General features: G+C 40.1%; 2 protein-coding genes across 8 annotated transcripts; both read right to left on the bottom strand.

Annotated features, from left to right (window-relative positions):
- Positions 1-10,458: 10,458 nt before the first annotated feature.
- Positions 10,459-55,620, bottom strand: PRRC1 (proline rich coiled-coil 1). 6 transcript variants are annotated; one of them, XR_006281398.1, is made up of 10 exons: positions 49,512-49,923; positions 38,098-38,235; positions 36,311-36,709; positions 35,571-35,734; positions 26,833-26,935; positions 23,283-23,446; positions 22,328-22,431; positions 21,107-21,209; positions 13,596-15,671; positions 10,459-13,279 (listed from the first exon to the last, which is right to left on the bottom strand). XR_006281398.1 is itself a non-coding variant. In XM_038402688.2 (9 exons), the coding sequence occupies exons 2-9, from the start codon at positions 38,213-38,215 to the stop codon at positions 15,462-15,464; spliced, it is 1,365 nt and encodes a 454-aa protein (XP_038258616.1). In that variant the 5' UTR covers positions 38,216-38,235; positions 55,510-55,620; the 3' UTR covers positions 10,459-15,461. The 6 variants fall into 6 exon arrangements, 5 of the variants coding, with proteins under 5 accessions (XP_038258616.1, XP_038258614.1, XP_043370584.1 ...); XM_038402688.2 differs by lacking the exon at positions 49,512-49,923 and adding an exon at positions 55,510-55,620 and having other exon boundaries at positions 10,459-15,671; XM_038402686.2 differs by lacking the exon at positions 49,512-49,923 and adding an exon at positions 50,063-50,218 and having other exon boundaries at positions 10,459-15,671.
- A 7,659-nt stretch (positions 55,621-63,279) lies between these two features.
- On the bottom strand, positions 63,280-232,833 carry MEGF10 (multiple EGF like domains 10). 2 transcript variants are annotated; one of them, XM_043515023.1, is made up of 26 exons: positions 232,506-232,833; positions 231,809-231,913; positions 177,938-178,070; positions 173,229-173,330; positions 171,584-171,684; positions 161,190-161,282; positions 133,330-133,576; positions 131,929-132,049; positions 130,412-130,548; positions 121,991-122,203; positions 112,029-112,203; positions 110,985-111,105; positions 107,759-107,922; positions 101,978-102,080; positions 89,786-89,932; positions 85,136-85,270; positions 84,578-84,706; positions 80,948-81,076; positions 79,094-79,222; positions 76,391-76,519; positions 75,579-75,815; positions 74,006-74,133; positions 73,653-73,776; positions 72,997-73,041; positions 70,270-70,476; positions 63,280-68,036 (listed from the first exon to the last, which is right to left on the bottom strand). In XM_043515023.1, the coding sequence occupies exons 2-26, from the start codon at positions 231,825-231,827 to the stop codon at positions 67,876-67,878; spliced, it is 3,429 nt and encodes a 1,142-aa protein (XP_043370958.1). In that variant the 5' UTR covers positions 231,828-231,913; positions 232,506-232,833; the 3' UTR covers positions 63,280-67,875. The 2 variants fall into 2 exon arrangements, with proteins under 2 accessions (XP_043370958.1, XP_038259690.1); XM_038403762.2 differs by lacking the exons at positions 231,809-231,913; positions 232,506-232,833 and adding an exon at positions 219,528-219,867.
- Positions 232,834-262,815: the final 29,982 nt, after the last annotated feature.

Below are 262,815 nucleotides of genomic sequence, written 5' to 3'. Positions count from 1 at the left end.
AGTCAATGAGATACACATAAGTAAAATTACTTGCAGGGGTTTGCAGAAAGGGGGCAATTCATAAGCAATAATACATAAAAATAATAATCCAGAAAACCACATTGTGGGCAATATATGCAAGCTATTAACGCTATGTCAATCTTCATTTTGCATTTGCTTTCTTATTTTGTTTCCTTATAATTGCACATAGTTCCACCTGCACCCCAGTTTTTTGAGGGGGGAACAGAGGAAAAATGCTATCGCACTAAAGAATGAATAAACTGTGCCTTTTGCAGAGATCTGAAACTACCTTACTTATGATATAGAAATGCAATTTGTAGCACTAAGTGTGATGCTGGCAGACCAGGTACCAGCTCTTGACAACACTTTAGGCCTCAGCCAAGCACTGACAAATTCATTGCTGGAAACCAGTCCAGCTCACCCATGTGTTAGGATGGTTAAGGTGGTTATTGGACTTATAACAATGCCTTTAGTGTTCAGACTATGTATGACTTCTTTCCCAAAATAGGATTTATACATTTTCATTATAATGCTGCACTGGAAATGTGTACATCTCTTCCAAAAAGTTGACAGGCAGGGTCCTGGCTTGAAAGCAAACACAGTACATCATACATTAATATTCTTTTCTATCTCTAATTCACATTTTATTTTAAAAGCATCTGAACACCAACTTTTATTTCAGCAGTATTTTCAATTTTAACCTCTCATGACCATTATCTGATCATCCTCTTGCCTTTTATAATATACAGCATACTTAATTTTATTTTCTATGATGTTTCTGTTTGTTTTGTATATTAAATGGTGGATGCCTAATAGACAAAAGTATTATTTTTGAAGGCTACATACACTTCATGTGGATCTGAGAAGGGTTACAGTCTTGTTTAATCACTGTTATAATTTAATCTAATCAATGTGAGATACAGTAAAAGTTCTGAAACTCTGTTACAAAGCTGCTTTATATATAAATTTACTTTGAAGTACTCTGAACTTCACAACAAACAGCCTCCATAGTAGAACATGAAAACTTCACGGAATTCCTTAAAGAGAAGCTGAACGATACTTATCTTGAACTACTGTGTCTGACATGCTTTAAAGGATTGCTGCAAGGATCTCCATCAAAATGGCATGTCTTTTTACTGGGATTTTCAAAGCAATCTAAGGAAATGAAGTGCTCAGCTCCCATTGACTTTCAAGGAATGGGTCTACATGCAGCTCATGAAGTTAAGCATGTGCATCAGTCTTTGTAGAATTGGGAACTTGAAGGTTTATAGCTAGAAAATGTTAAATGTTTAGAGTTTAACAGCCATAAAACTCTGCCTTTCTCCATCCCCAGAACCCCTCCTCCAATCCCCTACCCCTCGTCTCCATCCTTTCCCTGGATGTTTGCACTCCATGTCATGACCTCCAGTGTCTTGCCACCCTTCCTTGATCTTTTTTGCATGTTCTCCATTCCTGTGCATCCCCATTCAGTCACCATGCTTGACTCTCTAGCCTTCTGCTACCATTCCATGTATCCCTCTTTTCTATCTCCCCCAGAGAACATGGACTCCAAACCCTACTTTGATGTCATCTCCTTCCCAGTATTGCCAATCCCAAGAATGCAAAAATTATGAGTCAGATGCAAAAATATGAGATTTTTTAAAAGTAATAGATTTTGGGTACTCTTCAGCTGGACTACATCTCCCATAGAGCACCACAGATATGGACTTCCCAAGATGCACCACAGCAGCTCACCAATAAATGAGACCATGGTGCATCTTGGGAGGCCTGGCCCGTGGGCCTGGCCCATACAGGAGAATGGTGGCATGAAGCACCTGATCTACAATTACTATGAGACACCACAATTGCATTTCCCAATCAAAATTTTTGGTTTTCAAACACAAATTTCCAGGTTTTGATTTTTTTGCCAAAATGGCAACATTTTCCATGGAAAATTTTGATGAAAACAATTTTTTTAATTTTCAGAGACATTTTGCTTGGAGGACAAACCTATTTTTTGATCAGCTCTGGATGGGAGAGAGATATGGGGGGATCTGACATAGAAAAGTGTTAATGATGAAGCTATTGCCAGAGCTGCTAAACAAGCAGTTAGAGGAAAAGATTTAAGAGCACAAAGTTCCAAAAATCCAAGGATAAGAGAGATTAATGAGAGAACAAATCAACTGTCTTGGCTACGCTGGAGAAATGCATTGTGTTAAGAAACATGTCAACTAATACCAAGTTAAACATGATTTTGTCCTTTTAGTGAGCAAGGAAAGTCATGTTTAAAAAGGTCCTAGCTGAACATAGTTAACTCTAAGGTGGAGTTAACCATGAGAGGCTGACATTTTAAAATCAGCTTGTCTCATCTATAATAGGTGCAAAACTATGTTTAACATCATATTGGTTAAAAAATGTTAGTGAACATGATTATAATAAGTATCCTCTGAAATGCCATTCACCATACTATCTAGGAACTTTACACATAGTCAAACTGTTTATATTGAAACACAATAAGGATCTGAATTTTTCAGTGACTTGTAAGTGTGCAAGTTGAAATTCATCTTATACTAAAATTTCTCCTGTGAAAAAGGTAAATTCACTAAAAAGTAAAGAAAGGTAAGAAGTATCTACTCCTTTATAAGTTTGAATTAATGTCAGTACAGCCTCGAAGAAACCACAAAACTATACAAAAGAGTGAGAATTTAAACTCTGTGAACTAATACAAGGAGGATATCACAATTTCTTTGTCAGGGATTTATAAAATGATAAATGATTGTTTCTCCTACCTCTTTGTCTTGTGTTTTCTTCACTGGTACTGGATTCTTTGAGCTTCGTTGGTTAGTATCAATTGAAATTACCTTTAAAAATCACATGTGGATAAAATGTTATTTGATTCTTGAATTTATTTAACTGAAATATTTTGCTAAGTTTCGCAAGACAAAATACCAGTTTCCAAACGATAAGCTGAATGTATTGTTGCATTTATGGCTTATAGTTGCAATTTCTAAAGAGTGCTGTGTTTTTTAAAATGAGACTGCATTTTGGAATATGTGATTGTTCCTCTTTACATTCTCCCATTAACAAATGTTTCATTTCAGGATTGATTGTTTGTTTCCTGTCAAAATGTTTTAAACCAAAATTTTTATAATGTTGTTCCCATGATTAAGGTTTATCTTATCCAGTTTAATATTAAGCCACCAATATTTTATTTCTAATGATAAAATTGTGGAGAAACATCCACAGGGAATATGATTGTAACCCTCATGCAATCATTTTCATGGTTTTAAAGAGAGAATTAAATTCTCTTTGACAGTTTATGTCCAAACTTCTGATGTGGGACAGATTCTTAATCAATCTGTCTCATCTGGATAGCAGTGTGGGCATGATGCAGAAATTCAGTAAAGCCACCAATGTAGCAACTGATGAAATAAAAAGTTATCCCAGGACATGTGCACTTCATTGCCTTCACTGAAAAAAATAGGCTTTAAATTACCATTTTATTTTTCTGCCACTGAATTTTGTATGCTTTAGAGAGTGCTTCCTCTGTAAAAGCAGTTCTTAAGCATCTGACCATTTTGCAGTTTTCATTTAAAATAGATGTTAGTAAATGGTGTTTCCTCACTAACTACTCCTAGATCACACCACCCGGGAATTGACAAGACCCACATGTTTCCTCACCAGGCATGTTTGGATCCAGATGTTTCCTCTCTAACACTGCCATCACTAACTGTATCTTGATTGTTTATTAATTGTACCTGGTGTTTCCATGGAACCGGCAGGACGGGGAGTATTTGTCAGTGATAGTGGCTGAAGTGGTCAGTTTTGCTTTGCTTCCTGAAAGCTCTGTTCAATGTTGAAGTAAACAGAAATTGTAATAACTGAATTTCAGATTTAACAGCCTGTAGAAACTCTAGAGCTTGTGGACTGGATCATTGACTAGTTTAAATCAGTATGGTGCAACTAAAATCAGTTGGAGTTAATGCTGATTTCCACCAGCTGAGGATTTAGCTCTTTGTTTCAGCTCATCTGTAGAAAATATTACCACAAATCCACTAGAAAGAGCCAAAATCTTGGTGTCAGAGGTCACTTTCCATCTTCAGTCCCTGTTTTTTCAGTGATGTGCACATGTCCTGGGCTAACCTTTTATTTCACCAATTGCTACATTGGTGGCTTTACTGGGAGTAGTTACACTGACATAGCTGCACTGGTGCAAACACATAGTGTAGACATACTGCATCCATAGAGAATAGGAAATATTACAAAAAGGATAGAAAATACCACAATGCTATTATATAAATCCATACCTAGAATACTGCATGCAGTTATGGGTGACCCATCTCCAAAAAGATACATTAGAATTGGAAAAAAGTACAGAAAGAGGCAACAAAAATGATTAGGGGTATGGAACAGATTCCCAAGCAAGGAGAGATTAAAAAGACAGGGACTGTTCAGGTTAGAAAAGAGATGACTAAGTGTGGATATGATAGAGGGCTATAAAATCCATGAATGGTGTGGAGAAGGTGAATAAGGAAGTGTTTACCCCTTTACTTAATATACAAACCAGGGGTCACCCAATTAAATTAATAGGCATCAGGTTTAAAACAAACTTAAGGAAATTCTTCACATAGTCAACCTGTAGAACTCATTGCCAGGGGATCTTGCGAAGGCAAAAAGTATACCTGGATTTAAAAAAGAATTAGGTAAATTCATGGAGAATAAGCTCAACAATAGCTATTAGTCAAAATGCTCAGGGTGTCCATGCTCTGGGTGTCCCTAAACAGCTGACTGCTAGAAGCTGGGACTGGATGATGGGGTGGGTCACTTGAAAAAGTGTCCTGTTCTGTTCATTCCCTCTGAAGCACCTAGTGTTGGTCACTGTCAGAAGACAGGATACTGGGCTAGATGAACCATTAATCTGACCCAGTATGCCTGTTCTTATGTTATTATCTGTGTAAACCAGGGGTTCTCAAACTGGGGGTTAAGACCCCTCAGGGGATTGTGAGGTTATTACATGGGGGATTGTGAGATGTCAGCCCCATCCCAACCCCCCGATTTGCCTCCAGCATTTATAATGGTGTTAAATATATTAAAAAAGTGTTTTTAATTTATAAGGAGGTCCACTCAGAGGCTTGCTACGTGAAAGGGGTCACCAGTACAAAAGTTTGAGAACTACTGGTATAAACTGTGGCTTGGATGGTTTGCATCCATGCCTTTTATCCTGGTTTGAAACCAGTCTGCAAGGTTAAAAAAAACAAAAATTTACTGTGCTCTCTGGTGTTGCCCAGCCACCACTATTTCAATGACTTTCCCCAAGAAATGGAAGCTTGAGATTAGTCTGTTCATTTGTTGAGATGCAGGGACAGCTCTGTGGAGCCAAAGCAAGTTGCAGTTCATTCTTTGTCAAGCTGTAACAAAATGAAATTAATAAAGCATTGGTCAGTTTCACTGCTCTTATCTGGAATTTGGCTGCAGGAAACTGTGAATAATCATTTCAATTTCATTGTTGTGTTGCTCCTTGAGAAATCTCTAAGCAGCAGCAGATCTCTGTTTCCTTCCATCTGTTTTGTCTGTTTAGGCACTGGTATTACTCAGAGGAAGCAGCTACAAAGACTGAGGCTGGGAGAGGAGTAGAGCATAGGAAACCTTCTCCTCACATAGCAGGCATGTGGCAAAGGGAGAGAGAGAGTAGCAAAGTCGCTTTCTCTTTGCAGAAGCCAGAATGATACAAGCTTCACCTCTTTCAAGGGAGATAACATGGAGTTATCTCTTCCTTATATAGTATTTACTGCCTTTAACAGACTTTGGGTAAAATCCTGACCCCATTGGGAAGCAGTGTAGCCTAATGGATAGACCTAAGTTCTAGTCCCAGCTCTGCCACTGCCTCTAATGGGTGATCTTGGGCAAGTCACTTCAGCATCCTGTGCCTCAGTTACCCCATCTGCAAAATATGAATGAAAAAAGCCTATATAAGAACTAGGTATTATTTTGTAGTCAATGGGAGTTTTGTCATTGACTTAAATAGGGCCAGGATTTCACCTCTAACTTCAGATAAATTATTTGATGCTGACGCTATAAAAGAAAGAAGAGATGAAAAATGAATAAATAATACTTAAGACATTGCTACCAAATTCTTGTTGTAAATTGTTTGGTTAGCAAATTCTCCACACCTAGAAAACACACTGGGACATGTTCGTGAACGGGCTAGAAAGATAGGGGATTCCATTACCGATTACCAAACACCAAAGAGATAGTGAAGTGGACGAACTATATTTCCTGGCCCGTTTTACTGCAGAGTAAACTGTTTCGGTTTGGCTGTGCAAGGCATTTCCCAAGAGAAGTCAAAAGCAGTTCTATGGCCCATGGTATGCAAGAGGTCAAATTAAAGGATTACAATGGTCCATTCTGGCCCCTGAATCTATGAACCTTCAAACAAGCAAGTAATTAGTCTTTCTAAAACTTGATTCAAAATAGCTTTCCTTCTCAGAATGCATCACTGAGCACATGTATCTCTATTTAAGCTGATGGCCTGTGGTTTGCATGCTTACTAGAGGTCCAGTAGCTGAGTGCTGTACTCAAGAAGTGCCTGAACACAAGTATCAGAAGTGCCATCAGATGCCATTCTGGCTCCTCAAGAAAGTTCTGGAACGGCATCATAGAACTTTCCAGCAGGACTCAAGCACTGTATAGCTCAAACATTCAACCTGAAGATCTGAACGGAAGGGAATGAATGTTTATGCTTCATCAAATATCTTAAACAAAAGTCTGAAGACCCAAAAAGAAGCCAAAATTTGCCACATATGAAACACCTTTTGGGGAAAGATTTGTCTCAATAAAATAGTGGAGCAATGAATGTAAGCATCTTTATCAAATAGAGAAACAATATTTTGGATCATGAAATTCATCATATCATATTAATTGTCTAATTTTATGGTATATTCTACTGTGTTTCATTAGGTGGACACACCACCAACCAGAATATTTATGGGAGTAGCAAAGGGGTAGTTTTGTATTTGTCCTCTCACTATATTGTTCCTGGAGAGGACACCTCCTCATCTATTATTGGGAGTGGACTACATCCACCCTGATCGAATTGGCCCTGTCAACACTGGTTCTCCACTTGTAAGGTAACTCCCTTTTCTTCATGTGCCTGTATATTTATGTCTGCATCTGTAATTTTCACTCCAGGCATCTGAAGAAGTGGGGTTTTTACCCACAAAAGCTTATGCTCAAATAAATCTGTTAGTCTTTAAGGTGCCACCGGACTCCTTATTGTTTTTATGTATACAGACTAACACAGCTACCCCCTGATACTTTACAATAAGAGTATTTCATAAATTAAACTCTTTAATCTGAGTGGCTCCAGAGACTGAGTCTATAGCCTCGTTATAGCACTCACCTGGGATGCAGGAGACTGGGGTTCAAGTGCCTACTCACAATCAGGCAGAGCAGCAACTTGAAGCTGAGTCTCCCACTTCAAAAGGGCCTTGTTTGTCCCAGTATGGAATGGGAAAATCTTGACAATCTTTGAAGGCAAGTCTACCTACCAAGCTAGAGAAATGTTCTGTGAAGACTACTCTAGCCATTAGTCATCAGGATGGCGACGAAGATTAATTGGCTCTGAAATGCCTACTAGAAATATTTGCAAATATATTTTGGAGTCCAGCTATGCCAATACATACATTTCACCATTCAAACATCTGAGATTTTTGTGCTAGGCAAAATAGGTAGTTTCCTTTTATAAAAAAGATGAGCTGTGTAATAACACCCCCTGGGGTGCTGCACAGATAGCCCAAATGCTTCTACAGTGCAGATGAGCTGTCAGGCACAGCATGCCAATCACGGTAATCAGGTAGTGTATGTCCTCCTACACCAGGCCTTTGATAACTAATGCATATTCAACAGTTCTGTTTAAATACATACACAGCTCCTCTTCGAAACGTCATTCTGTCAGAAATTCCCCATATGAAAATGATCTAATCAGCAGTGAAATGATATCCATTCAGTTAGCATGTTGATTGGACAGGTACTCCCCTAATATTACCATCCCACTGATGAATCATCCTAGCCAACCCTGCTGTTATAAGTGGATAGACACCATTCAGGAAAACATAAAAGCTCACCTGTTATAGGGACTTCACCAATGTGTCAGATGCTGGCTCTTTGAGGCAATCAACAATTAAGGAAATTAGTTAGGAAAGTGGATTGGACTGAAGAATTTATGGATCTAAAGGTAGAGGATGCCTGGGATTACTTTAAATCAAAGCTGCAGAAGCTATCGGAAGCCTGTATCCCAAGAAAGGGGAAAAAATTCATAGGCAGGAGTTGTAGACCAAGCTGGATGAGCAAGCATCTTAGAGAGACGATTAAGGAGAAGCAGAAAGCAAACAGGGAGCGGAAGATGGGAGGGATCAGCAAGGAAAGCTACCTTATTGAGGTCAGAACATGTAGGGATAAAGTGAGACAGGCTAAAAGTCGAGTAGAGTTGACCTTGCAAAGGGAATTAAAATCAATAGTAAAAGTTTCTATAGCCATATAAATAAGAAGAAAACCAAGAAAGAAGAAGTGGGGCCGCTAAACACTGAGGATGGAGTGGAGGTTAAGGATAATCTAGGCATGGCCCAATATCTAAACAAATACTTTGCCTCAGTCTGTAACAAGGCTAAAGAGGATCTTCGGGATAATGGTAGCATGAGTAATGGGAATGAGGATATGGAGGTAGATATTACCATATCTGAGGTAGAAGTGAAACTCAAACAGCTTAATGGGACTAAATCGGGGGGCTCAGATAATCTTCATCCAAGAATATTAAAGGAATTGGCACCCGAAATTGCAAGCCCATTAGCAAGAATTTTTAATGAATCTGTAAACTCAGGAGTTGTACCGTATGATTGAAGAATTGCTAATATAGTTCCTATTTTTAAGAAAGGAAAAAAAAGTGATCTAGGTAACTACAGGCCTGTTAATTTGACATCTGTAGTATGCAAGGTCTTGGAAAAAATTTTGAAGGAGAAAATAGTTAAGGACATTGAAATCAATGGTAAATGGGATAAAATACAACATGGTTTTACAAAAGGTAGATCGTGCCAAACCAACCTGATCTCGTTTTTTGAGAAAGTAACAGAGTTTTTAGACAAAGGAAACGCAGTGGATCTAATTTACCTAGATTTCAGTAAGGCGTTTGATACTGTGCCACATGAGGAATTATTAGTTAAATTGGAAAAGATGGGGATCAATATGAACATCAAAAGGTGGATAAGGAATTGGAGAAAAGGAGATTTCAGCGGGTCCTACTGAAAGGTGAACTGTCAGGCTGGAGGGAGGTTATTAGTGGAGTTCCTCAGTGATCAGTTTTGGGACCAATCTTATTTAATCTTTTTATTACTGACCTTGGCACAAAAAGTGGGAGTGTGCTAATAAAGTTTGTAGATGATACAAAGCTGGGAGGTATTGCCAATTCAGAGAAGGATCGGGATATTATACAGGGGGATCTGGATGACCTTGTAAACTGGAGTAATAGTAATAGGATGAAATTTAATAGTGAGAAGTGTAAGGTTATGCATTTAGGGATTAATAACACAAATTTTAGTTATAAGCTGGGGACGCATCAATTAGAAGTACCAGAAGAGGAGAAGGACCTTGGAGTATTGGTTGATCATAGGATGACTATGAGCTGCCAATGTGATATGGCTGTGAAAAAAGCTAATGTGGTTTTGGAATGCATCAGGCGAGGTATTTTCAGTAGAGATAAGGAGGTTTTAGTACCATTATACAAGGCACTAGTGAGACCTTACCCGGAATTCTGTGTGCAGTTCTGGTCTCCCATGTTTAAAAGGGAGGAATTCAAACTGGAGCAGGTAGAGAGAAGGGCTACTAGGATGATCTGAGGAATGGAAAACTTGTCTTATGAAAGGAGACTCAAGGAGCTTGGCTTGTTTAGCCTAACTAAAAGATAATTACAAAGTTATGGCTGCCTGCTTATGCCTACAGTGACTAATAAAAAATACAAAATTATTTGTGATTAAAAAAATCTGCATGATAATGCACACATGGGGACCCTGGAAATCCCAAGACTGTCCATCAGTTTTTGTGTATGGTAGTTCACATGACAGCTTTAGAAGCCAGCAGCCAATCACCAGCAGTAAAGTGCTGCACATCAGGCACAATTGAAAAATGAGATTTCACAGGAACAAAGAATTTTCTAAACGAGCGTCTCATTCTATTCAGTTAAAACTGTAATGAGCTGGTTAGTATGTATGTATATTGCCACCTTCTGGATATAATTAGAAATGCTTAATGAGGGCCATAGATCCTTTATTGTTATTATGTATATTATTGCAGTGTCTCAAAACAGCTGAAGATTTCCCCATCGTTTATGTGGTATGGGCCTGTGCTTTTTAGAGCATGAATTCCAGCTTCTCTGGCACTGCAAAGTGCTAAACAACCAAAAAGTCTGTAGTATTAGTGACAACCATAAAGTTCTAGTTAGCCATGGCTTTATTACACTTAAACAATACAAATGAGTTTTAATACATGTAAGCGAGACAATCTGATGAGATTAAATTATTAAAAATTGCCTTTAAAAAAAAAGATGTTCGTTAGAAACAGAGAGTGCATCCTTTCGTCTATGTCCTTAATTCACTGAAAACTTCACAAATGGAAAATATCCAGACAGCAGTCCCTTCTATGGTAAAATTACACCATAAATACTCCTTTGAATTATGGCTCCAAATGTTTGGGAGCATTACATAAGAGTAGGTAGAATTCAGTACGAGTGTCAGTGGTTCCTTTCTGCCCTTGAATACCTTTTCAAATACATAATAAAAAGAATCAGACAGAGGGGAAAAAAACCACACCAGGCAAGATGGGAAACATTTAACATCTTGCTTTGAATGCTATATCAACATACATTGATGTTAAATGCTGAATGCAAAAACAGAGGGGGAGGGGCAACTTGCATTCTCAGTTGATACACAGAGCTCCTGCTTCAAAGAGTAAGTGGAATGACTGGGTGCACGTCAAGGGTAGGAGGAAGTGATGGAATCAGAAGGTTCAGAATGGCAGCCTGAGAGAGCATGAAAGGTCCGAGGAAGATATAGTGACAGCAGCAGGACTTCCGTTGAATGGAGAGTGGTTTGATCAGTTATATGAAGAAAAGTTTAAAGAACAACAAAATAGAAGTAGTAACTCTTTGGGAGGAGATGGGGAGAAAAAAAAATATAGACAAAAACAGAATGACGGAAGCACTGGAAACTGAAAAAGGAAAGTTAAAAACAGAGCAAATCAGATGTCATGAGAACGGAGGTAATGACTTTAATCTCATATTGTGCTGCTTGCTAAAGAAGTTTGAAGAAAATTAGGGTCAAAGCAGAGGAATCCAACTGTAGTACAGAGAAAATCCCTACAAAGAATCTTAGCGATAACAGGAACAGTTCTATTTTGAGACAGTGTAACTAGTATAAGAGAGCTGGGAGTTTCAAAGTGATGGTCACATTTTCACAAGTACCACACATTTTGCTTTTGTCTTTGTTTTAAAGTTTTCATTATCAATTAATTGTACCAGCAGGATAATGGCAGCATACTAGAAGTGACAGATAGCAGTTTCCTAAAGTGTGGTTAGAAGACATTATTGAACTAAGTATCTTTGGGGTCCATGGTATTAAATGAATGGTTTATGTATTACTGTGAACCAGTATTGTATACAACCTCTCAAGGGAGGATATTAGGACAGTTGAGACACTGGGGGAGAGGTTCAAAGAACTCTGTTGAACAATGTGACAAACACAAATGGACTTTTGGAACAAAACATGTTTTCTCCAAGGGAACATCTGAAGGGAAGTGAATGCAGGCTTTTGAAACTATCCCTGCAGAGGGGATCAGTCTGTGGATCACCCATTACACAAGGCAAGGATCAAAGGCCCAAGCTGTATAAAGTTAAGACTGGACTATTCATGGTTGAGCCGGTTCTGAACCTAAGACAATTATGAACTTGTAACCACAAGGAAAAACCAGTTGGAGGTTTTTAAGGACTGACACCTACTAGAACCCCAAGGTTGAATTAGGGTGACCTCAAGTAAGCTTTTTAGCATCTGTGTAGGTTCTTTTCTTGTTTTTAATGTTTTCTCTGAAATGCTTTTATCTTATAAGCAACCACATTTATTCTTAAAGAACTGTGTTAATTTATAATTGTGGGCCATCATATTGTTCACTGAGAGCCCAACTCACTTCCCCCACGATACAGTCCCAGTTACCATCAGTGGAAGAGCTTGATGTAACAGGGAAAGTGGGGCAGCTAGCAAGGGCTCAGACTCTGCAATGGGCTCCCACACTGGTCCAATATAGCCCAATTTGTCAGGTTTCAGAGCAAAGTGCAGGGAGCTTGTGTTTGGCCTGGCCTTTACGAAGGAGTTAGGAGAGGCTGAGGTAGTGACTCATGTATGGGGACATTTCTATTTGTATGAAGAGCTGCTGCTTGATAGAAGTGAACTGATTGAACATTAATAAAATCAAACATTTCAATGTATTTGTACAGTGCTCAGCTCTCATTTAAATTAAAATTTTAAAAAAAAATAAGCCTTACATGGAACACCTTTCCCAACTTCACCTGGAAGTCTGCTGCATGCAAGTCTTCCACTGGCCCACTTCCTCCATACCGCCTACGAGAAACTCTCTCACTTATACTGAGAAGTGTTAGGAGTAATTGGGAACAATTTATATTAGGAAAACAGAGTTGGTTTTACCTTGTAATATTAGGATGTGAAGTGAAATTCAAGCCGTACCTGCTTGCCTTACAGACAAGCAGTTTCAGTGCTTCCTTTTTCTAAAGGCAATCAAGAATGTGTTGGATCTCACTGTGAAACTACTTACATTCCATAGAGTAGATATGCTCCTGCCTCATACACGCCAACTGTTCAGAGTTTAATACCCCATTTGAGAAGAAACTGAGTGGTTTGACTTTTTGTCCAGAACTCTAGTTGTAAAGAACTCCAAGTCTGAATGAGTGGCATCCTTTTAAAAAATTACCATCTACCCAAAATTTTTGGGCAACTGACACTGGGGATTCAGAGACCGCATCGGCATAGCAGATTCTTGACTGTTTTGTATGGTGATGAACTCTGAGGTAAAGAGTTATAACAGTGCTGTACACTACACAACTAACCTGGGTCAGGCAGTTGGGCAACTTCAATCCTACCTAGTATCATCACAGGAAGTGCATGTCACGGCCACCCATTCTTGAGCAGCTGTCACTGTGAGCAAGGTGCTGAAAAATTAGCAGTGGTTCACTTCATCATGGTGACAACTTTCAGGAGAGAGGACAAAGAAGTCCAGGAGGAAAACAAGATAGGCTATTTCAATTTTAATAGGGGGTCTGATTCATGCCTGGACATGTAAACCCATTGAGTATTAGAAATCTTTTACCTACACCTTGGGGAAAAAGAGCAACTAACATTTTTCACAACACGTATTGAAGAAAAAAAATAAATCCATGAGTTGAAAGGACAAAGATGCCCTTACTGAAGGCTGACAGACAAGAGGTTTCTATACCATCTTTTTGGATTATGATGAAAAATGCCAGGCTGCTCTTACAGATAGGATTAGACATAGCCGCAGCTTACCATCTTTACTGAAAATATTTTCCAGGTAGCGTGCTGCCTGCCACACAGTAGTGGTACGAATAAAATTGACTGGAGATGCACTCATTCTGTAAGAGATTGTGTAAGACATAAAATACTGTTTCTGAAGTGATTTTCATTTGCTTGGTTTTCTTCTCCTGACACTATCTCAGATTCTTGATTTACTTAATTTTCAAAAGATTCATGAGGAGGGAAGAGAACTCTGACTCCATATGAAAAGTCTTGCTCTGTGGTCTGCATCACTATATTATCCAAGCCCCACTTTTAAGCTATTTTCTTGGGGAAGGAGATCAAATATTCTAAATTTGAGAAAGAAAAGAAGGCATGAGATCGAATGGTTTAGAGACTCAGAGCAGTGAAGAAAATAAAGAGCTTGTTTGGGCCCACTTCTCTTATTTTGAGCTCTTGGTCCAAAAATATTGAAGTAGTAGCTTTCTATTTTCAAATAACAAAGCTATGCTGTATCAATTCTACATATCAGTTATACTAATGGCCTGTGTAAGATACAGTAAAAGTTACACTTATTCAGGCAAACTATTTAAAAAAAATCTTAAATGAAAAAGGTTTAATTCTGTAGGAAAAATGTTTATTTAATATTAATTTACACAGCCAATTATGGCAAAATATATTACTTGGAAAAAGGACAGGTCTTCACTGGGTACAAATATAAGTTGGCTAGACAGTATATGGCATATAAAAATGTTCTTTGAAAGCATCTACAAAAGATAAAGGCAGAGAAGTTCAAGCTGAATATCTAGTGTTTTAAGGCAAAACAAAGAATTCTTTGTTTTTAAAACAAACCTATTATCAAAATATTCTTTTACAATAACTTCTGTATTTCTGAATAGAGATTTAGGATTATCTTTGAGCATAGATATGGGGTATCTTCAGCTATGAAGGACAGATATCAAAGATGTATAGGAGAAGTAGTGAATCAATGACACTTATCACACCATGCAGGATTCTATTCCTGCTTTGGAAAATACCGAATGGCAGAGCAAACAGTATGAATATCACAGTTTGCTATATTAACTTGTGGTAGATGAAAACTGATATGCAAGCTCTTATGCAATATTCTTTCTGTAGCCTGGATGACTGTATGTAGATAAATGCTGGAATAAGTGAACTGTGTTATACTGAGTTGACGACATTTTTATATGTATGAAGTGCCTAATTCATTGGATTCCAGGGGAGTTGGGTTGGACCATACTTCAGAAAAAGTATTTAAAAAAAGGTATGGAAGATGAAAATTCAAAGTTATTTTAGCCCACAACTTGGATATATTTGAGCATGGACCTATGCCCTTCCTTGGTTATTCACTTTTAAGATGTTTTAGAGCTACTCAGCAACAGTTCTGAGATCATGCACACATAGGGGCCAACCCTATGAAGTGCTAAATACTTCCAAAACGTAGGCATCTAGAAAATACAGGGTAGTGCCTTGACTGAAATGCAAAAGATAACTTAATATTTTACTCAAATATAATATTTGTACCCTCGCCCCCTTTAAAAAAAGTTAAGTGTCTCAGCAAATACCTATTAAGTGTCTAAAATGAAAATGCATTCCACCTTACAAATTTTAATGCTATTTGGTCCTGCTATAAATGCATCTGTTTGCATCTAATTCTCTTCTCATTAATTATACTGGATTATTAAAAATTGGAGTTCATTTCCATTATTGGAACAGTACCTTCATTTTTTTTTTAAAGAAAAAAATTACAGTTTACAGGTAGATTACAAAATTGCGCTGTATTCACTGAGGACTTGAATATTGGGAGAAGCTGCAATCTTTTCCTTCATATCAAGCTGAACAGAAAAACAGCACTCTGTGTGATGAGTCAAGCTTCTTTCAAATGGTCCTGGGTGGTAAATGTTGTTTGTACATTCCTGCTATAGCCTTGGCTGCACTGTAGATCATTTGTCGACGGGACATACCAGTGAATGCCATATGCCAATCAGTCCTGTTGATATTCAGTAAATTCTTCTCCAGCACTTCACCAACTGTCACCAAAAGACCTGACCATCTTAGATTGTAGTCCTGGGGAGTGAGACTCTGAGCCTGTGTAATAATTTGAGGAGATGTTATTAAATGAATGAGATAAAGGGCCAGGTTCTAATACCCATATTCCCCTGGATTAGTACTTTATTTGGTCAGTCTCAATTTTAATAGAACTTCCTGAATAATAATATACAAAGGAGAAAAAATTAGAATCTGACCCTAAAAGTTTGTCTCACAATAACTGGTTACATCTCTACCCACCCAACAGGTTTTCAGAGCTCTACATATTACATTCTTAGACAACCATTAGACATTCCCAGAGCTGGTATACAGCATGACTATTAAAATAAAGTTATCTTGTCATTACCAGAAAGTTATATTAAAAAGCTGCCAAATAGATGTGATCAATAAAGTTACTTGTATATTTAGTGATTTTCATCTTTCAATGGGCTTTAAAATTATTATAATCCTTACAACAACCCTGTGAAATAAGTATCCCATCTCGATGTGGAAAGTCAGGCAGAGACACCAAGCGATTTGCCCAAAATTAGAGGGAGTCCATACCAGAACTGGGTGTCAACTCCTTAGACCACCATACCATACTAATTTCATTAAAATTACAATGGGCCACATTCTTCGCTCCTTGCTGTGGCAACATTCTCACCGACTCAATCAGTTCCAGTGAGTGCACTATCTACCTAAGCTAAACCTACCATATTGTGTGCACAACCTCACTAGATCCTACTGTCCTGTAGAAGCAATATACCATTAGATGACAATAAATGCCGTACATTTGCTAGAATATAGCCAAATTCTGCCCTACCATTGTCATGAATGTTGTCATTGACAAAAGTATACAACAGGTAGTCTGTTTTGATGCAAGACCAAAAAGTTTCCTCTCCAGAGAATTAAATTAGCAGCAAAAGAATTGTTTAATAAGGGGATAGATAATTGTGACAGATGGTAATATGTGAGAAGCAGATCCCAATGGCTGAGGAGGAGGAGCCACCTGCGCCTAAAGCTAGGATGCTTACAACCACCCCCCCCCCACCTCAAAAAGGCAGTGCGGAACGTTGGTGGCTGGGGACTCCCTTCTGAGGGGAATGGAGGAATCCATCTGCCAACCTGACATATTTTGGGAGATGTTCTGCTAGCCTGGAGCCCACACCTGAGATGTTACAGAAAAGTTGCTGAGGCTCCTCTGTCCCTCCAACCACTACTTCATGCTGATGATCCACATGGTCATGAATGACACTCCAGATATGAGCCTGAACAGCTCAGCAATTGAGTACAGGGCTCTGGGAGTGAGGGTGAAGGAGTCAAGGGCGCAGGTTGTATTCTTTACCTTCAGCCGAGTGAATGGACAAGTCCTGGGGGTGGGGGTGGGGTAGGAGGAGAGAAGAAAGCTAATAATGGATGATCAAGAAGCCTGAGGTATTTCATGTCTATTTTGCTTCAGTCTTCAGCAAAATGGTTGATGGGTGACCAGATGCTAACACTATTAGTATTAACAAGGGAGAAGGAACACAAGCTAAAACAGGGAAAAAATAGGTTAAAGAACATTTAAATAAAATTAGATGTATTCAAGTCAGTAGGGCCTAAGGAAATTCATCCTAGGGTACTTAAGGAACGAGTTTCAGCAATCTTAAAACCATTAGCAGTTATCTTTGAGAACTCAGGGAGGATGGATAAGGTCCAAGATAACTGGAGAAGGGTAAAGGTAGTACTTATCTTTAAAAACCAAGAACAAAGAGAACCCCTGAAATTATGCAACAGTCAGCCTAATTTCGATACCTGGCACATTACTGGTACAAATGATTAAACAATAAATTTGTAAGCACCTAATGGATAACAGGGTTATAAGGAATAGCCAGCTTGGATTTGTCAAGAACAAATCATACCAAACAAATCTAATTTCCTTCTTTTACAGGATTTCTGGCTACTGACTAGGATGGAAGCAGTAGATGTGATACATCTTTGTTTTAGTAAAATTTTTATACATTCTGACATTCTCATAAGCTAACTAGGGAAACATGGTCTAGATAAAATTACTACAAGGTGGGTGCACAACTGGTTGAAAGATTGTACTCAAAGAGTAGTTATCTATAGCTTGCTGTCAAACTGGGAGGGCTTATCTAGTTGGCTCCCACAGGGATCACTCCTGGGCCTGGTACTATTCAACATTTGCATTCATGACTTAGGTAATGGAGTGGAGTGTATGCTGTGACACACAGGCCCATTGGTGGTTCACTACTCTGAGTCGGCAACTCTTATCAGGCCTGACATGCTCACTACACCTGACACACCATCATGATACATACCCAAAAGATGGCACGTAATATATCACTGGAAAGCAATGCATAAGGCCAGTCTGCCCTAAACAAAGAAATATGTATTTGCAGGTCAGGCAGACAACGAAGGCACAGTTATATGGAAAGGTAAACAAAGACATCAACCCAGCGAGTGGGAGAGATAGCCTCTGGAGGGGATCTGAAGTTCAAACAAGAAGTAATGGAATCAACTGATTGTATATAATTACTTTTTTTTTATAAATGGTTTATTGAGTAAGGTCTTTTATGAACGTTAGGAAGACACTGTTGATTAATATCATTATGAAATGTATGTATTAACACTATATGAAGAAATTTGGATACTCAATGATATTATGCTTTAAAGTCTGTGACCAAAACAGAGAGAAACAAGTTTTTCCCTCAGACAGGAGGGAAGGGAGCACTATTGAATCAAAACAAAAGAAGTCCTTTTACATCAGCAGGGGGATAGAAAGCCCCCAGAAAGGGAAGAATAGCCAGAGGTCCATCCCGAGTCTGGGGACAAAACAGTGAGTCTGAGGATATGAGAGGAAGCCATCTTGGCGTCCATCACTGGACAGACACAAGGGACCAGAGTTCTTGCAAGCTGAGAAAGATGGGTAATTCAACTAAGGGGGCTGAAGTCTCTGGGACTTGAAGTAAAAAACCTGCTTAGGCAAAGATCTGACAGAAAGTCAGCCATGGATGGAAAGAAAAAGATTGGTAAGAAATCTACCTTGAACAAAGGTTGTGGCTTGTTGAGTCAAGTCTTAGACACCACAAATTGTATTTTTTACTTTTGTATGCAACCTGTTCCACCTTCAATCACTTCTACTTGGTACCTTTTAACCTACGTCCTTTTGTTAATAAAAGTATCTTTTTTCACTATAATCCAACTCAGTGCTGTGTTTGAATTGAAAAGATTGTTAACTCCAGTTAAAATAATAAACTGTGCTTTTGTCTTTTTAAACGAGCAAAAAACCTTATCAATTCTCTGAGTGTTCCAGAAGAGGGCTGGACACTTCACAGCAGATGGTTTGGAGAAAATACGGAACTGGGAGTGTATTCGGGTCACCCTGTACATAGTAACCAAGGCTGGTGGAAATCACTGGGGTGCTGTTGTGTTGTAGGCAGGCTGCTGGTGTCAGAGTACTGAACCAGGGTTGCATAGTACACAGGTACTTTGGGAACTGCATATTTGTCTGCTGGTGTCTGGGCTGTGAGCCACAGTACCAGAGCACTTAAGGCATCCAGAGTTAAAGGGTGGGTGGTGACTTGTCACTAGTCCGGTTGCACCCCAAAACATGACAGTTTATAACACTAACACCTATTGGAAGGGTTTTCGAGGACTTTGAAGGACAGGATTAAAATTCAAAACAACCTCGACAATTAAAGAATTGGACTGAAATCAACACTATGCAATTCAGTAAAGACAAATGCCAAGTAATACACTTAGGAAGGAAAAAAAATCAAATGCACAACTACAAAATGGAGAATAACTGATTAGGTGATAGTACTGCTGAAAAATGATCTCTGGGTTATAGTGGATCACAAATTGAATACGAGTCAACAATGTGATGCAGTTGCAAAAAGGCTCATGAGACTGACAAAGTTACATTTTTCCTTTTGGCACCATCCCCAAAGTTGGACAAAGTTCTGAAAAATTAAAATGAAAAAAGATCCAGTCAGTCTTCCATTGGATTCAGTAGCAAAACAGATAAACACCCACATCTGGGTGTTTTAGGTTTTCAAAAACTGAATCTGAAGTTTATATTCAGAACAAAAACTGTTTTGTTTAGCAATTTTTCATGGGAAAGTTCCTACAGAAAAATGTTGGGAAACAATAGGAAAAAATTCTTATTGGTTATGTTTTGCAAAAGCTAGATAATGTTAGGTTATATTTGATTTATACCCTTTAAAGTGGATGAAATAAAGGAATATTGTATGAAGTGTAGTTGTAGCCAGGTAGACCACAGGATACTGGAGAGACAAAGTGGGTGAGGTATTTCCTTCATAGTGGTTGTTATTGAATCTTGGGATTGTCTGTTTGCTGCTAATTGCTGGCAGTTTAAATAATATTTGTGAACTAAATTTTTTAAAGTCATTAAAGTTTGCCTCAAGTCTGATGCGATAGCTACATATTTTATAAATGAAGATCTAAATAGAGTCTAAGTCATTGTTAAAATGCTAACATTTATGTATACAAACAAAATTTGCACTCACACAGCTCATCTCAGCCAAACCTCTCAAACAGTTTTACTGTTAATTGAAACTCAATACGTCTGTGGAGATGGCAAGTAAAGAAGGGCAAACCAAGGAACAGGGTGGTTAAGGCCCTTAGAAAAGGTGATACTGAGTCAGCGGCAATGCTGGGAATTGAGTCCAGGAATGGTGAATTCCAAGTCCCCTAGACCAAGGCTACACTTCACTTAAAGTGATGAGACAAGGATCAGTTTTATTATTTTAAGTTATATACAAAATAACCTAAAACCAAAATTAAATATGCTAAACAGAAGGTCTTAACCCAGCAAAAACACCATACACGGGAAGACCCTTGCACTTGCATATAGGTTCACTGAAGGCAATAGAACTCCATGCTGGCTCAGCATTTTGGCCCTCTAATGTATTGTGAGATTGGGCAATATAGTTTGTCATGTCATTAAGTCACAATACAAATGCAAGCATTAGGGTTCAGAAACTGCCATCCTTCTCAATGATGGACAAATATATTGATTCAGCAGTAACTTGCACAGCATCTTTTAATAATTCATTATTTTCACACATTCCATTATTCTGTATTGAAACCATTTTAAAATTTAAATTTCTTTCTTGGGCACAATCTAGAGCTTTATGACATGCCTTTTGCCAACTGTCATCTTGGATTTAAATGACTACCTATAAAAAAAAAAAATCATGTTTGCAAACTGAAATGTGTGCCTACAGGTTGTTTTGGATTTTTTTAATTTAAAAAAGCAATGAGACTTGTACAGTGTTTTTCTGCAAAAAGCTGTTACACATATTGACTAACTTTCACAACAGCTTTCAGGTAGACCTTAGCCTCATTTTATAAATGGAGAGGTAACTTCCCAGAGAGTCAGTGTTGGTGGTGAGATTAGAACTCATGAGTTTAACTCCTAATGCTCAGGCCATAAGTCTACCCCTGATAAAAGATACAAAACACCTCACCTGTTGAATGTATTCCAGAGGCACTGGTGTTGCTTGGGTAAAAGTTTCTAGATGAATCCCATGGACTGGATCTTCAACAATCAGACATCCAATGTCAAACCACCTGCAATGGCACACAAAGTTACTCAAAGCTTTAAACAGTAAAGAACACCAACCAACTGAAGAATGACATTCTGGCAACGATGCAACTCTGGCAGGATTAAAATCCAAGCTCCATCTTCTACCTAAGCTATTAAGGTAGTTTTGAAAAGTGTAATTGAATGGAACAGAGTAGGTTTAAAAAAAAAAAACCCACAACAAATCAAAGCTCAGGACATTACAAAAAAAAAAAATATCCCTTCACATCCTTGCCAAAGAAGTATTTTCTGAAGAAATCATACAAGACAAAGAAATGGGCCCTAATACTTCTCAAATTGTATTATGAAACTAATTACCTCAACAATTATTTGTCAGTTCCATCTTTTCTTAGGAAAAGAGTTTTGTTTTGGAATTCACATTAACTTGTTTTCTAAACAGAGACTGTCACAACTGCTGAGAGCAGTGCTGGGAAGTACATTGTGTGTGAACAGTAAAGGAAAGCTGACCAGGCTTGAGATAAAGTCTCAAGTTATTAGATAAAGGTACTACCTAAGCATAACATTACTAGTGTGTCAGTACTTACCTAAGCAGCAAAGTGACACCTTACAGACTAACAGACATATCGGAGCATAAGCTTTCGTGGGTGAATACCCACTTCGCCAGATGCATGCCAAAGTGGGTATTCACCCACAAAAGCTTATGCTCCAATACGTCTATTAGTTTATAAGGTGCCACAAGGCTCTTTGCTGCTTTTACAGATCCAGACTAACAGATACCCCTCTGATGCTTAGTACCTACCGAGTATACTCTCCAAATCAGTTGTCATTTCAGAACAAACCTAGTAACCAATTCCAGCTTTTACTTTACTAAAAGTCTCTCACTTCTGTAGATTTAAGTGCAACTGTGGCATGTTTTTCAACTTTGAGTCTCAAAGTTGACAGAATTTACCTATTCAGGTCTCAACATTTTTTGAGCAAGAAGCTGAACAATTTCATCAAAGCAAAGCCTGCCAAGACAATACCATACAATGACAGAGTCTCTCCTTTCAGCTCCCAAGTACAATACTGCTAACAACTCTTTATGGGGCACCTGGACCCAATACAGAATGATTTTTCTCCCAGAGAATACATTTAAGCCTCTCACTTGTCAGGAAGCAATTCTGCGATGAAATTTTCTACAGATACAGCAGGCTGTTTCTCATGTATCACTCCAGTCCGACGCAAGCTGTCTATCCTTTCCTGAGCGCCCTATATGACAATGTAATAAGTTGTTAGAAAATATTCTCTTTAGGTCACAACATAGCATAAAACTGATGGATGAATGTAACTTTTATCATTAACGTACACCACAGATATTGTTTAAAAAGCCTTTGGTGTTACATAATCAACATTTTGAAGTAAAAAAATGCTTCCTTTAGAATCCCAAAAGTTACAAGAACTGTGATAAAACTTTGGCAATTTCAATTATGTTTTAGTTCATTACAAATCAAATTACTGGCTTCATGTGAAAACCAACTAGCTTTCTATTGAAAAATTTAAGACACCTTTACTTGTAATGGTGCTGAGTTTCACCATGGTTAAAGACTGTAAATGTTTCTATTACTCTCACATACATTCTCTAGCATTATGTTCTGGCTATTTAATCACCTAATTGTGTTAAAACTTTATCAAGTTAGTAACATCATAGGAGAATCTCTCCTTTAAAACTTGTGTAATTTATTGTAAATGATACTGTCAAGTAGACAGAGGACCAAGAATTGATACACCGTGAAGCTCTTATGATCTGACACAACATGCTAGGTACATTTGCGGTCAGTGACCGTGTAGAAAATTGACAATATATTTATGCTCTTTAGCTGTCTTTGCAACAGGACACATGCCTGAGAGCACATTCTAATGACTGACATGGCATAGATGACATCTATACACAAAGACAGTAATGAACAAGAAAGCTTCCCCATTTAAATTTTCTGGGGAGACAAAAGGTATTTCTCAGAGGATGGGATTGTTCTAGGTAAACTGCTGCACTCATGGTCACTGATATTTGTGATATTCTCTGCACAAAAAAAAATCTTGCTATATTGCCATTAACCTCTTACTTTTAATCCAGCTGCATAGCCCACAGGTTGTGGTGCAATGTTAGACAGTCCAGCTTCTCCTGTAACTGTGGCCATTCCAAAGACTTCTTGGAAAGCATCTCGAATGGCAGCAACTTTTACTTCTTTATTGGAGGTAACCACTATGTCCAGTTCTCCCCCTGATTCTACAAAGACAAAATATTTTAATAGAAGCTAGTTCAAAATACACTAGCATTGCACATACAAATGCACCTCAGAGTAGGCTCCAATAAAAATCAGTAGTCTCTTTCCCTATCATCCTCATGTACACGTCAAGCTGAGTTTCTTGTAATGGGTACTGGAAACGGGAGTGTTGGTTAGAAGGAAATGGTTCCCACCAGCCATCTCTTATGAAGTAACCTCTACTTAGGAAATCTTTTAGGTGAAGAGTTAAGATTAAGCTTTTTTTAAAGTAAATTTTGCATTTAGGGAAGTCAATGGGAGCTGATGGGTGCTCAGCCCTTTATAAAAATCAGACAATTTATGGAAGCCAGAATATGGATTTAGAGGCCTAGCACATGCATTTATTTTAAATCCTGGCATAGGTATAAATTCTGATATGTTTTGGTGATGTGGAAACTTGCCCACAAGCAAATGAACTGACACCTCATACTTGTTAACACTAATAAGACTGTAAAAGCCCAAAAGAAAGTAAGTTTTTTCCAAGTATATTCTTGAACCATGAGCTTCAACGTAGATTGTTTAACTGTGTCTGCTTGTTTGCAGCTCTAATGGTTCCTCATCTTTGTAGTTTGTTTTCCTTCCAACAGCTAACATCTATGAAATGTGGGTTGTATTTTTAATCAAGAAAATAATTTTTAAGGAAAGAATTTTAAAACCCCCCCACAAACTTTATAGAAAAAAAATCATATTTTTGGAAGAAGCCTAAAAATGACATTTTCAGCTCCTCCATCCACCACCACACAATTGTTTTTTTTTTAAACTGCTTCTAAGAATATTTTATAGATATTACATTCCTCTTATTTTCACTAGCCAATCTTGGATAAGCTTGAATCCATCACAGCACCTTCCAAAATCCTTGCTGCAACATGCTTCACTTCTTAAGAACAGCTTAAAAACCCCATCAATATAACATGTTGGTATTTTCAAGCAAACAATGCTGAACTTCAAGTAGGTTAGTTGATGTTCATTTTCCCCTGCAAAGTATCAAATATGAATACTTTGTACAGACACAGAAGACTGGAAAGTTGTTAGTCTGTTAAGCTGCCATTTCTGAGAATCCGCCGACAGCAGGAACAAGCAAAAATTAAAGCATCCTCTTAAAAAAAAAAAAAAAAAAAAAAAAAAGGCCAACACAATGTAATGCTTTTGGAAATCCCCCCTCCCCAAAAAAAACAGATGCTACAGACATCAAATAGTGCACCTAGAAAACCTGCTGATGAAGGTTTCGAAGTTCTGCAAAAATCGGGGAAATCACCCTGATACCAGAGATTACCCTTTTGCTATTTTCATGACAACAGGAAGGTTACGAATTTATGTCCTGATCCTGAGACATACAGGGTTCCTCAAAAAACAAAAACTTACCCCAATATGTCAATAGTATTTACCACAATCAACATGAGGCTTAAAAATATTGGAAAGAATAGTTTTCACCTTGGCCCATACTGATTTGTCAATCCTCAATTACAGGGAACAGTTTCTCTTTATTAGAAGCGGCAAAGAATCCTATGGCACCTTATAGACTAACAGACATATTGGAGCATAAGCTTTCGTAGGTGAATACCCACTTCTTTATTCACCCATGAAAGCTTATGCTCCAATACATCTGTTAGTCTATCAGGTGCCACAGACTCTACTGCTTTTACAGATTCAGACCAACACAGCTACCCCTCTGATCTTTATTAGAGGTCACTGAAGGTTTGCCGGAATGGTGAGAACAGGACATTCTACCCAAACCTTTTATGTTTAAAGCAAGCAATTCAAAAAGTAACTATTGCTCAATGGAATTTTATGTATACATCACTGAACATTAACAATTTTATTAAACCGTAAGGTACAGTAGGACAAAAAACTTCTGAGAAGATCTTGATATGAATAAGGAATCAGGCACTATAGTTTAATAGGCGTTTGAAGATTCAACTAGAACTTATGCTGCAGTAAACCCTAGTGGAATGCCCTGACAGCATAAAAATCTTCCAGGAGGTTGGTGCTAATGCTAATCCGTTATATGTCCAATAAACTATTCTATATGTGGTATACTCTTTATTGTAGCAAGCACTACATGAGCTAGATAGTGCAGCTTGTCAAACCAAAGCTATCAGGATTCAAGGACACACACTCACAAATGTAATTATTTGGAAAGGAAAGCGATTCATTCCCAACATTACACTCACTAAATTCAGCAGCAGTTTTGCCATTAACTATTAAGAGCAGGACTCAGCCCTGAGTTTATGATCATTATTTTTCTGTAACATGTGTGTGAGAGCACATGTTCACTCATCTTATATGCTATATAATGTAGCTCTTTAGTGAAGGGCTTGTCTCTTACTGTGCATTTATGCCACACCTAGCACAATGGGGCACCAATCTCAGGTAGGACTTCTAGGCACTAGTGTAATACAAAGACAGTCCCTACACTGAAGAGCTTACAGTCTAATGAGAGGGACAAAGGGATAGAACATACAAGCAGAAAATTAAAGCACAGAGAGATTAAGGCGACATCCACACTGAGTTAGGGGTGTGATTCTCCTGCTTGTGTAAACATGCTCACCCCAGCTTTTATGGAGCGATCCCAAGCATAAATAGCAGTGCAGATGTGGTAACACAGGTAGTGGCAGCAGATGCGTGGTTGAGCGCAAACCCACCTGAAATCAGTGGGTATGTACTCGGCATAGCTCAGCCGTGTATCCAGTGCCACCACCTATGCTCCCACAGCTACACTGCTACTTATGCTCACACTATCTTGACAAGAGCTAGCATAAGTATGTGTACACAAGAAGGGGAAATCACACCCTTGGCTTACAGTGTAGAGTAGCTGTGCAACTAGCTCAAGATAACAAAGTCTGTAGCAAAGATGAGACTAGAACCCAGGCCCCCTGAGTCTCAGTCCAGTGCTTTACCACAAGACCATCCTGACAAAACATCCAATTAAGGTGGCGGAATGGGTTTTTAATACAACTTTCCAAAAACTGCCTGTTTTTGGAAATTATGGCATACTTGCTGAGCCGAATCAGAGACATTTCAACCCCAAGTTTAACTGGGGAAGTTAAAAATTGATTCAAAGTGGGGCATAGAAAGATAGCAGCATTCCAAATGTAATGATTCCATCACTACTATACCACTAAAAGTCGGTGTTGTGTAACTTGAATCATGGCCCAACATTTAAAAACAAAACAAAAGCCTGTCTTACGTACATCACACTCCAGTACTGCTTTTAAATGATCAGTTTTATTATAAACCTGTACAGTACCTAAAAATTCATCTAAAAAAAAAAAAGAGTACAAGATCTAAGTTTACGAGTTCTGTATGATTCACACTTACTATTCTATGGAAGTTTGCCTCAAGTACTTACTGATATATGGAGCCATGCCAGGATCCAGCGTGGTGATCATGGACTCTACTGAGTGTTTTGTTTTATCAAGCACTGACTTTACCATAGGATTTCCAGCTACACCCTACAAAAAATAAATAAAAATAAATAAATAAAGTACATCAAGTTTATTCTCAAACCTTCAGGCCTTTTCTTAAGCCTTGAAATATTACACTTGAAACAAAACCTGGGACAACAAGTTGCTTCAGATTTTCCATTCAAATAAAAAGTTAAGACACTCAGTAGGCATCTAGGGAAGATGAATCCACCCTTTTTGACATTATGCATCTCAGGGCAGAAACCAGACAGAAGTGATTTAAAATCAGTTTGAGGCTTTGTAAAACTGATGTAAAAATTTGTGCCATTGCAATTTTAGATTAAAATTTACACAGAACTAATGCTTTTTTGAAATGCCATTATCGGTGGTGTATCTTAGTTGAATTATACACAAATGCTCTATGCAAAAAACTAAATATTGAATATTAAGGTCCTGATCCCCAAAAAAATTCTTGAATTCAGTGGGACCAGCCCTGTGCTTGCTAAACATGTACATAATTGCTTCCAGAATTAAAGGCCAACATTTTTATTAAAAATCTTAGTGGTATGAAATGGTTGCTTCAAAATGAAAGTTAGCTCAGTTTTAACAATTGAAAGTTTAAACAACGTTTAATTGAAGTTACTGTGAACTTAAAAACAACCAACCAACCACACAAAGCAAAAGTTCAGAAATAGAAGCCTTAACTTAGATTTCTAGGTCTGAATTTAGGGTCTTAATGTTGGCATTTTCAAAAGCACCTTTGTGATTTAGGCACACAGGTCCCACTGACTTCAAACTGCAAATCCAGATGAAAGAGGACAATATGATCAAAGCATTTCAAGCTTTCTTGAAACATAGAAGTTCAATATATTGAAAAGTAATGTTGGTTACAAAAACAGCTCAAGCTCTTTTGCTTATCAATTTTGTGTTGGAGTTTGTGTGGTTGTGCATTAAGGATATTAATGAGGCCCTGGATTTGTTGCAGCACAGATGAGCAATTTAAGTGAAATTTTTCCTACTGAATTTCAGATCTCAGTTGGTGGGGAGAGGAGATTTAACAATTAAATTAAGAAACAAGTACTACACCTCTACCCTGATATAACGCAACCTGATATAAACACAAATTTGGATATAACGTGGTAAAGCAGTGCTCTAGGGGGTGGGACTGTGCACTCCATTGGATCAGCGCGTCAGGCTCCAACATGCTGCTCTGGGCGGCATGTTAGTGGGCTGGGGCCGAGGGGTTGGATAAGGGGCAGAGGGTCTCGGGAAGTGGCTATTAACGGAAATGCTTGAGGCCAAAGCAAGTTCGATATAATGCAGTTTCACCTATAGCGTGATAAGATTTTTTGGCTCCTGAAAAATTTTCACGTTATATCTGGGTAGAGGTGTACTATAACAAATTTAAGACGATAAAATAAAAAGTAAAAAGAATCACATGTAAATATAGGATTTAAGTTATTTTAAATCATGATTTTTATCCACTGAAGAGAGATGGAGTTTTACCTTTTTTCTTGCCCAAGAGGCACGCACGCACGAACAGAAAGAGTGAGAACGCATATGTATGCATGCGTGTAAACACATCAATGAACTTTCCTCTTCCACCACAAGAATTTTGGCGTCTCACTACCATAGTACGACTCTTTTCAACTAGGGTATACTTTTCTGACCTTGCCACTAATGCTACTCCATAAATTCATTACCGAAAGGCTTTATTGAGATGTACGTTAAACAACCCCTCTCTCTCAGTGACCAAGAGCATTACCTACTGTAGCTTGTCTAGTACCACTACCCTGAGACCAGAAGTCCTAGGGTTGTATTTATCCATAGGTCCCCAGTATTGACTGTAGATGCTTTCACACCATGTAATTGGACTGAAACAATTTTAAATGAACATTAAGAGGGAGGGTTTCTTTTTTTACCTTCTTGAAAAGCCAATGTGATCTATTTTTGTATAGTTCACCATATAGATTCCAGACAATACTGGCAACGTGCCTAATGTTCCTCTGCCAAATAATCATAGGTGGAACTGTTTCTACTGCATTCAAATTGTATTTGATTCTTATTCAATATGAATGCAAATACTGCCCCAAATCACAGTGAATGCCAGCGTCACTCCAGAGCAGTTTAACCAGACTTGTTTAGTTTAGCGAAGGCACCAATGAAGAGTCAGCTCAGTAACACTGTTCAACAAAAGCATTTCACAAGCACAAAAACTAGCAAAAATACACAGAAGTATAAAACCAGACTTAAAAGCCATTCTTCACATTTATATACCTACATTTTTGCTATAGTGAAAGGCATCTTATAGCCCCAGCACATTTTCTTAGTGTGAAGCACTTGTTGTTTATGTTGTTCAGTATATTTATAATATTTTGAGGAAACGTGGAATACTTTTAAGCACTTTCCACAAAATACTTATTTTTCCATTTCTTGGTTGCAGGTGCAGCACATAAGTAAATCCACATAATTTATAAACAATAGCAATGGCTGCTTCATGTTAAAAACGGTCAATTCTCATTTTATTAGGTCACAAGATAGAATCTGTCTCTCTACCACCCTGTGCAGCACTGCAGAAGTAACCATGTGCATTAATTTGGGGATCAGGGAGGTGGGTGAGGAAAGACATCTTTCACTTTATGATATGTCACACTGGTCATTGCTAGAGACAGGTATAAGGCTTGGCGAGCTGTCCGGTTAGTTACTTACCCTCCAGTAACTGTGGCTCTTTGAGCTATTATAGTCAGTGTCGTTTCCACTGCAGGTGTGCATGAGAGGAAAGTTTTTTTTAATATAGTTATGTCAGTCAGGAATGCACATGTTCCCCACATTACCTTGTGCTCCCAAAGGAGTGCATAAAGGGTAGGGTCGCCATGACCTTCTGTCAGTTCCTTGTAATTCAAAGTTTGTATTGTTGAGGACTCCAAGAAGAGGGACAGAGGGCAAGACATGGGATCCACAATGACTACAACAAGTCAAAGAACCAGTGACTACAAGTTAAGTAACTGTGCTCTCTTCTTTGAGTATGTGTCAGTGTAGATCCTGCTGCAGGTTACTGGCAAGCAGTATCCTCCCTGGATGGTAGGACTAAGGAGTTTTGGCTGAAATCAGTCAGACAGCGAAGTGTTGCTCTCCCAAAATCTGACATCTGGCTTTGCTGCCATGTCAAGTGCATGTTTGTGTGACACAGTCAACTGTTACTGGCTGCAAAAACAAGAAATCCAAGTCCCTGGAGAAGCAGCTGCATGTTGTAGACTACCCCAGGAAGTCAGAACAAGAGTTGTGGTTGAGCCTATGCTAATCCATCACTAATCTTCACAGAAACTGCTAGGAGCAGAAGGGAGCCCAGCTGGAACACGACAGACCTTTGGAAAGGAAAAGTATCAAATCAGGAACAGCAGGCATGGGCTGGACCTGCTTCCTTTAAAGACTTCCCAAAAAGCGGGGGGAAGGGGGAGGGGAAAGCGGAGGGGAAGGAGGGAAGTTTCATTGCTCTTGAAACAGAGCAGAAACTTAAAAAATTTACTTTTAATCCAAATTCTGTAACAAATACCAGTATACCTCTGAAGTACTGCTAGAGCCTTCGGCTTCTTCCCCACTATTTGTGGTAGTCAGGTCATCCTAGCTCACCAGGAAATAATCTGATGGCAGTTTAACACAAAATTAGTGAGTTACTCCATATAGCCACCTTGTAAATCTCTGAGAGGCACGTTCCTGAAGCAGGCAGAAGATGCTGTTTGTGCCCTGATGGTACATGTCTTGGCATTCGGAGGGAGAGACTCCCCAGCCATTTGATAGCATCTGGAAATACAGTGTGATCCACTTAGAAATTCTCTGCTGCGTTCTAGCTTGGCCTTTTGTTGCACCAAATCGGACTATAGAGAGGTGACAACAGCCTGAGGTAACAGAGCAAAGCTCTGGAGACATCCAGAGTAGGCAGTTCTTCTCCCAACATTGAGCAAAGCTTCAGGAAGAAGACAGGTAAACAGATTTGTTTAGGTGGAATCTGAGACCACTTTAGGGATGAACTTGGGGTGTGGTTTCAGCACCAGCCTGTCCCTATGGAATCATATACAAGGCAGTCTGGCCATAACAGCTTGGAGTTCACAGACACTCCATGCTGAGGTAAAGGCCAAGAGAAAGACAGTCTTGCTGGTAAGGGGGTGTTCTGAGCACTGACAGTGCTCCATAAAAGCTGTAGGAAGATGACACAGATCCCAAGTGTGAATCAGGTCTCTGACTGGAGGCAAAGTATGAAGGAAGCCCTTGAAAAATACTGATGTCATAGGGTGTTAGAAGACAGTATGACTGCCAGAGTCCGACATGCAAATACCATAGCAATGTGAACCTTAAGGGCGTCCTTGTGTATTTTGGGAGCAGCATATAGTCCAGGATCTTTTCAGTATTAGGGCCGCCACTAAGTCAACATTATTCTGAGTTGCCCATATAGAGAATCTTTTTTTCATTTCAAGGATAAGTTTTCCTAGTGGAAGATTGTGTTCTATATAAAATTTCTTGAACTTGCTGGGGGCAATGTCAGTGCTCAACCAGCCAACTTCAAAGCAGTCAGATGCAACAACTGCAGGGTTTGAGTGAATTGTCTGACCTCGGTTCTGAAGTTATGTCCAGGCACAGTGGCAGGCGTATGGGACGTTCAAGAGCCAAAAAAGTCTTGACCAGTACGGGGTTATTACGATAATCCCAGCCTTGTCCTGTCTGATCTTGGATATTATCCCGGGAATCAGAAAAAAGTTATGGGAAAGTGTATAGGAGTCCTTGAGACCATCACCTCTTCTGAAGCAGAAATGCAGACATTTACTTTTGTCCTCTGTGACAAACGAGTCTGACAGGAGTCCCCCACTCCCACTGACTGAACATTGTGTCTAGGATGATTTCTCCAGTGGCCACTCAAGTCTGGTCACTATATGTCTGACCAAGTAGTCTACTAGGCTGCTGACCCATCGAAAGTGTTGAGCCACTGGGATTACCATGGTGACAACACCACCATATCCAGAACCTGATGGCTTCATAGCAAAGAGGGGATGACAGCATACGTCTTTGCTTGTTTAGAATACATTGCAGATGTGTTATCAGGATTTACACCACGGAGTTCCACAGAACAGGCAGGAACACTGTGTTGGCCTACCTGATAGCCTTCAGTTCCAGGATGTTCACGTATAGTTCCCAAGACCTTGTGTCTTGTATTTGCATAGATTCCAGGTAGGCACCTCCAATGAGTCTGTGATAAGAGTAGTCAGGGAGGGGACAGAAGGGCATCCCTTTTCTCACATTTATTGGATCTAGCCATGAAGCAAGCTGCCATAGGACTTGAGGCAGGAATATGAACCCTTTGTGCGTGTGATGTCTGGACCGGAGGTATATGGACCTCAGCCACAATTGCAAGGTCTGTAAATTAAATATGGCAAGTGGAGTCATATGTTCACACTAACATGTGATGTTGTAGCCTCAGACACATATGCACTATGATCATCCTCAGACTAGGCTGTAGATCATACACCTCTGGCTGAAGTGACTGAAACTTGTCCTCTCTGGTGCCTGGTACTAGAAGTGGATCTAGAGTCTATTAAAGCTCTTATGAAATCTATAGTCTGCAATGGTGCGAGGCATGATTTCTAGTAGTTTACACAGACCTACTTGAGACAATAGGGAAACACCACATAAGGTGGTTGTATTATCCTGTTGGAAACTGCCCAGATCAGTCAGTTATTCAGGTATGAGCAGACATGAATTCTCTGTCATTTTAAGTGTACTACTCATACTACCAAGCATTTTGTGAATATTCTCGGGGCAATAGGAGTCCAACGGCTACAACCCTGTATTGATAATGAATGGGCCCCACTGTTATCTTAGATACTTCCTGCAGGTTGGATGGATGGCTAAGTGGAAGTATGCATCCTACATGCTATGAATCATTCCTATGCTTGAAAAGATAGAATGATGGAGGTAAGCGTTATCATCCTGAACCTGAGGAGAAATATGTATTTGTTGAGTCTCCTCAGGTTTTGGATAGAACAAAGATCTCCTATCCTCTTCAGAATGAGGAAACACTGGGAGTAGAAGCCTTTTCCCCCAAACTCTATGGTTCCTAGACCAAAATAAAAAAAAGGGCCACTTCTATTTTGAGACTTTTCTCACAAGACCATGCTACAGAGAGTCAGGGAAGGGGTAGCCAAGGACCAGTTGATGTCATGACAGACAATACGCAGTAGAAAGAGGCAGTGCAATTCTAAAGATCGTACTCCCTAGTCTAGGTCTAATGTGGCTCTCAACAGCTTTGTCAAATCTGCTAATACATCACAGGAGTGGGGTGCATTGCTTAGGAAGAGGAGGCTATCACACCATATTGTGTCATGATATTCCATCTGTGTGGGATAGTAGGATGGCATGCACTGTGAATAGTCCATCTTGTGACATGGAGCAGAGGTGTAAGCCCCCAGAGAGTGCAGGGTAGCTTTCAAGTCCTTCAGTCAGTGCATAGGACTGCCTGTCTGCATGCTGAACAGCCCTGAGCCCTTAAAGGGTAAGTCCTCAATCATGGCATGCACTTTCCTCAGGATGCCCAATGCCTAGAACCACAGTGCTCTATGCATGGCCACTACAGTGGCCATAGACCGATCTGCAATGTCTAAAGCACCCAGTGCTGCCTGCAACACAGTCTTGGACACCATTGGTGCTGGTGTTTCTAAATATGTCCTGAAGACCCTCCCTCTGCTGTCATAAGGGAATTTCACATTGAACAGGATGACACCCTTTCTTGTAAGTATCAATTTGGCAGAAAGGGCTGGCTGTTCACTCCAGCTGTGTGAGGCTAAGCTGAACAGCATGACTTCCTCTCAAATAAATTGAGTCATTTAGGGCCTTCATCCTTAGATGAGCTTTAATTCAGTTTCTACCTCTCTTGTTCAAGTCACGTAATTAAGGAGCCCAGCTTAGGGAGAGTGCAAAGGTCCTCAAATCCTGTGGGGGGCACCTGGTACTTCTTCTCAGCTGGTTTTGCCATTGGTGTTACTGTGGATGGAGTCTGACACAGAGCTTTAGCGAGGTCAAACAGTCCCTCATTAATGAGGAGGGTGATCATGACAAGACCAAAAGCTGACATGTTTTCAAACAGCTTGTGAGATTTCTCTGATCTGAGGACTGCTCAGACTAGAACACCCTGAAGTCATCTGGTGCCAGTACTGATATCAAGGACACAGTTTCATCTTGCAACAAAGAGAAGAGATTCTTTAGTGATAAGTTTGGGTATTGATGTTGCTCTGACCCTAAATCTGGTTATTTCTGGTATTCAGGCATTTGTGGTCTGGCCATACATACTGCTAGCAAGAACGAACTCTTTTCTTTGGTTATGGAAAATGGTTTCTAATTGCCTGTGATACCAAGCTGTATAGCATAGGAGTACAGCTGACTTTGTTGGATGCTGGTCAGTCTAATGGCAGTCTTGATGGGCCAGTGGTGTTTGAGATCGATCAGAGAAGCCCACAGGTTTCCCAATAGCACTGATCGCAGACCACAGGGGAGAGTTCTCTACTCAATGATGGAAAAACATATGCCCCAGTGCCAGTGAAAAGCAGTAAGCCTCTTCTGGGGAAGAACCAACATGTAAGGTGCTCGCAGTACCAGTGTCTCAGCACCAGTGCCAGTGTCTCAGCACCAGTGATGGATCTAGTTCTGCCCTAGTCTCATCCCCCAAGGCCAGGGTTAACAATGAGGGATGTGTTATTGGAGCCAGGACTAAGGCCAGTAGAATCTGCTGTATAGTAGCCTGCCCTTTCTCAGTTCTCGAGTCTGTACAGGATTTGGACTTCTCTGTGAATGCTTTGCGGCAGTCCGTCCTTGTGGGAGGACAGCGAGTTTCTTCTTGAGTGTCTTCCTCTGTATTTGGAGCAATCCTTCTCAGTACTTGACTTCAACACCTGAGGTTTTGGTGCTAGCTTCAAAATTTATGTTGAAGGCAGCTTCAGTGCCAGGAATGCCTGTACCAGATCTTTCCATGGAGCAGTCTTCTCGGCACTTGTCTCAGGTGTCACCTGTCTGGCTTGACAGAGCCAATGTAGGATGTGGACTTGTTCACCAGTGGGATTCTGGAGCTTGTTTCCTTGAGATCTGATGAGATCTTTATGGACTGTTTCAGAAGATGGAATTTCAGGCCTTGCAACTTGTGCATTATAACAGAGAAGGACAAGCAAACCAAGTATCTGCTCAGAATATGCCATTCCCCAAGCAGAAGACAAATACAAAATTAGTCCATCGCAGGATAGACAGTGCTTTAAGCCTGCAGGTTTCAAATCTGTCATGTTAAGAAGCTCTCTACAGTGGTGTCTGACTAGTAAAGTTCAGCCTATATTGGTTAGATTACTTCATGGTTGTTGAACATAAAAGATAAGTCGTTGTGCTGAAGACTTTGTAAGTTTTTGAAGTTTAGCCTGAGAGTTATCAACTAGTGGGTCAGACAAATGCCAGGCTCTATCTTGTTGCCACAGCCAGTAAGAGGGAACTGAGGAAGAGATGCAGCCTTTCTGCCCTTAATGCCTTCTGGTCTCATATGCATGAAGCTCATGTGCACCTACAATGGGATCCACACTAACTCATACTTGAAGAACTTACGGTACATTTTAGTCTGTTAAAAGACAATCCACAAAAGGTAAAAGAATAAAACAATTACTTTTATAAATCCCCAGAGGCCTCCGGCGGATGCTTCATTCTGTATGCCAGCAACTCTGGAGTCTTCATGCTCCTCTGGGAAAGTTATTGCAGAGCCACTTCCAGTTCCAGGCACCAGAGAGGATGGAAAAGTTGTTTGTTGAGTAACAGGATTTGTCAAGACACCTGATAAGCAAAAACAAGCCACACACAAACATTCATGTATCTTACCACAATTAATCTGCTAAAGCAATATAGAGGCTGGAAATAAGAAAGCAGAAGCCAGCACCACATGACCAGCCAGTTCTCTATATATTACCAGCAGGTTTAGGAACTACTGCATTAGAGTATAATTTATGGATTCAAAATGTTATACTATAGTATCATTGTACAGCAAGTGAAGTTTCTACGCTGTTCTGAACAGAGCCCGCTTATGTACAGTGGAGTTTGGCTACACAGGTTAGCCTGAGTAACTTTTTGTTTTAGGTTACTTTTTTCCCCTAAACTTTTCTGTTCCTAGGGTTTCCCTGAAGTGACACTTCTGTCCTAGATCATGACTACTTCTCCCCAAAGAGCCACTCCCACCTCTTTATACTCAGAAAGAGTTAGATGCACCTGGCATAATACAGAAGTCAGCCAGCATTTCTCCACAGGGACACAGGTTGAAGAGAAAAATGCTGACACCCTACTACTCCTTATGTTACACATAAGGCCACTAATGGAGAACTTGCCCCCATCTTACAAGACGGAACAAAATACTACCTGTGACCGAAGGTGCAGAAAACGATGGCATCAGCGGGGTCTGTGGTGCTCGCCCAGCATGACCTCTGGTAATGTCATAGGATGAAGCAATGGAAAATCCTGAAATGGGGGGTGCCGTGGGAGGTGCAGAAAGGTTAGGGCCAGGAATACAGCTTAGAGGAGGAGGTGTTGAGAAATGGGACATGGCGCCGCTAAAAGCTGAAGCAGTTGGAGAGGTAATAGGAGGTGGGGCAGGACTTAAAGGGGGTGCAATAGTTGAAACTGTTGTGGAAGGCACAAATGGCAAAGGCGCTGACGACCTCATAGGAGGAAGTGAAGATACTGGGGGTGGTAGAGGTGTGGAGAATGATTGAGGAGGGAAAGGGGATATGTCTGGAGCAGTGAGAGAACTGGACAAAGCTAGGAGGGAAAAAACGGAAAAAAGAAAAAAGGCACTTTAATAAGAAATTATAATAGCGTTAAAATTCTTTACAAAAATATCTGAATCAGATACCTAAAGCTTTTCCCCCAAAAATAAGTTGTATGTAGTAATTCCAGTTACAAGTAAACTGTCACCAAAAAAGTAATGCCCCATCTTCTACTGTGACCCAATCAGATGTCAAGCTAGACAGCAGCAGGATGGGTCAGTATTTGAATGAAGACTTCAGAAAGTGGCCTCACGTGCTACCAGTTCAATAGGTGACAATCTTCTTTTGGAGTCACTACTCAGTTAACACTCCAACATGGTATTAGGAGGAATTGTGCTACTGGAAAAAGTATTAGAGATTCTGTAAGACTTTAGCTAGATTCCACCTTGAGTTATTAAATGCCAACTACCTTAATTTCACCCAAGTTTTAATTAGACAAGTATGATGATTTCTGCTATGTGCTAAACTCTTGGGTAGTATTGCTATACACTATTAACAGCTTCCACACTTCACCTCAGTAATGGCTACCTTTCAGTACTGTGAAATGACTGCTGTGTGTGATGGCAGTATAAAGTGTAGAGAGTACTTTGAGTTTAAGATGCATAATGCAAATTAACAAGAAAATAATATTTTAATGATATAAGATGGCTGGGGGGGAGAGAAGAGTTAGGAAATGCTTAAATTAAGGTTCTCAGGTCAACATTATTGCACACCCTACAGCACAATCTGCTATTATGAGAAGAGTGCCTATGTAAAAATGATACTATCTTTCTCAACAGTTCTGATCGCTGGTGCATCTTCAAAATCGTAACAAAAATAACTCATTACATTTTATGCCTTTTAGTAATTCAGATGCAATACAACTACTGGAAAGTAAACTAGATTCCAAGTATCGACTGGAGGGTCAGATGCTACGCTGAGGTTGCACAATTGTAACTGCATATTCACCAACAAGGGGGAAATATAGTCTACAGAAAATGGTGCACACACTAGAATATCAGGCCAAGTGAGCAGGTAATTTCCCTACATGATCCTGCAAAAATCTTCAGATTATCTACAGTACTAGCCAACTCTATTATTATTCCCTACACAGCAGTCAAAGCCTCTGTTTTCCACGCCCACTTGTCCATAAAACCCTAGACATACACGCACATAATTTCTTATAGAAGTGTAAATTTAAAAAAAGCCATATTCTTAAAAGATGCAGCAAATCATTTAAGGAGCACACTATTGGGATTAAGGAAGAAATTACGTTCTTCAATTTAGTCTGGAGAAGTGCACTGCAATTATACGGATTATAATATTGCTTTCACTTGGACTAATTGCTTTGCTTCAAAAACACGAACAGGCAAAACCTAGATGTTTGGAAGCTTCTTATACCTAATGAGACAGGTGTAGTGATGGTAGCCGCAATGGTGATCCCATCAGCTATTGCCCCTGATGTGCTTCGCGGGGGAGTGCCAGGTGGGGTTGTCTCTATTCCACTCTCTTCCATCATTTTTCTTCAGCTACAACAAACTGCAGAGAAACAAAATCTGTATTGAGAAACAACACAAAACTATTTCAAACTGAATTACAAAGAAAGGAGTATGGTATAGTGGACTAGATGCTGGTTTGGGAGCCCAGAATAGTTCAAATACCAGCTCCAAAACAAATATTTTGAGGAGCCCTGGGCATACCATTTACTCAGTGTCCCGCACATCTGTACAATAAATATTCTTTCCACACCTTATACTAGAGAGATAACGTTTCAAATTCAAAACTTCTCTGAAATCCTTACTTCTATAACACCTTTCATTTAAGGATATGAAATTTTTTACAAAACTCTAAACCTCACAAAATTCACACAAAGCAGGTAAGTACATATTCCCATTTTACAGACAAATAAGCTAAAGCACTCAGACGGAGCACCTGTTTTCAACAGGGTGCTGAGCACCTGAACTTATTTCTAAAGAAGTTGAGGTAGCAACTCTGTAAATTCAAGTGACTTGCCAAAGGTCACAAAGGAAACCACTGGCACGTCTGGGAACAAAACCCAGGAAATCGAGTCCTTTTCCTCTGCTTTAACTATGACCTTGTTTATATTAGAAAACTTGTGCGGATGTAAAATTTATGTTTTTATACCAGTGCAAGTCCCTAACACTGACACAGTGGAAAACTCTTAAATTGCACTTAAAGTGACTTATTGCATTAAGCTTAAGCACAATTTAAAGCAGATTCAGTGTCTACCCCTGGTATAACCAGATGGACTTTTATAATGATTTAGCTGCAGCAGTTGATGTTTACCAAACAGACAAGCCCTATGAGGCCACACTAGCTCTCTCCTGACTAATCTAATGAGAACATCAAAGATTAAGGCTGAATGATAAACTGGTTTTCTTTCAATCAGTAGAGGATAGGAGTGTCTTTCATCATGCTAAAACACTGGAAAATCCATTTTACCCCAAGAAACATGAAACCACACCCTTGCTTAAAAAAAATATTTTATTAAAAAGGTAGCACAAAACGTGTGGGAAGCAGGAGAGAGAGAGAGAGAGAGAGGGGAGAAAAACCATGAAAATGAATTCTCAACTTTCCTTTTCTCCTATTTCTGATTTGTGTTCTACAGTACAAGGGTACACCAGGACCCTTGCTAGAACGTGGGATTTGGGATCCATACCAAGTACCGCGTTATAGCGGGGACCGTGTTAAAATGAAATTACTGTATACGGTAAATGTCACATCCATAAGGTATAGAAAACCTTAAAAAATAAACTCCTTGAAGGAGACAAGAAAAAAAAAAAAAAGTGTTGCTTTACTAGAGATTTAAACAGGTTTCAGAGTAGCAGCCATGTAAGTCTGTATTCGCAAAAAGAAAAAGGAGTACTTGTGGCACCTTAGAGACTAACAAATTTATTTGAGCATAAAGCTTTCATGAGCTACAGCTCACTTCATCGGATGCAACTCATCCATCTAATGAAGTGAGCTGTAGCTCACGAAAGCTTATGCTCAAATAAATTTGTTAGTCTCTAAGGTGCCACAAGTACTTTTCTTTTTTTTTTTTTTTTTTAAGAGATTTAAAGTAGACAGTACAATAAAATTAGTATAGTTTTTCTTTAAAAAGTCTCTGAATTAATTTTGCTTTTTGCTGCTTCCGCTTAGCAAACTGAAGAAGACTACATAGCTGCATAATTTTTATAGGCTCAACGTCTTGTGTCTCAGACCATCTCAAAGCAGTATCTAAGCTGGCTACAGTAAGTTGACGTTGGAATGACGTCCACTTCCTCCTCTTTTTCCGACAGCGAAGGCCAATTCTTCATCTTCTGGAATGTTGTTTGGTCATACTGCCTGAAGAATTGGGTCATTTGTTAGACTTTCAGCAAGGGGACAAAATTCTTCTGCTTCATCGTCACCTCTTATCCAGGACTCGATATTTAGTGGTAGAACAGTTAGCTCGAGCCCGGACGGGTTGTGGCACAGCTCCTGCATCCACTCCATGTCTGTTCTTCCAACCACCTCCTCTGTAAATCCCTCAAATTCCTCGTCAGACTGATCTGCTTTCTTTGCTCTCTTCCAGGAGCAGGTAGCCAAACAACTCTCTCAGTCCCACCATCCAACAGCAGTTTATTGCTTCAGAACGTAATAAATTCCAGGAATTGCCACCAATGTAGTCTTTTATAGTCAACTTCTTCAGAAAAATCAGCGACGGACAACTCACTTTCTGTCATTTGTCGTACCAAGTTCCATTGATCGTGCTGCTTAAAAATGGCGATAACATCTTGATCAAGCAGCTGGATTTTGGAAGTCGTGTTTTTAGGTAAGTATTCAACCCCTGTTGTACTGTCACAGGTTCTGAGTCTTTTGGCTGGAGGATGCGCTGGACAGTTGTCTCGCAAAAGAATGGCCTTTTCTTCTAAGCGTTTTGCCCACAAATGCTTTCGCACAGAAGGGACAAATTCGGTGAAGAACCATTGTTCAAAAATCTCGTCATCCAGGAATTTTTGGAGTTCTTGTACGAAAACTGAAGGCAATTCACATCTATGTGATGAAAGCACCGAGGCATGCAAGTTAATTTATGCTTGCCTGTTGCATTCACACAAAACAATAAAGTAAGGCGATCTTTTGCCTGTTTATATCCTTCTTTCTTACGTTCATCTGTTCTGACAGCCAGGGTTTTATCGGGCAACATTTTATAATAAATTCCTGTTTCTTCTGCATTGTAAGCTTGTTCCTCCGAGTAACCCTCCACCTGTAAATTTCCCTCAGCTTTGCAGGGTACGATTGTGCATTGTCATCAGCAGAGCTTTTTTCTCCCGAAACTGCAGTCAGAGATTCTGTGTCTTTTCTGAAATCACCATAGATAACCCGAACTCGCCTTAAAATTGCTGAATTTGCCATTAAGTTCCCGGTCGAATTTTTCTGCTTGTATGGCTATAAGCGGACCAGAGATCAGAATGCCTTTCTGCTGTTCTTGCACAAACCCCCTATGTACACTGCAGAATCAAGATCGGCATCATTTGCTAAACAGGCTCGTTTTCTTTGAAGGCCATGCTCTTCATCCAGATTATGAATATAAGTTCCGAGCTTGTCAGCATTCTTTAGCCATCCACGAAGGTGGACTCGTTCATGCCAATATTGCAGCTAATCTTTGCCTGGGTTTTGCCATTTAAGTTGTTCAATAGCGTCCAATTTCTCCAGCCCAGAGTAAGCCTGCCTTTTGCCTGACATTTTTGACATCTTTCTAAAGATAAATACATGTAAATTTTTATTACATGACATTTGTATGGCGTTCTAGGCCTACAGCAATCATCCTAGGGCTTGTCTACACTACCGTGTGGTAGATCTAAGATCACATAGCTGATGTGCACGAATAGCTGACGTTCTCCCGTCGACTGCGCTTGTGCTCCTCATTCTGGTGGCATACTAGAGTCGATAGGAGAGCGCTCAGCAGTTGATTTATTGGGTCTATACTCAAAAAAAAATTGTATTGTACTTAAATTTGGGATCCATAGCTGCGACCACATTATATCCGAATTTGCATTATATAGACGCGTGTTCTAGCGAGGGTCTGGTGTAACTAAACAACAACAACAAATAATGTCTTGTTTCTCACAAGTCTGGTGAACAAGGCAGTTATTTGTTTCTTGGAAGAACGTTTCCTAAGGTAGCTATAATGAAATACAAATCCCATGTGAACTCATATGTATAACAAATAGACTGAGTCTTGATAAGAATTGTCTACAATATCCATTACGCCAGGAGCTATCAAGCTCTGCCAGCATATTCCTTTAGCAAGGCACAGTGGGAAGGTCTTAGAAAATGTGCTAAAAATGCAACACAACAAACACACAGATTTCCACTTGGAAAATTACAGGAGTTCCCCCCCCCTTACTAAAAAGTCATATTCCATGTAAAAAAATTTATAGTCAGCTACTGATTTAACACTAAAAAGGTTCACATTCTTGTTACCAAGCTGAGGAAGGTAAAATATATACCTACATATACATAAAAAAGAAGATATAGCAACAGTCAAGTCTGACATATGCTCACATATGTAAAGCGAGAATAAATGAAAGTTTAAATTATACAAGGAACAGTTCTGTCGCCTCTGGAAAACACAAACAGAAGGCTTTGCACAAAAGGTTCAGGTGACAAGGAGGGAGATTGAATACTTGAGCCAAGTTACAGAGAGGCAACAGATCCATTCCACGTCCACTGGCTGACGTCCCCCAACATGGGGGAATTCCCCATATGCCATTAGATCTACTGCCTACAAGCCAGCCCCTTTCCTCTCTAATTCAAAACCTCCAATTCAGAACTGCATTGGGTAGAGCCTTCCATTAAATTTACCTGGGCTGAAGTATTTGTTTTTAATAGAAAGTTTTAAAAAGGCTAATAGCACAAGTTTATGTTTCACAACAAAAACATTCCTAAAGCTCTTTCTCCTTCAATTACCTGCCAAAAATCCAACGTTGTTTTTATGGCTGTGAAGAAATTAGCTATTCTTGAGCAAACAAGACAGTCTCAATTCATGTCCTAGCAGACAAGTTTACTCCTGATGGAATTCTGCACCCCAAAAAAATTAAAAAAGTCTGAGCACATTTTAAAATTCTGCATATGTTATTTATCAAAATACAGTATACCAGTTTCAATTATTTTTGTAATTTATTTCAAAATATCTGTCAGCAAGTATGTCTGTAACAATACAGATAACAAAAAAGATTTATCCAGGAGTAGAGAATTAAAGAAACCCCTAAGACAACCCAGTTCCTGTTTCTCTGTTATGCTTTTGTTGGGTGCCTCAGCCTGTGTATGTCACATGTGCAACTCTACCCTTCCAGTCTTTTAGTTTATTCCCATTTTTTCACTCTACTCCCAGAGGGTTTCCATATTTCCAGTTTCCAAATAGAGGACACCGCCTGGGTGAAGGGAGAGTTGGACGGGACGGTACAATTGCAGGGTGCTGGAGGGGTGCGTGTACTGGGAGGGGGGGGATTTGAAGGGTGCTGTAGGCGGTACCTGGGGCTTCAATCTTGAGATGGAGGGCAGTGTCGCCCTGTCACAGTGGCATGGAGGCTGGTGCAGACCCAGAACATAGTGCAAGCCTGTCAGTCAGCGCCTCCCTGCAGGGATCTCCCCCTGCCCAGGGCTGGGAGCCAGAGCATGGGTGGGCAGGATCTGGCAGCTGTGAGGGACCAGTCAAATGTAGATGCACGGGAGGGACCAATCGCAAAGCAGACCAATCAGGGAGCTTTCTGAGCTGCAACATCTGCTCTGCAAGAAGCCTGGACATTGTCTCTTATTAGAAAAATCTGCCCGGACAGAGGATCAAAAAAGAGGCAATGTCTGGGAAAACCTGAACCTAGTAACCCTAGTCACCTCCCCCTGCAAGACCCTCCCCTTTTACTCTCAGTCACCCCTCCCAGAAAGCAGTAGCCCCTCCATGCAACTCCCAGCTGTTGCTCCTGCCTCTCCCTGTGGGGTGCAGTTTGACAGCTCTGGCAACTGCTGCACAGGGAGGGGGCCCAACCACACCGTGTGACCAAGTGGGGCCGGCAAACCTGGGAACCGCAGTCCACATGTGCCTCCAGTGCAGGTGCACTGCAAGCTAGGCACTGCCGGGGCAACCAGCAGCACCAATTCTGCAGGGGAAAAAAAATAAAAAAATAAAAATGAAATTCTGCAGAGAACATTAATTCTGTGCAAATTCTGCATTGTGTAGTGGCACAGAATTCCCCCATGAGTAAGACAAGTAAAATCGTCATTGGTCAAAAAAAGACAAAACACATAGGCTATTTGATCAACTCTGCATAACACGTTCATTAAACAGCAATATTTCAGATAATGCTGTTCACAGGTTTGTTTGTTTTTTTAAAATATATTTACATACACACACACACCCCCCATGTGGAATGACTGAACAGGTTCCAAGTGGAACTTTCTCAGTGGTTTACTACATATATTTTCCACAATGATTATAGGCTTAAGAGCTAAGGAACAAACAACCTAATCTAAAAAATAAGGTGTAAACAGGATACTTAAATAGAAATCTATCATCCTGATTCTCTGCTACCATGCATTCTATATAGTTATTTACATTTGTGTGGAATGAGTTATAAGTGAGCAACAGCCTTGCCTACCCCAAGTGTTCACACACACATATGTAAGCCCCTAAAAATCATGACTTTAAAATATATTTTGTTTGTGATTTTAAGTTTGTCTTCTAGTTCTTGATTCGCTGAGGGGAAGCTGCCTGCCTCAAAGTGTGTAAGAGCATTTTAAGTTCAAAATTCAAACTGAAATATACATGCAAAAAACAAAAAACGCGCACGTGCGTGCGTACACACACACACACACACACACACACACACACACACACACACACCCCCCCCACCAAGGGCAGTTCAGAGGGGAACTTCTCCTTACCCCTTCTTAACCCCTAGTTAAAGGGAGCTGACATTCTAGCCTTCTCCATTCCCCAACCCCCACTAACCTGTATCCTTCCCCACTCCATCCCGCTCGCCTCCTAATCCACACAATCTTCCCTTCACCCTTCCATACTCACCTACAGTCTCCAAACCTTAAATTCACCTACCTCCACATCTTCTCCCCTTATTCCTTTACAGTATCCTACTCCATGTTTTTCCTCTGCCAAACTCTATTCCCTGCACCTCCCTCAGTCTACCTCTTACACGCACATACCACCCTCAAGCCATTGTGAATAAGATAAATCTCATGAGTTTTGAAGCCAGGAAATGTGAGATCATGGGAAACTTAGAAGCACCCAAATATCACAAAGCTCATGGAAAAAACCCCACAAGAATTGGTAACGCTGCAAATATAACACGCTTCCAAATTAAAATTATCCACTCTCAGTTTGCACAGGTGTAAGCGATTACAAATAAGCAAGACAGTGGAGAATCAGGCCCATAGATATAATTCTAGAACAGGGATCTCAAACTCAAATCACCACAAGGGCCATATGAGGATTAGTACATTGGCCCGAGGGCCACATCACTGAAACCTTAGATATGTTATAATAGTCCTACAGAATAGAAATGCTGGGGCAGATCCTCAGCTGGTGTAAACTGCCATAGCTCCACTGACTTCCACTGAACTCTGACAATTTACACCAGCCAATGATGTGCCCAGCGGTTTGCAGTGTTCCTGTTTAGTGCTTGCACATGCTCTCCTTCTCCCTCTCTCATTGAAAATGGCCCTGAGAATCAGACCACAGGATTTGAAAAGAAAGTGACTGGAAGAGTAAAAAGAAAGCAATGGAGAGAATGGGAAGAGAGAATGAGGGAACCTCACTGACATGGGGGAAGAAAAGAATCGAGTCATACATGAAGAAAGCAGCTCCTTTCCTGTTCCACAGAACAGGCAGATTTAAAGTAACTAACATCATTCACAACAATGAGTCAATTTACTTCCTTCATACTGCTGCCCCAAGAATCTCCTCCCACAATGGAGTAGCTCAAAGACATCAGTGCAAATTATATTCTTTACGTCCCCCACTAAATTACTGCTGGAGAAATGCAAAATGTAGCTATGCTGCAAGGATCCATTAATTCATATTTTACCTCTCTGCCCCTTCCCCGCCCCCATTTCAACCCCTTCCCGGCCCCACCTGTTCTTTACCTCCTCCCCTGAGTGCACCACATCCCTGCTCCTCCCCCCTGGAAAGTCCTAAGCACCACCAAACAGCTGTTTGGCAGTAGGAAGCACTGGGAGGTAGGCATAGGAGCAGGGACATGGCACACGGGGGGGGGGGAGGGAGGGAGAAAGAGCAGGGTGAGGGGCTGAGTGGAGCTTGGCTGCCAGTGGGTTTTTCCCCCATGGGTGCTCCAGCCCGGAGCACCCACTGAGTCAGTGCCTATGGCGGGCCACAGGAAATAATGCATGTTTGAGATCCCTGCTCTAGAGAATTAAAAGAGAGCAGGTATGGAAGAGTAAGAAAAAACAGAAGAGGGCAAATAAGGTTTGAAGACTAGTCACCACACAACAAAACTGCTGAAAAAGTCCTGAAGAAAACTGCAGGGGCAAAGTGCCTATCAGGATCAGGCCCCAAATCCTTAGTCTCTACCAGCTTTGGAAGTGGCCTTTGTCTTTACTATTACTCCCAACTTTTTAATATAAAGTTATTTAGCTACAGAAAAACCTCTCTTCTCGCTGCTCCAATCCACAAACCAATAATTCTCAGCAAGTAATCCTCAAAGGTTAAACTCCACTTCCAAGCAAAGATTTAGTTTTACATATTTATAGAACAGTACAGTGAAGTCTCTCTTCCTAAGACTTCACTGTTTCTACACAACATACTACATTATAACCAACTACCAAAAATAAAATGTTTGTCCAAATATATTAGCAACATGCATTGTGATATTTTAATCTTTATTTACCACAAGAACATTCAATCAGCAGTGGATTACCAGTCATTAATGCAAGTTAGTAAAGTCTATTTTAGGGTATGTCTACATTGCAATTAATCACTTGCGGCTGGCCCATACCAGTTGACTTCACCTGACAGATCTCAGGCTAAGGGGCTGTTTCACTGCCATATAGACTTCCAGGCTTGGGCTTGAGTGCAGGCCTGGCAGTCTACACTACAACTAAACAGCCCTGCAGCCCAAGCCTGGGGAGCCAGAGTCAGCTGGTATGGGCTAGCCGGGGGGTGGGGAAAAGGGATGGTTATTTGCAGCGTAGGAATGTTTTAGGGTATGTCACTTCCTCTACACACCTTCTGCTGCGTTTTCTCAGATTATTAAAAAAAAAAAAAAGAGTCTGAACATAACCCACAAAACCGATACTTCCTATGTCACATTTATGGTCCTGAAGTTAACATAATAAAAAGCAAACAAAGCCCCACAAACCAGTCCAAAAATATAAAACCCAGGAGACGAAGAATTAGAAGCAGAGTCAAGCACATGTATAATTAGCCCAAAAAAAATTATGCTCCTGCCATCTAGTGGTTTGTGACTAAGAGTTCATTTCATGAGTCTTGGCCATGTCAAGACCGAATTTTGAAAAGCCTTCCAGACTTGAGTGCTTTCTGTACGATTACATTAAATTGTGTTTAATAACTAAATTAATAACAAAAGTAGCATATTCCTAACAGGTCCTCACTCTGTGGCTTTGTTTAAAAAAAAAAAGTGTGTAATTTGCCACTAAAGAGTTCCATCAATATAGATCCAATTTTCAGAAGGGTTTATTTTAATATAAAACTCAGCAAGGTTAGGTTACTGACAAGGATAAAGTCAATTTCTAGAACTGAATCACAGTATGCAGTGGTGCTATGTTTAATTGTTAACCCTTAACAAGCAGATTTCCACAGTTGAGTAGACATCCATGTTATCAAAGCAGAGTAGAATTATTTTGAGAGGCTCAGGCTTAAGCTTAACCCAAGAAGTGAATAAGCTCAGTAATCAATTAAAATATCAGACTCAAATGTTACTTAATGCAATTTTTAAAATATGTAACAGGCAATGTTTCTATAACTAGGTGTGAAAAGGTAAGATTGGGTTAACACCTAAAGCACTGGTTAGGCTCATTAAGCAGAATGTTTGTTAATACTCTCCTGATTAAGCAGCAGGTGTCTCTATCCCTTATTAGGCCAATTAACTGCTAGGAGGCATCTCCAAGTGAACAGCCATCCTGAATACACACATCCTAATTAAGGGATGTATAAGCACAGAAATAAATAATACTCATTTATGAACTGTAGCTCTTTTCATCTTCTAAGGCTATGGCTAAACTAGAGAGCTTACAGCAGTTGCGCTATATCGATGGGAGAAGCTCTCCCATCAGCACAGTGCTGTCCACACCAGTGCTTAGGTCAGTATAACTTATGTCACTCTGGGCTGGCTTTATACGTAAGTGGTACTGTAGATATAGCCTAAGCCTTTTACAGATATTAAACCATTATTTCCCAGGCTAAATGAGCACCAGGTTAGTTTGGGGGTGGGAGTGTATGGGTAGAGGAAAGGATCAGTGTGGCTAGGGAAAGCTTAAGGACATCAGATTCATAACACCCTATACAGACTGGAAACGTATGGTTTCATCTGCTTATAAAGTGGGGAGCTGGCTCACTAAAATCCATCCTATTTACCTCAGACAGCCAACCTCATTAAAGGCCACAGAACAGAAAACAGGTTTCAGAGTAGCAGCCGTGTTAGTCTGTATTTGCAAAAAGAAAAAAGGAGTAAATGTGGCACCTTTGAGTCTAACAAATTTATTTGAGCATAAGCTTTTGTGAGCAGCTCACAAAAGCTTATGCTCAAATAAATTTGTTAGACTCAAAGGTGCCACAACTACTCCTTTTCTTAGGACAGAAACAGCTCACAGGTACTGGGGTAAAGACTTAAGCTCTGCCACCCTGTCTCTCTCTTTTGTACCCTGTGGCACTCAGCTCATTCTTGGGAAAAGCAAAAAAAGATGAGAGACAGCAACTATCAGAACATGCTGTGATGCCCATTTATCACTCAATGGGGTGGTTTCTTCAACAAAAGGTCAAATATTATAACTGAGTAATTAAGCTTGACAAGCCTCCTGAAGAAACTAAGCACATGAGGTTAGTTCCATTTGACAGAAGAGGATCCCACACATTTTTTTAAAATGCAGATAGGCAGGGCCCTCGGGTGACAGAGAATTGCTGATGTAAATGAAGTGCCACGTGGGCACAGGGAAGACCACGCACAGCAAGAATGGATGCTCGCTGACATGCTCAAAGCCGGAGGAAGACTTAAGCCAAAATCAGAACTTCTTGACTTTTTCTACACCAGTCCCTTTCTTACTTTTCTAGCATGATCAGACTACCCGTTTTCGAAACATTTGCTTGCCAAGCTATGAGCGTTTAACATTTAATCATCATCATCATCATCATCACTACTGTACCAACAAGATTTCAGATACCAAACGGCTAGGCAGTAAATATCAGACAGAAGAGCTGGCCTCTGTCCCTAGGAGTTTGCAGTCTAGATCAGAGACTCTATAGCACAAATGACTAATGAACTACAGGGCCAAACTTCATAGGATGTATAAATCCCGCAATTTTTAAATTAAAAAAAAAAAAGCCACCCAACTTGAGGGTGTAGAATACCAGGTTATTCTCTACGACAGAGAGTTACACCGGCAGCAAAAACAAGGCTGCAAACGTCCATGTGCAGAACTCGCAGTGAATCCCACGCCCTGCTAGAAAAGCCCCCTTCAGACGCCCCGCTTGCGTTGGTTTGTTTTGCAAAGTTATTCCTACCCCCCCCCCCCCCGTAAGCAGGAAAGGAGCAACGCCTGCCAAGGTAACCCGAGTGCAAACCCACCTGGGGCGGCCTTCCTGAGCCGGCCACCACAGCTCCCAGAGGCGGGACGATCTCTCCGGGCCTTGCCCACACTCTTTAAACAGCCGCCTCGACTGTTTCCCTGCTGTTCGTGTCGCAGAAGCGCCCCCCGACCCCAGGCTGCGCCCCCGCTGCCAGACTCCCCAGCGCGGCCTAAGCGCAGCTCCGCCCGCCGCCGGCAAGGACCCTGTAAAACAAGCCCCCGCTTACGGCAGCACCAGGCCCGCGGCGCTGCGTGACCCCGCAGCCGGCTCTGACGCGGCCGCCGGGGAGGAGAAGCACCGCCCCCAACCCCCGCGCGGGCAGCCTCACAGAGCAGGGGGCAGAGCGCGAGCAACGGGGCGCCGACTCCGCGCAGGGCCTACAGCTCCCATGAGCCTTGGGGCGCACATGCGCAATGCCCGCCGCCGGTCTGGGTTGCCACGTCTCTCTGCCGCCGGCGGCTCTGCTCACACGCCTCGGGGCGGAGCCAGGCCGGGCCGCTCCCGCGCGCGCTGTCCGGCCTGGCGGCGGCATCTCCCGCCCGTCCTCACCTAGCTGCGGGCTCCTCCTTGGCCCGGCCTCGAGGGGCCACTTCCTTCCCTGGCGCTGGCTGCCCCGCGCCGCCGCTCGCTTCCCGCATCCAAAATGGCCGCGCCTGGGAGCGGGACGCCACCGCCTGCTGCCACGTTCGCCTGCGGCGGGTGGGGCCGCGCGGAGCCGTCTGCGGCGCGTGACCTGGGGTGGGGCGGGGCAGAGCCCGGCCACGTACCAGCGGGTTCTTGGTGCCCAGCATGGGGCCCCGCAGCGGGCATGGCGGGGTCTCTTCCTCTCAGTCTGCTCAGACACCTCCCTAGCGGAGCCCCGCCATGCCCCCACAGGGGTGGGGGGGGGCATATTCGCAGAGCAGGGCACAGACCTTTGTACCCTCCCCAGCTCCTCCAAGTACCGCAGCAGAGGCTGGTTGTGAACACGGGCAGAGGGTGGTACAAGTGGGTGTAATAGGATGAAGTTGGGGAAAAAGAAGAGGCTGTGATGTGCTGGCAGTCTGGGTGCCAGCTCATGCCAAGGCTGCTGGGCAACTAGGTTTTCCAGTCAGCTGGTTTTCAACCAGAACACCAGGTCGAAAAGGGAGCCTGGAGGATCTGGTCAGCATTGCTGAGGCAGGCCACTAGAAGTCTAGTCAGACTCCGTGCCTGCCCAGGCTCCCAGCCTGCCCTGGCTCTGTGTGGCAGCCAGCATGTCGGGCTCCTAGGCGCAGGGGCAGCCACCACAAGCAGCAGCACTGGCTCCGCAGCTCCCCTTGGCCAGGATCTACAGCCAATGGGAGCTGCAGAGGCTGTGCCAGTGGGTAGAGCTCAGAGGCCCTGTATCTAGGGGTTGCAGAACATGCCAGCTGCTTTTGGCAGCAGCTTGAGGTAAGCGCTGCCCAGCCACAGCCCAAACTCCCTCCTGCGCCCCAGCCCTGAGCCCACTCCCAAACCTTAACTCCCTCCCACAACCCGTACCCTTCATTCTCTCACAACCCTCTCCTGCATTCCAACTCCATGCCCCAGATCAGAACTTCGTCCCAGAGCCTGCACTCCACACCCCCTCCCACATTCCTGCCCCAGCCCTGAGCCTCCTCCTGCAACCAAGCTCCCTCCCAGAGCCTTCACCCTCTCCTGCACTCCAACCCCCAGATCAGAACCCCCTCCCAAACTCTAACTCCCTCCCAGAGCCTGCACCCCACACCTCAGCCCTGAGCCCCCTCCTGCACCCAAGCGCCTTCCCAGAGCCCACATCTCTTGCACCAATCCTGGGCCCCAGTCCTGAGCCCCTTCCCGTACCTAAACTCACTCCCGGAGCCCAAACCCCCTCCCACACCCCAAACCCATGCCTCAGTCCTGAGCTCCCTCCTTTACTCCAAAACCTTTATCCCTGGCCCCACCCCAGCCTCCATATCCCCAGCTGGAGCCTGCACCCCAACCCCAGGCCTGAGCCCCCTCTTGCACTCCAAATCCCTTGGCCCCAGTCTGGAGCCCCCTCCTGCACCCCAAACCCCTCAGAGCTTGCACCCCCTCCCTCCTGTACCCCTGCCCTATCCCAGAGCCCCCTCCTATACCCCGAATCCCTCATTTCTGGTACCGTTCCAGAGCCTCTAGCTGGAGCCATCACTCCTGCCCCCCCAAACATCTGCCCCAGCCTGGTGAAAGTGAGTGAGGTAGGGAAGAGCAAGCAATTGGGGGGGGGGAGTGGAGTGGGCAGGGCAGGGGTGTTCAGTTTTGTGCGATTAGAAAGTTGGCAGGAAGCTAATGGAGCCTGCAGCTGACTGAACCCGACAAACTGCTATGTTTCTCTCACTTGAAAGCTGTTTTCATCTCAGATATATCTTGCAGTGATTAGTTTCATACACAAAGTTATCTTATGGCATTTTTTCATTAGTCAGGACTACCAAAAAAGCTACACACGTTTGGCTGTTCTGGATATCAAATGTTTAAAAAAAAAGTCAATTTGTAGTCTGCTAGTTAAGCCAGAAAATGTATTACGAATTATAGGCAGTGGAGGTAACAATGCCTATAGTGAAGATTGCCTAATGCTTCTTGTCACAGGGTGACCGACTCCTTTAAGGATTTGGGTCTGGAGGACTACTTGCACACTATGAGCATGTGAAAGACTCCAGCCACTCCAGCTCTTCTACCAGCTCAGAAGAGGATAGGGTAGGGTTTTAAGGAGTTCAGGATGGGCTATGGGGAGAGACTTAGCAGAACCTGGAAAAGTCTAACAAGCTGTTCCCAGCCTGTGATGGGGGCAGAAGAGATTTTATTCTTTGTTAATAAACCAGCCCCTAAGAAGAGATGTTATTGGACTATGATAGGTATACCAATCCTACACTGGACTTGAAGGGTTAATGATTGCCTATGGGGCAATCAGCCTTGCTCTACTACACTTGCAGTATCAAACCTGGAGGGAGAAGTTAAAAAGGGCTGAACCTGGTTCAGTTAGGGCCTGACTAAGAAGGAAAGCCCACCTATAGAACTCAAGCAGTAAGAGAAGCCTGGCTGGAATCAGGAAGACCAGTGGGGTAGCTAGAAACTTGGAAGGTTTGAACTTATTGTGGGTAATGAGAATAGGGTGGGCCTAAGCCACCCATAACTAAAGTCCCTCCCTCTTAGCTGACATGGAGGTGCACCGAACCCGGGCCACAACTGAATACTAGGGTCAACAAATGGAAAAAACAGATGTGAGTGATGGTTATAGGGTGAAAATCAGGTAGCTGGAAGGGGACACAAAGCAGAGAGCCCCAGATAGTGCCCACAGCTCCTCAAAGGTTTCTAAGAAGTCAGTGGACACTGCCGCAAAAAACTGTGCTTGGAGGTATGACTGAACAAGGCAACAGAAATAGGCCCTGCAGTCTCAGAGTACCTCACCCCAATCGAACTCTTCTGCTGGAGTGATGGCTGGTCATCTTGGCCAGTGCCAGGAGGAAGCTGACTAGAAGATTTCTTTTTGGGGCCACTGATGAGGTGACCAGGATTGGAAGGTCTGCAATGAATGAGACAGGGAACTGCAGGAAGAGAAAGGACAGTCTCATAGCGGTTGAATTATAAAAACATAGGGCTAGAAGGGACCTCAAAAGGTCATCTAGTCCATCTCCCTGCAGCAAGGCAGGATTAAGTATACTTATACGAACACTTGTCAGGGATGGTCTAACCCAGTGGTAGGCAACCTGTGGCCCAGCAGGGTAATCCACTGGTGGGCCACGAGACAGTTTGTTTACATTGACTGTCCGCAGGCATGGCCACCCATAGCTCCTAGGCTGCCATGACACCACAGTATATATGTACGTACACATACACACACACGCTTGTATTCCCCCTTTGAAAACATCACATGTAGTTGACAAGCTAGAAGCCAAAAGGTATCTTTGAAAGTAGATCAGTAAGTGATAAAGGGAAGGAGGAAAGCTTTTAAAAGTAGGAAACTTCTCTTTTGTGTGTCAGGTGACAGTAACTTTAAAACAGGTCATAAGAGGCACAGGTGAAAGGAAAAGCAAGGAAAAAATATTGATCAATCAGTACACAAGTGCATAAAGCACATAAAACAGTACAGTGAGGTGATTAATGAGGTCTCATCAGACCAGAGAGGCTGATGAGAAATGGATTCAAATTGCTTCATTTTACTATTATAAAGAAGGTCAGTAGATTTGTTTCCTCATCTCGTTTGGTTAAGGAAAACTTTAGGCGTTGAATGCACAACGTGTCACCCAATTAGCAGAAACAATAGTCGGGGCAGATATTTTAGGGAAAATACACTAATTCCTTTTACGTGTAAGGTGTCAACTTCTGTTCCAAGTTACACCAGAGTATATCCAGAATAACTCCACTTGCTCTCCTGGTCTCTAGAACCTGTGCTTATCCTACTGACTGTTTCTCAAATCCCCTGATATAGGGTATGCCAGATTTATTATGATAAGAGCTTTTAATTTAATTTAAAATTAATTAATTTAATGTAATGTAATAAGGATGAGACTTGAGTAAATTCATTTGCTTAAGAACTCTGGCCAAATCCTGCTCCGAGTTACATTTGGGTAAATCCAGAGCAACACTACTGAAGTCAATGGAATGACTTGGTAAAAATTTTAGTGGTGTTACAATTGTGTGTCAGATTCTGTGTATTTTAAGTAATTATTCCCCATTACCAAAGGGAAATCAGTGGTCAAATGGCAAGTCATCAGTTAATCAGTAGAAATGATCTGTGTTTTATGAACATGCAAGGCATTTCATTTTAGAGCAATTTGTTTTTCTCACATTGTGGTTAGGGAAATAGATATAGGTACAGTATTTCTTTCCATTTTCCTACATGAAGAGGATGTCTCTAAATTATGCATGTGCCTGTGAGGGAAAAATTGCACACTGCTGTGGGGATAAGTAAACAGTTTTAAAATTGAGCTGTTACTTTGCTGCTGTAAATAGTGCTTGTCTTTGTAGTTTTATAAAAGCTTACTGGGATGATCACTTGGGGGAAGCAAAAGTGTTTAAATGTACCCTTACAGAGTAAAGTACAAAGGTTTCCAATCTTCTAAACTCTTTCCCCCCCAAGCACACAAAGTATGATATTGCCAAGTCTCATCACCTAAGGGGCTATAGCTCTCAACTTCCACCTAAAACATCAGAGACAAATGTGGGGGGGGGGGAAAATCAGAGGAGGCCTCTAGAAAGTGAAATAAAGCTTTAGAGAGCTTATATTAAAGTGACATTGAAGAAAAAAAGAAACCACTATTCTAGGCAATCACAGCTGGTAATACCTTGCACTCCAGAATTTATTCTGCTCCTGGTTCCAATCTTTTTAATCAATTACTCCAGATGCAGCTTTATGGGCCAGTTGCATACAAACCAGATCCTCTCCTCCCTTTGCACTACTGCTACACCAGCCTAACCCCTACCCTGTTGTAGGAAGTTGTCAAGATTCCTTCCCCACTCTGAACTTTAGCGTACAGATGTGGGGACCTGCATGAAAACCTCCTAAGCTTACTTTTACCAGCTGAGGTTAAAACTTCCCCAAGGTACAAGCTATTTTACCTTTTACCCTTCGACTTTATCGCTGCCACCACCAAATGTCTAACAGATATACAACTTGGACCATTTGGAAACGTCTTTCTCCCCAAAAACCTCCCAAACCTTACACCCCCCCCCCCTTCTTGGGGAAGGCTTGATAAAAATCCTCACCAGTTTGCATAGGTGAGCACAGACCCAAACCCTTGGATCTTAAGAACAATGAAAAAGCATCCCAAGTCTTAAAAGAAGACTTTTAATAGAAGTAAAAAGAATCACTTCTGGTTACCCTCTAAGGTATTTACCATCCTGATTTTACAGATTCAAAACATAGAGAATCCCTCTAGGCAAAACCTTATGTTACAAAAAGACACAAAAACAGGAATCTACATTCCATTCAGCACAGCTTATTTTCTCAGCCATTTAAAGGAATCAGAATCTAACACATATCTAACTAGGTTACTTACTAAGTTCTAAGACTCCATTCCTGTTCTGTCCCCAGCAAAAGCATCACACAGACAGAGAAAGCCTTTGTTTCTCCCCCCCTCCAGCTTTTGAAAGTATCTTGTCTCCTCATTGGTCATTTTGGTCAGATGCCAGCAAGGTTATCCTAACTTCTTAACCTTTTACAGGTGAAAGGGTTTTTCCTCTGGCCAGGAGGGATTTTAAAGGTATTTACCCTTCCCTTTATATTTATGACAGGGGTGTATTGGGAAAGGAGGCAGCATGTCACAGATGGAGCGCAGCTGTACTCTGCTAGTTCTCAGCTGGTAGATGGTCCCTTGACCTTTGGAGTCCATAGTCAACATGCAGATTGGCCCACAGAATCAATGAGTCATAACCAGTTCCCTGATGATCCCCTCCCATTCACCTCTGCTGAGCACAAGAGAGAATCTGACCCCAAGATAGCAATTTCCTCACACATTCAAAGGACATTGTGGACAGCCAAAGGGGTGGAGCTAAAAGAAATAAGGAGACCGCTAACAAGATGTTGATTCATAAAAATAGACAAGAAAATTTTCCAAACAGATAACTGTGCAAGTTGGCCCTATTTAGGAAAGGTCTGCGTTCTTATCATACAAGACCCTGAAAACTGGAGTAATAGAAATGGGATGAAATTTAACCGTACAAAGTACAAGGTCATGCACTTAATGACTAACAACAAAAATTTCTGTTATAAACTGGGGACTTATCAGAGGAGGAGAGAAACTTGGGTGTACTAGTGGATCACAGGATGACCATGGGCTACCAGTGTGATGCAGCTGTGAAAAAGGCTAATACAATCCTAGGATGCATCAGGCAAGGTATATCCAGTAGAGATAGGGAAGTGTTATTACCATTATATAAGGCAGTGGTGAGACTTATGTGCAATTCTGGTCTCCCATGTTTAAGAAAAATGCATTCAAACTGGAACAGGTGCAAAGAAGGACTACTAGGATGATCAGAGGAATGGAGAACCTACCTTATGAGAGGAGAGTTAAGGAGTTAGCTTGCTTAGCCTAATGAACGCTGAGGGGAGATGTGATTGCTTTCTATAAATACTTCAGTGGGATAAATACCAGGGCGGGAGAGGAGTTATTTACATTAAGTGCCAATGTTGCCACAAGAACAAATGGGTATAAACTGGCTATCAACAGGCTTAGGCTTGAAATTAGATGACGGTTTCTAACTATCGGAGAAGTGAAGTTCTGGAACAGCCTTCCAAGGGGGGCAGTGGATGCAAAAATCATAACTGGTTTCAAGACTGAGCCTGACAATTTTATGGAGCAAGTTTGTGCCAATACAGAGGAGGAGGAGAACTGAAATATCATACAAGAAGATCTGGATGACCTTGTAAATGGGAGTAATAGAAATCAGATGAAATTTAATAGTGCAAAGTGCAAGGTCATGTATTTAGGGACTAAGAACAAGAATTTTTGCTATAAACTGGAGACTTATCAGTTTGATGTGATAGAGGAGGAGAAAGACTTATCAGTTCGATATGATAGAGGTGTATTGGGTGATCACAGGATGACTATGAGCTGTCAATATGATGCAGCCATGAAATAGGCTAATGCAGTCCTATGATGCATCAGGCAAGGTATTTCCAATAGAGACAGGGAAGTGTTAGTACCATTACGCAAGGCAGTTGTGAGAACTCATCTGGAATACTATATGCAATTCTGGTCTCCCATGTTTAAGAAAGATTAATTCAAACTAGAACACGTGCAGAGAAGGGCTATTAGAATGATCTGAGGAAAGAAAAACCTACCTTATGAAAGGAGACTCAAAGAGCTTGCCTTATTGAGCCTAACCAAAAGAAGGCTGAGGGGAGATATACTCAAGGTCTAATTGATTGCCATATTTGGGGTTTTTAGGAATATAAGGAATTAAGGAAAATAAGGAATTTTCCCCCCAGGTCAGATTGGCAGAAACCTGGAGGTTTTTCGCCTTTCTCTGCGGCATGGGGCACGGGTCACTTGCAGGTTTAAACTAGTGTAAATGGTGAATTCTCTGTAACTTGAAGTTTTTAAACCATAATTTGAGGACTTCAGTAACTCAGCCAGAGATTAAGGGTCTATTTCAGGAGTGGGTGAGTGAGATCCTGTGGACTTCAATATGCAGGAGGTCAGAATAGATTATCATTATGGTCACTTCTAACCTTAATGTCTATGAGGTGGTATGATGAGACTGCCTACAATGGCATGTAGCTGATCTATGACTGGTAGTAGCAAATATTCCCAATGGCCGGAGATGGGACACTATGGGGAAGGCTCTGTGTCACTACAGTAAATTATTTCCCAAATGTCTGGCTGGTGGATCTTGCCAACATGCTCAGCGTCTAACTGATCACCATATTTGGGGTCAGGAATGAATTTTCCCCAGGTCACATTGGTAGAGACCCTGAGGGGGTTTCTTGTTCCTTTGCAGCATGAAGCACAGGTCACTTGCTGGTTTAAAAAATGATGGATTCTCTATAACTTGAAGTCTTTAAATCATGATTTGAGGTCTTCATTAACTCAGTCAGAGGTTAGGGGTCTTTACAGTGGGTGGGTGAGGTTCTGTGCTTTACAATGGGCAGGAGGTCAGACTAGATGATCATGATGATTCCTTCTGGCCTTAAAGTCTATCCTGGGAATTTATGCAGGAATTTACCTAACCTCCTCAAATACAATACTCCTGGGGGAATACTGCGCATGCACAGCATTCATGTTTCCTGCAGATTTCTTTGCTTCCCCGCAGAAAAGTGACTTCTGACAGAGAAGCAAAGGGAGGTTGCAAAAGTATTCACACACTTCTCCCCTCCAGTGCAGATGTGTCCTTTTGGGCACCTAGAGCAGCCAGTGGAGAGGAAAATCACCATGGGGTCCCCCTTGTACCTGAACCTTCCTGATAAGCCCCCCCGTACCTAGACCCCACCCCATTGAGCCCCAACCAGTTGCACCCAGACCCCAACCCCACCAAGCCCCACTTCCCCAGTGCCCGGATCCCCTGATGAGTTCCACACACCCAGACCTCCCCATGCTGAGCCCCAACCACCTTCACTGGACCGCCCCCCCCCCCAGCCCCGCAGAATCCCATTGCCCCTGCACTTGGAACTCCTCAACAAGCCCTGTGCATCTAGATTCCACCACTCACTCAGAACCCCCACTGAGCTGCCTGGACCCAGATTGCCCCACATAGAACCCCACACAGCCTCTCCACACTTGGATCCTGCCAGCCTACTCCTGGACTGGGGGCCAGGGCTGGGTGTGAGTGAGAAATTCTGTCCCTCTTGCTTGCTATCTTAGTGGGCCTGGCTGGAACAATTTGTATGGGGGGGGTGCTGAGAGCCATTGAACCAAACTCTAAACCATGTATATGATGGAAACCACTTAAAGCCAGGCGGTGCAACAGAACCCCCAGCACCCCTAGTTCCAGAACCTATGCCTGGCATGGAGGGGCAGGGTCGCAGGGTGTTTCTGGGGAGGCCCGGCCCTGTTGCCATGTTAGAATTGGGTGTAGCCTCATTGCGAAGTCCATGTCTTGGGGGGAGGCCTGCAGGGTGATCTCCCACCTCTGTGTAGCCAGTGGCCTGTGCTCCCCACTGCCATACTGGAGCCTCCACATTTATTGATCTAAAATTCTGCAAATTTTATTTAAATATTGTGCATAGAACTTTTATTTTTTTGACACAGGCTTTTTGGAGTAATACAAGAATAATTATAGAAGGACACAACAATCATCCATTTATCCTGGTATCTGATCTGTGAGACTGGCCAACAATGAGTACTTAAGAAGGAGATGTAATACATACTTAATGCACTCTCCTTAATGACCTGGAAAGAATTTCTTCCTGACCCCAGGGGGTGATCAGCTTGCACACTGAAGCATGGCTTTATAGTGTATAATGTAACTACACAAGTGGTATTTTTATTCTTATAACCCATTTTAAAAATTACTAACTTATTGGTCTAAATAATATCCTGTCAGTGAGTTCTGTAAACATGAATATTTACAAAGCAGCTACAGATATTATTTGTGCATGTACTTTGACATACTTAACAAGGTTACAGTCAGAGCCGTAACTAAGTAAAACTGGTAACTTTTTATGCAATAATTCTGCTCCCTGTGTGTATTTAAAGGAATAGCAAATTCCTCTGTGATAAAAATCTGTTAAGTCCTGTTAACCCTGGAGAACCAACATTCATGGAATTCTAAACTCAACTGTTGTCTTACACTTGACAAAATGGAAAAGAATAATTATATAAATCTTGCCACAATCCAGGGCCTGTGCAAAGACTGATGACTGAGCTAAATGCTGCTTCCATTTTGAATAATCCTATGAAAGAGACAGTCTTCACTAGTGTACAGTGCACATGAATTGTTGTTGTTATTCAAAAAAAGGTGGTAAAGCTTCATCAGTGCCATCCATTGAGGCTGATGGTTTTTGATACTTGTGTCAGTGCCTCTGAGAGATGGAACATTCTTGATCTTCACATAGAATCATAGAATTGTAGGCCTGGAAGGGCTCTCAAACAGTCTTCTAGTCCAGTCCCCTGCACTCAAGGCATGAGTAAGTATTATTTTGACCATCCCTGACACGTGTTTGTCCAACCTGCTCTTAAACTTTTTCAATGATTCTGCAGCATCCCTAGGCAATTTATTCCAGTGCTTAACTATCCTGGCAGGAAGTTTTTCCTAATGGCCAACCTAACTAGTCCTTGCTGCAACTTAAGCTCCTTGCTTCTTGTCCTATCATCAGAGGTTAAGGAAAACAATTTTTCTCCCTCCTCCTTGTAACAACCTTTTATTTACTTGAAAACGGTTATCATTTTCCCTCTCTGTCTTCTCTTCTCCAGACTAAACAAATTCATTTTTTTCAATCTTCCCTCATAGGGCATGTTTTCTAAACCTTTAATAATTTTTGTTGCTCTTCTCTGGACTTTCTCCAATTTGTCCACATCTTTCCTGAAATGTGGTGCCCAGAACTGGACGCAATACTGCAGCTGAGGCTTCTCGTGTCTTGCTTACAACACTCCTGCTAATACATCCCAGAATGATGTTTGCTTTTTTTGCAACAGTGTTACATTATTGACTCATGTTTATTGACTTATGAGCCACTATGATCCCCAGATCCCTTTCTGCAGTACTCCTTTCTAGGCAGTCATTTCCCATTTTGTATGTGTGCAACTGATCGTTCCTTCATAAGTGAAGTACTTTGCATTTGTCCTGTATTGAATTTCATCCTGTTTACTTCAGATCATTTCTCCAATTTGTCCAGATAATTTTGAATTTTAATCCTATCCTCCAAAGCACTTTCAATCCCCGCCCCCCACATCTTGGTATCATCCGCAAATTTGATAAGTGTACTCTCTATATCATTATCTAAATCATTGATGAAGCTATTGAACAGAACCAGATCCAGAATTGATACCTGCAGGAACCCACTTGATATGCCCTTCCATCTTGACTGTGAACCACTGATAACTACTCTCTGGGAACAAGAGTAGTTATCCAACCAGTTATGCGCCCATCTTATAGTAGCTCCATCTAGATTGTATTTCCCTAGTTTGTTTATGAGGTCATGCAAGACAGTACCAAAAGCCTTACTAAAGTTAAGCTATACCACATCTACGGCTTCATCCCTATCCTCAAGGCTTGTTACCCTGTCAAAGAAAGCTATTAGGTTGGTTTGACATAATATGTTCTTGACAAATCCATTCTGACGGTTACTTATCACCTCATTATCTTCTAGGTGTCTGCAAATTGATTGCTTAATTATTTGCTCCATTATCTTTCCGGGTACAGAAGTTAAGCTGACTGGTCTGTACTTCCCTGGGTTGTCCTTATTTCCCTTTTTATAGATTGGCACTATATTTGCCCTTTTTCAGTGCTTTGGCATCTCACCCGTCTTCCATGACTTCACAAAGATAATTACTAATGGCTCAGATATCTCCTCAGTTAGCTTCTTGAGTATTCTAGGATTATTTAATAAGGCCCTGGTGACTGGAAGACATCTAACTTGTCTAAGTAATTTTTTAACTTGTTCTTTCCCTGTTTTAGCTTATTCTTTCCCTCATGCATTATGTCATGATGAGTATAATCAACCAATATCTCTGTAACCACAAAAATAGAATTACTTCTAGAAAAGTTATAAACACGATCAGCTGCTTCATTGCACTAGAGTCTTCAAATAAAATCTTTCTCTTTTTCCATGTCAAAAGGACATGTATGTAGAGCAAGATCCTGCACACCATTATCATAATCATGTTAGCCATAGAGGTATACAGGAACTGTAACATGAATGGAAAGTAGAATTTTCCTTGAAGTTTCTGATAATTATCGTAGATGGGAAGAAAAGAGCCAAAGGCTCCTTAATAGGACAGTTGTTAAAGTGCAGTTGATCTGTTTAAAAAATTATCCTTGAAATGCTGCTGAGATCAGACATGCTGATCTGCAGCATAAATGCTGATCACACAAATTAAAGATGCTAATGAGGCAATTTAAGTCACTCAAATATTACAAGGATCATGACATTTTTGGGAAGTATATGTTTTTATGTTTGAGGCATTTCCTTTTCTTCTGTTCTTTGAATTTCAGACTATCAATTACAATTTTAAAAAAATTATACGAGAGGAAGGACTTCAGGATTTGGCTCTATATTTGGAATTGTTTGTTTAATCTGTTAAAGAAGAAAACTTGAGTGAACTATCTTAAAGAATCTCAGTTAATTCCAGGGAGTCAGATGCAAACACCAAAAAACTTATTTTCTCTCTATATATAATAGAACTCTTAAAAATAACCTCCGGTGTCAACCACATAATGAGTCACACAGCTAGGGCCTGATCTCCAGGTTGGATGGGAGACTAACTAGCTACTATATCCCTCCTTAAAGCACACTGTAGCCGAACCAATCCTGAAGAAAATGTTGTGAGATGAAACAGAACTTTCCAATTAACACTCAGTGCCAGATCTCATGTTCCTGTGCAATCTAACTGAGGGGACAGTAAAAAGTCATCTCCAAGCACATTTGTCCACAACCAGTGTTCTTCAGCCAGCTTAGAGGCTTCATGCCAGGATATGGAACAGAAACAAGAATGCAGGTGCTGCTGGATGATCTCTTCATTTCTATGTACGTATAGTTTTAGGCTTCATATTGGTATTTTACATGGTTGATAAGAGAATGTTGTTATCCTGCCAAATAGATGTGTTGAGTCAAGAGAAATGCCTTGACATTATTTAAATCTTTTCTTGATGGTCTCAATGCTGCTCAAAATTAGACTGGCTGTCACAGATCCAAAGGGACCACTCTGATAGGTAGGCATCAACAGAGTACAGCAGGACTCCAGCTATGGCCCTTGTCTCCAGCCATGCCACTAGAGGCTCAAAAGAGGGGTGGTGTAGAGTTGGCTCTATTCCACCTAGACATTTCCCTACACAAGTGGAATGCCCAGGGAGCCAATTAAGCCAACTTTATTTCTGCTTAGTGCTACTGGAGCAGTGCAAAGCATCCTTAGTGGGGGCAAGGAACAGACCCAAATACAGTAGAAATGGCTGAGCTTTGATGTAATACTCTGTGGTTTAAATCCTGGCCCCACTGAAGTCAATGACAAAACTCCCATTGACTTCAATGGGGCCTGGATTTCACCCTATGACTGTTATTGAACTGATCATGTACACGTAAAGCCTTCCACACACAGACCACTATGTGTATCTCTTGTGGTACTTCATGGTGCCCCTAGAGAGAGGACAAACAGGACTGAAAAATCAAGCACGACATTTCATGTCTTTTATTAGAAAGTTATTACATTAACCTACAAGCATGTTCGGTGATATAAATGGTAGTGAAGGGTAATATGATGAGTGTCAGTCATCTTTGGAAAATAGAAAACATTTCAACATTGCAACAGTTGTTTGTTTTTTTTTGTTACAATCAAGATACAAGCCAGACACTGTAGGTTTTCTTTAAAAATATATATTATAATTCAATCATATCAAAGTGGAAAGTGGCTGGGGTAAAACACTGAAAATATAATAGGCCCGGTGCTATGGCGCTAGTGTTAATTGTACCAAAAAGGGCAAGGTTTTCTGTACAATAGTTAAACAAGCACCCATCAGTTTTAAGTCATTTAAACTGCTATATACACAGTCTTTAATATAAAGCATTTTTATCAACTTTAGCTCTTCAGTATGGATCTTAAAGATGCATTGTCCTATTCACGTGGCTCAATGTAAGGATCATTACTTGGAAACATAACCCTACTCAACAGTCCAGTTTTAGTCATAATATTTTGAAAATCAAATATATTGTTAATAATGTTCTCACCAATATTTATGCTTTTATTAACCTTTATTTCATTAGTTTGATTTTGCAGATTGTGATAGAAAGGATAGTCACAATGAAGTCTGTTCACCGCTCAATCTGTATGCACAGCTCCAATTAAAATTAATGGGAGTTCTCTGTAAATGAAGATGAGGGCAAAGTTTAAGTGCAGCAGTATGTAGGGAGTAAAAGTCTCTGATGCAAAAAGTCTTTCTGAGGTTCAGTGTTTTTCTAAATGGCTAAGAGATAATTTGCCTAAATCATTTAAAATTTCAGGGATTATACCAAATACCACATTTTAAAACCAGATATTAACTTTGGGCTAAATTCTTCACTTTATTGCACTAGTAAAGAAGCTGGTATGGACATTTATCCTAGGGTTTCATATCACTTTCCCCTTTATGGGGTTCTGAACATATAAAGACACAGACGCCTTTTTCCATTTGTGCAAGTGGCAAGGCAGGATCTCTCTCCGTAGTTCTCAAGAAGAAATCTGGAAAGATAACCAGATAATGCACCAGCATATACATCATGTCCCTAAGGTGGCCTGGTATGGAGGTTGGGAAGAGTCTAAATTCCCCTTCTGAGTTCATGAACATGCTGTGATCAGCAGCTAGGGCTCTTTGGCAGCTGTGAGATGTGAGCTCTGGCTGTGCTTAACAGAGCAGCAAAGTGCATTCCAAAGCATGTCTTCTTGAGGCACATGAGGAAACCTGTTCCGGATGGCATGATTGCTAAAGCAGGTGCTCTGGGAAAATTTCTGCTTTCCTTTGTTGCACCAGGCTGGTATTTAGCCTTTATTAATAGCAGTAAACATTGATTGGTTTAGAGTTTTTAAATCAAAGATTATAGATAAATTTCTACATTTTCCAGTGTGCTTTATTCACTCAAGTTAATGACATGTAGAGATTGTTTAAATAGAACATATTAATTGTCCAGACAACTGTGTGTGCGAGCATGTACACCCACTCACACACTGATGCATATTCACAAGTCTTTTATGTGACGTATATATACTTATGTGGGCCAAATATAAGCAGGTGCAACTTCCCTTGGCCACAGCAGAAATGTCACCACATACAGCAGGGCTGAATTTGGACCTGCATGTATGAGTATAGTTAGAGCATACACAATACCCCAAAGTGTCTGAGCAGGATTTATTGTAATGAGTGTTCGCTTGAATACATAATTTGAAGATGGGCACCACTTTAGGAATTCCTACGCAAGTTAAAAACAATTTGACCTGTTCTTCACCATTGTATAGTATGAATGACAGGGATTTTTTTTATGTTACAAAGAATAATTGTTCTATTGGCCATCAAATTCAAATCATACATGAGGTAAGAGGAGACGACTTTTGTGAACTCACAGTTGTAGTGTATTGCATTTTCTATTCACAGTTTCAGAAAGGAGATTTTATTTTTAAGTTTGGATCACACGGTACAAACGCATGTATTTCGATATCACTACATGTACTTGGCACCCCCCCCATCAATCGTTTACCTTAAGTGGGGTGTAAAGTGCTGCTTGATTTCTTAAACATCAGCATTTATTTTTACGTCTGTGATGTCCTGAGCTGGTCGTACAACTTTTAGAAGGATGTGCAATTGCCCAGGAAGTGCCAGTTTGTCCGCAAATCAGCCAATATTTATGTATGACACAAACATGGGGTGTAAATGGGCACCCCCAGGCATCCACATGTGCTGCAGAGGCCTGAGCCCAACTATGGTGAGGTCTTCAGGTGTACAGCTCTGATCTGTCACCACTTTAATGGCAGCAAACATCAAACAGACAGTATTTCCACTTCAGCCCAAGGAGGTCTTTTGTATCCAGAAATGTTTTTCCATTTTTCTCATTGAGGTTCTGTATTGTAGCTACTGTTCCTCCAGCCAAAGGCAATGGGATATGATTCTCATAGGAGCCAATACCATCACAATGTCAACAAGTCTTTGTCTTTGATGCTAACATAATCCAAACTTTCAGATACAGAGCCATAATGGCACCTACTGTACTGAGACAGAGAGCATAAGAGTACGAAAATGCTTGACCAACCGCTGTCCTTCATATCACATCAGACAGTTCGGATGCGTTTAAAGGTAAAACTACTTGTGACTGGGTGCAGAGTCGCTAGTTTGGGAAGGTGAAAAAGGCTGTTTGAGATTATGGGCCATCAGCAGGATGCTTCACTAACATGATCAGCAGTGGTATCTTCAACAGTACCAATATATAACCTCTCATCTTTAGGTTTCAAATCTAACATCCCAATGAGATGAAACAAGCAGTCCAGACACCCTAGAGCTATTGTTTCAGACTGTTTGAAGATTTAGGGAGATGTCTTTGCAACAGTTTTAACAATTACAAATAAATAAAAGCTTGGACTCTGGAACACAATTCTGTTTCAAGGGGTGGATTCCCTTGAACAATTCTACTTCCACTGAACTGCAGAAGACATGGGGCCCTGACTATAAGTTGGCTACTTGGGAGACAGAGGAGACAATGCCTTTGGGAAGGCTGACCTCCACATGCAGGATCAGGAGTGAGCTGAACCCCAAGCTAGGGGTCTTGGGTTTTTTCCCCCTGCTTTCTTGTTATAAACATTATCCCTCAAGCAAAACACCTTGTAATTGTTTTTTTTTTCCCTGCTGATACAATCCACCAGTTTACACTACTGCCTAACCTGCTTAGCCCATCTCTGGTGGACATTAATATTATATCAATTATCACTTTTATATTCACCCCACAATCCCTTCCAAAGAAAAAAAGTCAGTATTTTTTAACCAGACAAAATAAAGGCCAGCTGTCAAAAATGCAATAAACAGTGGACGTACAATAAAATATTTTGCAGTTATAAGCTAGAGCACTAGAAACATAGATACAAAATTTAAAAATGGAGATACAAGTTAATGAAAAATGGGGTATATGAGTCAAGCTATTAGCAATGCAAAAGACCAGCTTAAGCATATTTTCCCTACATCAACTATAAAAAAAAAGGTGCCTTTTTAGCAAGTATGCACAGAGATTGTTCAGTCATTTCTAGGGAAAAAATTAATCAAAACACTACTATTCTTATTCTATATTACAGTCCATAACACTACTTGTTTATAAAATTTAAACCTTTTCTTGCACTTCAAATTTACAGCATTCATCATTTTTGTCCAGTCCTTACACTCTCATTCAGTCCATTCTGACAAAAATAAACTAATTTCATTTACATATTTATGCAATAATTATTGATATGTTATGGATTATTACTTGTGTATGACAGGAATGATGGTCAGAACTGTAGTATATGGAGCAGTAATGCACCAAATGATTTGGCAAGGATGGGGGCCAAAGCCAACTAGTATGGGGTATCCATTGATCTTGAGGTATTGCAATAATATTAATGCGTGCAATGCTTTCATCACCTTCAAAACTACACAGGCAATGTATTTCCATAACCAGTAGTAGACATGAAAAACCTGTGTTGAGTTTTTCAAATCACTGCAGCATTGCATTTGGTTACATCCCATCAGATCAAGTCTTTTTACACATCTTGACTAAAAACAATATAATCCACCACAATATGATGTGATGTGAAAGAAATCTGGCAATATCAGTTTTTCTTCTAGGTAACGAATCAGACTACCTGAAAGAAGTGGATATTTGGCAGGTTGTACAGTCCTTAGGGGCATCTCTACTATGAAACATGAGCCAGTGAAAAACAAACATGAAATCCAATTTCAAAGTAGCAGAAATGGAACTGTTATCAGAACTATTCTGCAAACTAATATGTTTAAACAAGTATACTACAGTGTAAATATGTGGCATTGGTGTCTTTGTAAAAATAACTGTAATGGAAAATCTGATCGGGGTCTCTTCAGTTTGGCATCTATCCACATGCTGTATGTGTGTATACACACCGCAGCTTGAGCTTCCTGTTTAACATACAGCAATTGTCTACAGAATGGATTAGGAGCCAAATATGGTGGCAAAGAACAGGAAGGAGCATAACCAAGCCACTGTTCTCCTTAAGAGTTCCACTGTGCCATACAGTGAGCTTGAGATGTCATTCACTGCTGACCTCTTTCTCAGAGGATGATGGACTATCTCGTACTGGTAGCAAGTCATAATGGCATGGAATGTGACTGTTTTTTGGAAGATCATAAGGATCTTGGCTGAATGGTCCACTGTTACTGAATGCGCCCTGGACAACACTCACGGTAGGTTCTGTGATAAAAGAAAACACACATATTTGGGCACTGGTAATAGCAAATGGGAGGAAAATATCTTCATAAAAATGAACAAGCCTTGCTAAATAGTTACTGTTGCTTAAAAGAAAGAACTTGTTCACTCAGCTTTAAATTCTGAAGTAAAGAGCACGTTGCTTAAATATTTGCTGGCCTGGCATTAAAACTGCTCAGTTATGCAACAAACTCAATTGTGTGTGCATTCATGAATTTGTAAGATGATAACACAATCAAGCAGAACTGCATGTCCTCTTTTCTTTTTGGGCAAGCTGTAGGAATCCACGCTCCTGCTTAAACACACATTGGTCCAAAGTTTGGACTTCTGAGCAAAGCATCAGCAGTAAAAGGATATTGTGCAAAGCAACCAGTAGAAATTTGCATACTAATCCTCACAGACAGGTTGTAGAATACCATGCAGCTGCTTGGCTTTCTCTCTCACACAGACTCATTAGTCATGTCCCACTCTTCTTCATCCCATAGATCCCACTCTTCTCCAGGATGCCCCAGAGAGAGTCACCATGGAATAGACAGTCCTTAGCAAGACAGTGGACACCCTCATGGAATTCTAAGAAATCTCCACATATGTACAGAAAGGGAAAGTTAGGTCCTTTGATGTATACAGCAGCTACATGCTCTTTAAATTCTGATTCTACTTTAAACAACTTTTTTAGACCATCTTTCATCAGAGGTAACTGTCAATGTGGACATCTTTCAACCTACTAGGAGAAATCCAAAATGTCTAGTACAGATCCCCTTTAAGGGTTAGGACTATTTTTTTTAACCCATGTTGCTAATGCCCTTTAGAATAATTATGTAATGAACAACTAACCATACACAGATCTGATATTTTTCTTCTATTTTTCTCACAGTAATGCTTCTGACTTTTTAAAAGCTGTGACCTTGTATATTAGGAAAAAAACAGAACATCTAAAATCTTAAAGTATTTCACTCCAGCTAGTAAGGGGTTAATGATCTTGTTGCCTATTCTGTATGAATTAAGAAAGGAAGGATTGTCTTGTGGTTAAAGGCATTGGACGGGCGGTCAGGTGATCTGGTCTGTGACTTTAGGTAAGTTATTTAAATATTCTACCAGTATGTCACAGTTTTCTTAGGACTGTAATAACTCATCAGAACCTGTCATGGGAAAGGAACCAGGATCTGCAGAGTTACTGATAGGAGAGCTGGGGTCGGGGGATAGGATGCACATTGTCTGAGCACAGAAGCCACAGAGCTCTTCTCCCCCTATTGTCCACCAGGGATAACCATATTCAGGACTGGACAACCTGGTACAGGGCTAAGTTATGTGGCAGTGAGAGGCTACTTATGTCTCCCGCTGCTGCTTTAAGGAGGGCAAGAATATGGCTCTTTGGCAGAGATGTTTAGGTGGGTGACTTTTATTTGCACAACTGAAACTAAGGTATTTGGAAACCATCTTCTTTGTGAATTGCTTCTCAAGTTTGAAAAGAATGGGATTGCTCTTACATGAACATGTAGCTGTATAGAACCTGAAAGAGTATCAATATTTTTTCAGTGATTTTGTTTGTTTGTTTTGGTTGAGCCTGTGTTGAAGATGTCTTCAGGTCACCTTTTTGGGGTGAGAGTGGCCACCTTGGTTACCTCTTATGTCATTCTCTGGGCAGTCACAACCCTGTGGTCTGGTTCTGAGTTTACCAGGTACAGCCCTCTGTCTGGGTCCTTCAGTGAGTCCACCCTCTTTCAGGGGATATAAAGCAGTCCGAATAAAAGGAATATACTTCCCTGACCCCCTTTATTGTGTAAGGGAGAGGGAAGCAGTCTCTCAAGCCCTGCAGGTAGTCTCAGTTCCTGCCTTTCAATGTAACGATCAGGGCTTAATCCTTGGGGTATTTCAACAAAGGATCAACCCAGCTCATCTTCTTTCTCAAAGGGTTGAGCAGGTGTTTGCAAGCAATCAGTCAGTTAGTGGCACAGGGCCCCCAGTCTGGGAAAACTAAGCCCTGTCTCTGCTTGTTCTGAGTGCCACGCCTACTGCTCGGAGTTCCTCCCTTTTAAGGGCCCACCTCGAGGCCTGACAAGCACATGTGGTGAACTGCAGTTGATTGTGACCACAGCAGTTCCTTAACCCTTGTCTGGCTGGTGGGGGCTCATCTGCCCCACCACAGCTTGATTCAAAGGAAGAGTTTTGTGCACTGTGTCCTTATCACACACAGCCTAACAATGCAGTTTGTACTTACCAACTTCATAGACATTCTTGTTGGCTGAAGCAGAGTTGCTGATCTCTGCATATGGGGAGTCCCTGCGTGCCGGTGACTTCATTTCAACATATCCACATTCTGAGTTTTTCGGCACCAGTGCTGGTGGGTCTTTAATAGTAGCATATGGATTTTCAGAGCTATTTAAAGAGCAGTTGCTTAAATTGTATTCTGAGTTCTTCATTAAATCTGACAATAGAAAAAATAGCACTGTAAATCTTTTGAATGTGCTGCGTAATGTGTAAGCATAAATATTGTGACTAAGTAAAGCATAAGCTTCTGTTCCAGAAAATGTTTGCCACCAAATAGATTGGCTACTTTGAGTTCTGCACAGTTTCTCATAAATCAATAACTATATAGAAACTTGTCATAATACTTCCTCTGATTTGTTTTACACAGTGATTAACAGAATTACCTCAACTGCTCTGCTTTTTATGGGCCTGATTTTGCCTGGGGTGTTAGTGCTGCAAAGTTCAACTCTCATTAAAGTTGGGTCTGGCACTAATTAAAGGTAATTTTCAGGATCGGGCTGCAACTGACAATTTTAGAACACATTTGCCTTTGCAGGTGCTGAACTCATGACACATAAATAGCTCAATCCCTTCAGTAACTGTAATGTTAACAGACCATTCCTGTAATAATTCTGACAAAAGGGTGCTTTTAGTGAGGGGCCATTTTGTTCTGCCAGTGCCTTCATTGATAACAATCAAGACATGTGAAAAGATTCAGCTGTTTTTCCTTGATTTCCCTAATGGTAGGGATGGAGGAGGAAAGAATGAGCAGGGGTCAGTTGGTTAGTCAGTTTGGGGTGTGGCCAAGAGAGTCATGTGTTTTCTTGGGCTGGGAAGACATTCTGAGAGTTTCTTCTGTCTTTGCAGATTTGCATCCAAGACTTTCAGAGCTGACTACTGAGGCCTGGTCTACACTTAAAAGTTAAGTTGACAAAACCACATCCCTGAGCACCATAGCTATGTCAACATAATCCCCAGTGTGGATGCAGCTATGTCAATGGAAGAATGTTTCTTTTGACCTAGCTACTGTCATTTGGGTGTATTCCGACACTGATGGAAAAACTTCCTCCATTGGTGTAGGCCACATTTACACTATGGGATTATTCTGGCATAGCTACGGCACCTAGCTGTACTGGTATGGGCTCCATAGTGTAGATACACCCTGATTTTGGGTATGCAACTTGAGATGCCTTATAGGTATCTGACTTTCAGAGAGTGGATGGTCAGAGCTTTTCAACAACCAGGCCTTTTTAAGGAGTCTCAAATGAAGCACCCCAAAATCTTTCAAGAACATCAAGAGAATCCTTTACTGCCAGACAATATCACATACTGAAACATTATAATTGATTCCTTCAATTAAATTATATAGTATTCTAGAAATGCTCTACAAAATAGCTGCTCTTGTCTATATACTTAACTCACCCATTTTCAGACGTCTGGGAAAAAATGAGCCTTCCAGTGAGACTTGAAGGAGATCAGAATCAGGCTATTTCAGACCAAGGAGGGGAGCAAATTCCAGAGCTGTAGTGCCCTGCCAGACTATGCCCTGCCAGCTACCCCTCTCATTTATACCAATGGGACTCCAGCTCTGCTAATCTCAGCCGTGGTGGTATAGCATGGGGAGACAGATGGTCTTTCAGGTACTAAGCCATTTACAGCTTTAAAGGTCAAAACCAGAACCTTAAATTTAATCTGGAAGCTCACAGCCAGCCAGGGCAGAGGATGGAACGCAGGTTAAATTTATCAGGTGGGCCATCACATTCTTCACCATCTTTAGTATCCAGATGGATCTAAGTATGTGTAGAAAACATTACAGTTGTGTAATCTTGATGTGGATGGCAAAGACATGCACGATAGTTGCAAAGGTGGACATCTGAAAAGACCATTTACAGCTTCTTGGCTGTAGATTAAATAATAAAAAGGGCATGGCCATTGCTGCAACTTAATCTTCAAGTGATGGAATAAATATTTTCTGAAGGGTATGTGGAATCCCGTTAATGTGCCCACGTAATGCCAAAGCACTGCAGGCTCACTTGTGGACACAGTGGGAATCATAGATGCTCTGTAATCTGAAACACTGCAGCATTATAACATTTAATTTTCATTGCAGTATTAACATGTTGCTGTCTTCTTGACCTTTTAACAGCTTACTGACATATAAAGGAGTTATTTTCTTTGTCTTATTACTACCAAAGCAGAACACAGCTCTGACAAAAGTCTTCAGTTCACTCATGCAAGCTCAGTTGTGCCTGAAAGGCACAGCCTCATGCAAAGCAATATTATCTTCGCAGTGGTAACTGAAGTGTGATATGGGGAAACAGCTAAGAAAGGGTAATGGGCTACCTGCTTGTCACAGGATCCAGCAGGGGATTTAAGGGAATGATGTATCCTACTTCCAGAAAGGAAGAGAGGCAAAGAAAGTCTCTGGGGACTGCAGCCCACATTAGCAGGGGAGTTACTTTATTTTTGTGTTACTCATGAGTTTTCTGTTTAACCAATAAATTGTGCTAGGAGGCAAAGGTCCGAAAGACTTGGGTATTGCACTGGTTTCTTCCTGGGCTCGTGAGATAGCTTATCAGCTTACAAAGAGTCACTGCACTTCATATATTCTCTTTCCACAGAAACCAAGAATAATTTTAAATAGGACATGAAATAGCTCTGTATTTTTATTAAAATGTGTCAGAAAATAAAAATTCACCTTTCAGGGATTTTCCCATATATCCTCTGTTAAGCCCAAAAGCACCTATGAAAAAGGAGAGAAACAAAAAACAACATTTTGTAAATCCAATTGCAATTCTCTGGGAAACCATTCAAAATCTCTACAGAATTGTTTCATGGCTAATTTGTGCCTCACAGGAGAAATACCCCTACAATGAGAGCACAGATTCACTGCAGAAGCATTGTGACTGCGCACTTATGTACTGACTAACAATGTCTAGATTCATAGAATTTAGGGCCAGAAGGAACCACTAATCATTTAGTCTGATCTTCTGTATATCATAGGCAATTAAATGTCACCTAGTTTAGTCCATGCCTAAGTTAAATAAAAGTCTAAGTATATTACATTTACACAATTTCCTTTATCAACCAAACTTATTTTCCATAAAACCAACTAGATTGTCTTTAATTATATTCCTCTCTCTATGGGTAGTGCTCCACTTGTCAGCCTAGGAGGAGAGCCATGGCCTTGATCCCTCTACGCTCAATTTGGCAAGGCTAACACTAGGGGCAATGTTAGCTAGCTTCACTCAAGAACCAGACTGTGTCTACACCTCACACAGGAAATGTCTGCTCTGCCATCCCTTAGACCCACACAGGGTAACATACAGCACCCTTTTTCTTTATTTTTTTTACCAAGCTCATTGAGGTAGCCTCCATGTTTCCAGTCTGCAGGCAGTGTTCCCGTATAGTCCAGGACTGCACCCCGTTTTCCAGGATCCACATTCTTAAGATTCACAAACAGCTGATTGCTTTTTGACTATTTCAAACAAACAAACAAAAGATAATGTAGACTGCAGCTGATTATAGATCACTAATGTTTGCACAAGATGATAATCGGGAAAACAAAACTAAGTACAATAAGGTAGTTTAAGAAATCAAATCCTTTATGAAAATGACTTGTTCAGAGATGTGCCATGTAAAAGAAAACATTGAGCTAATACTGTTTGTTGATCTGCATAATGGCCACCACCATTTTCTTGTTTTACCTTAGCAAGGGTCATCCTGTCCATGTTGTTGACATGAGGTGGGGTTGCGCACTGTGTTAGGGTGTGATAGCTAGGGTTGGAGAAGTAGTGGCTATTAGCATTCCCACCATTAGTATGAGGAATGGTTTCTGAAAAGAAAGGGAGAAGAAAATGAACAATTTAAAGGAACGTGCTGTCGCCTTTTGAAGATACTCACTCCCTGATACTCAGTCCCTTCGCTCTTTTTTGCCTCCATTGTCTGCAACCTTGGCATTAACCAGTTTGCAAAATTGCTAGCCACCAGCTCCACAACGTTGTGTGTGTTGTTACTACTGTGACTGCCCCTTGGCCGCATTTTTCAAACATACCTTCATGTGCTCTAACTACTGCAACTCCTGGCCTCCCAAAGCCCCAGCTTCCCTAACTCCTGAAGTTTTGTGAATACAAAAAAATGTGACAATATCGACCCAACTCCATCTTGATTTCAGGGTCTAACTAAAAACTGCCCTTCTTTTAAAACCCTTCATGGCCTTGCTCCAGCCTAACCCATGATTCCTGCCTCCTCTCTTCTCCCTACTCCCTTCACTTGTCTCATACTACTCTATTTCATTTCAAATCTCAGTGGAAACCATATCCTTTCACTCTTTCTTAAACCCCATAAATATACAGCAGACCCTCGCTAGAGTGCGTGTTGCTATAGCACGGATTAGCATATAGCGTGGTCGCAGGATGGATCCCAAATTTAAAAATTTAAATTGGGATCATGGTTACACGGTGCACACGTTAACGCGATACTGCACATGGATCCTGGACCCCGCGTTCTAGCGAGGGTCCGGTGTAGTTAGCAGAGGAACAGAAAAATTAACCCCAGCACTGTATTACTTAACTCTGAAACATGTTTTGAGATACAATTTGCATGAAAGATGCTAGAGAACAAAGTTGTACTGCATGGTATGTGGTCAACATTTTCCCTCATTCAACAATACACATTTCTACTAGCATAGATGGGCTTTATATATTAAATGCATAGATTAAAGAGGCTATATTGCACTACACACAACAGTTCACAGCTATAGACACTTGGAAAGATTCACTCAGAACTATGACTATGTGCTACTGACAGCTGAAAGGGGCTGCCATGGGGGGTGGGGGGGGAGGGGGCTGTTGCTGTCCAGCGTGTCCTGAAAAGCTGAGTTGCTGACTAGACAGGAGGGACAGCCTACAGCAACTAGGGATACACAAATTCAGTGGATCCTTGAGAATCTCCCTCTTTGATATGGGGTACCTATGAAGCTTCATCCTCAAGGAGATTAAAACTGCTCCCATTGGTGGAATGCCCAAGGGAGGGTGGCACTAGAAACCCAAATTACCCTCCCTGAAAGCATAAACTTCCCTGCTCATGGTAGCAGTTACTGATGCAGAAAGGTGCCATCTGCACCTCCTCAAGCCTGTGGGGGCATTTATGTAGCCAGTATATGAGCTTGATTAAGAGAGGACGAATAGTTGTGAAAGTTAAGTGAGGAACAAAATTTGCAATATTGTTTCTCCAACTGGGATTTACTTAGTCATGTCCCTCACACAGCTCTACTCCTACCTGAAATGGTGTAATCCGCATTGATGACCCTCATAGCGGGTGTATAGGTAACTGCTGGCATATGTGTTTCTTTCCCCTTCTGCTTGTGTCTATAAATAATGAATAGTGCTAGCAAGAAGAGGACAACCAGGACAAGAATAATGATTCCTGCAATAGCCCCAATCTGGTAGGAATCAGCAGGGATAGCAGTACTGGTACGGCTTAAACTGTTCAAGTTTCCTACTATGATCACACCAGCTGGAAAACAAACAGAAATGAAAACACATGGCATAAATTCATAAAGAATTCTAAAATGAAGAGTAGAGATCTGACTTCTATTTTTAAAGCTCTCTTACTGTGTTCATGTCTAGATATTTTAAATATAGTTAGAGTTATGCCGAAAGCCTTAGGATTGACAGCCCAAGCCTTACCTGGCAAATACTCTACTTTTATATGTCTATTTCATGTGGGTGAAAAAATAGCACTCTGCTCTCTGGCCAAGAAATACACAGTGTACAAAGTACTTGACCCAATGGCAGCTTTTTATGGCATTATCTCTGTACAACTCTGCAAAAGATATCTTCAAGTGCCGTGTTAAAACCAAGGATACTGTCCTAGCTCACGGTCCTTCCTTCCTCCAGTAAACTATCAATAAATCATCTGATGATTAAGACTCATAAGTATAAATATTATTAAAAAATAATCAAGCAAGTCATTTAAATACATATCCCAGAGGGAATTCATTACTTATGTACATACATATGATATCTAAGAGAATTTAACCCATCAATATTTTACAGTACTTTCACAATCACTTTATTATATGTCACTACCTTGATCACACCTTGCTCCTTTCCAGCCTGGGCTGCAATAACAAGTTCCTGTGATGTGGTCACAAGTTGAGTTGTTCAGACAGTCACATATTTGCCGGCAGCCATAACCGTATGTACCTGGGGGACACTCTGTGCAAAATAATAAAAAATCAAATGCACATCTTTATATTTGAACCTATGAATATGAACTCTGGGTGTAGTAAATGCTACTGAATGTTACAGATACACAGTATTAAGCAACCTAAAGATTTGCCATTGTAAAGCAGGTACATTTTTATAAGTGACCAGCAGGTGGCAATGTGTTATTGATGCTAGAGCACTAGGAGGAAAGAAAATATCTTCCCTGAGAAAACAAACAAAATATTATGTTCACACGTGAATACCCGGGCCGGATTCTCCACTGCCCAGCTCCTTGTTTACATCTATGCAAAATGAATATAAATTGTCTCCAAATCATAATGGCACAGGTTTAAAAGGCAGTAGAGAATAAGGCACTGTGGGCTAGATACACAAAGAAACTTAGGCGTGGTGATCCTAAGCATTGCTATGCCTAACTTTTAGGGACTTAGAAAAATCACTGTGATTCACAAAGTCTGGGAAATGCTAAACCAAGGGGTGGGTAATAAGTCCCACCGCATCTCAGAGATTGACACATGTCTAGGCTGCAGGGAGTAGCCTCTCTCTGCTTGGGAATCTGAGGGCTTGTCTACACTACCACGTGGGATCGATCTAAGATACATAACTTCAGCTACGTGAATAGCGTAGCTGAAGTTGACGTGCTTAGATCTACTCTCCGTGGTGTCTTCACTGCGGTAAGTCAACAGCTGACGCTCTCCTATCGACTCCACTTGCGCTCCTCGTTCTGGTGGAGTACCGGAGTAGATGGGAGAGCGCTCAGAGGTCGATTTAACATGTCTATACTAGACACGATAAATCGCCCTCCGCTGGATCGATCGCTGCCCGCCAATGTAGAGAACATTACAGCTGCACAATCCTGATGTGGGAGGCAAAGACGTGCATGACAGTTGCAAAGGTGGATATATGAAAAGACCAGTTACAGCTTCTTGGCTGTAGGTTAAATAATAAAAAGGAACTGGCCATTGTTGCAACTTAATTTTCAAGTAGTGAAATAAATATTTTCTGAAGGGTATGTGGTATCTCATTAATGTGCCCACGTAGTGCCAAAGCGCTGCAGACTTACTTGTGGACACAGTGGAGCTTAAATTTTGTGAAGTTCTCAGATTTTTTGGGAAGGGGAGGATGGACAACTAGTTTGCTTTCTTAATTTTTATTTATTTATTTATTGCAATTTAAGTTCATGTTTTATTTCGCCCAAAATTAGAGCTGATCAGAAAAGGGAATATCTATGACATGGAAAATTCCAACATTTAAATATTTGGTTTTGTTCCAAATCAAAACAAAAAGCCAAAATTTTGAAATTTTCCATAGGACTGATATTCGGAAACAATTCTATGCATTAACATCAAAACATTTTGTTTCAATAATGTCAACATTTTATAATATAAAATATTAAATATAATTTGTACAAATATGCTATATTAAAATCAATGTTTTAACTTAATATAAAACTCAAAACAAAATGAATCAATATGCTAAAGTCAAAACAAAACATTTTCAGCTTATCAAAATGAAATGTTTGACATGATCAAAATAAAACAAGAAAGTCAGAATGGTTTGGTTTGAGATTTTGCCATTGAAAATTCCATCAAAATCAAAACATTCCCGCAAAACATTAAGATTTCGATAAAACTGCATTTTCTGAGAGAAAACTGTTCTGTCAAACATTTTTTGACTAGCTCTACAAAAAAATGTTAGTTAATTTTACAAAACCAATATCTGTTATACCTAATGGGAAGCCTACACATGTGAAATTGAGCCCTGTGCAGAGGGACTACCAAAGGCTTATGTACCACTCAAGTCCTAATTAAACACTCAGAACAGGGCATAAGTGAGATTTATACAGTGTGTAGGCCCTATGTTGATCTTCTGAACAGGGGCCAATTTCTGGGGTAGTATGATGTATTAGGCATAGAAGCACCACTGTCTTGACAAAAACTAGGTCAGCACAATTGTGAGTCTTCGGGCCTCATCCTTCTCTCTCATGTAACTTCACTGAAACCAATGAAGTTAAACCGGGGTAGAACTAATATGTGTGAAAGGTGCATCAGGCCCTATGTATAGCAAATATAATGTGCCTTATATGCTTCCCTTTGGTACTCTTTTGACTTACATAGAGCTATTGCAGGGATGAATTTGGCTCTCAGTCTTCCAGTTATTAGTTTTCATCAGGGTGTTATGACGGTAATAGTTATTTGGATTAATTTGTTATTTTTGTACAGTTATGTACATTTTTCTAATATTATGTCAAAGGCAGTTAACTATAGATAGCCTAGGACAGGAGCTTTTTAAACATAGATATAAATGTAAATAAAAAATCAAAAAGATTTAAAGAAAGACTATAAGTCTTACTTACTAATCTCTCAGGTTTTCATCAGATGGAGAAACAACCTTAACATCACACAGGATAGAGTTAGGTCCAAATCCTGTGGTCATTACTCAGGCAAAACTCCTTTTGAAGTCAGTATTATTTTGTCCGAGTAAGGACTCACGATCACAGTATTCGGTCTAGGGAGTTTTGCATTTGTTCCTACCATGCATGAATAATTTCTGCTTCCTACTCACTCTGTTCACAGTGTTTCCCCATGAATCCTGTGCGGCAAGTACACTGCCCCAATATGTGGTCACAATCAGCTCCATTCTGACACTGGCATATTAATGCACAGTCTTTCCCATAAAATCCCAAGGGACACCCTGCAGTGCAAAGGAAGGAGGAGGGAAGAGAAGAGAATCTTTATGAGGAATATACAAGTATTATTATGACTTATTAAAAATCATTTCTATAGTGCCACTAATTTATACAGGACTTTATAAACATAATAGATGAAGAGCTTCTCCACTCTGAAAAATTTACTGTCTAAATGAGACAAACAGACAAGACAAAGTAACAAGTAAGAGAGGATGCAGGGATTGCTGATGATGAGAAGAAGGTAGGCAGGAAAGATTGCTGGAAGACGTTTTAAGGAGACATTTGAAGGAGGAGGGAGGGGGGACTTCATGCAAGAGCCCAGGAAGACTGTAGAATGATGAATGAATCTTTGGACATATTTTCTGCACAGTTGATGTTGAAACATTAATGAGTAAAAATATTGTATCTCAGCTCTCACAAAGGTGCCATGTCAGTATGAAGAAGACATATCACTGCAAACAGATTATTATTCACCAGCAGGAAGCAAAAGAACCATGATAGCTGACAGCTGAACCAATTCAGTGAATGTCTTCCACAGCATTATCCATATGACCCCATAATATGTGTTATCTCCTGCCGCTCTGACATTGTGCTATTGAAAAAGGAGTGTTGTGACTCTAAAAACCACTGCAGCAAAGCAGATTTCAGTGGTACTTTTCTGAGATCAAATATGATGAGTGTACCTGACTTGAGCATAAGCCAAATAATAGCTATAAATGTAATCATATGGTACCTGTAATGATGAAAATAAGACAACATTCCTTCAATCAACAAAAAAATTATCTCAGACTTTGTGTGAACTATTGCTCAGAACTCATATGCAGATTTCCAGTCACAACACTTCCAATATCTAATTCATTAATGTAAAGTTCTTGGAGAGAGATCTCAGGTATTAAATGTATTAGTCACACAAAAACAATTACAGAGTGGAGTATAAAATAGTGACCTGATGAAGTTCCGGTTCTGGTTCCAGATAATATAAATAGTCATGCCAGAACCTAAATTTTGTGTTGGTAAAGCTTGTTCCCTGTAATCTAATGACCAGAGAGATAGGAGACCTGTATTAAAATCACTTTACAACACTGCTGAGGAGATGAATATGTCTCTGTGAATCATTGCCATTAGCAAACTTGAAGCTATTCACTTCTTAGGACTTGATTCAGTCCTGGGTAATGCTGATGTAATCTTGGGTGCAGAGTGCCCAGTGGCAGTATTCTTCCCAGAGGAGGTTTTTAGTGGGGAAGGGGTACAAGGTAACTGCAAACTGGCTTTCTGTCAGGGACACACACCTAGCAAGTGCTGCCCAGAAATGTATAGCTCTGGCCAGGTTGGGAGACCATGTCTTGGCACCTGGGAAAGCATTCATTCAGCACATGCACGTGCCCATGCCAGCTTCTGCTGCTAAGACTCCTGTGGACTCCTGGTTGTAACTGAATATTGCCTTCCTCTGGAGGAAACCCAAAGGGAAGGCAGTGGTGTGAACATAGTCTATCCTCATCCAAGAGTGAATTCCCCCTCAGATGCAGCAGCAGTCCTGACTAATATAGGTGGCTACAATTTTCATCACTTGTACCAGCAGAGGTGACATAAGACACTTCCTCTGGATTAGAATGGCATAACAGTGTTGGAAAATCAGCGAACAAAGAGGGAGTATTAAAATAAATGAAGGAAAATATTGTTATTAATTGGTACTCACACAATAAGGTAAGTAGATCATAAGAGTCACTTACTCTGGGTACAATAAAGGCCAGTCCATCCTGGAGTACATTTGCACTCCCCATCATAGGCACTGCAGTAAGCTCCATTATGGCAATTGCAGGTGTGAATACAGTTTGGACCCCAATGGGCAGGTGGGCAAGCTAAAACATCCCAAATCAATTAATTTCATCGGTAAAGACACAAAGCAGCACTACATACAAATGTTTAAATTGTTCTTTTCTACCTTCTTCAGTCTGATCAATTTCAACCAAATAGTTTCCTAATTTTTTCTTGAAACTAACTAGTGTTTTACCCTAGATAAGAGCAAATGAAAAACACAAACAGGAAAGAGGAATCAATGTGTGAGATCCTGATCTCAGTACAGTACTATGTGGCCAATATCACTGGTTTCTTATAGTTCAAAAGAGGGAGTCATAAATCAGGTTTTTTGATTGATTCTTCACTGGTTTCCAGTGACTGAAAATTTTTCACCCCTCCTGAATTCCACTGAACTAGATGGAGAGGTTGTGCATTCTAATCCTAGCACAGGAGGAGAATAAACAGGGAGAGAGGAACAATATTTGTACCCTGGCCCAGTTATCAATTAAATCCCTGTATTCCTCTCCCAAAATGTAACTTTATGGCTGAAGCAGAATGAATCAGAGATTCCATGGTTTAGCTTTAGTTTCTTGATTTGAGGCCTCTGATTTATTCACTGGTCCCCATCAGACCATGAATCAATATAATCCTTCCAACAAATAAATAATTACAAATAGGGCCCTACCAAATTCATGGTCCATTTTGGTCAATTTTGTGGTCATAGGATTTTAAAAATCATAAATTTCATGATTTCAGCTACTTAAATCTGAAATTTCATGGTATTGTAATTGTAGGGGTCCTGACCTCAAAAGGAGTTGTGGGGGGGGGGGTCGCAAGATTATTGTATGGGGGGGTTGCTGCCCTTACTTCTGCACTGCTGCTGGCGGTGGCGCTATCTTCAGAGCTGGGCGTCTGGGCAACAGCCGCCACTCTTCAGCCACCCAGCTTGGAAGGCAGCGCAAAAGTAAGGGTGGAAATACCACAATCCACCTAAAATAACCTTGCAACCCCCCTGCAACTCCCTTTTGGGTCAGGACCCCAAATTTTAGAAATGCTGATCTCCCCCGTGAAATCTGTATAATATAGGGTAAAAGCACACAAAAGACCAGATTTCACAGGGGGGAGACCAGATTTTACAGTCCGTGACACATTTTTCATGGCTGTGAATTTGTAGGGTCCTAATTATAAACAATAAAGTGAAGGTTTTTGCACACACAACCACAGTTGCAAATATTATTGGTGCAGGTTTAGAGATTGCTTTGAAAATGGTACATTGAATGAATTTGGTATTGAATGGTAATAACAGAAAGAATGGTAAAATGTCTCCCCAAATGCTAAATATTATATGTCAACAGCACTGTAGCAAAAGAAAAGTTACAAGTATATATGAATAAATCAGATCCCATTGAGAGCAGTGAGTGCTTTAAAAATGACCTCTTATTTTTTGATTAATGACTCTTCCAAATTTCTATTTTTAGCGTAAGTAAAGAGTTTTGTCACTTTTCACTGTGAAATTATTAGCTTTAAGTTACATTTCTGACTTTAAATGCAGTCTTGTGGAAACAAAGAATTAATATTTTACAGGAGAGAAGAAACAAATTGGGCACTGGGGCTTGACCCCTGATTTTGACTATGTTAAGGGTAAGACAGTGTTTTGCCCATGATCATATACTGATTTGGCTGTCCAGAGACCTAATTAGCTTCTTCAAGGCAAGTCAGCAGTTGTATATTTTACTAAATGTTTGCATTTGCAAAATGCTTTATATATGTATAACCTGTATTTTTGGGAAGTGTTGGCACAATCCAAATTTCATTTTATTAAGGAAAGAAAAAAAACATTTGCAAGAAGTATCTTCTTCCTTAAATCTCAATCCATTCTTTTTCTGAGGTTTCCATTTTAGCTGTGAACAATAATGATGATTTTTTTAAATTTCTGCATGAAGTTAGTGGTCAGCCAAGAAGGAATGCCAGGTCACGTGCAGAAAAAGGCTAAGGGGCTTCATAAAAGCCACCAGTTCAGATAGAAATTAATGGAACCATTATTTTCCATGAGAACTGATGGCCTTTGCACAAACCAAATAAACTTCCTCTCTTGTGGTCACAAGAACAGCCTTAATAGATGCCCCCATTCATGCTGTTTGCATCATTTTCTTGCATTGCTTCTGTAAGTACAGCCTCCTCTCAAACACTCATACCCCAAAAAGGAGGTAAGGAGTTGAAAACAACAGAATAAGGGTCTGCATCCAATGAAGAATTTTGCCATTGACTTCATTAGGTCCTAAGTTTTATTTTGACCAGTAACAACAGCAGTGGGAGTTGTGGGTGTTCAGTGCCTCTGAGAATTTAGCCAATTAATGTTTTTTTTCCCAAATCGATGAGACTTTGCATTGCACTGGGACACAGCCAGTTAACCTGTGCTAGTCAAGCCGTACGTAATGTAAATTGATGAGGCAGGTTATTAGGAGATGCATCTCTTCGGAAACTGAACAGCTTTCCCACACCCGCAGCTCAACATTTCTGAATTCTGACATATCAGTGTCCGAGACTGTCCCGGTGAAGCTATGTATGTACAGGCTACAGGATTGGGCCATCAAGTTGCTTTTGTACTAGGCCTTGCTAACTATGAAAATGCATGTGTCAGAAATCTAATGCCAGTGATTACTGATTCAGATAGACCCGGCATAGGTGTCAGTAGGAAGCCCATATTTAATATAATAACAGATTATACAAATCATAAGAAAAGTAAAATGTTGATAACATTTCTCATTGACTTAATTGGTGCATGATCAGACTAATCTACAGACTGAACAACAAGGAACAGACTGTCATTGGAAAAAATATGCATCAATGAAAGCTACATCAATAAGCAACAGAGAGAAATCTGTAAAAATGATGCTAAATAAGAAGCCAGACTGCAAAAATCAAACCAAAAAAATGCTTTGAAAATTCAAAATGCTAAAGAAGAGGAAGGATGGTCTGGTGGGTAAAGGCACTGAACACAGGAGATCTGAGTTGTGTTTTCAGCCCTGCCACAGTCTTCCTGTGTGATCATGGGAAAATCACCTAGCATCTATATGTCTCAGTTCCCCATCTGTAAAATAGGGATAATAATAATGACAATAATACTCCCATAATTTAAAAGTGTGTCCAGAGGATACATTTGTTAATGTTTATATTTATACTAGAGTGATGGGGGCAATGGACTTAGTTAGACAGAGAAGGAAGGTGCATGACTGTTTAATCATGAAGTTTGAATGTTATGATAATGAAACTGCTATGAAAATGTTCAAATGGATTTTTTATATGGGATTTAAAATGTAAAGTAGGTAAATGTCTCTTAACCATATTACATAAGAGTCTGTATTTATTTATTTTATTTATTTAATCTTGTCCATCTCTTTTTCTTATAACAAACCAAACAAATTCTAGGTGCCAATACAAGTCCTTGTCATTTATCAGTCAGTCACAAAGCATTTCCTCAACAACAAGAAAATTAAAAGGAACTGAACTTAGTCTACTTGTTTTAACAAGGTATCTCAAGAAAGAAAAAAACTGGTACTTACGCTGAGAGCAGTCACTGCCAATCCACCCAGGGTAACATTGACAAGATCTGTCAATAGGATTGCATGTTCCATTGTTGGTGCATGTGCAAATTCCAGCACAATTCTTGCCAAATCTCCCACTAGGACACACTGTTAAAACATTTTAGTGAATTTTTCCATAATTTATATTTCTGTTGTTTACCTAATATTTGTAATTGAAATCTGATGTCTTGGATCAAGAAAATTCCTATTTAGTATGATGCCAAAATAAATGCTGCTATGAATTCGGTCAAGCACATTTATATTATTTATTGTACAGCTATTTAATTTACCTAGAGGATTCTTTTGATAATGAACATGATATCTCCATAATTAGAAGAAAGGTATTTTTTATACGTTAGGGGCTATCTTTTCAACCAACTTCAACCTGGCTTCAGTTTCTACATTTACAAACTGCACATACAAAACCAGAAGCCACTTTGAAATAATGTGATCTGATAAGTCTAGAATGATAGAATGAAAAAAATTGCCACACTTAATCACTGTATCCATTGCAAGGGTCTTTATTACAGCATTTACCTTCATTACAGAGGGCTCCTGTGAAACCAGGTAAGCAATCACAAAGTCCAGTTACATGATGGCAGGGACCACTGCTGTGCACACACTGGGGGCATGCCTGACTACAACGATGTCCATAAAACCCAGGAGAGCAAACTGAAATCAGAAAGAATATACTGTCATTTCCTCTTGCATTTTCTACCCCAGCATGTTCTATTCCTCTTCAACAACTAAATGGGTTAACAGTTAACCAGTTCAGTGCTGCTTTCCTGTCACTTCCAGTACTGCTCCATTTACTAGGTGCAATCTTGTTGAACTAGTGGTTATTGTTTTTTATCTAGTTCCAATGAGTGCTTAATCCTTGCAGATATATAAGAAGATAAAAGTCCCTACCCTGAGGAGCTTACTACAGTCTGGTTAGTAACTGGTGACATTCAGGCACGTGAAAGGATGTTGCCACAATGGACTACCATACTGCAGTGGCAGTGAAGAACAGCACTGAATGTGTTAAAGCCTATAATGACAGTGACTCAAATTCTGGCCTGACTCACACCCTGAGCAATCCCATTCATGTCAGTGGGGTTGCACAAGTTGTAATTCAGTGGCAGAATTTGGCCTAGCCATGTATTCAGGCTATATTTCACACCAGCCAAACAAATACAAACAAGAATGTGACTCAGATCAAATCTATTTCTGTTTAAGCGGAGGTTGAGAGGAATAACTTTCATGAATTATGTATGAAAAATATGTAGATTTGAAAATTAAAGGATAAGTAGTTGGAAAAAACATTAAAACACAATACACAGGAAAATAGAGTAAGAGAGTTGTGTCCTTAAAAGGAAAGACTTTCAATAAGTCTATAAAGAAAAGGAGTACTTGTGGCACCTTAGAGACTAACAAATTTATTAGAGCATAAGCTTTCGTGAGCTACAGCTCACTTCATCGGATGCATTTGGTGGAAAAAACAGAGGAGAGATTTATATACACACACACAGAGAACATAAACAATGGGTTTATCATACACACTGTAAGGAGAGTGATCACTTAAGATAAGCCATCACCCACAGCAGGGGGGGAAAGGAGGAAAACCTTTCATGGTGACAAGCAGGTAGGCTAATTGGAATTAGCCTACCTGCTTGTCACCATGAAAGGTTTTCCTCCTTTCCCCCCCCCTGCTGTGGGTGATGGCTTATCTTAAGTGATCACTCTCCTTACAGTGTGTATGATAAACCCATTGTTTCATGTTCTCTGTGTGTGTGTATATAAATCTCTCCTCTGTTTTTTCCACCAAATGCATCCGATGAAGTGAGCTGTAGCTCACGAAAGCTTATGCTCTAATAAATTTGTTAGTCTCTAAGGTGCCACAAGTACTCCTTTTCTTTTTGCGAATACAGACTAACACGGCTGCTACTCTGAAACCTGTGAATAAGTCTATAATTATTGCTATTATTGACTTCTCATTTTTTTTCTCACTAGTTGGACAAATCTAAATTACTTCAGCCCACTGGTGTATTGGCAGAAAGGCAAAGGTGTAGTGTGTTTTCCATCTATTCTTTAAACTAGCCATTCACTAACAGTGCAGAGAGCTACACACCACCTCAGACTGGAAACACTGAGGCCTCCAGTTCATTTTGAGGCCAATGGTACTAGTCCCTTCTTCAGCAGAACTGTATCACCAGCCACATAAAGAGACAAAGAAAAAAGGCCTGTTGCATGGAATTTCTTTCTTTGTTTCTCTAATCCGTTTGGCACTTATTTCCTGATAAATTAGGATATATTAGGTAATGCTTCAAGTTTAGTGTCTGTTGTTCAGCAGCAATTACTATTTACCAGAGTAACCTGGTATATTTTCAGTATTTTAATTTAGTTCAAAATTCAGTCTCTTAAATGTACACTTGAGACAGTTTACTTGGTCAAATCCCTCTGGAGTGCTTCACCATTTTCAAGTAAAGCACTGTGTCAGTCGTAAGATTTTCCTTTTTACAGAAAAAGCATTTGATCATTAGGCCCTGTATTTGTGTGATCATTTGTCTCCTTGGTCTCTAGACTGTGCAGGAGCCATTGGTTTTGAGAGCCATTTGAATGCTAAACTGTGGAAGCCACTACACTTTGTTATACCCATAGTTCCAAGTCACTAGAAAGGTTTACATTTATTTAATGGGATAAGAGAGAAAGTCCTCTCAGGGATCAGTAACTGGTAAAAAGACAGGAGACAAAGGGTAGGAATAAATGGTCAGTTTTGAGGATGGAGAGAAGTAAACAGTGGTGTCCCCCAAGGATTTGTACTGGGAGCAGTGCTGTTCATCAATGATCTGGAAAAAGGGGTAAACAGTGAGGTGGCAAAATTTGCAGAGAATACAAAACTACTCAAAATAGGTAAGTCCAAAGCAAACTGTGAATAGCTACAAAGGGGATCTCACAAAACCAGTTGATTGGGTAACAAAATTGGAAAAGGTACAAGTCAATATTGATAAATGCAAAATAATGCACATTGGAAAACATAATCCCAACTATATATATAAAATGATATAGCTGTTACCACAAGAGAGAGATCTTGGAGTCATTGTGGATAGCTCTCTGAAAACATCCACTCAATGTGCAGCAGCAGTTAAAAAAAAAAAAGCTAACAGAATGTTAGGGACCATTAGGAAAGGGATAGATAATAAGACAGTAAATTTCATAATGCCACTATATAAATCCAGGGTATGCCCACATCTTGAATACTGCATGCAGATTTGGTCACCCCATCTCAAAAAAAATATACACCAGACCCTCGCTAGAATGTGGGATTTGGGATCCATGCTTGGTACTGCATTAACGTGGGGACCGCGTTAAAATGAATTGCAATTAGAGTAATTAAATTTGGGACCGTGTGATATGCGAATTCGCGCAATATAGATGCGCATTCTAGCGAGCGTCCGGTGTATTAGAATTCGAACAGGTACAGAAAAGGTCAACAAAAATTATTAGGAGTATGGAACGGCTTCCATATGGGGAGAGATTTAAAAGACTGAGACTTTTCAGCTTGGAAAAGAGAAGACTAAGGGGGGATATGATAGAGGTCTATAAAATCATAAATGAAGTAGCAAAAGTGAATAAGGAAGTGTTATTTACTCCTTCTCATAACACAAGAACCAGGGGTCACCCAGTGAAATTAATAGGCAGCAGATTTAAAACAAACAGAAGGAACTATTTCTTCACACAACTCACAGTCAACCTGTGAAACTCATTTTCAGGGATGTTGTGAAAGCCAAACTATAACAAGGTTTAAAAAGAATTAGATAAGTTAATGGAGGATAGGCCCATCAATGTCTAGTAGCCAAGATGTTTGGGGTGCAACCCCATGCTGTGAGTATCCCTAGCCTCCGACTGCCAGAAGCTGGGTGTGGACAACACGGGATGGATCATTCTAAGATTGCCTGTCTGTTCATTCTCTCTGAAGCACTTTAAATTGGCCACTGTCAGAAGACAGGATTGTGGGCTCAGTGGACTATTGATCTGACTCAGTATGGCCTTTCTTGTGTTCCTAGGTTCTTAGTCTTCTTTTGGGTTAACTGATTTACTGAAAAAGTCCTTTGAGAGGTATGCAAGTGATAGTAAAGAACAATTACACCACTTAACTAGAAATGCTTAGAGAATACTAATGCCACAGTAATGTCAGGCATTTAATATTAGGGTCACTCATATTCATCTTCTTTTTCTTCTTGAAATCCTGTCATTCCTGGGCTTTGTGACTCCATACACTCCTGGTTATGCTCTTATCTTTTGATTGTCATTGGATGGGCCTTTCTCCTTTCCTCTTTCAGTGGGGATTTCTCAGGTCTCCATCCTTGTCCCTTACTCTTCTCACTCAAAACCCAACCGGTGTATGATCTCCTTCAGAAAAAAGGCTACCATCTCTATGCTTATGACTCACAAATCTACCTCCATTCTGGATCTCTCTCCCTCACCTCTTCTATGGTACAAACAGAAAAATTCAGTCTGAAAAAGCTAGGAAGGTGGTGAATAGTGATTAGTACTCTTGGATGGTTAAGAATTGTGCACACCCTATTATTTTTGTGATCCTGTTTTTTGCCACCCCACCTCAGCCCATTTATTTGTCTCCTCTGTTATGTAGTGTCTTTTAGATTACAAAACCTTTCATATTTATATGTCTTTACATATAGTCCATTTGTGTGTTGTATATACTGTCTTAGTGCCTAGCACAATGAGACCCTGATCTGGCTGGCATCTAGTTGCTCCTGCAACATAATAGTTAAATAATAGTAATAATTAGACTAACAACTGCCATTGAACACAGTGGGAAATGCAGATGTTCAGTGCTTCTGAAAATCAGGCTCTCTTTTATTTAGTTGCCTAAATATGGATTTAGGACCCTGATATTAGGAACTTGGATTTTAAAATTTTGGACTTTGATTGTAAGACCCTTTACAATAGCAGTATATAAATAATAAATAAAAGTATAAAACTATAGTAACAAGAAGAAGATGATTACTGTTGGGAACTATTTGATAACTGCATGTAAAGCACATTTCGGTACACCTGTACATTAGCACAGTTAAAATGCAGAATGTGGGCCTGTTACATTATACATTACCAAAACCACATAGTGTTATATGATACACATATTTTAAAAAAGAAGGGACGAAAATTTTAAAGCATTGTCCTTACTTCTTTGACAAGTGGTGCCTCTGTATCCTGGTGCACATTCACAGATTCCATCATCTGGAGAGCACGAAGCTCCATTTTTGCAGTAACAGGACAATGAACAGTTTGGACCCCATTGGCCCTCAATGCACACGCTGTCACAATGTATACCTGCAAGCCATTAAATACACAGAGATGTCACCAGCAACACCAGTAGTCAGATTCTATAGACCACAGATAACAAACAAGGGGGTGAAATCCTGGCCCCATGGAAGTCAAGGGCAAAACTTCCATAGACTTCAATAGGATCAGGGCTTTCATACCCTCTGCCTTTCCTGGACTCCACAACACTGGATCCCTTTATATTCCCACTGATTATTTGTGTGCAGAATTGATCCTAAGCTCTATAGCAGGAAAGCATCTCTGCAGTTCTGCTTCCACAGGACATATGAGCAACAGGAGATTCTACCTTCAAGCGTCATTCCTGCTGAGCTTTTAAGATCAGTAAAACGGAAGTTAAGCCACAATGATTTAGGAACTCTTCAGGTGCTTTGCTTCAGCTTAGCAAAGCTTAAGACTTCTACAGGGCTGAAGCCCCCAATTAGCCAAGCCTCCAGTATTACAAAAGTTTTTGGTGTCTCCCATGACCTTTATAAAACCAGGCCGTTTGCACCCCTCATTTTCACCATGGGTATGTTCTGTGTACCAGCTGCAAAGAGAAATGAAATGGAAAAGTGCAAAATAATTCAAATGCGCCGTAAATGGCTTTTGGTTCCTCTGTAATGATCATTTGAGATAGCAGAAGATCATTGTCACTTCTTTGTGAGAAAAATATACAAGATAAAGCAAGCTACTTCAGAAACTCCTCTTCTGAATGTAAAAATTCTTAAGGCCTGAGGTAATTTCATGTAACAATAGTGATCGGGACAGGGAATGACTTCTAATTAGTGGTGAGCTGATTACCACTAAGCCTCATGCCAAATGTAGAGCACACAAAAGGTTTCAAAACACATCACGTGAGCATTCCAAAATGCTTAGCTGCAACACAGTACTAAGGACATCCGTCATTCAGTGTTTTGTCTGTTTTTGGCACAAAACTGAATATGAAATTGCCATGACTTGAACCCCAAAACAGAAACAGGCACAAATCATAATATGAACTGGTAATTAGAATCATAGACATATTTTTCTTTACAAACCAGCAACACTAAATCTAACTTTCCTGATTTTCTTTCTTTCCTACCCACTTCTGAAAAGTTCCCCCGCATGTTAAATGCCAGTAAGCAACCACTGTGGTACTCAGATCTTATTGTGTCTACAGAACTTTGCATTAGCAACTGACGATTATTGTAGTGCCTCTATTGAATGAATCATTTGGCTAAAGAAAAAATGGACTAAATCCAGTCACAAGTACGATTTGCTTTAGAAGTATTTCCAGCAAAATATGGTTCTGGTCACTTACTGTCACACTTTTCAAAAAAGGAAAAATAGTTTCACATATGATATTTGAGAAAAATCTTCTAAAAGCACTGAAAAGTGAATATCTAGTGTTAGTGAAATGCTGAAAATCCTTGAAAATAAATTACCCTATTCATTCATACAGGCACAATGTAAACCTGCCCCCTTCCCCTCATCCCTGCAACAACTGCCCTGCAAACTGCCTGAATCTAATTAAGGAATGAGCACTGCTCTGGTTAGAGGAAAGGTGACCCTCCAGATTCTTAAATCTTTGGCCTCTCTGTTAAGACTGTCAAAAAGGGGGCCAAAATAGTGCCAACAGTAGTGAAAACATCTGCCTATTAGAATCCAGATACAGGTCACCTAACAGCCATAAGATAATTACAACCCTTTGATTAATATTGACCTGAAAAGAATATTTATTGCCATGAGGTGAAAGAGTTACTGTATCTTAACAATTCCACCATCACATTTGATTTTTTGCCTCCATAGGTACCTTGATTGTCCTGTTTTTATCTACAGTTAAGACACAAAACAACCAGCTTCTCAATAACTTGGGCCAATATTTTCAAATTTAGAAATTAACATTAGAAATTAACATTAGAAAAATAAGCCCATAGTTAGGCACCTAAGTGGCCTGATATTGAGACATGTTAAGGACCCCCATTTGAAATCAATGGGAACTATGGGATTTTAGCATGTCTGAAAACCAGACCACTTAGTTAGGTGCCTAAATATGGAGTTATTTAGGTACCCAAATTTGAAAACTCTGGCCTGGGTTTATGAGTTTGTAACACCACCTGTCAAATACAACCAATTTCAGAATTAAATTGTACACTGTCTGCCTTAACTCATTCTGTTTGTGCATTATCCTTCATATCATACACAGCTTCACACAGTGGGACCCTGTCATAGCGAACACATTTTTTCCACAGAGTTTCAATGAGGGCAAGTTGAGTTTCAGTATACAGTGGTCACTAGTAACAGGTCATCATTTACCAACAGCTACCACAGAGTGTTTCTGAGATTATGTTGTCCATGAGTTCTGAGTTATTACAACACGGCTCCTGTGATCTGCCCAGAGAGAAACATCTATGATAGCATTTTTCAAAGTTCAGGTCGTGACCCAGTGCTGGGTCATGGCATGTAAGGCACTGGGTCACCTTGCTTAGGTGACCCAGCGGCTCTGGTCAGCATTGCTGATCGGGACGTTAAAAGTCCCGATGGCGGTGCTGCCCGGCTAAGGCAGGCTAGTGCCTACCTGCTCCAATACCGTGCTGCACCCTGGAAGCGGCCAGCAGTGGGTCTGGCTTCTAGGCAGGAGGGCCACAGGGCTCCGCACACTGCCCCCACCCCGAGCACCAGCTCCACACTCCCATTGGCTGGTTCCCGGCCAATGAGAGCTGGGGGTGGTGCTGTCTGCATGCAAAAGTTGTGTGCCTCCGCTTAGGAGCCAGACCTGCTGCTGGCCACTTCTGGGGCGCAGTGCGGTCCACGGTGTCAGGACAGGCGGAAAGCCTGCCTACGCACCCCGGCTGCGCCACTGACTGGGAGCCGCTGGAGATAAGCCCATGCCCCAACCCTGCGCCCCAATCTCCTGCCCCAGCCCTGAGCCTCCCAAACCCAGAACCCCTTTCTGCATCCCAAACCCCTCATCCCCAGCCCAGAGCCTGCACCCCCAGCCCAGAGCCCCAACCCCCTCCAGCACTCCAGCCCTCTTCCCCAGCCCTGAGCCCCCCCCCCACCCCAAACCCCTCATTCCCAGCTCCATTGGATCACAGGCATCAACAATTATCTTCAACTGGGTCCCCAGAAAAGAAGTTTGAAAATCACTGCTCTATGACAACCATGCTAGGTGTGGACATTAGTGTAGAAGGAGCAGAGTCCTGGGCCTATAGGGTCAATGAGGTTTGCCATGAGCCATGGAGGAACAAGAAAAAAAGAAAAGGAGGACTTGTGGCACCTTAGAGACTAACAAATTTATTTGAGCAGAAGCTTTTGTGAGCTACAGCTACAGCTCACAAAAGCTTATGCTCAAATAAATTTGTTAGTCTTTAAGGTACCACAAGTACTCCTTTTCTTTTTGTGAATACAGACTAACACAGCTGCTACTCTGAAAGAAAAAAAGACAAGCCCTGTCCCCCTATAGTGGTCATGGAGAAACTTCTGTGTAGATAACCTCAAAGGTTTCCTTTTCCTTATCCTCTTCCCATGTGTTTTCTGATGGGTGAAGGTGATCAGGTGGAGAATTATTTCAGGCTACTTAGCAAAGGAAAAAACATGGCATCTCAGATACTACTGTGCCATAAGTGTGGGCAAATGTTGCATTTTTAATCGTGACTGCTGTATTTGGAATTGCAATTTGCACAATATAATGCATTGAAACAATTCTGAACTTTCCATCCGCTTCATTATAAATGGAATTTCATTATATCTAAGTTCTGTATAAGCAAGGCAGGTTCCACTGTACTGAGAGGTGAGGGCATATACAAGCATTGAGGTACATATACTAATTTAATGACATATTGTATCTCTATCTACATATTTTAAAATATCTCATCTATTAGTTGTTATTCAGAGGAACACAAAAAAGAACTTAACAGGAAAACTTAGTTTTAATTTTTACATCTGTTTAAATTAAAAACTCATTTATTTTTGAGAGAAGGGTAGAAATTTCAAACAGATTAAACAAAAAAGATAAAGAATTCTCCAGGCTCTGATTTTGTATACTACCTTTCAGAAAAGAGAGCTAAGCTTTATAGCAAAGCTATGAACTGAGGAAAATAAGATTTTAGTGGGGTTTGCAAGAGATGTTTTGACATAACCTTAACAGGGGTGCCAATAATACACCTGATGATGAACAATTTGATTTAAAAAGAAAAGGAGGACTTGTGGCACCTTAGAGACTAACAAATTTATTTGAGCATAAGTCCTCCTTTTTTTTTTGCGAATACAGACTAACACGGCTGCTAGTCTGAAATTTGATTTAAAAATGTGAATTTTCTTTCTTATGCAATAAAAGTATTTTTGATAAGTTTGTGTGTTGCTTTTGATTCTGATAAGGAGATCTGTGAAGAAATGTTTTTGCCAGGGCTGCGGACAAAGAGCTCTTTGATGGCTTCCACAAGTTGCTAGGCAATAGCTGAATGGTCATGATAAACTTCAGCTAAGCAGCTCTGAAGAAATGCTCATGCATTTAATGCCCAGTGCTTTATGCCAAGGGCCTCACATCTAAATCAGCATTCCCTCAGCATCCAAATTGCATGACTGAAGTAAATAATTCTTCAGGGGTATCAGTGTTTTCAGCCATACTAGCAGAATGTTTACATACTCCATACACTGTACTTTTAATATTTTGAGAGTAAGTGATTCATCCAAATCAACCCACATTGAAAGCTCATGGCTTATTTATTTTTGTCCTTTAAGAGGAAAATTCCATAAATAATTATTTCTGATCTGTAGTGACAGAGGCAAAACTATTGTTCCCAGACACTGAGCATGCACTCTAGCTTACTCACCCTCCGTTTGACTGAGGAAAATAGCCCAACATAAAATAAGATAAATACCACGCTACTATGTCAGTGTATTTATACCCTGTGTGGCATATGGAGTCTCCCATTATATCCTTAAGGAACAGAATCAAGACCTGTTTTTAACCAACTATAACTCCTATACACTGGAGTTAATTCTGTCACAGAACACTGCATCTGAGAGCAGGATCAGGCCCTCAAAATGTTCCATAAAATCTTGGCCTTCCATTGATTTCAATGGGGAGCAGGATTTCACCCCTTGTTCTTATTCACATGAGAAATACTTTTCCTTAAATTTACAATACTTCAGTTCACAAGTGCACAACCCCAACAGGTCTGGGGACACAATGAACCCACTGTAAAACATTATGGGCCAAAACAAAGTGTTATTTATTAACAAAGACTTTATCAAACCATGTGTTTTGGAAAATAAATGTGCTCTTTATCATAGTACAGAATTATCACAAATTTGTGGCAATATAAGATTATGGTGATGGCTGTCAGTATGCTATAGCACTCACTGAGATTGCGGAGATAGGACTCAGGTCCTTATGCTCCAAAATTACAGACACCAGTCAATTGAGCAAAACAAGACTCCTCTTCAGCTGTCAGCAGTATAGTGCCTATGAGACACAGCTGAGCATTATGATTCCATCAGGGTACTAGTGCTATACACATCATTTATTACAAGTAATCTTTTTAAAGAGCCAGTGATCCTCTTCTCAATTATGCTGAAGTGGATAATTTTTTGCTGTTAATGTGGGGAGGGAATGTCACAGAAAAAAAGACACAAAAGATAGCACACGCTATGGGGGGAATATTGATCTAAGCTATACAATTTGAGTTACGTTAGTAGCATAACTCAAGCAACATAGCTTAGATCTACTTACCATGGGGTCCAAGCTACGCTGTGTCCATCGGAGATGCTCTCCCGTCGACTCCCCTTACATTTGTCATTCTGGTGGAGTACCGGAGTCGACGGGAGAGTGATCTGCAGTCGATTTAGTGGGTCTTCAGTAAACCTACTAAATCGACTCCCAGTGGATCAATCACCACAGGGTCGACCCACCGGTAAGTGGAGACAAGCCCACAGTATGCAAAAATGCATACTGACTAAAAGATAAACAGAGAGAGAGAGAGAGTGTTCCCAGAGGACCTGCTTATTTACATCCGTGAGGCAGGTTTTGATAATTATGGCAATTCACTTTTCTATTCAGTAACAAGTGTGGCTCCCAAAGTAATGTCAGAGGCAGGTTTTGATAATTATGGCAATTCACTTTTCTATTCAGTAACAAGTGTGGCTCCCAAAGTAATGTCAGGATCACATGGTAAAAACACAACACTTCCTCATTACAGCAGACACATATGGTGACGGACAATCTGATTAGTATCAGCAGGTGTCCATTTTAGGGAAAAGCCACCAACATCCTGTCTGGCATAACATATGGTTGAATACGGTACATGTCATAACATAGACAGGAATTATTGCATCTGTCTTTTCCATAAGCCAGTACTATTGTTTTGATATACATAGCATATTTCATAATCCCCAGTGCCATATAAGCCTTAAATTGATTTTTAAAATTGCATGTGCAGTATCAGTGTGACATGGTATTACTTCAGGATCTCCAAACATCTAACAAAATAATGTGCAACACAGCAAAGAATAATGTGTTATCACTAAGAAATAAGGCATATTTTAAGTTGTCTGAAATAAAATCTTGTGCTTTTTACACTGTTTCAATGGAACATCTTAGCCTGCTACTGCCTGAATTTGCTAATTTTACTGGCCTGCTCCAAACTCGACTTTTTTTCACGGCTGTTTGTGGAAGAGGTGAAATTAGGGGATAAGGATAATAGCTTTGTTGTGTTACAGAAGTTGCTGAATAATGATTATTGAGAGGAACAGCGTATAGTACCCAAGTGCATTAGGTTTAAAATGGTAGTTTATTGTTTATTTTAATTAGATATAGAGTACCCAGTGCTTAAGATGGGAACTAGAAATGCCAAAAATATATACATATGTAAATTAATGTGCATGAACATATTGTACCAATTTAATGGTCACTATTTAACAATAAGGTGTTTGTGTGTGTAAGTCTCTTCGTTTTAAGGCTCTCTTATCTTAAAGCACAATACTTTTTTCCATTGTCCTATTTATTCTTCTCCATCCAATGAAGACATTAAAAAAACCATCAGAGTGAAAGATGGCAAGGGACAGAAGGTGGGTCTGTGCACAGAGGTCATCTGAAATGTGTGTGGGTGCTTCCCTTTTATACCATAATAATTCAAGCAGCTCCTGGAATGCATCGGAATAGTGAGAACCAGAAAATAAGCCACTCCATTAATTCCAGCTGTTCTAAGCAGGGAGGGGCTTCTATATGGTGAACATTCTTAGTTTAAGTTCTAAACAGGGCTGGGTTCTTATAGGGTGAGCATTCTTAGCTTGAATTCTCTAAACAGGGTGGGGTTTCCTTTAGGATGAACATTCTTAACATAAACCTCTCACTGTGTAACAGTAGAAGATACTGTAGGAATAAAATAGATTTTTAAAAAATTATTCTGATTACTCCTTGAGCTTTGTGGTAGCTCATGACAATGTAATATCCAATAGTAAGTTAACAATTTTCTTAAAAGAATACTGTTCTTAAAAGTATAAAGACTTCTAGAAGCAAAACAGTATTTTGGGGGCATTGTTCATATTAAAGGCAAACTTATTTATAAAAATAAATTAAATACTATCTTAATTTGTTGACATTCTGCTCAATTGTGACTCTGCCATAAGTCCAGAATATATGACAATGTATTGTTGCACTGCCTCAGGAGAAGCCAGTTTCCTCATTGCTCCTGAGAACAAGTAACTTGTACCTAGTCGATGTCTGGTGCTGTGACCATTCCCCAGCATGCTGGTGCAGCTCCTCAGCCCAGTGTGTTTTGGGAGGAGGAGGTGAAGCCAAGGCCCCCAACCTACCCTGCCCTGTTCTGCCCTCTCCGAACCACCTGTCTGAATAGGACACATAAAAGCCCTACTTTCCCGCCATGCTACTCATGATGCTAGGCACACAAATGACCCTTAGGAGGAATAATGAAAACTGAGGAAAAGTGCTAACTACCAAATATTACATGTATTTGCTGTGTACCTCTTCCCCCACAAATACTACAACTGCTCCAGACTTTAACAATTGCTCAGCACCCTCTTAAGATCATACTTTATGCCTCAAAATCAATCCATTGCATAATATTCCCCTGATGTACAAAACTGCCATTTGAAAATGCCTAATATCTGCTTTTCTTTTAAAAGGGAAGACACAGACACAGTATTTTCGAAGAACTGAATCATACTGGCAATAAAGTTGATAGCAATATTCTTTTTTATATTAACAACAAGGGGAAATGAACACAAGCCAAAATTGGGAAAGAAAAGATAAAGAATATTTAGATAAGTTAGATGTATTCAAGTCAGTAAGGCCTGATGAAATTCATCCTAGGATACTTAAGGAACTATCTGAATCAAGTGAGCTGTAGCTCACGAAAGCTTATGCTCTAATAAATTTGTTAGTCTCTAAGGTGCCACAAGTACTCCTTTTCTTTTTGCGAATACAGATTAACATGGCTGCTACTCTGAAACCTAGGAACTGTTAGCAATTATCTTTGAGATCTCATGGAGTGTGGGTGAGGTCCCAGAGGACTGGAGAAGAGAAAACATAATACCTGTCTTTAAAAAGGGGAACTAGAGGCATGTCTATACTTCCATTAAATACCCGTAGTAGCCTGACTCAGGCTCACAGGGCTCAGACTGTTGGGCTATAAAACCGCAGCATAGATGTCTGGGCTTGGGCTGGAGCCCATGCTCTGGAACCCTGCAAGAGGGAAGGGTCCCAGAGCCCGAGTCCCAGGCCAAGCCCTGACATCGACACTGCTATTTTACAGTTCTGTAGCCTGAGCTCCATGAGCCTGAGTTGGCTGACATGGGCCAGGCACAGGTGTTTAATTGCAGTGTAGACCTACCCTAAGAGGACCCAGCGAATTATAGACCAGTCAGCCTAACTTCAATACCTGGCAAGATACTGGAACAAATTATTAATCAATTTGTAAGCACCTAAAGGATAATAGGGTTATAAGGAATAGCTAGCATAGATTTATCAAGAACAAATCATGCCAAACCAACCCTGGTCATGGGGCCGGCAGCCAAATCCCTGGGCACGGGGCTGGCTGCCACGGCCAGGAGCGGAACCCTAGGAGCAGGGCCAGCACCCAAGACCCCAGGCATGGGCCGGCAGCCAGGGCAGGGGCTGGAGCCAGGAGTGGAGCTGGATGGCACCCCCTCCTTGCCCCCCGTGCCCCTCCAAATGTTCCTCTGCGCCACCCTACCGGAGGCATGCCCCACTGATTGGGGATCTCTGGGTTAGATATTCAGAAAACCTTCTTAACTCTAAGGGTAATTAAGCTCTGTAACAGGCTTCTAAGGGAGGTTGTGGAATCCCCATCATTGAAGGCTTTTAAGAACAGCTTGGACAAACATCTGCCAGGGATGGTCTAGGTTTACTAGGTCCTGCCTCACTTCAAGCAGCTGGACTTGATGACCTCTTGGGGTCCCTTCCACTTATACATTTCTCCTTGGCCTCAGTGGAAGCAGGATCAGTTCTGATATCTCTGTAAACTACAGAATTTGGAGTTTTTAATTCTAGCATATACCAGCTCAATAATCTCCAAATACTTATGGGACACATTTTAAAAATCTAATCTTCTTATGTTGTTGAGTTTCAGTATCTCCATCCATTTTTCATACACTACCAGTCTGTTTAAATTGTTGTTATAACAAAAGATATCTTCACCACTATTAGTCTGTTTACCCCCAACAGTCAACATGTCATCACTAAAATGTGAATCTATGGCACAGCTATTTTAGAACCTCTTTCTAAAGTATTCTTTTTTTTCCATTCTAAATATAAGTACATTCATAAATAAGTGTGCCTGCCTCATGGCTGTCAGTCTGACCTGTGGTGTGTGGGTGGAAGATTTTTTCAAACAGTATAAGAAAACTATCTTGTTTATAAGCTACTGTATGTCTAGACACCTTAACATGTTGAAACTAGTCTCTCTTACACACACTGCCAAAATGACATCATCAGGGAGACTCAACTTCACTCATAGCCATGTGTGAGGCTTTTTTTTTTTGCAAACGTTTCTCATCGCTAAGTATAAAAGGCAAATTAACTTTGAAAGAAGCAAAAATGCATAATCATTGCCCTCCTTTCAGTAACTGGCTTCAGATAGGACTGGAGACTTGTGCTATGTTTAAGAGCTTTGGCCACAACCTAGTTTAGAATATTCTGTTTATAATTCTCAAGTCTCTAATATATTTTTATGGGAAGACCTGTTATAAAGAAGTTTGTAATGATTCTACTAAAGTCATTACAACAAATGTGTTATATTTTTTAAGTTTCCTTTTAAGTTTTATAAAATGATGTTGGCTTTTATGACTATTTGCCTCCAGATTAAGAGACTAATGGACAATTTTCAGTTGGTCTTCCTACTTATGCCTGCACAATTTGTGAAGACATCCGATTACATGCACCAACCCTGAGCACTCATACTCACAATCAGGAACCGCACACACAATATGAGAATTTTTGTGCAAAAAGTTATTTTGTATGAACATGACAAGTGAAAATTAATTTAAGCTCTTCAGCCAGTCAATAAATCGTACAGTATCCTATTTTTTATCCCCCCTCCTACCTGCCTCCCCCAGCACTATCACACACACTGGAATGATAGTTCAGGCAAGGTCTATGAATCTTAGCTAGTTCCCTTCTCTCTCTCTGCAAGAATCAAAGCCTCACTGGCTTTGTCAGTGCCTCTCCTGATTGTAAGAACTAAATGTAACCGATCAAAGAACAGAAACGATATAATGCAAGTTATAACCAATTTCAACAGCTAACCAAAACATGAATTTCAAATATTGAGTATCAAATACCTACATTGAAATGTCTGTGAGCTATCTACAGAGTTAAAAAACAAACTTACAAAATAAACCAAGTAAATTTAAATAGTGCTTATGTTTGAGGAAATCAGTCTTTCTGCAAACATTCTGTGAGCAGGAAAATATGTTGTAACTTGTTAAGCGCTGCATCCTCACTGCTCCCCATTCCCCCCAGAGCCTCCCGAACACCCGCAAAACAGCTGATTGCTACGGGCAGGAGGCGCGGGAGGAAGGGAGGAATTGCTGTTCCACCAGGCCGCCAGGGTGGCGGGAGGCACTGGGGGTGGTGGTAGAGGGGAGCTCATAGGGGGTTGCCAGCCCAACCCTGGTTCCAAGCCTGCATGGCCAAACAACATTATAAGGAAACATTGCGCAACTATAAATGAGTATGTTCTCTAATAGATCAGGGCCGTAACAACGAAACAACATTAACCGGGATGACGTTAAGTGAGGAATTACTGTACAGCTAGTAGAAAAAATGGAACAAGAGTCTCATAATAAATTTCTAAACCTCTTCTGTTTCACAGTGTTTGGAATGGACCCAGTTGTTTGTTTTTTGCAAGTTTCCACAATATTTTTATAATCAATTTTTTAAAATCAAAATCATGTTAAAATAATGAACATTTTCATTTACTGAAAACATTTTTCTGCAAATAAAAGTGTTCAGTAACAATTTAAAATACAAATTTGACAAAAAAATTAAATAAAAAATCAGTACAAATTCAGAAATGTTACCAAAATTTCAGCTTTTTTAAAGCTTATTTTTCATCAGAAAAACTTTGTGTGCAAAAAAATTCAGCCAGTTCTACTGACAACACAGCTTCTGCAGGAGCCATGATCCCACTGGCTGGCTGCCTGGTGCTTGCATGTTAAAAAGTCTCCTTGGGGATGGTGCAGGTATGGCTCTGAAATCAAGGCTTTTTCTGTCAGTGTTATCTTAGATAACCACACAATTACTGACCATCTCTTGAAGGGACCATGGTGTGGAGGTTGGCTGCATTTTGAGACTTCCCCCTTCCACTGCCAAATGTATGCAGAGCCCAGATCCCAGGGAGCTCCACATTCCATGGATCACATGAAAGGGAACACATGCCATGGAGGTGGCATTCCCATCTTCCTGTACTTCCCATCCCAGAAACTACCAGTCTGGATCTTCTGTGCCCACCAGAGCAAAAGGAATGATTGGGTCCCACCTTATTTAGGTTGTCATACTTTTTTTAACTCTCATACTAATCTTTACTTTACCTGACCATCCAGGGAGACAGTGACAGTAACCAGTGGTTGGATGACAGCCATCTGCATGGCTGCAGTCACAGCGTTCAGCACAGTCCATTCCATATGTGCCATCCTGTCAGAACAAAAAACATAGCTGAAACCACAAGAGCTAAAAAAGAGAGCTAGAGGAGAACAAGTTCTGATCAGTCCTCTCTCAAGCAGCAACGATCTTCCTTTTTTATACTTTAATCAGCTTAATTAAGGTAAAACACCTTTCCGGCTTTCAATAAATCAAAATCTGTGGTTTTATTCTTTTATTGCCAGGGGTAAGAAAAAAAGTTAATTAAATGCTTTTGACAGATCCCAGACAGACAACTCTTTTTGCAAAACAGTTATTGAAAGGTTAACAGTGGCACTGCAGCTTCCTTGCACTGTCCCTCTAATGCCCCTCAAACCTGACCTGAAACCTGGAGAGACCTTGAAGGAAGGAGTATTCAGTTTCCATCCCGACTCAATCTTTGACCTCTCTATTAAGATTGCCAAGAAGGATGCCACTTAGTGCCAGACTTTTATAATGAACTCAGTAGAAAGTAGAAGTATTCAAGTACAACTTTTAGCGTGCTGTGACACTAGGACTGAATTTTACATATACATGTTTTATAAACAAGCACAAACTGCCTCACTTTCTTTTTATTAAAATTCCCTTCTTTTGCATTACAGTAAATGCAACCTGACAAGGGGAAGGATGCTTACTGTTCACAAAAGGAAATGGGACAATTATGTAATACTATTTTTTAGTGTGGTAGTATTTCTGTGGACTGATGGAAAGCTGGTGTATGATGGATTTGACATAAGGGGTCAAATTCTCCTCTAAGTTTCCCCAATGCAATTCAGATGACTTCCATTGGATATTGGAATCCCAATTCTAACTGCATTTAGTTTCTGTTAAGTAGGAGAAGGTAAACAGATTTGAGAGACAATTCCCCATCAAGCCAACCCAGGAAACTGCACCAAGGAAAACCACTAGGTTCAACCTCCCAGAAGAAAGAAAAGTTTAGCAGTAATGTGCAACTACAGAAAAGGGGGTTGGAACCAAAATGAAATATAAGGCAGACTAGGTAGTATAATCACACTTATGTGCCTGGCACCACCTGCATAAAAGAAAACAAGAAAAGAAAAACACACAGCACCATTTAAAAAGCTAGTACAGTAGGATAATTTAAATACCAAGGCTAAAAATATGGTCATAATAACATCAGAACTTGAAATGCAGCCTAAATCAAGTTTTATCTGCTGTTTCCTGATACTCATGCCTACATTTGAAAAGAGTTCCACAGGATTTGGCCATTTAACTACCAGTCTTTCAATTCCAAAACAGAACAACACTACCCTGCACATGACTCAAGAATAAGCAGTGTTTTACTTATCTCAATAATCCTTTTAATGTAAGGGAGAAGAAGAGATTAAGGAAAGTACTTCCTTTGCATATAATCAGATTTGTGAAGAAAGAAAATCCTCAAATATATTCTGGAAAGGGGGTAATTTGTAAGTAAGACATAGCAAAAATAAAATTGCAAACTCACTTACTCTTGAGTACTAATATGAGCTGTAATTTTAGTAAAAAGATGTGTCATATGCTCACTGAAATGACCAGCCTAAGTATACAGCCTGAAATTGTGGCTGAAATAATAAAAGATGTTTTTCCCCAGATCACATTGGACACAGGAAAACTAATGAGGTCTAGATTCAAGTTTAATAACTGTTGGAGATATGGGCAAAAAAAACCCCCTTCAGTACATATATTATGTCATATGCACTTCCTCTGATCTATGGTTTTTGGGAGAAAGTATTAGTCAGGAGGATCAATTTAATAATGAATGTGTATATCAAAGTGGATCCAAAAACTAACTTACTTTCTTGTTGACAAAAACATCTCTCACATAAAAAGAAAAGGAGTACCTGTGGCACCTTAGAGACTAACAAATTTATTTAAGCATAAGCTTTCGTGAGCTACAGCTCACTTCATCGGATGCATCCGATGAAGTGAGCTGTAGCTCATGAAAGCTTATGCTCAAATAAATTTGTTAGTCTCTAAGGTGCCACAGGTACTCCTTTTCTTTTTGCGAATACAGACTAACACGGCTGCTACTCTGAAATCTCTCACATAATAAAAGCAGAGGGGAAATATTTATGGATGGAAACTCTAATGGATAAATTATGTGTATTTCATAATATTAGTTTGTTAATTTTCAATGGTGTACTCAACACAGTCCCTGTTTTGAAGATTTTATAATTTAAACAGCAGCCTTAGAGAAGATGATCTAAGTGTAAGTGCAAAACCTTGTCTCTCTCTTCAACAGAAGTCCAATAAAAGATATTACCTCACACACTTTATCTCTCTATGCTTAGAGATAAGACATACGTAGAAACTTGTATTCAAATTAGTTTTTTTTGTTTATTCTCATGTTACAGAATTTTGAGATAGAAAAAGCATTTGATAAAGGTTAGTATTTGTAGGTGTCATTTTGCTGAAAATAGTGGACTGCTGTGGATTAGCAGTCTTGAAAAAGCAGCTTTCTCTTAAGGAGACAATATTGGAAGATGCTAATGCAAACCAGTGCAGAATCAGATGGACAAGGTTGTTTTAAAGAAATCTGGTCCTGTTTTCTAGGAGCTTAATTCATATTGTGACAAAGCTCTGTCCTTGTCTCCGTCAGTCCCGCGTTTCCTGGCGGATTTTGCTAGCCTCAGAGGCTCACTGTGACCCTCCACATAACCCTTCTTTCTCTAGAGACAAGGGTCAGAGTCTACTGAGCCATTTTCATCATAAGCCAGCGAGGGAGGTGAGGAGAAGTTATCCTTCTTGCACAGTCTCCCAGTCTCAGTGATTAATCAGGGGGCAAAGGTGGGGAGTGGGAGCCCAGGCCCACCCTCTACTCCGGGCTCCAGCCTAGGGATCCTAATAGTATCAGCTATGGTAGCTGACCGTTTAGAAACATGACATGTACAATTCCCTGGGCTACTTCCCCCACAGCAGCCCTCACTTCCTCAAGTTCCACTTCACCCTTACCTCAGGGCCTCCTTCCTTGTGCCTGATATGCTGTGTACTACTTAGCCTTAAACTGGGAGGAGTGGTAGATGCGCTGGAGGGGAGGGATAGGATACAGAAGGACCTAGACAAATTGGAAGATTGGGCCAAAAGAAATCTAATGAGGTTCAATAAGGATAAGTGCAGGGTCCTGCACTTAGGATGGAAGAATCCAATGCACCGCTACAGACTAGGGACCGAATGGCTCGGCAGCAGTTCTGCGGAAAAGGACCTAGGGGTGACAGTGGACGAGAAGCTGGATATGAGTCAGCAGTGTGCCCTTGTTGCCAAGAAGGCCAATGGCATTTTGGGATGTATAAGTAGGGGCATAGCGAGCAGATCGAGGGACGTGATCGTTCCCCTCTATTCGACACTGGTGAGGCCTCATCTGGAGTACTGTGTCCAGTTTTGGGCCCCACACTACAGGAAGGATGTGGATAAATTGGAAAGAGTACAACGAAGGGCAACAAAAATGATTAGGGGTCTAGAGCACATGACTTATGAGGAGAGGCTGAGGGAGCTGGGATTGTTTAGTCTGCAGAAGAGAAGAATGAGGGGGGATTTGATAGCTGCTTTCAACTACCTGAAAGGGGGTTTCAAAGAGGATGGCTCTAGACTGTTCTCAATGGTAGCAGATGACAGAACGAGGAGTAATGGTCTCAAGTTGCAATGGGGGAGGTTTAGATTGGATATTAGGAAAAACTTTTTCACTAAGAGGGTGATGAAACACTGGAATGCGTTACCTAGGGAGGTGGTAGAATCTCCTTCCTTAGAGGTTTTTAAGGTCAGGCTTGACAAAGCCCTGGCTGGGATGATTTAACTGGGACTTGGTCCTGCTTTGAGCAGGGGGTTGGACTAGATGACCTTCTGGGGTCCCTTCCAACCCTGATATTCTATGATTCCAACAGCGCAACTTCTTCCCACAGCTCCTGACATGCACACCCACCTGACTGACTGGGAGGCTTTTAACTAGTTTCAGCTAGTCCCTGATTGGCTTCAGGTGTCCCAATCAACCTAGCCTTCTCCCTTCTCCCTTTTTCATTTTAGTATAAGTTATATTATGTTGTTACTTTGTGGAGAAAATTAATTAAAAGCAAAACAGTCTCCCCAGAATTTAACTCCTGATTGCTCCGAGAGCTGCATAATCTGGACCCAATGAAGTAGCATAGGTTCGGCTGTCAGACATGTTGTAATCCAGCTGCTCACACTGCCATGCTATTGAAAATAATGGAACTAAGCAAAACACATAGATGTGGAAGTGGCAGGGGTGGGGAATTTACAGGGTTCATGTGCAATTCAAATAATTCATCTGTAACTGAATTAAACCAAAGCTTCTCTTTATCCATAACTCCACAAGAGAGTCGTCTTCACAAAACGTTTTATTTTCATTGGAAGACAAGATTTCATTGGAAACAAATTTTGGATGAATTTTTTTCATTCTGAAATATATTTGAAACAAAAAAAAAAGCAGAGAAAAAACAAAATTCTTTAAAAAAGATTCCAATGTTTTCATTCTGAAATTGTGAATTTTCCCCACCACGTCAATATCTGACTGTTTCCCATTTGCCAGTAGTAACATCTTAGCACTTAATGTCAAATGTGAAAGGGTTACTTTCCCTCTGAAATTAACACTTTCAAAGACAAAGTAACACTTGCACTTTTAACGCTTAACCCTTAAAACTGAAAGTGTTTCTTTTAAAAGTGAAACAATTTATTTAGCTCCCATTTTTTTGCTCTTTCCCAGCTGAAAAAACTGGGGAACAGTGAGAAAGGTCGATAGGGAACTACTTTCCCACATTTTATACATTGCCTGTGAGAAAACTGAAATTTCCCAATGGGAAAGTTTCAAAAGGGGATTTTCCTACTAAAATGTTCCTGGGGAAAATTTCAGTTTTCTAGATCACTCTAGAAAAACAATTGTACCAGAGGGAGAGTCTGTAGAAGAAAAAGAGAGAAGAGACAAACAGATTTGCAGTCTCTGGAAGCAAATAAAGAAGAGATGGAGATAGAATTGAGGAAGCATAAGGGTGTGGGTCAACAGGCTGGAAGAAATTAGATGCAGTAAAGCTTAATCAAAAGACCACCACCTTTACTAGGCATTCTCCTGTTTGAAGTGTCTGACTCACAGTACCCCCAAAGATCTTGAGTAAAACTCTATTCTATCTTAATTATAAAGTTTCCTCTGTTAAAACCCGGATTTTTTTGTAGTTCCCTGAGAGATTGCTTAAATATTGGAAGTAGCAGACAAAGCCCTGAAGCAGAGGAAGACAACAAGTTACTACAACAAAAGATTATGTACATCTGGTTGAAGAAGGAGAGAGAAAGATTTTCATCTTGGTTTTATTTTCATGCTGGAAGACAAACTAACCTAGATAAACACATTCTTATATTCATTCTTATATTTGTTAGTTAGAGGTTATATTTTTTCGTTTACATGCTCATTTTAAAATATCGTCATTGAAATAGTTTGGGTGACTCCTGATTTATTGTAACTAAGAGCAGAATTTGGCTCTAACTAAGCTTTTAAACAAGTTCTGAAACAGTCAGTGAAACATCTGGAGTCAAATTTTCAATATGAAGGCACAAAAAAGCATTGTATATTCATATATGCAGCTGAGGAGCCCCATTGTACTCAGTAGAAATACTCTCAGTTGGAAGTTTTGCAGGATTAGACCACTAATAACAGAACCCCTATAGCTCATCATTGAGTGAATTTTAATTACCTGGCAAGTGAGTTCACATTTTTCCCCTCTCCAACCTGGAGCACAGGTACAGGTTCCATCCAGAGCATTGCAAGCCCCTCCATTAAGACACTGGCAGGTTAAATTACAGCCAAGACCCCATGTGCCACTGGGACAGTTTATTGAACAATCCACACCATGCCAACCTGCCACAACAAAAATGAAGTGTCATATTAAACAAGGACATGTTTCTCTTCCGTTGCTGGGAGGTTCCTCTTCTGGAATCTCTCAGTGATGCACAGCAGCAAGGATGACCATGTAGCCTATGAGAGAGTATTAGTCCTCCCAGCTGAGGCCTTGCTCAAGTTCAAACAGAGGTGTCCTTGTGCACCTGTAACAGCTGTGCACAGCACACATTACAGATGGGTGTCAACATATGAAAGCAATTAATAGTACATCTGAAGGGAAAATAGGACACCTTGAGAATGCTCACTGAAATGCACTAAACTATTTTGAATTTTGCAAGGGACAGCACAAAAAAAGAATGTATTCCTTAGAAAATAGGGTCAGTTCTTCTTAAAAACAAAGTTACTCATATAGGGTATGTATTTGCTACTTCTTTAGTAGTTTTTCTGATGGGCTCTTTGCAGACTACATTCAGTGCAGACAGAGCTATGGTGCAGGCATAACAGTGGTCTTGGCAGAAGAAATCAAGGTTAAAAAAAATAGATCAGTGAAAAGGTCATTATGTGAGGTGGGTTTTTCCAAAGACAGATATGAGATACTTCAAGAGATTCCCCACTTCCTTCTGAATATTTAAAAATAACCCCAGTACAAATTAGAAGATGCCTATAAAAAGATGCTTCAAACAGTGATTACGTCGGAAAAATGATTCAGGAAGTACACACTGAAGTAAGCAGAAAAGCAGAAAGCTTTTAAAAACATGATACTATACATCTATTGGATATAGCAGCCAAGTAGTCATATGCTATCATCGACAGTGACACAAGTTAGGTTTCTATTTCTATACTCTGTTTACAGTAAGCGAGGGTAAAAATAACTGTACTGAATCTAATCAATAAGCTATTCACAACATGTGTTGTCATGAATCTGCCTTGTGCTTTGGATTTCTTACTGCAGAACTTAGGGCTTAATTCAGGAAAAAATATTTGTTGCAAATATTGCATTGTAATAATTAAAATATGGAAACACATTTTCCCACAATACTCTTCCCAGGATTTGTGTTCTATCCCTTCACTCCCTACATTGCCTCCTGTAATACAAGCATCATTAAAGTAAACAATTCCATGAAGAATCATATAAAATTTGAAATGTTTCTAATACGTCATATTCCCCAAACTCTCTCTGACCCACCCCCCACAAATCTGTCCCACTCCCCCCTTCACAGACTCACTGTCTTGCTCCCTGCTCCATTGCCAGGGCTGGGCAACCACATGGTTGTTAATGAAAAAATGTAGAGGAATTTGGGGGAAATAATGTGTGTAATTACATGGAATATTTGAAAATGGAGGGTAAAATCCTGGTCCCACTGAAATCAATGGGATTTCACCCAGAGCTCTTCAGAAATTCCATAAAGGGCTAACATATTGCAAGAGGGGTAGATATGATCCTCACCTTATTTAGCATTTGTGTCAAACACTATTTTTGCTGTTTAATATTTAGTAAAACAATTAAATCACTTATTTTTTCATCTTAGTATTAATTATGTTGGATAAAATTCTACCTTCTGTTCAATTCTCACAAGGCCCAAGCAAATGACCTTTGGGCAGGGGTCTGAGGAAAGCAATACTTCTCTTCCCAATCCAGCCATTTGGCAAAGAGCAGCTGCAAGTCCAAATCTGCCCACTGCCACTATTACAGCACATAGATTACAATAGTAGCTTGGATGCCAGCACACCTGCTACATGGAGGATTTAGGCCTACGAATCCCTGGAGCGCCAAATCAACTAGTCACTTCCCTGCTGATTCTGCCACACCTCCAAGACCCTTTTCTGTGCTTTTAAGAAGAGAAGCACTTTACAGGAGAGCTCCATGGCACATACGAGGCGCAGGATCCCCCTGCTCAGCATTCTGTGGCCTGTCCATTTCCCCTGACCAATCCAAGAGCACAGCAAAGATGGTTATCCTGCTTTTAAGGTTTTCTCCGCCTGCAGATGACAGGGGGACAACCTCAGGCTCTGTGTGTGTAAGAAAATATCCTTACATGTGCTTCACCTTGAATATTCTTTTGGACAGGAACTACATGGAGACATGAGGCAGGGCTGCAGAACCTTGTATGGGAGAGGGGAAATGGAGTTCTTGTCATGCTCCTTTCTATCTGCAGAACACATGGCTGGAGAATTTGCAAACAGTCTGAATCCCTGCCGTATACAGGCAAGGTCACACCAACATCTGCTGTGGGAGAAGGTGAGCTGCGGAGCACAGGTGGTACATGGAAGATTTGACAGGGAGAAAGTGCCAAGCAAAGTAGAGGGTTTTGAAAGAAAGTGGGATGTGTGATACTGATGGAGGCAGAGCCAGCTGAGTGGGGATAAAGTGGGGGAGCTGAGGAATGAAGGAGCAGTACCTCGCACTAATGATGGTGAGGCTGAGAAGGGGAGTAGGGTAAGTGCTGGGACTGGGTCAGAGAATGATTGGAGAACACAGGATTGAGCTGGAAAGGTGTGGGGGAGCCAAAGGGGAGATGATGATTTTGGGGGTATAGATAGTGGTGCTGAACGGGCAGGAAGAATATCAGGTGTCCATGGTGGGATGGAGGTTGCAGCGACCTGGAGCTTGTTCAGATTCATGCTGATTTGGAGTGGGAGTAGAAAAGAAGTATACAGTCAAGTAGGGCTGCTGACAAATAACACACTCACAAGGAAACCTACAGCAATTCATGCTCAGCAGCTCCAGAGAAGAGAGCAGCATCCTAGCTTGGGGTGGGTACTAGTGGTCCCCCCCCCGCATCCATAACTCTAGCATGACCTGCATAGAGAGCAATGTGAAGGGTATGTGGATACAAAGCAGAATAGTGGTGGCAAAGGCAAGCTGCCCACAATTGTCTCTGAGAAGATATTTTTCTGTTTGTCACCTTTCTGAGCAGTGGAGGGAGCCAGCATTGTTATGGAGTTAGTGCCTGGCTCCTTTTTAGTTTAAGTTTGTGTTTATTTCTTCTCTATTTCAGAAGCTCATTTTGATGTGTATAAATAAGGTATACTGATGACTGATTACAGAGATGGGAGACTAATTTGTTAGGCACTCTGACCTGCTTTGCAGGTACAAGAACCATCCACCGGAGAACAGATGGCTTGATTTTTGCAGTTGCACACAGAGGAACAGTTTACTCCATAGGTTCCCGGAGGGCAAGGAGTAGCACAATCAAAATCCTAAAACATACAGAAATATATTAAAAAATTATTTGACAAAACATCAATGACAGTTCAACAATAAAATATCACCAGCACTTTCTCTAATCCTAGATTTAACTGACTGTCAACCCCTTTCCGAGAGACTGACTATTGCACAAGAAAATGTGAAGACTATGTCACATTCTAGGCTGTCATCAGGTCAGCCTGGGTTTACAGGAAAGCATTAAGCAAGGCTCTTAATACTCTTTAAATCTACAATAAGTATTTGTTTTACATTAGTTGATGTGGGAGAGCATGTCACATACCTGCCAGCACTTGGGTAACCCAATATTCAGTACTACTGTACAAAGAAGCAATTTACAAAAGCAGAGTGTAATGTAAAATGGTAATGTAATAGAAAACAATTTGGACATATACAATATTCAAAAAAAATCATTTGATTAAAGTGCTTTTTCTACTATACACAGTATTACTGATAGAAGAAAAGAAGTACCATAATATGTCTTCAAGGTTACATTTTTAGTATCATCAAATTTCTATATAGGAACAAACATCTGTGAGAAGCACTGAAATCAGGTATCATGATTTGTAGAAATTACTGTATTTACTGTAGATTTTTACTATAAAATAGTTACTTAAATCCACAGATTAGTGCTGCAACAGTCACAGTTCCCCCAATTCCTTTCTGTTGTAGTAGGTATATATACCTTATTAGCACTTTTCCATTCTCATCACTACATTATTTTTAAGAGCTCCAAATGCAAATTTTTTCCTTTACGAGCCTGTCCCACCAGGAGCTAAGCAACTCCTGACAAGTGACAAGCTGAATGTCTTGACCTCCCATTAACCTCACAGGAAGGAATACACTCAGCATTTCACTGAATCAGGCCCCAACTGAAGGCAAGAAAAGAAAAAAAACTGTGAAGTTCAGAATTATTTACCTTAAATCCAGGGGCACACATGCATTTTCCAGTCACACTATCACAGTCAGCACCATTTTGGCAGCTGCAGATCTGTTGACAAGATTCACCATAGAATCCAGGAGAACATGTCTCATTACAGTAGAGTCCAGACCAGCCTGGCTTGCAGGAGCATTCTCCAGACATAGGGTGGCAGCTGGCAGAAGAAGATGAAAGGAATAAATAATTTGGGATTAAATATGACACCAAGATCCCAATGTATTTTTTTTCAGAGAACGACATGCTGTTACAGATATGTTGTTTAAAGGATTTCATATACTGTGTATAAAGATATATATATTTCCCCAAACTAAACATACACAACACACACACAATTAGTATAATGTAACATAATACAACATAAAGACACATACTTACAAATCTATGTGTTTATTTAATTTGAAAAGAAAAGACCTATCTTTTCCATTTCTGTGTCAAAAAAACCCCTACATACACTACAGTTACCTTCATGACCATAAATTTCATGACATTAAAAATATTTAAACGGTGAAAAATTCAAGCTTCCATCTATGCTTCTTGGTAATTCAGCTGTAACTAAAATATAATTATTTTTCAAATAATGGTTAAAATCAGCATCTTATTTTCTCTCGAAGCCCATTTAGAAATATAATCCTTTTGTCTGAGAAAGATGATGAGTTTCTTTAATAAAGCAACATTCAAGGAGTAATATGAATGCTCTTCTCTTTAAAGCTGTGGTCGAGAAGTGTACAACTGGCTTCTTTCCAAGAAATGATACCAAATCACTTTCATAGGGAGAAGTCAGAGGCACTGTCAAACTCAGTGACCTTTTAGAAAGTGTCTAGTCTACACTGTACATACCTGGTGATAGACCAGCTGTCTCTACCTGAAACAGCAGTTCTATTGAATGGCTAGTTGGACAGCTGTTGCCTCATAACAAATGGACATCATCAGCTGTGCTAAGATATATGTGCTGGAAAAGTGGACACAATGAAGTACTCTGTGGCACTCTGGCAGACAAAGCACTTGCTTAATTCTCACCAAAGGAAAGCCTCAATGTTCAAATCAAATATATTTACAATAGGAGGACTGTCTAAAGATAGTCTTCTGGCACTGATTGAAGTAAAGTCCCCTGAAGTGTGCTGAAAAAAATGTGTTTAAGTCCAGACACATTAAATGACCCATGACATCAAGGAAGTTTTACATGCCTTGAGACTTCCTTCATTTGCTCTGTGTGTGTGTGTGTGTGTGTGTGTGTGTGTGTGTGTACACACACGAATAAAACTGTGAGTTGGTTTTTTTTCCTATTTGAAGGTATGAAAAGTACCTATAACACTTTTGGGTGTTGTAGAATTAATAATCATCATCTTTAAAATAGTTGCAAGTGAATATAGGGAATGTGGTATTAAACGTATAAGTCTCTTTTTAACAAGGCATGACTAGTTTGTGTAAAACTGCTGTAAATGAGAGGAAAATCTGGCCCCTGATCTTTTCAACTGAATAGTGATTGAGAAGTTTAGAGCGGTCTATTTAGTGTGTATGGAAACAGATCAAGCTACACCAACAGGCTATGTGGTGTTTGCTGAGAACAGTCTGTATATTAAAATATTAGAACACCTGCAGGTAATTGGGGCTGGAATGGAAATATTCTCAAATGAAATACACGTTAACCTCAGGAAACACATGATGTAAAAAGAGAAGCAGAAATGTATTCCCTGAGAAATAATTTCCCTATACCTAATTGCTTTTCTGTATGCCTCCAGAGGCATTTTGGATATAATCCCCATGTTTCTTATCGTTACGGGAGGTATTCAGTGATATGGAAAGCATTCTCAACCCACCCAACAATAGGCAGCATAGCATGAAGAAATAAGATAAATATATAAAAAAATGAAAATTAGTGGTGCAGTGATTTCAGGAAATGAATGATCTGAGCTGCCTTTTTTTTTTCTCTCTCAAAAGAGTGTAGCATATGAGGCAGACAGAGGCATTGATATTCTGTGCCCCCCAGTGAGTATTAGTAAGGCATACTCGCACATATATTGATTGACACCAAAATTAGTATTCTGTAATTTCTAATTAGATGTAGGAAGCTGGAGCACTTTTGAAGCTTTTTGATGGTTCTCATGCAGCTAGCTTAATTGGCAATAAGATTTGTCTGTGAAGATAGGGAGGTAGAATAGACGTTGAGAGATACTGCAAGTATTTCTGCTTTTTTTCCTGTTCATTTTGGTTCACAATTTATGGACATATGTGTATATTTCCTATATAAGCGCTAAAATAAATTTTAGTATATTTGGTAATAATATAAAGTAATATAAGTCTGCAGGTTTCTGGCACATTTTATGCCATATATTTATTTCATTTTATAAAATGGTCTGATGAAAAATCTATGTATATCCTAGAATCATAGGACTGGAAGGAACCAAGAGAGGTTATCTAGTCCGGCCCCCTTCACTCATGGCAGGACTAAGTATTATCTAGACCATCCCTGACAGGTGTTTGTCTAACCTGCTCTTAAAAATCTCCAATGATGGAGATTCCATAATCTCCCTAGGCAATTTATATGTACAATTCCACCATAAAAAACCCATCCAGAAATACAAAATGACCTAATGTCAACATTAAAAACACTGGTTTCAGTGTAGCAGCTGTGTTAGTCTGTATTTGCAAAAAGAAAAGGAATACTTGTGGCACCTTAGAGACTAACAAATTTATTTGAGCATAAGCTTTCGTGAGCTACAGCTCACTTCATCGGATGCATTTGGTGGAAAATACATAGGGGAGATTGATATACACACACAGAGAACATGAAACAATGGGTTTTATCATACACACTGTAAGGAGAGTGATCACTTAAGATGAGCCATCACCAGGAGCAGGGGAGGAGGGAGGAAAACCTTTCATGGTGACAAGCAAGGTAGGCTATTTCCAGCAGTTAACAAGAACATCTGAGGAACAATGGGGGGTAGGGTGTGGGGGAGAAATAACATGGGGAAATAGTTTTACTTTGTGTAATGACTCATCCATTCCCAGTCTCTATTCAAGCCTAAGTTAATTGTATCCAGTTTGCAAATTAATTCCAATTCCGCAGTCTCTCGTTGGAGTCTGTTTTTGAAGTTTTTTTGTTGAAGAATAGCCACCCTAAGGTCTGTAATCGAGTGACCAGAGAGATTGAAGTGTTCTCCAATTGGTTTTTGAATGTTATAATTCTTGACGTCTGATTTGTGTCCATTTATTCTTTTACGTAGAGACTGTCCAGTTTGACCAAAGTACATGGCAGAGGGGCATTGCTGGCACATGATGGCATATATCACATTGGTAGATGCGCAGGTGAACGAGCCTCTGATAGTGTGGCTGATGTGATTAGGCCCTATGATGGTGTCCCCTGAATAGATATGTGGGCAGAGTTGGCAACGGGCTTTGTTGCAAGGATAGGTTCCTGGGTTAGTGGTTCTGTTGTGTGGTGTGTGGTTGCTGGTGAGTATTTGCTTCAGATTGGGGGGCTGTCTATAAGCAAGGACTGGCCTGTCTCCCAAGATCTGTGAGAGTGATGGGTCATCCTTCAGGATGGGTTGTAGATCCTTGATGATGCGTTGGAGAGGTTTTAGTTGGGGGCTGAAGGTGTTGGCTAGTGGCGTTCTGTTATCCAACTATACTCTTAACCCAGCAGAAGAATCTGTCCTATCTCGGGGCCTCTCCTTTTGCCCCTCCACCCCCACGAACATGATACAGTTCTGTGGTGACCTAGAATCCTATTTTCGACGTCTCCGACTCAAGGAATATTTCCAACACACCTCTGACCAACATATTAACCCACAGAGACCTTCCTACCAACACTACAAAAAGAAGGATTCTGGGTGGACTCCTCCTGAAGGTCGAAACAACAGACTGGACTTCTACATAGAGTGCTTCCGCCAACGTGCACGAGCTGAAATTGTGGAAAAGCAGCATCACTTGCCCCATAACCTCAGCCGTGCAGAACACAATGCCATCCACAGCCTCAGAAACAACTCTGACATCATAATCAAAAAGGCTGACAAAGGAGGTGCTGTCGTCATCATGAATAGGTCGGAGTATGAACAAGAGGCTACTAGGCAGCTCTCCAGCACCACTTTCTACAAGCCATTACCCTCTGATCCCACTGAGAGTTACCAAAAGAAACTATAGCATTTGCTCAAGAAACTCCCTGAAAAAGCACAAGAACAAATCTGCACAGACATACCCCTAGAACCGCGACCTGGGGTATTCTATCTGCTACCCAAGATCCATAAACCTGGAAATCCTGGACGCCCCATCATCTCAGGCATTGGCACCCTGACAGCAGGATTGTCTGGCTATGTAGACTCCCTCCTCAGGCCCTACGTTACTAGCACTCCCAGCTATCTTCGAGACACCACTGACTTCCTGAGGAAACTACAATCCATTGGTGATCTTCCTAAAAACACCATCCTAGCTGCTATGGATGTAGAAGCCCTCTACACCAACATTCCACACAAAGATGGACTACAAGCCGTCAGGAACAGCATCCCCGATAATGTCATGACTAACTTGGTGGCTGAACTTTGTGACTTTGTCCTCACCCATAACTATTTCACATTTGGGGACAATGTATTCCTTCAAATCAGCGGCACTGCGATGGGTACCCGCATGGCCCCACAGTATGCCAACATTTTTATGGCTGACGTAGAACAACGCTTCCTCAGCTCTCGTCCCCTAATGCCCCTACTCTACTTGCGCTACATTGATGACATCTTCATCATCTGGAACCATGGAAAAGAAGCCCTTGAGGAATTCCACCATGATTTCAACAATTTCCATCCCACTATCAACCTCAGCCTGGACCAGTCCACACAAGAGATCCACTTCCTGGACACTACGGTGCTAATAAGTGATGGTCACATAAACACCACCCTATATCGGAAACCTACTGACAGATATTCCTACCTACATGCCTCTAGCTTTCATCCAGATCATACCACACGATCCATTGTCTACAGCCAAGTTTTACGATATAACCGCATTTGCTCCAACCCCTCAGACAGAGACAAACACCTACAAGATCTCTATCATGCATTCTTACAACTACAATACCCACCTGCTGAAGTGAAGAAACAGATTGACAGAGCTAGAAGAGTACCCAGAAGTCACCTACTACAGGACAGGCCCAACAAAGAAAATAACAGAACACCACTAGCCATCACCTTCAGCCCCCAACTAAAACCTCTCCAACGCATCATCAAGGATCTACAACCCATCCTGAAGGACGACCCATCACTCTCACAGATCTTGGGAGACAGGCCAGTCCTTGCTTACAGACAGCCCCCCAATCTGAAGCAAATACTCACCAGCAACCACACACCACACAACAGAACCACTAACCCAGGAACCTATCCTTGCAACAAAGCCCGTTGCCAACTCTGCCCACATATCTATTCAGGGGACACCATCATAGGGCCTAATCACATCAACCACACTATCGGAGGCTCATTCACCTGCGCATCTACCAATGTGATATATGCCATCATGTGCCAGCAATGCCCCTCTGCCATGTACTTTGGCCAAACTGGACAGTCTCTACGTAAAAGAATAAATGGACACAAATCAGACGTCAAGAATTATAACATTCAAAAACCAATTGGAGAACACTTCAATCTCTTTGGTCACTCGATTACAGACCTTAGGGTGGCTATTCTTCAACAAAAAAACTTCAAAAACAGACTCCAACGAGAGACTGCGGAATTGGAATTAATTTGCAAACTGGATACAATTAACTTAGGCTTGAATAGAGACTGGGAATGGATGAGTCATTACACAAAGTAAAACTATTTCCCCATGTTATTTCTCCCCCACACCCTACCCCCCATTGTTCCTCAGATGTTCTTGTTAACTGCTGGAAATAGCCTACCTTGCTTGTCACCATGAAAGGTTTTCCTCCCTCCCCCCTGCTCCTGGTGATGGCTCATCTTAAGTGATCACTCTCCTTACAGTGTGTATGATAAAACCCATTGTTTCATGTTCTCTGTGTGTGTATATCAATCTCCCCTCTGTATTTTCCACCAAATGCATCCAATGAAGTGAGCTGTAGCTCACGAAAGCTTATGCTCAAATAAATTTGTTAGTCTCTAAGGTGCCACAAGTACTCCTTTTCTTTTTATTAAAAACATTGTCAGCACATATAAACTGAATCCATCCCTCACCATCTCATCCACTCTTGCCTCAGAAAAAGCATGAGAAAATAGATATGCCCTGAAGAGCAACATACTGGGGCTGTATTAAACCTAGGATAATGAATAAGTCCTGAGTCAAGGCCCCACTATTAAGAATGACCTTGGCATGCCAGGTTGAGTGTCCCAGCTGATCTCAACTGCCAGGATGAAACAATGGTGAAACAGAAAGCCCTAACAAGCTTATCAGATAAAAAATAATACAACTTGAACTGCATTCAGAAATGAACTGGAAAACAGGGCACTCTCTGGAGAGTAGGTGTAGTTTTCTCCCTGTAAGAATTACTACTAGGTAAGTGAGGAGCTCCATTCTGTATCTTCTAAAGTTTCAAAATGATCATCAGATGCCACCCAAGTAGAGGGACTGCTGCAATCCAACCTCAAAGTGACACAGTGCAGGTCCATATCCAAAAGAACTTGCCAAATGCAGTTCTGTCTTGCCAAAGGCAGATGGAAAGTCACTATTTGCTGACTCTTGCCATTTGAACCTCCAGAAGCAACTGAAGATCTATATAGACGCATAGTTTATGAAACTGAATAGCAAGGGCAGGCAAACCCCCTCATTAAAAGGGTTAGATATTACATTCACCAATTCTTCAGCTTGTTCCCGTAACCTTCTAGTTTTATTTCTGTCTTATCTGAGTTTAGCCTCAGCCAGCTAGCTCTCATTCATGCCTACTTACTGGAAAACTGATCAGTAGCATCATTTGGTCTAAGAGCAAAGAGACGTGCTGCACATCATCTGCATATGGCTGACACTGCGGCCCAAATTACTTCACATACATATTGATGAGAGGGAGTAGAATAAAACATTCCAGAAGAGAGCCCTTGGAGTAGATGGTGGTCTCCTAGTACTACCCTTGGAGCCATCTAGGACAGAAGAGATGTAACTCAAATACAACTTCATCCCCGCCAGGATCAGGAGGCATGTCAACAATATCATGTGGTCAGTATCATTCAAGGCAGCTGATGTGTCTAAAAGAAAAGCATGGACGCTTGATCTTTCTTCATCAACAGCAAGTACCCTAACCCCTGGGCAATAGAGTCAGTCACTCTTTCTCTCCTGATTAAGCTGTCCCACTTTGTACAGTTAAATATTCATTGGGCCAGAGCATAGGTGACCCAGCTTTTGAGGGAGGCTAGCCCCCGGCCCCTCCCCTTCTGCCCAAGGCCCCACTCCTCGCCTTCCACTACCACTCAAGCCCAGAGTTCCCTCACCATGGCCAACAGCCCAAGTTCTGGGCAGCCACCCCCAGCACCAGGTGGCATGGTCCAAGTGCCAGGCAGGCAGCGCAGACCCAGCGCCAGCCACTCCGAGCCAGGACAAAGTGCAGGGGGGACTCTGGGGGCAGAGCATGGGCAGGGCCACACTAGCCTCCCTGCACAGCCTCCCCCAGCCTATGAGCCAGAGAGAGAGACTGACTCTCTAGCATGATTATTAAAGCCAAGTAGAGACTTGAACCTAGGTCTCATCCCAGCTCAGTGCCCTAATCACTGGACTATTAGCTATCCTGGGATGCGTTAATTATTCTCTTTTTCTCCAAAATTCCCTCCTGGAGCTCAGAGATCTTCCCTCTGAACTGAACACATTTCCATGAAAAGCTTCCGTTTTGACAAAAAAAAAATAATGGAAAAAGTCCCAATCAGCTCTGCATAGACATTCCCTGATGTGTTTATGTGAGCGTAAGTTCTTTCCCACCAGGCTGGCATTTAGTCACAGAAGATAACCAGAAACAACTGTATCATCAAAAGTGGAAGGAAAGTATCCTCAGTGGAGGCTATGTTTTTCCCATTATTATTCATAAGTTATCTGATTGCTACTAGTTGGTGGTCTTAATCACCCCCCAGCACGAAGGAAGAAAAAATATATAAAAATGTCTTGTGAAGCCTGTGAATTTTTGCTTCCCTCCCCTCACTTTTCTCTACTCAGCTGTAACATGCACTTACAGACACATATGCTCCCACACCCACAACAATGCGAAGTTCCATTTGATTTGTCATACAGAGGGGAAAATGCTCAAAAAAAGATCAGCCATATGCTGCTGTTTACATTTGAACACTTGTGATTTGATTTGACCACAAGCTGTCTTCCAGAGGTATAAATGAAGGAACAGCTGTGTTGAACACAAATCAGAAGTAATCCTTGAAATATCAGAAATGCTATACAATGCAATACTTTCCTGTCAAGCTAAACTTCTACAGTAGTCTTCAGTTAAAATTGCAGAAAACTGGCTAACCATAATTTATACGCAGAGTGCTATTAGGGCCAAATACTGCTGTTTTGGGTGCCAGACAAGGTGCAGGGAAATGGGGAGGGATTATGGTTTTTCTTACTCCTAAATTCTCTCCCCAACCCATAATTTACTGGATTTCACATCCTGTCCAAACAGTATTGTTTCAAATCACATTTCAAGTAGATGGGATAAACAGAAGTACAAGTACACCAACATACAAATACGTAAGTGAAATATGAGAGAAATGCAGCCTTCTCTTACATGGCTTGTCAACAGAAGTTATGCTGAACAATTTAAGCAATCCAAGAATTTATTTCTCACACCGCCCTCTCACAAACACAAACAGAGATATTCAAAAGGAGATTTTTTCATTAATGTCCAAGTGCACTTTAATGTCACTTCTAAATTCTGAACAAAGACTTTATTTTTATGTATAAAAAATGTGCATCTCAGATACAAAACACAACATTGTTCTGTGTAAGAGTACATCATTTCTGCAAATAGTTTTAACACAGCAATCTGTGACAGAAAAACATTTGGCATATGTACACAAAACTTATCTGACATATTGTGTATTATTAATGGCATTATGAGTGACTGAATGCAAAATTATTGGAGTATTTCATATAGCCAGGTGTGCTTTATAAGAAGATAAGCCTTGTCATGAGAATTATATTTTGATTGTATATTATCTTGTTTTAACTCCCATCCCTCCCCTAGTATCCCCAGGGATTATCTCAGAATTTCTGGTTTATAGATTTTTATTACAACTGTTAAGGCTTTGTGGGTCCCGTAAATATATATACAGTACAAAAATATTTGGCTCATGATTGCCTGAAAAGAGTCATGCGATGAGTTAGTGAGTTTCTATTGTTTAGCTCCTCTGACTCAATACTACAGAGGTATAGAGAAATGTAAAGCAATCAGTCACAATGATGCGAATTCCAGATATATCTCGTTAAAACAATCAGCATGCTTTCTCCCCACAATATATATATTTGGCCTGATTCTCCGCTCCCATCAGTTTTATGTGTACAGGATGGTGTATTTCCATTTATTTGATTGGAGATACTTTTAATAAATAGTACCACAGTGTAAGTGAAAGAAGAAGCAAGTCTATTGACCTCATATGGTGAAAAATATAAAGATTTATTTTTATATGTGGTAAATATAGATAAAGGCCAAGACCAGGTCAATATTTATCTTTTGTGTCAATGAATCTTGATATTCATCTTAAAATCTGATTATCGATTGCTATTTAAAGAAATCAAATAAAGCTGTAAACCAAACCAAAACAAAAAAAAAATCTGCAGTTCTTGCTCTGCTTCTTAGTGTGTTTCTTGCTATGATTATAAAAACATTAAACAATCTCTCTCTCTCTAAGCTTTGTGACTCTTACTGATTCACTTTTCCTGGAAACCTAAGGAACTTATTTCCTTATAATTTACATTCTTGGTTAAACGTTCCACATGGAGAAAATCTGCTAAAAGATATAACAACATACCTGTGAGTGTTCTGCAAGTGACAGGGGCACTTTTTGTCACACTTGAGACCATAGACTCCCTCAGAGCACAGCCTTGTTTCACAATGTTCTCCTGTATACCCTGGATCACAGAGACATGCGCCACTAATATGATAGCATTTCCCTCCATTCATGCACTGACAGGTCTTTGCACATTGCATTCCATAAGTCCCCACTGGACATTCATCCTGGCATCTGTGAACGTCAGAAATATTAGGTTTACTTGCCTTAAATTTAACAGTTTTGGAGAAACAATGTAAAAATGTATCTTAGTTTCTGAAGAGTTTTCTCTAGGTAGAATTCTTAAAATCATTATAGGTGAAGCTAATAATTTTGCCTCTATTTAAGGTTGCCTAATATTTTTCACTATAAGCTCCTGTTTTCAACTGCTTATAACTTTGCCAAATTTTAACTTTTACATGCTTATCTGCCTCAGACTAAATGTTTTTTGGAAAGTTTCAGCAAACACATTTCATTTGTTTCTGAGTACAAAAGTTAGGGAAAACAGTTTTTCCAATGTTAAATATGTCTCTCTCTCTCACACTCACCCCACCTCTATTAATGGCTGATTCACACAGGGGGTGACAACGTACTGACACTACCAGTTACTTCTGTAGCTCAAGTAGTTGTCTGTGCTATGATCTAAAGCTCCTGATTTTGTACCCAGCTGATGACCCATGAGGGCTGCAGACCAGGAATGTAAATATAGTTCCACATGGTTTTTCAGTTTGTTTTTTAAAAATCCTAGAAATGACATTCAAAAACGTATGTTAGAAGAAGATTGAGTTGGATTCTGTGCTCTAACAGGCACAGCATAGAACTGTCAGCCTGAGAAAAGGGTAGCTTTAAGCCACCTTTTGTGTCCACGGATCCTGGGCTGCTCCAGTGGCTAGTGAGACCCCCAGCAGGCCTGTTTAAATTACAACAGGATCCTTGGGTTTCTCTAAGGACTGCAGCGCTGCCTGGTATCTCTGCACTCTGCCCACACACATTACACCAGGACTTGTGAAGGGGTCCTTGGAAGGCAGCCACACAGCTGTCTTCCACAGTGCTTGCATCAGGGGAAATCCACACTCAGCTGAATATGGGTCTTTGGGGGTCCCTTTATGCCACTCTGGCCCTTTTCTGCAGAATAAAGAGGCCAAAGCAAGGATCTCACCCATTATGGCTGCAATGTCAAACACTCAAAAGTTAAGAAACGTAAATGGCAAAGCAAAAGTCAATTCATCCCCAGTGTGAGTATGCAATATGATACTGACTTTAGTTAAAAAGAAAAGGAGTACTTGTAACACCTTAGAGACTAACAAATTTATTAGAGAATAAGCTTTCATGAGCTACAGCTCACTTCATTGGACACATACAGTGGAAAATACAGTGAGGAGATTGTATATACCCAGAGAATATGAAACAATGAGTGTTACCATACAGACTGTAACAAGAGTGATCAGGAAAGATGAGCTATTACCAGCAGGAGAACGCGGGGGGGGGGGGAAGAGGGGGGAAGGACGGGACGACGGATCTTTTGTAGTGATAATCAAGGTGGGCCATTTCCAGCAGTTGACAAGAACAGTAGGAGGAGAAATTAACAAGAGGAAATAGTTTTATTTTGTGTAATGACACATCCACTCCCAGTCTTTATTAAAGCCTAAGTTAATTGTATCCAGTTTGCAAATTAATTCCAATTCCGCAGTCTCTCGTCGGAGTCTGTTTTTGAAGTTTTTTTGTTGAAGAATTGCCACTTTTAGGTCTGTAATCGAGTGACCAAAGAGATTGAAGTGTTCTCCAACTGGTTTTTGAATGTTATAATTCTTGACGTATGATTTGTGTCCATTTATTCTTTTACGTAGAGACTGTCCAGTTTGACCAATGTACATGGCAGAGGGGCATTGCTGGCACATGATGACATATACAAAAAGTCCCCCCCATACCTCACGCTCTCCTGCTGGTAATAGCTCACCTTTCCTGATCACCCATTGTTTCATGTTCTCTGTGTATATAAAATCTCCCCACTATATTTTCCACTGTATGCATCCAATGAAGTGAGCTGTAGCTCACAAAAGCTTATGCTCTAATAAATTTGTTAGTTTCTAAGGTGCCACTAGTACTCCTTTTCTTTTTACGGATACAGACTAACACGGCTACTACTCTGAAACCTGACTTTAATTACACAGTCACACAGTATTTGTTCTATAGGACCCCTGCCTCATTCAGTGCACAGGATGGACAATGAATGAATCAGTAAGTTGCAAGAAGAGAAAGCCTGGTCTCTTGTGTTTAATGCTTCTGGACTGGGATTTTGGAGATCTGGATTCCCTCCTTTGCTCTGTCCCAGGTTTCCTATGTGATGATGGGCAAGACTATATTAATGTACAAATGGGTCAAACTAAAGTTTCACAAGCATTTCAGAATTTTTGAGCATTTGACTTTCTTACCTACTTTTAATATAGTTTTTTTATTAAATATGAATAATAAACACATTTGCCATCCTTAGTAGTAAAGCAATTTGGAATTAATTGTATAGAAGTGATTGTGAATATGATTCAATATTGTCAAAATGTGGGAGTATGGCTCTGTCTTTAGAAGTAGGCTTGACATCCTACCTCTAAAGAAGCCTTAAGACTTATTGCTCCTAAAGCACGGTGAACTTTTATTAAATAGATAGTATTTCTCCTTGGGTTTTAGCTGTGGAAATTGTTGCCAGTCACCGGAAATCCTAATTCTGCTTTACACAAATTCAACATGTTGATGAAGGGGATGATACTGTCCCCTAGCAGGAAAGAGATTGCCAAATGGCAAGCAATTGCAAAAAATGTTATTTTCCCCAGTGGAGAAAGGCTGAGAAGGAGAAGAATTAATCATTTCTCCCAAGAAGGAACGTATACTAACTAATCTCTCAGGTTAAGTTTCTTCCTGAATGGTTTAGCTAGATACCGAGGAGAGAGATGTAGTTTCCTGGAGCATGGTATGCAATATTTGGAGAGACAGAAATATTCCTCTAGGGACTCAAGTGAAGTAATGTAAATGGGAAGTCAGTGTAGCAGGCATTTTTCATGCTGCCAAGTCATTAAAAAATACAGTGCTAGGGATCTGGGTCAGTGTTTCATTTAAAGAAATTGTCAGCCTAGCAAAGGAAAAAGATAAAAAATTCAATTGTATTAAAAATAAACATTCAAGAGAAAAAACCCAACAAGGTATGTCAATCAATGCAAAAAAATGTTTAATAATAGATTAGGATAAATGCAAAGAGATTGGTGAGGGCTGCAGTTTCTATTTAAATCAACAATTAAGCTGTAAAAACCCATCTGTATGGAATTGTCCCACTACTGTAGGACTTGTCACCCAAACACCTGCTAACTTTTTTTTAACATGGGTTTGCACTGGATGCGTTGCATGTTTTTTTATGATTTTGAAGGTGTGAGGGAACAGAGCCATCTCAGTTTGGGAGTTTAAATGATCCATTATGCAAATATGAGGATAGGAAAAGGTTTAGTCACACTTTCACAGCATCCATTGTGATCCTCTCTTAGTTTCCCCGTTGCTGTTGTGTTTCATTTAATATGAAGCAATTTACTCTTTAAAAACAAAACACGGCAGATTTCTAAAGGCTCTCTTATAAATTCTGTAGCCACTGGGATTTGTGAAGTGAAATTGGACATGATTTAATAACTTACTCCCACAAGAACACAAAGGGGCTGAACTTTTGCAGTGATTTCAATGAGAATGAGAGGCATTCAGCACCCCTTGCAGGATCAGGCCCTTAAAGATCAATAAGGCTTGCATACAGGTTGTTATTTTTCCTGCGATAGCTGACATAAGAATAAAGCAAAAAGCCTATGCCCAACAGTGTATGCTCTTTAGAACATAAGCTGGTTGTAAGAAGATAATTGAAGGTTAGGGAAAAAAATCTGAGTTAAGGCCAGCTGCTACAGATGTTTTCCACACAACACTACTGCTCTACCAACATATGATAAAATATATATACGGAGACCACTAACAGTTCCCTGTAATTCAGTCACATTAACTTTTCTAGGTTTCCAATACGTACAAGACTGAACCCACATTAAAACCAGGGGAAATTACTCATCACCAGTAATTCTGTTTGTCAGACTCCCTCATCTCCTCCCTTCCTGCAGATGATTTCAGACAATCTCAATTATGCCAGGAAGCAAGAGAGTAGGCAAAGAATATTGACAGGCTGTAGTAGCGTGGAGTCTGCCCATATATATCCTTTGCCTTTCATTATTCTTTGCCTTCTGGCTTCCAAGTATACAGCACCTAATGCTGATTGCTCGGAATCTTCTACGAGATGAAAGACAAGGTGGGTGAATAAAATCCTACCTTTCAAGGATTCAAGCAACACAAAATATGGCCAAAGTTCTGGAATGAGTCCTGAAGAGTCCAAGAGACTGACAACATACACTAGCACTCCTGACACACAAGCCAGGAATCCACCAGCTGAACAGATGAAATGCATGCTAGTCTCCAAGGCACCGCCCAGAAAAGAAGAGAGAACTCCTCTATCTGAGTCTACAGCACAAGCAGTGCAGGTACCAATTTCAATTCAGTTTGAAATAGAAAGCTACAAGTATTGTGTGATAGAGTAGCTCCCACCTCAAGTGTCCTCCAGTGTCAGGCCATGGCATCATGTACCCCCGAAACTGGAGGTTGGGTTTGAAATTGCAATGCATCCTCTCCTGGGCCATTTTTACAGCCCGAGGGCTGGAATAGCAACAGTAGCGCCCACATGTAGAGGTTTCCAGTCACTAGATGCACAGCCTCAGACTTCTCTTCTGGCCTCCCCAAAACTATGTCCTTTGCCTTTCTCAGTTTGGAACAAGAGAGCCTCCTGGGCACAGTAGCCTTGAATCTGGACATTCTCTGCTTCAAACACAATGCCTCTTGGAACTGTGCCAGGAATATTTTCCATCTTCATGATGGTGCCTTAAACACAGCACTGACCCCAAAGTAAGGAATTTGTAAATACCCAAACTCCTTCCAATTCCAATTCAGAAAGAGCAGTTTGGGTCAATTCATTTTTTATGCCATTAAGACAAACCTGACTTTCCATCTGAGGGAAAATAATTAAACTGGTCTTTAATTAACCCTAATGTTAAAAGTATCCCTGAATGGACTTCCAAAATGAAATCAAAATTAGGATTAATCCCAGCAGGGAAACTACAGAAGGGACCTAAGGGGTTTGTGCTAAAACACAGAAACCACTCTGACATGCAAACATTTTTCATGGCTCCAGTTATTCATTTTATGGTAGTGCCTAGAAGACACATTTTGCTAAGGGACTGTACAGACCTATAGTGGGAGGCAGACTCTGTCCTGAAGAGATTACAGTCTAAACAGATCAGACAAATGGAGAGAGAGAAAACTGTGGTACAGAGAACATCCACAGATTCAATGGTAGTTGGGAGTGGGCACAAAACAACAACCCACTTGCCTACTCCTTTTCACACATACATGTCAGAGGAGGCTTGAAATTATCTCACAGAAGATAGTAAAAAATTATGAGCCTTTTTTCTTTTGATTCATTTATGTAGCCGCACGATAAAGACACAAAATCAATTTCTGATCAAGAGATTATTTTTCTAAAGCCTCCATCAGACTTTCTTTCATGTAGCTTTTGAGGAAAAATTAACAGCTTTTTCCAAGAGTAAAAATCTGTTGAATTTTTGACACGTTTTGTAAAAAGACATTCGTTATTTTGAAGATGATTATGTATATCTCACTGGCTATCACAAATACTGAAAAGCCAGTTTCCTGTTTGATCATTCTAAAATATATAACCCATTTTCCTGATGTCCTTTTTAATAGACATTTCACTTGGGGTTTTTTAGAAAAAATATATGATCTCAGCTTCATGTTTTCAGTTTGTGCTTCTCTGTGTTTTAAGACTGAACTGTTAAAAAGCAAAATGATACCACCACTTTATTAAAAGCCCTAAAGATTTTATGATGCATTTCACAGCAGGTTGACCTTCCTACTGAACAGGTTACCATGCACAGAGCCAGGATGTGGAGTGTTTCACAGCTTAACATGCCAGAGAAGATCAGAGAATATTTATGGATACAGGCCCTATACAAATTACACGATGTATTGACTGGTCCATACAAATGTACACAGAGAAACAGAAAGACAGATAGATAAATAGGGCCAAATCCTGAAATTCTTACTCAGACCACACTGATACACAAGTCATGAGAAGTGTTGTGTACCCATGGGAGTTCCAGGTGCACAGCACCTTCCAAGATTCGGCTAAATGAGAGATTTAGCTTGAGAACTTGAAGATTTGGCCTAGAGTTAATACTGTTTTTCTGCCTACTGAAGAAGGAACCAATTCTCTTCCCCAGTACACGAAAAAATAGTCTTCTTGGAGGTCTCATTCTGGTCCTCTTGTGTACCTCACAATCTTTGTATGATTGGCAGACTCTGCTTACAAATGGGGCACTTCAGAGCAGAAGAGAGGTTCTTAACAGAGCTAAGTGGGGGAAACATGTTCAGCTCCTGCCCACCCTGTGCCTAGCTCAAGCCAGTGCTGTTAGTCCCTCAGTTTCATGAGCACTTATGGTGGGATTTTCAAAAATGCTTAGTGCTGACCTAATGCTTTTGTTGACATTAATAGAAGAGTCATTAGGCCAATGCTGGGAGAAAATCCCACCTACATGTTTACTCACTGGGGTTGTGCAAAAAGAGTTAAAGGAGAAATTTTGCAAAATGGTGATCAAGAAATCCAACAATATTAGACCAAATTTCACACTGCAATTTTTTAAAAATTGTATTCTCATCAAGATATTTGTTTAGGAAAGAACCTCTTCTGTCTTCTAATGAAGACAGGTATCAATGAATACCCAGTGGGCTGTGTTAATAAATGACAGGTAAGGTGGCATAAACTGGACTTCCTTGAATTTAATTAGATCTCATTACACTGACTTAGACTCTATTAGACATACTAACATACATTTGCTGGTGTATAAGTGAGTGTGAGGGAGTCTAAGTTAGTGCAACTACCACACTGAAGAATCAGAAGAAGGTTTTTGAAGTTATAAATTGAAATAGGGAGTAGTCTAACACCTGTTCACACCATCCTGTGAGTAGGAACACAGCCACTACACACACACACACCCCCTTGGGAGGGGACACAGCAAGTCCCTCCATAGCTGGTCAACTGCTGTGGAGTAGCCAATGGGACCATGGCCTTCTGACCCATCCATACCACGGTGAGATAAGTAGCACCCTAGAAGGGAATAATCCCAGCACGTTGGTAAGCACAGGGATTACAGCTGTGCTTGGACCCTATGCAGGAGGGCAAAAGATGGAAGGCTCTTTGCACCTCAAACTTCTGCAAGGAATAGACATAGTGTGGCCTATAAATGTTTCTGATTTGTCAGGTATTTAATATTACAGCAAAATTTGAATCTCAACTGAGAAAAATAGAAGCCACAACTGTCTTTAGAAACACGTGTGCAGCATGGAGATTCTCGTGTATATCATCCTGTCTCTCATGAAGGCGGTTTGTGCTTTCATTCTGGTTTGCTTGTGTTTATTTAAATGCATGTAACACAATCTCCAGTGTTCCCTCACAGAGGCAAACATTTAATTTTGGCAACACTAATAGCTCTGGATTGGCTGTTTTTCTTCTTTGGGGTTATGTTTTTTATGGTTGGCTGGGTTATCCCCACATCCTGTGGATGCCTGCACTGGAATTGCATGTGGAATGTGGTGATTGTATGTATCATTGCTGGCAGAAATGCTATGGACTAACCCCAGTGATTAAGTTACTGTGGACATCAGCAACTGGGTTGTGTACTGTTTAAAAGGTACGCAGGAAGGTGCTTCTTTCAGCACTTCCTACCCCTCTATAAGGGGAAAATGTTATTATGTTCACTTTTGCTATGAAACACATTTGAGGGACATTTTAACAGCAGCTAGGCAATGAAAAAGATTAATTTCTTCTTTTGAATAAAAATGCTTTGAAAAAAAGACAGCTGGTAGCCCAGTTCAGACCAAATGGATCAAGGCTTCTTCAGCTACCTCATCCTATACCCACCATTGATCCATCTCACCCCATTCTTGGTTCTCAAACTATCTCATTCTGCAGACCCCATAGACTCTCGTACTGTACTCTCGTACAGTAAGGGGCCTGTACATTACTGGGGGTACATAGGCCACAGTATGAGAGTCCTTAAACTAAATCATTTCTCATAGGGACTAAAACATCTTTCAAGAATTGAAATGCCACCTTTACTTTTGATTCATTATCATTTGGTGATATAACTGACCAATCTATAAAACACTTTGCATTATATCACTGATGATATGCTTCCACCTGCTTCCTAGTTTTTCCTTTTGCTGTAAAATCCTTGGTACAATTTGGTAGAAGTGAGTTTTACTTACCGTTCCCCTGTGTAACCTGGACTGCAGTGACATTGTCCTGTTGCTGAGTCACATGTCCCTCCATTGTGGCATTGACACTCCTGGGAGCAGTTCTTTCCAAAACGACCCTCTGGACAAGGCTGACCACAGACTGTGCCCTGTTTACAAACAGAATCTAAATGTTAGGCTTGGGACTGCAGCTGTGTGGAGAAGAAGAAGAAGAAGAGAAGGGGATTGGAAAGAAGTGAGGAGATTAATGGGATCTTGTATCAGACTGCTTATGCTCTTCTAGAAAATGCCAGATTCGTTTTTAGCCTTAAACACAGAGTATGTTTTGCCAAAATGAAAAAAGTAATGCAACATTTTTGTTTTGGTCAAAAAATGAAAACCAAAAAAAAAGTTCATTTGAGTTTCCATCAGATACACTCTTTTCAAGTAGAAAAGGAGGGAGGAGAAAAGTGGAGGAGAGGACAAAAACTAAAAAACGCTTCAATTTTCATATTATTGTAAAATTCTATTAAATAGTCCAAAGAAAGTCAAAAATTTTAATTTTGTGTGAAGCTTTTCGCAGAAAATATATTAGCATTTTCTGAGTAACTTTAACTAAAAACAAAACACAGCAAGAGCAATAGACATCAGTAGGGAAAGAAGATTGAGGGTAACAGCAATAAGATCACAACGCACATGCGTACAGTTGGATGGCTTGGAATCTAAACTTTAAATGTTTCCCTTTTAATTATTTAAAAATTCCTTGTCACATCATTTTAACTCCCTTTCCACTGCCTGCCAGAAATGGTCACCCAGGGCTCACTGCCTATTATTGTACGTATTATTTATTTGTTTGCTCCTTTACTATATATAGACAATCTCCAACCACCCTGGTATCTAGCATGATTAAATTTGTTGGTTGTTGGATATAAACTGTTGAAACAATAGCCCCCATCCTTCTACAGAATTCTCTTCCTCATGTGTGGCTGGGAAACCAGTGGAGCCCCTCATGTTTGCCCATGTGGTAGGAATGGGTCCTTGCTGGTGTGAGGTGCAAAGGGATAGAAAGTCCATTGATCAGTTATGAAGCGGATGTTCTGATGTCACTGTGTTCCTGGGCTACGAAGGTGCCACCAGAACCTGCCCATTACCTACTTTTCTTTTAAGAGGGTAGCATCATATATTTGGAAACACACATGAAGGCCACCATAGGAGTATTTAATGGTGCTGCTGTTCAAAACGTAACAGTTATATCAAATTATATCCACAAAGACATGACTTCTGATCAAGTTCCAAAAGATGCTATTTGCATGCTGCAGAAAGCACATTTTCGTTTTCCCACTCTTTGAAAAGGTTAACAAGACAGTCCAGAATTTATATTTGATTTTGATTCCTTGTGGTGGTACCATGTGCTAAAATACATTTCCTTTTGTTCCTGGCTTCAGTCAGACTGTCTTTGCTTTTCCAATTAAACTTTCTCCTGAAGTTGCCTGAAATCCACAAACATGGACATTTACCCAGTTTACATTTATTTTAGAAAGCAGTTTTACCATCCATCCAGGTGGGCAGGCACATTCCCCAGTCACATGGTGACACACTCCTCCATTCTGGCATGGACATCTTTCTTCACACTGTGGCCCATGCTTGCCGGGTGGACAAAGATCCTCACAGCTAAACAATTGGTGCATAATGTGTATAATTATTATTTAATGCATAGTTCAGTCTCTCTCCCTCTCTTTTACTTTTTTTTAAACGTATAATTCTTCAGTTTATAAATATGAAAAGGCAAGCACTCAGAAATAAAGGGAAATAACCTTTATAGGATAAATGGCATGGACATATGGAAATAAAATTAGCAATTAAAAATTGTAAGTGTATGTATCTTTCCTTAAAGATATTTCTTTCTAGAAAAACCAAGTTTGGTCTTGGAGTCATAAGTATGGACAAAGATTAAAACTCTCTGCTAGAAGGATTAACCCAATCAAGTGCATTTTTCTATGCTTAATTTTCCACTACAGGGCCAAACTCTGTTGGCTGAATTTTATAAAACTTGGACAGAATTTGGACCACGTTTTATGAGCCAAACTCATTCCTGCAGGTACAGGGATTGTCCCTTTTGCCTTCCAAGAGGCAGCTGCTTTGGCAGCAGTGTTCACCTTCTAAGCTGGGCATAGGGAGCAGCTCTATTTAGCAGCCAAGACTTGACATGAATATCACTAGCAGAGACTCTTTAGGGAAAGCTCTGGATCAGGACACTGTTGTCTTGCATGGCCTTGCTTCCTCTTGGGCTAGTCCTGTTCCCTCATAGACTGTGCCAGCTAGTTTTCTACCAGGAGTTTGTGCATGCAAACAGAGTGCTGCCCATCCAACTATCTATTCCATGTGTTTAAATACCCATTCATATGCTCCCCAAAATGTTAGCATATCTACAGAGAATGGTTTGAAAATTTGGGCTTAATCCTTAAAATTCAACCCCCAAATCTTAAACTGCTGACTGCTACCTAATGCAGCCAGGACATTGACACTCAAATTCCGGATGCATCAGCTCTGTCCTGATGTTCCACTGCAAGAAGTAGGCTGGAGATGAAGTGGTTAATTTAAACACAAATCTAAAAGCTGAAGTCAATTCTCAAACTTATATTAAAACCTAAATGTAAACCATACTACTCATCAGTGCAGATTCATAACCTCAGGAATGCTTTTGTACAAAGTTGCTGGTGCTACCAGTGCAACAGCTGTACTTTACCAAGAGCTTTTGCTGTAGCATTTTATAATATTCACTTATAAGTATACAGAGGGACTTATAATCAGATATAAGTGTTGGTAAGTTTTAAAAGAGGCACTTGCAGCATAATGTTCACACAGGTTACTAAATACTAAATAGTTTACCCTGGGGTTAGTGCCATGCCAAACCCACCTTCCCCACAATAAATAATATGCCCTCTGCTTACAAAGCACCAGTATATCCAGGAGGGCATCTGCATTCTCCAGTCACATGATCACAGGTGGCTCCATTTTGACACTGACATTTTTGGTGGCAATCATTTCCATATGTCCCCTGGTCACAGCGTTCCTCACAGCGCCAGCCCTTGAAACCAGAAGCACAGTGGCAGGCTCCAGTGATGGGGTTACATAAGGCTCCATTTTTGCACTGGCAGCGACTACTGCAATGGGGTCCCCAGTGGTCACTATCACATGCTGAGGAAGTGGAAAAAAAGTGTCAGAGTACTTTTATAAGCATGCATGGTGCAATGCAGAAGACATGATGATTCAGAGATATCAAGATGGCTTTTTTTCTGACACGAAAATGGTAGTGGTATCCTTGTAGAGACACCCTCGGCTCTTCTGGGTCTTTAAGTGTCTTGATAGCCAGATAGGACTTAATTTCCTGTTTACAATTATATGCCTTAACCGGCAATTAAAATAATCTGAAACTTCATCTACAGTGCAATAAAGGTAAGTTCCAAACTCCTTCAATGCATTACAATGTGAAACTGAAATTATGATGATAGTGAATCATTAGTTACAGGGCCAAAGGGTCATATTCTCCATCTTGCTACTTACTTCAGTGGAAGTATAAATGAGAGCAAAATTTAGCCCATTATCTGATATTGGAGCCATAAACATATATCAGAATCCCACAATGAAGTTATTCTATGTAAAGATGAATTCATTGTAAGAGGATCACACTGCATGGCAATTTTTTAAACGTGAAACTTCCAACTAGTTTACATACTTACAGCTATTCCTTTCATGTTTTACAATATTATTGGTTGACAGTGCTGTACGCAAGGTAATACACATTCCTTCAAACAACAGACACTAATTGTTATTTGGTTAAACAGTACGGTGACATATACCACAGACAGTAAGGCTACTGTTTAATATTTTGAGTTAATTCAATTTTTATAATCATTTTACTATGTATTTTTTTGTATTCTACATTCTACTCCATCAGTAGTAATGATAGTAAACCCTTCTCAGAATCTTTTGTTTTCTCACCTTCAAAAGAAATCTTTAACAGTAAGGAATGATTTGTTTAAAATGAGAAATAGAAGTTTTCAATAAGAAAACAGAAGATAAAAGGTCATCTACAGTTCACCAGAAATGTGCTAATCATAAAGGTCAAAGGATCTGCTTTTAATTTTTATGTTCTGCTGATAACAATAGTGCAGTGGTGAAATCTCAATTGCAATCACTGGATGTCCATACTCTCTCCTTAATGACTGACCACCATTGTTCACTCAGTCTTCTCCTGGGGCAGAGCAGCCAAGCAGAGAACAGACCGTACTTTCTTAGAGCAAGACAAAAGAACTCAAGACATCTCCTTGGGGTAAGAATTGCTCTGCTATAGGAACTGATCACTCAGATTACACAAATAAAAAGGATTAGGGTCCTCTAAGGAATGTTTTTTTTTCCATATGGCTTGTGTCCTGGTTAATTCCTAAGAGCTATGGCATGCTTTGAAGTGACAGTTTCCTCTCAAACGGTATTTTTCTAAAAGATCACTGGAACATGCATTCCATAATGTAACTGTTGTTTATGTACACATACTGTGGCTAAAAATTTATATATATAAAATGAAGTAAAACAAATGTGTAGTAACTGCATCTCTTTCATTTCTTCATTCTTGTCCCCCTCTTCCTCATTTAGCTATTTAAACATTCATTCTTATGTGCTCGACTACCTGTACAATGCACCACAATGTACTTCACACAAGATGTATGTCTTCCCTCATTATAGCTCACAGATAAGCCCGGTCCTGACAACACAATATTTTGAAAATGCCTAAATGAAGGAAAAGTAATCCTCAGGCTGAATCAGTCCTCAACTTCGCCTCAGGAAACCAACTGTTCGGAAAGGTATGTATGTGTGCAGTGGATTTGTGAGACAGACAGATGTTCTCTCAGGACTGTATGGAGGCCACCAAATTCATTTTCTTTCACACCCCATCATGGATTCATATTACAGTCCTGCTCCTGCTTCCAAATGAAAAGGACAATTTCAGCCATTCCTAATAGAGAAATTAAAAATAAACTTGAACGTTTTGGAATGTCTGAAAAACCCTCTGTGAAGAACTGAAGGATTGAAAATGACCATCAGACAGCAGCTCTTTCAAATAAAATAAAATGAGCCATACGCATCCCCCTGGTGGAGTTACATCAGGGTGAACTTGGCCCAACCTCTCTTAATATATAAAAACCACCACTAGGCAAAAGGAAATTTATTTTTGGCTTACAGTTTGCAGCTTGTATTATTTTACCAGTGGCTGGAGGTGGGATATTTGATGCAATCCGCCAACGTTCACAGAGAGGTTTGGAGAGAGTTTAATGAGTCTCAAAGATATGCAGATAGCCTTTGCTACTGTATACCTGCCACAGTAACAGTACCAGACAATATGCACAACGGCAGGAGTACCACAAACTGTATCATTTGTGAAGCATTGCAGGCCTTCTGCTCCCATTATAATGCATTTTAACAGCTACATCATCAGACTGTCCTCTTAGGTTGTTACTGTCCCTTAGAGATCTACTGGAGTTGGAGATGAACACAGTGCATCTCTGAACTTGAACTTTTCTCGACTATTTATTGTAAGAGACATGTGCTGCACATTGTATGAAATTTTATTGGTTTCCTGGTGTGCTTTTCTCATTCTGTTTGCACGGGGCCTATTAAAATGAAAAACATTAGGTGCTTGCTGTTTAGTTTTCCCGTCTCATGGTCACCCTCTGTAGAGAAGGGTGAGAGAGTGGGAAACAAATATTGACTACCTAGTTATTTCACTATAGCATGATGCCAGAGTATTTTACCAGAACAATTACTGCTGAAAGGTAGTCTATTACACTAAGTCTGTCACTAACTGTGAGTTATGGGCACCACTTCAGAGAAAGCTGAATGATCCATGGGATTAAATAATATTCTTGCACAAGATAGATACATTGCATACTTTTCTTCTATATATCACTCTAATCAATAAGGTCCCTCATAGGAAATTAAAGTGATTTATCAGAAACAGATACTTAGATTACAATATACAAAACAAATATTGGCAAAGGGAAGGGGTAGAAATGCTTCCTGTAAAGAGATTTGTTTATTTTTAATTATCTTTGGAGGCTAAACTTACCAAATATTACATCAGCCTATTTCTACTTCTGCCTCATACTCAAAAACTAAGACAGGCTGGAAGTAACACAGCTGTTAATCTGGTAAAAAGAGAACTCTTTGAACTAATGAGTATCCTTAGGTTACAGACTGTCAGCTAGAGTTTAATCAGAATAGCTACTATAATGACTGTCCTTACTACTCCAAGGTCACCCAGGGGTAGAAGAAAGTGCCAACTAGAGACTTCTACCAAACCAAATTAGGGTAGTGAGTCATCTGTCACAGTGTAGGGCAATAAGGGAGGGGGAAGAGAACCAAAAGTAAAAAGAAATAAAAGTCCCATATTCAGAACTGTTTCAGCAGAAAATAATAAGACTCAGCACTAACAATTCAGGGAACTGATTTGAGTCCTATACCAAAGCAACTCAGAATCTATACACCAATGGCTGCTGTCTCAATGGGTCATCACGTTCATCAGCCTCAAGAACTAAGTTGTGAGATGTGTAATGTTAATGGTAAAAACTTGTTTCTTTAATGTGATTATATTAATGTATTATCATGGACCTCACCAATCAGTTGCTGATTTTGACAATAGTGATGTTCTATTTGCAAAGTATTTTCATCATTATTCCTAGTAGCTAGAGAATGTTTATTCCTTGGTGGGTGAAATCCTAGCTTCACTGAAATCAATGGCAAAACTCCCACTGATTTCAGTGGGGCCAGGAGTTAATCCCTGGATTTATAAGTAATGAAACAATATTTTTCAAAATATACTGGAACAGATCTTCACTGTCATAGCTCCATTGACTTCAATGGAGTAATCACAATCTGCACCAACAGAAGATTTGCCCCACTATATCCATATTGCGTATATTTGGTTGATCTAATCTCAGTTTCACGGGCGCAGCTTCTTCAAAATACCAACACCATTCCTGCACACACTATATGCAACCTCAGTTTTCTCGATCTTAAATAAAATACAGTTTTTCAGAGTTACTGTTCAAAGTCAATTCTTTTGTGGGAGTCATAGGGATCTTATATTCTACATCTCACACCGTGGGAAGAAACTCAGGGAAATGTTTGCCAGAAACTGCATAGTAGATTTTTTAGCAAAGAAAAATATTTGGTGCCATTTATACAGTTTCTTCATCTGAGAATAATATCTTTTTAGTTCCCTGCAGTATATCCTCTGTACATCACACAATGTTACAAATATAGGACAGAAAATATTCCTCTCAGAAGGCTCTCAGGAAAAGCGAAGGCATGCCTTTGGGAATAAGGGCATTATATTATATAAACCCTCATTTAAAATGCATCAGTATGATATGGAACCCTAAGACAATATAAAGTTACCAACATAAAAACAAATTATAAATGCTCTCTGAAGCACAGTGTCAGATGACAACTTTATGAACAGAAATGGTCCCAGAGCTTCAGCTGCAAAGAACCTTCTTCAAGGAAAAAGCAAAGGAAGAAAATGTGTGACGCAAATTGGTACTATTCTTGGGACTTCTGTATGATACTTGAAGATTTAAAGTTGTGTATTTCATATTATAATAACTTTAATGCACATTGTTATTATGCTCAACGGGTCTCATTTTTATGCACATGGCTTATCTAAGCTGGTAGTGGCTTGCAAATTAGGAGGCAAGGTGTCCTGATATTTTACAGTGTGAGATAGGAATTTGTATCATTAGAAGTACACCAGTTTGGTTTTATAATTCTTATATTCCTTACTAAAAAAAAAATGCGTCAGTCCAATTTTAACATTACGTGATCTCTGTCTCTCTATGTTGATTGCTTTTGAGAAGTTAACAAAAAGAGAAACATGAATGAGTCCAAGTTTATTCCTGACAAATCCACCTTGATCACATGTAATTCTGTGCTTTTCTAAAGAATGGCATATGATGAGAGCAAAATATGGCTATCAAATCAAATCAAAGAACATTTCAGAAGAAAATTCCCCTTAGAAACTCAACAAAGACAACTACCTTGCACGTACGCTATAAAGTTACTTTTATAATGTGATATTCAGGATGCAACATGTTTATGGCAAGTTATTTAAAGATCTGACTTTCTTGTGTTTTTCTTTTTTTGCTAATGCTAACATGGATGTTAAAGTAAAGAATCACACTGAAATTAAGATTATTTTTCTTAGCATCTTTCTTTGTTCCTATCAGATAGGTGGCACTGAGATAACAACATACTATTTGCTTCTTGCCCATAACTGTTCCTGGTATTGTACGGCAAAACATTATAGTATGTATCTGGAAACAAGTGCCATTTATACTGCTGCCAAAAACAGAAGAGACCTTTATCAGAATACTAGACTAATAAATTTCAATCTTTCCTGTGATGCCTGAAGTGATTGCACAAGTCTAACCATAAAACACATGCATGAAAATGTGTTTTTCCCAACCACAAATTTTGGGTCAGAGTGAGCTGCTCACTCATTTGGGAATGTAATTTTGGCAGCCAAAAATTTAAATAAATAGCAACTGTAAAAGTGCAAAATCTCATCCCCTCTCCCTCTAAACCACTAAACATAATTTCTTTAGCTGAGTTCAAAAGGGCAAGGTCTACGGTACATTAAGGTTGCTTTGCACTGCTCTAGCTGTGCAATAACAGACTTAACCAGCCTGTAGCCTGGGCAACATCTTTGACTCACACTTGAACCTGTCTCCTCACATTCAGGTTACATCTCAATCTTGCTGATTCCTTCTGCATAACATCTCTAAGATACGTTATTTCCTATTCTTCCACACAGCTAAAACTTTTGTTCAGGCTCTCATCATCTCTTGTCTCAGTTACTGCAACATCTATTTTTTCTGATCTTGACAAATGCAATCGGTGAGGTCCATGGTAATACATATCCCTTCAGAATGCTGCAGCAAATATAATTTCTCTAGGCTGTCACTCTGACCATGTCACTTCTCTCTTTGCCTCCCTCCACTGCACGTCTCTGTTGCATCACACATAAACTATGCATCTTCGCTTTCAAGGCTCATTCACAAGGTGTCAACTCTTGCCTCCAATTGGCCCAGGGTGCTAGCCTCCATTGGCAACTTGTTAAATTTTCAAACAAGCACCTTTGTGCTTTTTCCCATGCTATTCCTCACACTTAGGAGGAGCTCCTCATAAATATACAGAAAGCTACTTCACTTTTCTTCTTCTAAACCCTCCTTAAAACTCTCCTTTGCTGTGATGCTACAAAAACTTGACAACAACTAGGCTGCTGGTATGCTGTGACTACTGCCTAATGTGCAGACCAATATTGTCTCACTGTTTCCTTGTACTCCTCCATCTGTCTGTCTATGTCCATCTGTTGTCTCCTGTCTTATACTTATATTGTAAGCTCTTAGAGGCAATGTCTGTCTTTTGTTCAGAAGCATCTACCACAATGGAGCCATTACCCCAGCTCCTAGTAATTCTATGGTAATCCTATGGTAATTCTTCTTCAAGACACATCTCCGATATGAAAATTATCGATCGCGACCTCCCAGCTTTATGATCATGACAGAGTTGTAAAATTTCCAATCTCCTTTGGCTACCAATCCATTTGGTGATATTACCTGTGTAACCATTTCTCTTTCTTCCTCTTCCTGGTTTGCCTGCAATCTTGTCTGATAGTGTGAGTGCTAGAAGAAGGTTGCTCTGCAATTGGAGAATTATGTGGCCACAAAAATATGTTATTTTTTTACCTAGGGTCTCAAGTAATTGTGCTCTTTCTACATTCATCCTTCTTGTCACATCTTCATTCATAGTTTTGTTTACCCTGGTATGTTTTAACATTTTTCTATAACACCAAAACTTGAATGCTCTGGATTCCTTTAAGTGTCCAGCTCTCACATCCATACAGGAGAGATGATCATATGTAGCACTACTTCAGCAATCTAGTGCAGATGTGCAGTTTTTACTTTTGAAAACACAGAAGTCTTTGGAAATTGTTAAATACATTTTTGCAAGCTCTACACTTTTCTTGATTTCTTCATCACATCTTCTGTCTGATGTTACTGGACCCCCTAAATAGGGGAACTCATTATTCACTTGTTCTAGCACTTGACCATCAAGTTATAGGCATTGCCTACCTTGTGCATCACTGTATTTACTCATTATAATAGTCTGACTTTCTAACATCGTCATTCTATATTTCTTGCTGATATTGTTCACAGCAATAAGCAAGTTCTGAATTTCTTCCCTAGGTGAAGTGATACAAAATAGATCATCAGCTTATCTTATATTGACCTGCATGCCCTGATGGTGTCTTCTAAACTTTGCCTCATTGTACTTTCTACAAATAGTTGTGGGGATAGAATGCAATCTTGACTTACACCTTTCTTGATGTTATAATAATCAGATATCAGGGAGCAGCCGTGTTAATCTGTATCCACAAAAACAACAAGGAGTCCAGTGGCACCTTAAAGACTAACAGATTTATTTGACAGTTTCAGAGTAGCAGCCGTGTTAGTCTGTATTCGCAAAAAGAAAAGGAGTACTTGTGGCACCTTAGAGACTAACAAATTTATTAGAGCATAAGCTTTCTTGAGCTACAGCTCACTTCATCAGATTTATTTGAGCATAAGCTTTCGTGAGTAAAAACCCCACTTCTTCAGAGGCATGGAGTGAAAATTACAGATGCAGACATAAATATACCGGCACATGAAGAGAAGGAAGTTACCTCACAAGTGAGGAACCAGTGCTAACAGGGCCAATTCGATCAGGGTGGATGTAGTCCACTCCCAATAATAGATGAGGAGGTGTCAATTCCAGGAGAGGCAAAGCTGCTTTTGTAATGAGCCAGCCACTCCCAGTCCCTCTTCAAGCCCAAATTAATGGTGTTAAATTTGAAAATGAATTTTAGTTCTGCTGTTTCTCTTTGAAGTCTGTTTCTGAAGTTTTTTTGTTCAAGTATAGCTAATTTCAAATCTGTTATAGAATGTCCAGGAAGATTGAAATGTTCTCCTACTGGCTTTTGTATGGCTTTTGTATGTCTGCATCTGTCATTTTCACTCCATGCATCTGAAGAAGTGGGGTTTTTACCGACGAAAGCTTATGCTGAAATAAATCTTAGTCTTTAAGATGCCACCGGACTCCTAATAATCAGATAGTTCATAGTTCATTCAGGCTGCTGCAGACTGTCCCCAATAGAGGCTTTCTATTAATTATACATCTTGAACGTCAATATTAGATTCTTCAAGAATTTGTATCCCCTTCTTGTGTTTGATTTTACCAAATACCTTCTCATAACTTACAAAGAACATATAAATTTCCCTTTGTGCTTCTCACACGCTCACTTAAGATCCTTGGCAAAGACTGCCTCCCTCATGCCTATTCCTGGGAGGAAACCAAACTGACTTCTGCTAATTCTTGTCTCGAGATGTTGATGTAACCGCGTGCCAACAATTTTCAGCAAAACTTTAAGCATGTGGCTTACTTGGCTTTACAGTTAAATGCTGTTCAGATTCTCCAGCATTATTAACCTTCAGTCGAAAAACAAAGACTTAAAACAACCTGTGCTTCCACTTTCCTTAGCCATAGCTTAGAATTTGGGCCAAGATCTCTTCCCTTAACACAGATAGTGAGAAAAGTCCTTTTTTATATTTCTGGAACTAATGTGTTTGAAATCCAAGTGGTGCTGACTAGTAGCAGGTATGCATGAGAATCCCAAATCCAAACACCCTGAAATTCAGAGTTTAAATCTAGATCCATGTCCGAACTTTGTTACTCAGGTCCAGCTCAAACACAAAGGAGCAGAACTCTTGTGAGGAACCATACCTTAAACAAGTCACTTCAACTCTACATAGACAGAGGGCATCCCATTCACCCCTCCAAAGTCAATGGGAGATTTGCACGTGAATTAAAAATCAGGATGTAAATCCTCTTATATGTTGCATACATTAAAATATGTTCAATGTACTGTCCAAAGGATACTCTAAGATTACAGTATGAAGTCTTGGACAGGCTGTGAGTTATGTCTGTAACATTTTCTAGGCTTTAGGTAAATCATAATCTTTGCCATACAACTGGATTGGTATTCTTTTGGGGTTTTTCCTCTCCTTTGTCCATACGGAGGTAGTAGACGAATATTAATATCCTTTAAGTAACATATACTATGGTACTATATCTTGCAACTTAGACCTTGTAAAACTGCATTTTGAATGGCTTTATATCCTACAGTTCCCTGATTACAGTGTCTTTAGCCTATGTGGAATGCTCAGTCAGACAAAATACAAAGTACCAAAAAGGTACAATAGTGTACAGACTATTCTCATTGATGCAGTATTTTGGACACAGATTCTGAAATGTTATTATATGACCTAGATTGTGTCAAGAACAGTAAATGGAATAATATCCATTCATTTACATGGAAAAACCTAGGACAAGAATGACACTATGATCAACCTTATCCAATCCATTCTTATTACACAACTCAAAGTGCAATCTTGTGACTACTCAACTCTGATACCACGGTTTGGTTCGTTGGATATTGAAAATAATGTCACTCCTTTCCTTTAGGCTACCCTCTGAGGATAGGAGAGTGAAAATTACTCTCCTAAGTTAAACTTGAACCAAATAACATTCAAGTTCACCCTAAATTTCAAATCAACAACATTCAAGTGGGTTCAAAATTTGATAAAAAGCGTAAGTCCATCCCTACAAGTGGCATCAAACTTGCATGTTACTAGGGTTACAAGATGGTAAAATTTAGAAGCAGAAATCTCAGAAATCAATTTAAAGGGCTATAAATCAAGGCCAGCTATGCCGAATATTCCACTCAGAGAATCTTTTAAAAGGCTTCAATTAATAAAGCCAAGAGTTTATTTTCCATATCATTTTTGCTATTGTGATCTGTATGGTTACCTCAGTAGGCAAGAACTACATTCTTATGACAAATACAATCTTCTTCTTTAGAAAAAATCTTTCTTAATAATTATGAAGTATTAATGCGTTTTAGTAAAAGACTTATTTTTCCTACATCCCAGACACAGAAGTACTTAGTACATTTTGTAGAACACAACACTTCCTATTAAATCTGGATTTCCTTTAGAATCTTTTGTTTCTATCTGATTTCATTTGTTACATTGAAGGCTTTCTACCCTGAGGCATATTTTTCATTCTTCCTTATTCTTCTGTATAAAAGAAAGGATTTTTATTCAAGACTTTTTTTTAACTTTGTAAAAGCTTTTTGGTCTGTGAAGTGGAAGAACAATGAAAATGTGTTTTTTAGACTCTGTAAAGGACTGGAACCGTATGCCTTTCACATGCCATACATTTCACAAGACTCTTTAAAATATTTTGGACCTCAGAACACAAAGGTGGATAGCTGTTAAGGAAAAACACAGACAGTCTTTGATGTTAATTTTACTGTCCAACTGAGATGAACCCTACTAACAATAATCCTTATTGTAGAGAAGGTTAAAAATATCATATGAATTTGAGTATAGTATGTAATCAGATCTTGTATGCACCTCATTGCAGGACCAGGACTTAATTTTTTTCTGCATTGTATTTTGAAGTTCTTAATTTTTAATACAGTAACTAATCCTATAGTCCTTCCCAGTGAAGCCATTGGAAGCTTTGTATGAGTAAATAAGACAGGATCAGTCCATTTGTAATAGAACTAATCAAATAATGAAAAAAATTGCTTTTGCAAATAATGGTTCACCAAAATTCACCACAAATTGTTCACTGTCTATTGAACTGATCAAATTCCTAAACAAACAAAAGTTATTGGATAAAAATTGCCAAAATTTGCAATGAATATAGACCTGATTCAGGAAAGTACTTATGCATGACTAAGACTCCAGTGGGACTTAAGCACATAATTCAGTACTGTCTTAAATTGGGGCCAGTATTTGCAGTGAATTATTTAACCAATTCTAGCAATTCATAGATTCATAGATAGATACTAAGGTCAGAAGGGACCATTCTGATCATCTAGTCCGACCTCCTGCACAGCGCAGGCCACAGAATCTCACCCACCCACTCCTATGAAAAACCTCACCCATGTCTGAGCTATTGAAGTCCTTAAATCATGGTTCAAAGACTTCAAGGAGCAGAGAAGCCTCCCTCCAGTCAACCATGCCCCATGCTACAGAGGAAGGCAAAAAAACCTCCAGGGCCTCTCCAATCTGCCCTGGAGGAAAATTCCTTCCTGACCCCAAATATGGCAATCAGCTAAACCCTGAGCATATGGGCAAGATTCACCAGCCAGATACCCAGGAAAGAATTTTCTATAGTAACTCAGATCCCATCCATCTAATATCCCATCTCAGGGGATTTGGCCTATTTACCCTGAATATTTAAAGATCAATTACTTACCAAAATCCCATTATCCCATCATACCATCTCCTCCATAAACTTATCGAGTAGAATCTTAAAACCAGATAGATCTTTTGCCCCCACTGCTTCCCTTGGAAGGCTATTCCAAAACTTCACTCCTCTGATGGTTAAAAACCTTCGTCTGATTTCAAGTCTAAACTTCCTGGTGGCCAGTTTATACCCATTTGTTCTTGTGTCCACATTGGTGCTGAGCTTAAATAATTCCTCTCCCTCTCCTATATTTATCCCTCTGATATATTTATAGAGAGCAATATCTCCCCTCAACCTTCTTTTAGTTAGGCTAAACAAGCCAAGCTCCTTAAGTCTCCTTTCATAAGACAAGTTTTCCATTCCTCGGATCATCCTAGTAGCCCTTCTCTGTACCTGCTCCAGTTTGAATTCATCCTTTTTAAACATGGGAGACCAGAACTGCACACAGTATTCTAGGTGAGGTCTCACCAGTGCCTTGTATAACGGTACTAAAACCTCCTTATCCCTACTGGAAATGCCTCTCCTGATGCATCCCAATTTTCCCCCCTGGTATGGAAATGGTACTTTCCTTTTGGAACAACTAACTGTTTTTGCTCCAAATTGAATACTAAGAGGTTCATTCATATTTAGCACCCAATTCTACAACCCTTACTCACATAAATAACCCTTATTCATGTGAGTAGTTCAACTCAAGTCAATTAAATTAATGACAATACATTTATTTTGGTGTCAATGGGACTATTTCATAGAATCGTGGAAGATTAGGGTTGCTCCTCAAAAGGTCATCTAGTCCAACCCCCTGCTCAAAGCAGGACTAATACCAACTAAATAATCCCAGCCAGGACTTTGTCAAGCCGGGCCTTAAAAACCTCCAAGGATGGAGATTCCACCATCTCCCTAGGTGACCCATTCCAGTGCTTCATCTCCCTCCTAGTGAATTAGTGTTCCCTAATATCCAACCTAGACCTCCCCCACTGCAACTTGAGACCATTGCTCCTTGTTCTGTCATCTGTCACCACTGAGAACAGCCGAGTTCCACCCTCTTTGGAGCCCCCTTCAGGGAGTTGAAGGCTGCTATCAAATCCCCCCCTCACTCTTCTCTTCTGCAGACTAAACAAGCCCAGTTCCCTCAGCCTCTCCTCATAAGTCATGTGCCCCAGTCCCCTGATCATTTTCACTGCCCTCTGCTGGACTCTCTCCAATTTGTCCACATCCTTTCTATAGTGGGGGCCCAAAACTGGATGCAATACTCCAGATGAGGCTTCACCAATGTTGAATGGACGGGATTGATCACGTCCCTCAATCTCCTGGCAATGCCCCTACTTATACAGCCCCAAATGCCGTTAGCCTTCTTGGCAATGAGGGCACACTGCTGACTCATATCCAGCTTCTTGTCTACTGTAATCCCCAGGTCCTTTTCTGCAGAGCTGCTGCTTAGCCCGTCAGTTCCCAGCCTGTAGCATTCTTCCATCCTAAGTGCAAGACTCAGCACTTGTCCTTGTTGAACCTTATCAGATTTCTTTTGGCCCAATCCTCCAATTTGTCTAGGTCACTCTGGACCCTATCTCTACCCTCCAGAGTATCTACCTCTCCCCTCAGCTTAGTGTCATCTGCTCACAAATTATTCTTGTGAGCAAGAGTTTGCAGGATTGAACCCAATTTTGTATTAATTTTAGCAAGTAGGCCATGAATCCAATCTTACGTTCTCTGATATTTTGAAATTCCTTTTTTGCTATTTAAATGATATAGACCTTTTAAAACAATTTTTTAATCGTTATTTAAAATCTTTAGCATTTCCAGAAGTTAAGTTTTAATGTGGCCCCTTGTATATGTGCAAAGCTTCACCACTGACCCTATTAATATAAACAACATTCTATATGTAAAATTGTAACAGTGATAAACACTGTTTTTATGGCAACCTAAAAGTTAAACATATTTTTTCTCTTCCCAACACTTACTTACCAGACACCACTAGCTCCCTCCAGACACACTAAACATATACTTTAAAGATAATTTGGTAACTGTTGACTAGAAAGATACAGTCAGACTATGGCTCAAAGAAACATTTGTATATTAAAAGAGGTATGAATAAAAGGATAGATGTCATAAGAAAGCCTTTTTGTGACCATAATAAACAAAACCACATATTTTAACACAAGGTATGTCATAAGTCAATTAGTTGTTTTAACTGATTTCAATACAGACACTAGCATTTCTAGTAATTAACTACACCATAACAGCTGATCAGAAAAGTAGTTATATTAAAAAAAAATTACATGCTTCAAGGGAAATGTAAAGTACAAGGTAAAACCCAATGCCTTCAACAACCAGAGGCTTATCTTTAAGGCTAGTATTGCTAAGTGAAAAAAAGTGTGTTATTGAAATTGTTAAATTACTGTTAAATGTTTAGAAGAAAGATTGATTGAGATTATCACTTACACCTAAATGAACTCTAATTAAAAACAGGAATAAATTACTTCCAATGATACATTGTTCATTTATTATATTTAATAGATAATGTTAATATATAATATATTTTAAAGCAAATTAAAGTAGAAATTATGGCCCTGATTCAGGAAGCATAATTATTCAGGAAGGTGCTTAACCATATACTTAGTCCCACTGGATGTAAGCACCTGCTTAAACCTCATATAGAACCAAAAATCACCCAATTATTTCCATATTAGGGTCTTAGAGACTCCGAGTATGTCAAAATTGGGAAAAAAACACGTCATGCATTTACAATTAACTTTATTGTAACCAGTGAACTATAAAACTATGAACAAGTTAAAACTTTCCTAGATTCAGAAGCACACTACATAGTACTTGTGTTGGGGTCTAACTGACCCCATGATCAAACATTTTTTTTTAAAAAAAAGCTACAAACTATACAAGTGTCAGGCTGTAACTGACACTATGTTTAGACAATGAAAATAGATAACAACAGCAACAAAATCAAAGGCACAAACACAGGAAAGTGGCAGTCAATGGCCTACTACTTCAATCAAAGGGAGCAAACAAGTGACGTGTTCTGAACACACAAAGATTTTACACTTTGCATATTTTTATGTGTTTTTCTGTTTCTTGCTCTGGAACAGATAGAATCATAGAATATCAGGGTTGTAAGGGACTTCAGGAGATCATCTAGTCCAACCCCCTGCTCAAAGCAGGATCAATCCCCAACTAAATCATCCCAGCCAGGGCTTTGTCAAGCCTGACCTTAAAAACCTCAAAGGAAGGAGATTCCACCACCTCCCTAGGTAACCCATTCCAGTGCTTCACCACCCTCCTAGTAAAAAAGTTTTTCCTAATATCCAACCTAGATCTCCCCCACTGCAACTTGAGACCATTACTCCTTGTTCTGTCATCTGCTACCACAGAGAACAGTCTAGATCCATCCTCTTTGGAACCCCCTTTCAAGTAGTTGAAAGCAGCTATCAAATCCCCCCTCATTCTTCTCTTCTGCAGACTAAATAAGCCCAGTTCCCTAAGCCTCTCCTCATAAGTCATGTGTTCCAGTCCCCTAATCATTTTTGTTGCCCTTCGCTGGACGCTTTCCAATTTTTCCACATCCTTCTTGTAGTGTGGGGCCCAAAACTGGACACAGTACTCTAGATGAGGCCTCACTAATGTTGAATAGAGGGGAACAATCACGTCCTCGATCTGCTGCAATGCTCCTACTTATACAGCCCCAAATGCCATTAGCCTTCTTGGCAACAAGGGCACACTGTTGACTCATATCCAGCTTCTTGTCCACTGTAACCCCTTGGTACTTTTCTTCAGAACTGCTGCCTAGCCATTCGGTCCCTAGTCTGTAGAGGTACATGTGATTCTTCAGTCCTAAGTGCAGGACTCTGCACTTGTCCTTGTTGAACCTCATCAGATTTCTTTTGGCCCAATCCCCTAATTTGTTTAGGTCCCTCTGTATCCTATCCCTACCCTCCAGCATATCTACTTCTCCTCCCAGTTTAGTGTAATCTGCAAACTTGCTGAGGATGCAGTCCACGCCATCCTCCAGATCATTCATGAAGATATTGAACAAAACTGGCCCAAGGACCGACCCTTGGGGCACTCCACTTGATACCAGCTGCCAACTAGACATGGAGTCATTGATCACTACCCATTGAACTAGACGATCTAGCCAGCTTTCTAGCCACCTTATAGTCCATTCATCCAGCCCATACTTCTTTAACTTGCTGTCAAGAATACTGTGGGAGACTGTATCAAAAGCTTTGCTAAAGTTAAGGAATAACACGTCTACTGCTTTCCCCTCATCCACAGAGCCAGTTATCTCATCATAGAAGTCAATTAGATTAGTCAGGCATGACTTGCCCTTGGTGAATCCATGCTGACTGTTCCTGATCACTTTCATCTCCTCTAAGTGCTTCAGAAATGATTCCTTGAGGACCTGCCCCATGATTTTTCCAGGGATTGAGGTGAGGCTGACTGGCCTGTATTTCCCCGGATCCTCCTCCTTCCCTTTTTTAAAGATGGGCACTACATTAGCCTTTTTCCAGTCATTCGGGACCTCCCCCGATCGCCATGAGTTTTCAAAGATAATGTCCAATGGCTCTGCAATCACATCTGCCAATTCCTTTATCACTCTCAGGTACAGCACATCCAGCCCCATGGACTTGTGCTCATCCAACTTTTCTGAATAGTCCCGAACCACTTCTTTCTCCACAGAGGGCTGGTCACCTCCTCCCCATGCTGTGCTGCCCAGTGCAGTAGTCTGGGAGCTGACCTTGTTCGTGAAGATAGAGGCAAAAAAAGCATTGAGTACATTAGCTTTTTCCACATCCTCTGTTACTAGGTTGCCTCCCTCATTCAGTAAGGGCCCACACTTTTCTTGACTTTCTTCTTGTTGCTAACATACCTGAAGAAACCCTTCTTGTTACTTTTAACATCTCTTGCTAGCTGCAACTCCAAGTGTGATTTGGCCTTCCTGATTTGACTCCTGCATGCCTGAGCAATATTTTAATACTCCTCCCTGGTCATTTGTCCAATCTTCCACTTCTTGTAAGCTTCTTTTTTTGTGTTTAAGATCAGCAAGGATTTCACTGTTAAGCCAAGCTGATCGCCTGCCATATTTACTATTCTTTCTATACATCAGAATGGTTTGTTCCTGTAACCTCAATAAGGATTCTTTAAAATACAGCCAGCTCTCCTGGACTCTTTCCCCATCACGTTATTCTCCCAAGAGATCCTGCCCATCAGTTCCCTGAGGGAGTCAAAGTCTGCTTTTCTGAAGTCCAGGGTCTGTATTCTGCTGCTCTCCTTTCCTCCTTGTGTCAGGTTCCTGAACTCGATCATCTCATGGTCACTGCCTCCCAAGTTCCCATCCACTTTTGCTTCCCCTACTAATTCTTCCCTGTTTGTGAGCAGCAGGTCAAAAAGAGCTCTGCCCCTAGTTGGTTCCTCCAGCACTTACACCAGGAAATTGTCCCCTATACTATCCAAAAACTTCTTGGATTGTGTGTGCACTGCTGTATTGCTCTCCCAGCAGATATCAAAGTGATTGAAGTCTCCCATGAGAACCAGGGCCTGCAATCTAGTAACTTCCTTTAGTTGCCAGAAGAAAACCTCGTCCACCTCATCCCCCGGTCTGGTGATCTATAGCAGACTCCCACCACGACATCACCCTTGTTGCTCACACTTCTAAACTTAATCCAGAGACTCTCAGGTTTTTCTGCAGTTTCATACCGGAGCTCCAAGCAGTCATACTGCTTTCTTACATACAATGCAACTCCCGCACCTTTTCTGCCTGCTTGTCCTTCCTGAACAGTTTATATCCATCCATGGCAGTACTCCAGTCATGTGAGTTATCCCACCAAATCTCTGTTATTCCAATCACATCATAATTCCTTGACTGTGCCAGGACTTCCAGTTCTCCCTGCTTGTTTCCCAGGCTTCTTGCATTTGTGTATAGGCACTTAAGATAACTCTCTGATTGTCCCATTTTCTCAGTATGAGGCAGAAGCCCTCCCATCTTGCACTCTCCTGCTCGTGCTTCCTCCCGGTATCCCATTTCCCCACTTACCTCAGGGCTTTGGTCTCCTTCGCCGGTGAACCTAGTTTAAAGCCCTCCTCACTAGATTAGATGGAACATCATCCTTGTTTCCTAGTCTCTGGATCAGTAACCAGTATACTAGACACTGCTTCCTGGGATCTCTATGGATAGTAATCCCATGCTTGAATAATAAGAATACAGCAGTAGGGATATACTACTGACCATTTGACCAGGATGGTGATCATGACTGTGAAAAGCTCAGGGAGATTAGAGAGGCTATACAAATAACTCAGTATTAATGGGAGATTTCAACTACCTCCATACTGACTGGATATATGTCACCTCAGGATGGGATGCAGAAATAAAGTTTCTTGACACCTTAAATGACTGCTTCTTGGAGCAGCTAGTCCTAGAGCCCCCAAGAGAAGAGGCAATTATTGATTTAGTCCTAAGTGGAGTAGCAGAAGCACTTTGTAATAGTGACCAAACATAATAAAATGTAACATCCCTGTGGTGGGGAACACCAAAGCAGCCCACCATAGTAGCATTTAATTTCAGAAAGGGGAACTACACAAAAATGAGGAAGTTAGTTAAACAGAAATTAAAAGGTACAGTGCCAAAAGTGAAATCCCTGCAAGCTGCATGGAAACTTTTTAAAGACACCATAATAGAAGCTCAACTTAAATGTATACCCCAAATTAAAAAACACAGTAAGGGGACCAAAAAAGTGCCACTGTGGCTAAAAAACAAAGTAAAAGAAGCAGTTAGAGGAAAAAGGGCATCCTTCAAAAAGTCAAAGATAAATCCTACTGAGGAAAATAGAAAGGAGCATAAACTCTGGCAAGAGAAGCGTAAAAATATAATTAGGAAGGCCAAAAATGAATCTGAAGAACAGCTAACCAAAGACTCAAAAAGTAACAGCAAAAAAATGTTTAAGTACATCAGAAGCAGGACACCTGCTAAACAACCAGTGGGACCGTTGGACGATCAAGATGCTAAAGGAGCATTCAAGGAAGATAAGGCCATTGAGGAGAAACTAAATGAACTCTTTTCATTGGTTTTCATGGCTGAGGAAGTGAGGGAGAGTCCCAAATCTGAGCCATTCTTTTTAGGTGACAGATCTGATGAACTGTCCCAGATTGAGGTGTCATTACAGGAGGTTTTGGAAAAAAATGGTAAATTAAACAGAACCAGATGGTATTCACCCAAAAGTTCTGAAGGAACTCAAATGTGAAATTGCAGAACTACTAACCGTAGTTTGTAACCTATCATTTAAATCAGCTTCTGTACCAGATGACTGGAGGATAGCTAATGTGACATCAATTTTTAAAAAACGCTCCAGAGGTGATTGCAGCAATTACAGTTTGGTAAGCCTAACTTCAGTACCAGGCAAATTGTTGAAACTATAGTAAAGAACAGAATTGTCAGACATATAGATGAATACCATTTGTTGGGGAAAGGTCAACATGGTTTTTGGAAAGGAAAATCATGTTTCACAAATCTACTAGAGTTTTTAGAGGGGGGGTCAACAAGCATGTGGACAAGGGTTATCCAGTGGACATTAAGTATCAGGGGGTAGCCGTGTTAGTCTGGATCTGTAAAAGCAGCAAAGAACACAAGAACTAGGGGTCATCAAATGAAATTAATAGGTAGCAGGTTTAAAACAAAAAAAAGAAAATATTCTTTCACACAACATGCAGTCAACCTATAGAACTCTTTGCCAGAGGAAGTTGTGAAGGCCAAGACTGTAACAGGATTCAAAAAAGCACTAGGTAAGTTCATGAAGGATAGGTCCATCAATGACTATTAGCCAGGAGGAGCAGGGATGCAAAACCATGCTCTGAAGTGTCCTTAACCTCTCTTTGCCAGAAGCTAGGAATGGGCAACTGGGGATGGATCACTTATGCTTCTTATGTTCCCTAGAAGCCTAAGTAAGGTCTGCAATGTTTCTTTCCTGCACCAGTGGTCTCACCATTTCTGTACCCAGGTCCCTGAGAAATACCCGTCTCTTACTCAAAGATTTATTATGCCATGTGTGATTCTACAAAATCCAATCAATATGTGCATTCAGACATGCAATGTGCATGTGCAGCAGTGAGTCTTTTCCCAAGAAATTCTTTGCCCCAGCAACAGCATCTGTCAAGTGTGTGCTTGCCAGAAAATAGATTTCACAACTGCGACTTCCTCAGAATCCTAGCAAGTGTAGGCTTCCCAGAAAATCAATTTGACAGTGTTATCTTCAAAGAAACTCAGTTTGCTGGACAATTGTGGTGATACATGAGGAAAATGTTATCTGGGGTGTCAATGACCCCACCCCAAATCCCACCCTAGATCCTGTTGGTGTATTATTTTAAAAAACAAAATCCACTGAATCTATGATGATAAAAACAATGCTGAAATATATTGCTGCCTCAAAATGAAAACAATCTGATGCTGGAATGCCTGAATAATTAATTTGGGGTCTGACCCCAATATCTTTTGTGTGACTTTTTTGCACCACGGTAGATTTGCAAACAGGTTGATATACAGGTTGTCCTCAAGAGAATCCTTGAAGAAAGAAAGGCAGTGGTTTCATATTTCATTTAAATTTTGTATGTGTTTGGGGTTCAAGAGACTAGAAGCCCTCTACACCAACATTCCACACAAAGATGGACTACAAGCCATCAGGAACAGTATCCCCGATACTGTCACGGCTAACCTGGTGGCAGAACTTTGTGACTTTGTCCTGACCCATAACTATTTCACATTTGGTGACAATGTATACCTTCAAATCAGCGGCACTGCGATGGGTACCCGCATGGCCCCACAGTATGCCAACATTTTTATGGCTGACGTAGAACAACGCTTCCTCAGCTCTCGTCCCCTAATGCCCCTACTCTACTTGCGCTACATTGATGACATCTTCATCATCTGGACCCATGGAAAAGAAGCTCTTGAGGAATTCCACCATGATTTCAACAATTTCCATCCCACCATCAACCTCAGCCTGGACCAGTCCACACAAGAGATCCACTTCCTGGACACTACGGTGCTAATAAGCGATGGTCACATAAACACCACCCTATATCGGAAACCTACTGACCGCTATTCCTACCTACATGCCTCTAGCTTTCATCCAGATCATACCACTCGATCCATTGTCTACAGCCAAGCGCTACGATATAACCGCATTTGCTCCAACCCCTCAGACAGAGACAAACACCTACAAGATCTCTATCATGCATTCCTTCAACTACAATACCCACCTGCTGAAGTGAAGAAACAGATTGACAGAGCCAGAAGAGTACCCAGAAGTCACCTACTACAGGACAGGCCCAACAAAGAAAACAACAGAACGCCACTAGCCATCACCTTCAGCCCCCAACTAAAACCTCTCCAACGCATCATCAAGGATCTACAACCTATCCTGAAGGACGAGCCATCGCTCTCTCAGATCTTGGGAGATAGACCAGTCCTTGCTTACAGACAGCCCCCCAATCTGAAGCAAATACTCACCAGCAACCACACACCACACAACAGAACCACTAACCCAGGAACCTATCCTTGCAACAAAGCCCGTTGCCAACTGTGTCCACATATCTATTCAGGGGATACCATCATAGGGCCTAATCACATCAGCCACACTATCAGAGGCTCGTTCACCTGCGCATCTACCAATGTGATATATGCCATCATGTGCCAGCAATGCCCCTCTGCCATGTACATTGGCCAAACTAGACAGTCTCTACGTAAAAGAATGAATGGACACAAATCAGACGTCAAGAATTATAACATTCAAAAACCAGTTGGAGAACACTTCAAACTCTCTGGTCACTCGATCACAGACCTAAGAGTGGCTATACTTCAACAAAAAAGCTTCAAAAACAGACTCCAACGAGAGACTGCTGAATTGGAATTAATTTGCAAACTGGATACAATTAACTTAGGCTTGAATAGAGACTGGGAATGGATGAGTCATTACACAAAGTAAAACTATTTCCCCATGGTATTTCTCCCCCCCACCCCACCCCCCACTGTTCCTCTGACATTCTTGTTAACTGCTGGAATTAGCCTACCTGCTTGTCACCATGGAAGGTTTTCCTCCTTTCCCCCCCCTGCTGTGGGTGATGGCTTATCTTAAGTGATCACTCTCCTTACAGTGAAAAAAGAAAAGGAGTACTTGTGGCACCTTAGAGACTAACAAATTTATTAGAGCATAAGCTTTCGTGAGCTACAGCTCACTTCATCGGATGAGCTGTAGCTCACGAAAGCTTATGCTCTAATAAATTTGTTAGTCTCTAAGGTGCCACAAGTACTCCTTTTCTTTTTGAGAATACAGACTAACACGGCTGCTACTCTGAAACCTCTCCTTACAGTGTGTATGATAAACCCATTGTTTCATGTTCTCTGTGTGTGTGTATATAAATCTCTCCTCTGTTTTTTCCACCAAATGCATCCGATGAAGTGAGCTGTAGCTCACGAAAGCTTATGCTCTAATAAATTTGTTAGTCTCTAAGGTGCCACAAGTACTCCTTTTCTTTTTGCGAATACAGACTAACACGGCTGCTACTCTGAAACCAAAGATCTTGGAAGTGTAGGACTTTCATTTTCCCTGTTCACGAATAGAGTGTGATCTAACTGACCCCATTACCTTTTTAGTGACCTTTTTTACTACTCAAAAACCACAACAGATAGGATGATAAGCTCATCTGGAAAGATTGACCTCATCCCTAGTCTGAGGATACTTAATGTATGAAGAGGCACAGGTTTGGCATGAAAAATGTTTGGGTTTGTTGAGATCAGATAGACCCCAAACATCAGGAGGGTTGAAGATAAACAAGTGCTTGAGTATTTTCTTTAGGGGGGCATATATTATTTATGGCACTTTGTGCTGGTTGGATGGATTGAATGGATTTGAATTGATTTCTAAAGCTACTGTGGTTCATATTTTCATTCCAAAAGCTACTGTAAATCGTTAGACAAGTAATTCTCCTAATTAAGGACTGGAGAAGAGCTCTGTGTTTACTCCTGGGCTTAAACAATGGAGCCATGATTCAGCAGAACACTTAAGTATGTGCTTAAATTTAAGCAGGGGCTGAATTTCCATTTACTTCAGTGGGATTTCAATGCTTAAGTGCTCTACGGACTAGAGATGGTCTTAAAGATATATATAATATTAATCTTAAGTGCCTTTCTGATTTGGGGCCTGGATAAGTACCAAAGCCATGTAGCATCAGAAACTTTGGCTCTACAGCTAAATTACCTATTACTGAAGCCAGTGTAATGACCCTGTCCACTGTAAAAGTGTTGATAGTTTCCATTTTTGATCCCCAGCACTCCATCTAACTAGTTGGGCAAAGAAACCCTACATTAATCAGACAAAGTTGGATTTAAATTAGGGGAATTTTAGACATTACAAGTAAATTACAAGTTTTGGTGAATCCCATAAGTAGAGCTGGTCAGAAATTTTCCAATGAAACAAAGTTTTGGAAAATGCTGATTTGTCAAGCCCAAAACATTTCACCGGAAATATCTGGATTTGAAAAACTTTCAACGAAACCACAGAACCCTGCCTGGATCCATGGTAGGCTGCAGGGGACCCTGGTCTGCAGCTGTAGGGCAAATCCGCCAATCAGACTGCTCTAGAGTCCTGGACCCTGACACTCCAAGGCATATATTGCGTATGAGGTTATGGGAATGATGTGGAGGGATTCACTGAGCATTCTCAGTGCAGACCAAAGCCTAGGACCAGATCCTTCCTTGACTAGCTGACATATATATATATATTTTAAAAGTTGTCACTCACACTTAAAATAAATTTTAAAACGACACCAAATTCAGCTCTATGAATGAATCATCCTCTGGATTCTGTCATCCTTATTCTCATTGAGGAAAAGCTTCCTTATGAATTGTCCTATTGATTTCAGTGGAACAATTTGTGGACTAAGAACTATTCAGTCTGAGAAAATGTGAAGAAAAGGAATTTCCTAATTGCTTATCAGGAATCAATATTACAGCATATGCATACCTCAGTCACATACATATTCCACAGTGAGACTTGTGTGATCTATAACACTATGTATTATTTCATTTGGATATCACTCTGTCCCCCAATCATGAAAAAGGGTAATATAGCAAAAGGTAGAAACCACCAAGTGAAGATGTGTTGTGTTCATTTCTATACATCTAGACAATTCTCTTAACTGATCGTCAGTTTTACATAATATACTGTCTTACATAAAACTGACGATCAGTTAAGAGAATTGTCTGTCTAGATGTATAGAAATGAACACAACACATCTTCACTTGGTGGTTTCTATCTTTTGCTATTGAGGAATACGCAAATGAGGAATTTGTTTTACTTGTCAGAAATAAAATTAGTGTTTGCAGTGCACACTAACCCACATGAATCAGAACTCACAGTACTTGATGATATACAGTTTGTTCCCACACCCGTAAGTAAAACCTCTGCTAGTGGCAGAACTACTCTTACAAGAAAAAAAACTGCATATGTATGGGCTCTTATTTTTATTTTCCTCTAATATTGTAACCACTAAAACTTACACTACTGTAATTCAAGTCTTCACTACAACTGTTGACAAAAATCAAGCTAACTAAAAGAAAATCAGAGGCTCTTTTTGTCAAATCTATTAAAATATTTTCATGTTTAATTCACCCCTTCCTATCATGATCAACCCTTCTCCTCTCCTAAATTCTGCCCTCACTCTTACCAAAGCAAACTGATCAGTTCATACTCTTGCAGCTTCATGAACAATTTTTCAAAGTGATCCTGACAGTGAAATGGATGTGCTGATTCACTAGCTCCAAGGGATAGGTTCAATATGTCTTCTGTCCACACAAAAGACATTGATCTGTCTATTGTGTCCAGTCAATAAATCTTTATTAGAATAATTTACTTCACATGAATGTCAGCTCTTGCACTGGAATGAAAATGTTTTGTAAATGTGCACCCTTTTAATCTATATGGTATTTCTTTTCAGATTTATATTTTCATCATCTCATTCATCTCTCTGCACTGAACTATACCACAGGCAATACATTACCCAATGCATCATAATATGTTTGCCAAAAAGATAAGGTCTAAGGTCTGAAGAAAAAAAAACCATCTATACATATGACAAATTCATCAAGGAGATCTTAGACATAGCAGGCCTGAAGTCTCTGCTCATATTTTACTCAGGGACTGGTAAAAAACACTGATATTTTTACCTGATCAAGGACGTCAGGATTTTGCCTATGAAAATAGACTAAATACTGACATGCAATAAAGCGCTCTCTCAATACAAGGGTTGATAGTCACAGTAGAGTAATTCCTTGGCAAGACCCCTAAAGTAATGTAGGGAGGTTTAACTCACAAACACGCACGCACACACACACAAACACACACAGAGCCAATTCACTCACTCCTACTACAATGTGCAGCAAGAACAGTCCTAATTATAAAAAGTTTGCAGTTGCCCCACTAGCAATCTAAGGAATTGGTGTTTCAATAAAGTTGAATCATTTCTGTTCCTGGCCTCTCACGAGTCTGTCACAGCATTTAGGGACCAAAAGTCAAGAACAAGGGAGACTGAAAAGAATCTCCTGCTTAGGGAGGGAGAACCCTATGCCTGCAATCCCTGCAATAAATCAGGGAGGGGGAAAGCTGATGAACCTGTCCTCCCTCTTGCAGGGAATGAAGAAGAACCAAGATCCCCACTCTGCGGGAAGGATGGAGAGGAACCAGCTGCTCAGAAGTGCACAGGATATGGTTGGAAGAACAGACGAATTTCCTTCTGTGGGTTTCCCCCTGCATCTCTAGAGAGAGTGGAATTCAAATCTGCATCAAAAGATCAAAAAAGTGAATTGGAGTCCCAAACGGACATGAGCTCATATCACACTGAAGTGAATTGTCAGTAATGGGTATGGGAGGAGGCTGCTTGCACAGCTGTTACCTGCATGATACCCGAATCGAGTCAGTGCAATCACTTTGTCATTTTTAGAGAGAACATTATAACACTCAGGAAGTCCTTGTCTACAATTACCACCCAGCAAGCCAAACAGTCACAGTAATACAGCAGCCCAAGATGTTTTGAAATCAAAGTTCTGTTAACAGAAGACAGTTACACAATTGGTAAATAACAGTCAAAATGCAAGTAGGGTTTGAAGAGGAAGAACAGGTGGAGAGATCCATTATGGGTCCAATTCTATCCTCAGACACAAATATGTGCAGCTCCCACATAAGGGCAGTGTTTGTCTCTCCTTAATAAAGAACTGTATTTTTTGGAGAGTAGGTTCATTTCTGCACCACTTACATGACAGGTTTTATTCTTGAGTAGAATGACTGTGCAAATAAATTAAACACCAAATCAGAGTTTACCAAACAATAATTTACAACTAATTTCAGAATCCTAGGAAAATGTCTCCCTCTCTTTTTTAGGATTTTATCCTGCCACCCATCTCCTCTGAATCAGAGCTTCAGCCAGACAAAATAAATTTGGACTTCATGGAGAGTCTCTGGCTTGTCTGACTGAGTTCGATATCTAGGCTTATGTACGGCCCCCATCACCACAGTATAATCATGTTATTTTGTAACAACCCAAAAAGTTTATAAAAATAAATAATCTGCTATCTCTTTATATTATTTATTGTGCCTTTGTTCATACTAAAGAAAATGCAAGTCTTGGGACTCCATGGATAATATAGCTGAAAGTAAATTGGGTGAAGAGGGTTTTTTTAATGTTACGCAAATGCTGATGAAAATCAGGTCCAGTAGTAGTTGTCTTCCCAGTGTTACACACTATTATTTATTTGGTCTGATTTCCACTATGGGTCTGTTTTAAGAAGCGCTGTCTGTCAACACAGATGAGGAGATCGCACAATTCTGTCATACTTGTAACAAACTGCTCTGCTCAAATTAAAAACTTACCTTCCCCACTATGCTGGCTAATAATAACGTTATTTGTTCGTAGAATGCCTATGAACAATAAAAGGAGATATGGAGGAACACCACTAATGTGAGTTTGCCCATATTAAATCTTGGAAAAACCTGATTTCATTACTCCACTACACTTTTATTTAAAAAAAAAAGTCAATACCTAGGTTCCCCTACCACCAAAGCTATGTGGTCATAGTAGAGCTGCACCCAGTGCTGGCAGCCACCGTGCACTGTAGGGAACCTTCCCGGCAGGGTTTCAACTCTCTGGTACAGAGGTATCCAACCTGTGGCTCTGGAGATGCATGAGGTTCTTCAGGGGTTAATATGTGGCTCCTTGCATAGGCGATGACTCTGAGGCTGGAGCTACAGATGCTAACTTTCCAATGTGCTGTGGGGTGCTCACTGCTCAACACCCTGCTCTGCCCCAGGTCCTGTCACCATTCCACTCCTTCCCCCAAGACTCCTCCCCCTTCCCCTGAGCCTGCCATGCCCTCACTCCTCCCCCACAGAGCCTCCTGAGCACTGCAAAACAGCTGATTGCAGTTGGCGGGAGGCATGGGGAAGGCGCTGATTGGTGAGGCTGCCGATGGGCGGGAGGAGCTTGGGGCTGGAGGGGGGACCGAATGTGCGGCTACTGACATATTACTGTGGCTCTTTTGCAATGTTCATTGGTAAATTCTGGCTCCTTCTCAGATTCAGGTTGGCCACCCCTGCTCTGGTACCATCCAGGTGGGGAGGGAGAACTCTTGGAGAAGTGCAGGGAAGTTCTACAGGTCTCCAAATTCCCATGGCAGCTTTAAGAGCTGGGTGGGAAGGGCACTTCAATGCTGCCTATACCTTCAATTTCTTTCTCTTTCTCATTCACACACACAGCAAAAGGGAGAGGAAAGTTGGAGAGAGGTGGTTGGTAAGTGAAAAACAGTGAGGGAGAGTGAAATGAAAAGAGATCAACCAAGTGGAGAGACGGTGATAATGAATGTAGGATATGGAATGAACAAAAAAGGATACTGAGTCAATGGAGGAGGAAGGAACGGGAATGAGTGAATGAAGGGGTAAAATGGGACGAGGGAGGGAATAGAGTAAAAAGGGTAGGGAATAGGCAGAGGAGGAGACTAGTCAGGTTTAAACTTGAGCTTAGGCAGTCATTCTTTTTGCACTCAGACACGAAAAGTTAGAGGGAACCTTGATCAGGGAAATATATTTACCTTCTCCAGCAATGGAGCCCTATCCAATCTGGCTTGTCAATGGGGCAAAAATTAGCATTTTTTAATATTGGCACTTGCCGCTACTCCTTTGGAATAAATTAGAGAAATCAGACCACACACAGAGTTCTAACACATTTCTGATAAATCAGAGCAAGCTCCTCCAACAGCGACCAGGAGATCAAGCACAGGATCTATGCTAATTTCCCAAAGAAGGACAATACAGTAAAAACAACACAAGACAGGCAGCAGCAGGTGTAAACTTACCACTAGAGCAATTGGGACCCCCCCAGCCAGGCTCACACTGACAGGTGTTTGGAGCAATACAACGACCGTGGACACATTTATCAGCACAGTGAGCTGTCACAAAGAGAAATCAATAAAAATAAGAACATCTTGCACAAAAATAAAAACAAACAATAAAACACCACACAATAGCTTTTTCCCCAATCCAGCTGTTTTATTTTTTTGTCTCAAATATCCTTTAAAAACATGAAAAATTGTTGGTAAATTCATGTTTGGTAGCTTCACCTGTGAGTCATTTTTCAGACTTAACGTGTATTTTATAACCATACAATTTATTCTCCAAGTTCAAAATCTCAAAATAAATTCCATTCAGGCTGCTCAAATACTATTTCATGCTAAGCTATGAGAAGATACTCTAAACTTTTGGAGAAAAACTCATGCCAATTTTTGCTGCAGCAGTGAGTAAAACCTGATTTTCTCTACACCAAACAGAATACACCACAACACATCAGTACTTTAATATTTATCTTTATGAATGACTGTATGACTCAGAAGCAGCATGGTGAAACAAACATGATCACTAGATTAATACAAAATGTAACCTTGCTGACTCCTCCTGCAATTATCATTGCCAGGGCTGAGTAGAGCTGGCTGAAATTTTTCATTTGAAACTTTTTTTTTAAACAAATAAGAGTCTTTTTTGAAATTGGAAATTTTGGGGGAAAACTTTTCATTTTGACCAGCCCTAATGTTGAGTCTTTTGTGCGAGATGTGCTCTTGTTTTTGGAGCACAGAAGTGGGAGCCAGAGTGTTCTAATCCTGGGCATAAGGCTTACACAAGGTCACCTTGGGTAAATCACAATCTTTTTGCTTCAATTTCCTCACCTATAAATTTGATATACATGTTACTTGCTTACCTACATCATGTGGTGAACATGAATTAATGTTAATGTTCACAAAGCTCTTTGAAGATGCAAAGCACAGTGTAAATTATTATTGATGAAGAATCAGAAACAGTGGTCTAGCCACCAAAAGGGCACGAAAAGCTACATACCGTTAGCATGGAATACTGGGAGGGAAACCTAGAGCAAGAAGGAAGCTATGGGAACCCAGAGCAGAGAGGGAGCAGCACAGAGAAGACTGGAATAGGGAGGGAATCAGGGCTGTGGTGAAGACATGTCCAGAGTAGAGACTGAGGTGAAGGCAGATCTTTGTTAGACAAAAAGGCCAAACTGCAAACAAGACAAAGACATCACCATACTGACTGAGGGGAAGGGCTTATGTCAGTCACAGTGGCAGACAGATCAATTAGTCCTGCCCTCCCAACTAACAGTGACATTATCTAATGCTTAGGCCAGGAAATTAAAGAAGCCTCATAGAATTGCCCATCATAGCTAGGGGGGCAGGAGTTAGGGGTGGTAAATATTTAATACAATGATGACTGACCACACCTCCCAGAGCTTGAAATCACTTTAGCAAAGAAAAGCAAATAAGGAAAACTACATACACTGAAGGTACATCCCCAGGAAGGTCAGTTAATATGTGTGTGTGTGTGTGTGTGTGTGTGTGTGTGTACACACACACACACATATATTGTGGGAATTTTTCAATTCAAACAACAGTAATTTCCAAAAGATACACATGGGATGATGATTCTCTCTGTAACATCTCCCAAAATCTGCCATTTGAAAGAAACATCCACAACAGAAACCTGATCATTTATACCAATGAGAAGTGAATCTTGGGGGAGGAGAAAAGAGAAATGGCTCAGCTGGTGTTTGGAAGAGGTTTAAGGAGGCTAAATATGAATTGGATTTTTGTTGAATGGGTGAAAAATGTGCATGTATGGATAAACAGATGATTACTCACATACTAAACCCAAATTTCTATGTAATGGGGCTACATAGCTCTGCCTTGGCCCCACTTTCATTATATCTCATTATGCACACTGTAAAAAACATAGAAATAACACATACAAAAGTTTGTATTTGTTAACACAAGCCTAAATAATAAGACCTATATAATAACTTTATAACTTAATACCTCTGTAATACCTTTATAAGTAACTGCAGAGAAGTCTACTTACTAGACTGTTTTAAACTTATAAAGCTAGAGATTTACAGCCCCCATGAAAAGTAACTGTTATTTTAAAAATAAAGTGAATTTAGTGCTGGTGAAGTATGCCAGGTTGCCAATCCTACAGATTGAAGTCCTTTATCTATCATGTAGTTCAGGCTTCACCACACAGCTAACAATGTGTCCTTGATCTCAAAGGACCTCCCCTAACAGTGAGGATAGCTCAGTTTCCCTCTCCATTAGTTCTTTGGCCAATCCACTAAAGCTGTTAACAAGGATGCCATTAAGAGCTCTCTTTGATGGTGTAAATGGACACATGCCCATCAGGAACTGAATTAAAACCACTGCCTCATTTCACATAGATTACTGATTAACCATTGGATGGCAAAGACTTTGAGTCACTAAAGTCCAGAACTGATTTGGGTGACCTAGAGGTGAAAGACTGGCCCAGATTCTCAGTTGTGCCCAATACCTGATGGGTACAGCAGAGGGACACAAAGGAGCCAGTTGTGGTTCCTTGAATCTAGAGCCAGCACTGGTCCTGGTGTAGTATAGAATAAAAGCAACCTTAGTCCATTTCACCAGCTGAGGACTACCATACTGCCTACTCTATGAGCAGAGACTATGGATCAACTGCCATTTTGAAAGAAATTCAAATAGGCTTTAAACTAATTTTTCACATCCAAAACTCCTGCTGACTCTTCTGGCCATTCCTTATGTACAAGGAATGCAGGATGAAGTCCATTGATATAAAGAATATTATATAACATGATTATTACTGCTTCCAAAATATTTTAATAAAGATAATTTAAAACATCAAATGAAAATACCATATTTACAAAATTCTACACAAAAGGAGATCCACATGTAATTCTTTATTTTCAAGAGGTTATACTAAAGTTGAGGAATATTTAAGTAATATAAGAAAGGCAGGATCACATCCTATGTGTGCCTAAAAAAGAAGAGAAAGGAGGGACATGAAACATTTCTTAGTTAAGCTTCTGAAATCCAAAATTATATCCAATTCAAGAAATTTTTCTTTCCATACTCAGGACACCAATATATCCAAAACTGTTTACAGTCATAAAAATAATTATTTGTTTCCCATATATCTTCTGTGGTTACTGTTGGACTCACCGCATCTGAACTCAAACCAGCATCCTTAACAGATGTTGTGTGAGGCAAAAAAAATACCACATCATCAAGTTCTGGCATTTTAAAACTCTAAGATAAATTCAGAGCTGGCACCAAATAGAGCAACAGCATCTGCTCCAGTGGAAGGCAGTGCAAATAGGGGCATATTATCTGTGGAGGTCTATACTGTGTCAGAAAAAGATGTAAGAAGACTTGCACTGGGCTGTGGGAGGGATATGACTTGGACTAGTGAAAAAGCTGAACGAGGCATGGCATCAAGGAGAGAGGTCCTGTTTGCATTATGGCCCACTACAGACCTGATGCTAACATGTTGATGTACAAGGACTGGTGTAACTTAACATTGAGTCTGTCTGGTTCAAATAGCACCAAAAAGTCATTGACAGTAGTAAGCAGCATGCAGAAAGAACATTCAGCACTGCCAAATCAACCAATGCCAAAACAACCATTTATATGCAAAAAATGAGAGTATTTTTCAAATGAGAACAAATTGCTGGGTAAGCTCAGTACTGCATATTAAAATGTAAAAAGTGTTAGCCACATAGAACATAGCCATTTTTATTAATATACTGTTGCAACTGGTGGGTGGCAAACTCTCCACACACATTTTCAGATATATCACAGGATCATATCATGGTGAGGGAAGATCATACCAAGAGAATTAAATCATGTTTAGTGCATATAATACAGATCAACTTGACATTTTCAGACATTAACCACATTAGTCCTAGCACCAGTACAAGGTCTCTAATTGATACTTGTCTGTTATCACTGGGGTAAAGACAGACAGTATGACATTTAGAGAGAAGATTGCAATGCAGAAACCTCCTTTTACATTAATGTGCTATAGTACACCACCTGTGGTGCAAATTTAGACTTCTCTTCAATTCCACTATCTATTTAAAGTATTACACTTGAGTGTTGAAACTTGTGTGTCTCATTAACCTTACACCTTTACTTGTGCACCAGGCCTGTCAGCTGTGAAACATAATCAGGTGAATCAAAATTTCTGAATAGCATTTTATGAATCTGCACAGTAACTAAGAAAGTGATATGAAATTTCTTAATCATAAGCCATTATGGGCTGTGTTTAAACAGCTGTGCATAGAGTTATCTGATGTCAAAAGAAGATGCTGAAGAATTCACTACAGTAAATCTTGAAATGAGAAAGAGGGTTTGATCTTTAATACAAGGAATGCACAATTTTTTGAAGAACTTTGTCAAATACTTGGAAAAGAATGAAACCTATATTGCTCAGGAATAGGGCTGGGTGAAAATTTTCAGATAAAATTTTTTTTTCAACGAAAACTGCAGATTTGGATCGACCAAAATGTGAATCTGCCAAATTATTTCAGCTGGAAAATAAATAAATAAATAAAATTTTGAAAAACTCAAAGTATGTTTTTGACATATTTGAAATGAAACATTGAGATTTTTCAATTGAAAATGACTTCATATTTTGAATGTTACTTCAATTTTTTAAAAACTATAGGTAAAAAAGCCCTTGAAAACAAAATGTTTCATTTCAGGTCAAATAAAATGCATTGTTCATCCTGAAATGAATTTTTATTTTTACTTTTACAGTTTGCTGAAATTTTTGAAAAAATTTTCATTTTGGGCCAACCCAAAATAACCACAACCACTTCTTCTTCTTCTTCTTTTCTTCAATATTTTGGTTCTGCCACGGAACTGAAAAATTTGCAGAACTCCAGTCAGAAATATATTTATAAAGGGCCAAATCCCCAAGACCGTGCTTGGCAAAACTACATTTGAAGTTGAATGGCTAAGTCATGACTCAGCTGCCCTACAGGCATTGATCCAAGATATAGCCCAGTTTTAAAATTGGGCCAGATTCTGTGCCCACAGAGCAGTTAGTGGATATTGCATGTGTCTCTGTAGTGGCCACAGAACAAATCCTAGGTCCCCATCCCCTCTTTCACAGGCAGAGTTCATGAACCTGCCCTCCATTGCTGTGTATGGCAATGGGATCACTGGGGAATGATGTTGGGAGGAAGGCAATGCCTCCCTAATGTCCCAGCATGGGGAGAAATGGGGAAGCAGGTTCTCCTTGCTGACTGACAACTTGACAGGAGCAAGGAGATACAGTACCAGATAACTGCCAAATGGAGCCATCAGCCCAGAAAGGACACTGCAACTGAGAATGACCCTTCTAAGGCAAAAGAAGTGAGGAGGATAAAGGGCTTATTCTTCACAACCTCCCTAAGCCACTACCAAAAGTATGTGATATTGGTGGGAGTGGAGGCAAACAGAATTCTGATCCCCAGAATCTGCACAGACCGCTCCGTGGAAGTTACTGTAGTCACTGAGGAAAAAGACTCCAAAGTCCCTGTGAGGAGAAGAGGAAGGAGGTGGGATCTGCAGAGAGATGGTAGAAAGCTCTTCTGAACTTCTGTGGGGCTCAACTGCAATCAGTTTTTCATAGATTCACAGGTTTGAAGGCCAAAAGGGACTACTGTGATCATCCAGTCTGACCTCCTTTATAACATAGGCTACAGAATGTCCACAAAATAATTTCTAGACTAGAGCATATCTTTTACAAAAATATCCAATCTTTATGTAAAAATTGCCAGTGATGGAGAATCCACCACAACCCTTAGTAAATTGTTCTGATAATTAATTATTCTCACTCTTTAAAAATTTATGCCTTATTTCCAGCCTAAATTTATCTAGCTTCAACTTCCAGACATTGGATCATGTTATATTTTTCTCTGCTGGACTGAAGAGCTCATTATCAAATACTTGTTCCCCAGGTAGGTATTTATAGACTTTATTCAAACACCCCAAGCCTTCTCTTTGTTAAGCTAAACAGATTGACCTATTTGTCTATCACTATAAGGCATGTTTTCTAATCCTTTAATCATTTTTGTGGCTCTTCTCTGAACCCTCTTCAATTTAGCAACATCCTTCCTAAATTGTGGACACCAAAACTGGACACAGTATTCCAGCAGTGGTCGCATCAGTGTCAATTACAGAGGTAAAATAACCTCTCTATTCAAGATTCCCCTGTTTATGCATCCAAGGATCGCATTAGCCCCTTTGGCCACAGCGTCGCACTAGGAGCTCTGTCATAAATATAAAGGGAAGGGTAACCACCTTTCTGTATACCGTGCTCTAAAATCCCTCCTGGCCAGAGGCAAAACCCTTTCACCTGTAAAGGGTTAAGAAGCTAAGATAACCTCGCAGGCACCTGATCAAAACGATCAATGAGGAGACAAGATACTTTCAAAGCTGGAGGTGGTGGGGGGGAGACGGGACAAAAGGTCTGTCTGTCTGTGTGATGCTTTTGCTGGGAACAGAACAGGAATGGAGTATTAGAGCTCGTTAGTAAGTAATCTAGCTAGAAATGTGATAGATTTCCTTTTGTTTAAATGGCTGGTAAATAAGCTGTGCTGAATGGAATGTAGATTCCTGTTTTTGTGTCTTTTTGTAACTTAAGGTTTTGCCCAGAGGGATTCTCTATGTTTTGAATCTGATTACCCTGTAAGGTATTTACCATCCTGATTTTACAGAGGTGATTCTTTTACTTTTTCTTTAATTAAAATTCTTCTTTTAAGATCCTGATTGCTTTTTCATTGTTCTTAAGATCCAAGGGTTTGGGTTTGTGTTCACCTATGCAAATTGGTGAGGATTTTTATCAAACCTTCCCCAAGAAATCTTGGGGGGCTATTTTGGGGGGAAGACGTCTCCAAGTGGGCTCTTTCCCTGTTCTTTGTTTAACACGCTTGGTGGTGAAGCATAGGATTCAAGGACAAGGCAAAGTTTGTACCTTGAGGAAGTTTTTAACCTAAGCTGGTAAGCACACTCTTAGGGGGTCTTTCATGCAGGTCCCCACATCTGTACCTTAGAGTTCAGAGTGGGGAAGGAATCTTAACAAGCTCATGTTCAGATGATTATCCACCTCGATTCCCAAATCTTTTTCAGAACCACTGCTTTTCAGGACATAGCCCCCATCCTATAAGTATGGCCTAAATTCTTTGTTCCTAGATGTATACATTTACATTTAGTTGTATTAAAATGCACATTGTTTGCTTGTCCCCAGTTTACCAAGCAATCCAGTGAGCTGTCCCAGCAATCAGTGACCTGTCGTCTTCATAATTTACCATTCCCCCCATTCTTTTGTCATCTGCAAACTTTATCAGTGATGATTTTATGTTTTCTTGTTACCTGTGGTATTGGACATCCAAAATGAAGCTCATCTCCACAGAAGTAATGTAGGTGAGTGGCCTCTGGTATTTAGCCCACTGGTACTTTAGCCTGAGTACAATTAAAAGTTGAGTTCTGCCACCCTTACTTATTCTGCAAGTGGTCTCATTGAAATGAAAGGATTGATTCTTTCTTTCCCCCCTAATTTTTGGGTGGGGAGTTACTTAGATTTCACATCTTCTTTAAACTAGAACAAAAATATGTCTTTACTCAGATAACCTACACTCCCACCCTGCTTGACAGAATGTATAACTTTGAGTTAGTCCTACTGCTGCAGTGATAATGAGTGATTTGATCTTAAAGAACACAGTGAGTGCCATCTAATTATGCATCAAGAAATATGGTTGGCATCTGTCATGGATGGGGTCTTCTCTCATTCTCTGTCTAAAGTAAAAACTGCTTTTATTTCTGAAAGCAAAAGTATCTAATTTGTGGGCAATTAAAACCACCACTATCAAAGGATGCTGACAAAGGCTTTTCCACAATGCTTTACAGGTATGTTTCCAGGGATGAATCTGTACTCCACAGCAATGGATTCTGGTCTCCCTCTAAAAAATTGAAATATGTTTTGGGCTGTTGTAGCCAAAAAAAAACCATATTGAGTAAACAGTTGTTTATGCTAGGTCACCTAAGTTTTGATGATCAGGTTTCTCACTTGCAAGGGCATTATCCAGACATTCAGAAACAAAAAGTTGGCACGATTTCATTAAGATGGCAATGGCGTTATAGAATAATTTAAGAATTTAACAAGTTTTCCTTCATAAGCACAATAAGTATGTCAATTTGACAGTCAGAATCGCTACAGATATTTGCTGGGCGGTTTTTTCCAAATACATCCATGGCAATGGGTTTGGAATCTAATTTTAAGAAGCATGGCATTTTATGGAACATGGTATTCAAAGCAGGTCATAGAATCAGAGAAATGTAGGGCTGAAAGGGACCTAAGCCACATCTCCAGCACCGACCTATATGTAGAGAGCTGAGGAGCTCCACCTCAGGGAGGAAAAATGAGGCAGTGCCACACTTTGCAAGCAGGGGGTGCTACAGGGAAGCCACACCCTACAACATTAACGTATTTCAGTGGTTAACTATATTACAGTTAGGAATTTTCCCTAATATCCAACCTAAATCTCCATTGCTGCAGATTAAGTTGATTACTTCTTGTTAGTATATGCGCAAAGAGCTTCAGGTGATATATGACCAAGATTTATCACCAAATTTGGTCATCTGGTTGGATCATTAGCTTGCCCAGGCTGGGTACTGATAGGGAATGTGACGTGAATGCTGATCCATGCCCCCCCCCCCGGATTACTTCTTGACCTACCTTCAGTGGACATGGAGAACATTTCGTCATCATACTCTTTATAACAGTCCTTAACATATTTAAAGACTGTTATCAGGTTCTCTCTCAGCCTCTTTCCCTAGATTAAACATGCCCAGGTTTTTTAACTTTTCCTTATAGGTCAGGTTTTCTAAACCTTTTATCATTTTTGTTGCTCTGCTCTGGATGTTCTCCAATTTGTCTACATCTTTCTTAAAGTGTGGCACCCAAAACTGAACACAGTACTCCAGCTGAGGCCTCACCAGTGCTGAGTAGAGCAGAACAAATACCTCCCATTTCTTTCATCTGTCACTCCTGTTAATACACCCCAGAACTAATTTTTTTACAGCTGCTTAATATTGTTGGCTCATGCAGTTTGTGAACCATTATATCCCCCAGTGCCTTTTCAGCAGCACTACTGCCTAACCAGTTATTTTCCATTTTGTAGTTGTGCATTTGATTTTTCCTTCCTACAGGTAGTAATTTGCACTTGTCTTTATGGAGTTTCATCTTCTTGATTTCAGACTGATAATCCTATGGAAAATATTTCTCATATAGGATAGATAGATAGTTGTTAGATACAAAGTTATTTTTATATTTGAATAATAAAGGTCCTAGTAGTAAAAGTCAATAGTAATTTTCCAAGTAAGAATCAATTACGGGACTAGCGAGTGTTCATGTGGTACATCCCTAATCAAATAGCACAGTATTCTGTGCCCGGAAAACTGAACCATACACAGTACTGATGCTTTCTCTCATTTCCATTTCCAAAATCCCATTTCTTGGTGGCAACAGTGGACAAAGAGTATGCTCCTGAGAATCCAAATGTTACCAAGGGAGGAAGTTTCACTCAGGACTATAACCCTTCAAAAGCGAGCCATGAAATGACATATGTTGTAATTGTTACTACTTTATGGCAATAAATAGTGAGGTGCCAAGCTCCTCCTGAAAGCAGGGCAGCAATGGAAGATAAGATGCTGTAAGAATTGTGAAAAACTCCCAGAAGCAGCCAGCAGCAGGTCCGGCTTTTAGGCGGAGGTGTGCAAGCAGCTCTGCGTGGCTCTCACGTGTTGGCCAGTGAGCCGGTGCTTAGGGCGGGGCAGCACACGGAACCCCATGGCCCCCCCACCTAGGAGCCGGACCTGCTGCTGGCCACTTCCAGGGTGCAGCGCGATGTCAGAACAGGTAGGGACTAGCCTGCCTTAGCCAGGCAGCACCACCCATGGGACTTTTAACCGCCCGGTTGGCGATGCTGACCAGAGCCGTCGCAACCCAGTGCCTTACATTCTGCAACCCAATATTGGGTCGCGACCCTCAGTTTGAAAAACACTGGTCTAGTATTAAATATGTATGTATTGTGCTGGAAAGGACACAGACACTTGTACTCTATGAGGTGCAACATGCCAGCTGATCATTAGTGAAAATCATGTCAAATGTATCTACTTATACATCTGAGGTCAAATTATCCTGTCATCTGCATATGCACAACACCAATTGACTTCAAAGAGAGTTGCATGTGCACAACTGATGGGATAATTGAGCCCCTGGTAATTCAAGTTCCACAAGTCTACCTCCAAAGAGGAGCGAACCTAGCATTGTGATACATACGTGGAATTTCAAAGCAATACAAAGTTAAACTTACGGACACACATTTCCCTGCTTTCATAAAATCCAGGACAGCACTGAGATTTCCGTCTGTACATTGTTTTTTCTCCATGCCTGTAGGCAGTACGGTAACTGATTCTAATGAAAAATAAATGGATGTTACATTTATTATAATGGCTTTGAAATAAAGCAATGTTTATTTCAGCATATTTAGGAACATCGTGGGTTGATACATAATACAAGAGCAACAAAAACAAAAACAGAGATTTGGCTTTATTGGTTGATAAATTTAACAATATCAATGTTCCATTCTGGAAATCTGCCAATATTACCATCATAAACCTTATTTTTCAGCGGCCAGTAAAATAGATTAAGCATTCTGTTTATTAGCCTACATTCAAGCCAATAGGTGTCACCATCATAGATGTTGACATTTCTGGAATTAAAGCCTTCTAATGCAATGTTTTCTAGAATAAAATCAAGGAACTACACAACACAAATTAGCCAGCCTATAAGATCATTATAGGTTCCAACTTCCAAAAGCAATAGTTCTGGAAATTACCCTGCAAAAGGTTTACTCAGGATCTCAGAGCTGCAGGGTTTACAGGAAAAGAGCGCAGCTCTATGGACTTAGATCCTGAAAAGTGCTAACTTTTGTGGAACATGAGGGCACTCAGCATTTCACAGGTGTGAGACATTCAGCACCTTGCAGGATCATGCCCCATGTGAACAGAAGCACGAACACAACAAAAGAAACACAAATTGTGTCAATGTGACAATGGTAAAGAGTTGCTTTTTTTTTGTAACACTAAACAAGCAACTTTATTAGAATAAGGAATATAGCTTTATCCCTAAAGCCTTTGTCTCTGCACTTTCTCTCTTCACTGTAGAATTCTGGCCTAGAACCTTCCCAAGCTCTCTCTTGCCTGGCTTCTGACTACAGATTTAAGGAAACAATACACATACCCTCACAACACCCAATCTAATATGAACACTGAACAATGAATAGCACACATTTAAATGGCAACATAGAAGACACATGTTGTCAGTACAACATCTCCATGAAGTCTGTATCACTTGTATTTCGTATTGTCAATATTAAACTATCTCATGCAGTATGCTCAAGGAGTAGTTACCCAACACCACCATAACTAATGGGTGTATCATATTGGGCAGAAGAAAAAGAATACTTTACAGCTGCTGTGGCCAGTTCTGAGTCACTCATTCCTTCCTTATTTTTTTTTTACTATGCATAAGAAAGGGATTTCCTTGAACAAGCCTTTTTTTCCCCTGAAAGCAATGTTCCCTTTCTCCAAAGAAGGCAGCAAGTCATATGCCTCATTTTACACCTCCCTCCAGTTACTCCTTATAGGAGCTGGGTATCATTTTTTGGTATATCATACAATCTTTTTTAACCCGGTCACCACCTATCAGATACACACCACATATATGGGTTGACAGACCCTATGTCTTGACAGGGACAAATGCTATAAACACATATACTATTGACTGATTTAGACAAACATTTTCCAGATGAGCTGAACTGTAACTGCTAGACAGTTTATTCACTGTTGTTGATGTATGCTGTACACAACAGTCAATTTTTAACACACTAAATATATACCTTTCATACATTACTACAACACATGAACAATTTGAAAGTATTGATAATTATAAATTACCTGTGTCGAGTGCATTTAAACCAGTTCAGTATGTCAGTACAGCTGGTGTAGTAAATTTGATCAAAAGGATGTGGATATGATTCTTGAACCGTAACTGAATAACTGAAGAGAAAGAAAACAGGTTACTGAGCAAGTATATGCTCATAATATTAATCTCTTTACAAAGAAAGATCAATCCCAGTAGATTAGCTGTAGCTAGAATTGATGACTATACTCAGACCTTTGGGGGAGAGCCAATAACCCCTAGAAATATTTATATCAGTATTTAACAATATAAGACTATGAACTTGGCCGTCCTTTTCCATCCAAGTTTGCCTTCACAGATGCAGACCTACAGAAGAGAAGTTCCTTGAGCCTCCCTAAGAAACAGCTCTACATATTATACTATCAACTAAGACTGCCCCCTTCCTAAGGGTAGAGTCTGTGACTGTCAAGCTAAAACTACTCTGTATGAAAATTTAGGAAATGGCATCAAGGAAGCACTTAGCACACTCAATGCTTTCTCTACTGTGCTACCAGAAGTAGGTGTAAAACGGAGAGGCAAGTTCTTCCCTGGGTGCCTAACGATCAGGAACAACAACTACAAAATGGAACACAGCTAAAAAAGGACAGGATTCATTGAATGGAAGGTTCTCTCGTCATGATGGTATTTTGGAACAGGGAGGAAAAAGATGGATGAGGCCCCTGCCTCACTATACTGAACTATGGAGAAGGCATCTCAAGTACTTAAACCAGGAAAGTGGAACACATCCAACCCCAAGCCAATACCCCCCTCAGCAGTGATTATCAGTGTGGGAAGGTCCCCATCCTAACCAATAATTGCAGATTTGTTACTTTGTACAAAGAACCCCAGATTTAGGTTCCTTTCTCACTGCCTTCTCCTCTCCAGGGGCGAACAACACAGCAGGAATTACAACTCTAATACTGTAGATATTTTCATGGCATGTGGCACAGGCTCTGAGGGAGGAGATGGATGGCTATCCCAATCTTCAGCCCATCTTGCTCTTACAGTGCTAGACATGAGTAGCTACACTACTAAGAACTGTGAAATAGAAGGGTTTATTTTGGTTTCTCTTTTGCACATGGGGCCATGAACAGGTCAGCTCATAGCAGCAAATAGTTTATGAGGCATTATGAGCCTTATGTGCCCCAGAAGACCATTCACCCACTCTGCAGAAAAAGGGCCAGCTCCTGAGAGGTATGGAGCACTCTCAATTTTGATTGGTTTTAGTGGAAATTACGGACATTCAATAACTTGGAGGATTGGATCCTAAGGCCTTAATTTGGTACCACAAAAATAAAATAAAATAAAATAATCACCATCCTAACGGAAGCATATCAGTGCATACAATTTAGCTCTACATTTATTTTTTTCTTAATATTTTCATGCAAGTTTATTAAAGATACAGACCACTAAGGGTTATTGTCGTTTGCTTTGTTTTTTTAAAGACAGCCTTTCATTTTGTGCCAAATTTTCAGAACTTGGGAGGTCATATTTCTTTTCAAGAAAACTGTACCTGAAATTAGTTATGTCTATCAAAGAAAGTGATTGCTAGACTCTGATTTATTGAAGACTTTAATAATTCAAAGTGGATGGCAACGATAACTAACCAATGTAATCATTTAGAAGTTTCTGCAAAATGACTGAGCCCTATTATGCTGTGAATTGTTGTTGATTGTGAGAAAAGTGTAACAAGAGATCTTACAGTTAACTAAAGAGTAACATCTGCATCAGTCATAATATTTTAATGTTCTTAATCCCAATCCTAACATTGTCCATCATTTTATGAAATGAAAAACAGCTAATTGCCACAGATTGGATCTTAACAACCTAATAAATTCTATATTATGCAGATATTAACAGATAGCCAAACATAAAATTGATTTCTGTTTAGTTTTTAAATGTCTACCATGTTGCAATTTCCACATTAAAAACATACAGCACAAGACACAGTAATGTAATGGACATATCCACTTGTACTGAGACATTTCCTGATGAATATTAAAGTTAAAAAATGACAACTATATGTAAAATTGAAGCTCATGAGGAAGTGCAAGCTTAATTAAGAGGTGAACCAACCATCTTTAAAGAACAGAGTGAAGACACGAACTGAAAAAAATCACAGACCTCACTAAAAAAAGAAAATTGTTCTGCATGCAGGCAGTGACTGCTCTGCTGGGTAATATATCTGACCAAATGGAACTAAGAATAGATTGTTTAAAGAAAAGTAATGTAAATCTGAAAAATCATTTGTCTCAAGTGAGGACCAAATTGGAAAAATAAAGGCAGGAGACTGAAATTTGTAATACATTTTCCTGAGGATATATCAAGGAAATAAACTTTTAAGTAATCTCACTGAGCAGCTGGAGAGCCAAGTCTGGAGCCATAAAATGAGGTTTCTTAGCCAACCAGAGAAAATAGAGAGAGAAAATCTGCTAGGACTTTCAGAGAAATGTCTGAAAAAACTGTACCTGAAATCCACTTTGAATACTGTGAATGGAAAGACTTAGAGGGATGATAAAGAGAATACCTAAAGTTATGGTATGCTTAGATACTAAAATGACGGGAAGACTAAGAATATGTTGGATGATAATTGCTGACAGTGTGTAGAACAATTAATTCATGTAACAGATTTAGGGGATAAAGTTTATTCTGAACCAGGCTTAGAAAGTACAGGACATTAAAGATAAGCACATTTTTTAAAAATGGCTTTCAAGAAATACAATTTTAAAGTTTTGTTTCCTGCCAAACTACAGGTACAACCCAGTGGGAAAGTATACATGCTTTGGGACTCAAAGCCTGCAGAGAAGCCATTGGAGCAAGTGAAATCCATCTACATTTCAGAGGAGAAAATAATTGAATCTTAGAAAACTCTTAACCAGACTGTTTGTGCTGGCAATAAATCAACTTTTCACTGAGTAATGGGATTATAATGTATGAAAGTGAAGGGTACATTTTCTTCTGTGGTGCTAATTCCCTGGGCTGGCCACAAACATGTGCCAAGTGTGCGGCCAAATAGGGCCCCACACATTTGGTGTCTCTGATCAGTCAGTATCTATTCCTAGACACCACCTACAATCTCCCCTTCCTGTTGTGATCACTTACCTTGAGAGGGGACATTGAGAATCTAACTTTTCCAAGTGCCCAGAACCCACTCCCTGCTGATTCCTGCATCCTCCTAAAGACAAACAACTCTAATCCATCCAGCTGTCATACCCTGTCCAATCACATGTTATGGGGGTTACCTCAACTTCCCTGGGGCTCTGTACTTCTTATTTTACACAGGGCCAGCTCTGTTCATTCCTACTATGATCTCAGTTCACATGTAATGAAGATTTTATTATTGGGCGGGCCTTTTACTTAAAGTGTATAGGAATGCCAATGACACAAGCAGTAATAAACTGGTAGCTGGTGGTTACTTTTATACTTATGTACCTGCTGTCTGTTCTGAATGGGAATATAAATGCTATGGCAATTTTCAATTTGTGCTTTTATACATTCTACCCGCTCTCTAAGCCCCAGAAAATGGAAGGATGGATGAAAGTTGATTTAGAAATACTAGGCAGATTTGTTACATCTTTGTTTTCTGCAGTCTTTGATTATTTATCTTAAAGAAATTTTGCAGTAGATTATTCTTTTCTTTTTGTTTACATTTCTCTTGTAGCTTCCCTCAAAATCATCCCTAAAGCTAAAGACAGCACCACCCAACCCCCCTCCTCCCACACCATATCGGACATAAAGTACTATCAGACAAGCTTCTGGCTTTATGCTTGGCATTCAGAAACAGGGTATTTATTCAGCTAGCTACTTGATATATATCAGCTAATACAAGTTTTTCATATTCTAACTTGCATGTGAGAGTTTAAGGCCAGAGAGTTGAAATGTTCCACATGAATCTCAGAGCATTTGTTGGATCTGGCCCTTAGAGGTCATTTTTGATAAACAGCCCATAAAGTGTAGAAATATCACCATAAGGCATGTATCTCTACTAATGCTCACCAAAACTCTCAACACTTAAATATATAATACAATTTACTTCTGATGTCAGAAGAATAACCTAATGATAATGAGACCGTGAGGCATGATTTCATTATTATAATCTTCATATTTGAAAAGAAGGGAAAACAAATGCTTATTGTTTAATCTTGTCTTACCCAATGTGAACATTCTACTAGCAATTATCGTGAAATTATGAAAGCAACGGACTAACTAGATTAATGAATTTATAGCCGTACATTTTAAATTTCTGAATCTCATCAAAAAATTAAGCCAACAAGTCTTAATTTAGATTCTGGGAAAGCTGAAAAGTAAAGAAGCACCCTAATCATACTTAGCCCAATTCCAGTATGGCTAATTATATTCTGAATATGCAAATTCTCCTACTGAGTTAATTGGATAAAGTATTCTTATTAACTTCTGTCCCTGTACGGTTGTGTAGTGTTTTTGGTGTCCTTATAATGGATGCTGCATCCTACCCCAGAGATGACTGCATTTCAATATAAAGCGAGATGGTCCTTTTACATATACATGGCCCAATTTTGCATTTTTCCCATTGTAGTAACTGCAGGATCCGATCCATAGTTCATTATTTTTGAACATTTTATAAAACACTTTAAAGCATGTGAAATGCCCTGTATAAAATAAATAATAAATATAATCAGAAGCAACTAAGGATATATCAGGTCTATGATGCTAATAGAAATATTACCTCTCCCAGTGGCTACACACATTTGGATCTTCAAGATTCAAGGATAATGTTGTCTCCATCCAGTGGTGTAACAGTACAACCGGGAAGCACACAAACCAGTTCAAATTAATAACCATCTTTTCAAATAGATGACCTGTAAAAAAAAAGATTTATATTAGGTCAAGGTAATATTCAAACTATAAACACAGGAAGACAAATTCTTCCTTGGTGAAAGTCCATTGGTTACACCAAGTTAGAATCTGGCCCCAAACCGGATTATATAGGATAGCAGGCATTTAACAGCAAGACACATGGTGACAGCCTCGTAGTAGGAATACAAGGCTCTCCTTAATAGAATTCAAAATCAGACATTAAATGTGAATGGGTTAGATGGCACTGAATGAGCAAATGCACTACAGTTTCACCTCTGGAGACCTGTGTAGGGTGACCAGAGTTTAAGGGGACAATCCCAATATTTGAGGCTTTGTCTTATATAGGCACCTACCACCCCCCACATCCTGTCCCAATTTTTCACACTTGCTATCTGGTCACCCTAGACCTGTGTTGTCACAAGTGAAATTGTGTTAGATGGGCTCAGTTTATATACTAGTGGTTATCTGTCTATATCACAGAACAGACACACAAATTCAAACAACTGCCATCTTTAGCTCAGAAAAGACTGAAGACTGGAGGAGCAGGGATGTTCCCAATCAGAATGAAGATGCAATTAGTTGAGTATTGTCCAAAAGCGCAGACAGCACTTGTTCACAGAATGGCTCTAGGGACAAAGTATTTAGAGCGATGAGTCCCACAATTTAATAAGACCCAACTTCACTTTAAAAAAAACACAATAGAGTATAATGTGAAACAACTTTCTTTTGCACAGCATCTCTCATAAAAACTGTATCCCAGAATTCTTCATCTATCTATTTCTAATGGCTCCCCTTACTATATCTGAGTGCTACACAATCATTAATGATTAATGAGGATTTTAGCCTCACAATACGCCTTTGAGGTAGTGAAATATCACCCCCATTTTACAGATGGAGAACTAAGGCACAGATTAGAATAAGAGACTGAACAAGGTCACACAGGAAGCCTATATCAGGAATAAAGCCCAGGTCTCCAGAGTCCAAGTCCAGTGCCCTATTCACTAGACCATACTTCCTCCTATTGACAGAATTCAATATTCTTATTGTTTATTATTTGTATTACTGTAGAACCTAGCAGTCTTAATCATGGACTAGGACCCCACTGTGCTAGGAGCTGTACAAACACAAAACAAAAGACAGTCCTTGCTCTAAGTAGTTTACAAGCTAACTATAAGATAAGAAATGGATACAGAAAGAATGGGGAGTACAAGAAAACAATTAGATTATATTGGTCAGCATGATACACAGTGGTGTGTACGCACCGGCAGAGAAGAGCTAGGCAAATGAGAAAGATCTATGTTTCAGATAAGATTGGCACAGAAATGATGTGAATAAGGGCAAAATCAAGACTGATCTTAGACCAGTGATGGTTGAATGCACTGTAAAAAGGGTGCATGTTCTGATCTTGGCTTTGAGAATAGACATATCCCACTGCATACAAGGATGATGCTTGTGCACAGATGCTTGTGAACTGGATCATATGCTGATAGCAAAAGATGAACATAGACTTATTTGGAAAAGGACTGTATCTTTAACACATGGAACATCCTACTAACATGCACATATCATCACAGTTAACACATTTTCATAAATATTATTGTCTACCCAGTCTGGGATGGTGAAACTGACAACAAAATCACAGGGAAAAGATGGAAGTCAGATAAACAAACAAGTAACAATAAATAAATGCTACACTTTTTTTTGGTTTTATATATATATGAATCACATATTACAAACCTGCAAGATGCTGAACAAACCCCTCAATGAGAGGACAGAGTGTTCACCATCTCCAGGAATTGCTCAATACCTTGCAGAATCAGACCCATAATTCCCATGTAAGTGCATAAGTTGATAATGTGGTGGGTTTTTTTAACCAATTTGCTTTAAGTTTTTTCAAGATTTTCTCACAGGTAGTTCCAAATTTTTGGTGTACTTCTAAATTTAACCATCAAATTGCTGTAAAAATCATTTTACTGATGTCTGATATAAAATCCCCGATTGTAAGTCATAACGTTCTCTGCTAGTATAATTCCCTCCCACATCAAAAAACTCATCTTAAAAATAAACTGAAATGCTGCCCAATTGCTTTGAGTATATTGTAGCTGAATTTTCAGCTACTGAATTTTAAAATACATACTGAAATGCTTTTAATTTTTAAGACCCAGCCTCTTCTGATTGTTCCCACAAAAGACTAGAATGAAGGCTGGTAAGCAGCAATTTGCCATTTATTCAAAAACAATTACCTTAAATTAGAAACGATATATAGATCCACCAATTCAAACAAAAAATCATCCATTTACAAATTGGAATTTGCTTTTTTGTGTAAAAGTAGAAATTAGACTAAACAATGATTTTATAGATGCATTAAGGAAGATCTATTATAGATCTGCTATACTGGGCCAGATCCTCATTTGGTTTAAGCAATGGTTTGTAAGCAATAGAGCTATACCATTTTACTTTAGCTGAGGATCTGGCCCTGTATCCTCATATGGCTTCTGAAATCTGGGCAAAAAACAATTCTAAGATTGTTAAAGCTAACTTATGATGTAGGAATAAAGTATCTTTCCCACCAAAAGGTTAATTTTTAAGTAATAAAAATATTTTTGGTAAAATAAATGTATCTGAAACAAAAAGTTTCTGAATTGTTTCACTACGGAGTGTTTCACTACAAAACCTACTGACATATTATTTTAAAAGGGGAAAAAATGCACTGGAGCATGGCAGAAGCAACATGAAATAGACAGAGACATATTTAATGGTATCTCCTTAAGAATACAAAATAAATATACAAGCAGTTTAAGATAATGTTTTAAAAAAAATCTAAGAAACATGCTTTTTTGGAAAAACTGTGAAACAGAGATCACAGAGATTGCCCAGTTTAGCAAAACCTTCCTTCAAAACCCAGGCCTGACTGAAGACATTTCATGCTCTGGAACTGGTATTTAGTGTGGAGTTCAGTTTAAAAACAAATAAAAGCAGCTGCATTTTCAAGTTAATAATATCAACAAAGTGGTCATTTCCTCCATTAAAATAGACACTTTTATTTATATGCAGACTGTATACTGTATTTCTCTTTTGTCTTTTCTTTTTTTTTTAACTTCAATAACTTTGCTTTTGGATACATTTAACAAATTTTAAAATATATTTAAAAAAAAATCATTTGCATGAGCCCCCTAGTGTAAAACCTGATTGCATTCAGATCTTTTGCTTAATTATTAAGGAAAATCAAAACAGAAAATCAGTACAACTGATTAGCATTGCTAAAGTGTTTACATTAGCAATAAAAAAAACCCATAGATGATTCATTTAACTCTTGCTGCCTACACTATGCACTGATGTGTCCTGCTCAGAGATCCATGTTTGCTATTATATAGTGCAACAAAAGTCTCAACAGGTAATAGTATCAGTATTTTTCCAGTGCCCCCAATATGCGGTGTCTACCATATACAGTACAAATGATCTAACAGCTGAAAACATTCATGTTGGAATATGTCCTCTGTCTACATGTTACTGATTAGCAAAAATATGTGTAAGTAAACAACTCATGTAAGAAGAGAAAGATCTTCTGACCTCATACAGATTTTTGTATAATTTATTACACTGATGTTGTAAAAACTTGCTACCAGACCTAGAGCTATAAGTAATTCAATTTAAATCAATGGTAAAGTGTTCCAAAGAGTCGAAGAAGAGCCTCCAAAATGCTCCCTTGTTGCCAGCAATATGTTTGCATACTTAAAACCAAGAAATTTGTCCATCATATTTAAAACTGCAAAACTAACAAACAATCTAGGAAGTAAGATGTGAAGGCTCCATCAAGACCATGTGTAAGTTTGCAGAGTAAACTTTAAAAGCAATTTATTTCAGTGGTAACCAATCAATGCAATTCTTTCAGCATAAATGAAGTACCCTCCCATCCTTCATCAAGGCATGACTGAAACCAAAATAAATTCAACCTAGCTACTGTAATAAGGTATTTCTAATCACATTTTTCCCTCAAAAGAATAGGGAGGATGAACAATGACCACCCAATAATTTACAACAGAAGGTGTTCAAATTTGATTGCCCCGCCTCATTTTCTGTTACTAGTACTGGAGGGAAACCCCAGATTTACAAACAAGCACCATTATTTTCATTTTGCAGGATACCTAAGGGAATTCCTTGGCAATCTAGTCCCTGACCCAAAGCCCACTAATGTCAGTATAAAGATTCCCACTGACTTCAGTGGACTTTGGAGAAAGCCCATAGTCTAGACCCATAACAGGAATATGATGCTGACGCCTGAAACTGCCATAGGTTGTTCCCTCTGTCACTTATGTCACCTAAACAAGGATAACACTGAATATATATCTGGATGTATGTGCTTACTAAATCAAACAAAAATAATTAATAATTCTTCTATGAAAACTTTCATATGATAATCCCAAAGAGTTTTATAAACATTGATGGGCAAAGTTTAAATAACCCATAAACTTGTATTCACATGAGTAACCAAGCAATTACAAAAGTCTGTCTAGTAACCGGGTGAGCAGATCCTGTAATTGCACTTTATATAGGGATAGTTAACTGTTACTATACCTGCTTTGTGCAAATCTGGGGTTTGTAGATGTGCCCCTGCACCCACTTTTGATAATCTGGACCTAATTAAGAAAACCGCATAATACCCCAGAGTGGTAGGTAATATTACTAAAGCTGGCAAGCAGTTAACTTTTTTTAAATTAAATTCAGGATCAGAAGTAGAAAAAAAGGAAAGGAAAGCAAACATTCCTCATTTACAGATTGGTAAATGGAGGCCCTACTCATGGTTCTCTGCTCTAACCATTATACTCTGCTGCATCATAAAATGTAAATGTTGGGTGAGGTGGGGGACAAAAGCTAAAATAATGAAAAACATGAAAGAAGCAGAAGCTGCTCAAGGCAGTGGAGAAGTATTTTATGTTCAGCAGAATCAAATGCTGTTGGTGAATTAAGCGGTATTAGAACTGCAAAGCAACAGAACTATAGTATGCAATACTATACATAGTATAGTATACAATTGCTAACATGATACACTGGACTGAAGAGAAAGGAAAATGCTGATATAGTTTTCCCACTACTGTTGCAAAAGTACTTTTAACTCTGCAACATAAAACATGCGGCAGAAACATATAATTGAATTGGGAAAGGAACTTCCAGAAAAGTAATATCTGCTTTGTTCTAATCAGTCACATATTTTTGTTCATTTCTGTCCTTTTGATTGTATAGGTGTTTTGGAAACTTTCTAATCATCTTTTGTGCACTCTGTGAAACTGGTAAACTAGGTGCCAGCTCTTGCCAAAACTGAGCACTGATAAATCCATAGCTGGAAATCAGACCAGCTCTCCTTTTCAAGATAGGTGTTAGACTTGTAAGGATGTGTAGACTCTACAAAATGCTTGTAAGTTGCTGCATGCATTAACCTTACTTGTAATATCTATAGCCCATGCTGTAAGGTAATAAGTTTTGCTTTATAACTGTAAAAATGCCTGCTCTGAACTTGTAAACCCAGGAGAAGGAGTGGTTCCCCGGCCCACCTTCTTGTCAACTGTTGAGAATGGGCCACATCCACCCTGATTGAATTGGCCTCGTTAGCACTGACCCCCCCTTGGTAAGGCAACTCCCATCTTTCCATGTGCTATATATTTATACCTGCCTACTGTACTTTTCACCCCATGCATCTGATGCAGTGGGTTATAGCCCATGAAAGCTTATGCCCAAATAAATTTGTTAGTCTCTAAGGTGCCACAAGGACTCCTCGTTGTTTTTATCAAAACTAAATGGGTCATTGTGAAGCATCACAATACGAAGCCTGGGCTAATTGCCTTCTCACACCTGTAAAGCAGCTATGTGCAAGGAAACCTGTCCCATCAACTTGAATTCTGGAAGAAGAAAATAAAGATAGCTGACATGAAAATTCTTCATGTCTTTGTTGTTTGGACTCTCACTGGGCTGAAGCTAGGAAACAGAAGCAGAGATCACCAAGGTCAACCTGGTTTAGCCTTCAAAAGATGTTCAGTGCTGAGAGATTATTACAACTCTGTCACCTTTTGGAACCATAGACTGTAACTCATTGGTGTGTATATGTTGCTTGCTTTAACCTGTAAATAACTCTCTAATTTCTTTTTCCTAGTCTTTTTCCTTAGTTAGTTTACCATAGAACTGCGTACAAGAGTTGTCTTTGGTGTGAGTTCTAAGGTACAAATTCACCTGGAGTAAGTGCCTGGTCTCTTGGGACTGGAAGCAACTTAAATATTTTGTGATCTTTGGTGTAAGTGACCATTTATCACTAAATCCAGCTTGCCTGGGTTGCCAGATAGACTGCAGTTCCCAAGGGGACTGTCTGTGACTCTACGGTAAGACTCATATAGTGATTCAGGAGTTCACATTTATTACTGGGTTGGTGAAATCTAATTATAGTACATACCACTATTTTGGGGGTGTTAGCCCTGAAATTGGCACTCACAGTTGTGAGCCACTACAGACAATGTGACATTCCCTCATATTACATTTGTACACAGCCATCCTGCTCATATGATAGCAGATGATGTTATTTTAAAAAGAAATAAGCCCTTGTTCAACATACTTTCATTTTCACATTGTGTTTATAAATTGTGCAATCAATATTGAGTATGGTGTTGGTGATTTAGAAGGTGGCCCTCTTCTCTCTCAATCCCTATTGTTTAAGTCTAAGCCAATGCCTCAGAATACCATTAGGTGATAGAAGACCATGCTCCTGGAAATGTCCCCAGATGAGAGACAGAACTTGAGTATCACCTAAAAAGCTCATGGTACTTTTTGCCAGAATAGCAAGGTTAGCACCACATTCTGTTGGTAGCCGTAATCTATGTACTTAAATATCCACTTCAATTCCACTAGAGTAAGGTATTCTTTGCTTCCTTTCCTAACTCATTGTGCAGTGTTTAGTGTAATGTTAAATCATTTCACCCTAGAGGTGTTAGTTCTTCTGCTATATACCCCACTTGTTTGAAAAGCTCTTTGGGATAAGGCACAAAATAAATGTAAGGCAGCATCACATGACATAGGGCATCTTTTTTAAAAAAAAGAGTCTTTCCTTGCCAGGGACACAAACCTTAATTAAAACAATAATAAAACCAAAACAACTTATCAAACCTTGAATTTGACCTCATCTTGTCAGCAATGATTAGTCTCATGCTAACTTGTGACTATGAAAAACCCAATTGTTTTTATTGATTACATTACAAAATAAATGGATGAAGAGAATGTAATGCAGTACATGTTTTATATGTGGAGTTTAAAAGCGAGTTTGATGCAGTGTCTCAGAAAATCTTGCTTGTAAAACAAATATGAATTTACTTGCATATGATCATGGTCACATGGACTGTAAATTGGCTTAAGGACTGTAAACGAAGGCCAATATAAATAAATGGCAGCTTGTTATTAAGAGAGGTTTCTAGGGAGGCACCACTAGGATCAATATTAGGGTCAGTTTTATTTAACATCTTTATCAATGATCTGGAGGGAAAAGGTAAATGGCATATTAATTAAATTCACAGATGGTTACTAAATTGAAAGATATTGCAAACATCTGTGAGGACAGAGAAATAATAGAGAAGTCAAAAATTCAGGCAAAAAATTACAAAATGAGAGTCATATTAGAAAAATGCACACAGATATATCTGGGGGGGATAATCCAAAACAGAGATGTTCAATAGGATGAGAATACTTAAAAGGCAATAATGCTGAAAGAGACCTAGGGTGATATTGGATTGCAAATTAGATAGGAACTTGCAATGTGTTACAGCAGCCAAAAAGCTAATGAGATTTCGGGCTGCATGGGCAAATTATCATATCACAATACAGGAAAAGGATAGTCCCTCTGTATATGGCTCTAGGCACAGCGTATTTGCTATACTGAGCACAATTTGGGCAGCTTCCATTTCAGAAAGATGGCAAACTGGAGGAAGTTCAAGAAACACAAAAATTATTCAAGGACTTGAATGATGGATTCATAAGTAAAAATTATGAGAACTAAATAGCATAATTAGTTAAACGATGAGGGGAGAAATAGTGTGATATACATCTACCCGAGTTTAAGGAATGGAAACACAAAGGATCAGCATGTGACTGGGCCTTGGTCAGTTGCATAAGGAGGGAAGAGAGTGTTGCAAGAACCTTCCCTTCTATTGCCCCAGTGCAGCAGTCAGACATGATCACAGTCATTGAGAACCCTCAAGCACAGAGACTGATTCCTCCTAGGTTTCCCAGAAGCATGTAATCCCAAAAGGAGTAAGTCCATTTCCTATCTCCCCTTCTTGCCAAACATGGAGAGGTGTGCATACTGCAGCTTCCCCCTGAAAACTGTAGCATGGGCACAATCTCTTCCAGAATTGCTCCATGGAGGTAGGCCTTACATTGCACCAACTTGGATTAGTACCTCCAAGGTATATTTTGAGCCCAAAAAGAGAAAGGAAATGTTTAAAGTGGTCTTAGGTCATATAAGAAGGAATATCAGCCTGAAACAGAACACAGAAAAATTTAGGCTGATTCAGGAAATTACTAAAATAGCTGTGGTGTATGTCTTAAAAATAGACCAGACAAATAGATGAAGATTATAATGTAATAGACCTCCATTACTGGGCAGATACAATTTGGTTTTTTAAGTGCCATGCTTAATTTTGGTGATGAAAAAAGTAAATAATGAACTAATATCTCTTTTCCAGCTTTATATCTTTGATTATTTTTATTTTCCTGTGACAGGTATGGCATCTGAATGACCTGGGTAAATAAATAATTTCACAGTCCACATTTTGTGCTGTTTCTTGTAGAAATGTAGTTTATTTATATAGAAATTTTCAAACAAAAGAATCCAAAGCACCCCACAAAAAAATATGCAAAGGGGTCACTTCACCCCCTGCTTAGCTGCAGATACTTCTGGGGTGGAATGTGGTTAGCCAGTCTGCACCAGCAACACTACAGAACAATTTTTTAAGAGAGGAAGTAAAAATAACTTCTTTTGGGGGGTGGAATTTAGATGGCCAGAATGAAATGTAATTACTCAGGCTGGAATTCAGACGCTAACATGCCTAACCTCTCAAAAACTGCCCTGTGTGTCATCCAGCGCTGCAACATGACCTAGGTGGCTTCAATAGCACAGTGACACCTACCACCATGCCACTGTATTACTGTTGAGTACTGACTCAAAGAAAAATGCTATTTAATTACCAACACATTCTCTTGAAGTGCCTTGAAAGTCACGTATCCATACTTTCTTCAGAACTGATTCTGCTTCCTGTAGAAAATCAGATGAAAGCAGAGCCCAAGATCTCATGTTTTTATTTCAAGTACGACTCTATAGTCTGCAAGTTCACTTTGTGCCAAGTCATACCCCTCTGTAGGGGGAGTCTTCAGAGGCATAAAGCTGGCAGAGCTTCCCCTTCACTAGCTCCCCCTAGCATCAATGTGCTAGTATAAAGTGAAGGAGGAAATAGCAGGTTTGGGTTTATATCAGGGCGAAGGAATGGTGGAACCATAGGTTGAAGTTGTTTCCATCTATACAGGGTTTACAGTTTGGTTTCAACGGCTCTCAGCACTCGCCACAATACAATTGTTCCAGCATCCCTGGGTGGTACTCCACTGTGTCTTTTGCGTCAGTAGCAGAAATTAGAGTGGGCCTCTACCTTCCACAGTGTCAGGTGGCCGAAGAACAGAGAACCGATCTGTTTCCCTGTCACACCCAACATCCACCACATCTAGCACAGCTCAGACATAATGGAGAAATGGAGCCTTAGTTTTCAGGCAGGTTGCAAATGTAGGACTTGATCTTGCAAATCCTTAGTCACATGAGGAGTTGAAGTCAGTGGAACTATTTGTGTAAGGACTGCTTACTTAGGAAAGTTTGCAGGATGGGGCTCTTACACACATTTTTCAAGCAACTGACACAAATCCCCCTTTCGTCCAAGTGTGTTGTTCAGTTTTGTTTCTATCCTTATGAAAAGCACCAAATAAAGACTGCTAAACTTTCTAGAATCCAAACTAAATTATCTGAAAATCACAATTTTTCAGAAGATTAAATACCAACTAGAATAGAAATTGTGAAGCCTCTCTTTAATATCAAGAACATTACTATGAGTCAAACAAAACTATATACTTATTAATGTTGTGTATCTATTGTATGTTTCTGATTTATGTATTACTGGTATGTCATCATTACTTCAAAAACAGGAAAATCCTCCAAACTCTTAACTTCCATCTTAACCAACTAAATGTTAAAAAGAAGAGCATAGTCAGAAGAAAGAAGCAATGAGTGATATGATGTAGGGTGGTGACAAGAGAAGAGAAAATTGTTTTCAAGTAAAACTAATGTTGATGTCTCTGTGTAAACACAGAGATCGAATAATTTTCAGACGAACTCGGGCCCATATTACTGCACATCCACACGAGGCAGATCTCCACAGACTTCAGTGATACTCCACAATAGTACAGGGTCTTCCTACACAGATGCAGTTGCAGAACTGGAAATGTCATTGTTTCCTAAGAAAGGAGCATCAGAGTAGGTTTGTCTGACACAAAGATGGAGATCCAGGATCAATAAAAAAGGAAAATTAAACCATACACTGACAGGGAAACTTCTCTGAGGGTACATTTCTATGTAGCAAAATAAGAAAGTACTCTTTATTGTAAGAGTTCAATATTCAGAATGCTATTTTTTCCTCTCTCTTTCTAACACATTACAATAACGGATATTTGTCAACACAAGTCAAAGTACAGTTTATACATATAACATTAAAATGACAGTGGAAACAAGCCAGCATTTTGAAGAAAACTGATTACTTGCAGGATGGGGGAGAGGAAAGTTGCCTTTCCTTTCCCTGAAAAATCTCAATAGAAGAGCATCTCACACACTATAAAGATTGAAAATTTTTCAGGGAAAAAAGAAATGCAACTTTCCTCTCCCCATTCACCTGAAAGTAATCAATTTTCTTCAAATGCTGGCTTGTCTCCACTGGCATTTTAATGTTATATGTTCTGTGACTGGGAATGATTGAATAGCGATGGTATTGTTCTGGAATGACCAGATCTATGCTTTTAAAGAAATGCATGCTTTTAGTTTGCTATTCATGTATGTAAAGAATTGTGATTTATTGGTTACAGCGTGGAATAACAAGATAAGGGAAAATTCAGTCTGGTCTAGCACCACGTGTCCCATCTTTAGCATACTCTCTGTCAGAATAATTGTTGAGGATAAATCTAACCTCAGATTCTTTGGGATTACCATCACAAAAAAGAAATATGAGATAAGAGTATTGAATTTCTGAATAGAACTATGAACACCTTGTGGTTGCTGACAAGTTGCCCAAGAAAATCCTGTGGTTGACCATTACCCTCATTCCTCAACTCCAGCTGTGCTGAAATCCTTATTGTGCCTTCATTTCTTCTGATCTTGACTATTCTGATTCCCTTTTCTATGGCCTGCTCAGGTCCCAACTTTCCAGATTTCAGCATATGCCACCGGCAGCCTTCTCACCATATATAAAAAAGTACAACCACTTTGCTCAGACAACTCCTCTAGCTCCCTCTCCATTTTAGGATCCAATTCAAACTTGTCCTCCTTACTTTTAAAATACCTCTGGTGTCTTGCTCCAACATTCTTTAAGACACTTTCTCTCTCTCCCCCCTTTCTTCCAGGTTCATCCATACATCTATCACTAGCTTCCTCTCTTTCCTTTACATATCTCATTATTTCTGAGGCAAGATCCTTCTTCTCTGCAGCTCTCACCAGCTGTAAGAGCCTTTCTTCTATACTCTCCATTCCTCCTTCAGTGACATATTTTCAAAATCTCATCTGTGGACATCTCATTTGCTTATGCCCCTTAATTTCACTCTACTTATTATCATATGTTTAAAAATTTAACTGTAGTACTGTATCACTGCATTTAACTTATTAAATCATCCAAGAAGACACTACACAAAAGAGAGTGTAGTATTTTGTATAAAATAGACTTTACATTCTTTACATATATTGAGAATATGGCTGCCACAAGCTCTTATCACTGTACTTTGTTATAGAATTTAACATTCAAATGCTGTGACTTAAAATGAAAAAATATGTTAATTAACTATGAACGCCATCTCATTCTAAGAATCTATGAAATTTTTGAGCAGTTCAATGCATTCGTTATAAGCCTTTCTTTATACCTCTAGGAATCTAGTTCAAAGCAATCTATGATTCATTACAGAAGATCCCCCTCATGTCAGCATTATACCACAGTACACTGATATAGAAATCTGGGTAACCCAGAAATGTATTTGCCCACATTGCCAAGAGAAAAGGTATGAAGAAATTAATGAGCATGACGTGCAATCAGGCACTCATTCACAAAGATTAAAATGGGCACCATTCCTTCATTTTCCCCCCAAGGGAAACAATCTTTTTTTGCCTCAGAATTAGAGTGACTAATATGCAAAACTGAAAGATCCTTTTTTGCTCCTTAATATTACTTAACAAAACATTAAATATTAAAGGGCCAAATCCTGTTCCCATTGAAATCAGTGGGAATTTTGCCAAGAGATTTCAATGGGACCAAGATTAAGAGGCAGGATGTTACACACTAGGCTGACTCACCTCACTTGAGGTTCTTTTCACTGCTTCTCTTTGCAAAAGTAATGTGCTTGCTGCTAATTGTGCTGAATGAAGAGTGCTATAGTGAACAGCATGTGCACTTCCTAGATCAGAGCTAGTTATACCCATTTTCCTGTATACCCATCCCCTTTCACTGCAATCTTTGTCTACACACTCTTGCCATCAGGCACCACATTCATGAACCTCTGTTTATGTGATGGTTGCTCTTGCATGCATCTTTGTCCCTCCTGGTTTACATGTGGAGTCACAGGCAAGATTCAATTTTATTCTATGTGCTCTTCTTTGGAAACACGACACAGCTATAGCATGAGTCTTCAGTACTGAAAACTATATATCCCTATATGATCCTTGCCTGAAATCAGCCTAGAGCTTTACATATTTACTTACTAACTTGTTTGATTTGCAAGGTCACATTCAAGCCTCATTAACACAGGGTGGCAACGTAAATTGGTCTAATTTTCCTAGTTGTGAGCCCTTAACACCTGCAGGCCAATAATAACATTAACAACTAATTTGCTGTAAAATCAGCTGAACATTAGGAAATCCAGAGCCTCGCAGAGCTTTTTTTTTAATCCTCGTGAAAGTAAAATATTGCTTTTTGTAGAATGAAGAGAAATGTTACTGAATAAACTTAAATTCTAGAAAATATAATATTGTTACTATTAGGGATTGGGAGTAGTAAAACATTTCCATTCCACCAATGCCAAAGTAAATAACGTTACATATTATGCATAAAAATGCTTTGATAGTTAAGAGTGATTTAATATCAAAGTTTCCAGTTGTGATTTACATCACTTTCAGTTTTTCTCTTACTACAAAATTTTTTTTTAAAGATGTCCCAAATCATTAAATCCTTACATCCATTTCCTTTAATGATGAACCCGACTGCTTTAAAAACAGAGCCTGGTTCATCATGAAAGGAAACTAATGAAGGCACTTGCCTTAGAAACTGTAACAATCAAAGAAAGACCCTTTTGGTTGTAATTAATATTTTTTTAGATAATTTCTCTTATTAAAATATGTTAATTTACTTTGGTTTCAGGTTATCTGAAACCTTTCTAAAAGTGAAGTCTGAAGCTAATTCCTGCTGCAAGCAGAGTAATTTGAAGCTAAAAGAATTGAGACTGCATTTTTATTAATATGAGCAGAAGGACTTAAATCCCAAAACTGTGATCCTTATATGACACATGTTGCATTCTTAAAATCTGCATCTCCTCTTTCCATTACTGGATGCAAAATGGCAGCAGCACCAAAAGCATTCTGTCATTACAAAAATGGTCTATTCACAGCATTGTCTGACAAAGCACCTACATTAACAATGCACCCCATTCAGTGATCTGATTTTTACAGACATTTGTACACCAAATTCAAAAATCTCTATGATAGTGGGTTTAATGAGGTACTCTGTTATTCTCTGTAATAAAAATTAAAAACGAGAGACAGAGTTCTTCAGCTTAATTGCCACATCTGTTATTTGGCACTTTACTGTGATTGACTGGAGTGTATGTGTCAGAGACTCTGCCAAAAACAGGCACATTGCATAAATAGACTTATAACTTATAGCCCAACTGGCATTAGCACCTTCTTTGTTACGACTTCTACTGTTGGTCAGTTAAAACAATGTATCTATTGGCCCAGGTTCATTCTGTAAAGAGTTATGCGGTGGGTGGTTGATTTTTTTTAATTAGAAACATTTACTGGTTTCAGAAGTAAGGGCTATAATAATTTACATGCACATTTTATAAGATGGTGTCTAACGAGAGGAGTCAGCAATCCACAATGCCAAATGGGACTAAGTTTCATGTTTGCTTAAAGTTGTGTAGCACTGTTTTGATGTGGTTGTAGATCAAAAACCAAGTGCTGGGACGACAAAGAACTACTATATTACTTTTTGAGGTCTTTTATTCTTATGAATCAAGTTTGTATACAACGATAGAGGGTGGGAGGTGACATACATTAAAAAGGTATCAATCTCATTTCAGTAAATAATTTACTAATTAGAGACATGGTCCATATTTTGATTTTTTTTCACCTCAGTTAGGTTACCATTTTCAGTTGGGCACTGAAATGGCAATAAAGGTACCCAATTACCCATTTTGGGAGGCCTAATGGCTAGTTTTCCTGCCTACATTTTATTTTATAAAACTTTGTGAACGTAAGAATGGAGAACTATGCAGCCACCTTACAAATGTCAGTATATGAAGCATATGATTTTTCTGCTCACATTGCTACTAAGCTTCAGAGAGAGAGAGCCCGGTTCATTGAATGAAGAGTCAAACTCTTTGCTTTGTATACTTCTCCACTGTTCCATTTGATTCATCTTGAAACTGAAATCCTTGAGGCTTTCTTGCCCTTGGCTGTTTGATGATATGAGATAGAGTATTAGACTTCGTGCATTCAATCTTGAGAGCTCACTGGCTATCCGGAGCTGTTCCGATAGATGAGAAGGTTTGGGCGAGAATGAAAGTGGTACTATCTCTTGCAACCTGTAGAACTGGGTGCTCACTTTTGGGATGAAAGCTGAATTAATTCTTCTACCTACTCCTTGTAAAAGGTACAACATCATGGCTGTATGATGCTCCCAGCTCTGACCTTCTTTTTGAGATTGATAGCTATGAGGAAGGCCAACTTAATTGACAGCAAGTAGAGGCATCTTCCCAAACAATTGGATTGTATGCTTTGCGAAGACATTTAAAACCAAACTGAGATCCCCTGGCAGAGTTCTGTGCACACAATGTAGGGATAATTAGGGATGCCACTCTGGGGAATCTCTTGATGCCATGGTGAAGTGAAATATTCCTCCAGTTTGTTGGCTCCAATATGTTAGATAGAGCTGCCACTTTATACTTTAGAGATTAAAGATTTAGGTCCATGATAAGACACCTGGTGGGAATTCCATGGCCTGCCTCCTCTGGCCTTAGCAGATAGTCTATTATATTCCTTATTTCAGCAATTGAACTTTTTCCTGTTTATGGAGCACATACTATTAGTCCATGCCTTCCTTGATCCTAGCAAAATGTCTATCATCTTATCCAAGTACATACCCTCCCTTTTTTAATTGTCAGCCTTTCTAGTTAAAGTACAGGAAAGATATGCATGAGATAGTACGTTTCTATTGTGAGGAAAGAAATTGAATAGGGAAACAGCCATATTGACCAGGACAGAGAACCTTGGCCTTCTAAGTGATGGAGTTTATTATTATTGTTATTGCCACCTCCTTACTGATTTTGTGCATTGTTCTGGAGAGTATATAGATGGGTGGGAATGTGTAGTGATCAAAGTCACCTCTGGGAGAGAATATCTATTGCTATGGATGGTTGATGCAGTTTTCTGCAAAGGATGTCAGGTGTCTTACTATTGTAACTTGAAGTGAAGAAATCCACTGTCAGTCTGCCCCTGGATTTGATCAGAAGATTGAAGTTCCATTTGGCCGAATCTATCAACTTCCTGTTGAGCAAGTCTGCAGTGATGGAGTTTCCCTTTCAAGTACAGGGCACATGGGGATGTGGGATTTTTCTCCATCCAGAAGAGTAGGGGAGTGGCCTCTTTCGGAAAAAGCTCTTCCCTGCTTATTGATATGAGCCATAGCAGAAGTATTGTCTGTCACTACCAGAATGTCTTTGTTGAACAGTTAGAGAACTCAGGGCTCCAAGGCTGTTTCATACTGCTCTAAGCGCCAGCTAATTTATATTGCGGCTAATGTTCCCTTGCCTCTCCACCCCTGTAGTCTCTCTCCTGCTTCCCACATATGTCTTTTACAACACCCGCTTTTCTTAAAACTCTCCTTATTTCTGCAATTGGTGGATTTTACTTGTTTAACTAAAACACAGCTTCAAGATAAGTTATACAATACTTTCCATATATAGTTCTCAAAGTACCTTATAAAGAATGTAAATATCTTTATCCACATTTTACAAAACAGGTAACTAATGCACAAAGAGATGGAGCCACTTGGCCAAGTTCACACAACAGGTCAATAACAAAGCTGGGAATAGAACTAAAGTCTCCTGACTTCTTCTTTAGTGGTCTATCTATGGACCCATGCTGCCTCCAATACACCGTCCAGCCTCAATGAAAGTAGCCATGTGTGTAACACCATTATCAAAGTCATGAAATTTATGAATTTGGGGCTTCATCCTGAAAGGTGCTAAGTGCCTTCAACTCTCATTTACTTCAACAGGAATCAAAGAGAATTCAGTCAACTCTACAAAAGAGGCCTTTAAAGAAAACAAACAGGATTGAGCAGTGTCATGAAGTGTGGCTCCTCTGTTGCCTTCTCTCCACAAAAACTGCACAGACCCCCATGGTTGTGCCTTCACCATATCTTTTTATTTTGTGTTTCCTCCACCAACTTCACAACAGTCCTTCTGCAACAGCCTATTTACAATATTCAACTACTTTCTGGCCCTCTCACTAGGCTCAGCTAGCCCTATTCCTCCCTTTCTCCTTCCTTCCTTTCCCCTTCTGCCTTTCCTTCCTGTGCCTTTCTTTTATCAGCCCGGGGCTGATGGGCAAGTAGCTCAGCCGGGCAGTCTGATTGAGTAATTACCACCATCAGCTTCCTACTGGAGAATTAATTACTATTAGAGTGATCAGAGTGCAGGCTCACTTATTTGCACCCTGCACTGTGTCACAGGGAGTATATGAGGAGGCAAAGATGCTTTTTGGGTTGCATTGTTTTCTGCTCTTTCATTTAATTATTTTTCCATTTACTTTTCAAGATGTTAACTACAGTGAATGAACTTACAACCTATGATGCCTAAAAGGAAAGCCAGGTATTTGGCATTTCACTTTGGAGACAAACACATCTGGTGCAAACAGGAGCAATTTTGAAAGCCCCTAAGAGATTCTGGCAAGGACAAGAAGTTGTTGTTGCATGCTAGGATGCAAGCTCCAGGGAAGCCCCTGAATGGCACTATTTTACAGGTTGACTGCCGTGGATTCTAACAAGGAAACTACTTGTTAATTTAAAAATCTGACTATCAAAGGAGAGGAAGAAAGACAAGGTTGGCTTGCATCTTTCCCCAGGCAGTTCACTGCCAGAGGAGAAAGAGTGTTTCATGGATGCTTCCCAATATGACTTTGTTCGACACAAGATGATTCACTTTCTTAAAATGAGAAGACTGGAGACCAAAACAGGATTGGAAAATCTGAGATCTACAAGGAAAAGGTGTGCATAGGAAAGTGGACAGTCTGAAAGGTCATAGGCATGGAGTCCTCATATATTTTAGAAGAATGGAAAAGTATCCAAACTTTGGGATGCTTAACCAAACCACTGAACCTTTGAGGTTCGCCCACAATGGAAAACATGTTTTAAGCTTGTATGTTATTCATGCATAACACAATTTGACAATTTAACTGTAGTTATGGGAAAAGAAGTCTGGACTTAAAATGTATATTACAATTGCAGAAAATTAATTGAAAGTGTTTCAGTAAAAAGATTAAGTCTCATGGTGGCTCTCTAGGATGTAGTGGAGGGAATACATGGATGTTGGAAATGGAAGAAGCTACTGGCAGCAAACTGGAGCCATTAGAGTAGGCAAGTATCTCAATGTATTCTGAAATTGTGGAAAAGCAGCATCACTTGCCCCATAACCTCAGCCGTGCAGAACCAATGCCATCCACAGCCTCAGAAAGAACTCTGACATCAAAATTTGTTAGTCTCTAAGGTGCCACAAGTACTCCTTTTCTTTTTTGCGAATACAGACTAACATGGCTGCTACTCTGAAACAATGTATTCTGTGTGTCTTTTTATTATCAAATCAAAATGTTTCTCTTTATGTTTATTAATTATACTGCTATAATAATTAATAATATATTCCTCTGGGTTATATGCAGTTTTGCCAGAACTAGTGAGCATGACTTTCATTTGGTCTGACCTCCCATCATAAGAAATATCAAATCTCCTTTAAAGTACCAAGGCTTAGCCATCATATAAATGTAGCACTGGTTCTACAGTAGCTCAGGGTAACAACAATGGGCCAAATCTCCCCTTTGTCCCAGAAACTTACAGAATGTAGTGCCTTTCATCCATCACAATGATGAAGCATAAATAAACTAAAAAAGAAAAGGAGGACTTGTGGCACCTTAGAGACTAACAAATTTATTTGAGCATAAGCTTTCGTGAGCTACAGAACTGTAGCTCACAAAAGCTTATGCTCAAATAAATTTGTTAGTCTCTAAGGTGCCACAAGTCCTCCTTTTCTTTTTGCGAATACAGATAACATGGCTGCTACTCTGAAACCATAAATACACTAATACTGCAGTACATTTTCAGCAGACCTCAAGACTGGGTAAGAAGTTCAGCATTTTTTCTTTAATGTTCCATTAGAAGAGACCAATTGTATGGACTCTGGAAGCAGCTTTGCAATGTTTGGATTCCACAACAGCACTTGTTCACACATTGTACAGTACTTTAAAAGGGGATAATGGGCCTCCTGTTCCTCTCACTTACCTCAGTTACATTGTAACTCCATTGACTTCACTTGAGTTACTACATTTATTCTGGTATAAGTGAGAAGAATATCAGGCCCAATACAGGTGCCTGAACACACCAAAGGAAAAAAAAAATCTATGCCTCTCATTTTATTTCTAAATTTTGCAATAACTAAAAAATAAAATCAAACTCTTCACAACAGGCAATCAATTGTCTTTACTAAAATAAAGCTTACAGTTTAAAATATATATTTCAATCTCACTGGCAGGTACTCTTCAGAAACAGTTGTTATTTACAGTATCTGTCTGGGGAAAAAAAAGATTAAAAGATCAAGTTACTCTTCACTTCCAAACAAGTCAGGCCACAGCTGTACATCAGATTCTGAGCAACTGTTCCACATGCACACAACAAGGCTTCTGTCTTTCCGCAGGGTTTACTCAGGTCATCTGCATGTGGCGTGGATTAAAGCAGCACTAAAGCTCTATTATAAAGTAGGCTAAACAGTGAGTTTATACACACAGCGCCTGTGCCACTGGTAAATTCCTCCATTTGACATTGTCATCAGAGGGGTTTCCATATATTGCATGCAGAGGAGACTGTACAAAGTTTTAAGTTTTATTGAAAAAAGTCAAAAAATGGTGTTTCATCCTGTGTATTTCCATGCTGCATTTAAATAAAGAAAAATAGGAGAGGAGCCTACTAAAAGGTCTTTCTGTGAAAAAAAACTGCAAATAACTGTAAAGGAGTCAATGATCCTCTGTGTTAATAGAAAAGCAGAATTAAAGCCTTTGTGCAGTTTTCTCCTGAAGTCACTACTCTCAAATTTTAAAAATTTGAGTTGGGGCAGCGGTGTGCTAAAATGGGACCAAGTTATCTCAGTGGGACAATAAGCAACCCATCTCTCACCACCCCTGGCATTACCCAGAGGAACAGGCTGGGTGTGGGAGGGTGGGACATTAGTAGGGGATTTCCTTTTCCCCCTGATCTACCTAGGAAGGCTACACTAGCAGAGCCTTGCCTGCTGAGCCTAGAACACTCTGGGATTACATTTAAGGTTCAACCCAATTTCCCTTCCTCCTGAGGGACATCATGGCTGCTTGTACGATCCTGAGACTGAAACTGAACCCTGGGACTATGGTGAGAGAGCTTCCAAATATCCTTGCCCTCTTGTCATGGGTATCTTCTCACAGTTATGTCTCTTACCCATGTCAGATCAGTCTGTGAGCTGGAGTGCTCCCACCAGGTTACTAGATAGATTCCCAGTAAGTACAGAGACCCTAACAGAGTAGTAGCTTTATCTGGAACTAAACTGTTAAAAGGGCACACAGACAAAACACCCAAATCAGGTAAAACAGATTTCTCTTTCTCAAGAACAGCCTAAAAACAGCCAGAAAACCTTGTTAGTAGGTTTCAGAATATAGTAAGCAGTTTGAAGCAGCTTAGAACATACTAAAGCAATCTTTAACTACTTCCTATATCTAATTGAAAGGACATACTAAAACTATGTACTCATATTATGCACACCAAAAAACCCCACTTTAAACCGTAAAAAATCTCTTCTGTGGGGGTGGTAAAACTTGGCTGTGTGGGTTGATAATTCCAGAAGGTGTGTGAGATGAGGATAATGTCCTGACCCACCAAGTGATAGTATCACTCAGAGTTCCACACAAATTATTCACAGCAGTGTCTAGAACCCTGTTTTTCTTTTTTGTGTGAGCTAAAAATCTTACCCTACAAACAGAGACCCTGATTCGAAAGGTCACTAAATCTTGTTCCCACAGTAGGCTTTAGTCAATGAAGACGATCCATCTCCCAAGTGGGTGACGTGCATTGGCTGAGTACTCACCAAGGGGAGCGGTCCGCTCACCTCCCAGCCCATCTCCTTCCCCCACCCTCACCTCCGGAGTCAAGGGTCAAGTAAAAAGGAGAGAAAAAGAGACAAGAAAAAAATGTCCTCCTTGAACTCCAGACTCTCTTGCCTACAGTGAGAACGGGGTCACCTTTGTCTGGGGCTTTGCACAGCTCATGCAAGTTCTTTGCCTCACAAATGGACTGGAAAACCTTCTGCAGAACCAGCTGCAGTTATCTGCAGGACTTGCTGTCTTCTGCCTGGACCCAGGGGCTGATAGGAACTCCTGCAGGCCTGTCCTAGTCCAGCTCCCTGCATGGCTGGTCTCAGGGCAGTGTAGTGGGGATATTACTGGGCTCCCACGGTTCCATCCCTGCTACTCCACTTACAGAGACCCCCATTAAGGAGAGTAAGTGTCTCTGGTTCCCCAGGCCACTCTCTACAGAACCCCACCCATCTCTAGTGCTGTTGGTCATTCCCTCTGAGGGTCCTGCGCTGCTGGGTCTGTCACCCCTTCATGGTGGGTTTTCTGCTCTGCTCTCTGACACCTCCCCCTTTCACTTTCACTGTGTCTTTATGCAGCTTCCTTCCAGCCTCTCATGCTGTTTTTCTCTCCTGGCTGCCACAGCCCTCATCCTGCCTTGTGCTGCTCTATCTGTCTTCTCACAGCACACACAGAGCCCAGGATTTGAGGTGGGCTCCCTGACTGGCCTGGCTGCCTGGTCAATTAGACTTATTTGGAGTACTGTCTATTTCCCATTGGCCCTGATCTGGAGCTCTCAGATTGGCCAGAGGTTCTTTCAGTTCGAGGATCCTGATCCTTCTCAGTCCTTCCCTTGTCTCCTTGTATAGGGAGAGGGCCAACCAAAAAACCCACCAAGTTTTGTAAGGGCCAACTGTCCCATTTACATGTCCCTGTGCTTTTCAACAATTTCACAGTTTCTAAAAATACCTGCCTGATGTACAATATATCACATAACATGTTGGAAGTGGGTGGGGGGGACCACAGTACAGCAGGTATCTCATCATCCTTGAAAATCCATGCTCATCACTCTGCCCAAGCAGTACTGGTACAAGCAGTGAGTAAGGCATTAAGCAAAGTTAATAATGTTCATGACCTGTTCATGGCGGGAATCAAAAATAGGATACTGAAATGGATATATACAATTGAGGTTAAGTATTGCAGTTATATTTCCACCACTCTTGTACACAAAAACACTTCGCTCATCCTTGAGATACCCGGGTTGGTAGGGACAGTCCTAGTGGAGCAGGTGGGTCTTTCGGAGAGCCCTTAAACTGACTGCCTCAGAAGCCCATCTAGCTCTCCCTCATCCTCATCATTTACAGGTTATCTACTGTGGCCACCCATTCAGGACAGCCTAACTCTGGGCTCAGATTTTGCACCTTCAATGGTGCCTCAATGGTGTAAGTGTAAGGACTCAGTTCTCCCTCTTTCTGCCACTATCACATATGTTCCTGAGTGTACTGGGTTTTGGCTGGGGCCCCTCTGTCTTATTGGTTGGGAGATAAAGAGCATAACTTGAGCTGATCCCCATGTACTGCTCTCTCTAAACCACCCTTCTCTGGCCATACAGCAGACATGGGCAACTCAGATGGCTGCATCTGAGCATTATGTAGGTCACTGCTGTCCCATCTATCCCCCATTTTATCTGGCTCCTTGACTTGTGGTCCTGTCTAGCACTTGGTCACCAGTGCTGATGATGGCCCGTGGAGACTTATGAACATAGTCCCCTCTTCCAAGACTAAGCTGCTTTTTCTGACACTTCTCAAGCAGGTTCACAGGCCAACATGAACTGCCAGTGGTGTTTGTGGACACATTCATCCAGTCCTCAACTTCAACTCAGGTCAATCTGACTTCCATAACACATCGATGGGCAACCATGGATCTCTCCTAAACAACAGACAGAATGGCGTGTAATCCGTTTAATGAGTGCAGGTAGCTGCTGTTTGCCAGAACCAATTCAGGAAGATGGCTTTTCATCTCTGCTTTTGTTCAGATTGCATAGTCCAGGCACCTTATATATGGTACGGTTGAACCTTTCACAATCCCTGTTCCCTGGTGGATGGTAAGGGATTGTCCTACTCTTAGCAATGTGATACATTTACACAGCTCTGCTATCACACTGGATTCGAAGTTCCAATCTTGATTGGAGTGCAGACATGCTGGACATCTGTAATTTACAAACCAATGTTTTATAGAGCTCTAGTCATTGTATGTGCAGTCTGATCCAGTGTAGGTACTACTGCAACAGTAAACATTTGAACATATATGTCAGCACCAATACACTCTCACACCCATCAGATGGTAATCGTATTATCTGGTAATGTGTAGTCCAGAGCCACTACCTCCGTGGACTAGTTACATTTATGCATCTTATAGTGATTCCTCTCACAGGGACACAGGTCTTTGGACAAAGCACATCTCTTATAGTGCTAGTCCTTGTGCAATCTCTTGTGCCATATTGGCCAATAAAACTCTGCTGAATGACTTCTGTGGTATCTCTGGAACCAAAGTGTCAGGACGAGTCCAATGCATAGGTCTTCAGCTTGGAGCCTGCAAAAGTCCCCTACTGTGACCCGACATTTTTTCCATTTGGTTCTGAGTAATTTTATAGCACTTCTGAGTCAGAGTTTGCTCAGTGATTCTCCAGAGCCATCTTTCCCGACTTCGAGATTATAGGCCAGAAACTCATCTTCAGATCCTCTGCCACTATCATGAGGAAGTCTTTGTCATTCTCAATGTCTGGGACCTCTTCCCACTAGGTCAGCTATGGGACAGGACATCAACATTCTGGTTCGATCAGCCAGGTTTGTAATACAAGTCGAACTAGAAATCCACCAGCTGGGCTACCCGTCTCTGTTCAGTTGCTCTCAGACTGGCAGCATCCAACCATGGGTTGTGGTCCATGAAGACAACAAACTTGGTACAGCAGATGATCTTTGAATTTTCCAGTCACCACCCACTTCATTGTAAGCAGTGTCAACATGAACACATTATAGTTCTTATTTCTTCTGCATTTCTCAATATCGTGCTTGCATATGAAATTACTTTTTTCCATTCCATCTTGCTTCTAGCTGAGCACAGCTCCCAAGCCAATGTCTACAGGCATCCATGGTGAGAATGAATGGTAAACTGAATGGTAAAACTCCAATACTGGGGGACTCATTAACTTTTCATGTTGCTTTCTGAAAGCGTTGACATGTCTGATCCCACACAAATGGTGGTAAGACCTCCTTCCTGTTTCTTCGTTTTGTTTTGCACCCCCAACTTGAATAGAAGGGCAGCAATCTCAGAGAATGGGGAATAAATTCACCTGTAATACTCATATATCCTAATGTGTGTCATACTTCCCATGGATTAGTTGGCATAGGCCAGTTAACCAAAATTTTAGTCTTTTCTTCATCTACTCAGATACCGTGAGCCATAACTATGTGTCCTAGGAACTGAACTTCCTTCCTCAACAAACATTTGCTAGGCTTCAGTTTGAGGCCATGCTCTTTTAACTTGGAAAACAGTGTCCCAACTTCTCCAAGTGGATAGAATCACAGAAATATAGGGCTCAAGAGAAAGAAAGAGACCTCAAGAAGTCATCAAGTCCAGCCCCCTGTGCAGAGGCAAAACCAAGTAAACATAGATCATCTCTGCCAAGTGTTAGTCCAACTGTTCTTAAAAACCTCCAATGATGGGATTCCACAAACTTCCGTTGCAAGCTTATTCCAGAATTAACTACTCTTATAGTTAGAAGGTTTTCGCTACTATCGAATCTAAATCTCCCTTGCTGCAGATTAAACCCATTACTTCTTGTCCAATCTTCAGTGGACATGGAGAACTACTGATCACTGTTCTGTTTGTAACAACCCTTAATATATTTGAAGACTGTCTTCAGTCTTCTTTTCTCAAGACTAAACATGCCCAGTTTTTTTAACTTTTCCTTATAGGTCAGGTTTTCTAAACCTTTTATCCTTTTTTGTTGCTGTCTTCTGGATTCTCTCCAATTGTCCACATCTTTCTTAAAGTGTGGCAACCAAACCTGGACATATTACTCCATCTGAGAGCTGAGGAAAATATAATTATGTTATCCAGCATGAATAAGGAGAATTTCATAGATATAACTGCTCACATCGTCTCCAGTAAGCATTGGACAAGTGGCAGGGATATTGAACAGCCCAAACAGCAACAGTGTCCACTCAAACAGTAGAAACCAGGTGGTGATAGATTCTCTCTGTCTTCTGGATCCATTGCCACCTGGAAATACCCAGAGGTACAGTTTAATTTGAAAAAGATTGGGTCCTTCACAAAACTTCCAGAGACGCTTCAATTGTTGAAGAAGATATGCTTCCTTTCAGGGCACCTGGTTCAATCACCTATAATCACAGCAGAAATGGACACCTCCACCTTTCTTCACCACTATCACAGCCGTGGGGAGGATGCCACGGGAGAGCAGATACTGCACATCGCTTGAATTCCTGGAAGACAGCTGGGGATCTTCCTGTGTCTCTTTAATTGGTTCCACTTCCCCACGGGGATTTGATGGGTATTCGTGGTGTTCTGCGCAAAATTGGTGTCATCTTTGGAGAATACATCCTTATGTTTTTCCAAAAACTTGACCAGTCATGTACCTGATTTTCAGTTAAGTCCTCCTGTTCATCTGTACTATAACCACCTAGTGTGGATAACCAGTGGTTGAGCCTGAAAAGGTCATACCCTCAACCTCCTGGGTATGTAATACGTTCCCGGTGTTACTGAACACTACTTTTCCCACTGGGACTACTGTAGTTGGGCAAGTAGACCTCAGCAAAGTGAACCCCTGGATGAAGTAAGATGATCCATTTCACTTAGCATTTAACACTATGAGTGCAATTTGTCCACCCTTACTTTGAGCCAAAGCATCAGCCACATATAGTCCATCGGGCAAATCGTTGCAGAGGGACCCTTCCACTGTCCCCTTACAAAAATAAAGGGCCAGATTTCTGTCTTGTCAAAAAACCTGAGGGAAGGTTTCTCTTTTGGAGCTTCTCCCCACATTATTTAATGGAGAGGGGTGCTTCCCCTTCAAATGGGCAGATAGTTTGGCCCCCCCAGAATCTCCAGATCTTGAGACATTGTCCAGAGCCATTTGTGCTGAGGCCCTGTGCCTGCTCTGCAGCTTCAGGGTCTACTGTCCTTCCACAGTCCATTTCCAGTTGATTTGGCAGGGCTTCTCCCATTTGCCATTGTCACTGGGATCCTCACCCTTCAAAGGGGATAACCCACAGCCCATAGATGGCTCCATGAAAAAAACTGAATCAGCACCAGACTGCACTAAGTTTTTAGTGAATTCCATGTAGCGTTATAGGAAAAGAAGGGAACAATTGAAAGATAAGTGATTGGTGACAATTCCTTTCCCCCACTCTGACTTGGGTCACTACTCCCAGATGAAAAGACAAAAGAGCCCTCCATAGGGTTCAGAAAAGGAATGGTGGCTCTGAGCAGGCAGATGACTCTCTCTTCCACACAGAAGTGGGAGTCCTACAAACTGAAGATCCTCTACATGTGAAGCACTGGAATGCATGATCTGGTCCCAAATTTCTAGTTATTCTCTTTGTAAAGATTTACACATTTTCAAGGTTTTGTCTTTCTTATAATAATACATCCCAAGAAACTAGAATAACGTAACTAAGAAAGCGGTGAACTTCCCCATGTTATCTCAATGGAGTGTTAACTTTCAAGTATAATTATTAGCCAGTAAGCCTCCAGGTTTACCTACGTTTATATGTGGCATTTATAATAACTGAACCACTTTATATATGCATGTATATGAAGTATAACATCTGAGAAATCCCAAAAGAGCCCAGAGAGAGAAGGTACAATCTCAGAATTTCCAGTTTTCAGAATACAATTTAATCCATTTAACATCATGTAAATTATTACCCCTGATTAATTGTATTATAGCAGTTTTGCATTAATTACACAAAGATAATTCCCTCACTTATTTTCAAGTATACACCACAGGCTTTGACCATACCTGCCCTTCTCTACACTGACCAGTCAGTTGAGGTCAGCATCATGACATTTAACCCAATTGTTAAAAATTGTATTTAAACCGGATTCAGTTTCTTTCAGTTCAGAAAAACCTTCAAAGAGCAACAAAGCTGATGCTCCAGCATACGCTCTTCATAGAAACTCTAGCATCATCCATACAGTTACAGTCTCCTCAACACAAGGTGATCATCTCATATACAGCCATGGGAAGTGGCAGAAAGCCACAAATAGGCTATAAGGATGTACGTATTAACTATATATATTTATTAGATCTATCTACAATTATGCACACCAACTTTGGCAAGGAAAGATGACAAATGAAAGAAAGTATTGAGGACACTAGATCTCAGATGTAAGAACATGCCAGAATTTATGGATATTGGCCTGCAAACCAAGAATATCTGATAGAAGGATCGTGAGATATCATCACCACATTAGGGATAATTAAGAAGACTGTATCTAACCCCAAGTGCATCGCATTCAGGAGTCCACAGAAAACCTCTGGAGAACAAATGCGTGTATATTCTTACTACCATTAACCAGTACTTCTTTGAAAGTAATGGAGGTTCTAGAAGGCATGTAAATCCAGAACACTAGTGTATCCTTAAAGTTAACAGGGAAGGGGGAGGTAAATGGGCTTCTGTTCTTTTTTGTATCTTTGTGTGGTACAAAAAAAAAGACTTGAAAGGTTTTGTGGAGGAAAGAGTGAGAGGCTAATTTTAAAATATTACATTTTGTCTTTCACATTAGAATTCAGGTCTGATTTACCCCAGAAGGTTCTGGGATATGTCTACACTAAGCTATTTACTTAAAATAGCACCAAGGTAAACTTGCTGGCAGCATTTTAGACAAACACTTAAGTGAGTGGAGAACTGGTGAAATTATGACATCAGAAAGAGTCGAGTGAACACTGAATAACTGAAAGAGAAAGTTCAAACAAGAATTAATTCAAGAAATCTTATGGCCTAGTATCATGCAGGAGGTCATACTAGATTATCACAGTTGCTTTTCTGGCCTTATTATCTATTAAGGAATTTTTTAGTCAGAGTGTTTAAAACTATCTGTTTTTGCTTACTTAACTTTACTTACTTGTTTTTGTTATTTAACTTCAGTGACTAATTCTGCAGAGAATAAGTCTTCAGTAAAGATTCAGCACTCCCACCCATTTAAGTAAAATATAAGAACTCATAATATGCATGCCTGAAAATACCCAGGAATTCCCCCAGCAAAACCAGGGAAGACTGGATGCGACATTCCTAATATGTCTAAGATCTAAAAAAGAAAAAAAAGTTCAGATGTTTTTAATACATTATTTAAAAAGGCATAAAAGTCCACAACAAAGGGACTTTATTGTGCTCCCCTGAGAAAACATTGGAGTGTCCTTTAAGAAGGTGGGTAGTGGGTATGAAAGACCAGCCCTATTCCTGGGTGAAGCAGATGATAAGTTTGTGAGTAGTAGAAGAAATCTTTCCACACAATATGTTTATCATGCTAGTTCTGGAAAGATATGAGGCTTCTAATTCTGTTGGTAACCCCCAGAAAAACATGAAAATTAGTGCCAAGGAGTCATGGAGAACATATTTTCTATGAATGTAGAACCAAGCTGTCAGATTATTTGTCCTGTTATGGCATTAAATTATCTATGTGAGCATCCATATACAGTGACAAAAGCCAAGTGACACACAGTGATGGAACTGTTGCTACGTAACAACTTGTCTGTTTGTGGGATAGTCAGACGACTAAGTTTTAAGCTCTCTGTCTTACATTTCCCTAGTTATAGGTCTGTATTTGCAAACTGATCTTCATAGGCAGGTGTCTGTGCCTAGCTCTTTGCAGGATCAGAGTTACAGCACCCATATTAGGACAATAAGTATTTTCCCTTTCCACATTCTGCTGTAAAAGCAACATGTTATAAAAATGTCTCACTTTCCAGGTTAACTTTTTATGAATATTTAGATATTTATTTCTACATAGAAATTTTATTTTGTATTAGTCACTGCCTTCCACTAGCCTATCATTTTTCTCTAGTAGCATGGGTGAGTAGATTTGCAAACAGAAAAGAATGGTAGTTTTCTAGGGCAATTTAAGTGTGTTTGTAATGTAAAAACTTTCTTCTTTGATGCTCCTTGAAAGCAACACACTGGTGGCTAAAACAGCAACACTACAATATTGTGAATGTTGCTTGTACTGCAAGTTCCACTTGTTAAGCATATTGGGCCAAATTCAGTGCACCCAAGCAATCCTTTTCTTCCCCTCCCACTTTCTGAGACTTATTTTTGGTGCCTTTTGCTTCCTGAAAGTATTCCAGCTTGCATCTTTCAATGTCATAAAGAATATTATAGATTGCATGAGTTTCAAAGGGACTTCCAGTATTTGTGATGTCACTGAATATAGCAATCTGAGTATTTTCAATATACCTGGAAATACCAAAAGAATTACATGGTGAGGGGAAAGAAGATATGAGGAAGGGGGTATGCTGGAAAAGGAAGATTTTTTTTAACGGGGAGTTGAAGAGGTATTTCTATGATGAATGTCAACGGCCTTTAGGTGCCTAATTCCTTTAGCTTCGTTGAAAATCCCAACCCTTATCTTTAAAATGATCTGTATATGCATGACCTTAATGCTCTTGTTATATTAGTATTCTGTTTTATGTATTAGTTATCCTTCTGGCTATGTTACACATGATTTCTTGGAAATGACAGACACAGACATTCATGCTAACAATAAAGCAATAGCTTGGAACTGAAGTATATAGCTCATTGCCCAAGCAGTACCTGGGGTGAGCTAACATAAATGTAAAGTGCCACTTTTAATAATCTAGCCACAAAACAGTATGTAGTAGAAATAATCTAGTGCACCAAACAGTATCAATCAACACTATTTCAGTACTATGAGCTACCTAAATTCATATACTACGCAGTCAAAAACTTAAAGCTAGCTGCTGCTTTTTTTTAACCTCTGTAAATAATAAGATACAAATAAATGTGGCCAGTGCTTTAAACAATCACTTTGGACCTAAATTTGTTGACACAAATATAATTATCACTACCTAGCATTAATTCCCTTTAGTTTAATCCTAGTAAAAAGGAGCATCAATGAAACAAATAAATGCAATTCTATGAACTTTGCTTTTCAGAGTAATTCAATAAGATATTTGCTCTTCTATTTTTATGTAATCTCCAAATAAAGAGACATCCCTGTTTTAAGTGACAATGACTTTAAAGATATTAATAGTGATGTTTTAAATAAAGGGGCTCTTATGCACAAAACGGTAATTATGTGGGTAATTAAAATCCACTGCGGCAATAATGGTGCTCTGTGTGGCCTGCAGAGCATTTCTCAACCATAGCGCATACAAAGCTCACAGGCATCATTTACATACTGCTTCTCATAGAAGGGGAAAGCCCAGCTTTTACAGAAAGTCTGGCATATTTCTAAAACAAGCAATTTTAAAAAAATGGTTAAGATCCTTTTCTTGAAGGCTGCCTCCCACAGAATAAAAACAGACTGGCTAGCAGAGCTCCATACTTCGCAAACCTTTATTCTCCTAAATTATTCAGCTGTGCTAGGTCACAGTGATCACTCTTCCAGGAAGGTTTCTTCTAATCAATGGAAGGAATTTCTTACGTTGACCGTCCAGTCTCTCTCTGGCCCTGGCTGGGTAGAATCGTCACAGTTTCATGGGCTTATTTCTTTTCACTAAAAAGACTGACCAAAACATATATTTAAAGCATTGGGGGAGGAGCTAGTAGGGGGTCTGATTCTCCCCTCCTTATTCCCTGAGACCACATGCCTCCCAGTGCTTCTCCTGGAGCAGTGTGACTCTGCATTGTCCCTAGTGCTATGAGGGCATAGCACTAACCAAGGGAAAGCTTACAAAGTAGTGGGCAAATGTTATGATTTTTATTGTCATATGAATCACAGTTATAAAAATGGCTGATTTTAGTCACAGAACTTAATAATGATACTTTGAAAAGAGCCATTTGTAAATTAAAGTGCCTGATTGCCCACTCATTATGTTAGTGAGCAATTACATGTGCAAGTAGTGCCTTTGAGGTCAATGGTGTACATGTGAGCACTCACCCCTATGAGTAAAAGTAAGCAATAGTATTGCATGGGTGTAATACTGAACAGAATTTGGCCCTTTGTTTTTGCTGATATTTTATACATAAACAACAGAATCATCTTCTACCAAGGCTCTTATGCTATGTATTTAATATTTAAATACTAATACATCTACTTTAACATTTTAATGTTTCATTTTTGACAACTGTAAGAGCAAAATACAATCTGGCATTCCTTAACTGAATCTATGTTGACACAAACTAGTACAAGCATAAGTAATTTTGGTGACAGCCTCTCCCAAAAGCATATAAAAAAAGAAAACAAAAAGTCTTAATGACAGAGAATTGAATAAATAGGATAGATTATTTAATATACTTCTATTACCAGATGCAAACATTGCTTTTTTCTTTCAAGTGTCTCCAAAATCAAGTATTCACTTACAAGAGTATAAACAAAGGGTAAAAAAGTGTGTCGTAATAAATAAAGTGCAATAATTTGCATCTATGTAATCTAAAGCTTTACAACTCTTTATTTACTCATTATTACACAGTATGATCAAGGTACAATGCAAAATATAGATAGACCACAAGCAACCTTGAGGAAGCTTAACGCCTTATGCTTCAGTGTTATATAGTAGGGGAAAATAAAGATTAAAGAACACCCACAACACCAAAGATCTGGAGAATCATATGTTGCCTTTGAGCTAAGTGTTTATGGGTAAACATGTTTCAAAAGAGGTTAAAGTCAGAGCTGGATCCAAAAAGACAGTGAAATGACCAAGTATCATTACTCTTATTTATGGAGTAAGGCCAAAATCCTGCCCCCCAAGCTCTCAGCCTGAGAAACTCAGCTGGATACTGGGGAGCGTCGTCAGGGAATAGCGAGAAAAATCCTTCCCCAAAGGCAATGGAGGAGGAACAGTTGTTTTTAAACAAATACATTTCTAATTGAAGGCCTTTCCACTCCAGCTGTTTTATCCTAATTTTTAAATAGGCTTATAGTGGATGACGCAAGTCTGCTGCCTCTGGGGGCCAGAGCTACCACAGCATACAAGCATTCTGGGACCTTGCTTCTTTTCTTGAGTTTTGTAATTCTGGCACATGGTCATGAATGTTTTGGAAAAGATTTTTAAGACATGGGCTAAATGCTGCCCACAGATATTAGTGTGTACAACTCCTATTTAAGTTTTATTAGTGTAACATACATGTATTTGTGGGCAGATTTTTGTCCAAAATTTGCACTAGTGCTTATGGGGCATCTATAATAATTTGATTATATGGACTCAAAAGTATACTGTGGGGAAAAATCCTGCACTAGGAGGTGGAGGCACTAAATGACCAACTTGATCTTTTCTATCTTTAACATCTATTATTCTATTTGTATGATTCCCATTCTAAATTTATAATTCTATATTGTCTATTATTTGCTGACTTATATCTTACACTTCCATCCAGCAGCTTACAAAAACCATATATAAGAACTGCATCAGTTATGTCACTATAAACAGTTTAACTGCTGTAGACCTTCACCTCTTGATGTTTTTTTTACATAAGACTGCTTCCAATGTATTAGTGTCCTTGAGGCTACCAAGCTTTTGTTTGACTATTGGCTTCAATAGGCTCTGATGCCAACCAGCCATGCATAATGGCTTCTTTGTCTAGTTGTCACATGAACAGTTTTAGGTTATGATTATTGTCACTCCAGGCTTAAACAGGAAGGCATGCTTTCACACAAATCATCCACTTCGTGGGCTCTCTTTGGCAGGAGCCCTGTGCTTAGAACTATTTTACTCCATAGTTTATCAGGATAGCTGCTTACTAAAACCTTGAGAATAAAGTTTCAAAATCTCTCATCTAATTCAACCAATGCTTAATTGTATCCACCTGTCACAAAAACAAAGAGGCAAGTAGCATGAATTAGACAGCATTTAAATAATGATGCATTATCTAATTTCAAGGAAGAATCAAACTCCAGTTCAAGTGTTAAACCATACAGATAATACAAATATATACTGCAGTGGGATTAAAGAACTGACTGAAAGTAACAACAGAAATAAAATTTAGAGGTGAATTTGACAGTCATCCTTAATTCATCCTGTTGTAAGCATATTGCAGCACATGTGGTCAGAAGCATTCCCCATTATTCTGAAACCACCTCAAAAATTTAACCACAATGGGGAGACAAGCACAGCATTTCAGCTACAAAACTGTACCTCTTTGTTTTACCAGTCTCATCCTTACCAGGATTTATGTAACACTAATTAGAGTTTCAGGTGGTACATAGGGCTTTGTGTGGAGTTCATTCTAAAACAGTATTTGGGAAAGAAAACACATCAAAGTCAAACTTTTCTGCCTCTGAAATACACAGCTCAAATATCTTAGAGAAAATTAGGAAGATAACACTTATATTGATTTTTTTAACAAGAAAAATACAGATTAGTTTTGTGGTGACAGCAATGTTAGTTTGTATTACATTCTCTAAGAAAGAAAAGGAGTACTTGTGGCACCTTAGAGACTAACAAATTTATTAGAGCATAAGCTTTCGTGAGCTACAGCTCACTTCATCGGAAATGCATCCGATGAAGTGAGCTGTAGCTCACGAAAGCTTATGCTCTAATAAATTTGTTAGTCTTTAAGGTACCACAAGTACTCCTTTTCTTTTTGCAAATACAGACTAACACGGCTGCTTCTCTGAAACCATTCTCTAAGAAAGAAATCCATCAAATTCCCTTGCTGTGGATAGCTAATAAGACTGTAGTAGAGTCTGTGACATGCTAGATGGTAGACAAGCAACAAACATGAAGGAATCATTCCAATGTATGCTGCTAGTGCATTGAAATCTATGAGACTCCATTAGGGAATAAACATCAGCCTTTAAAGAACAGAATTTTCTTTGCAAGACTGAGACCTAAAATATTGAGGACTAGACTAATACTCTTACTCACTCTCTGAAATACCTTGCTCTGGAAGCAGTACAACTGAAGTCAGTAGCACTACTACTGGAGTAAGGTGCTGTTCAATTAGAGTAAGTGTAAGAGAAACTAGCCCTAAGAGAGATCAGCGCTCTCAGCAGCACCTCACATGATAGAGTTCCAAGTGCCAAGAGTTCCAAAGGCCTAGCAAAACAATATGACTTATCCCAACTCCAATGGTGAAATGTTTGAAGCAACAATCTGTTTATTGTTTCCTGAGCTTAAACCAATAATAAAATAATTATTCAATCTCGAGTCCAGCTTCTGCCCATCTCATTCCACTGAAATGGCTCTTATCGGTCTCTAAAAACCTCTTTCTGGCCAAATCTCAGAACCACTACTCCATCCTCCTCGACCTGTCAGCTGTCTTCGACACCACTGACCACACTCTTCATGAAACCTTGTCCTCCCTTAGCTTCCATGACTCAGTCCTCTCTTGATTCTTTTTCTACTTTTCTAGTTGCTTCTTCAGTATGCCATTTGGAGGATTTCCCCCATCCACCCTCCAATTTTCTATGTGGGTTAAACAGATAACTTGATCCCCTTCTCTTCTCCCTCTTGCCTCTGGGAATCTCATTTGCAAATACAAATCCAACTACAATCTTTATGCTGACAATTCACAGATCTACCTCTCTACTCCAGATGTGTTTCCTTCTGTCCACTCTAAAATATTGGCCTGTCCCTCTGACCTCTCTTTGTGGATATCTAGCCATTAGGTCAAGCTCAACATGACAAAAACAGTGCTCCTAATCTTTCTCTCCCAAACTGTCCCCACTCCTTCCTTTCTGAACCACTACAGACAGTACTGCCATACTCCCTGTTACTCAGGCCTGTAACCTGGGTGTCACTTTTGAATCAACTCTATCTCAAGTTCCTCATATCCAGGCTGGGTCTAAACCTTACCAATTCTTTCTGCCACTGTCGCTAAGATATGGCCTTACCCATCTATCTACACCACTAAGACTGCCAGCCAGGCTCTCATCACCTCACATCTCTATCACTACAACGTATTTTTCTCTGGCTTGACAAATACAATCTTGCCCCCAATTGTATGCGTTCAGAATGGTCCTGCAAAGATAATATTCTTAATTCTTCACTTTGACTCTGTCACCCCCTCTCTTTGCATTTCTATCCTGGCTCCCCTTTCTCTATCACATCAAAGATAAACTATTTGTCATCACTATGTGCCTTTCACACGGGTGTCATTTCTCATAAACTATCCAGATTTTGACTGCTGCCTCTAGTTGGCCACTGGTGCCAGCCTTCATCACTCACTTATTATATTTTCAAACAAGCCCTTTTTTGCTTTCTCTCATGCTGCCATTCACACTTGGGAGGACCTCCTTGTAAACACCTGCAAAACCACATCATTGTCCTCTTTAAAACTCTCATTTGCTATGATGCCCACAAAAAACTTGACTGTTTATCATGCTGACCAAGATTGGCTCATCGTTTGTTTGTACTCCCTCATCGTTCTGTCCACATCCACCTGTTGTCTTAAATTTACATTGTAAGGTCTTTGGGCCAGTGTTTGTAAAATGCCTACCACGAAGACCTGATCTGTGACTGAGGCTCCTGGGTACTACCACAATACAAGTAGTAAACAAACAACAGACACTCATATAGAGCTTTGCACTTTCAAGCTCCTTTACAATTAACTAATAAATCCTCTTAGCACCTCTTTGAATTCAATAGTTAAAAAATTAGATAGAATTAAAATTATCCCCATTTTATAGTTAGAGAAATGACGCAGAGATTAAATGTCATGCCTGAAGTCACACACTGAGTCAATGGTAGAGCCAAGATTACAATTTCTGATGCCCAATCCCAGGCTCATTCCTCTAGAACTCATTGCCTCACACGTCGAGAGAGTTCAAAATTATTGTTTCAGTGCACATTATGGCTGAATTCATTTGCTAATTAGATATGAAAGATAGGTACATTATTTAAATTAAATTGTTACATGAGCTGCAACTAGACTTGCCTGTCTAAATTTTAGCCTGAAGCTAATTTGTACATCTCACAGACTGAACTACCTGCAGTCCTTAATAGATGTTTTGCTTGAGCAAAGATCAAATAGTTTGCCTGGGTTTAACAACAGAAACATTTACACAATTAATCAAACTAGATCAGCAAGGCCAATTGCCCCCCTAGAATGCTATCCCTATTTTTCTGACAAGATGGCTGTAATTGATATCAATAGTCTCCATTAATTGGAATAATTTTTACTACATGAAAATACAGATTTCTCTCAGAATTTTATATGCCCAGATGAAAAGAAAACTGGCACAGTTATATATAAATTTGTGCCACATTGTTTTTCATTTCTGTTTTTAAGTCTCTGAAAAACACACGAGTAGAAATTATTAGAGATTAATGTCCTACATTAAATAGGTATTAGATTATCATTGCAAATCTAGGCTCAAATTCCATTATCCTTGCTGATGATGACCAGCACCTTGCTCTTCAATTAGTCCCACTGATTTCAGTGAGACTGTTTGTGGTATACAGTACTATTCAATGTAAGGGAACAGACTTTGACTGATAGAAAGGTAGTAATTGTGACAACTAGATAGTCAGATTCTGATGTCAATAAGATCATTCACTGAGTAAGGTGATACTTATGAGTGAGAATCTGGCCCGTAATCCTATTGTTAAAGAAAAGGTTTATAAAAGATTTTTATTACCACACTGTATTTCATAAAAGATATAAAATTACAAAATATATATTAAATATATTAATGTTTTGTACAGCAACACAAACTATCTTAACTAGTACCTAGAATTTCATCACATATTCACAAAAAGAAAAGGAGTACTTGTGGCACCTTAGAGACTAACAAATTTATTAGAGCTGTAGCTCACGAAAGCTTATGCTCTAATAAATTTGTTAGTCTCTAAGGTGCCACAAGTACTCCTTTTCTTTTTGCGAATACAGACTAACACAGCTGCTACTCTGAAACCTATCACATATTCAAGCACTCTGCATTTTTTCCAACAACAGCTTAGTTTTCATTAAAAAGGGACATCTGATAATGCCAGTACAACAAAAAGGTATGAGACAGGCTGTGTAAAACTTTTGCCCAGTAATTTGAATAGAAACTCAAGGGACACTTACCAGCTGCAGTCAAAAGCCCCCTCAATACAACTCTGTTTTTTACCAGTTAAACTTAAATATGTTAATACATTTCCTGTGTTCCTTCTGTATCCAAGTTAACTGCTTTTGAGAAATCAAAACTAAAAATGATCATCATAATGTCCACACTGGGCCAGACCAAAGGTCCATCTAGCCCAGTGTCCTGTCTTCAGACGGTGGCCAGTGCCAGGTGCTTCAGAGGGAATGAACAGAACAGGTAATCATCAAGTGATCTATCCCAGCTTCTGGCAAACAGAGGCTAGGGACACCATCCCTGCCCATTCTGGCTAGTAGCCACTAATGTACCTATCCTCTATGAATTTATCTAGTTCTTTTTTGAACTCTGTTAGTGTCTTGGCCTTCACAACATCCTCTGGCAAGGAGTTCCACAGGTTGACTGTGCATTGTGTGAAGAAATACTTCCTTTTATTTATTTTAAACCTATTGCCTATTAATTTCATTCAGTGACCCCTAGTTCTTGCGTTATGAGAAGGAGTAAATAACACTTCCTTATTTACTTTCTCCACACCAGTCATGACTGTATAGACCTCTATCATATCCCCCCTTAGTCATTATGCTCATGGTAGGTGCTGGATGAACCACCCAGGAGACTGAAATTCCCAGTTTATCTACAAACTAGGAACAGCACATGCAACAGTAGTGTAAAGTTCCCTACATTTTCCTCTTGTGTGCCTGGTTTAGAGGAATCACCTCTAGGATCTTGTCTACTTATTAGCTGTATTGCACTACATTGCTATCACTGGTGGACTTGCAATGGTGGAAGCTGTTATGCAGACAGGACTCAGGCATTTTTACCACTGTGTCATCTATGTTTCCACACTACACCTTCTACTATTTCTACTGCATGTAGAGAATTAAAGCTACAAAGTTTGCTAATGTCGAGGCAGCCTAGATATGAGAGGATAATTCAGTATCCAGTATTTTTATTCTTTGGTGAAATAAAACATAAAAATGAAATAAACATAAAACATAAAAAAAAATATTCTAGTTTATGTGATGTAAAAACTTATTCAGGGAAAACTAGACTGAGATAATCAACTCATTTTACATAGACCATTGAAAGGACAATATATGATCATTTTTGGACAGTTATGGGTTAGAAGAAGTGAGCTAGAAAGATTCACTTTCAATCCCATGAACTGTCCAACTCCCCAATTAAAGTTATTATTTTAAAATGTTAGTCGTTTCTCTTTTAAGGAGATTTGTTAAAGGGCAAGCTACATTTCAAATTTGGTTGTATGACAAGAGACTATGGCTGTCCCAACTGTCTTTGTAGTGAAAATGATCTAGTTTTTACAATATAAGACCCACATTTTCAAGGTGTGCACGAGTGCAAGTTGGACACACACAAAAGTGAAAATTTACACCTAAACTATATTGTACATCAATTTATTAAAAATCTTCTGTAACACCTCTGCTTGGCTGGCATATCTGACTTGAGACTGAAAATAAAAACTGCTACTCAATGGCTTTTAAAAGGAAACAGAATTAAGAACCCAGAAGACATGAATAATTTGCCCACCCAAATTGCTATTTTCATAAATTCCTCTTCCAGCTCAGTCAGTTACACCCTATACTGCACTTCAAAAAGAATGCACATAGCTAATTATGTATGCTTTCTCCCGGAATTGTCTTTTTGGGCACAACTGCCATTCAGGGTTGTTTACAATGAAACTGAAGTCTTAACCCAGCTTTCATTTTCAGTCTCATATCAGACATGCCACTGCCCACTTAATGCATCTTTTAACTGCAGGTCAGCAGCAATTAAATTACAATTCTCCAAACTGATTTTTATTTGTAAAAGTTGCTGAACAATAAAATTTTCCTGAAGTCATGTTGGTCTCTCTTCCAAACTATTTGACATTGCCAAGCATAGTTGAAAACCTCACTAAGTTTTGCACACAATCTCTTTTATACCATGCTGATAACATATTCTGAATAGAGATTTTAGACCTTCAGTGAACTGAAAGGATTATAGACCAAATGTAGGAACCTAATATAGAGAAAGCATCATCGTGGTGAATGGCATAGGAACTACATTTATATTCTGACTTTAGGGAAGTATCTTACAGCTAGTAGCAACATCTTTGAAGAATTCATAAGATTCCAGACTAATTTGTGTTCTTAGTTCATTCTGGGAAATTCAGGCTATTCAGGCTATAGGTTATTTTGAAAATAGAGTTTCATTTTTTATAGTGGATTTGAGTTTATAATTCCAGTTGAAGTCTAACTAAGGTTTGGAAGAAATAAAAATAGGGAATATTTGCACTCCCAAAATGCTTACAGGATATCACACTAGTGAAAGTCTTTATGCAGACACTCCTGAACACAGTCAAGTTATAAAGCAGGTGTGCATTTTTATGAGCAGAACCTGCAAGTTTATGTCCACTTACACTCCCATGTCTCCTCCTCATACAATGTTTTCAGAATTACTATTAGAGATCAAATTAGTTCAGGGGTTCTCAAACTGGGGGTCATGACTCCTCAGGGGTCACAAGGTTATTACATGTGAGGTAGCGAGCTGTCAGCCTCCACCCCAAAATCCCACTTCACCTCCATCATTTATAATAGTATTAAATATTTTAAAATGTGTTTTTAATTTATAAAGGGGGTCACACTCCCTTTGCTGTGTGAAAGGGGTCATCAATACAAAAGTTTGATAACTACTGAATTAGTTGCTTATAAAAAAAGGCCTTTGAAAACCTTTTATTTTCCCTTGTTCAGGTAAAGCCCAAATACATCAGAAACAAAGAAGCCAAGCCAAAGTCTAAGAGCCTTCAAAGAAAAACTAAACCTCTTTAAAGAAACAGTTTCCCTGCTACTAGTTGGTCTGCCAACCAGAGGCTTGATCCTGCACTGAAGTGAATGGGTGTTTTCACTGACTTGAATGAGTACAGAATCAAGTCCCAAAGGAGGGGGAGTAGGAGGGTGCTATAAGGCATGAGGGAGGAGAGCTGGGGATGTATTGAGTGGAATCCCTACTTATCAGTTCACCCAGCAGTGATAACCCTAAAGAAAATGATGATTAGTCTGTTGCCTTGACTAATATATAAAGTTATTAGGTTCCAACGAATAATTTTGAAGGCAAAGGGACAATGGAGAAAAAGTTACTCTTTGCAGAGGAAACGTGTTTAAATGTTATTTTCCCCTTGCTTTGACTTAAAGAAATTCTGTGTAAACAGTCTAGACCAATTAGATATGTGTGAATTATAGAAGTCAGTTTTATTATTTGTCTAAAATAACAGTCTGAAACAAAATGTCTGTATATTTACATATCACATCTGGTGAGGGTGTTAAAAGAAGGTATATTATCTATAGAGAAGAAATAAAAGGATTTTTTTAAGTTACTCCTTCACACATGCAAAAATGAAAACAAGAGGCATCTGTATATCTAATTAGTTACCAAATCAGGAAAAAGAAGTGCTTCTGACTGTACCCACTACTTTCAAGAAGGAAAGAATACAAACACATAGCCACTATAAAGAATAAACATGGCCCCTCAAAACAGTGAGTGTTTAAGGAAAGCCCGTCTCCAAGGTTTCCACAAACTCAGCTCCCAACAAGTGGGGAATGGCACAGACTTCAGTATAAACATCACACTTTAAATCCACATCTGACCCTCTTCTGGAGTGTCGAGAACATGTGGCACTGCAGCTCCCCTGCATCAGGGGACCTGGCAAACATTAATGCATCTGCAAATATCGAGTAACGAATAGAATAAAAGGGTTTTTTTTTGGGGGGGGGAATCCAAAGTTGTCAGAGCAAAAGACAACAGCACCCGTGGGTAAAATGAACAGGAGTACTTGTGGCACCTTAGAGACTAACAAGTCCTCCTGTTTTTTTCCGGATACAGACTAACACGGCGGCTACTCTGAAACCCGGGTAAAATATTCATGTTCGGAGAGGAATGGCGAGTCGAAAGGCGGCTGTAAACGACCCTAAGCGTGTTTCTCTCGGGACGAAATGCCCAATGTGAACCGCTCTCTAATCCCCAAAGCGCCCAAAAGACATGCAAGCAGCGTATGTAGGTGATGGATGAAATCCCAGCCCAGCCCAACCCCAACTTGGGGGGATTTTCCCTACAACAGCAACACTTAGGGGGCTTTTACCGCGCTCCTGCCACATGCAAAGTGCTGGGGGAGCAGATACGAAGCTCTTGGAAACTGAGCGCAGCCAGCACAACCCCACCCGCTAAGGGGGGCAGCGCGCTGCTGAGGGGCTGGAGCCCAGAGGTCAGGCACAGCCCCCCCCCTTGCCAAGGAGAGCAAGCAAAGCAGCAGGCCCTTGCCAGGCTTCCTTACCTGTCCCTGGAGATGCTGAGCTGCACCCCAGCAGCGTCCTCCTCAGAGCTGCGCGCACCCCCCTCGCAGGGCACTTGCTGCTCCGGCGCGGTGGCTCAGCCTACAGCCGGCTGCTCCACTGGGCGGAAGCCAGCATAGTGATTTGGCCCTAGGGGGAAGGGGGCAGGAGAAGTTGATCCCCTCCCCGCCGCACAAGGGGGTCCCGCTGGCCGCCGGGTGCGGAGGGCTCCCGGGATAGGGAGAGCCGGAGCGGGAGCGGAGCTGCGGCTGCTCCTGGGACAGTCCCCGACCGAGGCGCTTCTCTGCCGCCTCCTGCCGCTCCTGGCCGGCACGTAGCGCGAGTGCCCCCCGCTGCCGCCCACGCTGTCCCGGGCGGGCTCCTGGAACCTGCTGCTCCCCTTTGTGACACCACAGCGCGCCTCGGCCAATGGCAAGTGCGAGAGGCGTGGAGTTCCCAGCCCCCGGGAGACGAGACGGAGCAGAGGATGCTGCTGCTGCTGCCGCCTCCAACTTGGCTGGCCGGCGTGGGACACCCCCTACCCAGCCGCACGTACCCTGCCTGGTGCAATGCCCCTCTGCCCCGGGGCGAGGAGCGCCCGCAGCTAGAGCGGCCCCACCCGGAGCCAGGGGCGGGGACACACGCCGGGAGATTTAGAGGCAGGACGGAAAGGCACCCCGAGGCCGCCGTCCGCGGTAGGTACAACGGGCCGGCTCGCTGCGCTGGGCAAGCTGTGCTCAGCTTCGCCCTCTCCCGAGCCTGAGGTTGGCCAGGGGCCGGGCTGCTAGTGGAGGCAAGTTGGAGCAGCCTGAAAGCTCCAATGCCCGGCCCAGGGCCCAGCCGCTCCACCGAGGCTGCCCCAGACATGACTTATTGCCCAGACACAGAGGACCCACTTGTAATGGCAAAATGCCACCCAAGGCACCGCCTAGAGGGGGGAAGACTCCTCAGGGGTCAGATCAGCCAAGGGCTTTGCCCTGGAACCATGCCAAGGCCCAGCAGGGCCAGGGATTTGGCCTACAGTATCTAGGGGGAAATCCTAGCCCCCTGAAAGTCAATGGGGGTTTTGTGCAGGCTTTCAGCCCAAGCATAGATGCAGGACAAAGCTATGCAGGACTTTAGGCCCAGTATTTGTTTGTCATGGCTCACTCTCTCTCTCTGTGATGGAGGAACAGTTTGTTACTTAGTACCTGCGCATCCCTGGTGCCAGCCAAAGAAGGAGCCAGCATGCACACACATGCATCTCAGAAGGCCCCAGCCACCCCAGGGAAAGAAAACATACACACAATAGGAGGTGGGATTAGAAATAAGCCTTTGGACCGCAACATGACAAATGTTCCTATTCAGGAAAGATGCTTTCTTGGCGCTCTCCGCACCAGCATCCCCACCCTTTTTTAAGGCAAAAGATTGTGTTTCTGTTTTGTCCCTTTATTAAGTTCTCCCATGCCACAATATTTCAGGGGAGTTAAAAGATGCATCCTTACTTTTCTCCCAAAATATTTTCAAGCTGTCAGAGGATGAACCTTCTTTACCCTTCAAAGAGTAGGGGGTAGCACTGAAAATGAAAATCCGTTCATAAAAGGGGGCAGCCTGTAGTCACTTCATCATACAGAGATACCCAAACAACTTGAAGACTTTCAGAGGTAGGCACAATATACCCCCCCCCCAATAATGATGTGAAGTGCGGAGAACTAGCAGCTACTCTTAGCATGGTTTCTGCCGAGAAAACAATATTTTAATTTTATTTTGAATATGTTTTGGACAGATAATAAAGAAAGGCAGCGACTAAAATCCCCCAATACACTGTAATGTTGGCAAATCTCCTACCTGCCAGTTATATATCTACTGTACTTATAACAAATAAGTAGGGTGCCTTTCTGACTTTACACATTGGTAAGATATGTATAGCTTTTCATGCCAATTGAAGTGTTTATGATTTTGTAAATAAAGTTTTCATTTTGGAGAGTATCTAGAAACTGAGTTATGAAAACGCCACTCTGTATTGGCAGAAGTGATCAAGTGAAGCCTTTGTGCTCTGTGGTTGAAGACATTTCTTTGAAAATAGTGCCACCTGCTGTTTGCAACAATCTTTTAAGTGTTGGTACCAAACCCCATTGCTTGGGCGCATTACAGTAATAAGAGTAGTTATTGTGTTAGACCAGGGGTTGGCAACCTTTCAGAAGTGGTGTGCCAAGTCTTCATTTATTCACTTTCATTTAAGGTTTCGCGTGCCAATACTACATTTTAACATTTTTTAGAAGGTCTCTCTCTCTATAAGTCTATATATTATATAACTAAACTATTGTTGTATGTAAACAAGGTTCTCAAAATGTTTAAGAAGCTTCATTTAAAATTAAATTAAAATGCTGATCTTATACCGCCAGCCCACTCAGCCCACTGCCGGCCTGGGGTTCCGTTCACTCAGGCTAGCAGGGGGCTGAACGGGGCCTGTGGCTGGGACCCCAGACCGGCAGCGGGCTGAGTGAGGCCGGCGGCCGGGACCCCAGACCAGCCGTGGGCTGAGCGGTTCAGCACGCTGCCGGTCTGGGGTTCCGTCTGCTGGATCCTGCCAGCCAGGGTCCCAGCTGCCAGCCCTGCTCAGCCCGCTGCCAGTCTGGGGTCCCGGCCCTGTCCACATAGAGTAGGTACCTACTTTCTCCCTGGTTCTGGCCCGTTCTCTTCCTCTCTCTGCACTGAGATGAGGGTGGGAGTGTACTGAGAACAGGGCTGGCGGTGAAGGTGCAGGGTCTGGCCAGGAGCTAGAATGAGGGAGGGGGCTCAGGGATGGGGCAGGAGGTTTGGGTATGGAGCGCTTACCTGGGCAGCTCCCATTTGGTGCGAGGGGTGCAGGTGGGAATGTGTGTGTGTGTGTGCAGGAGCTCCTGTTTGGTGCTCGGGATGTAGGGGGGTTCAGGAGTCAGGGCAGGGGTTGTGGGGGAGTGCAGGGGTCAGGGCACGAGGCTGGGGTGTGTGGGGGTGCAGGGTCAGGGCAGAGGGCTGGGGGTGTGGGCTGGGGTCATGGGGGTGCTCCCAGCCCCCTGCCCTGAGCGGCTCACAGCAGGGGGCTGGAGGGATTATGCTGATTCCACCCCCTTCCCCAACGTCCCCACAGCAGAGAGCGCGCTGCAGCTCCGCTTTTCCCTCTCCCCCTCCGTAGCAAGGGCCATCAACTGATCGGCAAGAAGCGGGGGGAGGGGAAAGCTTGCCTGCCGTGCAAGGAGAGAGCAGTGGGCGGAGAAGAGTGGCCGGGCCGGGCAAGATTTTTAATTGCACACTGCTGCCCCGACAGACAGCAGCATGCCATTAAAAATTGGCTCGGGTACTGTCTTTAGCATGCGTGCCATAGGTTGCCGACCCCTGTGTTAGACAAATCAAAAGTATTAGCAATGAGTTTTTACTGCATTAAATAAAAAAAGTTAGATTTAAAAAAAAAAAAGCTATAATTGTTGTAGAATTACAAAGATTGCATTTATTCCTCTCCCTTCTGCCCCCTCCCCTTTATATGCTGAAAATTAACCACACTTTGTGGATCCCCACACAAAGAAATATTTCTGGCTAAGTTAATGTCAGAGAAAAATAGACTGAGCTGAAGACTGTGACAGAGTCTCAAAATGCTATGTCCAGAAACAGTCTTTTCCTTTGTGTGTGCGTTCAGTGCCCAACAAAGTGGGTCCCTCATCCTTGACTAAGGTTAGTGGGCACTATCAGAATACAAATACATAAAAGAATTTTGAGACCATTTTTTAAAATGTCCTCTTTTAGTGCTGGCAAAGTACAGGAACAAGTAATATCAGGTACAATTTTTGAAACCTGAATCATCAATACCAGTCAAGATTTGTGTAACCACAACAAAAAGCCAGATTTTATTACCTTCACTCATATTAAGTAGTATCACATGAGCAGTCCTACTGATTTCAATAGGGCTGCTTGTAGAGGTTCTTTTCAACATGTAAAAGTGACAGACTCAGGTGAAAAATAAGTGACAAGAGAAATACCTAAAAAGACTGTTTGGCCACAAGAAATCCTTGATCTTCCGTCACAAGATCTGTGAGTAATAATGAATACTTTTAAAGTTATATTTAAAAAAAAAGGAACCTCCATGGTCACATTGTCTTGCTTAGAAATACCTATTTTCATTAAAATTGGTGTTTTATACTAATTTCAACTCTAAGGAATTAAAAACACAACACATTATTAAATAAATAATGGTGAGAACTGAAACTCATAAAACAAAAAATAAAATGTTCATGCTGACATGCTGCACTTAAATTAAATATCCCTATAATGGCTAGATTTTTTTCAAAGTATCAGAACAATGTAGCATGTCTGATCATAAGCACTGAAGATGAAGATGATAAACTTTTGATGCAACGGTATCATTCATATTTAGTTTACTACCCACTAACTGCCTTTATGGGAGGATCTTTCCTGGACTTTCTACTTTCCAAGCAGCTGATCTCCAATTTGCATTTGGACTGTTTGATTCTTCCATAAGTGCATGACTTCATATTTATTTGGATTTTGAAACTCCTCTTGTTGCAGTGCGTTACCTATTCTAATACCTCCAAGAAATGGTAACTTTGCAGTTGAATTCTGCACTCATATGCATTTGCTACCCCTCCAATTCTAATATCATCATCAAGTACAATTATACTGAATGAACACTTTATACTAGATCTTTAATTAGCATTCAGAATTAAAATAGTACTGACCATTGTTGATACTTTACCCCTTTGGAGGATTTACTTGCTCCTCCTCTTTACCCAGTCTAATGCATGCTTATATGGGTGTGACGAGTTTGGTAACAGAGACCCCTTTGGGACTGTCACCTGATGTGCTGAAACTACCTCCGAGCCCATTTTCCCTGACAGTTTAGGACTCCAGAACCCTGTCTTGTTGAGCCAGAAACGCTACTCCATTGCAACACAGACCAGGGTCTGAACCACACCCCCAAAGCTGCAGACTTTAACCAAAACTGCACAGCAGGTTTCCTATCCCCAGCACCCACACATCTAGCTTCCAATGGGATCCAAACCCCGAATAAATCTGTTTTACTCTGTATAAAGCTTATACAGGGTAAACTCATAAATTGTCTGCTGTCTATAACACTGATAGAGAGATATGCACAGTTGTTTGCTCCCCCACGTATTAATCACTTACTCTGGGTTTAATAATAAACAAAAGTGATTTTATTAACTATAAAAAGTAGGATTTAAGTGCTTTCAAGGAATAACAGACAGAACAAAGTAAGTTACCAAGCAAAACAACACAAAACACGCAAGCCTAAGCCTAATACATTTAAGAAACTGAACACAGGTAAATCTCACCCTCAGAGATGGTCTAATAAGCTTCTTTCACAGACTAGACTCCTTCCTAGTCTGGGCCCAATCCTTTCCCCTGGTACAGTTCTTGTTAGTTCCAGCTCAGGTGGTAACTAAGGGATTTCTCATGACTGGCAGCCCCCTTGTTCCGTTCCTCTCCCTTTTATAGCTTTGGCACAAGGCGGGAATCTTTTCTAAATGGAAAAGCACCAGGTTTAAGATGGATTCCAGTACCAGGTGACATTGTCACGTCCTGTGAGACCCCAAGCCTCCATTAATTTTGGCCTGACTCACATGAGTACAAGAAGGCTTATAAGTAAACAGAGCCATTTACAACCAATTGTCCTGGTTAATGGGAGCCATCAAGATTCTTAAACCACCATTAATGGCCCACACTTTGCATAGTTACAATAGGACTTTAGAGTAATACTTCATATTTCTAGCTTCAAATAAAAGAATGATACATTCATACAAATATGTTATAAGCTTTGTAATGATACCTTACAAGTTTGCATAAAGCATATTCCAGTTATGTTTATAAGTGTGAATATAATGTATTTCCATAAAACATATGGAGTGCAACATCACAATGGGGCAAACAGTAAAACACAGAAAAAGGAGATTCTTGCATTGAGAAGCACCTCCCTCCATGAATAGTTTCATTGGCTTTAACACAACTAATTACAGAGTAAAAGACTACTCAAAAAAAAATCTGAATCTGTGTATTTGAAGAAAGTAATCTTGCAACTTTTATAGAGTTCTACGTCTTCACAGTATTGTTGCCTCTTTTTGACATGAGCAAATTTCAGGGCCCTGGGAATGTTCCAATTGAAAGTAGAAATCAGTGGAGTCTGGTATTTTCTTTGATGCAATCTTATTTATTTACAACAAATGTACAACGTTTCAGGTCTCTGAACACAGAATTAATCAAATAATAAGAAACGGGTTCTTTTGCTCACAGCACCAAGAACATCATTTCAGCCTCCACACTTGACCCAAAGATTCATGTTTCTCCTAGGACACCATGATACTTCTTCTGGCTGGCTGGCTGACGCTCAGGGCTTGTCCGCGCTATGGAGGCCACAGCAGCATGGTTATATGCTGTAACACCACAGTGGGGTTGCACATTACAACATCAGAAGGGTTTTTTCTGTTGCTATATTAACTCCACTTCCATGAGCAATGGCAACTAGGTTGAAAAAAGCATTCTTCCACTGACATAGTCATGTCTATACCATGGATTCAGGCAGCACAGTGATGGTGCTCCAAGGTGCATAATTTTTCACACTCAAGTGATGCAGCTCTGTCAATCTACATTTTGAGTGTAGATCAGCCCTTAGTCACTCCCAGATTTGTTTGATTGTTTCTTCTACCTTCCCGCGTACCCCTACCCTATCCAAAAACAATATTCAGCAAAAGTCCTCCAACTCACTCAGTTCAAACTCCTGGGTGGGTTCATAACTCCCTTTTGGGCAGAGGAGGGATGTTTCTGATTAATTCATCCTGACAGTTATGTTAATTGAAGTGTGCATTCACACCAAACTCAAAGAGGTTTGTGATTCATGCAGTCACCCCTACTTCTCAGCATAACAGTATTAACCAATCAACCCTCACAATAACCCGGTGAGCTGGATAAGTATTTATCCCCATTTTACAGATGCAGAAAATTTAGAGAGGTGAGTCAGGACCAGAATCGGAATTACTTTACTCAGAACATGCTGGTTCCCATTCTTGTACTCAGTACATTAGACCACACTGCCTCTAGATGGTTTGGATCATTTTTCTAATTGATTAACTAAATTAAGAACAATGTATTTTTCCTTCTCCTTAACCAAAGAAGGGCTATAACATTACCCAATTAAAACTCTAAATGTTTTGAAAATGTATTAATGTGTAAATGCATAATTTTATAAATTTAGTTACCACAAATTGACTCAGTTTGAGTTTTAGTCAGACTTGTCCAAAATGCTACAATCATTTGCTCACATTGAGTTGCATAGTCTTCCCACACAGAGGTTGCCATTACAAAAATCAGCATTTTTAAAAGCAGGGCAATCATGAAGTAATTCAGCTTCTAAACACAATAGAAAACCGCAGCATCTTAGATGCTACCATGTAATAAAAGTGTCTTTTACTACCTTTTTAAATGATGACTGCACACAGTGCATAAACATGGGATCATTACAGGACTAAGAATGAGATTGTGTCAGGTCTATGCTCCAACAGTAGTACTGGTATACTGGAGCTCTCAGAAACCCCTGCCAGCCCTGGCTTAAAAATGATCATAAAAATTATGAAGCTCAATTTTTTTGCCTTTGGAGTGGCCACACTACACCAAATGATAGACAGGTAAAAAAAAAATCCAGATGGCCTTAAAAATCCACACATTTAGACTTCCATTTCAAAATCATACAAGTCAAAAACAATGCTATCCTCCCACTATATTTGGCAAATGTTTCAGGAACAAAGTATAAACACTTCCAGCAGAGGGCATCTTAATCTCAGTTTATTTGCCAAATAGTATTGACTTTGTCCTTGGTTATGCTTATGACAACTTGTTTTTGCTTAAATAGGAAGACTAATGAATATCTACCCTATTATGCTTCTCTGCAAATGCATTCCCCTTGCTACATAGAGTTTATTATATAGTTTTTAGAATCCCCTATTTAAATTATTGACAGCATTTCACTGAGATATATAAAATACTTTTTGTCATGCTGAGTAGAACAGAGAAGATTTTTTCCTATTCTAAATAGTCACATTATCTTCCATTATATATTGGGAAAATATACATTAAAATACGCCTTTAAAATACTCTTTTTAAATAACTATATAGACAGATAATTAACATAGTATAGGAGATATTTGGTATGTCACAACAGAATAAAAGATCACAAACTTGGGTCAGAATTACTGGATGTTCATACTGCTGAGTTATGAATAAGATTGTCTGCACCTTTAAAACACAGGATACTTTTTTGTGATTCACACTATGGTTTTAGTGATGATATTTTCCTTCTTCATGATGGAACATGCTGAAAATATGGTTTAAAACAAGTGTTTTTCTTAAACTAGAAATAAAAAATAATAAAAACAGGTATATTATATTATATTACTGAGAAAAATACTAAGGAATACATTCAGATCACAAGCATGAAATGATCAGCTATTTTTCCATATAAATAGCATTTTTAAATGAATAGTATTCGGTCCCATTACTTGAGTTGCTGAGATAAATTGACTGCATGATGATGTCTTTGATCAAATCTGTCTTTTCATTTAGAGAAAGCATTCAAATTGTAATGTGGAACATCTGGTTTCCACATAAAGCTCAGAATTTACCTTCTCTTGTGATCTTCTTATCTGTAAGTTTCACAAAGGGGATATTCTCAGACCATTCTTTTTGAATGCCTTCAAGAACACAGCATAGGAGTTACAAGGATAGCTATGTAACGTGGGACAGGAAAAAGGTGATGAGGGGAATTTTTAGCAACCATCCAGGTGCTCAAGCCACTGCCAGTTATTGGGATGGAATATTGATTACTGTGCTTATTGCCAAGAGTAGCACCTATAAGCCTTTGTATCAGCCTTAGCATCAATAAGGCAAAACCAGGGGAGAGGTAGCGATCACAAGGTGTGGGCCTGACTGCATCTTACCTGATACGCTGGGGTAAGCGTCTGTGAAAAACAGAAAGTCTATCTATATTTGACTTCTGGTGCATGTGTGTCAGGGCCCATGAGACTGCAGACTCTACAAAAGCACATCTGTATAACAGCTTTAAAAGTGCTTGCTTAGTGGTTTTTCTTTGATGGACCTGTTGATATAATTGTAGAAGTTACTAACATAAAAGGGTTTGACAGGTCTGAGGGATTTGGATTGGATGTTCTGAACATCTCTTGGAATCCCCAGCAATAGGCAGCTAGCTGGCCACTTGAACCTTGTTGTTTGACCACTCAAGACCCATCCAAAACATGGGTAACTATTGTTTGGGGGTGCTCTAGAACCTATTATGTTTGTATGTTCTTTAGACTAAATAAAGCAGGGACTTTGAGTAAAAGCATTCTGGAGAGAGTGCTGGAGACTAACAAAATGAAGGTTTTAAGTAAAAGCACTTGACTTTTAGATTTATGCCAGCCATATAGCAGATGGAGGTGCTGCATCTCCCTTGGTTTATTTCCTGATACTACCTCGCAGAGAGTAAAGTTACCAAGAGCTTTAGTAACCCTGGGTAACAAAGGGACTAACAGGAAGATAGCAGATCAGCCTGAAGAAGGGTGATAGTGACAGTCTGATAAGAAAACTGATATACTAGGGGTAGGACTTGTATATGTGCAGTCTTAGAACTGTGAAGAGACACGGATCAGAAACAAATACGGCTGCTGTCTGGAATACCTGTGCCTGGAAGGTCTAATATAAAGTTGACGGAGTTCTTTGAGTTCTCCTTTTATATGCATATGAGCGGCACAGGTAGTGATGCCTATAGTTAAGGTTACCCAATACTTACTATTCTACAACCCTGCTCTCAGTTGCTTATAATTTTGCCAGACTTTAACCATTTGGACTGAAGTTTTCCATGTTGGGTGTTTGCCTCAGGCTGAATATTTTTGGAAAATTTCAGCAAAAATGGTTCAGCCATATCCCAGAATGAGATTAGGGGAAAATACATTGTTCTACCCATATTTAAAAAATTTTCACAATCATTTTATTGAAAAACTCTAGCACCTCTGTACTTGAAACTTGGCAGGATGGGGTCACCCTGTGGTCTGGAACATGCCTTTTACTGTCCCTGTGAAAATCATCCAAATTTGGCCAAGTTATAAGCCTCCAAGAATCACTTTTCTTACATGATCAATAGAGACTTGTTAAATTCTCCAATGTTTCTGTCTGTACTGAACATGTACCAGCCCAGGATTGCAGAGGTCAAGAAAGACTTTCCCTGAAATTACTGACGCCAGAGTCCAGGGACTGTTTCTCCTGAGTTCTCAGTGCCCTTCCCTCCTGTTCCCCCCCGCCAGGATCCAGGCAGCAGGAAGCTGTTTGACTAGAATTCAAAGGGGTAAGGTGCTGAGCAGTAGACTAGGAAAAGGTGCTGATGGAGTTTAATGTGGAGACTGGAGTTGAGATTGAGACAAAAAGATGAGAATAGGCTAGATGATAGACAAGGATAGGCTAGAGAAGCCAGGGATGGAAGGGATCAGGATTTGTTGGGGTGCGGGAGGCATAGAGTCAGGAGGAAGCGAAGACAGAAGAGTCTGTAACCATTGGAGAACACTCTCCCTCAGAACCTGGCATAGAGTCAGAGTTTAAGGCCAGAAGGGCCCACAAGATCATCTAGTCTGGCCTTCTGTATAGATCACAGGTTACCAACAACACCCTCATGCTAAACTCAGCAACCAACCCCAGAATTCAGGAATCTCAAGATTCCTCTGCTGTCAATATAGCTCCACATAACAGAATTTTTGTTTTTCAGTTTGCTTTATTAAAAAGCCAGGAAATTAAAATAGTTTGTGTGTGTAAATAACATTAAGGTTGCAAAGTCAAGCACTCAGAAGTACAATCTTAATTTGGCCCCCTTGTGTGTATGCATTATATGATACAGTCTCTAATTACATGATCACTTCCTTCCCCCACTGCTACCCCCCACCCCTGGGAGCCAGGTAACACTTCTGTACTTTGACGTATCCCAAAAATTACAGTTGGTATGATCCTTCAAACTTGTAGGCTATTGGTGTGCTTTCTGTTACTCTGTTAAATATACTTTCCCTAAACATATTAAAATCAAATCTCATCATGCACAGGGCCTAATCATGTCCTACTAGGTGATAACATGGTTTTATAAACAATTTTGTAACATGACTAGGCCTTATTTACACTGAGTTATGAAATGATCTTATTCCTGTCCTAACAAGAACTGATTTTAAATGCGACTCTAGCTAACGTAAGTTGAACTCTAGCGCAAATGCACTCTTAAGGGTTTTGTGATATGAATACATATAACTGACTTGGGTAGTGTTAGCAAACATTTGATACTAAGAGTCAAGGTTAGATGGAAGTAGAACACAGTAGATTGTCTTAAAGCTCATAATTCACCTGATCTTGACTGAGATTGCATGCAGTTCTAACCGGTCAGGATTCTAGAATGGGGTATTCTAGCCAACCTTGAAATGAAGTTTGGAGATGAGAAATGGCATGAATGAGATTAGGCGAGGTTAAAATCATTCTGTAATTTTGAAGAAAATAGACACCAGAGTAAGAATAACTATGCTGTGTTCCTACAAAGCAGCGTTTCCATGCTCAGGCAGAAGCTGTTTTCAGATGGGAGAGGAAGTAACATTTGTTTTCAATCCAGAGGATACAAAACAAGGTAAAGTACCATAAAGCACCATAGCAACCAGTCTACCTCCCTCTGCTTGTGCTTTTGGATTTAAGACGAGAGGGGCAGCAAGAAATTAGTCAGGTTGATAATAGGTTTGGCTCTTGAGTAATCAGGGGAAGAAAAAACAGAGACTGGGAAATATAGATAAAAAGGAATGAAAAGAAGGAGGGAAGAAGCAAGAGAAAAAATGGAAAAATATAGATAGTGGGGGAAGTCAGAAGTAATGCGAACAGAGAAGAAGAAAGCAATTAATAAAAAAAAAAGAGAGAGAGAGCACAAGCATGCGCGCACAGTGAGGGAGGATGGCGGTCTAAAAGCTGGAACACAAGAGAAGCAGCAAAAGCAGTTTTTGAGCTGCCATGTTCTTCAATGAAATCTACATTGTAGTTCCAGGCAGCTCAGACGATTTCCCTCATTCTGCCAAGGAAGAGTTTACAATCAGTCCTATACACTTATTATTATGAACATATTTGACTTAATTTTGGTCATCATTAGCTAATGTATTGTTAAGATTATGTGATATCAGATAGAAATGATATAATTTTAAATCACTGACTGATGCCATTTAACAGAGATTCTACTCACCAGTTATTTCTCCTAACATAGCTTCTTCTGTTGTGTTTATCAGTGGGGAACTTGGAGACAAACTGGGACTAACGGTCTTCAAAGAATTGTAGAATTAAAAAAAATCTGTTGAGGAAAAATGTAAGCAGCCATAGCACTATCATCACTATCTATAATAATATAATCTGTCCAGACAAAAATAATTTCAGACTACTACATTCAGTGCTACATTTCAGAGACTTTTTGTACTGTGTAAGGGTTGCAGTACATTCTAGCTTTATCTTGAAAATGACCTTCCTTGACTTGATCATGAGTTACACCATGGGACATCATCAAGTGGCAAATAATACCTGCTGTTGCTAAAGAACTACTTAACATTCAATGCATAACAAAATGTGTGTGGTAGATAGTCACAAGCAGTCTTGTAAGATATATTGTATCAAAAAAAATTAAATTAAAATAAGATAACTTGGCATATTGGATTTGGGAGCTATGCAACATCTACTGTATACAGAAAATCTCTTTAAATTTCAATGAGCCTCAGAAAGAGAAAAAAAGTTTCCTGTGCTATTTGCTATATTACATACCACTGCTTATCATATTCCTAATAACAAAAAACAAATAAAAAAACCCCTAAAAGACCTTACCATAAGAACAACTCTCTAAAATTAAAATGTAATATCGTATTCTTCTATGGCACCATAACAGGGTGGCTTACCTGTGTGCTGGAGAGCCTGGGCCTGAGCCAGCCCTGATTAAGATGAATCTCATCTGAGAAGGATCAGGTGATCCCAATACAGAAAGCAGCAGGAAACTGTAGGGAGAGATGGCTGAGAGAAGTAGTAGAAGGTGACAGAGGCTAGAGGTCTGGTCATAAACTGAGGCATGCTCAGGAAACAGAAGCCTGAGAAACTGTAGCTAGCTTGAAGCAGCAACTGCAGAGAACGAGACTGGCTCCTGCAGAGACCTTGAACTGTGACCCAGCTCTGGGAAAGAGTATGGGGAACCTCCCAACTGAGGGGGGAGAAACACTCAACTGAGGTTGGGGCCAGGTGTACCCCAATAAATTGGACCCCACGTGGGGAATGTTTGTAATTTCCTGCGGACAGTGCGGAATTTGTTTAAGGAACCAAGTGAAGGAGACAACAGGGGTGGAGTGCTGCAGAGACACACCTGGCCACGAGGGGGCACATAGGAGGCAGTAAGCAGCCAGGGTGTTATTTATACTCCTCTTGCAAATGGGTAAAATGAGCCTTTCACAGGTTAAGTGACTTGCTTGACGTCAAGCTGCAACTCATTGGGAGAGCTGAAAATAGAATACAGAAGTCCTGACTCCTAGAGCCCTACTCTCTAATATTAGATGACAATCCCTTCAATGGTATAAATACGCTTCTTTCACTTGGAATCCAGTGTACAAATCTCTTTAAAACCCCAACCTGTAGTGATTGCCTAGGTTGATTTTTTTTGCTGTGTAGCCTGTGGGCAGAAAAAGGTTTGCTTGGTGATTTTTGGGCAAGTCACTTTATGTCTCTGCTTGCTCCGCTGTAGAACATGTTTAATAGTAACCTTAGCGAATGTGATAAAATCTAATTAAGAACCATCCCTGGTGGCCTGATGGTCGCACTTTGTTTGTATAACATTTGATTCTGTATCTCCCAACAATGCCCCCTGCGCATTGCTTTAACTTACAGTAACCTCCCTACAGCTGCCAATGTGTTCCTCTGCAATTCAGAATCCTCAGCACTGAGCGCTACAAGCACTCTCCATTCCTAGCTCCAATCCCTTTCCTCCAATTCTCAGCTCTACTCAGGGCACATGCCCTTTGGCTGGAGCTGGATGAAGAGGAAGCATAGGACTATTTACACTGGTCTTGTGCTGTAGCTGCACCAGTGGAATTTTCCCCTGTCCAGTTGCAGCTCTGATCAGCAATACAATCTACCCCAATTTAGATAAACAAAGACAGAATAAACGCATCACTAGAGTACTGCACACATTCTTACTAAGATGTTAGCAACAATAAAGAGGGAATAGTCTTTATCTCACTATTCTACAACACAGACATCAGAACCAATCAGACTTACATCAAGAATCCAGCTCCTGCTGGCAGAGCAGCTATTTACAATGTTGCAACAAGACAGAGGTGAGAAAAAAAATGAGGCCTGTGGCAAATTGTCCTGGTGGTAATTGATTACTTCATCACCAAAGTCAGCCTAATGCGTATTCTGGAATAAAATCATGAGCTCAGTTCAGCACATAGTCAGCATGATGGTATTATGCACTAAAGGACATATATATACCTGTACTTGGCAACTAAGCTTTCACTTCAGTGGCTTTATTTTATTTCTCTGTGCTGCAGATAAAACTAATCTGTGATGTTTGAAATAAACCAAATCCATAACTATCTAAGGCTTGCATAAAGAAAGGAAGAATTCTGAGCTTATGCACCCATCCTGGTTATGCCGTTTGAAGCAACAGAACCACAATTAGCAGACAATAAAACATAATAATCAATGAGGCATTCTTTACCACAGCCAACCACTTTGTGGTGCAGAAAATAAACTCAACTCCATGTCATTTACTTGCCATCAGTTCGTGATTGCTCTTATATTTGCAGATTTTATCGAAACCACTCTCCATGAGCCCCACAAGCTGATTCACTGATTAACTTTGGGACCACAGTATCACGGCTCCAATAATTAGTAAGTAAAACAAGTGCATCACGTCTGCAAATAATTCAATTTCCCCATCAATGTAGGGTCCAAAGATTTCAAGTTTGCTTTTGAATTATGGTCTCCCATCCATAAATGGAATACATAGCAGTATCACTGGCCATTTTAAAATCAAGATTGGATTTTTTTTAAAAGATATGCTCTGAATTATTTTGGGGAAGTTCTGTGGCCTGAGGCTAGTTTACACTACATAAGTCTATATAAAGCAGCTTAAGTTGACTTAATTATGTCAGTGTCTACATTACAGCCTTCCTTCTGCCGATGTAAATGCCCTACTACACCGACATAATAATGTCGGTGTAGTTAGGGCAATGCAGTGTCTATGTAGACACTGTCCTTTACATCAGCTGTTGGCCATCTTATCATTTTCATGGCAGGAGCTGTGAAATTGACAAGAAAGGCAGGCAGCTAGAGCCCAGCTCCCCACAAGTCCCCTGGAGAGCTGGATGGCTGGACCCTGCTCCCATCTGGGAGCTGGGGCAAGAAGCCCCCATCGCTTTGGACCCCACTTTTAGCTAGGAGCCAGACAGCCTTATCAATTTCATGGCTCAGTGAGCCATGAAATTAACAAGGCTGCCTGGCCCCTGGTGGGGAGCAGGTGTATGTATGAGAAGCGAGGGCAGATGGACCCCACTCTCCGTGGGTGAGAAGCTCTGGGTAGCTTCCCCCAGGTGCTAGCAGGGAACAAGGAGGGGAGAAGCCCCGGATGGCTTTCCCTGCTCCCAGCGGTGAATGAGGAGCGAAGGGGGGCAGCTCAGCTCCCCACACTGTCCTTCTTAAGTCGGTGAAAAGGCTCCTGATGAGGACATGCACCACCAACTCAAGGAAGGTAGTGTGGACATGCACCATCACAGTTATATAGGTCAACTTACATTTCTAGTCTACATACAGGAGCTCAGTCTGGATAATCACAATTGTACCTTTTGGCCTTGAAATCTATTAATCTATTTTTCTCTCCCAGTTAACTTAAGGAACAAAACTATATCCAAAAAAATAAAGGTCACTGTTAAAATCAGATCCCCATTATAAAAACCAATCTGTGCTAAAATTAATTTATTATCCAGGTTTATTGCATCATACAGAGGTTAAAAGGGTTCTAAAACCCTGAAGAGAGATGCATAGCTCTTCTGCTGACTCATCCTGACATCAGGTGCTGGATTCTTTCATGAGCTAGTTAGTTCTGCTGATTCATCCTGGTGACCAGGGTGGGCAGTACTTTTAGCTCCAACTGGCAATTATAAAAGGGTCTGAGGGTCCTCAGAAGCAAAGGAGATTGGGGCATGGTTATAGGAGTCTTGCAGGTTAAAAACCTCAAAAACATACAAGCTAAAACTTAAGCATATGCATTTTAATGTTTTGTTGTTATTTAAGTTAACAGTAAAGGAAAATCCCAGGTAAGAGGAGAATTTGGACCAGACTCATTACATGTTAGCAAAGCTACCTACTTATAATATACTTATGAAATTTCAGCAGAAATAAAAACTAAATAGAGTAACATACCCTGTTGGGCAAATTCTGACCTCCAAATTTGGAACGGAAATTGAAGGTGCTCAGAATCTTGTAAAGTTGGGCCCAATGTAGCCCAATCAAAGACTATTTTTAGTGGCAAGAGGAACAGAAGACAGTGGAGTTACACCCTTGTTAGACAGCATACTGTGCTTACCTACTAACTAATATTGTAGATTCAGCAAAGAACTCTCACATGTATAGGCAGAGACTAAATAGAAACACACTAACAGGTTCTGTACCATTTAAATAGTCTGGAAGAGTTAATGAATCTTGTTTAAAGATTTAGTGTCTTTTTTATTTATCTACTGTGTTATTTATTAAAGAAAGCATGCTGTGGGATTGCTTCTGTTGAACTGTAAATTTAGCTTTAAAAGGTTATTAATTCTCCTCACCAAAGAAATGTTCTTTAAAGTAAATACATGTTATATTTCCAGCTACATGTTCTTGCAGAGTTAGGAATTTAGAGCACAAGATTCATGCCTTGCTAGGAAAATGAATGTGTGACATGCTGTCACATTTCTTCCAATGGAATTCTGTAAACTGATGTCTAATTATGTGCAAACCGTTATTTGTTCCACCATCCCACTTAGTCTCAAATACAGAATGCTCATTATCATCATTTTAAAAAAACATTGTGTTTTGCATTCAAAAATTTTTTATTAAGATAAACACATGGAGCAAATGATGCTCCATTCCCTTCAGAGTCCTGGAAGGCCTTGAATGCAGTGGAACTGATGTAGTTCTGCTGCACCAGGCAAGATAGAATAGAATGCAAGGAAGTCACACAAGAGTCTACACCCCCACACTCAGAGCTGTGCTCCATAGAGCTTTCTTCACTGTAGCACATAGAAGGATCTTGGGGCGAGGGGGACTTGCAAGTAGATCTGCAGCTCTGCATGTCAAAGCAAAACCCCCATGGGGAAGAGGGTGATGCAGCTGCTGCAGAGGCTACAGTGGCCTTCAAGTTGCATAACAGGTGCAGAACAGCTCGGCTGCCCATCCCCAGCTTCATTGCATTTGTTTTAGTGGCTTTTATGTTGCAGTCATATTCCCCCACTGGGAACTTTTCAAGGTCCCTTTTAGCCCTATATTTCTGTGATTTTATGATCAATTTCTGACATTCTTCTCAGTTCCATCTAACCTTCTCCAAACTAAGCCCATTCAGCCTCTGTCACAGGTCAGGGCAACTGCATGTGTATTTCCCCTTAATGGTCCAGCAAGGGCACCATTTTCAAGCTTCTGGCCCCTCCAGCCATTGCTTTTTTGGGTAAAAACCTGCATTTGTCTCCCTTTTGATCAGGGTATTTCCAGACTGAACAGTTCCCTGATTTCACTGTGTTATTTCCAGCAAAAGATAGTCTGCCTAGGCAGGCTTGCTTTGCTTCTCTCCTCAGAGATTGTATGCAGTGGAATTGCCCCAGTTATAAGTTACCACACGGTTTTTTTCTAAGCAAGCATATTTTATTCTTAAGATAAAAGAACCACAGAAAACATATTAAAACAATAAAAGAACCTACACACATGCTAATAAGCTTACCAGAGATACCCATCTTACATCTGCACAAGTGTTTTGGTTGGTGCCAGTCCTTCCAATCCTTTCCTAAGGATTGGAGCCCTCCACCAGTGGTTCTGTCCATTTGCTGGATCAGAACTAAGGCTCTGAGTCATCTTAAACTCAGGCTATTTATTCAAAAGTTCTTTCTTTTTCTGTTACCCCTGGAGACTCTCTACTGGGTCTTTGAACTGTCCTTCTCAAACAGGTGATCAGCCTATAAAAGGTCCCCCCTCAGGGAGAAGCTTCAAAGGCTGAGTTCATAGGTGGAGGTTTGCAATCCCCTCTTCCCCAGTACTTCCTAGGAATTCCACTTTATGCATATTGTCCCAAAAGATCGTTCATGTTTATATATCATTCAACATAGTCTTTTGAAGCTCACATTATCTCCCAGAGATTGCATTAATCCTTTTTCCTCCTAAAGAAGTTCCACACAATCCCACAATAGCACACAGGCATTTCTATTTTCTGTACAAGGGACCCAAAGGTATTAAATGTAATTCAATAAGGTTTAACTGAATTCCATGAGGTGTGCCCAGGATATTGTCATATCCGTCACAATCTCCTTTTAACAGGCTGCTTAGGATGCCTTAGTTTATATGATCACCTAGATATATCACATTGCCTATATTGCACCCACTCCATTGTTTAATACCAAGGTCTGTATTTCTATGGCATACTGGAACAAAATCTTTCACAATGCTTTCTGATTTCTGTAGCTTAGTGATGCTAGGTACTGCAGCACATGAAAATTTGGTGGATTACTAGTAAAACAGCACCAGAGCAACTTTCTAATTTTTCTCCAAATTGAGTGTAGAAGGCAATAATATTATGGGAATGCAATATAATCTCTGAGGATGTGTAAATACTATAATAATTTTAAAGCTGCCTACAAAGAATAACTTAAGCAACAGCAAAAGTGGTTAGAGAGACTTCAGAGTGCAAAATAACTACAATTTTTTTCTTCTTAATTGTGATTTTGTTGTTCTCTGGAAAATAACTGAAATTTAATTATTGTCTAACCAGCTAACAAAGCCCCACTGTTGGGTTAGCAAACACCCATTTTTAAGTAACTGAAAGTGTATTTATTTGTCGTATATACTGACTATAAATATCTGGAGGGGATAGATTGGCAAAGTGATAGCCTCAGGTCTGAAATATCTCCCTGGAACCACAGCTTTCAATCTTGTCAGGATCAGTTCAGCCTTTTGATGAAGTTTAGTCCATGCAATTGACTATATTTTGGATTAAATATTAAAAAGAGGTTTTGTCTGCTTTCCTTAGGGTGAGCAGAGGGCAAGTGTGAAAAATCAGGACAGGGTATGGGGGGCAATAAGTGCCCATATAAGAAAAAGCCCCCAAAATTGGGACATCTGGTCACCCTAGTTCTCCTTGGCGTATAAAGATCTCAAACACTTTTCACCAGAGTCTTCGCTAACACTTTATTATGCTCCCATATTATTTTCTGTCCTCTACCCCAGACAGGGTTGTATTTCAGTGGCATAAAGCTTGATTATGCTCCCATTGAGGTCAATGACTAATCTCAGTGCAGCAGGGGTAAATGTCAATAAGACCATAAATATTAAGTGGACATTGTTTCAGGGGAATACAGAACACATTTTGTATTTAGGCTCTTGTGGATAAATGTAAAGTAATGCACATTGGAAAAAATAACTCCAACTTTACATACAATAAGATAGCGGCTAATTTAGGTACAACTAATCAGGAGAAAGATCTTGGAGTCATCGTGGATAGTTCTCTGAAGACGTCCACGCAGTGTGCAGCAGCAGTCACAAAGGCAAATGGGATGTTAGGAATCATTAAAAAGGGGATAGAGAATAAGACAGAGAATATCTTATTGCCCTTATATAAATCCATAGTACGCCCACATCTTGAATGCTGCGTACAGATGTGATCCTCTCTTCTTAAAAAAGATATGCTGACATAGAAAAGGTTCAGAAAAGGGCAACTAAAATGATTAGGGGTTTGGAACGGGTCCCATGTGAGGGGAGATTAAAGAGGCTAGGACTTTTCAGCTTGGAAAAGAGGAGACTAAGGGGGAATATGATAGAGGTATATAAAATCATGAGTGGTGTGGAGAAAGTGAATAAGGAAAAGTTATTTACTTGTTCCCATAATATAAGAACTAGGGGCCAGCAAATGAAATTAATGGATAGCAGGTTTAAAACAAATAAAAGGAAGTTCTTCTTTTCTCAGCGCACAAGCAACCTGTGAAACTCCTTGCCTGAGGAGGTTGTGAAGGCTAGGACTATGACAGAGTTTAAAAGAGAACTGGATAAATTCATGGAGGTTAATTCCATTAATGGCTATTAGCCAGGATGGGCAAGGAATGGTGTCCCTAGCCTCTGTTTGTCAGAGGATGGAGATGGATGGCAGGAGAGAGATCACTTGATCATTACCTGTTAGGTTCACTTCCTCTGGGGCACCTGGCATTGACCACTGTCAGTAGACAGGATACTGGGTTGGATGGACCTTTGTCTGGACCTGTTGGTCAGACCCAGTATGGCCATTCTTATGTTACTAAGCGAAGCATACAAGGTGAACTGTTCTGAAGTAAAATCGTTTCCCATTCAAGCTCTCACTTTTGATTCAACCCGCAGCTCAGGCAAAGTCATGGGGGAAGTATCAAGTTTAGTGGTTAAACAGATTCAGTAAAGCTCTCTGTCTCCCAGGTTGGTATGATTATTATACAGTGAAAGAAGCAGCTACTGCCTCTCAGCTGGAAGCAGACACAGCAAAGACTTACATTGCTCACCTCACTGTCAAGATCTAAAACAGAGACAGTTATTATTATAGCATGTGAGTGTGTCCATTTGTGACTAGTTACACAGTAGAACTATTATTTTTGGAGTCCACTACTCTTTTCCCCCCTCTTTAAACACACTGAGAACACAACAGGGCCCCAGAATATGCTATGATAATGAAAAAAAATCCCACAACTCAGCCACTCAATGAAATTAAATTGTTTTTAACCATAGATAAATCAGACATAATAAGGACTGGAGGTGGAGGCTTTTAACAATGGCACTGCTGAAATACTATATATTTAATATAAGTATGTAATATGAGACCAGTTCCTGCATAGAGAATTCCAATTTCCAGAACACAATCCATTGTCTCCTTTACATGCTCCACAAGACAACTGTTTCCCCTTCAGTGGGTTATTCCACAGCATGTAGAGGAGAGAGGGGCATTTGCGTGTGTATGCTATTTTTCAATGTGCTACAGAATCCCTGAGCAATGTCAATCATAGTCATTAGATGCCACTATTCTCAGGTGCTATGGATCACGGAGTTTCTTCATTTATAAAGATGCAACATCTTTGTACAGATGTACAAAGAATAGATGGAAAGGAGGGGGAAAGACTTACAAATTGTGTATGTTAAATATAGCCTCTGTGTGTAAAAGATATTGCAGAAGTGCTAGGGAATTATTGTGTACCCATCATGGTTGTCCTTTAAGAATGAAGGGGCAGATCCTCAGCTGGTGTACATTATCACAGATCCATTGAAGTCAAAACCTCCTATCATCAGAAAGAAGAATAAAATAATCATTAAATAAATTACAGTAAAATGTGGGCAGAGTACAATTTTCAATGATTCTTGGTTTATTTTAATCCCATCATTATACACAAAGTGCTCTTTAAATCTTCCATATAACATTGCAGTGTAATTACTTTGGATTATATTTAAATAGGTTCTATTTATTATTTCGCCATAGATCTCACAAGCCCATGCTGTCCCAAATGCCAAAATACCTTCCACAGGGTGCTTCTTACATCTAGCTTTGTGTTAAGAGTCAATCTTACCCTTCAATTGTAAACTGCATGTGGCAACATTCTTGTCTTCTCATGCCCATAAAATGCCTCATACATCTATAGAGCTTAATAATACTAATAGCTCTTGTTAATTCTTGCTTCAGAGCAAACTGGTCTGCACTGCTTTAAAAAAAAATTAATAAATGCTCTCAACCAAGATTACCTTTCATTGATCAAGTATTGGTTCACCTGCTTTGAAATGAGAATTGTAGACACTTTGATAAAGTTATTTAAAAGTTTCACAGTTTCACTGTTACTTCTCTTAGTGACTATGCATTATCCTTTGAAATGTTACTGACTTCGTAACATCTTACAGTGATAGTTCTCAATGAATTGAAAAATCTGTTCTTATGTATTGACAGCAACAGTACCCTGTTGGGGAGTATTTTTCTTCTCCATCCACAGCAGTAGAACACCACACTCAGAACACTGCACTTACCTCAGCTCACTTGCCCCTTTCTTCACTAAGACCACTAGGCCTGGCATTCTTTGCATTTATTTATTATTGTGTTCACATACATCCCAACTGCTTGAGAGCCTCTTTTATGTGAAAATAAGAACTCATACATCTCTCCAGTAGCCATCTTCAATTTTACAAGATTCTGCCACCACACATGGAAACATATAATCAGCATTTAGCACTGGAAATATAATACAGCATAACCACAACAATGCCAATGTATAATTACATTTCAAATTAAATGTGCAATCAAAAATTGCAATGTACAATACTAAAATGACCAAGCTGGCTGGAATGGGAGGAGGGAAGAGATGATCATGAATAATGCATCAAACCCACCTATAATTTATTTGGCAGTGATTAGATAAATGACTAAAAACAGAGAAAGAGGGTAAACACATTAATAAGGCCTGGAGCATAAGCTGGCAGAAGTCTGTATTATAATCATGAGATAGTCATCATCAACTTTGAGGATGTTCCAGTTGTCTTAGTAACTAATCAATGTCAGCACAAAAATCCCTAAGAAGAGGGTGTAGTTGGCCTATACTAAGTATAGAGACTACTTCTATAATGTTATCTAGCTTTCTGAAGGCATCACTGAAATGCTTTTAAGGAAAGCTATTCTACTGTGGCTATTTTGAGCAGATCATCATGTTATTGAAAGAAAATGAATCAAGATTTGGGATGCTCGTATATTATGAAAGGCATGCTTTTCTATAGATAAGAAAACTAGGACACTCTGGAGTAATTTGTACCGGTCTATTACTTATTAGATCTTGAGAATTATGAAGAAATGGACTGAAGCTATTTAAGATAGTTAATATGAAAATAAGGGTTAACAACTTGAAATTCAGGCAAAAGATTAGAATAAGCAATTTTAAGACAAACTCATTTTACACAAACAGTGGATGGAGTTTGGAACAAAATGTCAGAGCCAATGAACTCATGTAATTAGTATACCAGCATATCAGTTCAAGAGATCACTGGGAAAGGAGGGAATAGATTTGTGGGTACTTATGGTATAATATTTAGCAGATTGATTTTATTGTCTGGGTTTTTAAGGGCAAGCCTTGATAGGCCGTATGTTATTTGTCTGACTTTTTAAAAGAGACTACATAAAAATAAGTCTTCATCTTATTTAACCCAATGAAACTCCTCTGAAGTCAATGAGATTCCAAGAAGTATAAATTGGACAAAATTTGGCCTCTGTGTTTTAAAATCTGCTTTTAGCCTACGTGAACAAAGTCCCAAGTTGTTTATACTTTCTACAGAGGTCATATTCTGTTCTCCCTTATAATACTGCAGCTAATGGGGTTGCACCAGTGTATCTGAGAGGAGAATCTGGCCCATCTTTTTTTTCCAGGGTAATATTTAGACATTTGCCCCACTGTTAGTTAAAATCCTGGGCAAACCTTCTTCAAGTGCATACTATCTTATTTAGATTGCAAACTCCTTAGTGCAGACATTTTGTATTCATTCTTATCTTCAAGATACCTACTATACCATTGGCACTATGTAATTAAAAATAACATTGTTTAAAAAAAACCAAAAAGTAGAGATTTGGGGTACTTTAATTTTTGGATGCTCAACTTGAGATACCTTAAGGGACTTAATTTTCAGAGAGTGAGCACTCAGTATTTTCTGAAATGTCTTTAAGATGTCTCAGGTTAGTCCCTCAAAATCACTCATCACTTTGGAAAATCTTGGTCAGATTAAAAGAAAAAAAACCCACCACCACCATCACCATTTTCAAAGTGAAGCCTGTGATAAGAAAGATTTCCATAAATGGCCCAATTCTGTTACTTTTACCCAATTTGGATAGTGTCCTACTACATGATTAGCTCCATTCATTGCATTCACAAAGGAAGGTACTATTGAATGTGAATAAGAATGGCAGAATCAGTGGCTAAAAATATGAGTCTCACGGTTAAAATACTATGCAACTCTTTGGAAATGAAGAAATTCTTCACTGTAAAGGGAGAAATACTGCTGGTGACTGTCATGTTCAAATGCATATCCTGCTAAGCCAGATTTATGCAAGAAGTGTGCAAAAGCCGCTGCATTCAGGATTTTTAGCATGAAAATTTGTTATGTTTTAAAATATGATGTAAGCAATTAAAGGATACAAGTACTTTTTTACAACATTCAATAACTAATAATATAGCACAAATGATCACTTAGAAAATGAAATATACATGAAAGCCTCATAAAAACAAAGCCAATATGATCAGAGGTGTTACTAAAAATTGTAAGTTCTACTGTCAGAATGAAAGATTTACAGAAAGGTTTGGAAGAAAAGTGAAAATCAGCAGTATCTTGTCCTGGATTTTGTTACTGCATCATAGTATTGAAGCAATTTTTAATGGAACCGTGAATAAGAAAAATGAATAGAAACAAATCCTCTGTCTATAATCAGTTGATAGTTCTGCAGCTTTGTAGACATTTGGCCAGATTTTCTCTTATACTAAGGATTTTTTATTCTGTTCTAGAACGGTCAAGGGCCTTAAAGTGGGTGCAAATTTAATTTTCCTGGTACAAGTGTAATATGTGAGAGCAGCATAAAACAGTGTAGATGAGAATCAGGCTTGCTTACTTTTAGAAAGATGGAGTCCACAGAATTTGGTTGCATTTGCAATATGAAGTTAAATGCTCAGTGAATTTATGCCTGGAGACCAGTCTGTAATGTTTTTCACCTGAAAATGACTTTTTCCAGGCCGTTAGCATCACAGAATGAATTCAAAGTATACTTGACATGCAAAAAGCAATTAAACAGCCATTGTACCAATTCTGAAGTGATAGTAAGTAGCTCCCCTATGTTACCACATAAAACCCATTTACTGTCTCTGTAGCCACCTGTAGGTTTTGTTTGCAATTACTTCTTGTGTAAGTGGTTAAGTGTTGGCAGAATACTAATCTATAACCCCTGTTTCCACTACCCTAGTCCTATCCCAGCATTATTCACTGGATAATCTGCTCTTTTCTCGACTCCTAAGTAGCTCTATTCCATCAAAATGCTCAATGATAGTTAGCCAGCTGAAACATAGTATAGAAAGTCTTATTCCTCAAAACTAAATGAGAACTGAATAGAGAGTGGGGAAAAATCATTCAGACAAAGCCTAGATTGGCAGACTCATCTTAACATGTCTGGCATAAAAGAGAAAAGATGGAATATACCATCACAGCTCTTATTGTTCAGACTTCAAGTCCACTTCCTGCATTAAGTTACAGATTTGAGACAGATTCATCCTTGGTGTAACTCTGAATTTGGCTCCTTGCATTTTAGTTCAGCCATGAAAAGACCCAGGAGCCAGCTTGCTGTAGCTCTGTACCTTGTGGAGTCCTTTACACCAGTGCAAAGTGTACACATACACTTTCCACTGGTGAAAAGAACCACATGAGGTGCAGCGCAATAGAGAATCAGACCCTGACCGTGTAGGTGCCCTTATACCCAAGCCAGGCCTGGTTACTATCAGAAATTACATGAGCTTGCTTAATTCTATTAATGAAATCTGTTTTGTTTAGACAAAACTTTTGTTTACACCTCAATAGCAGGAGTTTATTACAATTGCTGCAGCATATGTTTCTTTTGCAATGTGAAGGGTAATGTTAATATATACTGTGGGCAAAATTCTGCCCTCACTTACAGCCAGGCAATCCCATGGACATCATTGGGGTGCCTGGATGTGAGGGTAGAATTTGACCCAATATGTGCTTGTGTAGGAATGCTTTGGAAATTCCCCTAAATTTACATGACAGGCAAAGCATTTCATGGTCATATCACAGTCATTATCTATGATGTTCCTCCACAGGCCATGTGCGTTAAGGTTAATCAATCAAAAACAAATTCTTTAGATCCGTGTGGAATTTGTCAGAAATTCTGCACTGTTCTTGAGGCTCAGATAAGAGTCACCAATATTCTTAGAGGCTAGTTTATGAAGTCCACGTTCATTGTCATATCAATATATATTAATCATGCCAAGTTAAACATTGTTCCTGTAAGTTTCATAACAATGACATGTTCCACTTGCTTCCCTAGCAAGGTTATTTTTAATATCAGCATCATGGTCCATTGTGCAACTATAAATCCAGAACTGTTTTTCTTTGATTCCTTGGCTTGTTGTTTGTGTAAGAGACTTCATGTTCTCTTGCACTTCGCTTTAACTATTGTAAAGCAAGCTCTGTGATTTAACTCCCGTAGAAAAACCTGTTTTTAGCAGAATTCTAATGAAGGGAGTGAGAGGTTTTAAACTAGATGGAGAGAAAGAAAATGGATAACACTTTAGTTAAGGGATGTTTTAAAAAATAATGTTGAATCACAAAGTATCACCTGAAAGCACATGCAACCACCCCATGAATACCAACTGAATTTCATATGATCTGAGCTGTTGCTATGAATAGTAAATCCTGCTGAGTATATCCCAGGCAAAATGTTCACAGAAAGAGTTAATTTACATGTAATAATTGTGCACTGGGTTTAATTACAGGGTTGCAGCAATATAGCATTTGACATGAAATGTAGCTTTGCAAGAAATTCAGTAACAAATTCTTTGTTGAATCCCTTGCCAATTAATACATAACTGCAGTGTTACAGTATCTCGTACAGAGTCAGTGCTGTTTCATGACCAATTTTTATATGAACCCTACAGGAAAAAAGCTAATTGAGCCTGGTACTCTTGCATCATCCACATTAGGCACAGAGAGCAGTGTTGAAAGTCACACCAGGCACATTCTCAACTAAAATAGTTCTCACCATGGGTTGGCCTCCCAGTGCAGACAAAGCCAAATTGTGTTAATATTTTAAAAAGCATATTTTACACCAGGAACTATAAGAGATGGGTGGAAAACGTGCAATAATATATTCACTGAGTTTGGTCCCTTTTTCATGAAGTATCCACAGGTTTTTGTATTAATTGTTCAAATCTTTTCTGTGAACAGGTTTACTCTATAGACTGTTTGTGAACTGGTCATTAAAGGTCAGATTGTGATTTGGACAACTTGCCCATGCAAGGGAATAAGACTCCCCTCTAACACCTTATGCCAGCTACTGGGACTACTTCGAGAAAGCAGGGCTACTTGTCCATTTACTCCCTTCCCTGAGTAAGTGGTAGGGACAGGTGAACAATGGGCATCACAGAATCATAGAATATTAGGGTTGGAAGAAACCTCAGGAGGTCATCAAGTCCAACCCCTGCTCAAAGCAGGACTAACACCAACTAAATCATCCCAGCCAGGGCTTTGTCAAGATGGGCCTTAAAACCCTCTAAGGATGGAGATTCCGCCACCTCCCTAGGTAACCCATTCCAGGGCGTCACCACCATCTCCAGTGCTGCAGTTCTGTCCCTTACTTGCTTACCAGAGTATCTGAACCAGCATTGTGGGTGAAAAGCGACAGTATTTACCACTGGTATAGGTCACTATAAACTATTGCTCTCTTGTGCAGTGCTGTGCCTAAAGACAGAATCCAGTCCTAAGACCCCTGGTTATTAGCACAGTTTAACTGGTCGCCTAAATCACTACTAAATGCTACTTAGCCCCTATAGCTCTGTGCTAGAGCATACCCAGTACAGATGGAATCTCTGTACAATTTAGCTGTCAAATGCTAACAATTAAATGCATCAGTTATTGACACTTGTGATAATAAACCTGCTGTTCTATAATGGTGGTTTTAGGCTGAAAAGATTTTCTTGATTTAAGTAAACATACCAAACCAAACGATTTAAGTAACAATTATTGAACTGGTGGTTTCAATAGTCAAAAATTGGAATTCAAAAATTTTTACAAAAGCTTCTCAAGGCTTGAAATTTCTCTCACCAAAAATTAGCTTAATTGTCCAACTATTATAGTTCAATTTTCCTCAGTCATTGTCCTAATTTATAGCCAAAGTAAATTGCTTGTGAATCGGATGTCATGCTTTGTCTGTGTTAGCAAATTCTAATTATGATAAAACCTAAGATTAATAGTAAAGGCACTTAAAATTTGATGCATCTCCATGAAAACTAGACAAATGTTTTAAAACATTCTGTGACTCATTAACAGCCAAGCATTTCTAATTAACATGAAATATTACACTTGGCACATTTGATTGCCTTATTTCTAAGTCTTTGATTGATTTACAATGTCTAGGTTGCAGCACATCTAAGACAAATTTTAAAAAGAATAAGATCCATACTGGCAATAACCTCTGAATCACAATTTTTCCCCTCCTTTGGCAAATTGGAAATCTTTGTTCAGATAATAAAAAGTACCTTCAAGGCAAATTTGGTGACTTACAGCCTGTGCAACCTTTGATGAAGTCAACAGGATCTCAAAGTGTGTCTTCAGGGTCAAATTTGGCCTTTATTGTAATATGAGGAATCCCTTCAGAAAGCAAGACTGAATTACAGGTTTCTTACCTCACTCCATTTTCTCACTTCTTTCATGATAAATAAATAGGAACAAATAGATAAATTAATTAATTGAAAGTAGGTTCAGTCTGAGCTTGGGGTATTTGGTGACTATTTACAATAGCAGATTATGTTAACTTCATGAAGCAGATTCTTTTGTACACTGGAGCTGCTTTGATAGATGCCTATGCAACTCACTGGAGGCCAAACCTCTATGTTAAAATATAGAATAGAAAATACAGCGTGAATGGCTGCTCTTCCTATCTTAATGCAAATTGATACCCACTGGCAAAGCACTTAAGCATGTGCTTAGCATTGTTGAAATCAATGGATTACTTATGTGCTTATCCTTAGCATGTGGCTCAGTGCTCTTTACCTTCCAAGACTGAACACCATATACATAATTATATTGCTCTACTTTTTCCTAAAGGATCTTCTTACTTTAGTCAAAGTCACTTTCCCAATAAATGAATCTCATTCTCTCTCTCAAAAAAGAGAAACCATGCTGAAACCATGCTTTACATATTTAAGTGCAAGAAGCCACTGCATGTGTTCAAAGGAATCAATGGTTGGTGCGTATCTACTGTATTATTGAGACTCTATTGTGCAGTCTGTTATTGACATTCCATCTGTGCTGACAGTTATACTGATGTGCCTGTTGCATACCACCCTGTCTTCTCTAGCCTATGGATTGCCTAACAGCATGATTCTTCCTTTTATTATACTTACTTTGCTCTTCATATGAAAAAAATGATTGAAGGAGAAAAAAAGAAAGAAAGAAAGAAAAATGGGAGAAATGGATACTGATTGTCAGTGATGGATTAACACAAGAACCCACAGGGCCCAGGCCCAGGGGCCTCAGCCAATCTGCGGGCCCAACAGAACCAAAATGTGGCCCTGTCCTCTGCTACTCCTGTTCCTTCCCCCACCCCCACCCTCAAGGCCCCACACCTGGCCAGGCCAAAAACCAGAGCCAGGCTGTGGTAAGGCGAGCGTATTTCCTGCTCCACCCACCACCCCCACCCGCACATGCAGGGCTGGCATCAGCACTTGCCACTTTCAGCAGACCGTCACCCCTTGCCCTCCCCATGTGTGGAGCTGGCCTGAGAACTGCCACCCATTCCCCCCAAGCCTCTTTTTGGCAAAACTGGGCATTTGTCCCGTTTGCTCTTGCCAACTGATCAGTTGGAATGAGCAAACGAGACAAATGCCCAGTTTTGCCAAAAAAGCCAGGACATCTGGGGGAGGGCTTAAAAATGCCATAGAGAGTAGACTTATAAAGTTTGCAGATGATACCAAGCTGGGAGGTTTTGCAAGTGCTTTGGAAGATAAGATTAAAATTCAAAATGATCTGGACAACTGGTCTCAAGGAAAAATGCAAAGTACTTCACTTAGGAAGCAACGATCAGTTGTACACATACAAAATGGGAAATGACTATTTAGGAAAGTACTGCAGAAAGGGATCTGGGGGTTACAGAGGATCACAAGCTATGAGTCAATAGTGTAACACTATTGCAAAATAAATAAATAAATAAAAGCAAACATCATTCTGGGATGTATTAGTAGGAGTGGTGTAAACAAGACACAAAAAGTAATTCTTCCACTCTACTCCACGCTGATTAGGCCTCAACTGGAGTATTGTGTCCAGTTCTGGGAGACACATTTCAGGAAAGGTGTGGACAAATTGGAGAAAGCCCAGAGAAGAGTAACAAAAATGATTAAAGGTCTAAAAAACATGACCTATAAGGGAAGATTGAAAAAATTGGGTTTGTTTAGTCTGGAGAAGAGACGATTGAGGGGGGATGTGATAACAGTTTTCAAGTATATATTGTTACAAGGAAGAGGGAGAAAAATTGTTCTCCTTAACTTCAGAGGATAAAACAAGAATCAATGGGCTTAAACTACAGCAAGGTTTAGGTTGGACATTCAGAATAACTTCCTGTCACGGTAGTTAAGCACTGGAATAAATTGCCTAGGGAGGTTGTGGAATCTCCATCACTGGAGATTTTTAAGAGCAGGTTAGACAAACCTGTCAGGGATGGTCTAGATAAGACTTAGTCTGGCCTTGAATATAGGGAACTAGACCAGAAGACCTCTCAATGTCCCTTCCAGTCCTACAATTCTATGTTTCTATATCCTACTATTTTCGACAGTGCTCATCACTGCAGCATCAGAATGCTACACAGGTAAATTAAATCTAGGTGAGCAAGATCCCTCATTAATTTCATGGAGTCCTTTGTTCTTCTACCTTCTTGAGTTTACAGAGAGTTCTGCTTGATTAAAAATACACATATATTTCCCTTTACCCCAGGTGGACAAAAATCAGAGTTATTTAAAAAAAATCAGAAATTATTTAAATAAGTCTATTCAAAATTAAGTTTGTAAATAGGACGACTTATATCAAGGCCTACAAATAATCAAAATAATTAAATCAATTAATCAAAATAATTTTAATTAAATAAAAATCTTCAAGCAATAGATGTTGGTTGCTGCAATTTTACGGAAAGTCAAACCACTGCACTGGTAGAAGTCACTGGCTAAGCACCTGAAACCAGGCTTTGTCGAAGTGCTAAACCAGCTTTGGACAGCAATAATCTCTTCTGCAGGTATCAAGAAAATATTTTCTTCATTTCAGTTTGTTAAACTAGTTCACTTCAATGACTAGCTCATTCGAAACTGATAGGAAGTAGAAAAAGCAGGAAAGCTGGTTTTCCTCTTCCAATCTTTGAATATAAACAAGATGTGAGGGGATGAGATCTATTAGTTTTACAATCCTGAAGGACATAATGACCAGAAACAATCAGTTCAATTCATTAACTACAGATCATACTTCCTTAATTTAATAATTGAGTGTTAAATGCAAAACAAGTTTTGATAAACATTTTTCCTTACATATCCAGCACATTTAAAACAGTGATATTTAACTAATTAACATTTTGAATGCTATTTTTTGTGCATTTTAATTGAATTCCAATTTCCATCGCAATGCAGCTTGACACAAATCACAAATAAAAAATTAATCATCTAGTAAATAAGAAATGAGTCATTTGCCATTTTCTAACATAATTAAAAATACAAAAATTAATCTGACTATAGGTATGTTAGGCTACATAAATGCTTAAATGAACATATATAGGCATAGTGTGTCCTCCTCGTTAGCAAAAAGGAGGAAAGTTAGTGTAAAGGCAATATTTAATTTTAAGTTAACATGTTTTAATGGTTTACCAACCAGTGTGAAAAAAAAAAAGGAAAAGCCACTAAAAAGTGTAAATGCAAAACAAAATTAAAAGAGATTTAAATCAAGGTTTCCTCTTTGCTGATTCAAAATCGATCTACCCTGCTCAATCCTCTCCCTCATCATCCCATTTATGATGGAAAAGCTTTGCTTTAAGCTCTGGAAGTTCATTCCGCAGTTGAAACCTCCTCACCCCTGACCAAGAGCGCTTTATCTCCATCTCATCATTTGACGATGGTGGGGGATAAGTTTGCTAGTCTGCCTCCTTTGTGTGTTCTCTTTGGTTCCTTCAGGAATAACCTTTGAATAGTGTTGTAATGAGCTCTCTCGCAGCCAACAGCAGCGACATAGAAGCGCGGATCATGAAATACCAACTCTGCTGGGCTCGCCACTGTGCAGGTACGCCTGACACTCGCCTCCCGAAGCAAGTACTCTTCTCTCAGTTAAGTCAGGGAAGAAGGGCTTGTGGAGGACAGTGGAAGTGTTTCAAAGACATACTGGGAGGACTTGGCGCGGAACAGAACACAGCGGCACCACACCATATACCAAGCCACAGCTGACTTTGAGGAGAACAGACATGCTCATGAGACAGAGAAGTGACAAAAGAGGAAAGAAAGGTCACAACAGCTCAGCCAGTGATTCTCTGCTGCTTTAAGCTGCCCTGAACAGGTTGTGGGCAAACATTTGCAAAAATCATAAATCAGAGCAGCCTTAAGCCGGCTCTAAATGATATTGGGACCATCCGAGCAGTCAAAGTTTAGGATTGTTGGATATAAATGGTATCTTTACTGATCTATCCAACTTGCCCTAAGTGATCTTCAACTGGAACTAAGAATCAGGACCAGTATACTGAAATTTATGTAAAGAAAATATTGCTTAAAAATATATTTAACCCATAAGTATTCTAAACAGAACATATTCTTTAAAACAAACAGACAAACCTAATGGATCATGTTAGGGGCAGCACAGATGGCCTGATCCAAAGCCTTGTGAAGACAATTGAAAGAATCCCACTGATTTCCAGTGGGCAGTAGATCCAGTCCTGAGTAGCCTGCTAGTGCTCAGTGACTTACAATCAATAAAGTAATACATACAATGACAGTCATCACAGTGAGGAGCAAAACAGGAATCACTACTTATAAAAATAAAGTATTGTCCCAGCCACCACCAGGCTGTATAATGTATGTGTGACTACAGCTAAATGTTCTTGTGGTTATTGGACTACCAGGCAAAGGAAGTTCATACACAGATATTTCTCTAACTTTCACTGATGTAGGTCATTTAAGCAGGAAACAATATACTATACCTGACATTCATCATTTAAATCGGCATGCTGTGGTGTTTTTTTTTTAAATGCATTCCTCCGGGTTCTCTTGCCTTGGGCTAGGAGCATTGATAATTATTTCTTGCAGTTAAATCTTACTGTTCTCTCTCATCGGAGCAAAATTTACCTCTCTCACACACAGAACTGCTGTTCCTCTGCCCATTATTGTAATTTATTGGTATCTGTGACAGAGGTTTTTCTAGGATATGTTACTTTTTTATTTTTAAATTACTTTAGAGTTCAAAATCCTGCATTTGAAAGTGAGAACATGGCTCCAGGATATGATGGCTTAGTAGGTGGCATGTGAAATGATTTCATCTCAAACAGGGGAAAAAAATAGGCCAAGATTCTCAGTTGCACCCAATATGTGCTGAGGGCAGTTGTGGAGGTGAAGAAGAATGTGTGCAAAGGAGCCATTTGAGGCTTCCAAATTTTGGAGACAGCTTTATGCTGGGTCTTAGCCCTGGCATAGTTTAGAGCATTCCTAGGGCAGCTAGATATGTTCCCAAGGAGCCAGTATGCCAGGTAGGGGTCACAAGCAAACAGCAGCTATCTGTCAATACCCCCATTCTTTCCTGTCATACTCCCAAAAGGCATCTTGGGAATCAATAACAGAGTCAACTATGCTGGATGACTCCCCAGATAGCCAGTTCTGTCCAATTATGGTCTGGGAGTCTGGCCTATAGTTTATAGAACTGCAGTTTTCTAACACAGGACATTGTTTGACTCCCAAGATAGAGGGAAAAACTGTCTTTGGATCTAAGTAAACTACCCACTGGCACCACGGGCTTCTAAAGGGAGGCAATTTTAAATTAAAACAATGGGGGAAGCCTGCACTTTGAAAAAAAAAATCCCTGCCCTGAACGACAAAAGTTTTAATGATGAAAAGTGCTGATGTGGACACCGCTTCGTTGGCAGGAGATGCTCTCCCGCTGCCAAAGCTACCGCCCCTCATTGGGGATGGTTTTATTTTGTGGTCAGAAAAGATCTTTCCTGGTGACAAAGGGCAGCTACACTGCATACCTTACAATGGCCCGGCTGTAGCAGCACAACCTGAGACATAGCCTGAGCAATGACTTCCCAGTAAAAGAAGCTGATGAGTAAATGTGAAAGTTTAAAGAGGGAACACCATATGCTTGTTCTCTCTGCCTCCCAGCATCCAGATGCCCTGTAGGAACACATAAAATTATAGGAGATTTCCAGCTGGTGGCCAGCCAGGACATACTGATGCCATTATGTTTATTTCTCTCTCATCTAAATAAACAAACCAAAAAAACCCCACACAGTCACAAACTTCATTACCTACAATTCTTTTTTTACATAGCTCAGCTATGCCAAGTTACATTTAAAAAACAAAAACAAAACCCTACATTAAAAGAACATTACGGCTGCAAAGTAAAAGACTCAAAAGTTAGAAAATGCAAGAATTACGATTGCCTGTGCAACCTTAATTCAGCTCCCCTCCGCATATGCATTATGATAGCCTTTAATTCTATTATCACAAGCTATTTTTTCCATAAGACCTCTACTTCATTCAGTGCATAGGATGGACAGTGCTTAGGGAATGGATAGCTGTTCACTACTTAGTTTTACCCTCATTAATCTCTGTGTAGCCCTGCTCCTTATTTGCTGTACATCTTCCAAACCTTGCTCTGAAGTCAGAATTAATAATTTCTTCCTGCGCTTTTCTTTGGTGCTCATTGCTATAGAATCTGAGTGCTTCACAAGCATTCACAATGCCTCTGTGAGGGAAAGGACTATATTGTCCCTATTCTACAGATGGGAAACTGAGGTACAGAGAGATTATGATAAAAAATGTCCTGTAATTTTGGATGCCCAATTTGATAAGTCTAGCACCTGATTTTTCAAGTACTTTGCATTTTGTAACACCTTATATGTTCAAAGAACAGCTCCCATTGACTATAGTTACAGCTGTGAATGCTCTGTACCTCTGCAAATCAGACTACTGGGGCTAGAACCACAAAGAGGCAAAGATGCCACTTTAGACACCTAAGGTCAACATTTAGAAGCCACAGAGGTCAAACCCCCCTGGTCAGCTGCTGCCTAAACCTGTAGGTGCCTAAATCCCCATGGTACCCAAGTTTTTATTGGTGGGCATGTGCAAAACCACCTAAGTCTTGACAACACTGAGCTGCTTGACACCTTAGCTTATGCCTAAACCCCAGCAGGATCCTCAAACTTGGCATTCTCCTGCTTATCGCAATCCAGTAGGTGTTCTGAGAACATGCCTATCAGATCTAGCCTCCCAAAAAACAGTTCTAGGTGGCAACCAGACCAGGAATTGTCTGGGCTGGAGTGTGCATGTGTCCCTGAATACCTAGTAACCCAATAGTTAGGACATTCACCTGGGAAGTAGGAGACGTGTTTTCAAATCCTCACTCCTGATTTGGAGTAAGGACTTGAATTTGGGTGTCCCATACCCCAGGTGAGTGCCATAACTACTAAGCTATTAGATAGTCTGGCATGTGACTCAATCTCTCCTGTTGGAGCTGTTAAACTTTGTACACATAATTAAATATTCACTGAGAAAGAGAGAGACTGACTGTATAGTTTGGTAGCTAGGGCACTCACCTGGGATATAGGAGATCTGGATTCCAGTCCCTGCTCCTCAGCATTTCCTACAAAATGGCTTAGATTAGATGACTCCCCACTCATTCTGTGAATCCCTTGTTTAGGTACCTAACTCTCCCCAGGCTTTGTATTGGGCACCTAATTCAGGGCTGAGGATTCCACTGGGCAATTAGGTACTGCACCACTGAGTGTTGCAAAGCCAAGTCCCTTTGTGTACATAGCCCCACTTGTCTCAAGCTGGCCACCCAGAAAATGAGGAACACACAATTAGTGGCCAACTTTGATGAAAGGGATTTGCCCAGCATCATATAGTAACGCAGAGGCAGGGATAAAATCCATTTCTCTAGAGTGGAATTTGACTTCCTGAACCATGAGACCCCCCTTTCTCTTCCTGCAGTTGCCTGACTCATTCATTAGACCCCTTCCAACTTCTCAACAAGTGATGCAGGGGCCCTACAAACAGTGTCCTTCACTGCACAACCCTGATTCAGTCACAGAGCAGGTCCAGCCAGTGCCTTGAATGAGGGAGGATCCTGTGGGGAAAAAAAGTATATGAACATGCAATTAAAGACTGTATCATAATGCACAAGGGGACTGAATTAAGACTGGTCAGTTGTTTGGCCACAATTCTGTAATACAATCCCAGCTTCTCATGCACAATTACCAGATTTACACACACAGTTTTGGTACAAATGGACACTGCTGGAGGTGCACCATTCTATGCACATCGGCAGGTCTTTTCTTTTTAGAGACATACCTCTATATGACTTCCTCATACATTGTAAATGCTTTTCTTCCACATTTAGTAATGATAATGATACTTGCCTCCTTTGTAAAGCACTTGAGATATACTGATGAAAACCACTCTATGAGAGCTAGCTATTATTAATTTTTATTAATGCCTGGATAATTTGCTAGGTGCTCATAGCATCACAGAGGTGAGTTACTTAGTACCAAAATGGGCTAAAGTAGATGACTAATGGTAGAGAAGATTAATATACTCCATCCTTAAAAACAACTGCTTTATTCTTTCTGTACATGAACATAAAAGTCAGAAGCAATACATAATATGAATATAGTCTTCATTTTTAAAATCAGCAGAGCCCCATGATTTATTAATATGAATATTAATAATAAGACTTTACAATATATGCATATTTATATAGAGAGAGAGGGAGAGAGAGATCTCAAAGTCTTACCCACTTTACAGCTGGTAAACAGAGGCACAGATACATAAATTTGGATTAACAACAAATCAAGTAAAGACAATTTTCAAAATTAAAAGTAGAAATTGAACATTTTTTTCCACAAGTCAGAGATTCATAGATACTAAGGTCAGAAGGGACCATTATGATCATCTAGTCTGACCTCCTGCACAATGCAGGCCACAGCTTCTATCCCAGTCTCCCACAAACACACAGATTGATTAGAGAGGAGTGTGGACTATGCCTCTCTAATACGACACAATCAAGAAATGTTTTAACTTTTTAAATCTAGTATTTATCGGAAGTGTATGTTACATAATATACACACCCTTTTAAAACTATTAAAAACCCACTGTGGTATGTATTTGAAATACTCATGTTGGCCATACATAAAAGGAAGTTAATGCAGGGAGATGAAGAGAGAAGCTCTTTCTAACTAGAGGTCATGAGGACAGAAAACCATAACATGAATTCCTCCTTATTTCAAAACAGAATTTAAGTCACATATTATTTCAGGTATATGGACTGACGGACAGCAAGAGACTCCTGCACAATATCAAGATGCCTATGCAGCAAATTCAGCCATTGAGTCATAACTTCCCTTAGTTTTCAAAGGCATCCCATGTACCAGAATGAAAAATGGTTTGGAGTCACATTACTTTCAGATCTCAAGAACATGGTTTAAAAAGAGTAAACCTTAGTGATCCCTCTTATTCGCAAGGGTTGTACGGTTTTGATGCAAATTCTACTACAAACAAACAACTCCTCTTTCTGCTTCTTTAGCACTTTCCCTCAAACCATATCAAATCACTTCCCAAACATTAATGAAGCCTCACAACGTCACTGTGCAGTAGGTATTACAACCACGTTACAACCACGAACTGACTGAGGCACAGAGATGTTATGTGATTTACCCAGTGCCACACACTGAGTCAGTGTCAAATCTGGGAGTAGAAATTAAAGGCCTAATTCATTGTTGCCCTGCACCTTGTGCAGATGTTTTTCCGAAATGGGAGCAAAATGCCATCGTTCTGATTTGTGAGCATTTTACTTCCACTGGGCAACATTTAATTGCACTCCAATGGCCCTGAATCATAGTCCCTTGATCTAGCCACTACGGCAATACTTTGTCAATGCCATTTCAGGTCATTTACCACAGAGACAAAAGACCATATTCTCTCAGGTAGCACAGAGAGGCTGGAAATTGGCCAGATCTCCCTTGTTTGTGATTTTCCTAGGATGTACAAACTGGCTCTCATGCCTATACACCAACCAATCCTTGGCACAGAGGGTGCGAGGTGGGTGCGGGAGAATAACCAGAGCACGGCTGTGCTTTAGCATCATTTACGTTGAATAAATTGACTAGTTTAGAATTGGTGTGCCTAATTCCCGCAGCTTCCTTTGGAAATTCCAGTCATAGGGCCAAAAGTGTGCTAGGTCTTTAACTAGAGTAGTTCTTGGAGCAAGGGGAATAAAGCAATGGCATACCTCCCAAGAAAGCAGCTTGATTTCAAATGTTACTTAGCTTTTTCAGCAAGCCTATAATCCATGCTGAACATTTATTAAATCTTCTCTTCCCAACCTGAAGCATTCCTATATGCCTCAACCCTTCACCCAAATTTCAGCACCATCTTATATGTTTAAATAAATATAAAAACTATATAAATAGAGTGCTCATTTATAAATTCTGTTGTGATCCCACATTACAATTCAAAAGGCCCCCAAATAAACCTTCTTACCATCCCTGCTTAGGCATGCTTATGCCTTACAAGTATGGAAAGCAAAATACCAAGTTCTCTCTCTATTTCGGAGTATGCAGATACAATGGAATAAACCTAAAATGACAGAGTTCAATATTCTGTTCGTCCCCTTGACACAAAGTGACCAGCCCATGTCACCTACATTACATCTGCTGTTCAAGCACAGGAAACGACAGATTCAGGGAGAACCAGATGAGAGTAATCCTCAGTAGACATTAGTTTGTTCTTTTGATGCATTCCATTTGCCAATGAGGTAGGATTAGGCAATTTTCTTGGAGGGCCTTTCTGACTACACAATGTTCAGATGAGGAGCAGGATCTGAGTTGAGTTGATACCCATGCAGATATAAATCCTACTCCCCAAATAGGAATGACTACAAAGGGCAACAGAAATCCTGAGAGGTACCTAGCAAAGAAAGAGATAAAAAGGAAGTCTACAGCTTCTATTGCCCACTGAAGAGCACTTTTTATTTTTTTATTGAGAGAACAAAGGGCAGTAAACCAACATACATCAGCAAACGAAACACTACATAGATATTGAATGTACCAAAAGCACAGTCAAATGCAACAGGCAGCCAGAACATTCCTGTGTTGAGACAAATTTCAGTAGAGCAAAATCATCCCCCCCCGCTGGTGATAGGGCCTAAAAGCTGGCAGATCTGGGCCAGGAGGTGGCGTTTGGTGGAAGGGGGAAAGGAGAGCTTTCTCCATGGTATTGTCTCTCTGATAAAAATACTTAATCTATAGGAAGAAATTAATTGAACCCCATTTATGTTAATTTGAGCCAATTTAAGATTTAATTGAAGATTTAATCCTATCCTCCCAAGTACTTGATTGCTCCCAGATTCATATCATCCACTAATTTGGTTAGCATATTTGCCACTTAATCCTCCAAGTTGTTAATGAAAACACCAAAGAATACTGTATCTACAATTGACCCCTGTGGCAGACCCACCTGATGCCTCCTCTCAACTTCACACTCAACCATTAATATATTTGCACTCTGCCTTACACTTTCTAAACCAGTTGTGTATCACTTTTATAACAATCTTGTATTTCTTGTTTACCCACAAGACTCATTGTATTAAATGTCTCAATAAAATTGAAATATGTACAAAAAAAGATCTGAAAAGGAGTTGCGGGAGCAAACTTAGTTAGTTTTAAGAAGCAACTATAAACAAACCCTACCATGCTTAGACGGCAAAGGTTTGTAAACCTAGTGTCCATGACCACGCTGCATGGCCTTTATTCCAAGTATCTAAGAGCTCCACAGGGTTATTGCTGATCTGGTGCATTCAGGTTAATCGCAGGCAACTGTGAGACCACCACCAGTCCGTGACAGGGCAGTGCTCCTTCCTGACCTCAATCAGATCTTCAGGGCTTGACGTGTGAGGACATGTTGCCTGCCTGAGAGACAATGACCAAAAAGGACCAGCCAACAATGACTTCAATCCTCTTTATGCCATCTCTCAATGATACATCCCCATTACTGATGAAGTCACACCATCTTACACTCACTAGTTGCTGTTGGCAATGCATACGAAAAGCATCCAACCTCCTGATGTCCTGTTTAGGCAGCATTCATGTTTCAGGTTCATGTAAGAGAATCAGAAGTACACAGGTTTGAGAAATACATTATTTTGTATATAGTTTGTCCTTCTTTTGGCTCCAGACACTATGCAGGTCCTTCATGGCTGAGGCTGCTAAACTAATTCTCCTTAGGATGTTTGACTGGCTGCACCTGTTTGGTGACAATTTTTCTGCATAGATGGGTGAAGTCATCCCCTACTTCCACAGTTTGTCCAGAAGCACAAATGACTTGTATCCAACTTTTGCATTGACACTCTGGACTTCTGGTTTTGCTCAAGAAACCTTTAGCACTAGGACAGATGTCTTAGGCTAGAAGCAGTCTAGTGCATCTTTGAGATTGTGTCCTGACCAAAGCGGACATCATCATCCACATAATCCAGGTCAGTAAAAGAGGCTGAACCAACAATTATACCAATATTTGCATAAATATGTTAAGGAGCCAATCCCTTGCACAGCAGAACTGGGCTGGGGCCAGGACACATCCCTGCTTCACCATGGATCTAGTGTGAATCTTGTCAGACCTATGGGTCCCCCAATACACCTGTGCCCCTGAATCACTATGTAGATGTTGAATTAGCCTCTGGGGCATATCAGGAACACTGATGCCCTACAGGGTCTTCCACAAGGCCAATGGTCAATGTATGCTACTTTCAAAGGCTGTTTAAATTCATGCTGGATCTCAGATAAAAGATGGAAAGCAAGCATAGTATCTATTATGGATCACCTGGCCATGAAGCCCAATTGCTCAAGGCAACGGCATTTCACAAGGACAAGCTGGAGCTGGACAAGAATAGCATGTAAAGTCTTTTCCAGGAGTAGAGTACTATAGATACTTCACTCAGTGTAAGGGCCTTTCCCCTTTCTTCAACTCCACTGGCCTGGTACCTTCCCAGTAATCCAAGCCCAGCTAAAAAGTTGTTCTAATGCTACACTTATATGCTCTAGGGTGCACATGAGAAGTTTGGGCATTATGGCTGGTTATTGCTCACCTGTGCAGATTGTCATATATAGGGTCAAGAAGGAATTTTCTGCTCAGGTCACAATGGCAGTGACTGAGGGTGGGGTGTTCCCATCTTCCTTTGCAGAATGTGGGTGTGGGTCATTTGCCAGGGTTATCTTGGTACATCACACTCAATCATCTCCTTGACATGATGGGGGATATTAAGGCTATGCTTCAAAAGATGAAGCGTTTTTCTTTCAGTTAGAGCCATTTCACACAACAAACAAAAACCATTATTAAAATAACTTTGAGGATGACTTTAAATTTCAGAAACTGAGTTAGAAGCTTATAGCAATAAATGCAACAAACAACTGGACACACCAGAAGAAATAACCTCTACCATCAACTATTCTAAGAACTTTGGGCACAAAACAGAAGCCAAAGGAAAAGTTTCTTTTTCCATATGTCTATGCTCTTGATATGCTGATTATGGACCTCACACAAGGGAAAATTTGCCTAAGAAAACAGAGGGTATCATCAGTCAAAAACTTCATGAGGCCGTGTTCTAGGCAGTCAATTCTCCAGGGCATGATTTATTCATTTAGAACTACATTGTGAATAAGGCGTGGTGCATATCTGCACTGCCTGAGGAGTTATTGTGGCTCAAAGGAATAATTGTGGGGTGGGGTGGGGTGGGGGAGTTCCCTAGTTGTGTTTTCAGGGTGAACTCACTCCTCATAGCCAGTCAGCTCTACCAGTCAGGGAATAGTGATGCTGAGCCATAGGTCCCTGTGCTCTTCTCTCTAGGAGGAGCATCAGATGCTTAAACCCTGCTTTCTATGCCAGGAGAAGACCTGGCTAGCCCTACAATCAGGGTTCGGGAATTGTTCCACTATTTCCCTGTTAAGGCACGTGATGTTCCAGCCTGGAGGCAACTTTCTGTCAGGAAGGCTGATGAACAGGATATGATTTTCATTTGTATCTCAGAGTCTTATTTTGAATGCTCACAAAAAGCTGCAATAAATCTTACCTGAATAGCTCACTTACCTCACTGCTGTGCAGTTCAAAATAAAGACTTTTAAGATATCTGAAAGAGGCCCCAGAAACAATCACAGGGAACGAAAAAGGAGACTTAATCTAGGAAACACTGGAAGATATCTTGACCCTTTACAGGCAAAGAGGGTTCTATTGGCACGGCCACTGAATAGCTTCCTTTGTGAATTTGAGCACTTTGCTTAGACTTTGTTGCCCTCTCTCTACAATTAAGATAATGTATATCTACCTCACCGGGTATGTGTGAGGGTTAATTTAACATTAGTAAAGTGCTCTGCAAATCTTAGACAGAAAGTGACATAAGTGCAAGGTGTTATTATTACAGCTGGATGAATTGGTGTCTGATAAAATAACTAACATACAACTTGAAACAAATAGTTTTTGCTATGTGAAGCACTCACTGTAGTGATATGTGCCAAAGAAAAGCTCATTAGAAAATTAATAATGGTCTGAGCTGGAGCATATGCAGCACAGATGGAATCTATAGAGAATCTAGTTGCCAAACTAACAAATCTCCACACTGAACACAGGCTAATTGAAATTCCCAGAGGTTCAAAATTTGGCCAAATAAAGGAGCTTTGCACAGGAACAGCAAAAAGGCACTTCCCTGACACCAGGTCATCCCCTGAAAACTTGCAAATGCTTACCCCAAAGCATGAGAGGGCTTGTGCTTCTCATTGCCACGGTTTTAACAATTTGTTATGGGCAAGACAACGTAAATGGCTGAACTATTTTTGCTGAATTTTTCTAAAAACAACAGTTTCCTGTGGCAGACACCCAGCATGCAAAATTTCACCTTGAAGTGCTTAAAGATGGGGAGAATTCTAAGCAACCGAAAACAGAGCCTTATAACGGGGAG

This window comes from Dermochelys coriacea, chromosome 5, assembly GCF_009764565.3.
Source record: "Dermochelys coriacea isolate rDerCor1 chromosome 5, rDerCor1.pri.v4, whole genome shotgun sequence".
Taxonomy (NCBI): domain Eukaryota; kingdom Metazoa; phylum Chordata; order Testudines; family Dermochelyidae; genus Dermochelys; species Dermochelys coriacea.
The sequence above is the reverse complement of the archived record's forward strand: the minus strand, read 5'-3'. Positions and strand labels throughout refer to the sequence as shown.

Excerpts from the sequence above, each read along its gene's own strand:
- MEGF10 (XM_043515023.1), bottom strand. Across the intron at positions 133,577-161,189 it reads GGGTCCCAATTGCTCTAGTG|CATGTGATAGTGACCACTGG; the intron begins GTAAGTTTACAC and ends CCACTTCCTCAG. Across the intron at positions 81,077-84,577 it reads TGGCAGTGACTGCTCTCAGC|CTTGCCCACCTGCCCATTGG; the intron begins GTAAGTACCAGT and ends GGGATGTTTTAG.
- PRRC1 (XM_038402688.2), bottom strand. The coding sequence starts at position 38,215 with ATGATGGAAGAGAGTGGAATAGAGACAACCCCACCTGGCACTCCCCCG. Across the intron at positions 35,735-36,310 it reads TTCTGCACCTTCGGTCACAG|GTGTCTTGACAAATCCTGTT; the intron begins GTAGTATTTTGT and ends TTTGCTTATCAG. Across the intron at positions 15,672-21,106 it reads CTCTGGAATACATTCAACAG|GCTCAGAGTCTCACTCCCCA; the intron begins GTGAGGTGTTTT and ends ATTATTACACAG.